This window comes from Schistocerca americana, chromosome X (genome assembly GCF_021461395.2).
Source record: "Schistocerca americana isolate TAMUIC-IGC-003095 chromosome X, iqSchAmer2.1, whole genome shotgun sequence".
NCBI lineage: Eukaryota > Metazoa > Arthropoda > Insecta > Orthoptera > Acrididae > Schistocerca > Schistocerca americana.
Genome location: NC_060130.1, coordinates 518,662,914 through 518,951,271, shown reverse-complemented (window position 1 = coordinate 518,951,271; position 288,358 = coordinate 518,662,914). Strand labels below are relative to the sequence as shown.

At 42.8% G+C, this 288,358-nt stretch overlaps 1 protein-coding gene across 1 annotated transcript; it reads right to left on the bottom strand.

The window, feature by feature from the left end:
- Window positions 1-68,096: 68,096 nt before the first annotated feature.
- LOC124556110 (doublesex- and mab-3-related transcription factor A2) lies at window positions 68,097-244,263 on the bottom strand. The gene is made up of 5 exons (XM_047130133.1): window positions 244,160-244,263; window positions 220,468-220,654; window positions 173,987-174,135; window positions 168,747-168,920; window positions 68,097-68,109 (listed from the first exon to the last, which is right to left on the bottom strand). The coding sequence occupies exons 1-5, from the start codon at window positions 244,261-244,263 to the stop codon at window positions 68,097-68,099; spliced, it is 627 nt and encodes a 208-aa protein (XP_046986089.1).
- Window positions 244,264-288,358: the final 44,095 nt, after the last annotated feature.

Genomic DNA, 288,358 nt, shown 5'->3' with positions numbered 1-288,358 from the left:
CACGCAGGCATCAGGCAGGAACCAAACGTCGTCACACCAAAACCAGTCACCGGGTTCTTCCTCGCCTGGAGTTACAGGTGACAGGAATCAGTGACAGAAAGCTACATGTTTTCCATTATGTTCAGACAACAACTCATGAACAGCACGAATTCTCCGTGGATGCATCTTTAAACACTTTCGCAATCCCATTTGGGCATTGTTAATGGAAAGACCAGACTGACTACATAGACGTCGGGCAGACTTCATGGGACTCAAATAAAATGCGGGTTGTACGTCGATTGAAATGTGTGGCATTAGTACTTTCGTTCAGCCACTTTTGGCTACTTCTGCTGCGTTTTCTGTCTTCTGGAACTTCTACATCGGCATGATAATGAACTTACCTGGTGCACCCCTGCCATACTTTTCTCCTTCTCCTTTTCCTTAGTTTTATCCCGTATGTTCAGGGCGGTGGAATGTTAGTCCAGATTTATCAGTATTAGTGATAGAGAGTGACGGATGTGAATCGTATTCACTTAGCCTGATGTGGAAAACCGCCTAAAAACCATACCCTAGTTGGCCGGCATACCGGCCTTCGTCGGTAATCCAAAAATCAAAATCAAAATGTTCGAATGTGTGTGAAATGTTATGGGTCTTAACTGCTAAGGTCATCAGTCCCTAAGCTTACACACTACTTAACCTAAATTATCCTAAGGACTAACACACACACCCTTGCCCGAGGGAAGACTCGAACCTCCTCCGAGACCAGCCGCACAGCCCATGACTGCAGCGCCGTAGACCGCTCGGCTCATCCTGCGCGGCCGTCGGTAATCCACTGGTTGGTTTCCATCCAGGACCGGCGCGTCCCCCCGAATTCCGGAAGCGGCGTGCTAATTCATGCGACTATCCGGCATTTGGAGTTTCGGAATAACTGGCATATCTAACGTCCTCGATGACAATGAATAATCTTTTCTGCTATGTGTAACCCACTTCTTTCCCAATTAGTAAAGGCTTATAATTGCAACAAACTAGAAACATTCTTCCATAAGGTTACGTCATGTGCTGGCCTATAGGAAACGAATTAAATGCGCTGAATTGAACTGACTGGATCAATGGGTATCAAATTCATTACACTGTGTTTTCAGACTATCTGAATAGTTTGCACTGATATCATTTCATGTTACTGCATCTTCACTGATTTCATACCCATCGACTCATCAGCTCTGAGACTGATAAAAAACGACACTGGCATGTGCATCAAGTGATTTAGAGGAGCAGCAAAAATATTAATCTGGATGGCTGCAAAGAGGTTTGGAACTCATTCACCTCGAATCAGGATTCAGCGTTCTAATCACTGCGTCCACTCACCCTGTCATCAAAATGCATGTAGAAACTTCTTTAGAAGAAAAATGCTGGTTATTGCCAATAGCACTTTAGTCCTTAGTGAAAAGTATTTAGTGATGTTATTATATCAATGAGCCAACAAATGGGTGTAGAAAAAGACAAAGTGATATGCAGCAACGCCTAACTGGATTTCTGCTCGAAAGGGAAGTGTTTTAAATATCGTCCAGCCTTCCCGATCCAAATTCTCCAAACTTCTTCTTATCATTCTATGTGAATGGATGGATAATTCTTCTTCTCGTGCCGGCCGCGGTGGTCTAGCGGTTCTAGGTGCTCAGTCCGGAACCGCGTGACTGCTACGGTCGCAGGCTCGAATCCTGCCTCGGGCATGGATGTGTGTGATGTCCTTAGGTTCGTTAGGTTTAAGTAGTTCTAAGTTCTAGGGGACTGATGACCACAGATGTTAAGTCCCATAGTGCTCAGAGCCATTTGAACCATTTTGAACTTCTTCTCGTTCTTCTTCTTTATTTTGTTTGTGGGTAAAAAATCGTTTGCAGTTATCGGTTGCCTGCTGTGATATAGGAGCCTTAATCCTTGTCGTGTACTTCTTCCACAATAGAGTACATATACCGAAGACGAAAAATTTAATAGTGAAATGTTTACTTTTTTATTCGTAATTGTTGTACTACGTGCGACTCGACCGGGGTTTACTAGTCGTCTGTGCAAGCTGCCCATCACACTCGCGACCGCAACACACAGATGACCAAACAAACGATTCAACGATCAGACAGAATCCAACACGATGGTATAACTGTTAAATTAACAATACGAGGTGCATTCAAGTTCTAAGGCCTCCGATTTTTTTTCTCCGGACTGGAAAGAGATAGGAATATGCACATTGTCTTAAAATGAGGCCGCGTTCATTGTCAATACGTCCCAGAGATGGCAGCACCGTACAGCAGATGGAATTTTACCGCCAGCGGCGAGAATGAGAACTGTTTTAAATACTTAAAATGGCGACGTTTTCCTTACTTGAACAGCGTGCAATCATTCGTTTTCTGAATTTGCGTGGTGTGAAACCAATTGAAATTCATCGACAGTTGAAGGAGACATGTGGTGATGGAGTTATGGATGTGTCGAAAGTGCGTTTGTGGGTGTGACAGTTTAATGAAGGCAGAACATCGTGTGACAACAAACCAAAACAACCTCGGGCTCGCACAAGCCGGTCTGACGACATGATCGAGAAAGTGGAGAGAATTGTTTTTGGGGATCGCCGAATGACTGTTGAACAGGTCGCCTCCAGAGTTGGCATTTCTGTGGGTTCTGTGCACACAATCCAGCATTACGACCTGAAAATGCGAAAAGTGTCATCCAGGTGGGTGCCACGAATGCTGACGGACGACCACATGGCTGCCCGTGTGGCATGTTGCCAAGCAATGTTGACGCGCTACGACAGCATGAATGGGACTTTCTTTTCGTCGGCTGTGACAATGGATGAGCCGTGGATACCATTTTTCAATCCAGAAACAATGCGCCAGTCAGCTTAATGGAAGCACACAGATTCACCGCCACCAAAAATATTTCGGGTAACCGCCAGTGTTGAAACAATGATGGTGTCCATGTTCTGGGACAGCGAGGGCGTAATCCTTACCCATTGCGTTCCAAAGGGCACTACGATAACAGGTGCATCCTACGAAAATGTTTTGAAGAACAAATTCCTTCCTGCACTGCAACAAAAACGTCCGGGAAGGGCTGCGTGTGTGCTGTTTCACCAAGACAACGCACCCGCACATCGAGCTAACGTTACTCAACAGTTTCTTCGTGATAACAACTTTGAAGTGATTCCTCATGCTCCCTACTCACCTGACCTGGCTCCTAGTGACTTTTGGCTTTTTCCAACAATGAAAGACACTCTCCGTGACCGCACATTCACCAGCTGTGCTGCTATTGCCTCAGCTATTTTCCAGTGGTTAAAACAGACTCCTAAAGAAGCCTTCGTCGCTGTCGTGGAATCATGGCGTCAGCGTTGTGAAAAATGTGTACGTCTGCAGGGCGATTACGTCGAGAAGTAACGCCAGTTTCATCGATTTCGGGTGAGTAGTTAATTAGAAAAAAAATCGGAGGCCTTAAAACTTGAATGCACCTCGTATTTCACGCTGCTAAGTGCTAATGCAGCTGAATTTCCGTTATCCCCAAAATAAAATTTAATTCCGTTCATTTATTAAGGAAGACCCACCTAACTTTCCAGAACAAAATAATACAATTTGTTTCTCGTAATGGAACCTGCATTACATTGGAAACAGTGTCACAGTGAGACTACAGTTCGATGAGCTAGAATCTTCTGACTATTTTTAATGGAAAGGGTCGCCTTATCATAAGGTTGTGGAAGGAAGTGGTGGAATGAGAAAAAGTTATCTTAAAAATACTAATTTATTTGTTCACAATCAATATTACGCAAATTGAACTTGGACTGATTTACAATTAATTTAACTGTAAAATGTAAAAAGAAATGTACGTGCAATGTTAAGATTTTTCTCAATCACCAGAGTGATAGCATCCACAATGATGAACGCTGTATCTGCCCAGAAGGCACCCGAATGCTCTCTGGAAGACTGTAAATTGAGATACAGATGTCATTCCGAAGTCTGGGAAATTCACAAAGGGTACACATTCTGATAAACATCGACTTTTGATCCCAGAATGATAAAGAAGTAACGATGAAGAACAGTCACAAGTTGCTAAACAGACTCGCAAATTATGAACTGTGCACTGCAAAGACATCGCAAACGCTAAACGTGATACTTACTCCAAAACAAGTAAATGGACGACAAGCTGAAGCAAGTCACTGAACAACGACTCACCATCAACGAGACACGAATCGCCACCGTGTGCTCCCTCTAAAAATCGACTACTCACAGCGTACGCTCACACACTTCTCAAAATTACCGTAGGAGGGGACGACATAGGACATTACAAGATTTGCCACACTGACAACTGAAAATCTCCCTCTCTCTTCCTGCATGGAAGGGAAGCTTGCAGAATTTTCTTTTCGAGTACGTGTTGTATCCTCTGTCAACAAACTAAAAGTTAGCAGTGTATTGGATCTCGCCTTATGATTGGCGGAACGATATCTGGGCGTACAAATGCAGCTCGTTCTCTACGTTGTTTACAGAAACATAGCGCTGGCTCTGGTCTCTGCTTCCACTTTTAGGACAACCTGTGGGCTTTTGTTGAAATCTCTCAGGAGCTCACGTAGCTCGCATTACTTTGAAGGGCGCTTTTGAACTACTTTGGCTTAAGAGTCACCCAGAGCGCCTTCCGCGCGTGACCACTGCCCAGAAAGTTTATGAGAATACAACATAAAATGATCACATATAGCAGCTTAGCAACAAGTGAAAAAACACTATAGTCACAACCGCAAATTATCTGTCCGAAAATAAAGCTCTCGTCTTTCTTGCTTAGGATTTGAGTCCTGTCCATGTTTCTAAGTAGTGGTCCCACGACATTACTATATCGCGTTACTGATACGGTGCACACTTTAACTTAATAATATATAGCGCTATTAACGAACTAGGAACATAAGGCAACTATGAACTAAAAAAAGTGTCTATTTTGCATGTGGAAGTGAGATGTTTTACACAAAGTGCTGAGCAAAAGATCGAAACAGTTTCCATTCCGGCATAATTAAATCTTCTATGCATCTATCAGCATCGTATATTTACATTATGTGACATTTAATACTCTGACGTCAAACGCAAAATGGTTAAGAACTCTAGTGAACAAGTAAAATTTACCTGCTCAAGAGACGCAGATCGCGAATTATTGGATAAGTCAAACACTAAATTAAAACCGAAAATACTTGTCAAAAAATTAATCCCTGTTTACTCGCGAAATATTACAGCTATCCGCTTAAAGCATCGTCTCATTACAGGAAGTTTATATATATCTTCGAATAAAAACAAACAATTAGTTATAATCAATACCGTTCGCTTTTTTGCAATTAACAGTGAAGTGTATTTACGAAAATCCGCGCCACTGCATTTACCGTAATACACTCCTGGAAATGGAAAAAAGAACACATTGACACCGGTGTGTCAGACCCACCATACTTGCTCCGGACACTGCGAGAGGGCTGTACAAGCAATCATCACACGCACGGCACAGCGGACACACCAAGAACCGCGGTGTTGGCCGTCGAATGGCGCTAGCTGCGCAGCATTTGTGCACCGCCGCCGTCAGTGTCAGCCAGTTTGCCGTGGCATACGGAGCTCCATCGTAGTCTTTAACACTGGTAGCATGCCGCGACAGCGTGGACGTGAACCGTATGTGCAGTTGACGGACTTTGAGCGAGGGCGTATAGTGGGCATGCGGGAGGCCGGGTGGACGTACCGCCGAATTGCTCAACACGTGGGGCGTGAGGTCTCCACAGTACATCGATGTTGTCGCCAGTGGTCGGCGGAAGGTGCACGTGCCCGTCGACCTGGGACCGGACCGCAGCGACGCACGGATGCACGCCAAGACCGTAGGATCCTACGCAGTGCCGTAGGGGACCGCACCGCCACTTCCCAGCAAATTAGGGACACTGTTGCTCCTGGGGTATCGGCGAGGACCATTCGCAACCGTCTCCATGAAGCTGGGCTACGGTCCCGCACACCGTTAGGCCGTCTTCCGCTCACGCCCCAACATCGTGCAGCCCGCCTCCAGCGGTGTCGCGACAGGCGTGAATGGAGGGACGAATGGAGACGTGTCGTCTTCAGCGATGAGAGTCGCTTCTGCCTTGGTGCCAATGATGGTCGTATGCGTGTTTGGCGCCGTGCAGGTGAGCGCCACAATCAGGACTGCATACGACCGAGGCACACAGGGCCAACACCGGGCATCATGGTGTGGGGAGCGATCTCCTACACTGGCCGTACACCACTGGTGATCGTCGAGGGGACACTGAATAGTGCACGGTACATCCAAACCGTCATCGAACCCATCGTTCTACCATTCCTAGACCGGCAAGGGAACTTGCTGTTCCAACAGGACAATGCACGGCCGCATGTATCCCGTGCCACCCAACGTGCTCTAGAAGGTGTAAGTCAACTACCCTGGCCAGCAAGATCTCCGGATCTGTCCCCCATTGAGCATGTTTGGGACTGGATGAAGCGTCGTCTCACGCGGTCTGCACGTCCAGCACGAACGCTGGTCCAACTGAGGCGCCAGGTGGAAATGGCATGGCAAGCCGTTCCACAGGAATACATCCAGCATCTCTACGATCGTCTCCATGGGAGAATAGCAGCCTACATTGCTGCGAAAGGTGGATATACACTGTACTAGCGCCGACATTGTGCATGCTCTGTTGCCTGTGTCTATGTGCCTGTGGTTCTGTCAGTGTGATCATGTGATGTATCTGACCCCAGGAATGTGTCAATAAAGTTTCCCCTTCCTGGGACAATGAATGCACGGTGTTCTTATTTCAATTTCCAGGAGTGTATTTGCCCTACGCGCAGGGTCAAAGTTAAATAAAACAGTGCAGTGAGGCAGAGTTATTATTGCTTCTTTAACATCCTTGGCTGGTTTTGGAACTCACCGAGACACTTGGACGTAGGTCGAAAGCCATTTCATTTCGCGACAACATAGCTACAACTGGCACTCGAAACTCAAAGACCGCAATGAAAAAATACATTCTGTGTGTCTGCCTCCGATCCAGATACCCAACGCCTTATTTCTAGGCCGGCCGTAGTGGCCGAGCGGTTCTAGGCGCTACAGTCTGGAACCGCGCGACCGCTGCGGTCGCAGGTTCGAATCCTGCTTCGGGCATGGATGTGTGTGAAGTCCTTAGGTTAGTTGGGTTTATGTAGTTCTAAGTTCTAGGGGACTGATGACCTCAGAAGTTAAGTCCCATAATGCTCAGAGCCATTTGAACCATTTTTGAGCCTTAAAATGGTTCAAATGGCTCTCAGCACTATGGGACTTAACATCATAGGTCATCAGTCCCCTAGAACTTAGAACTACTTAAACCTAACGAACCTACGGACATCACACACATCCATGCCCGAGGCAGGATTCGAACCTGTGACCGTAGCGGTCACGCGGTTCCAGACTGAAGCACCTAGAACCGCTCGGCCACACCGACCGGCTTTTGAACCTTATTTCTGGCACAAACATAGTTCCCATTCTCACGCTTAATACTCTTGTCACTGATTTACAACATTCGTTGTCATTCGATGATAAACGCGACACTCCGTAAGCCGGCTAGCATTGTATAAATCATGTACTGACGATGTTGCAAAAGTCGTGTTGCCGAAGCTGCGGCTGTTCAGTTATTTAGCAAAGCTCACCCCTCAAAAGCCTTTCCCCTAAAGAGTATTTTTCGTTGCCATTGTTTGTTTACTGACATACTAAAGTTGGTGAAATTTATTTTCTAGCGTATAGCATTTAAGTGCCAGACCTTGCTTCCTAATACTTGCTAGGAAAATGGTAATTTAGCAGCCTGAAGCAGTGTTCCCACATAAATCGCCCTGAATTTTTTTTACTTACTGTATAGGTTGTACGTGACAACAGCCTTGCCGCACTGGTAACACCGCTTCCCGTCAGATCACCGAAGTTAAGCGCTGTCAGGCTGGACTAGCACTTGGATGGGTGACCATCCGGTCTTCCGAGCGCTGTTGGAATTCGGGGTGCACTCAGCCCTTGTTAGGCAAATTGAGGAGCTACTTGACTGAAAAGTAGCCGCTCCAGTTTCGGAAACTGACATACGGCCGGGAGAGCGGTGTGCTGACTACATGCCCCTTCGTATCCGCATCCAGTGACGCCTATGACTGAGGATGACACGGCGGCCGGTAAGTACCGTTGGGCCTTCATGGCCTGATCGGGAGGAGTTTAGTTTAGTTTTTATAGGTTGTACGTACCTTATGATATTCACTGAGGTGACAGAAGTCATGGGATACCTCCTAATCTCGTGTCTGGCCTCATTTTACAAATCGTAGTGCAGCAACTCGATGTGGCATGGATTCATAAAGTCCTTGGAAATTCCCTGCAGAAATACTGAGCCTTGCTGCCTCTATAGCCATCCATAATCGCAAAAGTGTTGCCGGTGTACGATTTTATGCACGAACTGACCTCTCGATTATTTCCCATAAATGTTAGATGGGCGGCCAAATGATTGGCTCGTATTGTCCAGAGTGTTTTTCAAACCAATAGCGAGGAGGTGACCCGGTGACATGGCGCATTGTATTCCATAAAAGTTCCATCGTTGTTTGGGAACATGAAGCCCACGAAAGGCTGCAAATGGTCTCCAAGTACCCGAAAATAACCATTTCCAGTCAATGATCGGTTCAGTTTGACGAGATTAGCCAGTCCATTTCACATAGACATGGAGCCACCACCAGCTTGCACCGTGCCTTGTTGACAACCTGGGTCCATGGATTCGTGGGGTCTGCATCATACTCAAAGCCTATCAGCAGCTCTTGCTAACTGAAAGCGAGACTCATTTGACCAGGCCACGGTTTTCTAGTCGTTTACCTACATGGTCACGAGCCCAGGAGAGGCGCTGCAGGCGATGTCGTGCTGTTAGCAAAGACACTCGTGTCGGTCGTCTGCTGCCATTGCCCATTAACGCCAGATTTCGCCGCACCGTCCTGACGGATACATGCGACGTACATCCCAAACTTTTTTGGGTTGATATTTTATGCAGTGTTGCTTGTCTGTTAGCACCGACCACCCTACGCAAACGCTCTGCTCTTGTTCGTTAAGTGAAGGCCGTCGATGCCGGTGGTGAGAGGTACTGCCTGAGATTTGGTATTCTAGGAACACTCTTCATACTACGGATCTCGGGATATTGAATTTCTTAACGATTTCCGAAATGGAATGCCCCATGCGTCTAGCTCCAACTACCATTACGCATTCAAAGTCTGTTAATTATTGTCGTCCAGTCTTAATCACTTCGGAAACCTTTTCACGTGAATCACCTTAGTAGAAATGACAGTTCAGCCAATGCGCTCCCTTTTATAGCCTTTATGCGCAATACTATCGCCATCTGAACATGTGCTGTCCCATGCCTTTTGTCATCTCAGTGTAATTAGAGGGTCATGCAAAAATTTTTATCTCAGTGTAATTAGAGGGTCATGCACTAATGGACACATTTGTTCAGACAACGATTTCACTATCATGATCTTCAAGCTACAGTGCAACATGTAATCAATGATAGTGTTATTGAACGTCATCTCGTAGATATTGCGTCAAGCTGTTTCTATATGTTGTCGCAGTTAGTCAAGGGATGACCCCAATAATGTAGACCGTACCAGACACTGTCCCATCCCGTCCCACATATGCTCAGTGATCAAACTGGAGATGTAAAGTGACATATATCTATGAGTGCACGTTGGATGAGGGGAGAAGTGTGCGATGGCATGTTGATGTTGAAAGAGAACACCTCCGAGAGAGAGCAACAGAAGAAAGGAAGAAGGAACGAAGATGAGAGCTTAAAAACCATCGGAGACGAGATCATGGGAAACAGAGCAGAAGGTTACATGGAGAAGAAAATTGGCTGTGTGCTTTTCAAGGGACCCATTCCAAAATTCGTCTTAATCTTTCTAGTAAAACCACAGAAAACCTAGGATTATCACAGCACCACCTCTATGGCCATGGAAAGGGCCTGGATAGTATTGTAGTGGGATCATGCACTGCTCGTCGGTCACTCAATAAACACCTTCGCGTTCTCGCTTCCCGAGCACGGGGTCCCGGGTTCGATTCCGGGCGGGATCAGGGGTTTTCACCTTCCTCGAGATGACTGGGTGTTTGTATTGTCCACATCATTTCATTAACATTTATGAAAATGGCGAGATTGGCCTGGGCAACGGTTGGGAATTTGTACGGGCGCTGACATCCGTGCAGTTGAGCGCCCCACAAATCAAACATCATCATTATCATCATCATCATCAGTAAACACCCCCAGATATAGGAACATTGTAGGCTACGGGTGATCACAGCAAAATGTCAGACTAGGTCCTATATATCGCTGCCTGACACGCTTCGAAATCTGTAATCACTGACGCGTAGCACAGCGATAATGCACCCGCCTAGCATTCGGGAGGATGACGATTCTAATCTCTACCTGGCCAGGCAGATTTAATGTTTCTGTGATTTCCATATCTCGGTCTAGGCCAGGGGTTTCCAAACTTTCTCTCCGACGGAACACTTTGAGAATCCTGGTACATGATGGAACATCATGTTTATTTTTTAGGTTAATAAAATTTTAATAAATGAGGAAAACTCGTTTTATTCAGTGATTACATAAATTTGAAATCATAAGTAATAATACTGAAATCATGATAAAACTAAAAAACAATTACTACCATCAAAATTTCGAAAAAATCCATGTTATTAATTGTCTTCAACTTATCACTTATTCACTTCCTATGGAACACTAGTGTCCCGTGGAGTACAGTTTGGGAAACCCTGGTCTAGGCAAATGCTTACATGCAAAATAAACAATCGATTTCCTTCCCACACCACAGTTTGAGCTCCGTCCCTAATGATGACGCCAAGGCAGAATCTTCTGTCATCAGTACACAACCCACTGCACTGTTCACCCCACCATTTGAGTTCTTCGGTACACTAATAAGCATTTTATATAAACTGAAGGTGGAGAGGGGCGAAAGGAAACGAAAGCGAAGGAAAGGAACTATTGATGTCAGTATCTTTGGGACGAGTGAAAATTAGTTCCAGTCCGGGATTCGAACCAGGAATTTCCTGCTTATTAGACAGTGTCGTTAACAACAGCGCAATCCGGACGCAGTATTTATCGTAAACGCGCTTTCTATGCCGGCACGCCTCTGGGCCGACCCACATCCCCACCTAGCGCCACCTATCCGCATTCTCTGTCCATGTGCTCCATGCTCGCTACTCCGAGATTCCTGCAGGAGGTCGAACGTAATTGTGGATCCGCACTGAAGGAGGTGGCTTTGTTGCCCATCGAGGTGAATCAATCATATGTTGGATATATTCTATCTCTGCCTTCTCCTAAAGCTTTTGCTCTCTACAGCTCTCTCTAGTATCATGGAAGTTATTTCCCGACGTCTTAAACCGAGTCCAATTGTCCTGTGCCTTCTTCTTGTCAATGTTCTCTACGTATTCCGTTCCTCGGCGTTTCTGTAGAGAATCTCCTGATTTCTTATCAGTTACTTAATCATCCCTCTGCAACACCATATCTCAAACGCTATGTCCTTCACCAGTTTGCCCATGAAGATAAAATTATGTCATAAAGACTGTCAAAGACAAAAACTCTTATGTCAGAGTTTAAGCATTAACCATTTCAATGGTAAAGATAGTTTAGGTGCTTGTCTAGTATCATAAAATGGCAGTTAGCACCTCAGCTTTCACTAGTTGTTTTAAGGTTTTGCTAAGAAGCGCTATTTTGTGAGGTCGAGCTAGTGTTTCGCAAGTGAGCTGTAGACGGGAAAGAGATTGCAGACTTGTATTATGTTGTTGGAAAAATTCATTTAACTTAAGCTAACATTAAAAGGTAAACACGAACGTGTTGGATGCATCAGCTTTGTGTGATAGAAGCTAAATGCAACGCTACCCCCAGGCTCAGTAAAACGCAGAACAGTGGAAAATGGGCTGCGTGATTATTTAACTAAAAAATGGCTCTGAGCACTATGGGACTTAACTGCTACGGTCATCAGTCCCCTAGAACTTAGAACTACTTAAACCTAACTAACCTAAGGACAGCACACAACACCCAGCCATCACGAGGCAGAGAAAATCCCTGACCCCGCCGTGAATCGAACCCGGGAACCCGGGCGTGGGAAGCGAGAACGCTACCGCACGACCACGAGATGCGGGCGATTATTTAACTAATTGTAACATACGGTGCATGTATATTGACTGTCATTTCAATTGCAGACCATGAATTTCTGTGCAAATTATATACATAATTTCCCCGACAACGTAATCTGCAGTCATTTTAGTATAATTTGCAGCACAATAATTGAAAAGCGTGTTTGTTAAGTCAGATTATTCAACTGACCCTAATTACTGGAGATGCTGCTTTCAAATTCGCCATGAGTCGTATTTTGCATACAAGAGGCTAAAACCTACTGATATTAGGCATTATTCAAGTGTGTCATAATGTAAATTTATTCTCTACGGTACATAGTGCGTGAAAAAAGTCATTAGTTCAAAAATCATTCTAAAACTGCTGCCATGGCTGTTATCGCCGGTAGTGTTGGGTAGGATCGTTTACAGTGGTTACTTATTTCAAGCCAAACTGCAGTTACTATCTAACAGAATTCACTAATGTTAAAAGTTATGCTAGGGGCATGTGTATATTCTCCACCCATGCGAGCACCATCTCCCCCTCTGAATCATCACGTTCATTTTCTGTGTGGTTCTGTGCATAAAAGCCGCTCCAAATTCTAGTTTTTGATTTTTTTCTTAAAGTCTTGATGTCATTGAGTTCTTTGGCAGAATGAGCTTTACCTTATTTTACGAATAACTATAGTGAGCATGACGCTGCTAAGAAGACATAATCTCCTAAGCAGTGAAGAGCTTTGCGCATGTCTGCAATCATTTCTTATTGTTAGCCGATACAATACCGATTTGGTGGCTTTCGTGAGGTACGAAACACAACAGTCAGAGTAGTTTGGAACTCATTCTATACGTCGCCAGCACGCGGAATGGAAATTAAAATTTGAATCGCCTCCCGAGCCATATTCAGCCACAATTATAGTACTACTTAACCTAGAAGCCTGCTTTAAAAATCATACATTGATGATTTTTATATGACCACTCTGACGGTCTACAGGCTTAATCACTATGAAGCCATCAAGAATTAAATGTATACCGAACATTGCAACTCTGCTTTGAATCTGCACCCGACTCATCTTGCTGGACCTCATATTGTTATTTTTTATTTTCTATGGCTTAAGCATTTTGCAAGATGACAAGCCTATTCATGAGATGCTTTTAGATTTTATTGAGAAAACTGTACCAGCAGTAATAGTTTTATTATTAAAGGTAGATGATACTTTAATTACTTTGCATATTATACACACATCTAAAAATGTTTTGCATTACCCCGGTTCCCAGAACTCCTGAAGATAGACGTTGGCTGTGGATATTGTTTCACAGACACAGTCCCTTTGATTGTTCAGAGATGTCACTAAACCCGCCCAAATAAGTAAACAAATATGCATGAGCAGTGCCTATTAGAAGGAGAGAGTCCGACAGCCGATCGCTTCCAGTCGTTCCACCAGGAGGAGGTACACGGCTCGTGTTGTCTGTAGTTCATAGACCGTCAATATCGCGGTTCGATCGCGTATGCATTGTTACATTGTTCGAGGAAGGGCTCTCAACACGGGAAGTAACCAGGGGTGTCGGAGTGATCCAAAGCGATGTTGTTCGGACATGGAAGAGATACAGAGAGACAGCAACTGTCGATGACATGCTTCGCTCAGGCCACTCAAGGGCTACTACTGCAGTGGATGGCCGCTACCTACGGATTATGGCTCAGAGGAACCCTGACAGCAACACCACCATGTTGCATAATGCTTTTCGTGCAGCCACAGGACGTCGTGTTACGACTCAAACTGTGCACAATAGGCTACATGATGCGCAACTTCACTCCCAACACCCATGGCGAGGTCCATCTTCGCAACCACGACACCATGCAGTGCAGTGCAGATGGGCCCAACAATATGCCGAATGGAACGGCTTCACGTTCTCCTCAAGGGTGAATGTCGCATATGCTTTCAACTAGACAATCGTCAGAGACGTGTTTGGAAGCAACCCGGTCAGGCTGAAGGCCTTAGACACGCTATCCAGAGAGTGCAGCAAGGTGGAGGTTTCCTGCTGTTTTGGGGTGGCATTATGTGGGGCCGACGCACGCCGCCTGTGGTCATGGAAGGCGCCGTAACGGCTGTACAATACGTGAATGCTGTCCTCCGGCCGATAGTGCAACCACATGGGCAGCATACCGGCGAGGTATTCGTCTTCATGGACGAAAATTCGCGCCCACCATCGTCCACATCTTGTGAATGACTTCCTTCAGGATAATGACATCGCTCGACTAGAGTGGCCAGCATGTTCTCCATACATGAATCCTATCTGACATGCCTTGGATAGATTGAAAAGGACTGTTTGTGGACGATGTGACCCACCAACCACTCTGAGGAATCTACGCCGAATCGCCGTTGAGCATTGGGGCAATCTGGACCAACAGTGCCTTGAGGAACTTGTGAATAGCATGCCACGACGAATACAGCTATGCATCAATGCATGAGGACGTACTACTGGGTATTAGAGGTACCGGTGTGTACAGCAATCTGGACCACCATCTCTGAAGGTCTTGCTCTATGGTGGTACAACATGCAATGTGTGGTGTTCATGACCAAAAGAAGAGCGGAAATTATGTTTATGTTGATCTTTGTTCCAAATCCTGTACAGGTTCCGGAACTCTCGGAACCGAGGTGATGCAAAAATTTTTTTGATGTGTGTAGAATGAAAGGCAGTGTCGCTAAAGAAAGAGATATTCTAGACAGTACTGTTAGTGTTTTATATTCTTTTTAACACATACTTATAAAAATAGCTTCTTCCTTCTTGTTAGCAGATACTAAATCGAATTTGCACTGCACACATTCGCTCGTTTCATTTCTTCACGTTTTTATGAGTCTACGTCTTCGATCATTAATGTAGTATTCATGTACAAATTACTTTCGTGATTTCAGAGTCAGGCAGCAGCCACCGGCCAAGACAACAGGAACGGGAAGTAACCGATTTTTTGACATTTTACAAGTTCGTAACCAGGAGCGAATTGTATGGTTGCATCTGTGAGCTTCAGTAGTTTGGTTTTTCAATGTCTGCGTATTAATTTAAATTTAGTAGACACAGTTCTCCCGTTTTCGTTTGCGTCGGAAAGCAACAGATTTTGTGACATTTTACAAGAATCTAACCATGACGGAAATATTTGGTCCCACCTGTCTGATTTTGTGGTTTAGTTTTTGAATCTCTCTGTGTTAATGAAATTTATTAGACAGCTCTCGTGTTTTCGTCAGTGTCTATTGCAGAGAATAGTAGCACTTGTCGATAGCTGTAGTGTAGTTTCCCTCTGTCTTTAGTATGGATAGCAGGAACTGTGATTGCTGTGTATGGATGCGAGCTGAGTTGGTGACATTTCGCTCTCACCTCCAGGCTGTCTTGGCTTCGGATACACAGCTTGAGGAGAAAGTGGACAGGCATCACTATTGTGGACTGGCCGTGGGGATCCAATGGACATCCTTCACGACTCACAAGCCCTCCATTGAAGTTGACCCTTCCCTGTGGTCAAATGGGGGTCGCCTCGGGGCGTTGCAGGCTGCAAAAGACTTCCCATTTGGCTTAACGTGAGGCCTTCCCAGTTAGTCTGACAAACAGGTTTCAGGTGCTGTCTATAGCTGACAATGTCCCTCAGCGAGATGTGGTTGCTTATATTGTTTCAGAGGAAACCTCTCAGCCTGCAAGATCCGGGTAGTCACAGAGGGCAGGACTATTGGTAGTTCGGAGGTCTAATGTTAGACACGTTATGGGACCCGTTAGGGACATGGCTGCCAAGGAGGGGAAGAAAACCAACATGCAATCCGTGTGCACATCGGATGGAGTCATTCCAGACGTGGAACGTGTTCTTCCGGATGCCAAAAAGAGCACAGGCTGCAGCCAACTGCAGGTGGTGCCTCATGTCAGTACCAATGATGTGTGTCGCTTTGGATAGGAAGAGATTCTCTCTGGTTTAGAGCGGGTATCAGAAAGCATAACGGCTGTCATTCTTGCTTGCAAGATGAAAACAGTGCTCACCATTTGCAGCACAGTCGACAGGAAAGATTGCGAACCTCTGGTACAGAGCAGAGTGGAGGGTCTCAATCAGAGACTCAGCTGGTTCTGCGAACGTGTAGGCTGCAGATTCCTCGACTTGCGCCATAGAGTAATTGGGTTTAGGGTTCCGATGACTAGGCCAGGAGTCCACTACATGCAAGGGGCTGCTACACAGATAGCAGGGGCTATGCGGCGTGGACAGGGCGGTTTTTTACGATAGAGGGCCTCGGAGACACACAGAAAAGACTTCAGTCTCAATGGTTGCATATCGGACTCAGGAAAAGCCTAGATCTAGGAACTATCGGTATAACAGTTGCAAATTGTCGTTGCTGTGTTGTGAAAGTACCAGAGCTTCAAGCGCTGATAGAAAACACTGATGATCAAATCGGTATAGGAACTGAAAGCTGTCTATAGCTGGAGGTAAGTTCAGCTGAAATTTTTGCGAAGGTGTTGAGAAAGGATAGGCGAAATACAGTTGGCAGAGCGGGTTCGTTTCTGTTATTCAGATTCTTGTAGCGAAGTTGAAGTAGATAGTTCCTGTGAGTTAGTATCACAGAGGTCATTCTTGACCACCCGCATAAAATAATAATTGAATCATTTTACCGACCTCCAGACTCATATTATGAAACTGCTGAAAGGTTCAAAGAAAACTTGAGTTTGAATTTAAACATGTAACCGACTCATACAATTATAGTTGATGGTGATTTTAATTTACCCTCGTTGTGTTGGCGAAAATACATGTTTAAATCCGTAGGTTTGCATAAAACACCATCAGAAATTGCGCTAAATGCATTCTCTCAAAATTATTTCTAGCAATTACTTCAAAAGGTTGTGAAAACACACTTGACCTCTTATCAGCAAATAATCCTGAGTTAGTAACGAGCATCAAAACGGATACAGGGGTTAGAGAATACAGCATTGTCGTGCCAAGACTGAATACGTTAACTCTCAAATCCTTCAAAGATAAACGAAAAAATATCTAGATAAAAACAGATAAAAATTTGCTTGACGCCTTCCTGGGAGACAATCTACACTCCTTCCAAATTAGCTATGTAAGGGTAGACCGGATGTGACTTGAATTCGAAAAAATAGTATCGACAACAATTGAGAGATTCATACCAAGAACCTTTGTTTCGAAACCTGGCAGAAAATCCAAAGAGATTCTGGTCGTATGTAAAGTATGCTAGCGGCAAGAAACAATCAATGCCTTCTCTGCGCGATAGTAATGGAAATACTATCAATGATAGTACTGCTAAAGCAGAATTATTAAACACAGCCTTCTGAAATTCCTTCCGTCACCAAAGAAGGCAAAGTAAATATTACAACATTCGAACCAAGAACAGCTATCAACATAAGTAACTTAGAACTAGATATGCTCGAAGTAGTGAAGCAACTTAAATCACATAATAAAAGAACGTCTTCCGATCCAGATTGTATACCACTTAGGTTCCTATCAGAGTATGCTGATGCAACAGCTCCTTATTTTACAGTCATATACAACCGCTCACTCCACGAAAGATCCGTACCCAAAGACTGGAAAGTTGCACAGGTCACACTAATATTCAAGAAAGTCAATAGGAGTAATGTACTAAATAACTAGCCCATATCAGTAACACCGATATGCGGCAGGATTTTGGAACATATATTGTGTTCGAATATTATGAATTACCTCGAAGAGACACACAGTCAACAGGAAACATCGTTTTGTGAAATACAGCTAGCTCTTTACTCACATGAAGTGTTGAGTGCTATCGACAAAGATTTTGAAGTTGATTTCGTCTTTCTATGTTTCCAGAAGGCTTTTGACACCATACCTCACAAGCGATCCTCAATCAAATTGTGTGCTCGTGTAATATCGTCTCAGTTAAGGGCATGGCTTCGTGATTTCCTGTCAGAGTGGTCACAGTTCGTAGTAATTGAAGGAAAGCCCTCGAGTTAAACGTAAATGATTTCTGGCGTTCCCCAAGGTAGTGTTATAGGCCCTCTGTTGCTCCTTGTCTGTATAAACGATTTAGGAGACAATATGAGCAGCATTCTTAAGTGTTTTTGCCGATGATGCTGTCGTTTAATCTCTAGTAAAGTCATCAGAATATCACAGCCAGTTGCAAAACGATTTAGGTGAAATATTTGTATGGTTCGAAAATTGGCAACTGACCCCAAATAATGAAAAGTGTAAGGTCATCTACATGCGTGCCAGAAAGTACCCGTTAAACTGCGACTACACGATAAAAAAGTCAAATATAAAATCCGTAAATCCAACTAAATACCTAGGATTTACAATTACGAACAACTTAAATTGAATAGAACATATAGAAAATGTTGTGGGAAAGGCCAACCAAAGACTGCGTTTATTGGCTGAATACTTCAAAACTGCAACAGATCTACTAAAGAGATTGCCTGCACTACGCTTGTCCTTCCTCTTTTGGAGTACTGCTGTGTGGTGTGGTTTCCTCACCAGATAGGGTTAATGGAGTACATCGAGAAGGTTCAAAGAAGTGCAACACGTTTTGTACTATCGAGAAATATGTGAGAGATTGTCACGGACATGAGACTGTATTTGGAGTTGACATCATGAAAACAAAGGCGTTTCTCGTTGAAGTGGGAACTTCTCACGAAATTTCAGTCATCAACTTTCTCCTTCGAATGCTAAATTGTTTTGTCGACGCCGACCTACACAGGGAAAAGCAATTACGATAATAAAATAAAGGAAATCAGAGCTCGCAGAGGAAGATATAAGTGCTCGTTGGAATAACAGAAAATAACTGTGAAGGTTGTTCGATGAACCCTCTGCCAGGCACTTACGTATGATTTTCAGAGTAGCCACCTAGATCTAGATGTAGATGAATATTTTGTTATGCGTATCTTTCAAGATAGTGTCAAATAAAAGCATTTTTAAGGAAAACTGTTTTAAGTCTATAATGATCAGAAGAACAAAAAGTGGTATGTACTCATATTGTTTACAGTATAGCTATTGATAATGATGGAAAACAAAAAAAAAGCTAATTGCATCTGGTGAATGAGCTTATCAGTTAACAGCATGCTTAAGACAGAAAACAAAAAATAATTACAAAAGATACTGAAAAGGAGGAATGCCCAAATAATACAGCCTGCCCTTAATTTATGATGTTCAGGTTGCACTCAGTGTATCTGAATACTGATGATCTTGTTTTCACATGGGTCAAAAACCTTGTCATATTCTTCAAATTAAAACACGGTGTGTAATGGGCTGCACAATTTTCAAACTTACTTGCTATTTGCCATTTTCGACTCTTTAGTCATCTGTGGCAATATATTACATAGAGGTTATGTGAATGTTACCTGATAATCGCTAAAAAGTCGAAGCTCGTCAACAGAAAATAAATTTCAAAATTGTGCACCCCATAAGGTCAATGTTCTCATTTGAAATAAATATGGATGTTATTCATATCTACACATAGGCCCGACCCCTAGATACATTCTTCTGGAATTACAACTGTTGGTCATCTCTGTGGGTGCCTATGCTACGGGTTTGAAGTGCAAGCAGTACACCTAAAGTAACAGTTCAGCTGCGGTAATGTACCCTTCCTGCCGCCAGTGTGATTGAGATGTAACATCAAAGAATGTGTCTGGAAACTCTGTGATTGACAACTTACTCCCTGGAGTGACTAATAATTATCCACTACATTCACTGAATATTTGAGTGTAATGTCAATTAATTAATTAATTAATTACTGTTAATGTTATTGTGTGGCACAAATTTAGTAAATTTATGTTTTTGATCCTAGGAGGCTCGTTCTACGTAGTAACTGAAACTAATGTCCTCCTTTATGTTCATAATTAAGTCGCTCCCCTATTGCTGTAACAATGTGTATGAGAGAGATGCATACTGTGGGTGTTCACTAACTAGTTGGTCACGCGGTCATGCTTAAAAGTGGAGATTGCGTCAGCTGTCGGTGTCGGTCTCGCTGGAGACGAGATTTGTACCTCTTCTATGACAGAGCTACAAGCAGCCAGATCGAAAATCAGTAAGAAAATAATAAGAAAACTTATCCACCACAAGTCTTCTCTTTGCCTTTATTCAGTACCCAGTAGATATAAAGGTGAAAAACTTATAAAAATGAAGAATTTCATACTTGTAAATGGTTGCATTTTTCTGCTTCCGACAGTGTATTTTTTTTGTGAATAGACAGCTTTAATAATGGCGTCGTGCTGCAATAATTTGTTAACTGAGTTTTGTCTACTCCCAATGACATATTTCCATACATTTATGTTGGTCCTGTAATACTACTTGAGAATGACGCAGGACTGCAGACAGAGCGCAGGCGACTAAACCATGCAGTAGCAACACATGATACAGTTCTCTTGGCCGTTTTTTTTATATTCCAACAACAAGAAGCCTCATTCGTCGAGAACAAATTCCAACAGAGGTGGACAGGTCCTTGGGAAGCAGTACGTAGTACAGGACATCTTTGCGCAATTAAACGCATAAAATTGTGTTTTGTGTAGTCTAACACCCTTTTATTGAGATTTTTCGGGTCAAAAAAGTTTATTTCTTTTATGAAGTTAATATAAGGGCACCATATCCCCTCACCAGTACAGATTTTAGACAGGTATGCTCACTGTGGCAGCTGATAACATTCAAGCAAAAATGAATATGTGCCCACCGCTAATTTATGTTGCTTTGAATTAGAGAGAGCAAAATCCAGATCTTTGGTGGAAATGTTTTTGGAAGTTATTGTTATTACTGGCGAGTTATAAAATTTGCGCCGATCAGACAGATAATTTTTGCAGTCAGATTAAATATGTTTTAAGAAACAAACGAAAGAGTCGGCTCAAACTCTTAGCTGAGGGACGCTTACGACAAGACCACGAACACATGCTGCTCAAGAACAACTAGGGCGGAAGCCATCAGTTTCTTCATAATCTACCATATCCTAGTGTTCACGGGTGGTGCAGATGGCAAGACATAGGATTCTGTAATGCATAAGAAAGAAGAAAATCGAAACTTTAAGTACTGGGCATTAACTTTTATTTGTTACATGGTACTCAGCATCTTGAATTTTGCTTCTCTCGATATAAAATTAATTCCTACTTCTTGGAAGATCTCTCTTATTTCAGTTTAAGTCAATCGTAGACAAGTCTGTCTTTCTCCACATCATTTCTGTGGGTTCAGTTGGTGTAGTGGACTGATCCTTTCTAGGTACGTTGATGGTACTGTGTTCGATTCTTACATAAGTAAAAACTTTTAGATCCACCAAAAGACCACCTTCACCTCTGAACATGTCAAATGAAGAACGCTGAGGTCCACCGTTGTTCGTAATGCATGCTAAACTTGACGTCCCCTTACTACCGGTTGGGATAATGTAACTTTAGCTTTAGACAGAATCGCATGTCACGGCAAATGAAAACCATGTTGTCGGTGAAGCACAGAATTTAGTTTTCTTCGTTACTGAAAAATATGCAATAAAAATCTTTATGTGTTTGCGAAATTATAGCTTCGAGAAATTCGTTTGGTGCTACAAAATCCTCTGTCGCACTTATTCCTTTTCGTACCACTCAGATTTTTTCAGGGTGATGGAAAAAGTTTGTGACCGACGGTAGTAATTTCATCGAAATGTTTTTAGTTCTTCAGAATTATTATAATTACGAATTTTTTTTCCTTTGTAATGTAAACTGCATAGAAATAAGTCCACAGAAATGTAAGAAAAATGTGGAAAGGTTAGGACGTGTCCCCCAAATGTTTGTGTTTGTTGACCATAAAAAGCTATTTTGGATCATGTAGTTGGTACTGTAAGGTTTCACAATCGATTGTAACATTTGTACATGCGAGTGTTAATGTATGAGGATTACAAACAAGCATCAAGCTTAAGTTTGTCACTCTTATTTCAGAAACTACAAAATTCCTTTCTGTATTATGAGTGCACTCTGGATGCGTGATTTATTAAACCAATGACCGATATACCCTGCAAACTAAAAGGTTTATTTGCCTTTGGGTACCGTTACTACTATTGTTTCGACATCGACTCACGACGTCTAATGGATTATTTTGCTGACAATGTACTTATTAAAAAATTGTTATCAATGATCTTTCCACTAGCTTATAATTGCCGTATATTTATATTCACGTTATAGTTGCTACATCAACTGCAAGTGTTAAAAGTAGTGGAGAAGACGTTTACAATAAAACCTTCACTTACAATAAAATCTTCACTTTCGAGACCCGTTACGCCAAAGAATCGTTGATGGGCGGCAACTATCATGCGGCCGGTCCGAAAATTGTCGGGCTCTGAGGCCTCTAACGATTCGTAACAGAGGGTGTAAAGTAGGATCCTTCTTGTCTGTTCTGCCTACAAATGTGTTTCGTTACCATGGGCCCAACTAGCGTGATGGTGTAGTACGTATTAGTTAACTGGCACTTTTGTGGCAATTAAGTAGGATTCCATAGATACAATTCCTAGGGAGGACAGCATGCATTTGCGATACTCAAAATTCGAGAACTGTGGCTGCTGACACGCGCTGGTGTGGTACTGTGTTCACATGGTTTAACGTGCCGATCTGTCAAGTAAAAGACGTCTTGGATAGTACCCAGGTCACTTGGTTCCATTATGTCATCTGACTGTAGAATGGGCTTTACAAAGTTCGTCATACTCATCCAGGCGAGCTGTATCTGGTTAGCAGCTTTCGTTCCATATTTATACTAGCTGAGTACTTGGCGTTGTCTGCTTATGTGTTTATTTCAAACTTCTATTAGTCTATCTCCTCCTGCCTCTCTCTCTGTCCATCCCTTTCTTCACCCCCCCCCCCCTGCTCATCTCTTACACTAGCCCCCCCCTCTCTCTCTCTATCTATCTATCTCTCTCTCTCTCTCTCTCTCTCTCTCTCTCTCTCTCTCTCTCTCTCTCTCTCCTTCTCCAGTCCCTTCTGCTATCTGTCCATCTCTTCCTGCGACCTCTCTGTCCTTCTCCTGCTCCACCTCTATCTGATCATCTCCTCTTCCCCACTCTCTCCCACTCTCTCTGTCCATTTCCTCCTCCCCCTCTCTCAGTTCATCTCCTCCCACCCCTCTCTCTGTCTATTTCTTCCTCGCCCTACCTCTGTCCGTTTCCTCCTCTTCCCTTTGTCTGTCTATCCCCTCCTCTCCACTCTCCCTGTTAATTCCCCCTTCCTCTCTGTCTGTCCATCTCCTCTTCCAGCCTATTTAAGTCTATCTCCTCCTTCCCGCTCACTGTCTGTGTATCTCCTCCTCAACCCCTTCTCTCTCCACGGCATCTCGTTCACGCCTATAGGAGGCTGGTGGTTCCTGCCCCACAGTATTTATTTCCAGACTGTAATTAATACGTGCACAAATTTGGTTTGAATCGTTCCAGGGGTTTAGGATGAGCTCTGTACAAGTGTCTTTGCACGCGCTCTCATGTTTTCAAATATATTTCACATATATTTGGTTCAAATGGCTCTGAGCACTATGGGACTTAACGTCTGAGGTCATCAGTCCCCTAGAACTTAGAACTACTTAAACCTAACTAACCTAAGGACATCACACACATACATGCCCGAGGCAGGATTCGAACCTACGACCGTAGCGGTCGCGCGGTTCCAGACTGAAGCGCCTAGAACCGCTCGGCCACCAGAGGCCGGCTCATATATATTTAACATATTTCACGTGCACTTCTACACATATTTCACCTGTATCTGTAATTATCCGTAGTGAATTTCGCCCTGCAGTTTGATTTCACACAGCTCAATGCATATGATGTAGTATCTCTTGACCTATGAGCTATACATGATATAATTTTACGGCTACATCCAATGGTATATATGGTTACTGAATGCGAGATGTGTTGCGAATAGAGTTAGTAGGAAATAAGTAATAAAGTAAAACATCATGCATGATGCAACTGTTTTTCACGCATCTCAGTGTTTATGACATCATACCTCCTGAACTATGTGTAATACAATAATAATATATTTTTCTAGGTACATTCATCGGTATATATGGGTACTGTCTGCAAAATGTGTTGCGAATAGAGTTAGTAGTAAAGAAGTATAAATTAAAACGCCACGTATGATGCAGCTGTTTTTCATGCATCTCAGTATTTTACGTCATAGCTCCAGAATTATGTGTCGTAGAATGATATAATTTTTGCTGGTACATTCAGTTCCATATGCGAATACTGTCTGCAAAATGTGTCACGAATACAGTCAGTAGTAAAAACGTCATAAATTAAAACTTCATGCTTCATCTGGCAGTTATACCGAATGAGGGGGGGGGGGGGGGGGTTCCCACCTTTGGTCCTGTCTGGAGCTGGAGCCAGCATTCAGGGTTCGTTGAAACTGGTAGTCCGCTGGGATAGAAATTTGGAGGTTTAGGCAGCTGAAGAGTGTTTGGTTTTAACAAAAAAAAAAGACCCTAGTGGTCAGAACAACTGCCTCGTAAGTGGGAGACCCGTGTTCGAATCCCGGTCCGGCACAAATTTTCAACTTTCTCCATTGATTTACATCAATCACCACTCGCAGCCCATGTCTGTGATTCATTTGTGACTTAGATCTTCAATGTTTTACGTCTCACGACAGCGGTTGAAAGTTAGAATAACGCCACCACGGCGTACGCAAATTCGGGGGAAACTTTAATGCCGTAAATTAGTAATGGGCGCACGAGTTAAACTTGAAATTATCCATCCTGACACTTTGGCACACTAAATAGTATACTCGAACCTCACTGTCGCATTCAGGATTCAACGCACAGACTGCTGTACGTAACTTTTTGCATAGATCATCACGGTACTGAGATAGAGGTAAGTAAGGCAAGCAGTTAGGACTGTACAAAACTTTTTTCATCAGCTTATTTCAGTTCTATGTGTTCTTCTTGGTATAACAGTTCTGGCATACCGGTATGTTAGTGTGTTTATATTTACCATATTGTTGGCGGAATACGCCTGTGAGCCCACTACGACGATAAAGTTTATATCTACGTCTACATCCACATCTACAAAGATCCTTAAGTACCTGGCAGAAGGTTCACCGAACCACCTTCACAGTAATTCTCTATTATTCCAATCTCGAACAGCGCACCAAAAAAACCTATGTCTTTCAGTGCGAGGTCTGATTGGGTGGGTTGGTTGGTTTGGGGGAAGAGACCAAACAGCGAGGTCATCGGTCTCATCGGGTTAGGGAAGGACGGAGAAGGAAGTCGGCCGTGCCCTTTCAAAGGAACCATCCCGGCATTTGCCTGGAGTGACTTAGGGAAATCACAGAAAACCTAAATCAGGATGGCCGGACGCGGGATTGAACCGTCGTCCTCCCGAATGCGAGTCCAGTGTGCTAGCCACTGCGCCACCTCGCTCGGTGAGGTCTGATTTCCCTTATTTTATTATAATGATCGTTTCTCCCTGTGTAGGTCGGCGTCAACAAGGTATTTTCGCATTCGGAGGAGGAGAAGATTCCGCCGCAACGAAAAATGCCTTTCTTTTAATGATGTCCACCCCAAATCCTGTATTATTTTAATGACACTCTCTCCCCTATTTCGCGATTATACAAAATGTGCTGCCCTTCTTTGAACATTCTAGATGTACTCCGTTAATACTACCTGCTAAGGATCCCAACCGCAGTACTCTGACAAAAGGACGGACAAGCGAAATGTAGGCAGTCTCTTTAGTAGATCTGTTACATTGTCTAAGTGCTCTGCAGTCTTTGGTTTGCCTTCCCCACAACATTTTTATGTGTTCTTTCCAATTTAAGTTTTCCGTAATTGTAATTCCTAGGTATTTAGTTGAATTTACAGCCTTTAGATTTACCTGCTTTATCGTGTCACCGAGTTTTACCGAATTCCTTTTAGCACTCATGTGGATGACCTCACACTTTATGTTATTCAGGGTTCACCATACAGCTATCTTTTCTAAATCGTTTTGCAATTTGTTATGATGTTCTGATGACTACTAGACGATAAACGACAGCATCATCACCAAACCACCTAAGACGGCTACTCAGATTGTCTCCTAAATCGTCTATACAGATAATGAACAGGAGAGGGGATACAACACTACCTTGGGGAACGCCAGAAATCACTTCTGTTTTACTCGATGACTTTCCGTCAATTACTACGAACTGTGACCTCTCTGGCTGGAAATCACGAATCCAGTCGCATAACTGAGGCGATATTCCATAAGCACGCAATTTCACTGCGCACCGTTTGTGTGGTACAATGTCAAAAGCCTTTTGCAAATATACAAGTACAGAATCAATTTGAAATCCCTTGTCAATAGGACTCAACACTCTGTGTGTGTAAAGAGCCAATTGTGTTCCACAAGAACAATGTTTTCTAAATCCGTATTGACTGTGTGTCAATAGACCTTTCTCTTCGAGGTAATTCATAATGTTCGAACTCAATATATGTTCCAAAATCCTGCTGCATATCGTCGTTAAAGATATGGGCCTGTAATTTAGTGGATTACTCCTACTACCTTTCTTGAATATTGGTGGGACCTGTGCAACTTTCCAGTCTTTGGGTACGGATCTTTCGTTGAGCTAACGGTTGTATGTGATTGTAAGTATGGAGTTATTGTATCAGCATACTCTGAAACGATCGTAATTGGTGTACAGTCTGGACCGGAAGACTTGCTTTTATTAAGTGATTTAAGTTGCTTCACTTCCCCGAGGATATCTGCTTCTAAGTTACTCATGTTGGCAGCTGTTCTTGATTCGAATTCTGAAATATTCACTTCATCTTCTTTGGTGAAGGAATTTCGGAAGGCTACGTTTAGTAACTCTGCTTTGGCAGCATTGTCGTCGATAGTATTTCCATAGCTGTCGATCAGTGGAGGCATTGATTGAGTCTTGCCGCTAGAATACTTTACATACAAGCAGAATCCCTTTCGATTTTCTGCCAGGTTTCGAGACAAAGTTTCGTTGTGGAAACTATTACAAGCATCTCACATTGATGTCCCCGCTTAAGTTCCAGCTTCTGTAAAAGATTACCAATCTTGGAGCCTGTCTTGTGTACCAAGGAGGATCAGCTCCATCGTTTATTAATTTATTTGGTATATATTTCTCAATTTCTGTCGATACTATTTCTCTGATTTCAAGCCATATCTGGTCTGCTAATTTGGAAGGAGTGGAGATTGTCTCTCAGGAAGACGACAAGTGAATTTTTATCTGCTTTTTTGAATAGGTAAATTTATCGTTTATTTTTGGAGGATTTGTAGGTTACAATATTCAGTCTCGCTACGACAACCCTGTGTTCACTAATCCCTGTGTACGTTTTAATGCTTGTTATTAGCTCAGGATTATTTGTTGCTGAGAGATCAAGTGTGTTTCCACAACCGTTTACTATTCGCGTGGGCTCATTGAACTAACTGCTCGGAATAATTTTCAGAGAATGCGTTTAGCACAATTTCGATTATGTTTCATGCGTACCTACGGATTTAAACATGTATTTTCGTCAACATATCGAGGGTAAATTAAAGTCACTACCAGCTATAATTGTATGAGTTGGGTACGTGTTTGAAATTTAACTCAAGTTTTCTTTGAACCTTTCAGCAACTGTAACATCTGAGTAGGGAGCTAGGTAAAGGGAACTAATTATATTTTATTGCGGTTGCCTAGAATGACCTCTGCCCACACTAACTCACAGGAACTATCTAATTCTATTTCGCGACAAGATCAACTACTTCTAACAGCAACAAACCCGCCACCGCCAACTGTGTTTAGCCTATCCTTTCGGAACACCGTTAGGTTCTTCGCAAAAATTTCGTCTGCACTTGTCTCAGGCCTTAGCCACCTTCAGTGCCTATAACGATTCGTGCATCATTGCTTTCTATTAGCGTTTGGAGCTCCGGTACTTTCCCAACACAGCTATAACAATTTACAACTTTGGTTCCTGTAGCCACGTTCTTCCTGTGTTCGGCCTGCACACTTTGTGACTGAAGCCCTTTCTGTGTTTTCTCGAGACCTTCTAACATAAAAAACCGCCTTGTCTACGCCACACAGCCCCTGCTACCCTAGTAGCCGCTTCCTTCGTGTAGTGGACTCGTGACCTATTCAGCGGAACCCGAAATCCAACCACCCTATGGCGCAAGTTGACGAATCTGCAGCCTACACGGCGCAGATCGTCTGAGCCTCTGATTCAGACCTTCCACTCGGCTCTGTATCAGAGGTTCACAAGCGTTCCTGTCGACTATACTGCAGATGGTCAGCTCTGCTTTCGTCTCGCAAGCAAGACCGACAGCCTTTACCACTTCTGTTAGCCGCTCGAAACCAGAGACAGTCTCTTCCGATCCAAAGCGACACAAATCATTGGTACCGAGGTGAGCCACCACCTGTAGCTGGCTGCTCTTCATGGCATCCGGAAGGATCCGTTCCACGTCTGGAGTGACTCCATCCGGTGTGCACACGGACTGCATATTGGCTTCCTTTCTCTGTTTGGCAGCCACGTCCCTAAGGGCCCCTCTAACATGCCTAACATTCGATCTCCCAACTACCAATAATTCCACCCTCTCTGATTGCCCGAATCTTGCAGACTGAGAGGTTTTCTCCCAAACAGGGCAGTCGATTGCTTCTGGCTGAGCGACAGTGTCAGCCAGAGACAGCACCTGGAACCTGTTTGTGAGACTAACCGGGGAGGTCGTACATGCGGCTCCCTGGGAAGACTTTCGCCTCCTGCCACGCCCGAGGTGACCTCCCACTCGACCACAGGTGAGGCGTCAACCTCAGTGCGAGCAGTAGCTGCGCTGGCCACCATTGCGGACTGATCGGAGGACGCAGACGTGCTGGACGTCCGTTGGATCCACTCGGCCCAAGACGGTGATGCCCATCCACTGCAGCTTCAAACTATGAAACCGAAGCCTTCATAGCCTGGAGCTGAGAGCGAAGTGTTACCAACTCGGCTCGCATCCGCACACAGCAGTCTCAGTCCGTATCCATACTAAAGACCTTGAAAAACTACACTACAACTATCGACAGGTGCTGCGGAACTCTACTGTAGACGCGGTCGAACACGCAAGAATTTTGCCTGATAAATTAGATTAATACGCAGAGATTGAAAAACTGAACTACTAAAGCGTTCAGGTGAGACTAAATAAATCACTACTGATTAGGAACTTCTAATATGTCAAAAAATCGGTTTACTTTCCGACGCAAACGAAAACAAGAGAACTGTGTCTATTAAATATTAAATTAACACGCAGAAGCTCAAGAAACTGAACCATGAAAGCACACAGATGAAACTTTAAAATACGCTCCTGGCAAGGCACTCGGAGAATGTCACAAAATCGGTTACTTCCCTGTTGCTGCTTGTGTCTCAGCCGGTTGCTACTGCCTGAGTCAGTCAATGCTCACGCAATTTTTATTTATTGCCTGTATCGGTTTTCACTTTTCAGTCGACTTTTATCAATAGCCCCTTAATCTACATCCGCATATTACGCAAATGCGCCTGCAGTACATCGCGGAGGGTAGTTTGTTCCACTACCGCTCGTTCCCCTCCTGTTCCACTATCAAATGGAGCGAGGGTAAACGATTGCGTATGTGCCTCCGTACGAGCGCTAATTACTCTTAACTTGCCCTAGAAGTACTTACGCGAAACTTACGTTGGCGGCAATAGAAATGTTCTGTTATCAGCCAAAAATGCCGGTTCTCTAAATTTTCTCAACACGGTTTCACGGGAACGACTTTGTCTTCCCTCCAGGGATTCCCATTTGAGTTCACAAAGCACCTCCGTAATATCTGCGTGTTGATCGAACCTGCCGGTAACAAATACAGCAGTCCACCTATGAATGGCTACAATGTCATCCTTCAATCTGAACCTGGTGGTACTCTAACAGTACTCAGTAACGGGTCGCACTGATGCCCTGTACGCGGTCTCTATAGATGAGCTACACTTTTCTAAAATTTTCTCAATAAACGGAAGTCGACCACTCGCCTTTCCTACTACCGACCTAACGTGTTCGTTCCATTTCACATTTCTCTGCGGCGTTACGCGTAGGTACTTGATCGACGTGACTGTGTGAAGAAATAAACGGTAATACTGTATTTGAACATTACAAAATTGTTTTTCCAATCATCTACGTAATCTTACGTGTAGATCAATCTCCCATTCATCGCACCAAACAGAAATTCTGACTAAGTTATCCTGTATCCTCCTACAGTCACTCAACGACACTTTATCGTAGACTACAACAAATGGCTCAAATGGCTCTGAGCACTATGGGACTTAACTGCTGAGGTCATCAGTCCCCTAGAACTTAGAACTACTTAAACCTAACTAACCTAAGGACATCACACATATCCATGCCCGAGGCAGGATTCGAACCTGCGACCGTAGCAGTCGCGCGGTTCCGGACTGAGCGCCTAGAATCGCTAGACCACCGCGGCCGGCAGACTACATCATCATCAGCAAACAGTCGCAGGTTGGTGCTCATCCTATATGTTAGATCGTTTTTGTATGTACAGAACAAGAGCAGTATCATCACACTTCTCATGGACACTCCTCATCGTACGGGTGTCTCTGATGACCACTCGCCGTCGCGGCTACAATACTGAGTTCTAATACTTTAAAAATCTTCGAGCCACTCACATACCTTATAACCTTATATTCTGACATTCGTTAACATTCTGCAATGGATCATCGTTCCGGAAATCAAATAATACAGGATGTACCTGTCGACCTTCATCGATGTTCGCAGCATATCGAGCGAGAAAAAGGCAGGCTCAGTTTCGCACCAGCGTTGTTTTCTAAAGCTGTGCTGAATTGTGGACACTAGCTTTCCGTCTCAAGGAAATTTATTATCTTCGAACTTAGAATATGCTCAAGAAATGTTTCTTGATCAGTGGTTGCGTCAGAGTATAGAGTCCTCTAGTAGGAGCCTTGAGGCTGAATTTACTGCCGTCATACTGTGAAGCAACCCTCGACCAAGAGACATTATAAGCAGTTGAGAATGAATGAAAAGTTTAAATCGGTCACCTTCTTCTTTTACTTGTGTCTTTGTCCCGCATCTACTCAGGGTCTGCATGGTTAACGGATATTACATGGTTAATTAAAGATGTGTCAGGGTGCCGTGTCTATCATCACCCCGTTAACAAACGGGTCGGAATGTGTGCACCCTGCCGGCCGGGGTGGCCGAGTGGCTCTAGGCGCTACAGTCTGGAACCGCGCGACCGCTACGGTCGCATGTTCGAATAAAGCCTCGGGCATGGATGTGTGTAATGTCCTTAGGTTAGTTAGGTTTAAGTAGTTCAAAGTTCTAGGGGACTGATGACCTCAGTGGTTAAGTCCCATAGGGCTCAGAGCCATTTGAGCCATTTTTTGTGTGCACCCTAACTGTCTGCGTGTGTTGCTAAGCATGTGAAAGTGTGCGAAAGTTTTTTAAATGTTTGCGAATCGTGTAAGTGAACGTTACTTTGGTAACAACCAGGTATTCATCTAGTCGGGTGTGGGAAACCGTTTAAAAACCCCACATCCAGGCTGCCTGGTACACGATCCTCTTCTTTAATCCGCCTGGAATATTCGATCCGGGGCCGGCGCGCCTCCCCGTCCCGGAAGTGCCGCTTTAACGTGCACGGGTATGCGGGCGGGTCAGAAGTCGAAACTGGTAAAGCCAATAAAAAAAAATAGTTTGAGTATTGACTGAGCCAAACTCCATAGCCTAACGTTAGTGTACTGTGTAATAGGTACCGCGTAGAAGAGTGAGTACTAAAATCTGTCAAAGATCCTTTTTGATCGATACCTGCGATCGCTTCTCTGCCGCCCTGACTAGTAGCGTATGTCAGTACTTGAGCACTGAACGTCTGCTGCATTGTATCACGAACTTAATCAGAGCTGTGTTGCATTTACTGCGGCCAAGTCCAGCGAGTGTGTACTCGTGCGGAAGAACTGTTTGATCTTTGCGGCGGTATCTGGCAGCGAGGGCCGTAATTGGGGCGCGGCGGAGCTGGGGGAAGCCGGCAGCCACCAGCCGCCAGCATATTTCGTATTGCTTTTCGCCGTCGCGGGCATTACGCCGCCATCAGCGTGTTTGCGCCAGTAATTGAAGGGCAAATACAGGGTCTTTATTCACCGGGTAACACTTCAGATGATGGATTACAGACATACACTACATGCTACAGCCCGCCCCGCTTGTCAGGACGCCATTAAAAGGATTTCACTTCAGCGATGATGAATGGTTATACATGGCCGCCTCATTAGTTGGTAGTTTGATAGCCCGGCCCGGCGGAACCTTGTAAATACTTCCTGTCTTTCAGTACTGTGTGCGGCCGAAAGCACGGTACAGCACTTCAGAAATGATATACCGGCCGGCCGTTATATCTGGTAGGCTCAGTACTTTCCTACACGGATCCTGTCTTCCAGCAGGCACTTGTCCACGCCCGTCTGTTCGTTCCGCGAGTAATGGAGAGGACACAAAATATTCAGGGTCACTCTTGTTAATCTAAATAATGAGTTCTGATTTTAAAGTTCTCGGTGAGTTTTCTGTGAAACATATTGAATAACCTCATGTAAAGGTGGCAATAAACAATGAAGTGTTCTTGCACATTGTAAAGTGTAGCTAATTTCACAGTTAAGAACCCGACTTCGTTTATGGTTATCTAAATGCTATCATCAGTGTTTTGTTCTTTCAGTAACACGAAATAGGGAAGAAACTAAAAAGGAAATGGTAATTGTGAACAGCTCAAATATTCTTCTTCTTCCTCCACTTCTTTTTTTATCTCTTCAAGGATTAGTTTCCGACAAAGACTGTTCCAGTGCCCATTTCTTTTCTGAGGTTCATATTTCTCTTTTTATTTTTGTTACATACTTGTACTTCAGTGCAGCTTCTGAATATCTACATACTGGTATCATTTGCAGATGTTAACACAATTCTCTGATATTTATTTGTAGTTTGCTTTGTAGTGGTTCAGCTTCATATACATTAATAAGCTTACATAACACAGCAGTTATATTCTATAAAAGTTTACAAGAGTGTCATTTTGCAAATTTTTGAATACTCCAGCAGTTAATTTCCTATTTCATTTATTATTGTCGTCATACAGCCTAATTATTTTAGATTAACGATCATGTAGTTACACAAAAGTAAGGATAAAATTTTGAACTCATACAAAATGAAAAATACGGAAGGTAAACTGCTGCTTATGTATTTGTATTTGAGGATATTAAGCAGAATTACAGAATAAATGCAATATCATTTAAACGAGTATTAATGTACACACTCCATAAAAGTGGGAACTAATTCTTCGGCATCCAATTGACGCTGAAGAAGGAACATACAGCCTAAGAACAAACAAATAAATTCAAAATTATAACGAAAACAAATAATTCTGTGGGTGTATTAAAATAATGGAACGAATCAGATTAATTAGACGAGTTGTGACATTCGGCGTAACTTGTAGTAACGTCAGAATTGAGACAGTAAGGATCGCAGCAGTAAAAGAAGATCTGAAAGACACAGCGATGACACACCAGAAAATACAAAATAGAGAAACATTTAGGTAGAAAATTACGAGTGAACCGTTGTCCTGCCAGAGAGAAATAAGAAGACCGGTACCAATAGGTCTAGGGACAGAAAAAGAGATCAGTCCAACAAGATTAAAGTAATATGGGCGCAAAGAAAGACTAAAGGAATATTCTGAAATACTGTTTGTTGTACAGGGTGTCCATAATTAAAATTACACTTGCAAAACGCTGCACCCATACAACTACTGCACATAATGACGTCAAATTTAACAGTGCATTATTAACGCAGGGGGAAACGTCATGGAAGAAAAAAAATTAAAGAAAATTGTAGCAATAGATGGCGGTGTAAGCGTCTTAACGTGAATGGCATCGGCCACAAATGACTGATGAATCGCAATACGACGCTTGTGGTTTGAGCTGCATATTACGCCACTCATATCGTTCAATGTGCATGACTGTATAAGTTCGGCAGTCAACGGTTGTGGCACTGTTGGTTAGGTAAGCCCATCCACAACGGCAAGGTCATAACACATCGTTTGGGAAAATCACTTTTTAATTGTCCTGAGGTAAAAAATAGCGTAAAAAGCAAAATTACATCGGTTTTTAATTGTCCTGGAGCCAAAAGCCACATAAAAAGTTAAACGACAACGGTTTATAACTGTCGTGAGACTGGCGCAAGACATGTTCAATACGCTGTCCACCGTTTCCTGCCACAAGTTGAAATCGGGAAACAGCATTTTCCACAACAGAGCGGAGTGTCTTGGGGTCACGTTGAGTACGTGTTGCGCATTGCGTGCCTACAGTTCAGATACTTTCGTAAACATCTTTCAGATAAACCCACAGCCAGAAATCACACGGATTAAGATCAGGTGACATTGTTGGCAAAGCTGTAGCGAAATAACGGCTGGTAATTCCAGCATGTCCGAAATACTTCTGCAGCAGCTGCTTCGCTGGCTGTGCAGTGAGCACAGGAACGCCATCATTCATCAAAATGATCCTAACTACACATCCATGCTGTTGAAGGGTTGGAATGACGTTGGTCTCAAAATGACTCTCATAACGTTTACTAATGACGGTATAGGTAACAAGACCCGGAGGACTCATCTCGTCGAAAAAATACTGCTCTACGTAAACGATGTCGTCAACCCGAACCGCGTAGTCACCTTTGCAGAATGAAGTGGTACTGGTTGATGTGAGTCGGATTTTCCGTTGCCCATGTACTGTAATTCTGCGTGTTGACATGTCCTTGTAGTTACAAATGGGCTTCGTCTGTCCACAGAATTTTCATGGAAACTCAGAGACCACTTTCACACGAACAAGAAATATCAGAGCGTACGTTTGTCTCGCTTGCAGCTCATCACGAAGCAGTTCCTGGAAATGGATGATTTCGTATGGATAGCAACGCAAGATGTTTCCGAGGATTTTATGCACCGTGCTCGCAGGCATGTCCAGTGTTCGGGCAATTGCCCGTGCACTGCTTGTTTGCACACCATCATTCGATCCCTCCTGCAATGCTGTGGCCACATCTGTGACAGACATCTAATCAATTGCTTTCGTCTCTATCCTATATTGTACTTTAAAAGAATCTGTCTTCTAAAATTCTGTAATCATTTTCTCTAGACCTTTAGCAGACTTTGAACCAATCCCTGTTTTACACCCTTTAGTATCTGAAATTTCTGCAAGACTACTTGGTGCACATTCATCGGTCTTGTAAAAGAGCTTTACCAGCAGCGTGCGATCCTTCATGGGAGTAGTCGTGTTGGGCATCTCGGAAGCAAACTGAGGAACTGCCGTGTGCCGCGCGTCTGTTCAAAAAATGGTTCAAATGGCTCTGAGCACTATGGGATTTAACATCTGAGGTCATCAGTCCCCTAGAACTTAGAACTACTTATACCTAACTAACCTAAGGACATCACACACACCCATGCCCGAGGCAGGATTCGAACCTGCGACCGTAGCGGTCGCGCGTTTCCAGACTGTAGCGCCTAGAACCGCTCGGCCACTCGGGCCGGCCACCGTCTGTTGGTGTGCATATTCTGACGTTTACAGCCCCATCTATTGGTCAAGTTTTCCGGTTTTTTTCATGACTTTTTCTCCTGCGTCAATAATATGCGGTCCAAATTTGACATCATTCCGAGCAGAGGCTGTCTTTCTACAGGAACTTTAATTGTGAATACCCTGTGCATCGCATGGACCAGTAGAGTCCAAACGTGAATAATAGTTAAACTAGTTTAACTGCTGTGATTGATGAAGTGATAGACTTAAACTGTACTGACGCTGTCTCATAAATTTCACTACGTTTTAGCAACAACGTACACAGCATCTGCTTTCAAAAGTGCCAACATCCTCTCCTTTGCTGAGATGAGAGAACACGCCGCTAGTGTCTAGTCGAACATAAATATGCAACACGTTGAGAATTTTATTTCTGTTTCAAATACACCAAGCAAGGTGGCACAGTGATTAAGACAGTGGACTCTTTTTCCGTACAAGGAGCGAATTCCCGTCCTGCCATCCTGATGTATGGTTTCTGTTTTACTGAAATCACTTCTCTTGAATGATGGTATGGGCCATTAAACTGGTGAAATGAGCTACTGGGAGCTTGACTTAATTCTCATTGTCGACCAAAAGTAGGCAGTAGCTGTACTAGTGCAGTTTAGCGGACAGCGACACTCGACCAGTTTAGCAGTAGAATCATCAGGCTTTCATATCTGTGTGCGATTTTCGAGTGGAGTGAAATGAAAATACCTATTTAGTGTCTTGAGTATGTGGGGTTTTGTAGCTGCAAAACAGCCTTTGCGGGAAGTGTTACTCTTCTGTTTTCATCTCAAGAAATCTACTGCGGAAAGTCATCGTTTGCTAGTGAGAGCCTATCGAGAACGTGCTCTGTCGGAACGACTTGCAGAGATTGGTTTCGACGATTCAAAGGCAACGATTTTGAGGTGAACGACAAAATGCTGAAGAAGAATGAAGTACTCACAAGATATCACACACATAGTTGATATACATAGTGGCTAAGTATAAGTAGCATCTTCTTACGAAATAGTGTACATGCCAAGAAAGTGAAACACCTAGAATGGGCTGAGGAAACGAAATCAAACTTCATGAGTTGAGAGGGAATGTGCTATTACAGTGATCACAAAATCGTGTCAAATTCGCAAAGCCCACTGACCAGTATAACGTTAGACACCCTCTGGCATGCATACATGGGCTGATGCGGTTGTATTCTCTCCTGAGGTAAGTTGGCCGACAACTGATTTAACCGTCCTTGATATACTGAATACTGGCACTGGGACGGAGTTAGCGATCGAGCTTGCACCATATATGCACCGTGGCCAGATCTGAGGAGTACCTCAACTTCACGCAAACACACGTAAAGACAGGTGCTATGTGTGGAGGAGTACTGTTGTGCTTAAAAATGGCTCTATGATACTGTAGCATGAGAGGTAACACATGAGGACGCAGGACGTCCGGGACATACCGTTGTGCCGTCATAGGTCCCTGGATCACTGGTAGCCGTGACCTGCAATCATACCTGATGGCTCCCCATACCGTGATGCCAGGAGTAACACCGCTATGCTTCTCCAAAATACTGGAAGAATGCAACGTCTCCACAGGTCACCACCTTAATCGTTGATGATCAAGGTTACTGCAAAACGTTGCTGAACGATGGCATTCGTCAGCAGTTTACCTTTCATGGTACCTGCACCACTCCAAACACAGCCGTTTGTTTTGTGATGTTAAAGGCAGCCTATACGTGGGACGCTAATCCCCTAGAACGGTTTCTGCTAGTATCTGAACAATGACGTGGGATGACATAGAATCTCGCAGGTACTTTATTGCTTGTTCCCAGATGGCAGACAAAGATGTGAAGGTGTTACAATATTCTTGATGCACAATACGGTGATCCTCCCTTGTGGTGGTCAGACGAACATCTCTGCCACAGGCTAACATCGAGCCACGGTCACATCCGAATGCTCCATAAATCTGGATATGGCACGATCCGATCAACTGGACACCCACAATGAAGCCCCTTTCAAATTCTGTTACGTGCTGATAACGCTCTCTCTCAGGAGTACACGGCATGTCTCTGTTCTTCACAGTGCTTACATAATATCTGACGATGTCCACAAACCTTATATATACCACCAAGGCTGATAACAAAACTAATCGTTCATAGTATTAATGCATTCTAGTGGCTGTTGTACTTAAAAAAATGCAGCTCTAGTCATTTTGATACCCGCCAATGATGTGTACGTGTACTAAGCTATGTTGACGTCTGACCATGTCATGTAGGTGCGTCACTTTTTTTGCAGGCAGTATGTTAATTACAATTCTATTGCTGCTATAAATACTACGTTAATGATATGTTTTCGAAGATATATAAACTATTAATAATTATGAAACATAAGCGGCACTACATGTTGCCAGTAACGTAAGGAAACTGTCAACTTCATCTACAGGGCAGGCTTATCTGTAAGTTTTTTTAAAATAATCGTATGTTTTCTATTGCTTCCAGATCTACATCTACATCTACATCCATACTCCGCAAGCCACCTGACGGTGTGTGGCGGAGGGTACCTTGAGTACCTCTATCGGTTCTCCCATCTGTTCCAGTCTCGTATTGTTCGTGGAAAGAAGGATTGTCGGTATGCTTCTGTGTGGGCTCTAATCTCTCTGATTTTATCCTCATGGTCTCTTCGCGAGATATACGTAGGAGGGAGCAATATACTGCTTGACTCTTCGGTGAAGGTATGTTCTCGAAACTTTAACAAAAGCCCGTACCGAGCTACTGAGCGTCTCTCCTGCAGAGTCTTCCACTGGAGTTTATCTATCATCTCCGTAACGCTTTGGCGATTACTAAATGATCCTGTAACGATGCGCGCTGCTCTCCGTTGGATCTTCTCTATCTCTTCTATCAACACTATCTGGTACGAATCCCACACTGCTGAGCAGTATTCAAGCAGTGGGCGAACAAGCGTACTGTAACCTACTTCCTTTGTTTTCGGATGGATAATTTCGAAGACAGTGCCGTCAAATAACCCTTCGTCCTGACTGTTTATCATCAACGGGGACTCATCCCAACTTTAGGAAGGCTCATAAATATTTCCCAATTCATTTAAGAAATTTGCGGTAGAATTCAAACGCTGTCGTGCTAGTGTCGTAGATAATCCCCGTGAAAGAGGTTCCGAAATTGCAGGACATCGAGAAAATGCCTGAGATGACATTGGAGAAAGGTGCCTGAAACAGCTGACGATATAGCTCTTTGAGAACGACTAATCCGGTACGCTACATATAAGGAATTTGCTGTGAGAAGGTTTTGTGCAAGATCTAGTCACATTTTATCATTGCTGACAAATGCGAAATACAAAAACGGATTCCTCACAAACGTCTGAGTCTATTCAAAAGATTGCAATTCATTTGTTGCCCATTTGTTTTTATGAATAACACCTTCGTCCACTGCTTGACCCCAGACAGAAAAGAAATGAAAGCAGAGGATGGAAACCAGTGGACCGGCACCGAAAAAGTGTGAAATATCAGCCGAAAATGTTTTCATAAACACAAATAGGATATATTTTACGCAGAGTGCTTAAAAAAGGTTCTTGTCAACAAATATTCGCTAATAACAAATACGTGTTGAGATATGCGCCATCTTACGTGGGTGAAGAACAGTCACTGAATGTTACCTTCATGTTTTTCACTTATTGTTGATAGTGTTTGTCTCTGTACTTAGTCCTCTGATTGTAACGCTATTGCCAGACACAGCAGTTACAGCTGTATACTACACAAGCCATTCTTCTCGTAACGTTCTGTGGCTGTGCTGGCACAGTCCGCCGGAGTGCGAAAAACGAAGTAAATTAGTTCTACTATTCCAGCTGGAAATGACATAAATGGATTCTGTTATGGTTTAGCCAACGGCATGAGGGCGTCACCTATCTTCTATGCCTTGTACGCTAGTAACCAACACAAATGTTTAACGTGCGAAGGGTCGGTCGAGAAAATCTAGCAGCATGGCTGCTCTGTTCACTTGACCTTTATGGCTTTAAGCACCATGGGACTTAACATCTGAGCTCATCAGTCCCCTAGACGTAAACTACTTAAACCTAAGTAACCTAAGGGCATCACAAACAGCCATGCCCAAAGCAGGATTCGAACCTGCGACCGTAGCAGCAGTGTGGTTCCCGACTGAAGCGCCTAGAACCGCTCAGCCACAAAGGCCGGCTGACCTTAATGTCTTACACTCTGGTTGAGGGGAAAGTTAAATACATTTGTATATATCACACCAATCTACGAGATTCACACGTTACACGGTCCAATCCGAGGGTGGTCACATGTTATCGCACGTGTTCGTGAGGAGGAGTGTCAACAGACAAATGGCTATCATGACTTACGAGGCAAATTCAAAAAGTAATTTGTACATTATTATGGCAGGCAAGAAACTTTTATTGAATGCTACACTACACTTCAAAATGACACAGATATATGACGCTATTTTTCAACATAGTCACCAAGTCTCTGTAAATAATGGTCAAAACGTTGGACCAGTTTTTCAGTTTCTCGACGAATAAATCCACTCATTGGTCACAGAGCAATTCGAGAACCACTATGTGAGCGTCCTCATCGTTGAAGCATCTCTTTTCCTCCAGAAGTTCTTTCTGCTTGCCGAAATGACGGAAATCGAGCGCTGCAAGATCTGGACTTCTTGATCATCACAACCCACGGCTGTGAGCCTTTGTCAAAGTGCTGGCACCATTTCGCTACGGCTAGACGCGAAATTGCATTTGGTCCATGTACTGTCAGAATGTCACTGTTAATCTGTGTGTAATGTAGACATTTTGCCCACAAGAATTGTACTGCCCCATGTACTTCAGCTTCAGATTATGTTTCCAATTGCCGTGCCATTTCGCACCCACACCGTGATGCATCTGTTATCCGCAGCACAGCAGATCTGTAGCTGCAGGAAGTCGAGAACATGTACTCTCTTCTGACAATGCACCACTGTTGTTGCGGAATGGTCTTAGCAAGGGACGACATGTGTAACTCACTTTCTGAAGTCTACGTATACCTCACTAGATATTTGTTTCCAAACAAATGTTCATAGGATTTTCTAACTATCTCTTTATCTTTTAACAAATTTGGACACCTTTTTAAACACTTTATAGATTACCTTGAAAAGGCTAAAACAATAACAGGCAAATGTTTCAAAAATTCTTCTGGACCACCTGAATAAAAACTTTCATGTAAAGAGAAGTATCCAACAAAGAAAAACATCTTTCATCAAGACAATGAACCTACCTAAGAATGTGCTTTGGAAATGGGTAAACAGAGAGGCTTTGCTTGCGAACTGTTGGAAATCCGTCCATTCTACAACTACATTTGGTATCCTCAGATTTCCACCTACTCCAATATCATATAAATCTTTGGCTGTAAGGCATTTTGAAGGTAACGAAAAGGATATAACAACCAAAGATGGGTGTTATGCGCACCCTCCAGGATTACTCTTCAGGGATGGAAGCTACACACTGGAGAGAGGCGTTGTGCATCACGAAGACAGCTGCTATTGAAATTTCGGGACAGCACTTTTCAGGAGGAGTCGGACAACATATTACTATCCCAACATACATCTCGCGTATTGAACACGAGGAGAATATTCGAGAAATTAGAGCCAATACAGAGGTTTACCGACGATCATTCTTCCTACTCAGTATTGACGAGTGGAACAGGATTGGAGATATCAGATAGTGGTATCGAAAGTACCCTCCACCACATGCCATTAGGTGGCTTCAGGAGTATGATGTAGATGTAGAAAAATAGGACTATGTGCATTCGCATGAAACAGAACTAATTGCATGTTTGGTTTATATTCTTTTACTGACACGGCTACAAATTTTCACCTGTATCTCAAATAATGTACTACATCAATCATATGCTGTATTCTTCTAAAAATCCTCATGCTCCCTAAACACGCTGTATGGAGTAAAACGGCAAAAAAATTAGTCAACGTTAGCACGCTGCACTCTGCATAACAATGACAACATCGACGACGACGACGGCAACAACGACGACAACAACAACAAGAATCTATGGTAATACATCACCAGACAACGAATGTGAAGCACGTGGTCAATGTCAATGTAACTTGTTAGACATACACACTATGGATGGATATGTAAATGATTAGAACTACGATTCTCTGTGACAAGGAGAACGGTTACAGGGGAGCATTAGTTTTTTTCATGATTAGTGCTGTTACCAGACATGTTATGGCATATAACTGCCGTCCACAGCTTTCCCATCCGAGTGCCCGCACGCAACCAGACCAGAGAGGATGCTACATCGTACTGATAACTGGGCTCATACTGTCAACTTCTATGTAAATTTGACCCGAGTTTGTAAACACTGAAATAACATCACATACCCTCCCAACCCGTGAAGCAAATTTTGTTTCCTCCTTCCCTTCTGGGTGCTCCACTTTTTTCCCAGGTAGTCTAGAACAACCACATATGTGAACGGATAACCAAAATTTCAGTACCATAGTCTTTCAGGTTACTAGTACGCGGAGTTTTCAATTCGAGTAACATGTTAGAACGGTACAGTGACCAATAGCTATCTTGCAACGTATTGGTTCTGTTCTCAAAAATTTTACTGAAGAAAACAGAAAATTATATCGGTTTTAAATATGACTGGAATTTGGGTATGATTTACTTGCATAGTCAATTTCAGACACTGAACACCCGAGAATAAACTGTAAATGTTCTTCAGCTTGGATTCGTCTGTGCCGGCCGGAGTGGCCGAGCGGTTAAAGGCGCTACAGTCTGGAACCGCACGATCGCTACGGTCGCAGGTTCGAATCCTGCCTCGCGCATGGATGTGTGTGATGTCCTTAGGTTAGTTAGGTTTAAGTAGTTCTAAGTTCTAGGGGACTTATGACCACAGCAGTTGAGTCCCATAGTGCTCAGAGCCATTTTTTTTATTCGTCTGTATTTATTACGACGCAGTCGATTAGTATGTGTGAACTGAAATAGTGATTAAGGATACAAATTGGTTTGGTAACAGCTGTGAGAAGGTCGAAAAGAAGCAAAGACAACTACATCTCCGCTTCCCAAGAACACATGCGTTTGCGAACAAGCGGAAGTTAAAACTGCAGTGAGGAGTAACGTTTAAAAGGATTTCGTCGAATGCTAGAAGGCGATACTGTTCACACAGCTTGTATTATAAGGGTTTTATTCGCTAATACATTACTGTTGTCTCATCAACAACATTTATCGAATGACGATGAACCGCTATAGCTATATTCTATGCTACTTTTATTCTGCAGAACAGAAACGCGAATTATTGCAGTTTATCGGAAATACATATAGACCAAATCGATTCTGAGCTTAGATATCCCGGGTTCGATTCCCGGCGGGGTCAGGGATTTTCTCTGCCTCGTGATGGCTGGGTGTTGTGTGCTGTCCTTAGGTTAGTTAGGTTTAAGTAGTTCTAAGTTCTAGGGGACTTATGACCACAGCAGTTGAGTCCCATAGTGCTCAGAGCCATTTGAACCATTATTTAGATATCCGACTATTCCAGCTGAAATGCGTATGTACTACAGCCATATTATGTTTTTTGCACAGTGTAGGATACGTCAGGGCTGTGCTTGCCAATTCAGAATTATTATCGATATGATTGGCTATGAGCACTATGGGACTTAACATCTGAGATCATCAGTCCCCTAGAACTTAGAACTACTTAAACCTAACTAACCTAATGACATCACACACATCCATGCCCGAGGAAGGATTCGAACCTGCGACCGTAGCGGTCGCGCGGTTCCCAGACTGAAGCGCCTAGAACCGCTCGGCCACACCGGCCGGCATATCGATATAATTACTAAACTGCAGTTACATGTAAATATATACAACAACAAAATCTCCCTACAGTTACTTACGAGCAGATTTTCACTGACAACGTTTTAATGATTTAACTGTTTCCTGTCAGCTACATAATGAATGCACTTATCAGCTATACGTAAGTACTCGTAGATAATATTAGTTAATAGCAACTCCATTTTAAATGTAGCTTTCAGCTCTCAAAGATGGGAACTGTACATGGATAAAATGAAACAGAAATTCCAGTGCAGCCACATTCATATCAACACTTCCTGCTACAATCACACTGAAATTGCTCTTTGAACAGATATCAGATGGTCAATATGGCTTGGGACTGCAGTGCGTTGTAACATATACTGCCGACAACAGTAAGCCAATATTAATATTGACTGAGATGGGGTTACGCAGTGCAGCAGGTTTGGAAATGATTAGTGTAAAGCTGCTTAAGGTATAAAGCTTTGATTTTACTGAAAGCACGAGAGAAATTTTCTAGTTAAAAATCAGAAAAGTGCCAAAAAAAGTTTTCTCTTTCTGCTACTAGTTTCAACCTTGAGGTGATCCTCTGGCAGAACTTTTAAAATATTTCATGGTGAGTCCTATATGTCTATAGTTTTAAACTGTACTACGTGATTACTTATCACTGAGCGTATATGTATGGCGCGACATCGTCAAGTTTGTTATACAACTCAGTGCTCCAATCTTGATGATGTCGTGCCATAAGTCACGGCTGCGTATTCAGGAACAGGACAAAAATAAGGAAGCAATGCGAGGAATGCTTGCTTTGAGATAAATGCCTATGCTAGCCAAGCCTGCAGGTTGTGCAGTTGTCTTTGACCATGAACGCCACCTGTGGAATGTGCTCAATACGTTGAAAGTGCCAGTTGTTGTCAGAACAGGGACCTGTGTAGTTGTGAGAGTATTATATCGGATCTAATGAATGCGAACGTGGGCAAATTGTTGATGCTTGCATGGTGGGCGCTTCCGTTACCAAGGTAAATGTAAATGTCGTGTGACTAAGGCCTCCCGTCGGGTAGACCGTTCGCCGGGTACAAGTCTTTCGATTTGACGCCATTTCGGCGACTTCCTCGTCGATGGGGATGAAATGATGATGATTAGGACAACACAACATCCAGTCTCTGAGCGGAGAAAATCTCCGACCCAGCCGGGAATCGAACTCTGGCCATTAGGATTGACATTTTATCTCGCTGACCACTCAGCTACCGGGAGCGGACCGTTACCAAGGTAGCCGAAGTGTTTGGTATTTTAAGAGACAGCGATCGAAGATTTATACCACAAACAGTGAAAGCTGGAAAACATCAATAGCTAAGTCAGAATGCGGACGATGATGTTTGCTATCAGGACGTGCGGTCATTGAAGAAGATTGTGAATGAAAGTAAGAGGCCACAGCTGCAAAACTCACTGCAGAATTGAATGTCGCACTCACGAACCATGTTTGCACCAAAACAATACGAAGGGAATTCCATAAGCAGGGAATTGCAGGGTGAGCTATAATTTCAAAACCAGTCATCAGTGATGCAAATGTCCCTATGAGGAAAATGTGGTGCTGAGGCCAGAGGAACTGCACTATGGAGGAATGAAAAAAAATCATTCAGTCGAGTGAGCCTTTTTCACACTGTTTCTAACTTTTGGCCGAGTTCACGTCCCAAGAGTGGAAAATGGCGGGTATTCTGTGATGATAGCATGGTACCCCATGGTACTCTACAAGGTCACATTGCTGCCAAGGGTTATGTGCCCTTTTAGCTGACCACGTCCATCACATGGTATAATATTTGCTCCCCAACGGTGATGCCATGTTCCAAGATGACAGGACCCCAGCTCGCATAATCTCAATATTATTGAACTTTCATGGTCTCGATTGAACATAACGGTGCGTGATCGTTATCCACCTCCATAATCATTTTCCGAACTTGCTACTATTGTACAGGAAGAGTGATATAAGGTTCCCTTGGAAACAACACAAGATATAAACTTACTGCTGCTGTGCAGGAAGAATGGTATCAGACTCCTCTGAAGATCATACAGAACTTGTACTTATTCAATCCGAGACCACTAGAAGGTGTTTTTAAAGCCAACGTGTTTCTTACACCACATTAAGCATTACTTTTGTAATGATCCCATATTTTTGTCCCCCCCCCCCTATATATATTCGTTGCGCGTTGGTTTTATATAGCGGTTATCTAGGCCGCACTACCACACAAGCTGGGCTACGGCAGCAACAGGATAACAGCTAGCATGTCCGACGATTCTGATAGTAGCCGATTGTTTATGCTGTCAGTTCTCGTACCATTAGCTGAATTTGACATTGCATCGGACACAGGTACCACTCCCAGTGCCTGACATCTTTCCATGTATTAAGTACAGATTATTTGATTATAAAAAATATAATTTCTTTACAGATGTTGCACGGAGAAGTCACTGATGCCTTTTGCATTGGAAATAATTATAACGTTTCTGATTTAATTTTATATCTTGAAATATTTGATTGTTTTTGCACAGCTGACACTAAGTTTTACTGTACATATAAACCCCTTGCACAAATGATTTACCTACAGACAGTAAGATCGGATTTTCCAGTGCGGCTAACATGGCACTACTACAAGACTGAAAGCACAGAGCACATTTGGTCTACTGTGCAGTTAATTAACCGATCGAATCGTCTGTTTATTAGTTCCTGACCAAAGCACTGGAGATCGGTATCGTTGCATAAACAGGTCTGAAAGTCCTTGATATTTCACCGATGACGAAGCATTTCCCCTGTTTAGGCCTCTAACTGCAGCGAATCTATCATATGCGGAAATTAATATCTTTGAATATTAAAATCAACAAGAAATAAGCAAGTTTCAGGGAACTGAAAGATTTCATGTTAAATTCCCCGACAAGGAATAATTAATTTAGAGATGGCTGCTGTGTTGGAGACAAAACTAGTGAAATAATTGGAAGTGTCACGTGACTGGGACGCCGTCGTAACGTGCACTGGACGTCCATAATAATCGCTTGCTGGATGGGAAATTCCCCGCTCCATTCGCGAACGTCGCGTGGGAAGAATGATTGTCGGCAGCACACCGTGCACCGTATCACCTCTAATATCTGGAATTTTCTTGTTGTGGTCGCTTCTCGAGACGTATGTGGAAGGAAGTAATATGTTATTCGACACTTCTCGTAATTACAATCGGTAACCTCTCCGTGATATACAATGGCTCTTTTGTAATGTCTGCCACTTCAGTTCGTTGAGTATCTGTATAATCCTCTCGAACTGACTTAAAGATACCGTGACGAAAGGCGCCGCACTCCGTTGGATCTTGGCTATCTCTTCTATTAATCATACGTGGTAAAGATTCGAGACTGATGAGAAATACGCAAGCACCTTTCGAATAAGTGTTCTGTAACCTGTTTGTTTCGTAAATGAATTACATTCTTCCTAAATATCCTGCTCTACCATCTTTTTTCTATTATTTTTTTATGACGTCATTTCACTTACGCCGCCCCGTATGGTTACTCCTAGCTATTTTACAGTAATTACTGTTTCCCGAAATTTATCACTAGTAATGTAATGGTACAGTTGCGGATTTCTTCCATTGTGTATGAGCAATATGTTACATTTATTTATGTTCTGGGCCAATTGTCAGTCCCTACAGCATTCATCAGTCCTCTGCAGGACTTCCTGCAGTGCGCTACAGTCTTATGACGTTACTATCTTCTCATAGATAACAGCATCATTTTCAATCAGCCTCATGGAATTCCCGACGTAATCCACTAGGTTATTTATATACTGTACACTGTGCAACAGAATTAAAGCATCCGTTTTTGAGACCTCGTAATTATGTCCCATTCCAACGCATAAGTTTGATACTTGGCTCAAAGGTGCCTGTAATCTTCCTCTGTCATGATGCAAAAGCGTAGCGCCCTACGTCACCTCGGCTTGACGACGCTTCAAACAGCAAGGTGTCGACACGGCAAGAAAAAGAGCAACAGCTCAAAGGCTCATGTCACGTATAAAGTGCGTTAATCGTCCCACACTGTCACCAAATTTCATCACAATTCTGGCCAACGCCACCGTGGCCGTGTGACACGATAGGTAGGTCGTCGCCTCCCATCTTACCGGCATTTCCACCACAAACTTTTGAGGCCCCTGGGATGGAGATCAGAACAGCAATTCCCAGAGTTGAAATCACGCGATTGTCTGATGAGTGTTCGAGGAAACATTTCAGATACACCGCCGCTCAGAACCTAAACGAAAAGGCCTCATTGGGTGGCATAAATGGTGTCAATGAAACCAATCCTATCCTTGGAACATTGATTCCCACACTTTTCGCGGTCGAAAACGAGAGTTCGCAGTACGATGAAAAGACGGACGACACAATCTTCGGCACTGTTAACACTTCCTAGACTATTCAACCTTTCTCGACGGACGTCATGGGGATGCAACCCCACTGAAAGAGATCGCACCCCTTTGGAGTGCAATACGAACGCAATTTTTGTGCAGGGGTACAGGCTAGAACCACTAGAACCCGTTCAAAATCATTCAGCGAAATTTGAACGTGATCCGAAGCAGCAAAGAGTCCTTGTGCTTTTTAAGTGCTCCTGTTTCACAACTTCCTGTGGCGTGATTTCAGAGAGGGGCAATGTTGATATATGTGTGAATAACACGGCAAAGGATCCCTCTAAGACACCCCCCCCCCCCCCAGTTCACCAAAAAACCCCAGTGGCACTGGTCCACATTCACTGAATATTTTAAGAATGCGCCTTTACATAGAAAACCTGTGAGGTAGCCCTAGACGCCTACTGGCAGACAACTGGCCGCAGAGGTGTGCCAAGAGGTTGCTTACCTGCTGGCACCTCAGGATACTTCAAGGTTTTTTTGTGTAAATGTAAGTTTTTAAAACTTCGTTTTCACTAATGGCAGTGCAGGACTGTATCAAATACCTTACTGAAGTGAATGAACATGGCATCAACCTGAGTGCCTATATCTTCAGCGATTTGGGTATCATTGAGGAACAAAGTGAACTGAGTTTCGCGAGATCTCTGTTTGCGGAATCCGTGTTGATTTTCAAAGAGGAGATTTTCGTCCTCTAAAAACGTCATAATACGTGCTCCACAAAACTACAACAGATTGACTTCAGCGATAGAGCCCTAGAAGTATGTTTATCTGTTCTACAACCTTTCTTGAAAATGGGAATGACTCGCACCTTTTTCCAGTCGTTAGGTACCAGAAGTGGAGCAAGCTCTTCCGCATAATCTTTGGAGAATCTTACAACTACCGTAAAATGGGGTGGATGGAAACAATGGTGTGAATAGAAACAATGAGGTGAAAAGAAACGAAACTTCCAAAAAAGTTTTGTTCTGTCGATTCGTACAACAAATGTAAATGCCATTCGAAGATCTGTTTGTCTGGAATGGTAGTGAAATAATCAACAAGGGAAATTATGAATTTTAAAGTTGGCGGCACTGACAGTTGTATTGTTTACTCTATGGCAGAAATGGGATCTAGTGCTAAATTTGCTTACATCGAACTAAATCTGTAACTGCCAATCTAAATTATATAGTTTTTAATTTAAGTGCTTGGAAAGCAACCTCCATTTTCGTTTCATTAAACAATAATTCAGGTCTAAATTATACTTTAATCTGAATTGTGTTTTGGCTAATTGAAAAAAGTAGGGTTATGATTTCAGAATGTATGGGGAGAATAGAAACATTAATCGTCTGTGTTTATTTAGAAGACGACCAAGGACTTTATGGACATGCAGAAACATCTGGTACTGTTCTCAACCCAGGAGATTATGCTGTGATTAGCCGGCCTCTGTGGCCGAGCGGTTCTAGGCGCTTCAGTCTGGAACCGCGCGACCGCTACGGTAGCAGGTTCGAATCCTGCCTCGGCCATGGATGTGTGTGATGTCCTTAGGTTAGTTAGGTTTAACCACTTTTTATGCTGTGATTAAGGTAAACGGAAAAAGTAAGGATTCATTTAGAATGTATGCATGTGAACTTTTTTATTTAGAAGGCAACGCTTATGTTGGTGTTTTCTGAAAAAAATCATGACCGATTAAACACGTTTATTTTAACAGATCAGGAGTCATTTTTTAACAAAGGAGATGTTCGAAATTTCTCCGTTACTTCTTGGGGTATCTACGACTTGCAGGTTCAAAGACACGATCATTTTTAAAGGTGACGTCAGTGACTTAATACATTAACAAACATATCAAGTTCATCAGTTTAATGCTACAATAACGCAATTCGAAAACTAACATTGTTTATTTGAGAAACAGAGTATTAATCACAATTCGTGCAATTTTCTTAGTTTTTTTTTAGTGAATAAAACTCTTTTTGAACCAGATAAATTTTGTTTCTTATTCTCCTAGGACCAAAACCATTTTTACAAGCCTCTATGGATCCAAAAAGAAACAGTAGGCATAACGCCCATAATCCATATAATACTGATTTTCATTTTTCTTTTTAAAATTATAGTTTTTTCTTTTAAAGATGAAAACTGTTTCTATTCACCTTATTTTAGGGTATCTCCTCTGGTCCAGATGCCTATCCACTACTAAGCGATTGTAGTTGCTTTTCTATTCCATGCTCACTTATCTTGATATCTGCCATTTCGACATACCATGACTGAATAGATAGATGATTTCGATCCCCTTACTAATTATATGTAAGATCAAAACTTCGTAAGGTTGTTGGTCAAATCACTTAGCAAAATTTCGCTTTCAAAGTCTTTGAACGCTTCTCTTATTCCGCTACATACGCTCACTTTCGCTTCGTTCAGCTTTTGTTTGTCAGCTAAGTTTTGAATTCTCTTATATCTGCGATGACACTCTCTTTGTCTACATAGTAACTTCCCAACACGGTTGTTAAAACCCGTAGGGGCTTTCGCATCCCTTAAAACCTTGCTCAAAACATACGTTGTCTAACGCTTATTGAACGATACCTTTGAACTGTATGTATTTGCTGGATCTGAGATAGTTCACGTAGTGGGGTTCCAAGTGCCACCAAGTCAAGTGTGCACCTTGAGCAAGGAAAAACCACTGCTGTCAAAGCCAACTTGCTTGTGCAGTAACGCAGTTTGCAACTGCGGACAGACGGCCAAAATGCACCAAATTACTCGCCATTTCAGTGCTGAACAATAATAGCTGAAAAGCACTCACGCGATCCCGATATTCCGCCGCGCTATGGCGTAAGCAAGCCACCGTCGTACATTCTTCCCTTACCTCACAGAGTACAGACGTTAGCATGGGTGTAGTGCACCGCCATTAGACTCTCGAAGCATGAAAATGTCCCCTAGATTGAGGAGTCTCTGTAGAATGAAACTTTCTGTCAGACCGAGACTCGAACTCTAGACCTTCGCCTTTCGCGGGCAAGTGCTCTAGCATCTGAGCTACACAAGCACGACTCACGCCCCGTCCTCACAGCTTTACTTCTGACAGGTTCGCAGGAGAACTTCTGTAAAGTTTGGACGGTAGGAGACGAGGTACTGGTTGTCAAAAGAGCAATGCGTGAAACCTTTAGTTATTACCGCAGAAATGTCTAAAGCTCTTTAAAAAAAAATTCGAGTCATATGTAAATGTTGTTAGTAGTATTAAAGTTAGTGTCCAGTCACTCATGAACAAGACAGGAACCGAATTTGAGAAGAGCGAAGTAAAAGCACAAATACTGCACTTTGTTTTCAAAAGTTTCTTTCCAAAGGAAAATCCATCAACAGTGCCGCAATTTAATCCTCTTACCACTGGAAAGATGAGTGAAATAGGTGTTAGCGTCAGTGACGTTGAGAAACAGCTGAAATCGTTAAAATTGAACAAAACCTCACGGCTCGGTGGTCTCCTTATCGGATTCTGTATCCAATTTGCGACCAAGCTGGCTCCTCTGTTTACTATAATCTACCGTAGATCCCATGGACAATAAACCGTGCCCAGTAGTTGGAAGAAAGCACAGGTCGCACCTGTGTACAAGAAGGATAGCAGACGTGATCGTCAAAACTATCATCAAATATCCTTGAAATCCATTGTTGTAGAATCTTTGCACATATTCAGAGGACAAACATAATGAGGTGTCTCGAACGTAACGATATCTTTCGAAAACGTAGATGATGCGAAACGTAAATCGCACTTTTCTCACATGGCAACCTGAAAGCCATGGATCAAGGCAGTCAGGTGGATGCAGTATTTCTCGATTTACGGTAAGCGTTTAACTCAGTACCACACCTACACCTGTTATTGAAAGTATGATTGTATGTGGTATCAAGCGACAGATATAGAAGTAACTTTGGGTGTACCCCAGGAAAGTGTGTTAGGTCCCTTGCTGTTCATTATGTGTATTAATGACCTTCCGGACAATATTAATAGTAACCTCGGACTTTTATACATAATTAAATACTGTCGGAAAGAAGCTGCATAAGTATTTAGTCATATCTTGATAAGAATTTCAAAGTGATGCTAAGACTGAGAACATGCTTTAACTGTTCATAAATATAAAACTGTGCACTTCACAAAACGAAAAACATAGTATCCTACGAATATAACATCAGTAAGTGACAGCCGGAAACAGTAAACTCGTATAAATATCTGGGTGTAACACTTGTAGGGACGCGAAGGCGAACGATCACATAGGCTCAGTCGTGGGTAAAATAGGTAGCAGCGGTTTATTGGCAGGATACTAGGGAAATGTAGTCAGCCTACGAAGGAGTTTGCTTAAAAATCATCGAGTGACCCAGCCTAGAATACTGCTCAGGTGTGTGGGACCCATACCAGATACGACTAACAGGAAATACTGAGCGAGTACAGAGAAGGACAGCATGAATGGTCACATGTTTCTTTGACCCTTGGGAGAGTGTCACACGGATGTTGAAAGAACTGAACTAGAAGGCTCTTGAAGATAGACGAAAACTATACCGAGAATGTCTACGACATAGTTTTTAAATGATGACTCTAAAAATAAACTGTAACCCCCTAAATATCGTTCCTATATTGATTATAGGAACAAAATTATTTATAGCACGCACAGAGGCATGTACACAATCATTCATCACGCACTCCATACGTTAATAGGACGGGAGAAAACCCTAATAAATGATAGAGCGCCGAGGGGCACGTATAGTTTTATTGTTCGTCTGTATGGGACCCTTACCAGTTGAGTCTGTTTCAAGAGTCTGAGACGGTCCATAGAAGAGCGGCAAGATTCGTGACTGGTACTTTTAGCCATCGCGAGAGCGCTACAGATCTCATAGAAAGTTTGAAGTGTGACACACTTGTCGATAGACGACGCGCAAAACGGAAGGGGCTGCTCACTAAATTCCAAAATCCGATCTTCGCCGAGGATGTAGAGCATAGATTATTACCATCAACTTTCAAATCGCGCAATGATCACCATTCAATGATAAGGGGAATTAGAGCTCGTACTGAGGCGTTCAGACAGTCGTTTTCCCTCGCGTGACCCGTGAGTGGAACAGAGGGGGGAGGGGGGAATACGACTTTTGCGCGAATAGTGCCCTCCACCACACACTGCTTGGTGGCTAGCGGAGTATATATACACATGTAGATGTAGATGTTTGGTTAATGTTTTTAGCGCTGGTCTCAACTGAGATACTAAAATAAGTAGGCTACTTTTTAAATGGAACCTATACTTTTTATAACTGCATTCGATAGCTGCTGGGGAGACAATTTCAGTGATATAGGGTTTGTTAATGTTGACGTTGAAATCTGTCGTAAAAAATTCAAGAAATGTCCTAGAATGTGAGAGCACGGTAACCGGAAACGGCATCTGCCGTGCAAACACTGCCAACCAGGCGTCTCGGACCAGGTTTTGTAAATGTATACCGTAAGGTACGCCTGCGATAGGAGAATAAAGCTTTATTTCCGCTTGAACCAACATATGACCTAGATGCAGGTTCATCTACGAATGTTCTATATGAAAATACTACATAAGCTAGAATCTAGCGTATCACAAAGAGCTTAGGACAACTACACTCCTGGAAATGGAAAAAAGAACACATTGACACCGGTGTGTCAGACCCACCATACTTGCTCCGGACACTGCGAGAGGGCTGTACAAGCAATGATCACACGCACGGCACAGCGGACACACCAGGAACCGCGGTGTTGGCCGTCGAATGGCGCTAGCTGCGCAGCATTTGTGCGCCGCCGCCGTCAGTGTCAGCCAGTTTGCCGTGGCATACGGAGCTCCATCGCAGTCTTTAACACTGGTAGCATGCCGCGACAGCGTGGACGTGAACCGTATGTGCAGTTGACGGACTTTGAGCGAGGGCGTATAGTGGGCATGCGGGAGGCCGGGTGGACGTACCGCCGAATTGCTCAACACGTGGGGCGTGAGGTCTCCACAGTACATCGATGTTGCCGCCAGTGGTCGGCGGAAGGTGCACGTGCCCGTCGACCTGGGACCGGACCGCAGCGACGCACGGATGCACGCCAAGACCGTAGGATCCTACGCAGTGCCGTAGGGGACCGCACCGCCACTTCCCAGCAAATTAGGGACGCTGTTGCTCCTGGGGTATCGGCGAGGACCATTCGCAACCGTCTCCATGAAGCTGGGCTACGGTCCCGCGCACCGTTAGGCCGTCTTCCGCTCACGCCCCAACATCGTGCAGCCCGCCTCCAGTGGTGTCGCGACAGGCGTGAATGGAGGGACGAATGGAGACGTGTCGTCTTCAGCGATGAGAGTCGCTTCTGCCTTGGTGCCAATAATGGTCGTATGCGTGTTTGGCGCCGTGCAGGTGAGCGCCACAATCAGGACTGCATACGACCGAGGCACACAGGGCCAACACCCGGCATCATGGTGTGGGGAGCGATCTCCTACACTGGCCGTACACCACTGGTGATCGTCGAGGGGACACTGAATAGTGCACGGTGCATCCAAACCGTCATCGAACCCATCGTTCTACCATTCCTAGACCGGCAAGGGAACTTGCTGTTCCAACAGGACAATGCACGTCCGCATGTATCCCGTGCCACCCAACGTGCTCTAGAAGGTGTAAGTCAACTACCCTGGCCAGCAAGATCTCCGGATCTGTCCCCCATTGAGCATGTTTGGGACTGGATGAAGCGTCGTCTCACGCGGTCTGCACGTCCAGCACGAACGCTGGTCCAACTGAGGCGCCAGGTGGAAATGGCATGGCAAGCCGTTCCACAGGACTACATCCAGCATCTCTACGATCGTCTCCATGGGAGAATAGCAGCCTGCATTGCTGCGAAAGGTGGATATACACTGTACTAGTGCCGACATTGTGCATGCTCTGTTGCCTGTGTCTATGTGCCTGTGGTTCTGTCAGTGTGATCATGTGATGTATCTGACCCCAGGAATGTGTCAATAAAGTTTCCCCTTCCTGGGACAATGAATTTACGGTGTTCTTATTTCAATTTCCAGGAGTGTATTTCATATTTGTGTATTCTCCCATATTTAAGTGAGCTGAAACAGAGAAATTAACTGTTCATTCTTCAGATATAAAGAGGTCTCACTCGCTGAAAAAGCAACTGCTGTTAAATATCTAATTGTAGAAGTAAGATTTAACCTCTCTTTTCCTGTACGTGGCTGTGTGCTTCTTAGATGTAAAATACATGCTGTCGCACAACTTTCTCTACCTAAACTGCTCTAAATTATATTATATGGGATATATTCCTTGGACGTTGCCTTAAAAAAAAAAAAAAAAGGTCGTCTCATGCTAAACTTAAACGTGCGATGGCAATGTTACCAGCTACGTGCAATACATACTGTCGACGTACTTGACATTTGCAATGCAATTTCGTACACAAGTAAATGAAATAAACAGTCTGCTGACAATGATTTGGTAACCACCCAAATCACATAACATAAATTTTGTCTTCCAAGAAAAAAAAACTTTTTTTTCAAACTGTTGACCATGGAGCGAAAGGCACATTTGCAATCGTCGATTGAGAGAACGATGAAAATATGTAATTATAGAGGAGGATATGGTAGAGCACGCACTGGCGATTCGACGACAGATTTCGTCTGGCGTAATTCGGGCTATACTGCATCTTTTAGTGCTCCACAAATAAATTAATGAAGAGGAGACAAATCGGGGGGCCATTTGACAACAGAATTTCGTCCTTTCCAACTTCCAGCACGGGACGAGTGAGCTGGACAACGGTCTTGTTGCAGCCACGTACACTGTCGAATATTCTGTGTACCTCTTCTAGAAGCACCGGCAGAATGTTCGTCAGAAAGTATGCGCACGAATGTCCATTTAGAACGCCTGAGACGAAGTAAGGTCCCACAATGTAATTTCCTATGATGCTGCACCATAAATTTTACGCTTCATGGCTCTTGATGTTGGATTTTAGGTTGTCCAGTAGTTCATGTTACGCAAATTTGCATGAGCGTGGTTAGTAAACGTTGCTTCATCGGTAAAGAGTACACGTTGGAAAAATGTAGTGTCGTCTCTCAGTTACTGATGGGTAAAGCAACAAAGTTCTGTATGACGTTAGGTGTAGTGACAGATGATAGGAATGGAAATTCTGTCGATGCAGATTGCGAACGTCACCTGTCCTGCTGAGTCCCCATTCCTTGGCAATATGTCTCGTACCACTGTGGAGATTCATTAGCGTCGTAGCTAGAACAGCTTCTTCGTGTTCTCTGCCAGTTGTGGTCTTCTTTCTTGTCCTCTTTCTGACGTTCACGCAGTCTGTCAGCACTAGCGTCTTAATAATTCGTGTAACTGGCTGGCGCGTCGGACATTGGCGATCCGGATAGACAGCCCTATACCGCTGTGCTATTTTCACGGCATTTCTTTTACATTCACCATATCTAAGTAGTATATCCAACTTCTCCTCACTGGTGTACATGTGTGCACGCAACGAATGTTCAAATGGTTCAAATGGCTCTGAGCACTATGGGACTTAACATCTGAGGCCATCAGTCCCCCAGAACTTAGAACTAATTAAACCTAAATAACCTAAGGACATCACACACATCCATGCCCGAGGCAGGATTCAAACCTGCGACCGTAGCGGTCACGCGGTTCCAGACTGAAGCGCCTAGAACCGCTCAGTCACAGCGACCGGCAACAAATGTTCAAGTAGAAATGAGCGACCTGCAGTGCATACAAGTAAACAGGCAAATGTGTTGTCATTTTGATATAACGTAGCAAGAGAGCTCTGCTTGACGGTATTTCCACCGTTAATGCCGATTCCGGCCACAGTGCTTTCAAATTCTCGGACATTTCTCGAATTTTTCACGATATCTTTCCACGTCAACATTAACAAACAGCATATCACTGTAACTGTCATCTTAAAAGCTATCGAATGCAATTATGAAAAGTGTACAGTTACATTAAAAAAAAACTTACTTGCTTCAATATCTCCGTTGATCCCAGCGCTAATAACACTAACCAAACGACATTCGCCTTTCGCAGCCCATTACGTCAGCCATAGGTGATCGCCGTATCTCCACAAGACTTCTATGGATAATTCTGCTTCAGAAATCTTGACACTGACCAGATCCTTCTGGGATTCAGTTATTAAAAAATTGTGAAAATACAGTTGGCGGAAGATCTCATCAACCGTGAAAGCGTCTTTCAACTGGATAACGCGTGGTACACAGTGGTTTCTTTAATGCGAGGATTGCCCAGAAAGTAATGTACCGCCTTTTTTCATCAACAATCCTTTATTGAACATAATGAGAATTACACATGCAAAATAATGGTATTTTATCTACACACCCTATTTTTCCACGTAATCTCCACCTCGTTCTACGGCCTTCCTCCAGCGCGAAACAAGGGCGTGTATGCCTTGTCGGTACCAATCTTTGTCCTGGTGGCGGAACCGGTGCTTAACTGTGTGAATCGTCTCCTTATCGTCCTCAAAATGTCTTCCACGAATGGCATCCTTTAATGGTCCAAACAAGTGGAAGTCCGAGGGGTCTAAGTCAGGTGCGTCAGGTGTGGCAGCCGTGGATGGTTTCCCCGGACGGTGCAAACTGTGAAGCTCCGTCGAACCGCCTTCTGATGACCTCACCCTTCGTGCCCAGCGACTCACTGTACTTCTCTCGACAGCAGATGCACCATAGACTTCGCGCAAGCGTTTGTGAATATTCCTCACAGTGTCTTTCTCTGCAGTGAGAAATTCAATGACGGCACTGTGCTTGTAACGTACATCACCTACAGACGCCATTTTGAAACTGTGCTGCAGCTACGCTATCTGTCGGAAGTGACAGAAACTTGGCGCGCTCACTCGGGTGACTTCAAATAATACATACGTAACGTTTCGCATTCGTAGCATTGTTTTCGACTGAGAAAAAAAAAATTGCGGTGCGTTACTTTTTGGGCAACCGTCGTATCTTCAGAAAGAATTTTAACCTCGTGGGTCTGCATCCCAATAGAGGAACAATATTCGAAGAGGGCGCCAAAGTCGACAGAGACGTGCGTGCAGGAGCAACATATTTACATGCTCCTCCACGCCAGTTTTTGGTATAAACCTAGCGACGTGCACCAGCAGTCTCCAGCATAAAACACTCACCTGAAGATGGCTGAATGGTTGTCAGTTGCTAACAGTAGATTTGAATGTAGAAACATATACAGATACAAAAGATTTATAAATCTGTCACTCTTCAATAGAATGTCTATTCAGAAGACGTCGAGCATTGGCCGCTATGATAGTCTGTAAATGTTATTCAACTAGAAAACACACAAAAATGGGGTAGTGCATGAATGTTCCAACTTAAGTACACCCACCGCTGGAGCTGCGGAGAGGGGAAGCTTGCATCTCATAGGCAGCGGCGTAATCGTTAGTAGCCGTTGCTTGGTTCTGCAGTAGTGGCTGTAGGAAACGCGGCGGCGTAACTAGCGCTAGTGGCCGATAGCACAAGTACCTGTCAACATTTCCGTGATACATTTCGAAGAATGCAGAGTGGAGAGCAGAGTACTAGTGGAGCACTAATGGCGACTCTGTCATGCAAAAAAAGCACAAAAAAGAGGTCAAATGACTTTGTACCCAATTTTAAGGTCTGTCAATGAGTTATTTGGTGTTGCATGCACTGAGTTTGGCATTCGTTACGTTTAGCAGCTGCTATGAGCTTATGTAGTTGCTGTTGGTACAAGTTATAACTGAAAAGTCAAATACTCTTGTCTGACTTTTAGTTCTTTATTCCAAATAACTCACTTCAGAGTCCTTTACCCTCTGTTTTTTGGCAAATATTTGCAAATTCGTTTTTGCACTGCAGTGGAGTCAACCTAAACAGATAGTGCTCTTCACATATTTATTGCGACGAAAAATGTCAACAGAAAACTTCTGTTTGTTCTTCGTTACAAATAAAATATTTCTTAAAATGAAATGTTATGTTCAAATTCGATAGAGCGGTGAAAATTAGCGTATTACAACGTTCGCCTTAACGATGAGTAATAACAGGGACATTTCTTTATTTATAGATGGTATACATATATAACGGTTACCTAGAAACTAAAATAGACTTTAACTTTTTGTTGATTAATGGTTGCAACGGCCGATTGTTAATGCTACCAACCATCCAGGCTACGAAGTTATGAAGAAGCTACATTCAATTTTACAAAACCGATGCAAATTTCAAACTTCTTCTTCAGTGAAAAACATTTACCAAGCAATTTCAAGGCATCAAAGTACTTCAGATCCCACAGAAGGCAAACTTTATTTGCGTAGACACAGTAAACTTATAAAGCAGAAGAATCCATAAATGTAATTAAATATAATTTATCAAAATGTCAAACTATGTCTACAGCTGAAACTGTGAACTCACAGAACTTCTAGATCTTGTTCTCTCCCAAAACTACTTCACATTCAGAGGTGAAATGTACAAACAGGATGTAAGCCTAGCAACGAGTAGTCCACTCACTGGGAGTATTGCATACGTTTTCATTATCATCTTGAAAATAAACTTCTGAACAACAAGAACAACGTAACCAGAAAATGTGCACTACTGCAGATACGTAGTTCACACATTCATGGTACATAATGACACTGAAAAAGAAATAGAAACTTGATTACATACATTCAATAATTTACACAATTACATCCGCCTTATCATAGAATACCAAAAAGAGAACAAAATTATTTTTTAAAAAATGACAATAACTAATGAAAGCTAGACACTGTATATTAGAGAGTACAGAAAAACAACAAACGCACTGTTATTAATAAATCCTCCACAAGCCCTAACTCACGTAAACAAGCTGCATTCAGATATTTCTCACCTCTTAACAGTTGCGGACCAATTGCGGGGGGGTGGGTGGGGGGTGGGGAGGTCAACGAAGTTTTTAGGCTACAGCTTCCAGCTCCCATTATGCTGAGTATTTTATTAATGCATATATGACATTTATTGTAATGATTATTGCTACGGTAATAATAATAAGACAAAAATGGCTCTAAGCACTATGGGACTTAACATCTGTGGTCATTAGTCCCCTAGAACTCAGAACTACTTAAACCTAACTAACCTAAGGACATCACACACATCAATGCCCGAGGCAGGATTCGAACCTGCGACCGTAGTGGTCGCGCGGTTCCAGACTGAAAATAAGAAGAACTTCTTTGGCTTACATTCATTTTTGAGTTATAGCGATTGATATGACTGAATGTGAAGCAGTGCAACAGGCACTCTCAGTCAACTGGTAAACACTGTGGCGAGTGGAAGCTTATACTTCCGTGGCTCACTGACAGAATGTATAACAAGATGAAACTGACAGATAACGAAATAAGAAATTTGCTTGAGAATTCAGACAGCGACTTTAACTTTTTGTTGATTAATGGTTGCAACGTAACAGTGAAACTGAAGACTTTGTCATGGAACTTCCAGATCAGATAGTTTGTGAGAGTGGCGGGGCGGATGAAAACGAATGAGGTAAGGGTTGATATTTATTACTGTTTGCAGATATTATTGAGTATATTACGATGTCTGTCTCGGTGTATGTATGAGTGGTTAGGTTGTTACCCTCCCGTTCTATTTTCATATTTTTATAAATATTCAAGCAACAAGAAGGCAACCCAGGTCGGAGGCACAAGTTGATCATCTTTACAGAGAAAAGGTGACCCCATCAGGTACGCTACGGAAGACAGAGCCTTATGTAAATCAAAGGTGGAGTTCTTCTGCTAAGATTGCTAAGAAATTGTGTAAGCAGTTTGAATTCTTTTGAACAGTGGAATTCATAGGCAGAACAATGACAGTTTACGTGATATCTTTAGTAAAGAAAACTTTCCGATGTACGGAGCTTCATTTTTGGAGCATAGGCTGAGGCTCTTACTGAAGTGCCGGCGTTTTGACGATGCTCTAACTCGAGCAGCTCGAAGACAGACCGACAAATTTGCTCCTATCAGGGATATATGGAACATTGTAGTTTATATTATTTCGCTAAGACCGGTATCCTCCCGATAACGTAATTCTGGAGCCGTATACTAACAGATAACTGCTCGTCCCCGTAAAGTAAGGCATGTTGACGGCCTCTACACAAAAGGTACCTCACCGGTGCATACACATATGGCCTTTCATCCATTGCACTCGTTTGGTTTTCACCAGTCTACTACTCGTTCGGGAGCTTCACTCAATCGTAAATACAAGTAAACTCTGGACATGTCCAGAAGCTAGCTTTTTCTCCCATTTGTTGTTATTTAATTCTCTCACATATCAGAGAACGCAGCGGTACAATGCTGCTCTTCAGCGAAGAGCATCAATAAATTGTATGAACAGAGTTTCTAAGCAAATTAAAAATACTACACATGTACATATTCTTAACATTATTAAAATAAGGCTGTCTTTATTAAAATACAGTCAATTGACGATATCCTTTATGAAATCGGAGCACTTCACTTCGTTGAAATCACAGAAAATTAGCAATAGGTGCAGACTGTTGTTGGAAAAAAATTGTGTTTTGGAAAGGATGTGGGATGGAAGAGCTGGGGAGGACGAGCTGATACCAAACATCTGGAAAAGGAGGACGGAAAAAAGAGGGGGGAGGTGCCCTGACAACGATAGGAAGAGGAATGTACTGATAAAGCTAGATGGATGAGTCTATCTATGGGACGGAAATTAAGTGGTGTGGTAGGGGGGAGGTGGTTAAAGTTTCGTTGGGATAAGATGTGTTTGTGGAAGACTGGGCGACGTTTTGGTACAAGCGCAGTACGGTGCAAGAGTTAATAATTAGGGATCCATCAGCAAAAGCTAGCTTCCTCAGGAAAACATCTAAAGTGTGTTTGACTATACGGCACGACGCCTAGAGGCTTTCTTCACAGCACATAGTGACATCAACAAAATAAGCTTTGTCTCGTAATATTTTTCTATTATTTCCCATATTTAACCGTCAACTTTTTGCATCCAGATATCGACGCGTGTCCTAAACTTAAAAACATTCTCATTTTTCAATCATGATGTTGCTATTTTCGCAAGTAATTGGCTGTAATATGGACAACAGAAGTACTGTGAAACTTCTTAAAGACACTTCTGAGTGTATTAATTTTCTCCATCCAAACAACATGTCAGTTGCAGTAGAGCTAGATGATGCAGTAGTAAGACTTTAGGCTTGTGTGAGGGAGGTCGATGGTTCAAATTTCCGCCCAGTAATCGATATCTATTTAGATCTACCGCAATTTGTCTAAAAACGCTTAGGGTGAACGTCGGAATGATTCCTTTGACAGGGCATTGCCTACTTTCTTGTCCATCCTTGTGCACCGTCTCTAGCGACCTTATCATCGATAAGACGTTAATCCCTTACTTCATTTGCTTATGCGTTATGTATCTGGAGAGATATCCTATCCATACTTGTATCAGATCGAATTTTCAGCATGGGTTAGTTCTTTTCTGAAATCACATTATAAACCTATGTTCACATCATTCTGGAAGGCAGGAATTTATTTCTGGAGCTGTCGTTTACCATCTGGAGTCTTTTAATTAAAAGGGTTGACCGGTTTTGTAGTACTGCAGTTTCAATAATCGTATAGTTCTCAGGAGGAAACTGATTTAGCTTTCGACGAAAGTCGTCGCAGTCTAATGCTAAATGTGTTTCAGTATTTACAGCAGAATACTGTGTGTAGATGAGGACCACAGGCATTTGCAATACTCTGAAGCACTATACCATTCCCATTCAACTTATGTTTACAGCATTTTGAGAATAACAGATTTTATTTCATCATCATAATTTTTAAAAAATAAGCGGGACACGAAGTTCGAGATACAGTACTTTGTTACCAAACAGTGGCATTGGTGCTGAAAGAAACGAGCACACTCGCCAATTTTCACAATGGATAATGGCGAAACAAGCGGCTTTTCAACAGGCCCGGATCTGCGAGGGGGAAAACCGGGTATCTGCTCTGGGCGGCAATTTCAGGGGGCACTAAATTCCTATTCATGAAGAAAAAACCTTGCTTCACAAAGCGTCTAGCATCCAGCGCACGTTGGTCTATCGATTAGTCATATGATTTTGAAACGCATCCCAGCTGGTTTTTGAACATTTTCTATCCCGGCTGGTTTTTGAACACAAGTTGATTTCTGAACGAATCATAAGTTGATTTTTGAATGCGTGCACAGTGTACGTGATGTCTCTGCCAGGGGAATTCCCGTCGCATCTAGAAATAAAAGAGAATATCCCGCATACAAACGGGGACTGGGTCATTGGAGCTCAGCCCACTAAACCCGAACGGGTGAATGTCAATCGGTGTTTGTTTATGTGGTCGACAGGGTGTGCGAATGATCAGTGTTGTTATAATTATTAGCGAAATCCATAAATACGGACTACCAGAGTGGAAATAAACGACTAACAGAATAACAGGTAGGAAACATTACATAATATCTTCTCGCTAAATCAAAGAGACTGAAATTTTAAAAGAAAATTTTTGCCACATCACTACACTACAAAGGACCAGTTTCACAGTACCCTGTTAGCAGCCGCCTTAAATTCTATTGTACAAACCCCGTAATAACGCCTGACCAGAGAATAAACGCGGGATAACTGAACCGGTGATTCTGGCAGTATTAGTGAAGTTAACCAGAGAATAACTTTTGACAATGGCAGGAACAGTTACAGATTTAGTGATGAAAAGATTGGTTGTTAGAACGAGGAAGGAGAAGAAACGCGGACATCACTCAAATTATATGGAAGAATATGACGGTTCCAAATTTATATAAAAATTTCGTACTACTACTTTTCGATCTCATGCTTGAGAAACTGGTGCGTATGAATGAAATGTGAAGCTATTTCCTAACATAAAACATTTTGCTTGTAGTAGGCCTAATAGGGATTTGATACTGGTACGTCGTGAATTATATTCTGACGTGTTATTTATGCAAATGAGGTACATAAAAATGACCATCTGTGCCAAAACAGTCTCGCTTATTTGACGTGTGTTACAATTGCTGCGGTACTAGAAATGCCTGTTTCGTTTTATCTAGCAGACGGTGTCAGAACAGACGTACTCAAATCGAGAGACCACTCCAGTCTTGGGTACTACTCGTATTAACAGTTTTTCAGTATTAGACAACGACATTTTGGTCTCTTATGCAGCAAAAGTTTGATGAACTTTGATGAAGTAATAGATTCTTCCGCAGAAAGGATAGCACGCCCTGTAAAGCTGTAGCAAGATTAGAGAGAAAGGAATGGTGGGACCTAAGGATTGAAGAAATGTGTACCGTCTTGCTTGTCTCTTGTTTTCACTGGTCTTATGTTTCCTATATTTAATTTTATGTCACACAAAAGGGAAAGATATTAGCTAATAGGTAATAAAGAATACAAATTTTCTGAAGAGTTCTTATTCTCCTCGTCACAAATAATCCCACCCAATATTAATTGTGAGTTTTTTTTTACCGGGGTAGGATGTCAGTCTGGCCGACTAGGAGCAGGAGAGGCACCACAGGACATTTTAATTTCCACTGTCCAGAATATAGGTTTAATGGCTTCCATTCAAAAATATACACGTCTGAATTCCACAGAGCGAAATACAGAGACGTGCAATAGAATAATGCTATGAGAAGAGACGTGGCACTGCACTTTGGCACACTTAAGACCAAATAACATGTCTTACATTTCCTCGAACATGTATGTTTCACATATGAAACGCTTCAGAAAGATGTGCGCTACAAAATTAACATATTTTTGAAAAATCTATTTTTAAAAAATTTTTGACATCCTGTATCAAACGCTCGAGGGTGGGGGGGGGGGGGGGGGGGGCACCGTCAAGATTTTGCCCCGGTTCGAAAAATGTCGTAGATCTGGTGCTGCTTTTCAGCTACGAGAAATTAAGGGTTTACTACCCTCTCTAAGCTGTGTAAGCAGTGATTCCTGCCTCACTGACGACGACATTGCACTATACGTACATACAATCACCCAAAAACAATTCCACTGTGCAATATTTTAAGTATTACGGATTATTCTCCGCTTAAAGTAGCTCTTAGTTCCATGAATAAGTCCACTGCAAAATGTATTTGTCATATTATTCGTCTTCCTAAAAGAAAGCTAACTTCCAGGAGCTTTCTTATGTTTCATTATGTAATATATAATTACATCTTATATTAAAAATGTGTGGCTTCATTGTAATGGTACAGCCAGATCAACTTACTTTTTTAGACTAATTACCTGGCCTAATAGTGTTTCAATATGATGTAATTAGGTCAGACAAATGACTTCTTTGTATAATTATGGGACATAATTGTATCTGGTGAAATGGGCTTTGTGTGAAACCAATAAACGAAATTTAAAGATATACGTAGTCATTGAGAATAAGTTATGCATACGAAATTTACGAAACAGCCGACGGACGCTGCACATTACGACAGAGCAAAGTGCATTTCATCATGTAAGTTACTCAGATAAAAATGAAATCTTTTGTGTCGAGTGACGTGAGCAATTAAGGCAGCTCTGGTGGTGGAGGAAACCGTGATTTACGACTAATTGCGCTGTTTTGTTTAAACGCCGTAATTATCTCTCAAGGAAAGTAATTAATTCTTCTGTCGTCTTCATTTCGCTTCTCTAGGACTATTTACTCTTCCTACTGCAAATACGAGGAGAATACTCTCTCGACTTAATAACTGCAGTTTGTGATTGTGTTGGCAAAATTGATGACGTGAGAATTTCTTTGTCAATACAGAAGTCAGATCCATTAATCACAGACGAATTTTTGAGAGAAGTTTTTCGGATAAATTACAGTGCAGCCAATCTCTTCGGCAGAACAGGGTCAACACGAAGATAAACAAAAATTGTTTTATCTTACATTATAATGTTGTTGATCTGTCTCACTGAAATGTTTCATTTTATGTGTTCATGAGAATGTCTATGCAGTATTAATAACCGTACGCAGTGGAAAACAGCATGTGATTGATAGGAGCTGTAGACCAAAGCTGATTACACAGGGATTCCATCAAGTATGTAACAAATAATATAGGTAGCAAAAGTACCGTAATACGTAGTGTAAACTCTGACGAAATGAACACCGTAGGAAAAATAATTTCCAAAAACGCGAAAAACTAATTAAGAGAAAATTATATTCGCGTCACAAATTACCAACAATGATTTATGTGGAGAATGTGTAGTGACCAATGAAAATCTGTGCCACTTTCGGATTCGAGTGCGGATCTCATACTCATCGACAGCTGTCACTTTAACCAATTAAACCACACGATCACGCCAAACGTTTCACGTCCGTTACATTTCCCTCATATTCATGGACAATAACACTTAGAGTGCTCTTGCGGCCTTAGCGGAAGTTGTTTTGACATAAAACAGGAGCTGCTATATTGCACAACATGGAAACAGTGATTCATTGTTTATACACCAGAGGGACTTTTGTGCTACTGGAAGTTAACATTTTACTCACAAAGTACTGGAAAATGAAGGTCTCGAAACTCGTGATATACAGGGTGTTCATTTTAACTGCAGACATTGAAACATCTCGAAAACTACACATCGGATCAAAAAATGTTATGATTTCAATTTTATTTCCTCTTAGATGTTGAAGTGTCCATTCACGAAACACTATCCAGTTATGGAAATCGGCGCCAATAAGTTCTTGATGCAGTGACACGTGGTACAGACGATACTCATGACGATGCAGTGACGCTCGGCATACAAGGCAACAGCAGCCACAACATTTCTCCTACAATCTCCGTAAATCAGGATCATTTCAGGATTTTCTTCTGCGGTTGCAATATTCATCGTCCACTTGGACGTCTGTTCTCCAAATGATAGCCGGCAGCTGTGGACGAGCGGTTCTAGGCGCTTCAGTCCGGAACCGCGCTGCTGCTACGGTCGCAGGTTCGAATCCTGCCTCGGGCATGGATGTGTGTGTGATGTCCTCAGGTTCGTTAGGTTTAAGGAGTTCTAAGTCTAGGGGATTGATGACCTCAGTTGTTAAGTCCCATAGTGCTTAGAGCCATTCGAACCATTTCTCCAAATGATAGGTAGGTGTGCAGACAATAAACACTGCACAAGTATTGTAATGTTTTGGGCCGCTATCTGTTCTACGTCTGCACGATATGTGAGCTACGGTCACAGTGTGCTGACTGTTATTATACATCGCAGTTGATTACATGACCACGGTGGCGCGTCGAGAAGTCCCCTACTATGTCGGAGGAATACAACGCTGCAAATGGGGTTTCCAATTAGAAGTTATGAAGAACTGGCCTGTGCTACCCTCGTAGAATGGAGATGGGGTCCCACCCGCCAGTGGATATTCAGGGCCATTGCACAGCATGTCGTGATGTCGTGATTATGATTCTGTACCCATTTGTATTCAACCGATTACAGCGCCATTTGTGGCGAAACGAATAAAATGCTTCAGACAAAACATATGTGGACTTTGCTGTAAGTTCGTAGTATGCAATAAAAATGGGGGTTCGCTTTAAAAATTCCAAAGTTGCCGCCCGCCACCCATGCACGTGGTGGGGGTGACGTGTCGAGTGCGTTATCGTTGGGTGTCCCCCTCCGAGACAAAAAATTGGAATTATAACGTTTTTTATCCGATATGTAGTTTTCGAGATAATTCAACGTCTTCAGTTAAAATGAACACTCTCTATAAAAAATTATATTTACATAGACCACTAACAGTAAAATACAGACAGGAAGGAATGTGCTTTGAACAGAATAGGAAGGAAGGATGATTATGATTTAATTTCGTCGACTAGGTCATTAGAGACGGAGAGCAAGCTTTTATTTGGAGAAGGATGGGGAGGAAATTAGCCGTGTTCTTTCCTGGCATTGCATTAACTGACTTATTGAAACCATGAGGAATCTATATCTGGACAAGGATTTGAAACGCCGTCCTCCCGAACATAAGTCTAGTGTGCTGTCCACTGCGACACAACGGCAGAGGAGTCATATACCCAGCATGAGAGCGGTGTGCTTGCATAGTAATGTATTTCATTTGCTGAAAGAACATTACTGATACGGTTCCCGTGGGGGCGTATTGTTGGGCTGAGGGATGTCGCTGCTAATACTTCTCCAACGCAGTGGACGAGAGTTGCCAATTGGGTGTATTAAAAGTCCGAGTGGCAACAGCTCAATTCAAAATTTTCACAAAAACGAGCTAGATGGATATCAAAGGACACGATCCAGACATGTCAAGGACAAGACAGCAAGAATTTCAGGGAGATTGATGTTAGCAGCATGCCATGTACCATTGTTAGGACAAAACCAAGAACAACTCAACAGAGAATTAAAAGGAAAAAATATAAATTTAGCTGTCAATACTGAAACAAAAAAGAAATTAAAAGGCTTAATGGAAGTTATGATTACATAATGAGTTACAGCGATGTAAATCAAACAACAATAGCACAACACGGAGTCGCAATATACGAGAAACAAAATTCAGAGTTATAATAACGTGAATGAAGTAATAGTAACAACAGTGCTAAGAATAGTAAAGAATATTCCACAATAACAGGAACATATTCTCCTGAAGAAGGGAAAAACAAGACAGAGTTGTTTTACGAAGATGTACAAAAACAAGCAGACAGAAGTAAGTACAACCACCTGATCATAAGTGAAGAGCTGAATGCACATGTTGGAAACATATCAATTCATGGAGTTGTAGGAACATTCGAAGAGGGCACAGCAAATAAAACTGACAAGAAGTAAAATAGTTTGCAACATTCAATGAAATGAAAATTAACAGTCCATTACGTACGAAAGTGGACATTTATAAATATATATGCAATACAACAGGTCATAGGTCTCTTATTGATTATTTAACAGTAAACTGAACATTTAGATCATTTGGCCTAGATTTGAGAGTGCCCATGAACTCAGACCATTGTCGCCCAGGTGTAAGAAATACATAAGTTAAACAACACCAAAAAGGGAATATATGAAGCATATCTATTACAATAAAATGGTGTAAAACGTATGTACCAACGACTCGCACAATATCTACCGAACCAAATCACACAGAACGAGCCGGCCAGGGTGGCCGAGCGGTTCTAGACGCTTCAGTTTGGAACCGCGCGACCGCTACGGCCGCAGGTTCGAATCCTGCCTCGGGCATGGATGTGTGTGATGTCCTTAGGTTAGTTAGATTTAAGTAGTTCTAAGTTCTAGGGGACTGATGACCTGAGCTGTTAAGTCCCATAGTGCTCAGAGCCATTTGAACCATTTGAACCAACACAGAACAAAGTAAACAAAAAATGGGAATATCAAGTCTTGTAATAACAGATCAGCAATGGAAGCTGTAGGGAAAAAGAAGAAGTTCTGGAAGAAGAATGGTCTCAGAATATGGAATGACGGATTATAGACTGCAGTTAAAGGAAAACAAAAAGCTTATCATATAGATCTACATAATAACACAAAGTAGACTCGAGCATTATATGTGGCAAACCGTAACGTGGCCAAAACAGTAGTACAGAAAGCTCATCAAGAATCGTTGAAGAAGCCGTTATATCAACTACACTAAATGAAGTGCATGCTAGCTAAGAGATGGCCTATAAACTCATGAAACAGAAAACAAGAAAGAGATGCTGCAAGAATAAAGTTCACAATTAAAGAGGCTTGGATAAAACACTACCAAGAACTGTGGGCTGATGAACATAACAAAGAGGAAGAAATTACAACTTCATAAGATGAAGAGTACCAGCTTGTGTATCAAGAAGATGAAATCGCACTAATTGAGATAGAGGAGGCCATTAAACAGATGGAAGTCAGGGAAGCTACAGTTCTAACTTAAACAAGACTTCAAATTAATAGCAGAACACATACACAAATATTCTACTCTTTGTAGATGATAAAATAATTATTCAGAAGACGGAAAATTACCTCCAGTCTACAATTTAGTGCAGAAATAAAATATGCAAAAACTATAATTTATCTCATACTGAAAAGTTCTCCGTAAATTTGACTCCATTTATTCATCACTGAAACAAAACATGCACTCTCAACCCGTGGACTGGGGGAAAAAAACCAACACCAAGAAAGAGTTGTGCGACGGATTTCGCGCGAGTCTTCCAATCAGGTTTGCTTTAAATATATGCTGTATTGGTCGTCAACGTTAATCACTTTTGAGATTGGACGTGGTGGCTTGGTATTAGTCAAGAAGACCTTTAGCACGACGAAGGCGCAGTTATCAACATCTCACTGAGCGTTGATTAGAAGGAGGCCAGTTGAGGTCCTACAACCAACCTGTCTGCATACTAGACACATTGGACCTACACCTGGAGTTATGGTCTGGGACGCCATTTCATATTACAGTAGGAGCACTCTCGCGGCTATCCTATGCACTCTGACTCCATATTTGTACGTCAATTTGGTGATTCGTCCTGTTTTGCTGCCATTCATGGACAGTATTCCAGGGCGTGTTTTCCAGCAGGATAATGTTCTCCCATATACCGCTGTCGTAACTCGACGAGCTCTATAGAGTGTCGACATGTTGTCTTGGCCTGCTTGATCACCAGATCTGTCTCTAATCGAGCACGTATGGGACGTCATCGGACGACAAGTCCAGCGTCATCCACAAACAGCAATAACCGTCCCTCTATTGACCGACCAAGTGCAGCAGGCATTGAACCCCATCCCACAGACTGATATGCAGCATCTATGCAACACAATGAATGTGCGTTGGTTGCTTGAATTCAACTTTCTGTCGGCTACACCGGTTATTAATTTACCAGCCTTTCAGATTTGCATTCGTTTATCTCGCGCTTTCATTAATCTGTGATCTTGTGATGTTAATCACTGAAATATGTTACCTAGACAAATGTATTCCCGAAATTACATTACTCCATTCCCTGGTTTTCCTAAAGCCACCCACCCCGTGGTAGAACGTCTATCAGTGCTGTACGGAAATCGACCAATAGAGTTCCCACACAAGATGATCTAATTTTTTTTTTTTAATGGTTCAAATGGCTCTGAGCACTATAGGACCTAACATATGAGGTCATCAGTCCCCTAGAACTTAGAACTACTTAAACCTAACTAACCTAAGGACATCACACACATCCATGCCGGTGGCAGGATTCGAACCTGCGACCGTAGCAGTCGCGCGGTTCCAGACTGAAGCGCCTATAACCGCTCGGTCACATCGGCCGACACTTATTTATTTATTTATTGTTCCGTGGGACCAAATGAAGGAGAAGTCTCCATGGTCATGGAACGAGTCAATACGTGAAATTATAACACGATATTAGAAACAGATAAAATGAAATATAAAAAAAAAACATATTAAGGTGACAAGTCGTAAGTTTAAATAAAGAAAATCAACAATGTAACACTGGAATTTGCTTAATTTTTTAGCTCTTCCAGGAGCTCCTCGACAGAATAGAAGGAGTGAGCCATGAGGAAACTCTTCAGTTAAGACTTAAAAGAGTTTGGGCTACTGCTAAGATTTTTGAGTTCTTGTGGTAGCTTATTGAAAATGGATGCAGCAGAATACTGTACTCCTTTCTGCACAAGAGTCAAGGATGTGCATTCCACATGCAGATTTGATTTCTGCCTAGTATTAACTGAGTGAAAGCTGCTAACTCTTGGGAATAGGCTAATATTGCTAACAACAAACGACAATAAAGAAAACATATACTGTGAGAGAAATGGCAGAATTCCCAGACTATTGAATAGGGGTCGACAAGAGGTTCTCGAACTTACACCACATATAGCTCGAACAGCCCGTTTTTGAGACAAAAATACCCTTTTTGAATCAGAAGAATTACCCCAAAAAATAATACCATGTGACATAAGCGTATGAAAATATGCGAAGTAGACTACTTTTCGTGTTGAAGTGTCACTTATTTCAGATACTGTTCTAATGGTAAATAAAGACGCATTTAGTTTCTGAACAAGATCCTGGACATGGGCTTTCCACAACAGCTTACTATCTATCCGAACGCCTAGGAACTTGAACTGTTCCGACTCGCTTATAATATGCCCATTCTGTCTGATCAAAATATCGGTTCTTGTTGAATTGTGAGTTAGAAACTGTAAAAACTGAGTGTTACTGTGATTTAGCATCAAATTATTTTCCACAAGCCATGTACTTATTTCATGAACTACATTATTTGATACTGTTTCAATATTACACACAAGATCCTTCACTACCAAGCTGGTGTCATCAGCAAACAGAAATATTTTTGAATTACCTGTAATACTAGAAGGCATATCATTTATATAAATAAGAAACAGCAATGGCCCCAGCACCGATCCTTGGGGAACGCCCCACTTAACAGTGCCCCATTGGGACTGAACATCACTACCACTCTCAATATTGCGGAGAATTACCTTCTGCTTTCTGTTCTTAAAGTATGAGGCGAACCAATTGTAAGCTACTGCCCTTACTCCGTAATAGTCCAACGTCTGCAGTAATATTTTGTGGTCAACACAGTCAAAAGCCTTCGTTAAATCAAAGAAAACGCCTAGCGTTCGCAACCTTTTATTTAATCCGTCCAAAACCTCACAGAGAAAAGAGAATATAGCATTTTCAGTTGTTAAACCATTTCTAAAACCAAACAGAACATTTGACAGCAAATTATGTGAATTTAAATGCTCCAGTAACCCTGTATATACAACCTTCTCGATAACTTTAGCAAACACCGATGGCATAGAAATAGGTCTAAAATTGTCAACATTATCAATGTCTCCCTTTTTATAAAGTGGCTTCACTACCGAGTACTTTAATCGGTCAGGAAACCGACCACTCCTAAAGGAAAAGCTACAGATATGGCTAAGTACTGGGCTAACATACATAGAACAATACTTCTACATCTACATCTACATTTATACTCCGCAAGCCACCCAACGGTGTATGGCGGAGGGCACTTTACGTGCCACTGTCATTACCTCCCTATTCTGTTCCAGTCGTGTATGGTTCGCGGGAAGAACGACTGTCTGAAAGCCTCCGTGCGCGCTCGAATCTCTCTAATTTTACAATCGTGATCTCCTCGGGAGGTATAAGTAGGGGGAAGCAATATATTCGATACCTCATCCAGAAACGCACCCTCTCGAAACCTGGCGAGCAAGCTACACCACGATGCAGAGCGCCTCTCTTGCAGAGTCTGCCACTTGAGTTTGCTAAACATCTCCGTAACACTATCACGGTTACCAAATAACCCTGTGACGAAACGCGCCGCTCTTCTTTGGATTTCCTCTATCTCCTCCGTCAACCCGATATGGTACGGATCCCACACTGATGAGCAATACTCAAGTATAGGTCGAACGAGTGTTTTGTAAGCCACCTCCTTTGTTGATGGACTACATTTTCTAAGGACTCTCCCAATGAATCTCAACCTGGTACCCGCCTTACCAACAATTAATTTTATATGATCATTCCTCTTCAAATCGTTCCGCACGCATACTCTCAGATATTTTACAGAAGTAACTGCTACCAGTGTTTGTTCCGCTATCATATAATCATACAATAAAGGATCCTTCTTTCTATGTATTCGCAATACATTACATTTGTCTATGTTAAGAGTCAGTTGCCACTCCCTGCACCAAGTGCCTATCCGCTGCAGATCTTCCTGCATTTCGCTACAATTTTCTAATGCTGCAACTTCTCTGTATACTACAGCATTATTCGCGAAAAGCCGCATGGAACTTCCGACACTATCTACTAGGTCATTTATATATATTGTGAAAAGCAATGGTCCCATAACACTCCCCTGTGGCACGCCAGAGGTTACTTTAACGTCTGTAGACGTCTCTCCATTGATAACAACATTCTGTGTTCTGTTTGCTAAAAGCTCTTCAATCCAGCCACACAGCTGGTCTGATATTCCGTAGGCTCTTACTTTGTTTATCAGGCGACAGTGCGGAACTGTATCGAACGCCTTCCGGAAGCCAAGGAAAATAGCATCTACCTGGGAGCCTGTATCTAATATTTTCTGGCTCTCATGAACAAATAAAGCGAGTTGGGTCTCACACGATCGCTGTTTCCGGAATCCACGTTGATTCCTACAGAGTAAATTCTGGGTTTCCAAAAACGACATGATATGCGAGCAAAAAACATGTTCTAATACTCTACAACAGATCGACGTCAGAGATATAGGTCTACAGTTTTGCGCATCTGCTCGACGACCCTTCTTGAAGACTGGGACTACCTGTGCTCTTTTCCAATCATTTGGAACCTTACGTTCCTCTAGAGACTTGCGGTACACGGCTGTTAGAAGGGGGGCAAGTTCTTTCGCGTACTCTGTGTAGAATCTAATTGGTATCCCGTCAGGTCCAGTGGACTTTCCTCTGTTGAGTGATTTCCGTTGCTTTTCTATTCCTTGGACACTTATTTCGATGTCAGCCATTTTTTCGTTTGTGCGAGGATTTAGAGAAGGAACTGCAGTGCGGTCTTCCTCTGTGAAATAGCTTTGGAAAATGGTGTTTAGTATTTCAGCTTTACGCGTGTCATCCTCTGTTTCAATGCCATCATCATCCCGGAGTGTCTGGATATGCTGTTTCGAGCCACTTACTGATTTAACGTAAGACCAGAACGTCCTAGGATTTTCTGTCAAGTCGGTACATAGAATTTTACTTTCGAATTCACTGAACGCTTCACTCATAGCCCTCCTTACGCTAACTATGACATCGTTTAGCTTCTGTTTTTCTGAGAGGTTTTGGCTGCGTTTAAACTTGGAGGGAAGCTCTCTTTGCTTTCGCAGTAGTTTCCTAACTTTGTTGTTGTACCACGGTGGGTTTTTCCCGTCCCTCACAGTTTTACTCGGCACGTACCTGTCTAAAATGCATTTTACGATTGCCTTGAACTTTTCCCATAAACACTCAACATTGTCAGTGTCGGAAGAGAAATTTTCGTTTTGATCTGTTAGGTAGTCTGAAATCTGCCTTCTATTACTCTTGCTAAACAGATAAACCTTCCTCCCTTTTTTTATATTGCTATTAACTTCCATATTCAGGGATGCTGCAACGGCCTTATGATCACTGATTCCCTGTTCTGCACTTACAGAGTCGAAAAGTTCGGGTCTGTTTGTTATCAGTAGGTCCAAGATGTTATCTCCACGAGTCGGTTCTCTGTTTAATTGCTCGAGGTAATTTTCGGATTGTGCACTCAGTATAATGTCACTCGATGCTCTGTCCCTACCACCCGTCCTAAACATCTGAGTGTCCCAGTCTATATCAGGTAAATTGAAATCTCCACCTAAGACTATAACATGCTGAGAAAATTTATGTGAAATGTATTCCAAATTTTCTCTCAGTTGTTCTGCCACCAATGCTGCTGAGTCGGGAGGTCGGTAAAACGAGCCAATTATTAACCTAGCTCGGTTGTTGAGTGTAACCTCCACCCATAATAATTCACAGGAACTATCCACTTCTACTTCACTACAGGATAAACTACTACTAACAGCGAGAAACACGCCACCACCGGTTGCATGCACTCTAACCTTTCTAAACACCGTATGTGCCTTTGTAAAAATTTCGGCTGAATTTATCCCTGGCTTCAGCCAGCTTTCTGTACCTATAACGATTTCAGCTTCGGTGTTTTCTATCAGCACTTGAAGTTCCGGTACTTTACCAATGCAGCTTCGACAGTTTACAATTACAATACCGATTGCTGCTTGGTCCCCGCATGTCCTGACTTTGCCCCGCACCCTTTGAGGCTGTTGCCCTTTCTGTACTTGCCCGATGCCATCTAACCTAAAAAACCGCCCAGTCCACGCCACACAACCCCTGTTACCTGTGTAGCCGATTGCTGCGTGTAGTGGACTCCTGACCTATCCAGCGGAACCCGAAACCCCACCACCCTATGGCGCAAGTCGAGGAATCTGCAGCCCACACGGTCGCAGAACCGTCTCAGCCTTCAGTATTCTGCTAGATACCCCGTCATATCCATGAGAGTTCTTGGTCTTTAGTGATTTAATTAGTAACTCAATCTCCCTCTTGTCAGTATCATGGAGGAGCATTTCAGGTAACAGTCTCGGAACACTTTTTTCTAAGAGCGCTATATGATTCCCTGTTGGGACTAGGTTTCTATTTAGTTCACCTGCTATATTCAGAAAGTGATTATTAAATACTGTACATGTATGCGACTTATCAGTAACACGGACATTCCCACTACGCACTGATCCTATATCCTCAACCTGTATCTGCAGACCAGCCACTTCCTTTACGACTGACCATATGGTTTTAATTTTATCCTGAGACTTAGCTATCCTGTCTGCATACTACATACGTTTTGCCTTCCTAATAAATTTTTAAGCACCTTACAATACTGTTTGTAATGGGCTGCTGCATTTAGATTTTGACTGTTTCTAACGTTTTGATATAATTGCCACTTTGTTCTACAAGATATTCTTATCCCTCTAGTCAGCCACCCAGGCTGCCTGTTTGTGCTAGTACCCTGTTTTGAACGTTCTAACGGAAAGTAACTTTCAAAGAGCACGAGAAAAGTCTGATCACTAAATTAAAAGTCTACACAAAGAATGTATTACGTTTCATACACATTCCCTAGATAGAATACAGGGAATATCATTAACAGCGAACTGAAGCATACAGTAATACAGGCAAAAAAGTTTCCATCAACACTGGTGCACGAACGTGCTGGTTGTGAGATAATTGTGAACATGTGGTTTCGAGTTGAGCTTTTGTATGAAATATTGTCCAAGTTAGTACAAATTTAAATGACAACTTTTCGATTAAGTCCCTATCTAACTGTATCAAAGCTCAAACTTCCCCTATGGCCTACCTTAACAAGAAATACAATACTTCTTCATCAGGTTACATGTTACGATTCACTGTAAATTTGCAAAAGTTAAAGGAAGTGCTCCACTTGCCCTTGCATTTGAATGCAATGCTACTCTGGTCCGGCGGTGAGCGACGCATTTTTTAAAACGTCCTTATATTAGCTCGCAATTATTGGTAATACTGCACAATTCGCAGATCCAGTTCTTCAACCATATCTTCTGAGATGATCCCAGACGGAAAAGTCCAGAGAACTGAGATCAGGTGATCTTGGAGGCCAAGGTACACACCTGACAGCCTGATCGACCTAGTCATCTTGATCCATCTTAACACCTTAAATGGTTTGTTACAACACCAGCAAAATGTGCCGGTACCGCATCATTCATTTACTATGAGGAACAGGCAAGTGAAAACGATAGTGATGGAAAAAAGTACGTAATTTGTCCATTATTCCAAAACTAAACGCCATAACCGTTAATACATTTACCCCACTGTGAGAAAAGGTGGTGAGTTCCTTCATGAAAAAACGTTTTCGGTTTCCTACGGAATCATGATTGTGCCCAGACACGAACTTCTTCGTCTGAAGCAAACCGACAGCCATGAATGTCTTTCATCAGGGCTCCAAAAATATACAAACGCACTGGGGAAAGGTCGAGGATGCTTAAAGGCTTCTCATCGAAACTTCTGCAGCGTAGTCTAACTCATGTCCTTAAGGTTGTTTCGAGTACTCTTGAAAGACGTACGCTGATTTTCGTACCTCTTTCACTAACTCTAGAACTCGTTTACTTAACTAGGTAACTTAATTTTTCTCTGTTTCTAATTCAACTGTGTGATACCGATGCACAGAGAAAGTGTCTGTGAAACCTACGTATTATTTTATTTGTAGGTGCACTTTCTGATCAGTAAATTCTCTTCTATGGGTGTTCACTGCATTGCGTGTGAATATATGTTTAGTTGGGTTCTGGGACGTATTTCTGCTCTGCCTTGATCGAGGAGGACAGGGAATATCCGATAGCTTTCGTGGCACAGTGGCAGGATGGGAGAGCTAAAAAAATGGAGTAACGAACAACGGTACATTCCTGTGTGGCCTACGTGACTAGTAGAGCGTGCCCAGTTGGAAAAGCGGTCCTTCCCGCCAATTTTCAGGTGGGACGTTTCGTTGGATCTTCAGATGCCTCTGGAGAAGCCTCTAGAAACATCTGGTATCTTCCTCTCTGTGCATTGGTGACATAAGGGTGTATTAGTATGAGCTCTGCTCGAAATCTGATTGGGTTGTACTGATGCGGAGAGAAACGTGACAGGGGATTGGTCAGTTAGGACTGCGAAAAACACGGGCATGGAACCGTCTTTTTCGCTGGCGAGAAGCCAGATAGCATTAGGGTCTTGGAGAGAGCAGTTCAGATAGCTATGGGGTCTCAGTGTGCAGTTAGATAGTTGTGTTATTGTGTAATGTCCATTGTGTTGGGGGAATAATAGAGGTAAGCCCAAGATTTTCCAAACATTTATACCGTCAGTAGTCGGATTAAATCAATAAGTATCTTTCACTTTGGAGAAGTAAGGTTTTCCCAACGAAACTTCTGCAGTGTAGTCGAACACATCTTTCCAAAGCTGTTTAGGGTACACTTCAGAAGTTTCGATGAGAAGCCCTTGCATATCTTCCATACAGTACCGATCTCTCCCCATGAGATTTTCATATTTGTGGAGCCCTAAAGAAAGACATCTGTGGCCGTCGATTTGCTCCGGACAAAGAGCTACAAACATTTTCCATGAAGGTATTGAGATACATGTATTAACAGTTATGGCGATTACTTTTGAAATAATAACGGCTTACTTACTTTCTTTACATTTGCCTCGTTTTCGCTTGACTGCCCCTTACACATTCCCCAAGTATTAGCCATTGGTGAAAATTGAGCAGCATTAGATTGGGATTTAACCGAAAAAAGGGACCGATGGCCTTCGTAGTGTGGTCCCTTCAACCCCCCAAACCAACCAACCATTTAACCTAAAAGTTTGCATTCCAAATACATTTGTACAAACTAGGACAACACTCCGTATGGAAGCTAGTACCATGCGAAGCGGCGCATTGGTTGGCACACTGGACTCGTATTCTGCAGGGCGACGGTTCCAATCTGGGTCCAACCGTCCTTATTTAGGTTTTCCCTACTTTCCGTCGGTCACTTCAGGCAAACGTCGGGATGGGTCCTTTGAAACGGCACCGCCGATTTCCTTCGCCATCCTTTCTTAATCCGAGCTTCTGCTCCGTCGCTAATGACCTCGTCGTCGACGGGACGTTAACCACTAATCTCCTCCTCCCTCCACCTGAAGTCAGTAATGGCTCGTAATCACACATTCGCAATTACCTGGCAAGCAGCTCGACTGCAAATCCACGTTTACTGAAAAGTTTTGCTTCTATTATCATATAGTTTCAACCGCGTCATTTTCCGTTGTTAGTATCAGTTACGATACATCCTTTATAATCACAGATACACATTCCCTACATCAAGTTTTACCGTTTGATATGCATGATGACAATATTTCGTACTGTTTTTATTTTGGTAATATTACAATAAATCTTAATTTTTTGTTCGTAGCACAACCATCTTCATTTCATCCCGGGTCAGTCAGTATGTTATAACTTTGATCTGCGATCGTATATTAGCAACACTGTATGGGGGACTCAATTTTACACTATAAATCATAGAATTTTACGGAAAATGGAAGTTTAGTCTAACTAAACAATATTTAAGACATAAAATGACTTAAAGGGCACGTTGTCATTACGATGTACAGCTCGCGTGACGCTCGAACAATGACGTCACAAGACACAGGCTAAAAGAATCCTCCTCACCTGCATGTGGGCACAGTATGTCAAAGTTACAAGTGTAGATACGATGTTTGCCGCACTGTTTACTGTGTACCTTTCAGAGCATTCATATTACAGTATTAATGTTGACTACTCTGATTTCGGCCACGTTGCTTTTTCAGCTAATGGCATTAGTAACATTCGTTTGTATTGAAAGTGATGAAGAAGCAGGCACACTACATACAATTTTAGCTAATTGGAATAATCTCAAAACCTGTACAGAAATCGTGGACCTTCCTTTTGTAAGAGCCAACGAAGTAAAAAATTTAAAAGAGCTGGAAAATTTTGCTTATAAACATCAAATATTATGTAAATGACGAACGTCGGCTAGGGCCAGTCAGTTAGTTGCAAACTTCCGCACAACAGGCCATCATTCCTTCCACCCCCTCAGCACCCTGCAATCCGCCACAAGGCTGTCAGTGCTAGACGTAACTGCAGAACTGATTGACCCCAAAGTTATGTGAAGTGCCGAGAGCAGGCTCTGCCTTGGCGCCTCTGACGTTCGCTAGTGTGTCGTTGACCGGTTTAGTGGCAAATACCTGAGTACACCACGCAGCAACATACAGGGTCGACTTCGAGCATTAGCTGTGGACAGACATAGCCTACATTTACGTCTGTAGCTATACCTTTGTTTCGTAAACCAGCTTGTGGTGTATGACACAGGGTACTTTATGTACACCCGTATTCTGAAAGTACAGATCAGAGAACTTTCTCATCTCTACAGATCTTACAACTCTGGTAGATTATGTCTTAAAGCGTTTGATGTTCTGGGCGGATACTTAAACGTCGGCTAACAAGAAAAATATTTTTTCTGTGGTACGAACTGGTGATTTCGTAACAGACTGTCTTGTTCAGAAAAATATCAGTTGACAGTCATGTATCGTAACAGTGATCGCAAACGCCGTTGTAGTACTGACGTCATTCGCAGTCTAAATATACACGACTTCCAACACCGTTATATTCTCATATCCTAGGCTTGTCCAAGAAAGTATCGCTTCATCTTTTCTTAAACAACCGCGTTCAACAAGAGCTTTCCGTAACATTCAGTACAGTAACAGCAGGTTTCCAAATAGTAATTCATCGTAACGTTGTAACGCACCGACTGGCGGGACGCTAGATCTAACTCCAAACAAGGGATCGTACTGTGCAAACGTCGCGATGCCGCTAATGTACGGCTTCCTGTCGCGCAAAATTGCTTGAGCGAACCAGACGACCACTACATCCAGAATTAGGTACAGTTTTTGTATTGACAGTCGATGTTATGACTGTGGATCGCTATCCGATCACAGAAGATCCCAGTAGTATCCGAGCGCCTGACAAACGCTTGAAGCCTAGCTTGTATAGTAGTTGCACTCTTAGACAATAAATTGAGGACACATCAACCTTTTGGTGATTAGCAGCTGCGACGATAATAAGCACTGACGAGACAGCAGAATCAAATGCCAGATAATAACAAACAGCATTTTCACTAAACACAAAATTCGAGGTCGTACAGCAATGCTACTACACCACAAACACAAGGGTTGGAAGTTCAATAGTTGCAACTATTTATTTACAGCTAGTACAAAATAGATACGTGTTTCAAAGTTTTACTGACCTTCAAAGTAGTCACCAGCATTGTGTATAACCCGTTTCCAGCGATGTGGAAGTCGTAGGATACTCTTAGGAGTGCCAGGTGTGTTGAAAGTTCGAGCGGCGTGCTCTATTGTCCGACGAATTTGTAGCAGTTCTGAAGCGAATGCCGTGAAGTGTTTCCTTCAGTTTAGAAATCGAGTTGCCTCACAAGGGCTTACGCCAGGGGAGTGCAGTATGTGGTACAGCACATAGCAGCCCCATCAGTCAAACAAATCAGTAACAGCTTGCACTATACGTGTTGGAGCATTGTCCCGCAAAATGATGGTCAGGTCCTGTAGAAAGTGTCATCATTTCTGTCTCTATGCTGTTCATTTTTGGAACACAACCTACGACCAGCTTGGAGACAGAAGTAATGACACTTTCTGCAGGACCTGACCATCATTTTGCAGGACAATGCTCAAGCACGTATATTGCAAACTGTTACTGATTTGTTTGACTGATGGGTCTGCTAAGTGCTATACCACCTACTGCACTCCCCTGACTTAAGCCCTCGTGAGTTCAACTCGATTTCTAAACTGAAGGAAACACTTCACAGCATTCGCTTCAGAACTGCTACAAATTCGTCGGACAATAGAGCACGCCGCTCGAACTTTCAACACAACTGGCACTCCTAAGAGTATCCTACGACTTCCACATCGCTGGCAACGGGTTATACAAAATGCTGATGACTACTTTGAAGGTCAGTAAAACTTTGAAACACGTATCTGTTTTGTACGAGCTGTAAATAAATGGTTGCCACTATTAAAGTTCCAACTCTCATAGGTATACCGAAATATCCAAATGACACACCAGCTTTTGACTATTACATTATTATTCCTTTTGGCCGTCGGGTACCGACGGACGGCCGCGTCGCGTCGCCGACGCAGCATCTCTGGAATCAGCGATGGCAAGTTGTTACATCGCTGAAGCCGCACGCGTTCACCACCTGTTTTCTCTGCGGCGCGCTCGGGTCATCTAAAACCTGTTTTATCGCCTTTTGATACATCATACAAACTTAATTATTGTATTATCCCGGTGTTACTGGCCATTTACCGGCATGAGATCGTGCGAACCATGGATGACTGGTGACTGGCGGATTCCATATTCCTAGATTGCCCTAAAGTATTTGAAACGGTACCACAATGCCGACTGTTAACAAAGGTACAAGCACACGAAACAGGTTCCCAGATATGTCAGGGGCTCGAAGGCTTCTTAAGTAACAGAACACAGTTTGTTGCCCTCGACGGAGAGTGGTTATCAGAGACAAGGGTATCATCAATTGTGCCCCAGAGGAGTGTGGTAGAACCGCTGTTACATTCTGTATGTACAAATGATCTGGAGGACAGGGAAAACAACAGTGTGCGGTTGTTTGCTGATGATGCTGTGGTGTATGGGAAGGTGTTGTTATGAGTGACTGTAAGGGGATATAAGATAACTTAGAGAAAATTTCTAGTTAGTGTGATGAATGGCAGCTAGCTTTGCATGTAAAAAAGTGTAAGTGAAAGCAGATGAATAGGTAAAACAAACCTATAAAGTTCGAATACAATACAATTAGTGTGCGGCTTGACACAGTCAGATCGACTGAATATATAGACATGACGTTGCAAAGCAGTATGAAATGGAATGAGCATGTAAGGATTGTAGCAAGGAAGGCGAATCGCCGACTTCGGTTTATTGGGAGAATTTTAGGAAAGTGTGGTTCATCTGTAAATGAGGCCGCATATAGGACGCTAGTGCGATCCATTGTTGAGTATTATTCGAGTGTTTGGGATCTGCACCAGGTCGGATTAATGGAAGACATCGAAGCAATTCAGACGTGGGCTGCTAGATTTGTTACCGGTAGGTTCGAACAACGAGCAACTATTACGCAAATGCCTAAAGATTTCAAATAGGAATCACCGGAGGGAAGGCGACGTTCTTTTCAAAAAGCATTATTGAGAAAATTTAGAGAAATAGCGTCTGATGCTGACTGCAGAATAATTCTACTGCTGCCAACGTACATTTCGCGTAAGGACCATGAAGATGAGATTGGAGAGATTAGGGCTCGTACGGAGACAGTCGTTTTTCCCTCGCTCTATTTGCGAGTGGAACAGAAAAGCGTTTGACTCGCTGCCCCACTGCAGACTTCTAACTAAGGTACGAGCATATGGGATTGGTTCCCAAATATGTGAGTGGCTCGAAGACTTCTTAAGTAATAGAACCCAGAACGTTATCCTCGACGGTGTGTGTTCATCGGCGGTGAGGGTATCATCTGGAGTGCTCCAGGGAAGTGTGGTAGGTCCGCTGTTGTTTTCTATCTGCATAAATGATCTTTTGGATAGGGTGGATAGCAATGTGCGGCTGTTTGCTGATGATGCTGTGGTGTACAGGAAGGTGTCGTCGTTGAGTGACTGTGGGAGGATACAAGACGACTTGGACAGGATTTGTGATTGGTGTAAAGAATGGCAGCTAACTCTAAATATAGATAAATGTAAATTAATGCAGATGAATAGGAAAAAGAATCCCGCAACGTTTGAATACTCCATTAGTAGTGTATCGCTTGACACAGTCACGTCAATTAAATATTTGGGCGTAACATTGCAGAGCGATATGGTTCAAATGGCTCTGAGCACTATGGGACTTAACATCTGAGGTCATCAGTCTCATAGAACTTAGAACTACTTAAACCTAACTAACCTAAGGACATCACACACATCCATGCCCGAGGCAGGATTCGAAACTGCGACCGTAGCAGTCACGCGGTTCCGGACTGAAGCGCCTAGAAAGCAGAGTGATATGAAGTGAGACAAGCATGTAATGGCAGTTGTGGGGAAGGCGGATAGTCGTCTTCGGTTCATTGGTAGAATTTTGGGAAGATGCGGTTCATCTGTAAAGGAAACCGCTTATAAAACACTAATACGACCTATTCTTGAGTACTGCTCGAGCGTTTGTGATCCCTATCAGGTCGGATTGAGGGAGGACATAGAAGCAATTTAGAGGCGGGCTGCTAGATTTGCTACTGGTAGATTTGATCATCACGCAAGTGTTACGGAAATGCTTCAGGACCTCGGGTGGGAGTCTCTGGAGAAAAAGAGGCGTTCTTTTCGTGAATCGCTACTGAGGAAATTTAGAGAACCAGCATTTGAGGCTGACTCCAGTACAATTTTACTGCCGCCAACTTATATTTCGCGGAAAGACCACAAAGATAAGATAAGAGAGATTAGGGCTCGTACAGAGGCATATAGGCAGTCATTTTTCCCTCGTTCTGTTTGGGAGTGGAACAGGGAGAGAAGATGTTAGTTGTAGTACGAGGTACCCTCCGCCACGCACCGTATGGTGGATTGCGGAGTAAGTATGTAGATGTAGATGAATAAATCACTAGTAGTGGTACAGGGTACCATCCGCCTCGAAGCATACGGTGGATTGCGGAGTATGTATGTAGATGTAGATGTCCATCAGTTCGCTGAAATTTACGAAGACTTTCCATGTCTAGGAACTGTATTTTAAAGTGGCTCACCGAAATACATTAGCACTGCAGCTCATACTGAACCGTAAACCTGGAATTACTAGGCGTCGGAGGGAAGCGCTCTAGCGTTTCAGATCTGTTCATTTTCGCCTGTCTAACAATAGTTTTCCTTACGTTAAAAGATCTCGCAAATGGCGAAGACATTAACGCAAATGAAGATATAGCTAACGTCTCGTCAACGATAGGGTTGTCAGAGACGAAGCACCAGCTTCATTGGAGAAGGTTGGCGGATGGGAACCGCTTAAATAACCATTCAACTTTTCATCTGCATTGATTTAGGTAAACCATGGCAACTTGGAAAGTGAGATCGAACGACAAAGTGCAGTCAGCTTTCCAATACGACTTTAGTTTCTTATCTATTTGATCATCTCGCGCGATAAATCATTAGAAAGGAAGAAGGTAGCTTTGGATTTAACTTCCTAGTGACAACCCGACGTCATTGGAGACGGAGCCCAAGTTCGAATATGGCAAGCTTGTGTAAGTAACTCGACGGTAAGCATTGCTGAATTAGCGTTCATGTATTTCGGGGCACAATGGAAAACCTAAAGCCGGTAGTAGGACAGATATTTGAATTCCGCTTGTCTCGAATTTTAGTCCAGTGTGGTAACCACTGCACCAGCCCGCTTAGACTACGGCTGGTTCCTTCTCCAGTCAGTCACTGATGTTCCTGACACCGAAGGGATGTAAACTCCTATACACCGGAACCATTCCTACAACAATTTTTCAACTGAGTAACACTCACTTTCATCCATAAACACAGTATATGAAATTATATTCAAATACACCTTAGTGAAAGGTGGTTATTAAATGAGAAAACACTCCATTTTCGACAATGACAATCGTCTGTAATAAGATAGCGACGCCAATGGAGTCAAATGTAGACGGATGCACCTGCTCATCTGGAATTTAGTCATGGAAACAAAAACCACTTTTTCAGTTACTGTCATGAACAATAATCAGTTACACAGGGGATTCTCACTTGTAATCTAAGTTCAGCTCAGTAAGTTTGAGAACTGTCCATTAGAATAGTCTTTCAAATCATTTACCTTTAGGCGAGTTAATTGTCACTGCTGAGGTGCAAAGACACACAGAGCACGGATTTCGTCTCCTATGAGTGCTCCAGTTTTAGGGTGCACTGAGAAGGTGTATATATAGTCTGTAATTTGGAGAGATAGGTTTGTATCAATCTGGTATCAGCGGGGCAGAGTTCAGACCAGTGTGCCCGTGCAGTTTACAAGACAAAGCCTACTTGTGTTTCCGGCATCATTGGCACCAGATTTTCCAGGAGGACGCTACCCGCTCTAAATCAGTGACTTTGTCTGATGTTTCATTTCGTTAGCCATTTCTTTGCTGCAACATAGAGGACTTTATGATGAGATCGCTGCTTCCAAGAAATCTTGACGTAATATTTCATTCGCAGAGTTTTCTTTATACGTAGATATAACTTCCTAGTGTCCGACGTTAAATCCACTGTTCAAAGTGACAGGCTCTGTTCCACGTTGGAGGAGCAGTATCATTATTTCATTTATTCATCCATTTAATACTATTGCGGGCAGTGAAGATTATGTGGGGTTCCTTTTTGTTCTGATTAAAACGTTTTGTGGAATTGTGCTGCACGTGGCCCGGTAGAGGACAAATGTAACTTTGGTGCTGCAATTTCTCACTTCTTTACTGAATAATACGAAGTTATTTTAGTTTTCTCTTGATTTAATTTGATCCCACAGTCATTTCTGAAAATTATTGAGTTTCCTGGACTGTTCCCTTATTCTCATGTATTCTCAATTAAATCAGTAGTTAATGGAACGCAATTTACTCGATATGTTCTGCCTTCGGCACAGTCGTTTTTCAGATAAGCTGTACAGCAAGTAAAAGGTAGGTTTGTGATGCTGAGAACTTCGAGAACTACTATTCCTGACTATTTTCGGCGTGATTATTGTGATTCATACTCATTGGGAATAGGTGTTAGACAATAAAAAGTGGGGTTCAAATGGTTCAAATGGGTCTAAGCACTATGGGACTTAATATCTGAGGTCATCATTCCCCTAAACTTAGAACTACTTAAACCTAAGTAACCTAAGGAGATCACACATATCCATGCCCGAGGCAGGATTCGTACCTGGGACCGTAGCAGCAGCGTGGAACCGGACTGAAGCGCCTAGAACCGCTCGGCCACCGCGGCCGGCAAAAGTGGGGTTTCACATCCTCAGTTCATATCTGTATAAGAAAGGATGCAAATATACTTTCAGATCGTATCATGAGGTGACAACGTGTTGATCGCAATGCTGCATTCACCTAAAAACATGTTCAGGCTTCCCTTATATTTCTCATTGCGCTATGAAAGTCTTTCCTTCCTCTTGAGTATATCAACCAAATAACAGTCATATCACGTTACTGTTTATTCATGGACCAAATTTTCGTGTAAAAAAAGAATATTTTCAGGGTATTTTCGCTGAAGTCATATCAGTTAGTCCGCACCTCGTGGTCGTGCGGTAGCATTCTCGCTTCCCGCGCCCGGGTTCCCGGGTTCGATTCCCGGCGGGTCAGGGATTTTCTCTGCCTCGTGATGACTGGGTGTTGTGTGATGTCCCTAGGTTAGTTAGGTTTAAGTAGTTCTAAGTTCTAGGGCACTGATGACCATAGATGTTAAGTCCCATAGTGCTCAGAGCCATTTAGCCCATATCAGTTACGTACCCAGCTTAAATTGAAATAGCTATAGGATGCTTTCAAGGTTATACCTCACAATTTATGTTTTTGGAATGGACGATGCTTCAATTCATCATTAGTTACGATGTATGAAAACTGGTAAGTGTATGAGTATTAAGTCATATGTGTAGGTCCATCTACAGACTGGAACTGATTACACGTCTACGTTCTTGATCAGACCCAGGGAAACGCTCTCTATATCGATAACCACTTATCCGTGATGAATACATCGTGGTAGGTAAAAATTCGTGATAGATTGCTATTGGAGCCAGGACATACTCGATACCAAGAATAGTCGTGTCAACCATTAGCTTGGTAGGACACGCCTCCAGGACAGTCTCAAGCTACCAGTGCCATAGACGTTTCCTCCTATTACTTACAAACATCACGTCCAGTGCATCGTTCACATGGTACACGGGAAAAGCACCCCTGCCTAATAAATGTCGTGGAGAACCGTAACTGACGCTGCCAGAGGTTGCAACTCCTGTGACTCCATTCAGTGTATTTCGCTTAATTTAATTCAGCTGAAAGACAGGGTACGTCATTTTAAGTTTGGTGCCATTTAGTGGAAGGTGGGTCGTGCCATCTTGTAGGACCCTGCCAATCATGCAAATTTGATATTTTCTATTTTCTTGTTGAATGTACAGTTTCTCGAGACACTTTGAAACTTCCAATTAAATATCTCGTCGCCAATATTATTACGGTAGGGTAAACCACATCACCTGAGTGGGACCATCTGGCTGTAGTGCTCAGAAGTAATAGGGGGAAATAACTGCGACGGCGAAAATTTTAGTTGGGACTGACGGCGCGCTGTGATAGCGCAATGGCTGGACGAGCTACAACCGAAGTGTAAAGACTTTTCATCCTATTTTATAGAAAGTTTTCTGAATAAACCGGACTGAAGTTCTCATGCAGAAAACTTTATTGTTCTTTGAGAAGAGTCTTGTTGTTTTTTCAAGAAATTATTTATTGTCTTTTCTGGATAGTTTCTGCGTTTTTTTTTCAAGATTTTTAATTTTCTCGAAGACAATTGCTATTGTTGTTTTCTATAAGAAACCTAATTAATTATTTCTCGGCAAGAAGGTATTTGTAAGTTGTCACCTTTAAAACTTGTATCACATCTTCTGATAAATGTTTCACATTAAAAAAGAATGTTAGTTTCAGCAAGAGTTTATCATTATTAAATTAAGTGAAATAAATTTTTTGACCCCCAAGAAAATGATTGACACCATCTTCAGAATTTTTGAGGTAGCAGAGAGTCGAGTAGCTGAAAGAAGTGTTTTACAGAAAAAATGCTTGGGTCTCACTCTGACGAAACTGAAAGCGAAGCTTTCTGGAACTATCCTATTGCTTTAATGTACATCGGACGGCAATACAGATGAGAAAAAACTGGAAGAGTCCGTTGAAGTTCGCCTTCGAGCCTATATTTACTTTAACTTACATGATGAGACCTTCTGCTGCGGTGGGGAAAGAACAAAGAGGAATTCTGCGAATATACTCGGGAGCCTTCAAAACTGCTTCTACATGCGACCTAACTATAGTAATGGGCGCTTATCTCCCGAACATACAAAAAAGCCTTATTTGGTGGAGAAAAAACAATTCGTACAAATATACAAAGTTCTTGTGGGAAGAGAAAAAAGTCCGTTAGTAACTAAGAATTTCATATGTACAGAACTGCAACAGAGATGAAGTTCATCAGACACAGGAAGATGAAGTTTTCACTTTCTGTCTGATATATAGGAAGCGATTCAAACGCGGTTTTAGCTAAGTAGGGGACCGGTCCACTACATTCCCGCGCATTAACCGCATCCTATGTGTCTAGCTCATTGCTCACATGGGTCGGTGGCCTGAAACCCACACCAACAATCCTCTGAGCACCACGAGGTCAGCAAACCCATTCCTCAAGTGAGAAGCTGCATTACACTACAACATAACCCGCATAACTTTTAAATTGTGTCGCAATTCGTTTTAGCAGCCCGAGAAGACAATCGTTAACGAGACATGTCACTGATTGAAAGCATACGGGAGTCACAGCCCTATTGGATTGTACTCTATAGAATCTCATGGAAAGGGAGCCCTGAAATTATGCTACAGCGAACAGTCCGCCGCTCCTTACCAGTCACCTAAGGAAAGCAACAAGTCTCGTTGCCGAAAATTTGTGCACAGCCAAAGATTCAATCCCACAAGACAGCCGAGAGGAATTTAGAAAATAGACCGTTGAATGATTTCATGGTGAGAAATAAAACTTGGCACATCATAATAGTTGTATACGCAAATCAAAGCTGATTTCAGCTGTCCCAAAGCGTATATGTCGAAATTACTATTAGTCTTAATTATAAAAATAGAAAATTTCACCGGAAAGACAGAAGTAAATGTCACACATTATCTTTCATATACCTGAACGCTTTAGTTTTTCGTTCCGTGCGTCACTTGAAAAATGTGGCAGAACTCTTACATCGTTTGATGTGGACGAGATAGTTGCAAGGCAAAGTTATATTCAAGAAACATTAATAAGGTTGTGACTTGGCATTTCTGGAGAAGCATATTAAGCTTTATTTCGAAAAACCTGCAACAGAGCTGAAACTTCATCATAATTTCTAACTACTCTCGTGCATGCCCGTTTCTGCAAAACTAGAACATAATAATACCATGTCGGTGTTTCAGAAATTCACAGCGTGTAGCTGAATGTAAGCAGACAAAAAGTCTAAAAAATAGGAGAGCAAAAAGTAACGGAAGAGCGGTAAAACTGCCGTCCTTAACAAAATTAATCTATGACCATGCATATTCAACACAAAAGTTTACATCGTATGATATTCCCAGTACTAGAATACTTCTCACTGCTACTGCGTCAGTCCCAAAAGTTTCGTGTCTGGATTAATAAAAAAATAAAGAAAATTTGAGATGCTGGTTTTGATGCTTCGTACGTTCTGCGTAGTTTCTACCCCCACTTGATTTCAAAGCACAGAGTATTCATACGATCATGTGAAGCTGTCAGAAACGTCCTTCTTTGAGATGTTATCCACTTCGCACATTGGCTTGAATGTCTATTATGTCGTCAAGGAGCTGACGCTTTACGTGAGTTTCTGCACTTCTTCGTTTTGTGGTAGGCTTGTATTGATAACACCAAGTCTCAATAAGTCGCGGCAGGTGTTCACGCGCCGTTGTTTTTATTCGGGAGTCAAAATGTGCGGGACAAACTTTGCACATACTTTTCTCTTCTTCAGAACATTCTGGAAAATTCCTTCATCACTTAAATTAGAGGTTTTGTTCCATTACGATTTGTGAGACAACAACATTGACACGCTACGGTCGGACGTCCAATGCTTAACAGCGTCTGCTCACAACTGACTACTCGGATGTACACTGTGTGATCAAAAGCATCCGGACACCCCCAAAAATATCCGTTTTTCATATTAGGTGCATTATGCTGCCACTTACTGCCACGTACTCCATATCAGAGACGTCAGTAGTCGTTAGACATCGTGAGAGAGCAGAATGGGGCGCTCCGCGGAAATCACGGACTTCGAACGTGGTGAGGTGATTGAATGTCACTTGTGTCATACGTCTGTACGCGAGATTTCCACGCTTCTAAACACCCCAAGGTCCACTGTTTTCGATATGATAGTAAAGTGAAAACGTGAAGGGGCACGTACAGCACAAAACCTTACAGGCCGACCTCGTCTGTTGACTGACAAAGACCGCCGACAGTTAAAGAGGGTCGTAATGTGTGTAATGCGCAAGTAGCAGCATTACTGTATTTACTAGGCAACCTTGTATTTTAATAACCGTTTAAATTTTGTGTCGAATTGTTTGTGCTCTCTGCAGATTAGTTCAGACATTCTTTGCACAACAGTTTTTAGCATAGATAGGGACTGCAACTGCTGTGTTCGGATGCAGGCTGAGTTGGCAGCCCTTGGCTCCCAGCTTCAGGCAGTGTTGGCTTCGGTCACACAGCTTCAGGCTGTTGCCAATGGGCATCACTCTGGGGGTCCGGATGGGAGTTTGCCGGGGACGGCCAGCTCGTCCCACGCATCCCCCGATCGGACTACGACTGTGGCTGCCCGGGATACTGCCCACATTGATGCTGATCCCTCACCTGTGGGAGGTCGTCTCGAGGTGTGGCAGGGGGCGAAAGACATTCCCGAGGGCTGAACGGAAGGCCTCTCCAGTTTGTCTGACGAACCGGTTTCAGGCTCTGTCTCAGGCTGATACTGATCTTCGGCCAGACATGGCTGCTTGCCCTGTTCCAGAGGTTGCCCCTCGGTCTGCAAGACCTGGGCGGTCGCAGAGGGTGGGCTTACTGGTAGTTGGGAGCTCCAACGACAGGTGCGTAATGGGGCTCCTTAGGGATATGGCAGCAAGAGAGGGGAAGAAAACCAATGTGCACTCCGTGTGCATAAAGGGGGGAGTCATTCCAGATGTGGAAAGGGTCCTTCCAGATGCCATGAAGGGTACAGGGTGCACCCATCTGCAGGTGGTCGCTCATGTCGGCACCAGTGATGTGTGTCGCTATGGATCGGAGGAAATCCTCTCTGGCTTCCGGCGGCTATCTGATTTGGTGAAGACTGCCAGTCTCGCTAGCTGGATGAAAGCAGAGCTCACCATCTGCAGCATCGTCGACAGGACCGACTGTGGACCTTTGGTACAGAGCCGAGTTGAGGGTCTGAATAAGAGACTGAGACGGTTCTGCGACCGTGTGGGCTGCAGATTCCTCGACTTGCGCCATAGGGTGGTGGGGTTTCGGGTTCCGCTGGATAGTTCAGGAGTCCACTACACGCAGCAAGTGGCTACACGGGTAGCAGGGATTGTGTGGCGTGGACTGGGTGGTTTTTTTAGGTTAGATGACCTCGGGCAAGTACAGAAAGGGCAGCAGCCTCAAAGGGTGCGGGGCAAAGTCAGGACATGCGGGGACCAAGCAGCAATCGGTATTGTAATTGTAAACTGTCGAAGCTGCATTGTTAAAGTACCGGAACTTCAAGTGCTGATAGAAAGCACCGAAGCTGAAATCGTTATAGGTACAGAAAGCTGGCTGAAGCCGGAGATAAATTCAGCCGAAATTTTTACAAAGGCACAGACGGTGTTTAGAAAGGATAGATTGCATGCAACTGGTGGTGGCGTGTTTGTCGCTGTTAGTAGTAGTTTATCCTGTAGTGTAGTAGAAGTGGATAGTTCCTGTGAATTATTATGGGTGAAGGTTACACTCAACAACCGAGCTAGGTTAATAGTTGGCTCCTTTTACAGACCGCCCGACTCAGCAGCATTAGTTGCGGAACAACTGAGAGAAAATTTGGAATACATTTCACATAAATTTCTCAGCATGTTATAGTCTTAGGTGGAGATTTCAATTTACGAGATATAGACAGGGACACTCAGATGTTTAGGACGGGTGGTAGGGACAGAGCATCGAGTGACATTATACTGAATGCACTATCCGAAAATTACCTCGAGCAATTACACAGAGAACCGACTCGTGGAGATAACATCTTGGACCTACTGATAACAAACAGACCCGAACTTTTCGACTCTGTAAGTGCAGAACAGGGAATCAGTGATCATAAGGCCGTTGCAGCATCCCTGAATATGGAAGTTAATAGGAATATAAAAAAAGGGAGGAAGGTTTATCTGTTTAGCAAGAGTAATAGAAGGCAGATTTCAGACTACCTAACAGATCAAAACGAAAATTTCTGTTCCGACACTGACAATGTTGAGTGTTTATGGAAAAAGTTCAAGGCAATCGTAAAATGCGTTTTAGACAGGTACGTGCCGGGTAAAACTGTGAGGGACGGGAAAAACCCACCGTGGCACAACAACAAAGTTAGAAAACTACTGCGAAAGGCCCGCATCTCGTGGTCGTGCGGTAGCGTTCTCGCTTCCCACGCCCGGGTTCCCGGGTTCGATTCCCGGCGGGGTCAGGGATTTTCTCTGCCTCGTGATGGCTGGGTGTTGTGTGGTGTCCTTAGGTTAGTTAGGTTTAAGTAGTTCTAAGTTCTAGGGGACTGATGACCATAGATGTTAAGTCCCATAGTGCTCAGAGCCATCTACTGCGAAAGCAAAGAGAGCTTCACTCCAAGTTTAAACGCAGCCAAAACCTCTCAGACAAACAGAAGCTAAACGATGTCATAGTTAGCGTAAGGAGGGCTATGCGCGAAGCGTTCAGTGAATTCGAAAGTAAAATTCTATGTACCGACTTGACAGAAAAACCTAGGAAGTTCTGGTCTTACGTTAAATCAGTAAGTGGCTCGAAACAACATATCCAGACATTCCGGGATGATGAAGGCATTGAAACAGAGGATGACACGCGTAAAGCTGAAATACTAAACACGTTTTTCCAAAGCTGTTTCACAGAGGAAGACCGCACTGCAGTTCCTTCTCTAAATCCTCGCACAAACGAAAAAATGGCTGACATCGTAATAAGTGTCCAAGGAATAGAAAAGCAACTGGAATCACTCAACAGAGGAAAGTCCACTGGACCTGACGGGATACCAATTCGATTCTACACAGAGTACGCGAAAGAACTTGGCCCCCTTCTAACAGCCGTGTACCGCAATTCTATAGAGGAACGGAAGGCTCCAAATGATTGGAAAAGAGCACAGGTAGTCCCAGTCTTCAAGAAGGGTCGTCGAGCAGATGCGCAAAACTATAGACCTATATCTCTGACGTCGATCTGCTGTAGAATTTTAGAACAAGTTTTTTGCTCTCGTATCATGTCGTTTTTGGAAACCCAGAATCTACTATGTAGGAATCAACATGGATTCCGGAAACAGCGATCGTGTGAGACCCAACTCGCTTTATTTGTTCATGGGACCCAGAAAATATTAGATACAGGCTCCCAGGTAGATGCTATTTCTCTTGACTTCCGGAAGGCGTTCGATACAGTTCCGCACTGTCGCCTGATAAACAAAGTAAGGGCCTACGGAATATCAGACCAGCTGTGTGGCTGGATTGAAGAGTTTTTAGCAAACAGAACACAGCATGTTGTTATCAATGGAGAGACGTCTACAGACGTTAAAGTAACCTCTGGCGTGCCACAGGGGAGTGTTATGGGACCATTGCTTTTCACAATATATACACTCCTGGAAATGGAAAAAAGAACACATTGACACCGGTGTGTCAGACCCACCATACTTGCTCCGGACACTGCGAGAGGGCTGTACAAGCAATGATCACACGCACGGCACAGCGGACACACCAGGAACCGCGGTGTTGGCCGTCGAATGGCGCTAGCTGCGCAGCATTTGTGCACCGCCGCCGTCAGTGTCAGCCAGTTTGCCGTGGCATACGGAGCTCCATCGCAGTCTTTAACACTGGTAGCATGCCGCGACAGCGTGGACGTGAACCGTATGTGCAGTTGACGGACTTTGAGCGAGGGCGTATAGTGGGCATGCGGGAGGCCGGGTGGACGTACCGCCGAATTGCTCAACACGTGGGGCGTGAGGTCTCCACAGTACATCAATGTTGTCGCCAGTGGTCGGCGGAAGGTGCACGTGCCCTTCGACCTGGGACCGGACCGCAGCGACGTACGGATGCACGCCAAGACCGTAGGATCCTACGCAGTGCCGTAGGGGACCGCACCGCCACTTCCCAGCAAATTAGGGACACTGTTGCTCCTGGGGTATCGGCGAGGACCATTCGCAACCGTCTCCATGAAGCTGGGCTACGGTCCCGCACACCGTTAGGCCGTCTTCCGCTCACGCCCCAACATCGTGCAGCCCGCCTCCAGTGGTGTCGCGACAGGCGTGAATGGAGGGATAAATGGAGACGTGTCGTCTTCAGCGATGAGAGTCGCTTCTGCCTTGGTGCCAATGATGGTCGTATGCGTGTTTGGCGCCGTGCAGGTGAGCGCCACAATCAGGACTGCATACGACCGAGGCACACAGGGCCAACACCCGGCATCATGGTGTGGGGAGCAATCTCCTACACCGGCCGTACACCACTGGTGATCGTCGAGGGGACACTGAATAGTGCACGGTACATCCAAACCGTCATCGAACCCATCGTTCTATCATTCCTAGACCGGCAAGGGAACTTGCTGTTCCAACAGGACAATGCACGTCCGCATGTATCCCGTGCCACCCAACGTGCTCTAGAAGGTGTAAGTCAACTACCCTGGCCTGCAAGATATCCGGATCTGTCCCCCATTGAGCATGTTTGGGACTGGATGAAGCGTCGTCTCACGCGGTCTGCACGTCCAGCACGAACGCTGGTCCAACTGAGGCGCCAGGTGGAAATGGCATGGCAAGCCGTTCCGCAGGACTACATCCAGCATCTCTACGATCGTCTCCATGGGAGAATAGCAGCCTGCATTGCTGCGAAAGGTGGATATACACTGTACTAGCGCCGACATTGTGCATGCTCTGTTGCCTGTGTCTATGTGCCTGTGGTTCTGTCAGTGTGATCATGTGATGTATCTGATCCCAGGAATGTGTCAATAAAGTTTCCCCTTCCTGGGACAATGAATTCACGGTGTTCTTATTTCAATTTCCAGGAGTGTATAAATGACCTAGTAGATAGTGGCGGAAGTTCCATGCGGCTTTTCGTGGATGATGCTGTAGTATACAGAGAAGTTGCAGCATTAGAAAATTGTAGCGAAATGCAGGAAGATCTGCAGCGGATAGGAACTTGGTGCAGGGAGTGGCAACTGACTCATAACATAGACAAATGTAATGTATTGCGAATACATAGAAAGGAGGATCCTTTATTGTATGATTATATGATAGCGGAACAAACACTGGTAGCAGTTACTTCTGTAAAATATCTGGGAGTATGCGTGCGGAACGATTTGAAGTGGAATGATCATATAAAATTAATTGTTGGTAAGGCGGGTACCAGGTTGAGATTCATTGGGAGAGTCCTCCGAAAATGTAGTCCATCAACAAAGGAGGTGGCTTACAAAACACTCGTTCGACCTATACTTGAGTATTGCTCATCAGTGTGGGATCCGTACCATATCGGGTTGACGGAGGAGATAGAGAAGATCCAAAGAAGAGCGGCAGACTCTGCAAGAGAGGCGCTCTGCATCGCGGTGTAGCTTGCTGTCCAGGTTTCGAGAGGGTGCATTTCTGGATGAGGTATCGAATATATTGCTTCCCCCTACTTATACCTCCCAAGGAGACCACGAATGTATAATTAGAGAGATTCGAGCGCTCACGGAGGCTCTCAGACAGTCGTTCTTCCCGCGAACCATACGCGACTGGAACATAAAAGGGAGGTAATGACAGTGGCACGTAAAGTGTCCTCCGTCACACACCGTTGGGTGGCTTGCGGAGTATAAATGTAGATGTAGATGTAGAATGTGTAATAGGCAGACATCTATCAAGACTATCACACAGGAATTCGAAACTGCATCAGAATCCACTGCAAGTACTATGACAGTTAGACGGGAGGTGAGAAAACGGATTTCATGGTCGAGCGACTGCCCATAAGCCACACATCATGCCAGTAAATGCCAAACGACGCCTCGCTTGGTGTAAGGGCGTTCACATTGGACGATTGAATAGTGGAAAAACGTTGTATGGAGTGACGAATCACAGTACACAATATGGCGATCCGATGGCAGGGTGTGGATATGGCGAATGCCCGGTGAACGTCATCTGCTAGCATGTGTAGTGCCAACAGTAAAATTCGGTAGTGTTAATGGTGTGGTGTGGTCGTGTTTTTCATAGAGGGGGCTTGAACCCTTTGTTGTTTTGCGTCGCACTACCACAGCACAGGACTACATTCATGTTTTAAGCACCTTCTTGTTTCCCACTGTTGAAGAGCGATTCGGGGATGGCAACTGCCTCTTTCAACACGATCGAGCACCTGTTCATAATGCACGACCTGTGGTGTAGTGGTTACACGACAATAACAACACTGTGATGGACTTGCCTACACAGAGACCTGGTCTGAATCTCATAGAACACCTCTGCAATCTTTTGGAACGCCGACTTCGTGCCGGCCGGTGTGGACGAGCGGTTCTAGGCGCTTCGGTCCGGAACCACGTTGCTGCTACGGTCGCAGGTTCGAATCCTGCCTCGAGCATGGATGTGTGTGATGTCCTTAGATTAGTTAGGCTCAAGTAGTTCTAAGTCTAGTGGACTGATGACCTCAGATGTTAAGTCCCACAGTGCTCAGAGCCATTTGAACCATATGACTTCGTGCCAGGCCTCACCGACAGCACTCCGTGAAGAACGGGCTGCCATTCCTCAAGAAACCTTCCAGCAACTGATTGAACGTATGTCTGCGAGAGAGAAAGTTGTCATCAACGCTAAGGGTGGGCGAACGCCATATTGAATTCTAGCATTACCGATGGAGGGCGCCACGAACTTGTAAGTCATTTTCAGTCAGGTGTCCCTAAACTTTTGATCACATAGCGTTCATCTGTTGTTTAAAGCTATTAGTTCAAGCTGCCACAGTAATCACTCCGCTGACGCCGCTAATGAGCCTGGATAAAAACATTCTCGCAACTTTTTGGGCGGGCAGTGTACATTTATATATGTTATTGCGTATGGCTGGCTGGTTCAAATGGCTCTGAGCACTATGGGACTTAACTGCTGTGGTCATCAGTCCCCTAGAACGTAGAACTACTTAAAGCTAACTAACCTAAGGACATCACACACATCCATGACCGAGGCAGGATTCGAACCTGCGTCCGTAGCGGTCGCACGGTTCCAGACTGTAACGCCTAGAACCGCTCGGCCACCCCGGCCGGCTGTTGCGTATGAGTTTGTTCGGTAACCCCATTTATATGTCGCGTACATGGTTTTTCTGTTTGTTGTAGTCCCTTGGAAGGAGAATATTCATGATGCAACGATATTTATTTTGTGAAATAACCAGCATCCTCTCCTCATTCACTCCATATCTTGGAATAATCACTTCAAGTATGATTGTGTGGGTATATGTATTCAAATCTGCCGGAGAGGGAAACAGAGTCTTTCTTGTGCTCTCTGGGAGTGTAGTACCAAGCCTGACTATCTTCTCCAGAGAGGTCTAGCAAAGTTGTTTCTTTGTCAGGTCAGTCGGATTCCCACTTTTTCTCTCCGTACCATTGACTATGGAATCCTGCCCCACTCCATTGAAAATATATTCTTTCACTGAAACCGCTTTTGGCTTTTCTGCATGGCATTCTTAATTCCGTGACTGAGCTAGTAAACAATAATGGTCCTTGGAACATACATTGATAGGATTTCTGTTTCTGTTACTGAGGGCAGATATTTGTTTTTTATGAGGAAATTGTTTCACTAATTCCATTAAATGCTCAGGAGTGTTTCTTATTTGAAATTGTAGAATTTTTCCATTTTTTTTTGTGAATGATGTTTGAACTTGCGTTCTTCCTTTGTCCATATCAGTAATGCCCTTGTGCCACCAGTACTGGTGCTTCTTTAATTGAGAATATTTCAGGATTTATTTAATATTAGCGGTTTCTCCACTTTGCGATCATAATGGTGCTGTGATTTCACCTGAGAGGGTCATGTATAAGTAAGGTAAAGTTTGCAACCACGACTGCCACGTGGTAATAAGGATTCAGCGAGCACAGGCTTCCGTGCAGAGTTGAATCGGTAATTCCACGCAGAATGAACCGAAATTTGCATAATCTCTTTTCAAATATAAAAACAGCTACAGAGTTTATTCCTTTTATTGGGTGACTCTGACATCGACTCTAGTCACTCTGCAGCGCAATCTCTTCCATCTGCGTGGTGGAGAAGGAGCAGTCTCCTTCAGTCACTAGGTGGCGTGTGATTATTCCAACGTCAGTGCATGATTATTCTTCTCTTTGTGTGGTCTCCCAGTTTCCATACGCCACTTACGAGGATATACACTGGTTCTCATCTGTAATTTTATTTCGCATATTTACCATGCAGATAAGGAACTGTAAAATGTTCCCACATGTTTCATGCCAGTTAATGTGGGCTATTGGCCCTTATAACAAATCAGCACTTTTAATCAGATTGCTTTCCAGCTATTCGTTCTTGCCATGCACTTTCACATCCTATAGCCGTTCGTCCTGAGAGGTAAAGAAATCAAGTTCTTTTAGATTAAAAATGACATTTAATAAAATTTCATATGTAATGGATGTTGATGTGACTTGTACTGCCGGTCGCGGTGGCCGAGCGGTTCTAGGCGCTTCAGTCTGGAACCGCGCAAGTGCTACGGTCGCGGGTTCAAATCCTGCCTCGGGCATGGATGTGTGTGATGTCCCTAGGTTAGTTAGGTTTAAGCAGTTCTAAGGGACTGATGACCTCAGATGCTAAGTCCCATAGTGCTCAGAGCCATTTGAACCGTTTGACTTGTACTTCATCTCTGTGTAATCGAACCGTATCACAGGGAATCGTTTCGAACGGTCAACGTCGTACACACGGTGGACAAGAGTGAGACCAAATCTTTATAAATTACTTGTTTCCTCCTTTCATTACTTTCTGGCCAGTATCAAAGTCAATGACTATATGGGAGCTAGCGCAATTACTCAAGCATAATCATATTACGCAGTCTTCAGAGATTAATTACAGTTTAATTGCGAGTTACAATCGAAACAAAAATTAGTAGTATGCTTGCACCTGCTTTCATGAAACAGAGAGAGAGAGAGAGCAGAAAGTGCTTTACCTGGACTTAGAATAGAAATTAAAGATCACCACTTTAATTCTCAATATATAGAAAAGCGACAGCAGTCAACAAAATCATTAGAAATAGATCCAAACATCGCAACAATAAATAAAAATGTAAGCCCTAGGTCTCTATGCCACAGGTTAAACAGAATGCTCCTTTAAAGGGAAAATTACCACAGAATATATAACTTAACAACATAGTATGATTAAAAACTTGATATTACAGACAGCATTATTCCCAATACTAAACCACAGTTGACAGCATATACACAAATAACTCTACATTAATACAGGCTGACAGTTATTGAACTATATGGAATAAAGTCGTCATTACTTCTGAACGGTTTGCGTTAGGGCGTTCAAACTCGACGTTTGTCAGCGAGGCATTATGGGAATTAGTGTGGTCTTGTAACGCCGGGAATGCATATCCTCCTATTTCCATCTATAATTTTTTTCCTTGTTCTGTTACCTCAAGATATGACATTTCTGTGTCTTTATATATTGTAATTGTTTTACTGTTTGTAAATGTATATATATATATATATATTTATGCATTTATGTCAATGTATAATTGGTCTGTTTTGTAAAAATTATTTGTATTTTTACGCTGGGTCTTGCCTAGGGAAAACTATGCTATCGAACGACTACATCGATTGGTCGTGTGGAGAACCAAAGTGTTTAGGATCTTTGGTAGTGTGAACTCTGCCGCGTGCAGCGCGGGCACAGCAGAGGGAGTCTGGCTGGAGTAGTGCAGTGGAGCAGGTGTGTTGTGTGACGCTCCCGCGAGTTGCCGTGCTTTCGGAGTTTGGCAGCATGTAATTGCACTCGAATTGCTATGATAGTTTCTGACACGGTGTCGCGGACGGGAAGCATTAGCTGGCGCACATCAAGAGCCCGTTTCGCCTGGTGACCGTGTCGAGAAGAAGGCGCGCCAACATCCAGCTTCTGCAACAGCGACGGCCGACAATGAGTGACTGTCGTCACCTGCACGACCGACGACTTCAAACCTTCAATCAACCAACAAGGAAGACTGGAAGCACGTAAAGTTTTAGAACTGTATGGCAGACCTCAGCTTTTCAAACTGTTCCATTTTCATAACTAAATTACAGCAACGTAGCATGAACCTTTGTTGCTCATTGTCCCAATTGCATTACCAAGCAGGGTCCCTTCCTTTTCCGAAATGACCCCGAGTGTCGTTGAAATTCAGACGCCAGCATTAAAGTAATATCATTCCATTTCACTGCTTTAATTTCAAAGTTCAGTTAAGGTATTCATAGCTGGCTACAATATTTAGATTACAGAAGCACAAATGAAGAGTGCGAGTTTTGTTAGCATATTTTAGCTTACCTGTGACTGCAGCTCAGATTGGTACGTACTAAATGTTACTATTGTTAGTTGCCCAGAGTCATTTAATTCAAGATCAAAGTTAAATCTCTTATTTCTAAATTGCGTAGATTCAAGTAGCATTTGAAATGATAGTTGAGGTAGCCCAAGACTAACCTTATTTTACTGAATTTCGTAGTGCTTCAGAAACAAATCTCACTATTAATTTCAGTCACTAAATTAACTTTCAATTTTCCGGTTTTAATTAATTCTTTAGCTAATATAAGTCAGAGTGTAGCGAAATTTATTACTTCTGACAAACTTTCAGTTTTCACACAACATGTGTCAACCTTCAGTTGCCACGCTTTTAGTGCTAATTATATGTGCAATAACCTTTCTTTTTCAGTTATTATAATAGTCGTCCATAGGACTGGCGACCGTAATTTTCCCCAAATCTCAAATATCTAATTAACGCCAATTAATTGTTAACGTGACGACCGCACATTTACTTTCTTTATTAATTTTACCCTTTACTCAAAATTAATTTCCACCAATTTCATTTGCATTTTTCCTTTCATTTAGATGTAACCCTTTCCTCCCTCTTTACCGACAGATTAACTTCGGTGACGATTGCTTTTCCCAAATTCCCATTACGTACACGTGGCTTAATTTTTCACTGTCATTAAGGTCGATAAGTGAGGGGGAGGTTACACGTGGCGACCTGGTGACGGGACAATCTTCAGATTTGAGGTTGTTCTGGACACGAATTTTGTATGGTGCAAATCTCGTAACAAAGTATTGGTTACGAACCGGTCGTTACGCCAGCGAGATTAAGTAGTCGGAGGAATCCTAATTAGATTTGAGATTTGTCATTTATATTGAAAATTATTAAAATGAGTGAAGGCAACAATTACCAAAATTTGGTAGACTTGGATACGGAACAATCGGTCGAACAGTGGACCGGCGCAGGTGCATTGTCATTAAGTGAGGTTGAGGTTACAGTTTGATTTAGCGACGATGCCCACTTTAATTTGGATAGGTTCGTCAATGAGCAAAATTGGTGCTTTTCGGGGACTGTGGATCTGCATTTCGCGATCAAGAAGTCTCTACACCCTCAACGGGTGATTGTGTGGTGTGCCGTGTCCAGTCACGGGATAATCGATGCTATATTCATTGATGGCACGGTGACTACCAAGCGGTACGTGAAGGTTTTGGAAAATGATTTCACCCCCATTATCCAAAGTAACTCTGATTTCGACAAGACGTGGTTCATGGAACACGGAGCACGATCCCATCGAAACAGGTAAGTGTTTGATGTCCTGGAGGACCGCATTCTGGTTGTGGGGTAGCCAGAAACCACTGGCATGGGCCTCGTTTGACAGCCATATTCTCCGGATCTGAACACATGCGACTTGCTCTGTATTACGGCGTGCGCACACTTTATTCCACATGTAAACGTCATTGCAGATATTCGAATTTCGGGTATGACATGTTCGATATGCCTGCCATCATTGGCGATGATGTGGCCTAGGCGCGCAGTCCGGAACCGCGCGACTGCTACGGTCGCAGGTTCGCATCCTGCCTCGGACATGGATGTGTGTGATGTCCTTAGGTTAGTTAGGTTTAATAGTTCTAAGTTCTAGGGGACTGATGACCACAGATGTTAAGTCCCATAGTGCTCAGAGCCATTTGAACCATTTGATGATGAGGCGTTGACGAATAGCGAAATTCTGCTTGAGCCGCGTCGTTCGGCTACTTGGAGATCATTTAGAGCTACTCGTTCACTTCGGTATCCCAAACAACTACGGAATTTTTATGGATGACAGTGGGCCACGTTACGGGCCACAATTGTCCGCAGTTGGTTTGAAGAACATTCTGGATAATCCGAGCGAATGAATTGGCTTCTTTTATCAATCGACATGAATCACATCGAACATTTGTGGGACATTGTCGAGAGGTCAGTTCGTGCACAAAATCCTGCACCGGCCACCGGCAACACTTCCGTAACTATGGTCGGCTATGGAGGCAGTAAGGCTCAGTTGGGTGGGGGGACTTCCAACGACTTGCTGAGTCTATGCCACGTCGAGTTGCTGAACTATGCCGGGCAGAAGGAGGTCCTGAACTATATTAGGAGGTGTCTAATGACTTTTTTGCCTCAGTGTATGAATCTCTGCTACTTAGTCCTGTAATAAATGGCAGAAAAACACGCTGAACCCAGCGGAAATCGTCGACCTCTCATAGTCCAATCAGAAATTGACAGTAATTTTTGCCAATAGAATAGGAGGAATGCACTGCGCATACTCTTCGTAATCACCGATTGAATTCAATTTGTGTATTGAGGTTTTAAATTCAACAATATAGTTTCTGGCCACAGTCAACACTGAACAATACGACGAAAAGCGAGCAGAGGGATTCAGACAATGGAGAATTATTAATATTGAATACAGTATCGATAATGAAAGGGATCTGTCGTGTACCCAAGCATTCTTCCCTTGGCAATTATTATTACATCATAGCCCACGGTTCTAGTGAGTCTCATCTCGTGCTACCTCGGTAATGGATTAATACTGATAAAAGAAACAGTAGTTGTATTAACAGCAATCCACTAAAATTTCTTGGTGGTCTACAGTGACATGTGCATCTGGCAGTGACTGGAGCAAAGCGACAGCTCGTACTATCTTTGACAAGTGCCTTTTGTTTGGCTGAAGTGGCCAGTGGACACGACCCGCCGGTACGGCTGCCGAGTCGACCATGTGTGGCACTTGGTCGTTCTCTAGCAGTGGTTACAGTGGATGAAATGTTAACCTTTTGTACCTAAGGCAGTTATACATTTACACTGGACTCGCATTCGGGAGGACGACGGTTCAATCCTGCGTACGGCCATCCTGATTCAGGTTTTCCGTGATTTCCCTAAATCGCTCCAGGAAAATGCTGGGATGGTTCCTTTGAAAGGGCACGCCCAACTTCCTTCCCCATCCTTCCCTGATCCGATGAGACCGATGACCTCGCTGTTTGGTCTCTTCCCCCAAACAACCCAATCCCAGTTATACATTTAAATAAGCACTTTAGTTGCCCCTTGCAGACGAAAGAGAAAGCAGTCAACTTTTTCGGTAAATCTGCAATGAAATTACTTGTGACAGTCAGTTAAAATACAACTAAAAAGAGCTCTTATGTATATGTATTTGTCCGTGAGAAATTCAGCCAAAGAAAATATGTATCTATGTAACGAAACTAATCCAGTAGTGGCAGGTATTTGAAAGACACTTCCCTACTTAAACTTTTCCAACTGTCTATCTAATTTTAACATTGGTTATGAACTGGCATAGCAATAATTTCTCCACCAGACAGATTTAATCCTTGTCTCATAACAACCAAGTATTGTTAAACCTCTTTTGTAACAGTGTAAACATATTAGTAAACAGTCCATCTCACATGGTGTAAAAATCTTCACTGAACGTAATGAAGAAATTTTATGTATCACTACAGCGTTTTTTTTAAATAGAATTCCCAATCTTTACTGGGTAACACATTAAACTCGTGTTTTCATTGAATTGTAGAACCATTACGTTCTCTTCAGCCGGTATATTATTGCTAAAAGGCAACTGAAACAGATTCTTATGAAACTCTTACCCACTGTATAAGTAATTACTTCCATGAGCACTTTAAATATTTAAATCATCACTTTGTCTCAGCTCTCATTACTTTGGTCTTAACACGCTATAACTTATAATATAACACTGCACCCTTATATTTTAGAAAACAGTTCATGCAGCCTCCTACACAGCAGAATCACAACCATCACATAGAAGGAGAACGCAAACTGATCTTAACTGAAAACTGGTTCTAACAACCCAACAAAATTCCATTATATTGGAATGTCAAACTCAAAATGACTAACTGAATCGCCAAATTACTGTTCATAATAGCATCAATGAAATATACCACATCCTAAAATGGGATCACTTCACAACATTGTTACTTCTCTAATGAGGTAAACAGCATCACTGTATGCCCAGAACAAAATAACGCCTAAAATTCATTTGTCACACAATATCTTAGTCCCTTCATCTCCATGCATAGAAATGCTTGCTTCTTAAGGCATATCGAGGATGTGCTGGCAGCGACTTGTCTTTTTTCTTCTTGACTTTTTTCACACCAGTAACTTTGTCTTGCAGTGAACTATTCTGAGGTGGGCTAGGTAGCACCACAGGAGTTGGCAGAGCCTGACCTTGATACCGCAGTACAGCCAGACAGCCGAACTTCTGCATTAACAGGAGCACTCACTCGTATTATGGAATAAGGGCATTCATATTGAGGTTTGAATTTCTTAGTCCTTCCTTTCTTAATCACGCTGTTATGAGGTGAAACTAGATCTTCCGGTTTATAATGTGGTAGCACAGACAATTTATTTAATTTGTTTCTGAATAGCTTTAGAATGATTTTCCTTTACTTGCTTTGTTTGCAAGGGAATTCGTGTTCTTGGTGGTGGTGCCCTCTGGGCACAAGGAAAGCACCTCCGTCTATACTTCTGCACATTGACATTATTGTCAAAGCATACCACCAGTTATATTGTAATCATCACTAGTAATGATACTTTTCATACCTTCGGTTTTTATAAAATGAATGACAGGTTTGCTTAAGAATGACATATTTGACACGTTACTGTCATAGGTTGTGTTCCTTGTTTCACCTTATCATTACAACTGCTTGTCCTTTCTTTTTATCAAGAGTGACATATTTGACACATTATTGCCAGCGGTTTTGTTCCTTGTTTCACATTCTCAGTACAACTGCTTGTCCTTTCTTGTTAGCAGAAGCTACAATCGAATTTGCACTGAAAATTTTCACTTGTTTAATTCCCTTTGCGGCTCTTGAGTCCTATTTTTCAGTCACTGCAAAAGGTTTCCCTGCACGATTTCTTTTTCTGATATCCAACTATATGTCGTTCACATCTTATGAAGTTACTTTATGGATATTCGTGTTTTATAATCACTGTTATGTTGTCTTTTCATTTGTGCTATCATGTGTTAGAGGTGCTGCCAATGAAATCATCCATAAGAGAAACTGTTTTCACGTTTCTAACATTAAAATAAATATTATTTACTCATGATGTTAATAGTGCCTGTTGATGCAAAAAAAGCAGATCACTTTCATTGACTGAGGGTAGGTTTCTCTCTCTCTCTCTCTCTCTCTCCCCCCCCCCTTTTTTTTTTTTTTTTTTTTTTTTTTTTTTTTTTTTTTTTTTTTTTTTTTACAGTTTGCTTTGGGCAGAAAAACTGAAACGGCTGTGATAGCTAATGAGAATCAGAGCTGGTTAAATAGCTTCCCCTACTCTTTATTTATGATGTTCGAACTCCAGTCAGTTCACTTGGAAATTATTCATAAGTATGCTTTAGACTCAAATCATAGTTACAGAAATGTGTAGAAAGCTTATTGGATTATACTAGGCACCTGTGCTACCAGTCAATATTCAATGCAGTGGCAGCTGGGGCCACCGTGTCTTTGATTAATGAACTTCCCAAGCGATAGTGGGCCAAGAAACATACCGACTGACCAAACGCATTCTGTCTGTTACTAATCTACGGCAGAATCGACAACACTGCAGAATATGTTTGGCAACTAAGTGATCGTTGATTTAATTCCTGTATTGGTTTAGAATTATTCTGGCAAATTCACTGGATTTTTTCTTGTCATTTAGATTAAATATTCTGAGTGATACCCACTTAAGGGATGACACATGGATAGCAAGTTTATGTTTTTGAAACCAGGAAGCTCATTTCAACAGAAACTTCACCTTACTTCGCCATATACGTTGAGAAATCTCCTTCTTAGCCGTCACTGGTTAGCAAGGTAGCGATGTCTGTTGTATTTGTATGCTAGGTTAACAGTAAAGTCTTTGCCCTTCAAGGAGAAGACTGTATTAGTTTTCGGTGCTAATCTCGCTGGAGACAAGATTTTTACCTGTTCTGTGAAAGAGCAATTAGCAGGCAGATTGACAATCAATAAAGAAATCCTAAAGCAATTTATCCCTCAGAAGTTTTGCCACTACCTTGATTCTGTACCCCACAGATCTAAATGTGAAGAACTACCAGAAATGGTCACTTTTTAATACCTGCTTTTTCTGATTCTGTCAATTATATTGATTTAATTGTGACACTGAATTATTTATTGACTGGATTTTGTTATGTATCTACCCCTACTGCTACATTTGCATGCTTTCGTGGTAGTCCTTCCTGTAAAGCTACTTCAGTATGACTGTGGACTAAATGTACACCCAGACCGTTTCGAAGCCAAAATTACCTATTATCCTTGTAGTTTTTGAGAACTTGGGATACTTTGTTTTATTAAAAAGATTTTTTCGGTAACATTATCATAATTTTTAATTCATTTGTATTAATGTACTGTATACTAAATAGCTTTTTTTGTTCTTTCATTAAACACAACAAATAAAGGTAAGAGATAAATTAATCAGCAGCAATATAGTCTCCCACATTATCTAAGACAGTCTGACAATGCTCGCAGAGTTTTTCGATTTCACGCCTGTAGACAATGTGTTGGCAGTATTTCGTCCCTTTGCATGTTATGCTGTGGAAGACAGTAGAGGTATGCAATTCAGCATAATGATAAGGTGAGGAGCCTCGCGAATTCTGTCACCGATCGTACATTGTTACCTGGCCGCCTCCGCGCTCAGACATCAGACAGATACTGCACTCTTCGGTGAAGTAAATCCGACGCCACTAATTCATGTTCCACTCCAGGTGTTCCCTTGCTCACATACACGTACCAAACTGCTGCGTTGTTTGTACTGTTCATCACGCAGAGTCGATTACTTACTGTCTGGGTCGACACAGGCTGCAAGATATCTTCAAAAATAGAGCGCACTGTTCTGTTACACTCTCCGCGAGGTACCGAGTTACCCACGAGCCATAATTGGAAGGTAAGAGTCGTCAGCTGGAGGTTTCGACTGCGGGGACCATCAAGAGGCAGGTATTCAGCCTTCTGATTCTTACGACAGTGATTGAGCCTTAGAATTACGTCATTGTGTTATACGCCAGTTCTGTGGCCGACTTGCTATGCTTACGACGCTTCTTGCCATAAAATGATAATGCATGCATGGTCTACTCATAAAACCTCTTTTTGAGACATATTGACAATGGACTGTGCGGCTGGTCCCAGCGGAGGTTCGAGTCCTCACTCGGGCACGGGTGTGTGTGTTTGTCCTTAGGAGTATTTAGATTAAGTAGTGTGTAAGCTTAGGGACTGATGACATTAGCATTTAAGTCCCATAGGATTTCACACATCACATCATATTGAAAAAATTAATAGACTGCTTACGCCGCATTGCCCTGTTCGCGATTGGAGACTTATCGCGCTCCAGTGTAATGCAGTGAAAAACTCAATTACGCAAATAGCCACTGTTTGAACGTTTGATGTTAGTGGAGATACAATACAGGAAGTGAAAGGTTATCTACACTTTGTACAGAAAACGACACAGTGAATACTGTCTCTACTGTACACAGTACACATTGTTGTAAAATGTGTTCATATCCTTCAGTATTTACAGTTTTCTTAGGCGTAATAAGGGGACTAAAGTCATAACCATGAGAAACATAGCATACCACAACACAACCTCGTTCATACGTCACTATTGGCACTACATATAATGGCAAGTAACGTTCACCAGCATTCGTCATACCCATGCCCTTCCATAGGATTGCCACAGGGTATAGCGTGAGTCATTACTCCAAATCACTGGTTTCTAGTCATTCACTGTGTAGTGTGATGGCTCTTTTCACCAGCTCAAGCGTCGCTTAGCACAGTCTGCAGTAAAGTCTGACTTATGAGGAAATGTCCGACCATTCTTCCCCATTCTTTTTACCTCCTTGTGCACAATCCTTGTGCTAGGTGGACTGCTGATAACTCTTTGCATCTCACGAGTGATTCCTTCGTCTCATTTCGTGTGATTTTTTGCTACGGTCCTCCGCATTGTTCAATGGAAACTGTCCGTCATTACATGAGATCTGCCTGGTCTTGGTTTAGCTGCGGTTTTTCCTTCACTTTGCCACTTCACAGTCACATCGTCAACACTCAGCTTGGGCAGTTTTCGATAGGGTTAACATATCCCTGATGGATTTGTTAATTAGATGACATCCAATGACTAGCCAACGTTCGAAATCACTAACCTCTCCTGACCGCCCCGTGCTGTTGTTACTGCTTCTCTATTGACAACACAATATTCCACGTCTCCTTTTATACCGGCAGGGCGAGTCCACTTCCCTTGGCATCTAACGTTCAGTTCCGCATTGCACAGAGGTGTCTCCCATGTTATCTAGACTTTGAGGAAACAGTAGACCCTAAGCGGAACCGTGTAGACATTTGAAAAGGGAATTGATGTTCAGGAATAAAAAATAAAAAGTTTGAGGTTTACCGAACATATTTTAATTCCGTCAGAGACGACAAAGGACTGCGGGTATCAGCTGAACGGGATGGATAGTTTCTTGAAAATATGTTAGACGATGAACGTCAACAAAAGTAAAACAAGGTAATGGAACGCAGTCGAATTAATCAGGCTGTTCTAAGAGAACTATATTACGAAATGAGACGCTATAGGTAATAGATGAGTTTGCTATTCTAGCAGCAAAATAACTTAAGGATGGCCAAGTAAAGAGAACACGCAGAACGTCAATAGCAGAAACAGTGTTTCTGAAAAAGAATAATGTTAACATCGAATATAAATTTAAGAGTAAGAAAATGTTTTCTGGAGGTACTTGTGTGGAGCGCAGTCTTGCACAGAAATGAAACATGGACGATAAGAAACTAAGACAAGAAGACGGAAGAATCTTTCGAAGTGTGGTACTGTAAAAGAGTGCTGAAGATTAGATGGAAAGATCGGATAATCAACGAGGAGGTACTGAAAAGAATTGTGGATAAAACTTATTTATGGCACAACGTGACTAAAACTAGGGATTGGTGTATAGTACATGCCCTGAGGCATCATTGAATTGTTAATTTGGCAATGGACGGAAGTGTGGAAGTAAAAACTGTAGACGGAGACCAAGGCTTCACTACAGTTGGCGTTTGATCAGGACACAGTGAGTCCGAAAAGTATTCGTCTAGCTGTATATTTTTGCAAAAGCAAATCTGTGGCACGTGAAAAAAAAGTGAATCCGAAATCTGAAGATCCATCCCTTTAGAAAGTATCACAATAAATCATTTTTATTCATAAACAAGGAACAAAATACATTCATAGCGATAACCATGTTAATGTAACAGAAAATTTCGAACGAAAACTACTTTATGAAATATTCGTCCACACATGTTTTTCGACATTTAGAACCCGAAAACATGGTTTAAACTACAAAAATTAATGTGTATTGGGTTGTCCCTTTTGCAGTTATTACTACTTGCAGCCGTCTGGACATAGAGTTGATTAAGTTTGCTGTCACAGAGGTTGGAATGTCGTCCCATGCATCTTGAGAGGTTGTTTTAAGACATTCTTGTTAGAAATTTATTTTTTCTGCTATTTTCACCATCGTTTTCCAAAGATGTTGAGTGGGATTAATAACTGGGCTCTGAGGAGGGGTGTTGTGTTGGTTCGGTGCATTGTACAGGAGCCACATCCTCTTATTTCTTGGCGTATGCTTCGGGTCGTTGTCCTGCTAAAAGATGTAATTTCCTTAGAGACATAATTTTTAGGCACCAGCATTTAGATTTTCCTTTAAGGCTTTGAAATACATTTTGTGATCCACCGTACTCTCTATGAAACACGTGCAACATTCATACACACCCACACCATTAGGGAATCCCCGTCGCGTGTCACACTGGGCAAAAAGTTCTGCGGCAGCATCTCTGTGTCCGTTTCTTCTTTTTACGCCACTCCATTCGCCTGCCATCCGATCCCGAATATGCTATATTTACTTTCATCAGAAAATATAACTCTATTACAGAAGTCTTTCTTCATGAATCTATGTTCCTGGCAAAAAGAAAGACGTTTCTTCCGATTCTGTTTGCTGGCTCAAAATTTCTTGTAAGCCTCCCGGTCATTATATACGCAATTCTTGCAGGTATTTCTGACTGTGTGGGCTCATACCTTCTTGCTCCTTGACTCTAACTCCCCAGTCAACTTAGCAGCATTGATTATAGGATTTTTCTCGATTTCTCTCACAGAGAGCCTCACGTCTGCATCGGTCAATTAGCGAGGGCGTCCGGTCTGTGGCTAGCTAGTGTTTTCGTTACGAAAAAGTGATCTGTTATCGACTAAACCGTCGATATAGGTCTGTCGACAATTTAGCAGCTTCGTAAGAGGAGTTGCACTGATTATGCAATCGTAGAATAACTTTGTTTTCTGTTAGGGACATGTCACTACCATTACTGCCTATGTTGCAAATTGCACTGTCCCATCACCGCTCAAAATAATACCAGGTTGCATAACATGGTTGCGAGTGGTTGACTCTAGAGCATGCCGTGAATCAGTATTAAAGTTTTATCCCTGGGTACGAATTTTAGGCATGGCCCGATGGTGGACGAATACATTATGAAGTAGGTTTTTTTTATGAAATTTCCTATTTTGTTTACCTTGTTATCCTAGTAAATGTTTTTGTTCCTTGTTTCTCAATGTAAATGGTTTACTCAGGTACTTTCCATAGGATTGGCTCCTCAGATTTTGAATTCGCTTCTTTGCACTTGCTACACACTTATTTTTTTAAAATATATACAGCTAGAGGAATACTGTTTGGATTCGCTGTAGTCTACCTACATCACACATTAAACCAGTCTTCGGACAGAAGACCACAACGATAAATACAGCGATTTCCTGTGATGAAACAGTACTGAGAAACTGGCTTTCTATTAAAAATAAAAAAGACTGTGCAAGTAAAGGTGTAGCAAGACATTTTTATCGGTTCAGATAAAAGATAAGAAACTACATTTAAAATTACACTGATCATCTGCTACGGTCGCAGGTTCGAATCCTGCCTCGGGCATGGGTGTGTGTGATGTCCTTAGGTTAGTTAGGTTTAAGTAGTTCTAAGTTCTAGGGGACTTATGACCTAAGATGTTGAGTCCCATAGTGCTCAGAGCCATTTTGAACACTGATCATCCAGACCATGACCACCTACCTTATAGCCGGTATGACCATCTTTGATACGAATAACAGCGGCGACGCGTCGTGACATGCAAGTAATGAGGCGTTGGGTGGTAGCCGCAGGGAGTTGGCACCACATCTGCACACACAGGTCATCTAATTCCTGGGGGGGAGCTCTGACGCCATGTCCAATCACATCCCAGATATACTGGATTGGGTTCAGATCTGGCGAGTTGGTGGGCCTGGACATCAACTGGAACTCGCCACTGTGTTCCTTAAACCACTCCATCATTCTCCTGGCCTTGTGGCATGACGCATTATCTTGTTGAAAAATGCCACTGCCATTGACCGTCATGAAGGGGTGTACATGGTCTGCAACCAGCGTACGATGCTCCTTGACCATCACGATGCCTTGCACGAGCTCCACTGGACCCATGGATGCCTACGTGGATGTTCTCCAGAGCATAATGGAGCCGGCGCCAGCTAGTCTCCGTCCCTCAGTACAGATGTCAAGGAGATGTTCCTCTGGAAGCCGACGGATTCGTGCCCTCCGATCGGCACGACGAAGAAGGTATCGGGATTCATCAGACCATGCAACGCTCTGCGACTGCGCCAACGTCCAATGACGATGGTCACGTCCCAATTTCAGTCGCAGTTGCTGGTGTCATGTTGTTAACATTCGCATATGCACGGGCCGTCGGCTGCGGAGGCCCATCGTTAGGAGTGTTTGTTGCACTGTGTGTTCAGACACACTTATACTCTGCTTAGCATTGGAGTCTGATGTTAGTTCCGCCACAATTTGCCGCATATCCTGTTTTACTAGTCTGCCCAGCCTGCGACGTCCGACATCTGCAATTAGGAGTAGCCACCCATCCTCACGACTTCTGTACATGGATTCACCTCGGTTTCGCCACGTGTTGGAGACACTCACCACAGCACTCCTCGAGCACCCGACACGTCGTGCTGTTTCCGAAATTCTCGTTCTGAGCATCTAGGCCGTCACAAACCGCCCTCGGTCATATAGATCGCGCGCCCTCCCCTTTCTACCATACGGACAACGTGCACCGTGTGTTTGTCTGACTAGTAGTCATTCCTCGCCACGTGACGCTGCTACACACTGGACGAGTCTGTGGTCATAATGTTCTGGCTGATCAGTGTACAAGCTATAGTCAGTACATGGCCTTCGTCGATCTGTCTGGTCTCACAAAGCTTACTGTTAACCGAGTAGGTGGGTCAGTGCATTCAATACAGAGAGCTGGGAGGCCACATAGACGTATATGAGGTGGACAGAGCAGTATTGTGTCCGACAGTAAATGAGTGTGTGTAGCAGGCACACAGGCGCAGCGTAGCAAATGCTGCGAGTGCGCCGCAAATCGGGATGGATGGCCGCCCCCGCGTGTTTGCTCAGCGAATGAGGGGCGGCCTCGCCTCCCCGGAGACGCCGTGACTAAACGGGCCGCCTCCTGCTCACGAAGGAAGCGCACTCACGGTGCCTCAAAGACCACGCTCATCTGTGGCACCATTGCATTACGTACTTAGACCCAGCAAATGCTGCTCCTGTACGATGCTGTTCTCAAGAGACTTCGAGAAATCCAGATTCAAATTCTCACGAGCCTACTGAATAGCATATGAGAGTGCCAGTTTTCGTGCAGCGGATTTAGAGCAATCCGCTAAAGGTGGATTTACACACAATAGAAATGGGGCGGGGTGTAACGGAACGTCTAAACATTCCTCAAACATTTTAAATGATGGCATTCACACAGGCCGCCAACGGGACGGAATGGGACGTCAACGACAAGATTTCTCGCGTACAATCTTTTGACGTTGACGCTGGCGTGGGTGGTGATGGTGGTGGTGATGGTGGGAGGATGGTGGGGTGTGTGGAGTGGGGGGAAGAGCGTCGTTTGTTAACATTAACCTATTCTCGCTACGCTCATTCATGTTTCAGCTTCCTTTAGTCCTTTATTGTCTTGTAAATTTTCGATGATACACGGATATTTTCTCCATGAGTGTTCTTCCACAAAGGAGGCCACATGTCAGAAAGTGAAAAGTAATTTAGATTGTGCAGTACCTGGATGAAGAATAAGTCTACTCTACATAAATTGATGAATTCTTGTAAATACATATTTTAGCACTGGAAAACTGCGTTATATTGAAAATAAAGTGTGTGGAGAAATGGGAGCCCAGTGCTTCCTCAATGGCCAAAACAGGAGATGGTAGTGATGTTGGACTCTGGGACCTGGAGCGAATTCGACGTTCTAACATGTCCCAAAGGAGTTCCACTGGATTCAGGTCGCAACTCTGGGCAGGCCAGAACGTTTCAGGAATTTTATTGCCCACAAGCCATTGCCTTACAGATGTTGCTTTATGACAGGGTGCATTTCTGTGTCAATACAAATAATCAGCGTCTCCGAACCGTTGCTCTACTGAACGCAGTACACAGAGCTGTAAAATATGTTGATATCCTTCCTAGTTTTGCGTTTTCTTAAGCGCGATAAAGGCACTACAATCGAACCGCAGGAAACACCGTAACGCTACCGCCTCCGTGCTTTACTGTCGGCGCTACACGTAATGCCATTTCCCAAACCTAAATCTTTCCATCGGACTGCCACAGTATGTAGCGTGATTCGTAACCAGTCATCCACGGTCGTTCTTTATAACATCTAAAGCGTCACTTAACAGTGACTACGGAAATGTGTGACTCATGAGGAGATGCCCGTCAATTGTACCCCATTCCTTTAACTCCCTACGCACATTTTCTGTGCTAGCTGGAATGCTGATAGCACTATGTAACTCACAAGCGATTGCTTCCGTTGATTTCATGCACTTCTTACAACCACTTCCCACTATGCTCTACAGTCCGTATCCGTCAGTACATGAGGTCTGCCTGGCGCTGGTTTAGCTGTGGTTGTTTCTTCGCGTTTCCACTTCACAGCCGAGTTGAGCAGCTTCAAAATGGTAGAGACGTCCCTGGTGGATTTGTTACTCAAGTGACATGCAACGACTAGTCCACGTTAGAAGTCACCGAGTTCTGTTTACCTACCCATTTTGCTGTTGCTACTTCTCTAATGACAACACAATGCTCCCCGTCCCCTTTTATACTGGCGGGCGCACCTCTCGTGACATCTAATGGTCTATTCACCATTACATACGGCTGTCCACATACTTTCGATTAGACAGTATACATTCCAACTTTTTTCTTCGTGGATGGTATCTCATAATATCACTTTCATCGTTCCCTACCGAGCTTAGCGAACTGATGTTGTACTGATTTTGTGACAAGTGTAAACGACGACGTCGTCTTCTGTGCCCTTAAGGTGACAGGCTACAACGCTGCACTTACTGTGTTATATTCCGTCACTTTTTTAATCTTTCACCCAATACTTGTATCGCCACAACCAATTATATTTCTTCGAAAACAAATACTAATAACAGTGATAATCATAGTGGTACATTCGTAGATAGGTATTTTTTTATTTGTCGTTTACTGAGCCTGACCAGTTCAGGGCCAAAAGGCCGGGAATAATACACACACAAAAATATTACATAACTGTCACAGTAATAATAATTTGCGGTATTAATAAAAAATAATAATTGGCAATAAAAATAATATTCGTATAATACGGAATAGTGATGAAATGATTATTATTTTTCGATATACTCGTATATCACAGTGAAGACATACCGAGACATATCTGCTTAGAATAACGTATACTGTACGTGTATTGCTTTTGGAACGTCAGTAGAAAGTAGCTGTACCACCTGTTCAAGTAATAGGCCGGATTTTGCTGCTTTCCTGCCTGCTGTGATGCAGACCGCTTCAGTTCGATAGTAATTGCCACTCGACAGTACATAACAGCACAAGAAGCTCATTTGTTCCTGTAAAATTGAAAAAGAGTTTTACTGCGTTTTTCGAAGCACAGCCAATACCAGGAACATCAATGGCGACTGATGAATCATCATATGTGTTTCTAGTATTAGACTAGAAAAAACTGACGAGACTCGAATGCAGGTTGCGATAACGATGCTGCTCGACGGCTGGCGCTCTCATCTGGTATTCAACAGGCAGGCCAATCCATTCGCCGAATATCCACTCGTTCCTTCCCGACCTGCGCTGCTTGATGCGATCACGCATTGTCATCAATAAAGATGAGCTCTGTACAGAACGCACACCTGAAAAGACACACATGGGGAAGGAGTATTGTGTCACAGTAACTTTGACCGGATGGTCTTCCATGTTCAGAGCTATGGAGTTTATCAATCCCGTGTAATTTTATTTTTTTATTTATTTACACATCAAGTTCCGTAGGACCAAATTGAGGAACAAATCTCCAAGGTCATGGAACGTGTCAGTACATGAAATTAGAACATAAATGTAATAACAGATAAAAATAAAATGTTTATGAACCCAAAAAGGCAAGTCATAAGTTTCAGTAAATGCAGTCAATAGCACAACATAAGAATGAGCTTAATTTTTCAAGAAACTCCTCAACAGAACAGAAGGAGTGACCCATGAGGAAACTCTTCAGTTTCGGTTTGAAAGCTCGTGGATTACTGATAAGATTTTTTAATTCTTGTGGTAGCCTATTGAAAATGGATGTAGCAGTATACTGCGCACCTTCCTGCACAAGAGTTGAGGAAGTCCGATCCAAATGCAGGTTAGATATCTGCTGAGAATTAACAAGAAACTACAGTAAAGAATTGTAAGTAGGCTGTTTAGGTTTTTTATTGGTAACGCCACCTCTGTATGAAAATCACTGGCTGTGCTGTGTGCAGTCTGTGGTTGCTTTGCATTGTTGTAATACTCGCCATTGTAGTGTTGGGCAGCGGCAGCTGGATGTGAACAGCGCGTAGCGTTGCGCAGTTGGAGGTGAGCCGCCAGCAGTGGTGGATGTGGGGAGAGAGATGGCGGAGTTTTGAAATTTGTCATGAACTGCTATATTTATATATGATAATATCAAGGTAAATACATTGTTTGTTCTCTATTAATATCTTTCATTTGCTAACTATCCCTATCAGTAGTTAGTGCCTTCCATAGTTTGAATCTTTTATTTAGCTGGCAGTAGTGACGCTCGCTGTATTGCAGTAGCTTGAGCAGCGAAGATTTTTGTGAGGTAAGTGATTTGTGAAAGGTATAGTTTAATGTTAGTCAGGGGCATTCTTTTGTAGGGAATTTTGAAAGTCAGATTGGGTTGCGCTAACAAAATATTGTGTGTCAGTTTAAGGACAGTCATGTATAATTGTTTAAAGGGGCCGTTTCATATGTCGACCCTTAGCCGAGGATACCTCACTGGAATCTTCAGATTTTTTTTTCTTGTAGTTTGTGTAATTAGTGTAGCTTTTGTTTATTGCTAGCGCGTAATTGTAGAGAAAATCTCCTTTGTAGTTGCAGTCTTTTATTGTTGTACAGTAAAACAGTTGTGGCATGCATGTAGATTTGCACCAAGTATTTCGCAGCTGCAATTAACTAGATATTATTTTCAGTGCTATGTTAATGTGTTCTCTTATTTTTTATCTTCAAATTGTGTTTTTCTGTGTTGTCGTGTGAAATACTGTGACAATAATGGCGTGTGAAAAACGTAATACTAGGCTCCAAAGTAAACTGAGAAATGACAGTGAAGACGAAAGCAGTGTGTTAGCGCCGCAGAGTAATGAATTAACTAATGTTTAAAGTAGTAATTTGGTAATTGTGCATAGGGAAATGGAGCGGGCGGCAAACAATGGTGTAGACAGTGAAACAATTAGAGAACAGGGAAGCATTATCGATCGATCTGTCGGCAACAGCTCGCCTCAGGAATCCGAAATGACAGGAAACAATCTCGCAAATACTGTAGATTCAGGTTTTGGATCCTCACCGTTTTCTCAAATAAGTCAAGACACATTTTCTGCTTGTCAAAATGTGAATGTTGCCGGTGCAAATGCACTGCCGAAAAGCGTAGAGGAACAGATTCCAGACACTAATGCATTGTTATTACAATTAATACAACAAATGGGACAAACACAGCAAAAGCTTCAAAAGTTAGACACAATGGAACAAAATCTTCGAAAGTTAGACACAGTGGAACAAAATCTTAAAAAGTTAGACACCACACTTGAACAAACACGTGAAGATTTAACTACTGAGTTACATAACATTGAATCGAAATGTCAAAAAGTCTGTAATGACGTAAAAACACAAATTTGTGAGCATTTTCAACCTATTTTTTCGCGGCATGAAAATGCAGTACAGAATCACGAAGCAGCCATAAAAGAACTGCAAGCCACTGTTCATGAAAATCATGAGACCTTGTGGGCTAAAATTGACTCAGTTGCATCTACCGATTCGGTTACGCAACTTGCAATAACTCAGGAAAACTTAAAGGACACAGTAGATTCGATTTCAACACAAATGGACACTCTGAAACTTGGTTCAGAAAAACACACTGAGGAAATGTGTTCACTATCGGAGAAAGTAGCCGAACTTTCGGATCAGGTCACTAACTTATCTACAAAGGTAGATGATGATCTGAATGACACAAGTCCTGTAGCCTTCACTGACACAGAAGAGTATGAACAAATTAGAAAATTCAAACAGAATCAAAATTGGTAATGACTATCACAGAGACAATAAGAGAAACAGACAATATGGGAACCAAAATAAATACTATCAAGGGAGACAGAATAACTTTAGACGCAACGGACCAGCGCGCAGTTACGATTCAGGGAGAAATTCTCCACCATGTGACCGACAAGAAAGAAACTATGCAATCTACCGACATGACGACAGACGATATGATCGTAACGACAGACCTGAATTGCATCAGAACTGGCGGGATTCAAACAGAGCAGGGCCCTCTCGTCACGGTGAATTTGTAGAAGTTAGGTCTCCAAAACCCAATAACGACGCGCGCCAACAAAGAGACAATAGGCAAAGACTCACACCGCTGGCAGCAACGAAACGTACTTATGAAACTGATGACGCAGCTGCCGTAGCTAGTAATTACGTAAAAATGGAAGACATTAGGGACATCTTACTCCAGGAACACGACGTAAAACTTAACAACATTGCATATCCTGTGATTCACATTACTGTAAATGACGTAAAATTTACGGCAGTACTTGACTCTAGCAGTCCCATCTCAGTAATTAGTGAAACAGCCTTTAGCAAATGCAACAAATCGAACGATTGCCCCACACTTCCGTTACGTAAGATTAAATTACAAGGTGCAATCTTTGGAAAAAGTGTAGATGTACGCCAACAAACCAACTTAGAATTCTTTTGTCAAAGCCACAGCTTCTCTACGAACTTTCTTATTGTTCCATTATTGTCGACGGAAATTATATTGGGAGTAGACTTTTTGAATGAATTCAAAGCAATCTTAAACTTTCACGATGCTGAAATAAGTTTAGAGAAGGAAGGTAAGTCAATAGCTTTGAAATTTGAAGATTGGCTCTCAAACCATGACGAAGAAATCAATCGGCTTTACCTTCTGTTGGACAACAGTTCGGAATTTTCTACGGAACTAGACACTAACAATCACTCTGCAAGAACTGACAGGGATGATATCGACGGCATATTTGAAATTAATGAGTTAATTCAGAATAAAATTCAAACAATTGAGAATTGTAATGACAATGATAGGCAGGACCTTTTTGAGATTTTACAAGCACATTCCACAGTTTTTACTCATAAAACAGGAACAATCAAGGGATTTCAATACCAATTTCGTGTTTGTGAGCATACTAAATTTTGTGTTAGACCATATGTAATTCCAGCACATTATAGGGACCGTGTTAGAACAGAAATACAATCTATGCTTGACGAGGGCATTATTGAGCCTGCAGTAAGCTCATACAACAATCCATTACATGTTGTTGAGAAGAAAAATGGATCGATCAGGCTTGTCTTAAATTCGAGACAAATCAATACGATCATTATTCCTGAAACAGACAGGCCGCAAACGTTGGAAGAACTTCTTCAAAATTTTAATGGTGTAAAAGTGTTGTCTTCCATTGATCTCAGATCCAGCTTTTATCAGATCGAACTTCATCCAGAATGTGTAAAATACACAGCTTTCCTTTGTTTCGGCGTTTGTTATCAGTTTCGGAAACTTCCCTTTGGTTTGAACATTTCTTCAGCAGCATTCATTCGCGGGCTAAATTTCATATTACCTGAGTTCTTAAAACGTCACATCACCTTATATGTGGACGATATTCTAATAGCAGAAGCTTCGTGGGAACTACATAATCGCATCCTCAACAGTTTGTTACGTATTTTTGCAGAATCTGGAATTACAGTTAACTTGGAAAAGTCTGAATTCGGTAGGACAAAGGTGAAGTTTTTGGGACATATTATTTCTTCTGAAGGCATTCAGCCGGATCCTGAAAAGTTAGAAGCAATCAGAGCCATTCTAGTTCCATCCACAAAAAGACAAGTCCGCAGTTTTCTAGGTCTCGTAAATTTTTACCGTCGTTTTCTGAATATGCAAATTCTTGTTACACCAAAACTTTGTTCTCTCACTGAAAAAAATACTATTTGGAACTGGGACGAACAAGCACAATTGGAATTCAATTCTTTGAAAGAAGCGTTACTTCACGCGCCAATCTTAGCTGATCCAGATCTGTCACAAGATTTCTGCCTTAGCACGGATTCTTCTAAAGTCGGTCTTGGTGCCCATTTATTTCAAGAAGCCATAGAAAATGACACTACCATTCAGAAAACCATTGCTTTTGCTAGCTGAGTGCTAACAAAATCTGAAAAAAATTATTCCGTTACTGAATTAGAAGCTTTAGCTATCGTTTGGGCATTTAACAAATTCCGTTTCTTTCTTTCCGGTAAGCACGTAAAAGTATACAGTGATCATCGTGCATTACAATTTCTTATGTCTTCAAAATTAAATCATGACAGGTTAAAACGTTGGGCATTGTTTCTGCAAGAATTCCGCTTCACAATAGTCTACATTCCCGGCAAGGAGAACATTGTTGCGGACGCACTGTCACGCGCACCGGCTGGGCTTGAGAAAAGTACCACAGAAGGCAACCTCGAGAAAAATTTCAGTATTCTTTACATTCAGAAAGTCGCCTTTGAAAACTTCATCACCACATCTTTAAAGGACATTGCTCATGAACAAGATAAAGATCCGATTTGGAAAGACATCAAGAGCAAATGGCATGAAAAGACACACACACAGATTCGGCATTATTATCTAGTTAGAAACAACATACTGTTCAAACGCTGCACTGTTGATGACAAGCTATGGGTACTTTGCATTCCTGACGATTTTGTTAATAAGCTCATTTGGTACATTCATTTCAGCTACGCACATTTTGGTCCACGAAAATGTTATCATATTCTTCGAACGACTTGTTGTTTTAACAATATGGAAAAAAGAATTCGAAGAGTCTTGTCTATTTGTAAACTTTGTCAAAATGCGAAACCATCTACTGTCTCACATCGTGCTCCGTTGTTTCCTATTATTCCTTCTAAATTAAAAGAATTTGCTGCTGTTGATCTCTTGGGACCGCTTGTCAGAACATCCAATGGATTTTTGTACGTTCTAGTCGCTGTTGAACTTACTTCAAAATTTGTTTCTTTCACTCCGTTACGTAAAGCCACTGGACGATCTGTATCCAACGCCTTTGTTAAAAATTTCTTACGTGAAGTTGGCCACGTTGCTAAAGTCATTTCAGATAACGGACCGCAATTTAGATCTGCTGTTTGGTCACGCACGCCTCGGAATCATAAAATCAAACCTGTTTTTATTTCATTGTACTCACCACATTGCAACCCGTCTGAACGGATTATGAAAGAAATCAATAAGCTTTGCAGACTTTATTGTCACAGAAAGCATCAGCATTGGGACAGATATCTACAATTATTTCAAAATGTGCTGAATGAAATGCCTCATGATTCCACTGCTTTACCACCTACTCTTGTACTGAAGAATGAAGAACCACCGAACAGAATCAGAGAGCTTGTACCTTTCCCGAATACACGTAAACTTCGACACAAAGACATAATTGATTTGGCTCTTAAAAATATAAAATCTGCAGCAGACAAAAGGAGAGAACTACACGGTAAAGCAAATGCAAAGAAATTATATATTGGTCAGAAAGTTCTCATTAAAGCTCATTCATTGTCACAAAAGAAGAAACACTTGAGTCACAAATTCTTTCTAGTTTACAATGGACCTTACAGAATCCGACGTATACCACATGATAATTGCGTTGAAGTTGAAACTCTGCGTACTAGGAAGAGTAAAGGTTTACACCACATTTCACATGTAAAACCGTTTATTGAAAGATAATCTGCTTTTTAACTTTGTCATTGCCATAAAACTTTTCACTTTACATGACTAGTATGCTTGTCAGACTTAGAATCTGTTAACATGCAACAATGTTTGAAGTTAAATATACAGTCAAGAACCAAGAGAACTTATTGAAACAGAAATGACGAATGCATTGTTATAGTGAACAGACGTCACAGTGTTATTGTGTGTGTACATTCTTGCTTGTTAGTTGCACGATTATGGAACGACTATAAGGCTTACATACTTAGAACATTTACCAGTACTGCTAATGAGATTTTAATGCAACATTTTGGTTTACTTGAAAATATATTCTGGATTTTAAGTACTTTCAGTGAGATACCAGATGGCACAGTGGTTAGTTTATGTGACAGCTACACGATTTTATCACGACGCTACTAATGAGTGACAATTTACAATGTTGCTTTTGCAGTGTTTCTGTTTTATATCTGCACAGTTTTCTGTTTTATTCTGGAAAGTAAAACAGGTTTTAGTAGTAACTTTTGTGGTATAGCTACAATGAGACTGCCTTTTCCGTAGCACAACAATACGTTACAGCACAGTACTTTCCTCATCACGGCAATAAGTGTAATAACTAAGACATTTATACGCAAAGCATTTCACTTTTGTGTATTATGAGGTAAGTACATTGACTTCTGCAGAACTTAGCTTTCGGAGGACGATAACTACGACACTTCCACACAGATTATGTTGCAACAAGACGCACATTTAGCGCTACAGTACACGTATTTGAGTGATTAATTTTGTACTTGAAACATTTATTTTTAAAGATTTTTGAATTACAAAGAAAGTTTTCCGTGATACATTTCATTCCATTGCTGTAATCTGTAACACCTGAGGGTATAATTACATTAATCCTCAGGGGGATACACGCTTACTTTGTGTACCATGTGTGTGGCAACCACAAGGAACCCTAGCTAATATGGTATTTGCTTATACAACTTTACACATCGGTACCATATTTCTCTAACACACAAATTACACAGCTATCTGATCATGTAACTGAGAGATAAACAATTTTTTTTACTACATCAGTGACAGATGTTTACGTAATTACACCGTTGGATAACTTCACACTTACGAAATTGTATTTTGTCTGTACTGTGTGAACTCTTTATATTTTTTCGGAACCATTGTGATACTATGAGAGCTTTGAATGATGTATTTGGTATGGATTCATGATTTTTAAAGTATGTTTGAGGTAGATGACATTATTGAAATGAGCAGAGAATATTTTTTTAGGGTTTGAAATTATTGCAGAAAGCTACGACGTTTTTGAGATTTGACTGAGGTGTTATGATGTTATTATTACGACGACGATGTGTATTATGTTGTTGAGGAATGTTTATTATGCTATGTATTTCTCATGATGAAATATTGAAGAAGTGTCGACGAATATGTATATGAATAATGAGGTAAGGAATAATGAGTAGTGTTTAGGGACTCTGATTTGTGGAAAAGGTTGTTGGAAACCAAGAATCGTACTTTAAGAGTTATGAAATGTGCGTAAATGCGTGACTGTATCACAATGCTGACGAAAATTTTATTTGGACACTTATATTTATAGGATTTTCTTTCTACAGATTTGCAACGCTAATTCTTGACCTGTGAAATATTTTTATGTGAGACTGTCACGGTAGCGGAAACTGCTGTCGTAAATATTTCCGTAAGAAAGTTAAGTGACCACCTGCACGTAATGCGTCGCGGGCACCCACCTGGGCGACAGATGCCCGAAAAAAAAAGCCATTAGCCTTTCAGCGGCACAGGTAGAAAAAAAGAAAGGGGAGGCTATTGTCCTCGCTATTGACATTTCCTTGTTGAAAGCATACTGTGGAGGTCGTAATTTATGATATTTACTGAAATGCCTAATGAAACGATGAGAAACATTTCACGGCTATTGTCTTGCTAGTTGAGAAAAATGCCATACGGCTTGCTTTATGTATTTATTTACACATTTTGTTTAATATTAAGTTTCTAGCTGCACTGCAGCATTGGTTAAAATAAAATTTAATGTATGTACTAATATAGTTATTTTATGCCTACAGATCCAGTCAATAAGAAATTTATGATCTACTTCCAAGAAAACGAGGGCACATAAATATACATTTCCTTTCACAGGAATTGCATAAATAATTTCTTTACGATTTGGTAACTTATCTGTTAGTGTAAGTTCACGTGATGCATCACTCTAGTGTTAAGATGTGACATAGGTATTAGACATGGCCATTTTAGTGTAATATTTTTTCTGCTTGAGCTATGTCATGTTTAGGTATAAGTTGCTGCTGTTTGCCAGGCATAGTGTTATTGAATTTGACTTTGTATTATTCTGTTAAGCCAGTTTTACTAATGATTTATTTTTATTGTTTGCTGCACATTGCCTTAGATTAGTTGTAATATTACAATTGCTTTGCTAATCTCTTAATGCTGCTTGCTTTGCAAATCTGCGTTTTTTTTTCATTGCTGTTTATATTAATTGTTTTATGTGATGCTGCATTGCCTCGTCCCTTCGTATATATATCTGAGCTCAGTAGATTTAAGTTAGCTTAAGAGGGGGTAGCCTCTAAGAGAATGAGTTGCGATGAATTGGAAGAAATGCATTGAGAAGTTATACGAAAAAAAGTACAGAAAACAGGTTTAGGTAGGGTTTTCTTGGAAATAAATGTTGAGGTACGAAATGTGTGAACATATATATATACAGAAAGCATGCTTAGATAGAATTTTTTTTGGTGGAAACAAAGGATGAAATAAGAGGAAAGATATATGAAGTTTTGGGTTGGACTGCAGTACCAAATGTTACGCTGAAAACGAACCCTGTCCTTTCCTATTGGTGTTATCCCACTATATGTTTGTGTACCCTTGTGTATTTGTTTTCTTCCTGTCTCTGTGTAGTTTCATAGGATTTTTTTTTCTTCTTATACTAAGCTACATTCACTATGATGAGGAATACTGTTATCCTCAAATATAATTGGCATTAATAATATGTTATTTACCTTGTAAATATGCTTAGACATTATTTATTCCGTTTTGTTTTAATGCTCATGTGTAAAGTTGATGTTCCAAAAGTTATTCTGACCTTTTATGTATCTACTTATCTCATAATTCCTGTAACACTGATGTATATGTTTATTTCTATTCTTTTGTAAAGCCTGTGTTACTACAATTGTTATCTATATTGCTATGTTCTTTAATGATGTATTTTGTACCTTTGTAATTGTATTCTTATGTTATAAAATTGTAATTGTCACCAGTTCATGATATTATTAACTTGTTAGTTACATTTCACTGCACACGTTTCTGTTGGTTGTAGTATATGGACAATATGTGAGAAGTAGGGACTGTTAGTGTTTGCACGTGTGTTAATAATTCAGCAAGGGACTGGATAACAGCATTGCTCGTTCTAAGGACAATTCCAAAAAACTTTGTGAGTGCACAAGTGGTGGTGATGGACTTGGTATATTATCCGCAAGACTCTTCAATGGTGATTGTGCACCTGCACAGTCACAACAGATGGCTGCTGGCTATCTCTACAAGGACTACAGTGGGTCTGCACCTCTGGTGGCCCACCAATACCATACTCTCTACCAGGACTACAGTGGGTCTGCTCTGTGATGACCTACCTACCAATCTTCTTCAAAACGTCGAATGACTCTGCTGTGGGTTTCCTCTGTTGTGGCCCATTACCTGTATGCATGTCAAGAGTCAGCACTGTCTTTCCGTTGGAAGGACAACACTACTTCTTCAAGATTGCATGGAAATCCACTACTTCTGTGTGCATTTTCCTTTACTGCTCAGACTTTGAGAAAAACACTGCAATTTTACTGTGACGAATGATGAGGACTGTCTTCATGGACTGTGAGAAAATTTTGGCTTTTGACCAACATTGTATCAATAAGTGTGTGCATTTGATTTCTTTGTTATTGTAATTATGAAAAATTTTTTCAAATCTGTATTGGCCACTGCCCAAACCAATTTGTAAAATTTTTTGTGGGGAGCATGGGGGCTATGTAAGTAGGCTGTTTAGGTTTTTTATTGGTAACGCCACCTCTGTATGAAAATCACTGGCTGTGCTGTGTGCAGTCTGTGGCTGCTTTGCATTGTTGTAATACTCGCCATTGTAGTGTTGGGCAGCGGCAGCTGGATGTGAACAGCGCGTAGCGTTGCGCAGTTGGAGGTGAGCCGCCAGCAGTGGTGGATGTGGGGAGAGAGATGGCGGAGTTTTGAAATTTGTCATGAACTGCTATATTTATATATGATGATATCAAGGTAAATACATTGTTTGTTCTCTATTAATATCTTTCATTTGCTAACTATCCCTATCAGTAGTTAGTGCCTTCCATAGTTTGAATCTTTTATTTAGCTGGCAGTAGTGGCGCTCGCTGTATTGCAGTAGCTTGAGCAGCGAAGATTTTTGTGAGGTAAGTGATTTGTGAAAGGTATAGTTTAATGTTAGTCAGGGCCATTCTTTTGTAGGGAATTTTGAAAGTCAGATTGCGTTGCGCTAACAAAATATTGTGTGTCAGTTTAAGCACAGTCATGTATAATTGTTTAAAGGGGCCGTTTCAGAATGTATATATAGGGCGGCCAATGTCAAAATACCCAGACTAGTGAACAGGGGTCGACAAGGGGTTCGCGAACTTATACCGCTTATTGGCCGAACCACCCGTTTCTGAGCCAAAGATATCTTTTTAGAATGGGAAGAGTTACCGCAAAATATAATCCCATACGACATAAGTGAATGAAAATAAGCAAAGTAGACTAATTTTCGTGTCGAAGGATCACTTACTTCAGATACTGTTCGAATAGTACAAATGGCAGCATTAAGTCCTTGAACAATATCCTGAACATCGGCTTTCCACGACAGTTTACTATCTATCTGAACACCTAGAAATTTGAACTGTTTATATTCACTAATCATATGCCCATTATGTGAAATTAAAATGTCGGTTTATTTTGAATTGTATGTTAGAAACTCTAAAAACTGAGTCTTACTGTGATTTAGCGTTAGTTTATTTTCTACAAGCCATGAACTTATGTCATGAACTGCACTGTTTGAAACCGAGCCACTGTTGTACACAACATCCTTTACTACCAAGCTAGTGTCAGTAGCAACCAGAAATATTTTAGAGTTACCTGTAATACTACATGGCATATCATTTATATCAATAATGAACAGGAATGGTCCCAACATTGGTCCCTGGGGCGCCCTCCATTTGACAGTACACTACTCAGACCCTACATCACACCCCTTCTCAACACTGTGAATAATGACCTTCTGCTGTCTGTTGGTAAAGTAAGACGTGAACCAATTGTGAGATACTCCCCGTATTCCGTAATGGTCCAATTTCTGGAGCAAAATTTTGTGATCAACACAATCAAACGCCTTAGTTAAATCAAAAAATATACCCAGCGTTCGAAACATTTTGTTTAACCCATCCAGTACCTCACAGAGAAAAGAGTTGTTTCAGTTGTTAAACGACTTCTAAAGCCAAACTGTACATTTGGTAGCAAATTTTGTGATATAAAATGATCAATTATCCTTACATACGCAGCATTTTTCAATAACTTCAGTAAACACTGATGGCATATAAATATATCTAAAATTATCTACATTATCCCTTTCTCCCTTTTTACAGAGCGTATTTGCTACTGAGTACTTCATTCGTTCAGAAAACTGACTATTCCTAAAGGAAAAATTACAAATATGGCTAAATACAGGGCTAACATGTGGATCACGGTACTTTAATATTCTGCTAGACACTCCATCATATCAATGAGAGTCCTTAGTCTTCAGTGATGTAATTATTGACACAATTTCCCTCTCGTCAGTATCACAGAGGAGTATTTCAGAAATCAGTCTCGGAAAGGCATTTTCCAAGAGAGTTATATGATTCCCTGTAGAAACTAAATTTTTATTTAATTCAGCATCAATGCTCAGAAAATCATTGTTAAATTCTGTACATATATCTGATTTATCAATAAAGGAAATATTTTAACTACGAACTGACTTCATGTCGTTGGCCATGTGCTGCTGACCAGACACTTCCTTCACAACTGACCGTATGGTTTTAATTTTATCCTGTGAATTAGCTATTCTATTTGTGCACCCCGTACTCTTTGCCTTCCTAATAACATTTTTAAGCAATTTACAACACTGTTTGTAATGGGCAACTGTAGCTTGATTGTGACTCCTTCTAACATTTTGATATAATTCCCACTTTGTTCTACATGATATCCTTATCTCATTAGTCAGCATCCCAGGCTGCCTTTTACTGCTAGTACCCCATTTAGAACTTTCTAATGGAAAGCAACTCTCAAAAAGCATGAGAAATGTGTTAAGGAAAGCATTATATTTGTCATCTGTGTTATTGGCACTATAAACATCCTACCACTCTTGTTCCTTGAAAAGTTTTAAAAAGCTCTCTGTTGTTGTTGGATTAACTTTCCTACATAGTTCGTAATTATATGTGACATTTGTTTGAATACAAAAGCCTTTTAGTGTTAAAATTTGTGCATCATAGTCTGAAAGACCATTCACCCTTTTGCTAAGAGAATTTCCATCTGGTAATGAAGAATGAATAAAACTATTGTCTATGGCTGAGATACTGTTCCCCTGCACCCTAGTTGGAAAAAACACACTGTAAGTCAAATCATATGAATTTAGGAGATCTACCAACATCTAAGTCAAATCATATGAATTTAGGAGATCTACCACATCCTTTTCTTGCACAATCACATACAAAATTAATATTGAAGTCATCACATATAACTAATTTCTGGTACTTCTTATAAAGTAAATCAAAAACCCTCTCTAGCTTGAGCAGAAATGCTCTGAAGTCAGAGTTAGGGGAGCTATAAACAACCAAAATTAAAGTTTAGTTTTATTAAATTCAACTGCCCCTGCACAACATTCAAATACCTGTTCAGTATAGAGCTGAGATACGTCTATGGACTCAAAGGGAATATTTTTTTTTTACGTACGTGGCCACTCCGCCACCCCGCAGGGAACTCCTTGAAAAACAGCCAGCTAATCTGTATCCTGATAAAGGAAGCCTCTGAATTGTCCAATTATTTGAGTCGTGCTCCGACATGCCAGCAATTGCAGAGTCAACATCTATAAGCAATTCACTAAGTTTATCTCTAATACCTCTTATATTTTGATGAAATATGCTTATTCCTTCTCTACTTGGAAACATGACGTCCTCTGAAGGTGATTCCTTAGTTGGAGGGACTTCCTCTATGCAGGTATACCTGTCAGCTGACTTCAATCTAAAAAAGGTGCAGCTGTAACACCAACTACTACAGGAATTTTTCCATGAGTGATTCCATAACCGCCGGCCGCGGTGGTCTAGCGGTTCAGGCGCTCAGTCCGGAACCGCACGACTGCTACGGTCGCAGGTTCGAATCCTGCCTCGGGCATGGATGTGTGTGATGTCCTTAGGTTAGTTAGGTTTAAGTAGTTCTAAGTTCTAGGGGACTGATGACCACAGATGTTAAGTCCCATAGTGCTCAGAGCCATTTGAACCATTTTGATTCCACAACCCCCCACTACACTGTCACCTATGAGCTTTGCCTGCCTCCCCTTCCCACACCTATTGAGGTGCAGGTCATGCCCGGTGAAACCTAATCTACTGATAGACTCACTTTGCACCACTGCAATGTGACCCATGCTATCTGCCATCAGTGCCTTCTCCAGCCCCATGTTACCGCACCTAACAGCCGCATTAATGTGAGGCCAATCATGACGCTTAAACAGCTGCAAGATATGCACATTATGCCACCAGTTTGAGTAACTATCTTTACCAGGTCACCACCTACATCACATTCCCCGTCCGTATCAAGACTATTCCCTGCTCCACCCACTATCACTACCTGATCCTCCTTCGTAAAATTCTTACATAACTCCCCTATGCTGCAGTCACCTGAACCAACCCTTCTCTACGCTACACAATGATGGTGACCTAGTACCCACTCCCCACAACACTTCCTGCAACTGCTGACCCTCACCTCTACCATGCGAGCGACCTAGCAGCAAAACCTTCTTCTTTCAGTTAGACTTTGCAACTGAGTTAGGCCTCCTAACTGCTGAGGACTGCTGCATGTTTCCTACATCTACAGCTACAAGAGGCTCCTCTCCACTTAACTCTGTTGGTCAAATCTATTGCATATACGCAAAGTACAACTGTCTGAATACCTCCTCCTCCTAGCTGCCTTCTTGCCAACTGCCAGTTCCCATTCCCCAGCATCCTTCACCCTCCTCAATTTATCTAGTTCCTCCTCTGCGTGTTGTAACTGCACCTGAAGGGCACAGATTTATGCTCCTGCTCCTCTATCAACTTATTTCTACTACAGATTCTGCATTCCCAGGAGAGGATCTCACTACAATGTCTACTGGCTTCCCCACTGCATCCCCCCCCCCCCACCCCCAGTGAAAATACTACTCACAAACCTACGACAGAGCCCGTACTTCCCACTCATGGTAATATTTTACAGTTACTGAAAAAAACTAAACGTTAACGTTACCTAAGTTCAGTTGCACCAGTAGAACTATTTATAGAACTAACAAGCGGCCTCTAAATTCTCTTTCGACTAAGAAAACAACAAATTTTATTAAGCTGCTGAACCACAATTAATACCAATATCAATAAAACTTCACAAAATGTATTAGCTAAAATGATAAATTCAAGCGGCCACTGGAACACTCAACAAAGTTAAAACAGTGAATGAAAATTTTACTGAAATATTTCACTAGAAATAATAAGAAACGTCACCTGAAAACTAAAGCACGAATTTTCTAAACGACTTCAATGCACAGAAAACTAAAAAACACAGCGAGCGAACGTTCCCAAAAGTTTTTTAAATCTTTATTCCGTCACAAACAGCACGAAACATCTTCCGAAACTATAAATTTAATGATTGTATAATAGTGTACAAACAACTTTGTCAGTACTTAGCTTTATAACCGCTACAGCTGCAACCGCACGCCGCAAAATATTATGTTTCGCCACACCGTAACACCTGGACTAACAAAACAATCATGTTCGACATTGCTGTTGGGTGCATTAAATGTCTCCATCTCTCACCAGCAGTCCACCTGGCACTATGACTGTGCGCAAGGAGACATACAGTCGTCGAGCAGCTACAGTTCTGTAGTCAATGCTAAGCGACACTTCAGACGATGTAAAGAGCTACGCCAGTGAACAGAGGATGACTGAAAACGAGTGACTTTGACTGATGAACCACGCTGTAACCTGCGGCAATCTTTGGGAAGATCTGCGTTTGGCAAATGGCTGGAGAACTTTACTTAGCATCATGTGTAGTGCCAGAAGTGAAGTACAGAGGAGGTGGTGTTTAATTAGGGGAGTGTTTTTCGTGGTCAGAATGTGGTCCCCTTATTGCGCGTATAAAAATGCTAAATGTGTAAGAATATGATCATATTTTACAGCATTGTGTACTGCGAGTAGTAGAAGACTAGTTCGGAACCGATGACTGTTTGTATCAGCATGCCAAGGTATGCTGTCATAAAGCAGCAGCTGTGAGGCAATGGTTTCGGGACAAAACCTGAACACAATGGAACATCATTGAGATTAGTTAGAACGTCGACTTCGCTCTATAAACCAGCGTCTCCTTCTCCGGTTTCGGCTCTTGAGGAAGAATGGGTTGCCATTCCGTAAAACCTGGAGCATTGCCCTGCAAAATGATGGTCAGGTCCTGCAGAAAGTGTCATCACTTCTGTCTCTAAGCTGGTCGTAGGTTGTGTTCGAAAACTGAAGAGAATAGGGACAGAAGTGATGACACTTTCTACAGGACCTGACCATCATTTTGCAGGACAATGCTCAAGCACGTACAGTGCAAGCTGCTACTAATTTGTGAATGGTAGGCTCCATATGGTTCCCAAGTTGTGCAGCGACCGTAAACCATAAAATTACAAAATAAGCAACAACCAGTCGCAAAATCACGTTTTCTTTATTTACTTTTACAAATCGATTTCAACTGATGAACAACCATCATCGGTGCTTTCAACGTATATGGTCCCTGAGTAGTAACCAAGGGACCATATACGTTGAAAGCACCGATGATGGCTGTTAATCAGTTGAAATCGATTTGCAAAACTAAATAAAGAAAACATGATTTTGCGACTGGTTACTGCTTATTTGGTAATTTTAATGTTACTGATTTGTTTTAATGATGGGGCTGCTAAATGCTATACCTCCTACTGCACTCCCATGACTTAAGCCCTCGTCAGTTAAACTCGATTTCTAAACTGAAGGTAACACTTCACGGCATTCGCTTCAGAACTGCTACAAATTCGTCGGGCAATTGACGGCGCCGCTCGAACTGTCAACACAACTGGCAGTGCTAAGAGTATCCTACGACTTAGCCCGCCCGGTTAGCCGTACGGTTTAACGCACGGCTTTTCGGATTGGGAAGGAGCGCCTGGTCCCAGGCACGAATCCGCCCGGAGGACTTGTGTCGAGGTCCGGTGAGCCGGCCAGTCTGTGGATGGTTTTTAGGCGGTTTTCCATCTGCCTCGGCGAATGCGGGCTGGTTCCCCTTATTCCACCTCAGCTACACTATGTCGGCGATTGCTGCGCAAACAACTTCTCCACGTACGCGTACACCATAATTACTCTACCACGCAAACATAAGGGTTACACTCGTCAGGTGTGAGACGTTCCCTGGGGTGGGGTGGGGTGGGGGGGGTGGGGGGGTAGGGTGGGTTCACCGGAGGCCGAACCGCACAATAACCCTGAAAGAGTGGTTCGGTGTGCGGCGAAGGAGGGGTGTAGTGGACAGCGGTAGTCGTCATGGGGTTGTGGACCACTGCGGCTGCGGCGGGGACGGAGCCTCTCCGTCGTTTCTAGGCCCCCAGTTAACATACAATACAATACAATACAATCCTGCGACTTCCACATCGCTGGCAACGGATTATACACAATGCTGGTGACTACTTTGAAGGTCAGTAAAACTTTGAAACACGTATCTATTTTGTACGAGCTGTAAATAAATAGTTGCCACTATTAAAGTTCCAACCCTCGTATAAAAATACAGGGACCTGTCAGCTTCCTCTCCGTAATGACACTCACTAAAATTATTACCAGCCGCGTGGCAGGAACACTAATCACCCTAAGTAAAACTACTAGTTGTAAATGTGGGCATAACACAGTGAATCATTTGCGTGTCGTAAACTTTACGTAATCATAAAAATTTTGGAAACTATTTAGAATCGGTTTCAAAAAAATATCTGTTAATGACCCTAGTGAATTAAGGCAATTAATCAAACTACTTTTGTTTACGCTAGGGAAAAGCTATCTTTGAACTTCATTAGCATAGCGAGAAACTTAAAGTTCAAAGAGAAGTCAATAAAGGAAATTCGGAAATTTCTAACATCAAAACTGTTGTCAGCAGTCCTAAAGGAAATTTTCAGATCCTTGAACTGGAGACGAAGATCTAGTATGTGCTAATCGAACACATCGAAATCCTCTGTGTTTTACTGATGGTACTGTGCTGTTGTGCAGACTAACTTCAGCAAGCGCAAATTCTTAAGTAGGCTTGATAATAATTTATAATATACAGGCGCCGTATAAGCCAAAACGTTACAACCTCCTGTTTTACCGCATGTTGGTCCACCTTTGGAACGCAGTACAGCAGTGACTGTGCGTGGCATTGCTCGACATCTCCTTGGTAGTTTTCCAGAGTTTAGTGGCACCAGATATCTACGCAAAGATCACACAGTTTCCGTAAACTTCGGGCCGATGGTCAGTGGGTGCGGAGATTGCGCCCGATAGCGTCCCAGATGTTATCCATTGCGTTCATGTTAGTCGGATTTGGTGGCAAAGACATCAACATGTGTATAGTACTATGCTCCTCAATCCACTGCAGCACGATTCTGGCCTAGCGGCACGCCAGGTTATTCTGCTGGATGATGCCATCGCCGTCAGGGAAGATATTGAGAGTGAAAGGACGCAGGTGGTCCGCAGCTACTGGAGGTCCTATGCAAGCCTAGTTAACTGTCTCGCATAGCACAACACTGGAGCCATCTGTCGTGATGAAGCTGCGGTGTACGAGAAGGTGTTGAAGATGAGTGACTGTATAAGATGATACAAGATGAGTTACACAAAAGTTCTAGTTGGTGTGAGAAAAGGCAGCTGGCTCTAAATGTAAAAAAAAAAAAAAAAAAAAAAAAACGTAAGTAAAGGAGGATGAGTAGGAAAAACAAACCCATAATTTTCAGATACAGAATTAGTAGTGTCCTGCATGATACAGTGAAGTCGTTTAAATATATGGGTGTAGTACTGCAAAGTGATATGAAATGGAAGGAGAATGTGAGGACTGGGTTAGAGAAGGCGAATGGTCGACTTCGTTTTATTAGGAGAATTTTAGGAAAGTATCGTTCATCTGTAAAGGAGACCGCATGTAGGACGCTAGTGTGACCTGTTGTTGAGTACTGCTCGAGTGTTTGGGATCCACACCAGGTTGGATTAAAGAACGGCATCGAAACAATTCAGGTGCGGGTAGCTAGACTTGTTATCGGTAGGTTCGAATAACACGCAGGTGTTATGGACATATTTGAGAGGTGGTACGTCATTCTCTCACTTTAACAATACTGTGAGTAAGATTAATATTAATATTTTAGGTTATGATCTCGGTGTTCCCCAGTACTACATTTGGTATGTGTGGTTAATGACTTTTTACAAGAGGAAACTGTGGGCAAAATGTTCATGTAATTGCATGCTTACCCTGTAGAAAACTTGTACCTTAGAGGACGTAGTGAAGGCGACGGGCCGGCCGTTGTGGCCGAGCGGTTCTAGGCGCTTCAGTCCGGAACCGCGCTGCTGCTACGATCGCAAGTCCGAATCCTGTCTCGGGCATGGATGTGTGTGATGTCCTTAGGTTAGTTAGGTTTAAGTAGTTCTAAGACTAGGGGACTGATGACCTCAGATGTTAAGTCCCATAGTGCTCAGAGCCATTTGAACCACTTTGAAGGCGACGGAGAAAAGGGAGGAAGATGGATTGCAGGCCATACATGTCGCGTCCAGCGACCTGGCTGCGCCAGTCATACTGGGGAGCAGCGCTCTATGGATTGTATCTGCAGGGGGAGTTCGGGCCGTGGCACTTCCCTCTTCCCACTTAGGGTCAGAGTAGGTGGGTGCCGGTTCGCAAAACATTTTACCTCGGCCAGCGACAGACCGTCGCGAAGCTGGCCAGTTGGCTAATAGTGGGTGGAGGAAGCCATTTAAGAGAGACTGTTGTCTAGGTAGACTTTTTTGCCGAATCATGGCCATCCTTACCGTGAAAATAACGCTTCCCTAATCTAAAATCCTCTTTCTCCAGACGAGAGATTTTGAGTAGCTGATTGGCTTCTCTCAGGATATGGAAAGCAGTGGTTTGCTCTCTCAGCATGGGAACGCGCCGGTGCTGTGTCTGAATAGTTCGATTGGTTTGTACGACGTAGAGGGTTTTTTTTTAATTTTTGGTAATTCGGCTCCCATACGAAGGCTAGATGGACTAGATGGAAAGTGATTGTGATTCTTTGTGGCGTTCGTCTTGTGGTCCTCCCCTCGTGGAGAACTTAGGTCTGTCCATAGTGGGTGATACTTGTGGTCTGCAACGTGCAACTTGTGGTGGACTACGAGTCTATAGCAGTTTCCAACTGCGCCGACAGTGGAACTCCATATCATCTCGGACATATCGTTTGTCATGAGGGTGAACATATTCGTCCTGAGTCGGCCGTCTGACGTTTAACAATTCCAGCACTGTCGTGCCTGTGAATCAAATTCGTTTGGCCAGACCAGCGAGCGGGAAAACCTCACAATGAAATCTGCCGGGATTTCAGGGTTCTGATAGAGAAGTTTCATGTGTTCTAATAATCAGAACACCAGCCCGCATAGTTTGCTACATCTGGATATGGTGGCGAAGCCATTACACAAGTAAATCAGGGCAGTATAGTTAAGAACGCAGTGTTGCCTCGTCGCCAATGTTGTGGTTGGCAGGAGAGCCAACACCGGGTTACTAGAGGAGGCCGAAAGGCACGCGTTTTAGCTCACGCAGGCTGGCGTGAGGTCTGGAACAGGACAAGGAAATTAGAATTTAGAAAAACGGACGTAGCTGGTGGAATACTTAACTGTAATCCGTTAATGAAGAACGTCGGTCTTGACGGTATATGATTCACAATATCAATAGTAACTGATAATGGCGCCTTGCTAGGTCGTAGCAAATGACGTAGCTGAAGGCTATGCTAAACTATCGTCTCGGCAAATGAGAGCGTATTTTGTACAACTGGGGCGAGTGCTAGGAAATCTCTCTAGACCTGCCGTGTGGCTGCGCTCGGTCTGCAATCACTGATAATGGCGACACGCGGGTCCAGCGTATACTAACGGACCGCGGCCGATTTAAAGGCTACCACCTAGCAAGTGTGGTGTCTGGCGGTGACACCACAGGTTTCATATGCATTTTAATCAACTGCTGTCGAGTTTGCAGTATTAAAATAAACCGGTAGAATTGCTCTGCAGCTTTCAATTGCTTGATTATACGTTTCTCTGTAATATCTAATTGTGTGATGTATGTTGCACATTAGATGTGTTGAGAAAAGATGAATTTTAGGAGCATTACACATGAAAGTCACTGAAGTCAAGCCTTGTTGTTTGCACAGCACTATCGTCATGCCATCAGGAGAGCAAGCAATACTTGTTAGTCATTTCATCGCAATAGTATTTATTCAGGCAGATTACAAGCTTGGGCTGGGCATTTAACGTGCGTGGCCTCTGAGATGACTGGAGCAAAAATAGTTCTGCCCTAGCGTGGAGTGGAGTGGGATGATTAATGTATTAGGTTGGTGCATAAGTCCGTAGCATTTTTGTTTTGTTGTGCAACTTGGTATTCGGGTTGCTATGGGTTTATTTGTCGGTTGTCAATTTTTATTTGTAGTTCACTGTTGCTATTTGATTTTCCATATTGTCGTTTTGGAGATAGTGAGTGGAGCTGTGGGCCCTAGAAAATGGAGTGCCAAGTGGAGAAATTGGAACATTTCCGATACATTCTTCTGTTTGAGTTCAATATAGAGGTGACAGCAGAGGAGGCAGCCAGAAACATTTGCACCGTGTGTGGGGATAATGCCATTATACAGAGCACGGCAAGAAAATGGAGATGGAAGTCCGATGGTGCCAGGTCTGAACTGTATGGTGGATGAGGCAATGATGTTCAACCCAATTTGGCGATGTGTTCCCGGGTTCTCAGACTTGTGTGTGGGCGTGCATTATCGTGTCGGAGCAAGATTTCTGCTTGATTCTTGTTCGATCGAACAAGTCGGAAACGATTTTTGAGTTAATTCAGAGCCTTCACGTATGCCTCTGAATTGATGGTTGACCCTCCTGGCATCACATCCACGAGAATGACACCATCACAATCCCCGAAGACTGTCACCATGACTTTTCCAGTAGAGGGCGCTGTCTTCAATTTGCTCTTTTTGGGTGAATGAGGATGATGCCACTCCATGGACTGTTTTTTTGTTTCCGGTGCAAAGTGGTGCAGCCAGCTTTCGCCCCCCGTAGCGATCCGTGACAGTAAGGCCTCTCCGTCGGTCTCAAAACGCTCCAACAGTTCAGATGAAATGGCCTTTCTTTAAATCTTGTGGTCCCCTGTGAACACCCGTGGAACCCATCGTGAGCACCTCTTTGAATATCCGAGAGTCTCGATCAGTGCAGACGCGCTTCCAATGCTGACCGACAAGTGTAGAGCCAAGTGTCGAGTTGTGATGCGCCGGTCGGCACGAATAATGGCATCCGCACGATTCAGCATGTCTGGAGCAGTGGCTGTGACAGGACGTCCCGAGCGTGGCTGATTGTGAAGCTCTGTTTCTGCATTTACTGAGGTTGTAACTTCCTTTACCCATCACCCAACTGCATTCCTATCAACTGCAGAATCGCGATACACTACACCCAACCGTTTATGGGTACTCACCACGGTTTCTTTTCCTGAACACAACAATTCAATAACAACACGCTGCTTGTAACGTGAGTCGTATGTGGACGCCATTTTGACGCTGTACTACGGCTCTGCAATCTGCCAGAGCGGTCCGAAACTTCACCGGTGCACAGAACAAGCATCTAATGTGAAGCACAACAAGGACGATTGTCTATATATATTAATGGCTTTTTTTTAAAAAATGTGGGGCATTACTTACTGAAAGACCCTCGTAATTTATGATTTATTGATTCTAATATGTTGAAATAAATATAACCTATCATTAAACACTCAAACTTTCCGGTGGATTAAAACTATGTAACGCACTGGGAACTTAACCCACAAGCTTGCCAATCGTAGCTGACTAGGGTATCCAGGCGCTATTCACTGCCCGCCTCAGAGAACGATTTCCGCCAGTACCTCTCTCCCACTTTCCAAACTTCTCAGTATTTCTGCTGTATACCTTCTTGGACTCGCACCCCTGGAAGAAATTGTTTAGCCACAGCCTATAGGATTATTTCCAGAATGAGTTTTACGTTGCATGGGAGTGTGTGTTCTTCTTAGGATGACGTGCTCAAAACTAAACTATCTGCTACTGACAGAAAAAAAGTTGTTAAAACTGTCTGCAATTCTGGGGCTATCTTTCATCAGTCCACTATTTACCTTGCACTAATTTCTTCATTTTCATGATTCGTTTTTCCCGGTTCCTTTACTAGATTCCATATATTTCTTATTTTGTTACTAGTGGAGCTTATCCTTTTTTTTTTTTTTAGTTTATACATTTTGATGCTCTAATGACGTTACTTAGAGTTTTACAGCACAGTTTTTAACGTGATGTACTTATGTGTTCAAGCGCGTTCCTTGGTGTTAAGTACAGCCTTCTCTTACTCTTACATGATATTTTTATTCCATTCCCAGGATTTAAGTGCATTCAGTCAGTACGCACAGGTTAATTCTTAGGAGAACAGTTTGCAATGTACCTTTTGACTATGTTATTAAATACGTTACATTAGTCAATAACACCAGAGGTGTTGTGTACACCTTTACTGTCTGTGTTTCACAATTATTTCTCGAATTTCCCAATTTCTTTTTCATTTTTTACCCCTTTAGTTCCTTTTATTGGTGTCTTGCACTTTGATATTAAATGTCAACAGCTGGCTTTCAAGGTCTAAGAGACCATTAACAAAGGAAACTACAAAATGACTTTGCAGTCTCGATGCTCCCTTAAAACGATGTCATAGTAGGGTTGATTGTTAGCAAAACTTTTGTTGCAGATTTTATGACGAGCATTAGGTTATATGAAATGGCAAGAGATACAAATGTTGATCTCGAAGAGGTACACTTTAAAAAATTAAATTAAAACTCAACTTTTTATATTACCTCATTCTTCTAGTAAGTTAAGAATTTTTAATAACGTATCTAGTTGTTTCATAAATAATTCACAACTACGACATAGAGCCTTGTATACCAGCTTCAAAATTCCGATCACTGCAAAATCTATGGATATCAGTTTTTTAATATATTTATATCCTTTCTTTAAGTAAGTGAGAATTTGTTCTTCATGTATACCTTACCTGTACTTTTTGAATACTTAATTACATCCTTCCATTTTAAGCATTTCTATATCAGTGGACAATTGATGTACAGAAAAACATATTACATCTACATGTTTTCCAGAGTGCAGTTCATGTAAACAAATGAAAAGTTCTTAGATGTTTTTTAACCCGCCAATATTTTGATGCAACAGATTTACTTTTATCTCCTTTTTGTCTTCATATGCTTCAGTTATATTTACTTATTTTAGCACCAAGAACCAAAAATCTGAGAATATCCTAATAAAGGTGCTATCCTCACACCAGTGACTGCAGGATATTCACATAACTAACAGTAACCCCTCCTTAAAAGTTTTCCTTTCAGGCCACCGAATTTACTTCTCCTTTCAAAATTGTGTTATTTCATAATAACGTAACTTTTGTTAACAGACGTATGGAAGAGAGAGAAAAGATAAAAGTGGTATATCTATGTCTGCTATGGATCACTTTTATCTTTCTCCATCAGGCTGGTTGCATGCAGGACAGGAGTAGTCTACATGCTAGGACAATGACTTCATCAAAACTGCAGATGACGACAAATTTAAAAATTAAAGATAGCTGATGGTAGAAAGTTTAAAAATTAAAGCTGTCAGATGTGTAACAAATTTAGAAATTGAAGTTGTCATATGGCAGTAAAGTTGAAAATTAAAGATAGTGGATGACGAAGTATATTTTTCAGCCACAGTGCAAGATGGCACTTGATGGAAAACTTTTACAACCAGTCACAGTGCAGTATTCTTTTTCTTTTTAGCCATAGACCGCCATGTTCCAAGATATCCACAGTGCTACTTATCAAATGCACACGTACACACACACACACACACACACACACACACACACACACACACACACACACAAACACACACACGATGACTTTTTTTATTTATTTTTGCGTCATGTTCAGAATTTTTGACAGAAGTTCAACAAGCTTCTTCAGATGCCATGTTGAAACATGTTTGCATATTAATCAAAAATTTTTCGTTATCACGCATACAGACTCACAGACATGCGCATATTAATCCAATAGATAATGTAAAGGGCATAACTTGTAGTATTTCATAGTGATTTACATTCAGCATACTCAGAAGTATCCAAACGCTCTGATTTGTTTTGTTTTGCACCATGTTCAAAAGAATTTATCCAAAAACCTATGTTGCAGAAATTTTGGCTGTACTCAAAAGTATCCAGACACCCTTATTTTTTCCTTTGTGTCATATTCGAAATTATTGTATTAATCCAACAAAAAAGGTAAAGGGCATAAGTCTTAGAATTTTTGTCCTGGCTCAAAAGTATCTGAACAAACTGCACTATCTTTCGCCATATTTATTAAAAAATTACCTAAAGGATGTAACTTTCAGTATGTTTGGTTGAGCTCAAAGGTATCCAAAAGCTCTGTACTTTTTGCTCAATAATCAGAAGCATTTATTCACCAAAAAAAATTACTTGAAGATTTAACGTCCAGTCTTTTTTTTTATTATGGTCAACAATATACAAATACACTAAATATTTTCGCATTCGGGAGGACGACGGTTCAATCCCGCGTCCGGCCATCCTGATTTAGATTTTCCGTGATTTCCCTAAATCGCTCCAGGCAAATGCCGGGATGGTTCCTTTCAAAGGGCAAGGCCGACTTCCTTCCCCGTCCTTCCCTAATCCGATGAGAGCGCTGACCTCGCTGTCTGGTCTCCTTCCCCAAAACAACCAACCAACCACTAAAGTTTTATTCGACCTTACATTTGTCTAAAAATTGTGTATACAGTGTAACTCGCAGTTTTCAAACTACTTTACAGGATGCTGAAAAAAATCCGAGTGTTCTGAATTTTTACGGCATATTAGAAGCATTTGTTCAGAAACTACATTCAGCAGCAACTGCGTCAGTGGAGAATTCGATTTCCTTGCCATAGGCACAAAGAATCCTCAAATTAACTATTTTCCGCATCCAAATTGTTTTATGTTGCTTGTCAAGTGTCACGCAAGCAGGCACAGCCGAGAGTAAACTCGCTGAATGTAGTTTTTGCTTCTTATGACAAGTCTTGTCTCGATGTAATATACAACCGAGACACTATGACACACATGCCAAATAGAAATCGGTAAGACTGAACTCAATGACTGGGTATTTTGTTTGCTCCGACACTGAGAATGTTGAATCTTTATGCAAAAATTTCAAGGCAATCGTAAAATGCGCTTTAGATAGGTACGTGCCGAGTAAAACTGTGAGGGACGGGAAAAACCCACCGTGGTACAACAACAAAGTTAGGAAACTACTGCGAAAGCAAAGAGAGCTTCACTCCAAGTTTAAACGCAGCCAAAACCTCTCAGACAAACAGAAGCTAAACGATGTCATAGTTAGCGTAAGGAGGGCTATGCGTGAAGCGCTCAGTGAATTCGAAAGTAAAATTCTATGTACCGACTTGACAGAAAATCCTAGGAAGTTCTGGTCTTACGTTAAATCAGTAAGTGGCTCGAAACAGCATATCCAGACACTCCGGGATGATGAAGGCATTGAAACAGAGGATGACACGAGTAAAGCTGAAATACTAAACACGTTTTTCCAAAGCTGTTTCACAGAGGAAGACCGCACTGCAGTTCCTTCTCTAAATCCTCGCACAAACGAAAAAATGGCTGACATCGAAATAAGTGTCCAAGGAATAGAAAAGCAACGGAAATCACTCAGCAGAGGAAAGTCCACTGGACCTGACAGGATACCAATTCGATTCTACACAGAGTACGCGAAAGAACTTGCCCCCCTTCTAACAGCCGTGTACCGCAAGTCTCTAGAGGAACGGAAGGCTCCAAATGATTGGAAAAGAGCACAGGTAGTCCCATTCTTCAAGAAGGGTCATCGAGCAGATGCGCAAAACTATAGACCTATATCTCTGACGTCGATCTGCTGTAGAATTTTAGAACATGTTTTTTGCTCGCGTATCATGTCGTTTTTGGAAACCCAGAATCTACTATGTAGGAATCAACACGGATTCCGGAAACAGCGATCGTGTGAGACCCAACTCGCTTTATTTGTTCATGAGACCCAGAAAATATTAGATACAGGCTCCCAGGTAGATGCTATTTTTCTTGACTTCCGGAAGGCGTTCGATACAGTTCCGAACTGTCGCCTGATAAACAAAGTAAGGGCCTACGGAATATCAGACCAGCTGTGTGGCTGGACTGAAGAGTTTCTAGCAAACAGAACACGGCATGTTGTTATCAATGGAGAGACGTCTACAGACGTTAAAGTAACCTCTGGCGTGCCACAGGGGAGTGTTATGGGACCATTGCTTTTCACAATATATATAAATGACCTAGTAGATAGTGTCGCAAGTTCCATGCGGCTTTTCGCGGATGATGCTGTAGTATACAGAGAAGTTGCAGCATTAGAAAATTGTAGCGAAATGCAGGAAGATCTGCAGCGGGTAGGCACTTGGTGCAGGGAGTGGCAACTGACCCTTAACATAGACAAATGTAATGTATTGCGAATACATAGAAAGAAGGATCCTTTATTGTATGATTATATGATAGCGGAACAAACACTGGTAGCAGTTACTTCTGTAAAGTATCTGGGAGTATGCGTGCGGAACGATTTGAAGTGGAATGATCATATAAAATTAATTGTTGGTAAGGCGGGTGCCAGGCTGTGATTCATTGGGAGAGTCCTTAGAAAATGTAGTCCATCAACAAAGGAGGTGGCTTACAAAACACTCGTTCGACCTATACTTGAGTATTGCTCATCAGTGTGGGATCCGTACCAGATCGGGTTGACGGAAGAGATAGAGAAGATCCAAAGAAGAGCGGCGCGTTTCGTCACAGGGTTACTTGGTAGGCGTGATAGCGTTACGGAGATGTTTAACAAACTCAAATGGCAGACTCTGCAAGAGAGGCGCTCTGCATCGCGGTGTAGCTTGCTGTCCAGGTTTCGAGAGGGTGCGTTTCTGGATGAGGTATCGAATACATTGCTTCCCCCTACTTATACCTCCCGAGGAGATCACGAATGTAAAATTAGAGAGATTAGAGTGCGCACGGAGTCTTTCAGACAGTCGTTCTTCCCGCGAACCATACGCGACTGGAACAGGAAAGGGAGGTAATGACAGTGGCACGTAAAGTGCCCTCCGCCACACACCGTTGGGTAGTTTGCGGAGTATATATGTAGATGTGAATGTAGATGTAAAAGTTTTTGTTACTGACATCCAACTGGTATAATACGATATGCATATTACAATTCAAAACACACATCAGCACTACTGATCATATAATTTACAGCTTAAAGTGCACTTGTCGGGGAGAGTGAACAGTGCTATTCCCACGTCAAATACTCGTCTCTAAATCTAAAAAGACTGTCAAACGTTATAGTAACCCAAAAATTGATTATTGTTCACTTCTATGATGTCTGTCAAGTATCAGAACTTTATTTTCCATGTCTGAGATATCTGCAACAATACTTCAGCAACACAAAAAATGCAATGTTTACTTCAATTTTCACAATGTTAATTTACACACACACATACACAACACACACACACACACGCACACACACACACACACACACACACACACACACACACACACACACATACACACATGCACACACACGCGCACAGGTGCACACGCACACACACATACACATGTCAAGTTGGTGTCTAACACATGTTTGTGAAGTATAAAGTATAACTGCTCCAATGATTTTTTCACACTTTCAGATAACAGACAGCTGACAATGAAAGTTAGCCCTAACAGATTGATGTCAACCTGGCCAAGCACAAAATACAAGTTGGCTAAAATACTAGTGAAACACACAACAAACAGGCAGTCTGAATGTAATTAATTAGACCTACTCCTGATGTAAGGATCAATGCATCCTCAAATTAACGATTTCCCAATCCGTAAGTTTACAGCTGTACATAAATATGTATATGCTGTGGACGCTTCACTCTGATGCTATGTATTGTCATAACCTAACGTTTCTCACCACCACCGAGCAGCGCAGCGCAGTAGTTAGCACAGTGGATTCGCTTTCGAGAGGACGACCGTTTAAACCCGCATCCCGGCATCCTGATTTAGGCTTTCCATGATCTTCATAAATCGCTTAAGGCATATGCGGGAATGGTTCTTCCGAAAGGACCTGGCTGCTTTGCTTCTCCATCCTTCCCTAATCCGAGCTTGTGCTCCGTTTCTTATAACTTGTTGTCGACGGGAAATTAAACACTAATCTCTCCCTCCTTAATCAATTTAGGAGGGATGAATGTACTGCGAAAAATATATCCGATGACACTGAAAGGCAATTATTGAGTTTTATTGCAAATTATTGGGTCTAGTCGAGGCCAAGTACGAAACGAACTACTGTAGTATTTACCAATGCTGTCTAAAACGTTTACCAATATGAATTATGGCGCCAAAGCTCTCTCAAACGTTTGCCAATTAGAAATTAGGCTTTCTAAAACTCTGGAAAGGAGGAGAAGCTGAAAGACAAGCATGATAGAACAATTAGGATGGGGAAAATAATCAATTTGAGGCTTCTCTCTGCTTTCAGTAAGGAAATCAAACTTTCAACGTACGCAAGTGCTACTTTAAGTAAGTTTTGGAAAAACACTTTTGTATATGCCACAAAAAATTCAGAATTTTCGGATCCTTTCGAGAACCCTGTAAAGTACTTCGAAGGTGCAAGTTACACCCTTTATATCATCTCTCAGTAAGTATGAAGTAAAAAAATTCAGAGCTTTTAGATGGTTTTGAGCACCTTTGCGTAATATTTTGGGTAAATTCTTTTAATATGGTGCAAAAAATTATAGCATTTCGATACTTTTGGATACCTTGTAAGGTACTATGAAATACTGCAAGTTACATCCTTTATGTAGTTTTGTGTGCGTGTGTGCATGTGTGTGTGTGTGTGTGTGTGTGTGTGTGTGTGTGTGTGTGTGTGTGTGTGTGTGTTTACGAATATCATTATGTAAATTATTGAATAATTATCCACGTGGAGCTCCAAGAGGCTTATGGAAATACTGTGGATGCTTTCTAACATGGTAAAAAAAAATTATACTGCACTTTGATTGTTTGTAAGAATTTTCCTGACAAATCTATCTTGCTCTCTGATTGGCTGAAGGGCATCCCCTGTCATCCACCATTCTAATTTTTTAAATATTTAATTTCTAAATTTGTTGGACGTCAAACATCTTTAATTTTTAAATTATCTGCCATCTGCTAATGGAAGTGTGTGCTGCTATCCAGTAGGAATCAAAAGGTGGAAGTAGTGTGTCTGTCACACGTGAACACCTAGAAACCGTGTATGGTGAAGAGATCGTGTCTCGTGAAATGGTTGGTCGCTGGTGTCGCACGTTCTGAAAAGGAAGGCAGAGTGTGGATGATGAAGATCGAAGTGCGTGTCCCTGCATATCCACAAATGGAAACAACATTACTCCTTGTGCGACAGCCGGCCACTGTGACACAGCGGTTCTAGGCGTTTCAGTCCGGAACCGCGCTGCTGCTACGGTCGCAGGTTCGAATCCTGCCTCGGGAATGGATGTGTGTTATGTCCTTAGGTTAGTTAGGTTTAAGTAGTTCTAAGTCCCATAGTGCTTAGAGCTTTTTGGCATTAAAGCTACCATGTGAAAAACAATGAAGGTACTTTCGGAATGTCTCTTGTATTTACACTATACAAGGTGTTACAAAAAGGTACGGCCAAACTTTCAGGAAACATTCCTCACACACAAATAAAGAAAAGATGTTATGTGGACATGTGTCCGGAAACGCTTATTTCCATGTTAGAGCTCATTTTAGTTTCGTCAGTATGTACTGTACTTCCTCGATTCAACGCCAGTTGGCCCAATTGAAGGAAAGTAATGTGGACTTCGGTGCTTGTGTTGACATGCGACTCATTGCTCTACAGTACTAGCAACAAGCACATCTGTACGTAGCATCAACAGGTTAGTGTTCATCACGAACGTTGTTTTGCAGTCAGTGCAATGTTTACAAATGCGGAGTTGGCAGATGCCCATTTCATGTATGGATTAGCACGGGGAAATAGCCGTGGCGCGGTACGTTTGTATCGAGACAGATTTCCAGAACGAAGGTGTCCCGACAGGAAGACGTTCGAAGCAATTGATCGGCGTCTTAGGGAGCACGGAACATTCCAGCCTACGACTCGCGACTGGGGAAGACCTAGAACGAGGAGGACACCTGCAGTGGACGAGGCAATCCTTCGTGCGGTTGACGATGACCCTAATGTCAGCGTCAGAAAAGTTTCTGCTGTGCAAGGTAACGTTGACCACGTCACTGTATGGAGAGTGCTACGGGAGAACCAGTTGTTTCCGTATCATGTACAGCGTGTGCAGGCACTATCAGCAGCTGATTGGACTCCACGGGTACACTTCTGCGAATGGTTCATCCAACAATGTGTCAATCCTCATTTCAGTGCAAATGTTCTCCTTACGGATGAGGCTTCATTCCAACGTGATCAAATTGTAAATTTTCACAGTCAACATGTGTGGGCTGACGAGAATCCGCACGCAATTGTGCAATCACGTCATCAATACAGATTTTCTGTGAACGTTTGGGCAGGCATTGTTGGTGATGTCTTGATTGGGCCCCATGTTCTTCCACCTACGCTCAATGGAGCACGTTATCATGATTTCATACGGGATACTCTACCTGTGCTGCTATAGCATGTGCCTTTACAAGTACGACACAACATGTGGTTCATGCACGATGGAGCTCCTGCACATTTCAGTCGAAGTGTTCGTACACTTCTCAACAACAGATTCGGTGACCGATGGATTGGTAGAGGCGGACCAATTCCATGGCCTCCACGCTCTCCTGACCTCAACCCTCTTGACTATCATTTATGGGGGCATTTGAAAGCTCTTGTTTACGCGACCCCAGTACCAAATGTAGAGACTCTTCGTGCTCGTATTGTGGACGGCTGTGATACAATACGCCATTCTCCAGGGCTGCATCAGCGCATCAGGGATTCCATGCGACGGAGGGTGGATGCATGTATCCTCGCTAACGGAGGACATTTTGAACATTTCCTGTAACAAAGTGTTTGAAGTCACGCTGGCACGTTCTGTTGCTGTGTGTTTCCATTCCATGAATAATGTGATTTAAAGAGAAGTAATAAAATGAGCTCTAACATGGAAAGTAAGCGTTTCCGGACACATGTCCACATAACATATTTTCTTTCTTTGTGTGTGAGGAATGTTTCCTGAAAGTTTGGCCGTATCTTTTTGTAACACCCTCTATAGTGTGGTCCTTATTAACGTTTAAAAACCTCCAAAGCGAAATAGATGAAATTGAGACAAATAACTAATATAATGCACATGGGGTTGCAAATGTTGGGAAATGCTCCAAAAGTGGATGACAAATGTGAATTCACTAGATGACATACCTCGCCGGACTTGCAGCGGCTGAGCCTGTCGGTCTGTCGCAACTGATCATTCAATCCAAATATTCGCGTCGGTGTGACTCCGCGCCTACGTGAGCGACTTTAGCACGTGGAGCTCAGGGCTCGATTCATGCGTTTAGCAGGCAGAATTTTTTCATTGAACGAGACAATTATGTGTTTACACTGAAGTATTTCTTTATTAACTGATTCACCGCTCTCACGCTTTCCGCTGGTTATTACAAAATACATTACAACAAAAACCTATAGTTTTGCGTCACAGGTAAAGGAGTATAAGTTCACGAAATACGTCATTACCAGTAAATGTTTTCTCTACAACATAACGTCTGTAAACTAAAACGGAAGGGAGAAAAGGAAAGAGACACAAAATAAGAACAGCTCCTGCTTGGTTACAGATAAGGCAATAATTTTGTAATTTCTGCGTTTACAACACACTAACAAAAGGTGTTCGAAATTTGTACCGCATGCTTGAACGCAAGTATTGCATACCTCACTGATCCCTCCACGAACGCGCTCGAAAATATTGTCCGTATTTTGAATATGACGTCACATGATCAATATTTGTCATCCACTTTTGGGGTATTTCCCAAACATCATCTCCCAAAATTCTACGATCCAGCTTCTCGTAAGTGTCTACCCGTGGCGATGAATTTCTTATTATTGAAATGACATCTGTTGCTTCGTCTTCAGCTATAAGTCATGAACTGTAAACAGTGGTAAACTTCACCAGGCAGACATACCAGACGAGCGTGTGTTGTTTTTCAAGGTTTCACTACCAACGTAGACACATCAGAAAGTCGTTTATTATGAACTGTAAACTGTTTACGAACACGTCGCTGACATGCATTGCTCGTTCAAGACCTCGAGTCTCCTAAGATATTCATTTTCAACTATTAGCTCTTTATATCAAACCAACCTGTTTAAGAATTTCTTCTATTTCTGTAACTTTCTCACTGAAGATTTTGGGCACTTTGTATATGCTCTGGAATCGCTTGAGACCCGGCTTCTACTGCACTCCTGTTTCCACAGCAGTCACATAAGTTCGCCAGCAAATAGTCCCAGGAAAGCGTGATGACGATTTATGACACCCCCAGCTCAGTCTACAAGTAAGTAAATCCGAAGGCTGGTTAACACCACAGTGTTTTACTAGGCATGGTCCTATAATAGGTGATCTGCCCTTGAACTCCTCCGACGTTTGAACTGACGTAACCAGCCAATTATAGCGGGACCAAGAGTTTTACATGAACTCCACGTCACGATTCTTCTTGCAATTTTCCACGTTAACAAACCATTGACAAAGGTGAAATATGCGATAAGAGACACAGGAAAATTTCTGGAAATGATTTGGGCTCGAGCCCCATATCTATAGGCTGGCACTTACCTCCAGAACCATCGAGTCATAACTACAGTATTATGTTTTATAAACAATTTGTAAGAGTGTTAGATTTCTCAGATGCCAAGTAGGTGACAGACGACGATTGACGGTGTGGTCAGTGCCCTCACTGTACTCCTGGCGTCCTTGTCCTGCCTTAAATATCGAATTCCATGCTGTAGCATTCTAGTGATGTGTATCCAGAAATACTTTTACCATAGTGCAACTCCACTAATGTGTTCGGCGACTTGAAGGTTGCTGCAGAATGTGCCTGATGTAGAACTGCCGATTTTGCCAGGAGTTACTCTGTGATGATGTTCACACATACACATTCTCGTCGTAACAGCAGTTGCGTTTACATACATGCCTGTTTGGCTCCACATATTAGTCGACCACAATAATACTGCACATGGCAGTGAGTGCGCTTCGGTAGAATTGTCGTGAGTTTCTGTCGCGATATTTCAAGAAAACACCATGAATGATTTGATAGTATATGCACAACTGTCTTGAAATCATTCACAATGCAATGCGTTTTCCTTAGTCACCACTGTACTTGTTTACTGTAATGTCACCACGCTGCCGCGCGGAGTGGCCGCGTGGTTCGAGGCGCCATGACACGGATTGCGCGACCCCTCCGTCATGGGTGTGTGTGTGTGTGTGTGTGTGTGTGTGTGTGTGTGTGTGTGTGTGTGTGCGTGTGTTTAAGTTAGTTCAAGTAGTGTGTAAGTCTAGGGACCGATGACCTCAGCAGTTTGGTCCCTTAGGAATTCACACACACGTCACCACGTGTTGCCGATAACGGCTACGAGAGGCCAAGTGCAATAACATCGTGATTGGCTAGTACGTTAATTCGATCACCTCTCGGATTTGACACCTATTCGTTTTTGCCGCGTTACAGGTAATGGGACTATCAGGTCGTACGTATGCATGCATTTGTGTCTCAGTTGCCATAGGAAAACGAAGCCACTTAAAGGCACTCTTAAGTGATTTTTAACTGATTGATTCTCGGAGATTATATTCAGCGGCAGTCTTCAATGGGAATTACGTATTATTTCGGCTAGCTAATGAAATTCATCTCGTCACTCAAATAGAAATGCCTGCAAATATAAGAACGGTGAAGACTTCTAAGTGCTCCCCCAAGTGGCCCCCAAATTCAAGATACCTTAACACAACTGAACTTCAGTGGAGCCACATCATTCGTATTGTTCAGTGTGTGAATTCTTTGCCTCACATCCTTATCTAGTTGTAGGAAATACTGTACATACCCTTGAAGGCTTTTAAGCGTCAGATGGAGTCATTTCTAACTTTTCTAGCTTCTGTGGTCTGCAACGGTGTTTAAGTCTGTTGTTAGCAGATCAAACAAATATGACTCCATAGTGTAAGTATAGCAGTACACTGTACCGTTAGGAATCTAAGGGCTAGAGCTGGATGCATAAGAGCGATAAGGCAGCACAAGAAATATCGCAGTTTGCCTCAGGAAAGTTAACGCCTCCAATTCACTCTTAGCACAGATGAATGTCGCATCATGGGTTGGCACCGCTCGGTACAAAGATACAACAAATCCAAGCTTTTTGTGCAGTGTTATTTGGTTTTTATAATTGATTTAAATGAATATGTCGTCTGCTATTTTCAAGATTATAATTATAATTTTTTCAGCCGGCGCTGCAAGCTGAGCGTGTTCGCTCGCCCTCTGTAAAAAGAGCGAAGTTGCCGGCGCTGTAGCTCAGCGCGTTCGGTCAGCGGGCTGGCCACCCTCTGTAACAAATATCTGAGTAATATTTTCAGTTATAGACTTCCGCATAGACCCACAAAATCAAAGACGAAAGATAACGAAGAAACATACAGGGAAAATATGGTTAGTGTCGCTGCCTTCAGTGCGGAAAGCCCTCGGTTCGATTTCCAGAAGCTCCTCGGGATTTTTCTTAAGTATAGAGGTCTGGTACGGGGTCCACTCAGCCCTCGTGAGGCTAAATGAGGAGCTGCTTGAATAAATAAGCAACGACTTCATTCGGATTAGCCTACCTCTCATGTCCCACGGTCATAGACGGCTCCTCTTACTGCCTTGTAGGCAGCATTCGGCCATTCGGAACAGGCCGAACACCTAATTCTTGAGTGGTGATAACTTCGATTTCTAAGAGAAAATCTTAGTATTTTTAACTTTTCGCCGGCCGAAGTGGCCGTGCGGTTAAAGGCGCTGCAGTCTGGAACCGCAAGACCGCTACGGTCGCAGGTTCGAATCCTGCCTCGGGCATGGTTGTTTGTGATGTCCTTAGGTTAGTTCGGTTTAACTAGTTCTAAGTTCTAGGGGACTAATGACCTCAGCAGTTGAGTCCCATAGTGCTCAGAGCCATTTGAACCATTTTTTTTTTAACTTTTCCTAATTTTTTGTTGAGCTTCAAATATTAAATTGACAAATTTGACAGTTAAGCTGAGAAGAAGAGTACTGGTTCGAAATGTACCGTAGTGAGATCAAAGCTTGTGCACCTCTCGACGAAATACTCCATCAGAGCCGCGCGGGATTGGCTGAGCGGTCTCGGGCGCTGCAGTCATGGACTGTATGGCTGGTCCCGGCGGAGGTTCGAGTCCTCCCTCGGGAATGGGTGTGTGTGTTTGTCCTTAGGATAATTTAGGTTAAGTAGTGTGTAAGCTTAGGGACTGATGACCGTAGCAGTTAAGTCTCATAAGATTTCACACATATTTGAACATTTTTTTGAACTCCATCAGACTCAAATCGGTTATAGAAGTGTCTTACCCATGGAACTTAACTGACAAAATAACAAATAATTGATACAATGGTTTGTTGCTTAGTAACCTAAATTCTGTAGAATTATTACATTAAAAATGTACTATTACTTAGTTATTTATTATAAATTATGTCCAAGATTAAGTTGTATGCGAAATAGGTTGTCATTTGACAATATTGTTCTATGTTATAACCTTCGGAATCTAAAAGCTGTGCAAAAACATGTTACTACAGTTGGAAGTAGTGATTAAATTTAAAAATGTGTTGAGTTTTTTCACAGAACTCACCAGGATAACAAAAAGCACAAATGCTACACACTTCAGTGTGATCGTGACATTCTTCTCTTGTGTGAAGCTGTATGAGAAACGAAAGTTATTATATCAAGATCGATTTGATTTTACTGCAGTTACTGATTCATAAAAAAAATCTTATCTGCTGAACGGTTTTAACAAGAAAAACAATTATTACGAATATTAGAGCGTGAAACGTGTATTTAAACTGCATATATTAGAACTTGTAAATATCAACGGACTATTTGTGATCTTTCCTCAGTGTAACGGTAACTGAATTCTCAATCATATATTCCGAACTTCTTAAGTCCGGATGGCATATCTTAAATGTCTTGATTAAACACATCTGTGGAGAGCACCTCTATATTTCCTGAAAAGTTTGGTTGATACAACAATAATTCTGTACCAGTTTAAAAAATGGTAAGTTACATTTCGTAACATGAAGCTTGAGAAAGCTAATTTTATTTCCAAAATTATAATATGCTAACAAGTCGACTTTCATTGTAGAATCAAGTAGCTACATCTTTACAATTAAATGGTTATCATGTAAGTGATATTTATTTGAGGTACATGCATACTGTACATAATAGCTGTTAGGATTTTACACTGTAAAGTATCATTGCACTGTAGTGCAGAAAAGATGTCTTCATAACAAAAATAGAATATCATATTTACGGTCACTACTCTTCTTCGTGCTGCATTAACATTTATAGAACACTGACTTAACTAATAACAGTCAAAGATAACATTGATACTAATGACCAATAATAACATTACACGTAAATAAAGCATCAGACTGTTACTAAAATTGTTTGTTCCTGTTTAGTGTTTTCTCGAGTATCAAAAGCAGTTTGTCTATATTTTTACTTAAAAAAAATAACAAATATCACACATAATTATTGGCTTCTTGAAGAACGTTTCTGAGAATCGTGAAAGCTATGGTCTTCTAAAGCGTTATGTAACGAAACAGCAATTTTTTGTTACAATACGCTTTTATAGACACCTCCCATTAAATTACTAGTCATTTGCGATGAGTGAATTTATTCATTCTCCTAGTTCAATGCGCAAGTTTTCGTAAATATAGATCACTACAAGTTTAATAAACATTATAAACATTAATATCTGAGTAGCAGACAGATGGTATAACGGATAATTAGTCAGTACAAGTTTCCATGCTGCCACATTCCAGCTTCGTACATGAATATCGAGTTACAGAGCCAAATGATAAGATATTTGCTTTGTGAACTGCCCTGCAATCATAGTGTTATTTGCCCGGTTCCTAAAGCCACGAACTGTTCGTGGAAAGAAGTAATGACCAGGCTGCACTGATTTCCTGGGCAAAATTGTTAGTGAAGTAAACTGACTGTAAGCTTCAAGCCATATCACCGCAGGAAACTGTCATAATTCACGTCGTGAACATCGAAATACTCACTAAATGAGCTACATCAACAGTAGCTGCCAGAAACTTAGGCGGCTGTCCTGGAGACCTGTGTTTGCATTCCCACCAATTGTGAAGTGCGACTTTCTGCTTATAAGAACTTGTATTTTCTTCCTTGACATTGATAATGTAACTCCTACTGTCGGATACTGTGTGTGATACTTCTAGTTCTTCAGAGACACATGTCTCTTGAAATATGGCTGATGTACTAATGAAAATAGTGTTGCGGTACACAGACGATGGTTATGAATCTGCAGTATTACATAGCATGCTTTTATTTTTGTCGGGAAGTAGGCACAGCAGCAAGACAGATACAATATGTACAGAGAGTAAACTTTTTGATACCAGATATATTGATATTAATTGCAAAAGTCAATATCAAACCTTCTCAGCTGCTCATTTGACTATGTCTCTGCCTTGAAAATAACGTGCAGTCTCGATAATCTACAGTTTGTACGGAACACTGCTTCATCCTCATGCAAGCAAGTCTACCTGTAAAGAAAACATTCCATTGTGGCACTGGATTCTTATAAATTTTTACATTGTCAGACTTATTAGAGTTAAGAAAAATCCCTCCTCTGCGGAGACATTTCTGGTGCTCTTTCATAATAAAGCGTTGCAGGATTGTTTTCTTTTCGACTGTTTTCAGACATTCCTTCCTCTGCATAATGTAACTGTCATCGGTCAAGAGATCCGACCTCCAGCAAATGATTAACAATAGCGTCGAGGGAGTTTCGGAACAGGTTAATAGTGGTATATTTTATTTACATTATATCACTACGTGATCCAATGTGTTGCACCACGTTCATGCTGCCAAGACGAGCAAAACCTCGTGTTGTAGTGAAATGTTTTAAGAAATATTTAAAAACGCGTTCACTCTTATCTTCGATAGTATTTTACTGCAAAGTGCCGTCTGTTTCCAGTCAAACAGTTCTCTTTATTTATTTAGCGCTTGGCTGACGCTTCACTATATGCAGCATAGTAGTGTCGTCGGCTTTTAAACGTTCATTCTCGTCCACCAAATGGGTCGCTCGCGCTGGAGCAATTCTTAAAGAATTTTGTAAACTGATGTAATCTCGGGAGCCTTTGTTCAGTTCAGTTCTTAAGACTGACGAACCTGATACTGGTTCGCACACTCTGGGGCCGAAGATGTTTGGGAGTTTGAGTAGCCTGTAAGGAGTCTCGTACGAGATGGAACCGACGAGAAGAGAGCTACGAGGGAGTGAGCTGGCCGTGTGGGCCCCTCAGCTGATGGAGAGCTTTCCGAGCGCCTTCCCGTCGCACTCGCCGCAACCCGGCACGCCGCACGGCCGGAAGATGGAGTCTGCGGCGGCGGGCAGGAAGAGGCCCGGCGGCGGCAGGAGCGGCGGCGGGTACAGCGACTGCAGCGCCAGCAGCGACGACACGAGCGGCGGCAGCGAGGGCGCCGCCCCCGCACCCGCCCCCGCGCCCACCGCGCCGCTGCCGGGGGTGACCGGCGTGAACGCAGACCGCCCCGACATCGACACCGGGCCGCCCACGCCGACTCGGCTCCCGCCGCCGCCGCCGCCGCCGCCCCCGCTGCTGCTACTGCTGGCTGCAGAGGACGAGCTGCTGGCCGCCGCCGTCGTAGCCTCCTTCGCTGTCACCGACCTGAACACATACGGAGCTCGGTCAAAGTGATAAGCACGTCGGTAATGCTAATACCATGCTACTTTGATAATGGGCTCAATTCGGCGAGGGAGAGAGTCCACGAGTCTCTTCGGGTATGCCGTATACAGCTTGTAGGTCGGCCGGAGTTAAAATAACAAATTTTCCTCATGCGTTTGCTGAACTAAGTTACATATACAGGGTGCACTAAAATTCCCCTTACAAACTTCTAGGACTTGCAGAAGGACTAAGTAGATGATATTTTGAGACGGAACCCTTGTCCGGTAACTTACCGTTGCCGTGCTACAACCATTTGAAAACATTATACTTCCTGGCAGATTAAAACTGTGTGCCGGACCGGCAGGAAGTTTCATATCGGCGCAAACTCCGCTGCAGAGTGAAAATCTCATTCTTCATTTGAAAACATGTTGGTAGCGCAATCGCTTTTACAAGTAATTCATTAGGTGTGACCCAGTACATCACTTGTTTTGCAGTTCAGTTCGTTAATAAGCACAGAAACAAAAAGTGAACTTAATCAGTTTTCACAAACATTGTTGTTTACCGTTAAACGAATTCGGGTGTTCAGCTTCTCCTTGGAGCACCAGTCACGCCTGCTGACGGTGAAGGTATCCGTTTCCCGAAGCCGTTGCGTAATTGTGGCGAAAAGGGTATGCAATGGAGCCTGACGTTGTGAATAACGATCTCGATAAAGGCGGCGAGCAGCTCTTCCATTAGTGTGAACTTCACCATAGAGAAGGGTCATGTCTGTGTGTTCTGCAAACGTGTACTCAACCATGTTGTTCTAACAATCACAGACACGTAAACGATGCTCGAACCAGGTCAGAGAAGTAGGATAGACGTCGAATGACCTCAGCCGATACGATGTAAGCACCCCACACTGTAACTACCCTGCTACATACCTACCTAGCAGCCGGCCGCGGTGGCCGAGCGGTTCTAGGCGCTTCAGTCCAAAACCGCGTGACTGCTGCGGTCGCAGGTTCGAATGCTGCCTCGGGCATGGATGTGTGTGATGTTAGGTTTAAGTAGTTCTAAGTCTAGGGGACAGATGACCTCAGATGTTAAGTCCCATAGTGCTCAGAGCCATTTGAACCTACCTAGCAAACACGTTTTCAAGCGGCGAGTGTGTGAAATCTTATGGGACTTAACTGCTAAGGTCATCAGTCCCTGAGCTTACACACTACTTAACCTAAATTATCCTAAGGACAAACACACACACCCATGCCCGAGGGAGGACTCGAACCTCCGCAGGGACCAGCCGCACATTCCATGACTGCAGCGCCTGAGACTGCACGGCTAATGCCGCGCGGCTTTTTAAGCGGCTGTAGCACGAGAAACGGTACGTTTCCGGACACAGGTTCTAGTTCAAAATATTGTCTACTCAGTCCCCTGGCTACAAGTCCTAGAAGTTTGTAGCGGAAATTTTAGAGCGCCCTGTATAAAGGGCAGTCAAGTGAAAACCGAACACCCACCACAACCGGATCGTTGAATGGTTTCATTCAAAAGTGATCACCACACGCGTTAAGACATTTATCCCACAGGGGCACGAGACGATCAGTTGTCGTTACGTACACCCACTTTTGCACCTCCTCGTCCGACTAACACGGATGTCCTAGTACGTCTTTCTTCAGACCGCCAAAGATGTGAAAATCACATGGTGAACGATACGGGCTGTACAGAGGATATTGCAGTGTTTCCCAACAAAATAGTTAAACGTTCAGTCTCGTCCACCAAATGGGTTGCTCGCGCTGGAGAAATTCTTACAGAATTTTGTAAACTGATGTAATCTCGGGAGCCTTTGTTTAGTTCAGTTCTTAAGACTAACGAACCAGATATTGGTCCGCATACACTGGGGCCGATTGGCAGCGTGGGAGAATGGCGTTATCGTGCAATAGGACAATCCCGTCAGACAATATTTCTGGACGTTTTGACTATGGTGCGTAGCAGTTTCTGCAAAGTGTGTTCATATCACTGGGCTATGATTGTCGTTACAAGCTAGAAGAACTCGACAAGCAGAGGGCCTGTGCAGTCGAAGAAGTCGTTAGGACCTTACGTAGTGCCAACATTTGGAGCCCGAGGGCAAATGGCAATGCCAACAGTGGAAATATCCCTCATTTCCCCCGCCAAAGTAATTGTTCACACAAATTCCGGCAAGATGGATGTCTGTTTCAATCGGACGGGGATGTGCAAGAGTGGGTGTGGTTACGGATCCGTCAGTGACCGAGAGCAATCTACGAAACAGGAATTGATCGTCTCGTCTCCCAGTGGGAAAAAATGTCTTAACACGTGCGGTAATTACTTTTGAATAGAACCATTCCATGGTCCGTTGTGACGGGCGTTTGCTTTTCATTTGACTGTCCCTTATAACACTGCCATACGGATTGGTTATTTTACTACCGCACTCCTAAAGCACTTGCACCTGGTTCCTCTCGGCGGTTATCCTCTTGTGCTCCCGTTGCCAATTAAAACTATCCTGTAATGTTCATTAGATGGTAACAGGTTGGAGAAACACTGACACAATGATAACCACGAGCAAGTGACAGATATTATAGGACACTGTACCCAAAAATTCTGTTAGTTTGGTTGCACTGTTCGCAACGTATTTTGATTACATTCACCATATGAATTCTAGTTACCATCTGAACCACGTAGTGCTTTAGGTACAATGAAACCTATTGTCGTGGTAATAAAACACTCTTGTTGACTACTTTCACCACAGTCCAACAGAAATTCGCTCTGTAATTACTTGCTCTTGATTTGTCAGCGGGCATAGTTCTTGCAACCAAGGTTAATTCATCCTGACGGCACTACCTACTACGAGTATTTTCACGAGCGTATGCATGACTATTCACGACGCTCCTGAGGAGACTTGTGACGCAATATCCGAACGAAAAGTATATCCATTCCTGAAATTTAGTCAAACTGAATATGTGTCCCCCTTTCACTAAGAACGCTCAATCAAATTTCATCAAATCCTCGCAGTTGGTCTCGCAACCTCGTAAGGCGCTAATTGTCTCTCGCAATGACACACGAGTTCGGAATTTCCACTTCTCAAACAACTCTCAGTTACCGAGCTATCAGTACTGACGGAAGATACATAACTTGTTAAAGACTTAATAAACTTTATCAATGTACTGCAATTTGCGTTTTGTAGGCGCGACGTTGGCACTGTAGGTGACACGCGCCCCGTACCTAAACCACGACTCTCGACGATATTGCCCTCTCTCTCTCCAGAGAGGCGCCTACCGATACAGCCGCGGGATAGACAGAAATAAGAGTATGATTATAAGCTGAAGCTAATCACTGATAACCAGATAGAGTAGAGTTATCAATTTGTTGAGATGTTGATTGAGTCGTTTCATTCATTGTTCCAAATGAAGGGGTCGGCGGAAGAATGTGCTAACCCACGAGAGCGTAGTTTTGAGTTACTGCGTGTTATGTGCTTGGTTAAAAATGCAAATTATAAATCACAAAGATCTTATTTTTAATGATTTCTATGAATTGTTACATTATTTCTTTAGTTATTTAATCAAGTAAATGGGTAAAAAATAATGTTGATAAGTCCTAGAAAACTATTTACTTATAACAGTATCCCTGCTATTACGGATTAGCACTATCTTCGTCAAAAGGTATCTGGAAACGTTTCAGAGCAAATGTGTGAGTTTTACTATATTATATGAGACAGGAGTATATCTGTGTCGCTAAACATAATCGAGAGAACAAACTGTTACCGTAATAGCCTTAAAACATTACCAACTTAATGACCAAATTAATACACAAAGCGTTTCCGCCTTTCGTGTTCATTTTCTTATGCGTTAGAAAATAGAATAACAGAAAATCAAAATGTCTCCCATAAATAAACTGTAATTCAATACTCATAAAGGACTCAAGCGAGAAAGCATCTGACTTTCTGTTAAGTGTAGTCACACCAATAATAAAGCAACTGTGAAATTTCTTTTCTTCATACCACTTGAAAGGTTTCAAAACAACTGTTTTATATCATTCATTTTTTCTTATTAGGCTGTGGTGCGTCGTATTCTCTTGCTGCCCTTAAGATAGTAGAAATTACCTTTCAATCTATTTTTTTCGAAAAAACGATTAAAAATACTACATTCACTTTAAATTTTACATTCATTGACATATGGATCAAGTGTTCCCATTTAAGCCAACATCTCGTCTGAAGTTAATGTCGTGGCCATCATCAGAGTTTTTCTTTGTTGCACTCAGCTTCGGTTTCTATTGTTGGGGCGCAAAATTAAACAGTAATATACACTGCATTTATATGTTTCTAACGTTAAAGAGTTCTTCAAAATTTTGACAAGTGCTGTAACTAAAGCTTTTGAGGATAGTGTGGTAGACCGGTGGCAATACAGTGCTAAGCCACACTTGCGGTATGTTCTAGACCAGATGTAATCCCTGGTGCGTAATCGGGATCTGCATCACTGCCATCAGTAAATGGACACTGTCGCCATTAACACTCTCGCCAAGTAGCCATCTCTGAACTCGATTACAACATTTCGATGTCACTGGTATATAGGTACTGTGGCGTAGCACTGTTTTCATCCAAAGACAAGAACATTGAAATGGTAAGGCAAAACAGTGTATAGAGGATGGTCAGGAACAGTCTGTAAAGGTGTTGTAGTGTACGTTGTGCTGGGAAATAAATGTTAAGAAAAAAAATCCAATGCTTTGCGCCGTTTCTGAGTTAATTAGCATTGAAGTTAGCCAATCAAGCTGTTGTGCCCGCAAGTACAAGCGGACCGTCAGCGACATTGTCCATAAAGTGTTCTTCGTTTGGTTTCCTAAAACTGAACAACAGAGTGATAGAGAAATTAGACATGGGACGGTAGTGAGGATCGAACAGGAGTCAAAGGCTGAGCAGTCTCGTGAGCTGTAATCTACACTATGAGAACAACTGACACTAATTGTATCTGGCGGGCCACTAGATTGTGAAAGAATTATCGGCAGCGGATTTTCCTCCACGAAGAACATTTTGTCTCTGGTTGTGGCAACAGATAACTATCTTTATTGGAGTTCTGTCGTCTGTACTTTTCAACGATGAAGCGACCACTGGCAGATCTGGAATCATAAACATACATAATCGTCACCTGTGGTCAACAGGAAATTTAGGGGAATGGTTGATCCGTCTCATCAGCAACACTTGGCATCAATGTTTCGGCACTGACTATTGGCATGCACCTTGTGGTGTCACCGCCAGACACCACACTTGCTAGGTGGTAGCCTTTAAATCGGCCGCGGTCCGGTAGTATACGTCGGACCCGCGTGTCGCCACTATCAGTGATTGCAGACCGAGCGCCGCCACACGGCAGGTCTAGAGAGACTTCCTAGCACTCGCCCCAGTTGTACAGCCGACTTTGCTAGCGATGGTTCACTGACAAATTACGCTCTCATTTGCCGAGACGATAGTTAGCATAGCCTTCAGCTACGTCATTTGCTACGACCTGGCAAGGCGCCATTACCAGTTACTATTGATGCTGTAAAACATGTACCGTCAAGAGCGATGTTCACCAATTATGGTTCAAATGGTTCAAATGGATCTGTGCACTATGGGACTCAACTGCTGTGGTCATAAGTCCCCTAGAACTTAGAACTACTTAAACCTAACTAACCTAAGGACATCACACACATCCATGCCCGAGGCAGGATTCGATCCTGCGACCGTAGCGGTCGTGCGGTTCCGGACTGTAGCGCCTTTAACCGCTCGGCCACTCCGGCCGGCACCAATTATGGATTGAATTTAAGTATTCCAGCAGCTACGTACGTTTTTTGTTAGTCTCATTTCCTTGACCTGTTCCAGACCTCACGCCAGCCTGCGTGAGCTAAAACGCGTGCCTTTCGGCTTCCTCTCATAGTGGGTTGGCTGTCTTGCCAATCCACAACACACCTAGTTAGGCCATTTATCTTGCCACTACGCCTTAATTGACGTAAGTACGTGGAGCTCCTCTGGAACACTCTACCTGTTTTGTTGGAGAATGTTCCTTTAGCAATAGGAAAGGTAATGCAACTTACACACGATTGAGCACCAGCCCACTTCCGTGTCATTGTCCTTGGATATAGACGAGGAGGCCCTCCTGCCTGGCCACCTCGGCCTTAAACCCTCTTGATTTTTACTTGTGGAGGCATTTCAAAAATGTTCTGCATGGTAACCAGTCGGTGATGTGCAGACCCTTGAACAGTTTGTACGCGTAGCCTGTTGCTCTGTTCTGTTACAGCCTAGAACATTCAAGAGAATGACCCAATCCATGGTGCGGTGTGTGAAAGCTTCCATTTCATCTCATGGCCGCCAAGCTATACTGCTCTTGTAATATCGAAGAAACCAATGCCATGTAACGTGTAATATAATGTACTACTGCTAACTGTTTTATTCCAAACTCAGCTTGTCTTTGCGGGAATATGTAGATATGAATATTTTGTACCTTTTCCCGTCAGAAATCACCTTCTGAAGTCTTACTTTTATTAATAAGTTAAAACTAATTGCGGACATTAGCTTATTTTAAATGATCTATAGATTTTTCTTTGTTTCGTGTGACTAGGGCCTCCCGTCGGGTAGACCATTCGCCGGTTGCAAGTGTTTCGATTTGATGCCACTTCGGCGACTTGCACGTTGATGGGGATGAAATGATGATGATTAGGACAACACAACACCCAGTCCCTAAGCGGAGAAAATCTCCGACGCAACCGGGAACTGAACTGGGGCCCTTAGCATTGACATTCTGTCGTTCCGACCACTCAGCTACCGAGGGCATACATCTATAGATTAAAATGTATGTAGTTATCGATTTCTTCTTCATCCCAGTTGTGGATCATCTATTCTTTTCATAGTTTACTCTACATATAATGTCGCAACGATCTTATTTCCCATACGAGAGGAATATGAAATGGTATGCACTTGCTGCTACCTGCAGCGCTCTGTGTCAACCCCGACCAGGGTGACATGCACTCAGTCTCTTGTCATTCCCACCACTCCAAACGATTCTATCGCCTTCTAAAGTCTGAGCCGAGTGCATGGGGAGGTGGTCATCTGACAGTGGCGGCCTCTGGAACGCAGAGAATTCGCAAATTTTTCTGTATTGTCTCTAGATTGTGAGCCCTCTTCCATGCATCACTAAAATTATAACAAATGGTTCAAATGGCTCTGAGCACTATCGCACTTCTGAGGTCATCAGTCCCCTAGAACTTAGAACTAATTAAACCTAACTAACCTAAGGTCATCATACACATCCATGCCCGAGACAGGATTCGAACCTGCGACAGTAGCGGTCGCGCGGTTCCAGAATGTAGCGCCTAGAACCGCTCAGCCACTCCGGGCGGCAAAATTATAACAGCTGTTACAATTAAAGTTATTATTGCTATAAGTCCCAATAGACTGACATGTGGAACAAAATTTGTGTTTCATCATGACATTTTGATGTCTCTTGCTGACATTGCGCTCATCAACCGCTGATTTTTTTAGATCAGGATTTTTAATATGCTGTTGATATTCCGCACAACGTTCGGAAACCGTATGCATTGACTGATGATATCGTTGCTTCTGCGCATACAATGAATGTTGCAAGTCCAGGTGACCCTGAAATCAAGACTGTTTTTGACTGCGCGCGGCACTTCATTTACTTTCTTACACTGTCGGAAAATACGTCGTATGCCTCGTCTGCATTGGACCCTACCCATTTTTCTAGCTGTATGTTTGATGAAACAAAATTCTTGTCCCACACATCAGCCTATCCAAAACAGCAATGTGTAAGAATAACTATTGCCAGAACTGCTCTTACAATGTGCAATGACATTAATGTGACCACTAGCCAAAAGCCTGAGTAACCACCTTTTGCAGCCCAGACCGCTGCGATACTTACAGCAAGAGAGTCAGTGACGTTGTGGAAGGTACCGACAGGGATGTGCAGCCATGCCGACTCCAGTGCAGTGGCCAGCTGCGCTAGGTTTCTCAGTTGAGGATCCATGGCGCGAACTGCCCGATCAAGGTATTACCACAGATTCTAGATTCATGTTGAATACGGAGGGAGGGAGGACAAGTTGCAGTGTTGTGCTGCTAGATTCCATGGTGCCGAGGAAATACAAACATACTTGTGTTGATCCATTGTGCCTTCCAGAATGACGAGTTCACCCTGGGAATTCCCCGAAGCCAATCCTCAGACCATGAACCTCCCCCTTGTTTGATTTAAGACATTTCACGCCTTACATACCAACAACCATCTATCCGATGGAGCACAAAACCTGAATCGTCTGGAAAGGCCACCTGTCGCCACTCAGTGGACATCCATTTGCCATACTGTCGTGCAAATCCCAGCCTTAGTCGCCGATGAACAGCAGTCAGCATAGGTGCACGAACGAGGCGCCAGTTGCGGAGGCCAATAAGCAACAACATTCGCTGAACGGTCGTTGAGTAGACATAGTTGGTAGTCCCTTGGTTCATATGGGCGGTCACTAGCTCAACAGTTGCACGTCTATTTGTCTGTACACATCTCCGCAGCCGCCGGTCACCCGTCACCTACGGCCCATGGACCACAACAGTTGTCTCAGGTCCGGCTTTGGATAGCGTCATTTTGCCATGAGTGGTGTACGTCATCCACGACGGCATGAGAACAATTTACAAATCTGGCCCTTTCGGAAGTTTTTCCACCCATGGCCCGAAAACCAATGATCATGCTAAAAGCGGTGGCTAGTTTTATTTTACAGGTTATTATTCCTTGCTGTAGGGGCTGTGATTTTTGTTATTTTTTGTCTAAACCAGCAAGGCAAAACAGAGGCCACTACTTCCACCACATCAAGTGGATTTAGTGCTCACGTACTCACACTGAGCCGTGAACACTTCCCAGTTTATCAATGGGGAATTGTTGAACATGATTACTACTGTTACCGGTGCCAAGCGTGCAATGGTCGTGCCAGGCGCGCGGTATGGAATCTTTATCCAATCGTTAGTGGCGCGAGACCTGCACGACCTTATAGCAACCGTTATAGTTCCGCATGATTCTGTTACACTAGGGGTGAGTTCACGTAAGGAAAGAGAGAGAACGTAAGATTTACGGACTCATTTATTAAACAGTTGAGAATCGAACAATAATACAACCAAATGGGGGTGGGGGGAAGAAAGATTCGAGTTCAGCAGCCTGCCCTAACGTACGTTCATAACACACCACGATAGCAGGAGGAAAGGAATTTTAGTAACGATCGCCGTGTTATCAAACAGAATCCCATTTAGTAAAGGAAGGGGTTGCAGGCGTGCAACGACCACCACCAGGAATTAGCCAAGACTAAGAAGATGCTACTGTGCGTGAATCGCTCGGTAGCCTCCCGTACTAAAGCAATAAAACCCGCAAGACGCGAAACTATTCACAATGACCTGTCAGGTTCCCTCTGGGCCGCAGGGCGCGAATCTACAGTGCACGTCGGCGCTCATGCTTACCGAACTTCATCTCCTGGAAGCGGCACCTCCGGTTACACTAGAACTGCCCTACTGCCCCTTTGTCCACCACCCATCCGCGGAGGGCGGTTGGCGCCCGCCCGCGAAAAACAGGCGCGCACCTGAACTGGCCAATCATAGGGCCGGAATTTCACAGGGAGGCGACCTCGCGACGTTAAAATCGAGCAGAAATAGCGTTTATAAGGTTGGTAAGGCAGGTTGGGGAACTGAGAACAGGAGGAACTTTGGCCACTACTGAATGTTCAAACGACACCACGTGCTACCCTGGCGATCGGAAAGGGGACGGGAAAACGGGAAGCCATCATGGCCGCTAGGAAGACTGTTGCCCTCGCCCATAAATAAAGAAAATTTCTAGCGCCAAGCTCCTCTCACAGATCAGTGTGAGACAAGCTGTAAAAATCGTCAAATAAATCAGGCAATCCATAGAAATTATTAATATTACCTCAATTATTATTTTACCGAGTACCAGAATGCTGGGATTGGAAATATGAAATACGAGCACTGAAAGGTGAATGAAGTGCACGTCTTTCAATGCCCTTTTGGACGTCAGATAAATCGTTCCATTTCCGCATGACGGCAACGACTGTACTCTTTTCCGGGTTCCCCTAACACGTTTTATGTATCGTTAACGTGACGGCACCATGTAATCTTAGTTGTACATGGAAGAGAACTCTTTATGTTGAGAGACTACAGGGAAGTTCGCCCCCTTTTTTACATTCCAAAGTCCGCCACTAGCATCGCAGACATTTACACGATCTCTGGCACCATGACGAAACTTATCAGTTAGTTACGAAGCCACCGAGGTTCCTGTATAAAGCTCAAACTTTTAGTCTAATTTTAGTGGCAAGAATACCGAGTTTTTAATTATGAATGTCGTTGCCCTCATACAAGATTTATCCATCTTGTTTATCAGAAACAACTGACTGTCGTCACACTACCAGAAATCATATCAATGTCTACGATGCTAGTGGCAGTCGGAACGTAAATAACTCGGCGATTTTCCCCGTAGTCTCCCAATACCGAGAACCACCTTCAGTGCGCCACTATCCGCAATTACGGTCAAAATTACTGTTGCACATACGAGGTGTGTTCATAAAGGAATGGGAATTTTGTAATCTCGCTTGTTATATTAGTCCGATTCATGCGATTTTTTTCGTTGCTGAGTCGGCAGACAAATCCATCTGTACAGTCTTAGTTAGACGTATCGTATACGAGGGTTGTCCAGAAAGTACCGGGTGATCAAAAAGTCAGTATAAATTTGAAAACTTAATAAACCACGGAATAATGTAGATAGAGAGGTAAAAATTGACACACATGCTTGGAATGACATGGGGCTTTATTAGAACCAAAAAAAAAAGAACAAAGTTCACAAAATCTCCGACAGATGGCGCTAGACAGCAAAACGTAACTGCTACCGTGACGGGTGAGAGGTACACCGATATGTTACAGAATCGCATCATCCCCAGCCTGGCTGATAAACACCTGCTGGAACGTACGATGTTTATGCAGGATGACGCTCTACCGCATATTGCTAGACGCGTGAAAGATCTCTTGCGCGTGTCGTTTGGTGATGATCGTGTGCTCAGCCGCCACTTTCGTCATGCCTGGCCTCCCAGGTCCCCAGACCTCAGTCCGTACGATTATTGGCTTTGGGGTTACCTGAAGTCGCAAGTGTATCGTGATCGACCGACATGTCTAGGGATGCTGAAAGACAACATCCGACGCCAATGCCTCACCATAACTCCAGACATGCTTTACAGTGCTGTTCACAACATTATTCCTCGACTACAGCTATTGTTGAGGAATGATGGTGGACATATTGAGCATTTCCTTTAAAGAATATCATCATTGCTTTGTCTTACTCTGTTATGCTAATTATTGCTATTCTGCTCAGATGACAGTGTTTGAACTCTTGTATTTTTTTTTTTGTTCTAATAAAATCCCATGTCATTCCAAACATGTGTGTCAATTTGTACCTGTCTATCTACATTATTCCGTGATTTATTCAGTTTTCAAATTTATACTGACTTTTTGACCACCCGGTAAGTTCCGATCGGTCGCGAAATGGACACCACAGTGAAAACCCGATGAAGCTTTGCACAGATGTGTTGGGTAGTGTCTCTAGTATGATCGTCGATCGCATCAAGACGCTCTTTTCAGTTGTGAGCGCACTGTGAGCGAGTAAAGGTGCCTAGAACAACGATGTCTCCCGCCAAGTGGGAGGGCCTGATGAGAGGCTTCGCCTTAATGAATGCAGCCCACCTAACACAACTGCCACGCACTTTCTTCTTCATGGCAACTCTTAGCCGCTCTCTGTGGGGCAGTGAAAACGCTCCTGCAGCCTTTTCGATGGGAAGTGTCCAATCACCCACAACACAGCCATAATTGGCTCGTCCTGAGTATCATCTCTGTTCACATGAAACGCTGGATACGAAGACAACACTTGGGCGCAGGCTACGCGCTATAGACCAGCGTAGAGAATTATCGGAAAGCACAGGCGGCTGCCTTCTATGACGATCGGAACTTACCTTCTGGACAACCCTCGTATTTAGTCTGTTGTCAGTTCTCGAAATGATTACATTTGTTTTGGTAGCACCGACGAGTATTTATTTTGTATAGGAACGAATGGGTGCTTTTTATTAAATTTTTTAATTATATAGGAATAAAGTGTAGCAAAATTTTAGAAATGTTAAATATTTATTTTTTGTGAATCTATTATGATCAAAGCATTGGTTTGCGAGTGGCATAAGCGTTTCGAAAAAGCCCCTGGACGCCTCAGCATATCATCAGACAGTATAATCGACGAAACTTGAAAGAAATGATTAAGAACGATCGCCGAGGCATAGTCATAGAAACCAAGAACGAAGAAACCCCGAAATGTGCGGACAAATGTGACGATTCCACTGTGGTTTTCGATTTTAACGGAATAGTACACCATGAGTTCTTGCCACAAGGTCGAATGATCAATACAGAGTACTACTTAAAGTTCAACACTATTTAGTTGAAGCAATCCGAAAAAAAAAAAAAATCCGGATTTGTGACAAAATTATTCATGGCTTTTGCACAATGATAGTGCACCTGCTAATACTTGCTTGTTTTTCATGAATTTTTTGCCAAAAACCATACCGTCCAACAAGGCAAAGAAAGTTGCTGATGGGGTTAAGGACTGTCTTGACTTCAGGGGCCCAGGAATTTCACAATATCCACCGTCAGTGGCTAACCAATCCGTACAGTTTCCGAGCTTTGTGGAGAATACAACGGGCCATTGAAATTCCTGGTGTAGCAAAACCTGGGGTTGTTGAGCACAATGTAACAAATGAACACAAATTTTTGTTTCGTAAAATAAGAGACTGGTAGTACCTGGCAGCGGCCGCAGCTGCGGCGGCTGGGTCGCAGGGCACGCACTGCTCTATGGCCTTGACGAGGTCGTCGCCGCAGCGGCGCAGCACCAGCTCCAGCACGGAGCGCTTCTTGTGAGGGAACAGTTTGGCCAGCAGGTCCAGCGAGCCGGCCGCCAGCGGCCGCTGAGCAGCGCTCTTGGCCGCCCCCGCAGCCACCGCCGCAGCCGTCGTAGCCGTCGCCGTCGTAGCACCCTCGCCCCCGCTGCCGCCGCTGCTGTCGCCACCGTCACTGCCCTCTGTGGACACGAGAGGCGCTTCTCACTTCCTGTTCTCCTGATGCGTAGCCCGCATCTCGTGGTCGTGCGGTAGCGTTCTCGCTTCCCACGCCCGGGTTCCCGGGTTCGATTCCCGGCGGGGTCAGGGATTTTCTCTGCCTCGTGATGGCTGGGTGTTGTGTGCTGTCCTTATGTTAGTTAGGTTTAAGTAGTTCTAAGTTCTAGGGGACTGATGACCTCAGATGTTAAGTCCCATAGTGCTCAGAGCCATTTGAACCATCCTGATGCGTATAACCGAAATGACTAGTACGGGCTCGATAAATATGTAGGTACACTGATCAGCTAAAACATTATGACCACCGACCTACTATCGATATAAGCCCGTCTATGGGATAGCAGAGTCACCTAGCGAGGAATGACTGCTAGTCAGACACACGCACGGTGCATGTAGTATCAGTGAGCGTACTGTCCGTGTGTAGAACGGGGAAGGACAGCGATCTGTCTGAGTTTGACCGAGAGCAGACTGTGATTGCCCGGCGGCTAGGCACGAGCACTTCGGAAACTGCACGACTTGTCGGGTGTTCGAGGAGTGCTGTGGTGAGTGTCCTTAAAACGTGGTGAAATCAAGATGAAACCACATGCAGACGTCTCGGAGTTGGGCGGCCACCCCTCATTACAGATGTCGGACGTCGTAGGCTGGGAAGACTTGTAAAACAGGACAAGCGGCGAACTGTGGCGAAGCTAATATCAGACTTTATTGCTGGGCAGAGTACAGGTGTATCTGAACACACAGTGCACCGAACACAACTAACGATAGGTCTCCGTAGCCCACGACCTGTGCATGTGCTAATGTTACCACCACGACGTCGGCAATTACGACTGGAATGGGCATGTGACCATCATCACTGGACGTTGGGGACAGCGGCTGAGCGTTTCTTGGTCTGATGAATCCCAATACCTTTTTCATCACGCCGACGGGCGGGCACGAAACCGTCGTCTTCTAGGGGAACAGCTCCTTGACCGTGATGACTGGGTGTTGTGTGATGTCCTTAGGTTAGTTATGTTTAAGTAGTTCTAAGTTCTAGGGGACTGATGACCATAGCTGTTAAGTCCCATAGTGCTCAGAGCCATTTGAGCCAGCTCCTTGACACTTGAACTGTGGGATGGATGCAAGCCGGCGGCGGCTCTATTACGCTCTGGAGGACATTCACATAGGCATCCAGGGGTGCAGCGGAGTTCGTGCAAGGCACCATGACGTCCAAGGAGCATAGTACACTGGTTGCAGACCACGTAACCCCTTCATGACGATCATGTTTCCCTATGGCAGTGGCATTCTTCAGCGTGATAAAGCGCCATGTGACGTGGCCAGGAATATGATGGAGTGGTTCGAGGAACACAGTGACGAGTTCCAATTGATGTTCTGGCCCCTCAGCTCGCCAGATCTGAACCCGATCGAACACATGTGGGGTGTGATTGAACATGGCGTCAGAGCTCATCGCTCCACTCCCCGGAATTTACGGGAATTAGGTGACTTGTGTGTGCGGACGTGGTGCTAACTCCCTCCGGTGACTTACCAAGGCTAGATTCAAATGGTTCAAATCGCTCTATGGGACTTAACATCTGTGGTCATCAGTCCCCTAGAACCTAGAACTACTTAAACCTAACTAACCTAAGGACATCACAAACATCCACGCCCGAGGCAGGATTCGAACCTGCGACCGTAGCAGTCGCGCGGTTCCGGACTGAGCGCCTAGAACCGCTAGACCACCACGGCCGGCTTACCAAGGCTTCATTGCTTCCATGTCACGATGAGGCTACGCATTTATCCGAGCCAAAGGTGGACATACCAGCTAACAGGTACGTGGTCATAACGTTCTGGCTGATCAGTGCATATTCCGTTCTGCATTGTAGCACTGTTCCAACACGCTTCGACGAACTAGCTTCGTGGTGTCTATACACCGCATTTGTCATCTAGGCTCAGTTCGACTCTTTGCACAACTGGGCTATAGCCATTGTTGCTGCCAGAGGTGGTGCACTAAATTTCGCACCCTGTTTATCCCTATATGTTAGCGTCTTTAGCAGAGTGGTCAGCATATACGGCCCCAATGTGGAGGAGCCGAGTCCGATTCCCAGTACTGGCAAGTATGTTTCCTTGGTGGGAGGACAAGTACGGGATGTACTCAGTCTTGTAATGCCAACTGAGGGGCTACTTAAGCGAGTAGCAGCGGCTGCACGGTGTGGAACGCCTGCAAAATGGCGGGGAGAGGTGTGCTCTGACCACATGCCCCTCCATACCGCATCCTCATGACGACACGACGACCGGTAGACATCCCTTGGGCTTTCACGGCCTGGACAGGGGCTCGTATATTCCCAACTCTGTAGATGAATGGTCAGACGGCTGACTGGCATATGAAGGACACGGCTTCAATTTCCAGTACTGCCAGCGATCTTTCCTTGGTGGGAGTACTGGAGCGGGGGCCACTCAGCCTCGTGGGAGGAGCTACTTGAATGAGAAGTAGCGGCTCCTAGGTCTGCATAGCCGCCAACTTCCGAGAGAGCAATGTGCTGACCCCTTGCCCCTAAACGCAGCATCCGAACGACGTTATAAGCTAGAACATTTTTTTTTTTTTTACACACAACTCATTTAGAAACTTAATGAGGTTTTCCTCCTATTGTACTGTATATGCACAGTAACTAAAATTTCATTTCTTGCTATCCTGCCTGGTGTTGCAATTTCAATGGCCAGTGTAGATACTTCCAGGTCCAGTATTTCCACAGTCACCGACCACCGCCCCGCATAGTGCCAAGTTCGCTGGTGCCGGAGGTACGGAAATTCTTGCACTGAATAGCGTCGTAGGCAACAGCTGAAAATTTCAAAATAGAACTTGCGCGAAAACTGCAAAAACTGGACGTTCCTGTCCACACCCGTAAATGTCGGTGGTCGACTCTGTTGATTTCCGTCATTATTACGTGAATCTCTGTCTGTATCTGTCGGTGGCAGCTCGTTTGTGGTGATTTCGTTAAAAACTATGATCTCAGATCTGGTGGTATGTGAGATGAAAGCACTTACAGAAAATAGAAATTTTGTCGTGGAAAAGATTATAACTGGTGCTTGCGTAGTTGAGGAAAAATACAGGTAAGCATGAGCTTTGCACCATTCGAAACACTCAAGGACAGATGACTGATAAATTTGGTGGAGGCTGCAGTAAATATTGGTAGCGTTTTTTGGGTGTGTCAGTGCAAAAAATAGTTACACCAGCCCACAACACTGTCTAGGGCTCTGCAAGGCTACTATCTTAGTACTCTCGCACTAGTCCCAGCCAGCTGTGCTGTGGCTGAGCGTCGAAGTGAAAACGCTGTCAACACTGCAGACGAGGGGCAATCAGAAACTTTTAATTATCACCTTAAAAAATGAGGCTAGGGTATTAATTTTGTGTTTGTTTTCGGATATATGTCTGCAGCCCTGGAACACGATGAAACTCCCACTCCGTAGTACCACAGCATGCCACTACAGTAGTGAAAACAAAATGGCATACCTCAATAATAAGCTAGAGTATAGGTTGGTAATTCGTTTCTGCAATGGAGGGTAACAACGCTGCTGGAATTCATGCTGACTGGTTGGAAGAGTATAGGAGCAGTGCATCAACACATGGCATTGCAATTAGGTGGCGCAGACGCTTCCTGTGCGATCAAAGAAATCTGAATGACGAGACTGAAGACTTCTTTCTGTGAAGAACCTGGAGTCGCAAGACAAGTAGAGGTTCTGGCGCTTGAGGACCGTCGTGTCACATTCGAGGCGATGGTGGGAAAAGTGAAAACCAGTCATGGATCAGTTTTCGACGTCTCACGCGGTATTTTGGACATGACAAAGACTGCTGCCCGCTGGGTTCCGGAACTTCTCACACCCGTTCTAATAGCCCGACGAACCGAAGTAGCTTCGGAAATTCGGCAGTTGTGTGGGACTAATCCAGATGCCGTCCTATAGCTGCATAGTCACCATAAACGCGAGCTGGGTGTATCACTACGATCCGTAACAAAGGAGCAGAGCAGACAGTGGTAACATGTTGTTTCATCACCTCTAAAAAAATAGCGAACATCCAATCATCATGGGGTAAGCTGATCTTTAGTGATTTTGGGATTGCTACGGTGAGGTGCTAACCGATAAGCGGTATACAGTCACAGCAGCATACTACCCAAATCACCTGAAGAGGTTACGGAGGTTGGACTGACGGGAAGTTGACCAAGGGGATATTTTTACTGCACGGCAACGCTTCAGCTCATTCAGAACAGGACACAGAGACACATACTGTTTCTCTGGGCAACTAAATGTTGCCTGGCCCCCCTACTCTCCTGACATGGCATCCAGTGACTTCTTCTTCTTCCCTCAGATGAAGAAACCATCGCGTGATAGGCTTCCCAGAATGACGACGAGGTGATTTTCAATGTGCACAACCAAAATGTAGACTTCTAGAACCAAGTTATCCGTCGGTGGTAAAAGTGTGTTACACGGAAATGTAAAATATCTGCATCTACATCTACGTATATACTCCGCTAGCCACCAAGCGGTGTATGGCGGAGGAGAAGGTCTAACACAATCACCAAGGTTCGTGGTCACAACTTGAAATTTTATTTTTGCTGTGATACTTAAAACTAAATTGCTACCCAATTTAGGTCAAAACCATAAAGGATGCTGGTACTGACCCACTGACAAGGATTTAGGGAGTAACTGTTGGCCGGCCGGAGTGGCCGAGCGGTTCTAGGCGCTACAGTCTGGAACTGCGGAACCGCTACGGTCGCAGGTTCGAATCCTGCCTCGGGCATGGATGTGTGTTATGTCCTTAGGTTAGTTAGGTTTAAGTAGTTCTAAGCTCTAGGGGACTGATGACCTCAGAATTTAAGTCCCATAGTGTTCAGAGCCATTTGAACCATTTGAAGTAACTGTGGTCATCTCCACTTGAGAAAAGAAGAAATGAAGAAAGAACACGTACCTGCGGAGGGCTCGCTCTGGGGAGCCGTGGTGCTCATGCCGAAGATGGGCCCCTGCGGCAAGAACCCGTACTCGGCGCCAGTCGTCACCGCCACCAGCCCCAGCGCGATCGCGTCCTCGGCCGCCTGTTGCCGCTTCAGCGCCACCTGCAGGACCACCAAACATAGTGCGCTGCAGCCACGGTAGCAGAGTGCATGTTCCTCGCCCTCACGGGCTGGATTTACCACAGCAGTATCAACAGATGCGAACGAGGTGGGAAACTAATGTTCATAGAGGAAATGAAGCACGCCACTTAAAATGACCGTTAACATTTCCCCTGAAATCGTAATTGTGTTACCTGTATTGGAAAGGTGTACTCCCTGCTTCCATTAGGCAAGTGATTCGAAAATAATGAAAAGCAGTGCATTAGGGCTTGTAATGAAACTGGACGTTGTCTACATTTATCTTGGCTTAAAGGCGTGTCTCAAGAGAGACTGTTGACAGAAATAATGGTAAGTCATTTATACCACTTTTTTTTCATTTGAGTTTTCTGAGTACTCTGACATCTTTTATACACATTCTATAGTATTATTCACTCTCAAAAACAATTATTAGCATCATTTACAGGGGATATACACCGATGGAAAAAATAGCAACGCCAAAAAATAATTAATGTACAGTAATGAAATTTCGGGAATACGTGTGTCTAGGTAACCTATTTAAGTGATTAACATTGCAAGATCACAGTTTAATGGAAGTACGACATAAGTCACTGCAAATGTGAAATGCTGGTACATTCTAACGGGTGTAACCGCCAGAATGTTGAATGCATACATACGTATGTGCGTGCAATGTGTTGTACAGGTGCCATATGTCAGTTTGCAGGATGGAATTCCATGTCTGTTGCACTTAGTTGGTCATAACAGAGACGGTTATTGCTGTTTGTGGATAACGCTGGAATCGTCGTCCGATGATGTCCCATATGTGCAAGCTTAGAGACAGATCTGGTGATCTAGCAGCCCGAGACAACACGTCGACACTCTGTAGAGCATGTTGAGTTGCAACAGCAGAATGTGGACGAGTGTTATTCTGTTGGAAAACACACCCTGGAATGCTGTTCATGAATGGCAAAAAAACAAATTTGCAGTCATGGTGCGTGGGATAACCACGAGAGTGCTCCTGCTGTCATATGAAATCGCACCTCAGACCATAACTCTAGATGTAGGTCCACTGTGTCTACCAAGCAGACTGGTTGATTACACGCCCTCAACTGGCCTTCTAACCAACACACCGTCATCACTGGCACCGAGACCGAACCAGCTATCATCAGGATGCTGATGATGATGAGTGTTTTAGGGCGCACAACAATGAGGTCATCAGCGCCCGGTTCATCAGGAAACACAACAGACCTCCGCCCTGCCCTGCACTGAGCTCTCGCTCACACCACTGAAATTGCCAATGGCGGCGGTTTGGGGTCAGTGGAATACACGCTACAAAGCGGTTCTCTCCTTCAGGTAACCGATTTGTAACAGTTCGTTGTGTGAATGTGGTGCCAACTAATGCTCATACTGCTGATGCAGATGCAGTACGATGCATCAGAACCATACACCGAACATGATGGTCTTCCCGCTCGGTAGTGCCACGTGCCCGTCCGGAGCCTGGGCACCTTGCGGATGTGCATTTTCGAGACAACCGCTGCCAGCAATCATGCTACATTCCTGCCAAGCCTTTCTGCAGTATCGCGGAAGGGACGTTCAGCTTGTCGTAGACCTATTACACGACCTAGTTCAAACTCGGTACGTTGTTGCCTTAAAGACATTCTTGACTAACATCATCCAGTCTCAAAGGTAAGTAACGCTCACGACTGTTACAGCGTGTATTTAAAGCAAACATGATTTGCATCCTCATAGTGGCATTACTAGCGTCACTCTTATGCAACTGGTGAAATTAGAATAGACGTCGTCTTCGGATGTAGAAACAAGCCTCCCACTCCTCCTTGGTGGCGATTTTTTCCGTCAGTGTATAATGCGTTTTTCACAAACAATCAAAAGCTAACATTTCCAGTAAAATTAGATGGCACGTTTACCCAACTAAGTGTAATGAATCAAAGGGTGTCTGCAGACGCAGTGCTATATTCGAGGCACCGGCCGCCGCTGCCAGTGACCTGTGCTGATACAGTACATTCAGCAGCCAGCTGCTCACTCTTTCAAACCTCCTTCCGCGAGGCAGTGACCAAGTCCCCGGACGCTGACCATCCTCCGACGAGCTTCTGCGTCACGGAAGAATGCGTCAGTGCTACCTCTACCACATAACCAGTCTCATGACCAGTAGTATTTGTACCTACTGGGCCTGACAGTCATGATCGCACAGTTGGTCTATGTTACAACACCAACTCTGTGTCGGACTCTGCCATGGAAACACCGACTTTTCTATGACACAGGTCACAACACCGTCTCTGGGCCTCGAACCAGTGTCTGCTGCCTGACTGCCCAGGTTCTCGGCAGCCCTGCACTCTACCGCCAACGTGAGTCTACTCGTCGGCATCCAACCGTCTCCCCACATTCCGGGGTTGAACTGAGGTCCCCTCAGCCCCGTTGAGGCCTGGGGCAGCCAGCCGTAGCGTCCATCCTCCAGTGCGGAATTCGGGACGCTGGCCGCCTTCTCTCGGACAACAAACGCTTTGGCCAGGTCTGCTATGGGCTCGGTTAAATCAGATATACACAGGGCCTGACGCACTACCAGCGGGTGTTCGGTATGCGACGTTGCTGACAAGGATGGCACTCGCCGAGGTTCCAGAGATCAACAACCGTGGCCAGTAAGACCGAATGATTGTAAATAATGAGTAATAAAGAGCATTTATAACCACGGGCTGCCTTCTTCTGCTGCATACACATTCATCTCTGGTAGATAATCTCTTGCCCACTCTAAGTCATCCCGGGACCCATCAGATAAGCTAATAACTATAATTTTTCATGACCAGGTTTGATCAGTATGTGTTATTTATAATTTTGAATTATTCGAAAACTGACCTTCCATTGCATGTTTTACATTAAGTTTAAAATGAAACATTTCGGGGAACTTATGAAAAATCACGTTATTACTATCATTTTTATAGATTTAAAACTAATTACAAGTGGTCACTGCCAGTAATCAATGTAGCTAAAATTCCAATATTTCCATAAACTACTTGTGAGAAAGTTGGTATTAGCGCCGCCACCCAACTCAAAATAATTATTTATGTTTAATGTTACTTACATTAGAATTAACGGACCGTAACAAGAAAAGTAGTAACTTATATGGGCAAAATTAACATAATATCTACGAATTAAAGAAAATTACGTAAAAAATTGATATGTTGTGAAACACTCAACTATTCGAGAACACATATCGTGAGCTCTCATCATGGGTAATTGTTTCGCGGCAGTTCCATTGTGTATACTGCACAGATAAGACATTTAGGTCACGTACTTTGTGGAAAGGATAAAATGGATAATGTTAGCAATATTTGTATGTTACTTACGTTGTGGAAACAAATAAAATTTGAGAATAATTTATAGAGAAAACATGAAGCTTTTCGTTTATGACAATAACTGAACGTCTTGCAGCGAGTACTTATTTCCTAAACAACTGGAGCATCTAGAACAACGACTGAAGAAGAATGAATCAAATATTTTCAGATAAGTAGAAAGATTTTTCAGTTATCTTGATCCCAAGATATGTTAATTGTTCTAATTATCTTTCATATTCAAGCTACTTTGTTTGGATGCATTCACGGTGGGATTATGCGACAAGGAAAACTGTTTTGTAGAGCAGCAACAAACAAATAGGGTGAGGAAGTTTAGAGCCTCTAATGCTACCCCTGGTTCTCTGATAATGTACACCAATAAGGGTCCTGGGATTTCCCAAAAGATAATGGGCATGACCTTTTCAGTGAATACATGTCTCTTGGATACTTTTCGGCCACGATGAGTACTTCGATTCCATCGACTCTTATTCACTGGTTCGTAATGATATACACTACTGGCCATTAAAATTGCCACACCAAGAAGAAATGCAGATGATAAACGGGTATTCATTGGACAAATATATTATACTAGAACTGACATGTGATTACATTTTCACGCAATTTGGGTGAATAGATCCTGAGAAATCAGTACCAAGAACAACCACCTCTGGCCGTAATAACGGCCTTGATACGCCTGGGCATTGAGTCGAACAGAGCTTGGATGGCGTGTACAGGTACAGCTGTCCATGCTGCTTCAACACGATACCATAGTTCAGCAAGAGTAGTGACTGGTGTATTGTGAAGAGTAGTGACTGGCGTATTGTGACGAGCCAGTTGCTCGGCCACCATTGACTAAACGTTTTCAATTGGTGAGAGATCTGGAGAATGTGCTGGTCAGGGCAGCAGTCGAACATTTTCTGTATCCAGAAAGGCCCGTACAGGACCTGCAACATGCGGTCATGCATTATCCTGCTGAAATGTAGGGTTTCGTTGGGATCGAATCAAGGGTAGAGCCACGGGTCGTAACTCATCTGAAATGTAACGTCCACTGTTCAAAGTGCCTTCAATGCGAACAAGAGGTGACTGAGACGTATAACCAATGGCACCCCATACCATCACGCCGGGTGATACGCCAGTATGGCGATGACGAATACACGCTTCCAATGTGCGTTCACCGCGATGTCGCCAAACACGGATGCGACCATCATGATGCTGTAAACAGAACCTGGATTCATCCGAAAAAATGACGTTTTGCCATTCGTGCACCCAGGTTCGTCGTTGAGTACACCATCGCAGGCGCTCCTGTCTGTGATGCAGCGTCAAGGGTAACCGCAGCCATGGTCTCCGAGCTGATAGTCCATGCTGCTGCAAACGTCGTGAACTGTTCGTGCAGGTGGTTGTTGTCTTGCGAACGTCCCCATCTGTTGACTCAGGGATCGAGACGTGGTTGCACGATCCGTTACAGCCATGCGGATGAGATGCCTGTCATCTCGACTGCTAGTGATACGAGGCCGTTGGCATCCGGCACGGCGTTACGTATTACCCTCCTGGATCCACCGATTCCATATTCTGCTAACAGTCATTAGATCTCGACCAACGCGAGGAGCAATGTCGCGATACGATAAACCGCAATCGCGATAAGCTACAATCTGACTTTTATCAAAGTCGGAAACGTGATGGTACACATTTCTCCTCCTTACACGACGCATCACAACAACGTTTCACCAGGAAACTTTCCTCATGTCAGCACGTTGTAGGTGTCGTCACAGGCGCCAAACTCGTGTTAATGCTCTGAAAAGTTGATCATTTGCATATCACAGCATCCTTTTCCTGTCGGTTAAATTTCGCGTCTGTAGCACGTCATCTTCGTGGTGCAGCAATTTTAATGGCCAGTAGTGTATGTTGAATGTGCTCTACGTTTTTAACGAGTCACATGGGAGTGACTTGTAAATTTTCCTATACATTAACAGTGTGTTGAAACTGCTGCTGCCATCGTCGGATACTTTGAGCAGTAGGAGGTGTAGTGCCTTACTCTCGACGAAAAGCATCCCGCATAGTTATAACTGAATTGCACCTGCTGAAACAGAAAATAAAACGTCTTTTATTCCTGCGTTACCACCACCTCGAATTGGGCGATCAGCTAGCGAGCTAGTTGCGCCATATAGACCACTACCAGTAACCACATGAACGGAGAACTTACAACTGGCGCCAAAGTAAACTTTCAGTTCCGATGAATGGCTTAAAATGTATTCCAAGTTTGTATCTTCATTTTTGTAGTAACTATAGTCCACTGAAATCGGATGTATATTTTTGAAATACCTTGTTACTGAGTAACGTTATAAAGTTAAAGCGCTCTAACAAGTACGTCCGGAAAGGTCGCGTGCAGAATCGCTGTCTGGGTGGGGGTCTTGGTGTTCGGTTCCTATCTGAGTTAGGAACATGGGGTTAAAAGCTTCTGGCTTAGTCCAGATCAGCGGCCATTTGCATAGCCATTCGAAAATATATCTTACTACAGCTATATTATACTATATCAAATAAGGTTAGAACGACCAACCGGAACTGGTGTTCAGGCAGATTGTGCAAATCTTTCAGTTCCTTTTGCAAAAGGTTTTAATTGGGTTAATGCTCAGCTAATAGCACCATTTTTACGTACACCATTCGGATTTTATGTGCAAAAACACTCAAATCAAAACACGTTTACTGGGAGGTTTTGAAGCGCCCCACTTCTACTTTAAAATTGTACGAATTGGATAAAGTCAAAACAAATTTTATTTATCCAATAATCTTTATCAGTTGTCGCGATACGATGGTTGAAAGTCAAGATAAATGTACCACGTAAAATTAGTTTTCACGTGCGCTGAATGCCCGGAAATGGTTTAAAGTGAATGAGGTGAATAAAAAATGCATTCTTACGACAAAATTGAAAACACTCTCTCAAAAATCTAGCTTCATTCAAATGTTACGTGCAAAAAAAAAAAAAATATTTTTGTGAATTTTTTTACGCGTGACACTTCTGTGCTTCAGAACCTTGCGAATAGGTTCAAATTTTGTGAGAAAGTAGACATATAATATAATTAATGGTCGTCCTGTTGATTTTGAAAGCTCTATTCGTAGCCACGATATAAGAAACATGGTTCGAAAGACAATAAAAAACCATACCAGATCAGTTACCGCGCGAGTCAACAAAAATCTAAATCGACAGCCAAGCTATGGCGGTCTAATGACTAAATTATGCTAGAGTGTAAGTTGCGAACCAGAATGAAAAATGCTCCTATCATAGAACAAAAAAAGGCGAATATGTCCTGGGCAGGGTTGGCGACGTAAAAGAAGAGAAGTAGCTTTTCGACTTATCAAGCAGCTTTAACGATATTTAAATCGTAGCATCTTCACTTATTCGCGCTTTTCCATGGATTACCCTACTTCCCCAACGCACTGAGCTCTCTTAGCTCCAGGGTGTTGGCTCACCTGCATCTTGCAATTCATAGGCTAAAGTCCCTGATCCTGTGACCCAAAATCCAAAGGTTTGCCAGTCATAGTAAACAACATATAAAATTATGTGTCTTAGGAGGGTACATATAGTAACTAAAAAAAGTTTTTCTGGAGGGATACAATTTCTGATGGTTGATTTGGTCCTGAGGGAACTCTAAAACAATTTCTTTATTTCTGGGGGTAGGTTGACTTTTTTCCTCGAGGGGACCATTTCTCCCCAAAACCTATACCCTCTTTCATGTATGGTGAGGGGTGTAAGAAATAGGAGGTGTCCGAGAGTTGGAGTGCATCTATAACAGAAAGTATTCCAGAGTGAGGATGTATGCATTCTAAACTTTAATGACACGTTGTGTCATATTAAACGACATGACAAATGCCATATTGGATTCACAACGATGTGTTTCGTGTTCTATGACATGCAAACACGTATCATGTCGATTATAATTATCCGGGCTGTTATGCCGTGGTCGGTTGACGAATTCTGTGTCGATTCCCAACGTTTCGTCTCCGACTGCGGGAGACATCTTCAAGGGGGTCCGTAGCTCAATGGAAGGTCCAACACACCCACTGGCTCGCTACTGACTGCCGCTAAATTCCGTGTCCGCGCGCTCCCATGCCGCGGCGTGACGTCACGTGTTTTGAAAACGTCAGTGCAATTGGCCGCTGTCCGTCGCCGTCGATCGCCGTTGCCATCACCCAGTAGTGGGCGGGTGGTACACATCTTCTTTAACACCGGCATCCATATGCCGTTTAATTTCACACCCTCCTCCTTATTGTTGAAATTATTAGGGTGTTTAGCGATTTCGATTGCCTCCCTGTAGAGCCTTTCGTAATACCCGCTTGTGGCCGCTAGTACTTGCGTCTCCTCGAAACGAATATTGTGGTTCCCTGGCTGAAAAGCAATGGAATTAAATGGCATATGGATGCCGGTGTTAAAGAAGATGTGTACCACCCGCCCACTACTGGGTGATGGCAACGGCGATCGACGGCGACGGACAGCGGCCAATTGCACTGACGTTTTCAAAACACGTGACGACACGCCGCGGCGTGGGAGCGCGCGGACACGGAATTTAGCGGCAGTCAGCAGCGAGCCAGTGGGTGTGTTGGACCTTCCATTGAGCTACGGACCCCCTTGAAGATGTCTCCCGCAGTCGGAGACGAAACGTTGGGAATCGACACAGAATTCGTCAACTGACCATGCCGTAACAGCCCGGATAATTATAATGGACATGATATTTCCGGCCGTGAAAGTCTACATTTTAGTAAAACACGTATCATGTTACTTCACTTGATATGATGCATTATATTACATGACATGGGTACTAATACTGGCAAGTAAAAAAGCGCGAATATGTCAAGATGTTTTGATTTAAATGTCTTTGAAGCTGCCAAATGAAGTCGAAAAGTAGATCCCTACTTTTACATCCTCAGCTCTGTCTAGGACATATTAGCTTTTTTGTGCTATGATAGGAACATTTTGCAGTCTGGTTAATATAATTGTATTTCAGCCAGCTCCCTTTCGTTGCGCATCGCCTGTTGCATACAGAAGGTGACGTATATATAGGTACATAGATTCAGGCAGATTAGACACACGGTTATTTTAGCCACCAGAGCAGTTCGACACTGTCGGACTATGTGGTCGACACTGCAGTTCCTCAGGATCCGCAGACCATCTGTAGTCGTCGTTGGATCTCGTCGTGACGTTGTAGTGATGTACAGAATCCGTTGCGGAGCGTTTATTTTTAGTCGATTTCATAATGGTTTATGCCGAATATTCCCTGTGTCTCGCAATCTCCTCCAACGCCTTGCAGTGGCCCCAGGTAGCAAATTCAACGTTCCTAAGATTTTGGTCTGTATTTCACCTGCTTCAAGGTTTCAGAGTATTATATCCTGCAAACCACGGGTGGCATATTCGTCACATTACGTTGAAATCTCCACCAAGAAACTACGCAATACTGCTAAATAACCTACAAACATTCTAACATACATTTCTGACATAAGAGCGAAGGAGCAATGATCTGCTTCGTACTTTGACTATGGCACGTGTTCTGTTTGATTTCCTGAGTTTGGGTGCGCCTTGACGATATGACCTTTGCTGTTAGCAGAGTCGGGGTGTTGAATTCTGATTAGTCATTTTCGATTTTATAGGCGAATGTTGCAGCTTAGAGCATGCATCTGTGAGTGATCCGAACAGGTTTCATATCAAACCGTCGAGCTATTAACGATCTGGATGTGATGTTTGATGGAAGAGATGGATTTGGGGGTGATTAATTTAACCTAATAAAAGTCATTTACTTCCGTGGAAATTTGAAGTGTTGTGGTTTCGGAGTGACTTTTGGGCCACGTAACTTTAAATTGTTACCCTGGTCTACCTTCGTGGAGAATTCTGCGAAAGTTGCGAGAAATCATTTTGGAGGCAATGCACTAACTGTCTAACCGAGTGGCAGAATCTCGGAATGTTTTGAAAACGGACTGCTATAGGGTACTTATCTTTTGAAGTTGGGGTAGTAACAATTTTAAGACTGTCTCGCGGATCAGTGCGACTGTCATTAAGAGTAGCGGTGACAATAATTATTCCGGGGTCGCCGATAAACGCTTCCTTGCAGTTCAGTTGTAAAATACGTTGTCATTTCATTTCATTTATTGCGTATTTAAATATCTGTTACCTAGTATTTTAAAACAAGTTGTACATATTAGAGCTTTCATCATGTAATAACAATTTTTTTCATTATACAGGCACATATTGTTTACAGCAAAGAAAAATCAAAGCAATAATAATTAATTAAAAAAGTGGAAATGAACACCCACACCAGACTAATTCAAAATAATTTTACTACAGTCACAAATTATCCTACATTATTCCATTATTGTGAATGAACGTGAATGTATCAGTTTGCATAGAAATGGGAAGCCTATCATACTATCTCCACATCTGATAAAGAGTTGATTTAGTAGTTGAATAACTGCACTAAATAATAATGCAAAAGAAATAAGAATGGTTTTTCCTATAACATTTACTAGCAGATGATACTTCGACATCGTGCTTTCAAGACTGCATCGTTACCTACTGAGGGAACCACTTACGAGGATAGCTTGTAATATATTTTTCTGTTAATTTTCCACCACATCAATTAGAATCGCGCCTAATCAATGCTTATGCAGGACTTCGAATAAATTTTTTCGACTAAGAACATCTTTAAATCCGCAGCAGGTGAGATGGCGTAATGCAGACTATGGACTCACCTCAGGAAGGACTCGCGTTTAATGTCTCTTCCACGCATTCTAATTTTCGTTTCCCATGATTTTCATAAATCGCTGAAGGAAAATACCAAATTTTTTCCTTTAAAATCGACATTGCAGATTCCCTTCTCTACCCTTTCCCAATCGGAGATTCATTTCCGCCTCCATCGACCTCGTCGTCGGTGGGACCTTAAACACAAATCTTCTTTTTCCTTTTACTGTTACGATAAACAGATCCATCTACCAGACACTTCCTCACTACATGTTTTGGCACGCCTGCCCAGTCACAGCTGAGCCAATCATATCTCTGTTAATAAATCGTATGCGAACAATTAGTATAAGGCACATGACTCTCTACTTCTATGGAATCCGAGGCGTCAGATGCCACACCGGTTCATCACATCAGCTCGACAGCCCCTCACCGGCAGTAACGTCACGTCGGCGAATATGACGGCCGACGCAGGCTCGCCTCAAGTCATAGTCCTCCTCAGACAGACAACATAAATTGTCCGTCTCTCCGTCCCCACTAGCGTTCAGTAATGTTGGGACTTCACTGAACCGTTCCTGTAGTAACTATAGTCACTGTCACGGCATCGTTTTCTGTCCTATACCGACCCAGTTACCAGTCTTTATTCCAAATTGTGTGCGTCGGAGAGACATATTGCAGCACCTCCATAAGCCCAAAAGACCATCCAACAGTTGTCAACCGTGCTGGTGGAGTAATGGAAAAGCCTACCACAAAAACTCGATAACCTCGTGTCCATCAAGAGTGCACGTTGCAGAGCACAATCTATTAAGAACAATGTCCCGCCATTTGGAATGTCCAAGGGACCATCATGAATCTCCGTGACTTCAGTGTAATTATTGTCTTTGAACAAAAGTGTCATATCTGTTCATCTCATTGCGTATTTCTTCGGTTACCGTGAGTACTATACTTTAGCGGTTCATTCCATATATGGTCCAAGGTGCGTATTTATTTCGGTTATCTAGTGTAGTGTAGTGTAGTGTAGTATACTGTAGCAGTTCTTCCTATGTACTGTCCAAGTTTCATCGAGCTATGTTACTTGACAGTGACACATCATGCAAAAGTCACTGACGTTCTTAAATTTTGTACTCCAGTGCATTTTTAAGTCTTGTCTTTCTCAATATTCTCTTTGGCTGTCAGCCTCAACCTTCACCCCTCCTTTTACCGTTATTCGATTGTATTTATTATTTTTCATGAAAGGATTTTTTTTATATTGTGTGTGTCACTCGACCACACATTCAAATCACTAAATATGTGGACGACACACTAATTTAATGAACCGTAAGTTACATATTAATCTCAATAGTCATTAGCCTCAAATCGTCACAAATATGTTCAGTTCTTTCACATATGCAACAAACGCTAAGCCCACAAGTTGAAAGCAGTCTTATTTCCATTGTTAATCAATCTTTGAGAGATCAAGTGAGACAGCCACGACATAGAGGAGATACATCCTGTCAGAAAGACAGCTCACTGCACGATGTGTAAATGCAATTTCTTATAAAAAAAATTGTACATCACTTGTCTGCTGTTACTACGAATATCTCCAGCAATCCCATCTAAAGAGAATTAAAAGTTCTGGGCTAAGTAGTAATCATTTTACCAATACGTGCTCTGACAAATTCATGTGATTCCTTATATATTCACATTATATTTATGAAAGTTCAAACTACAGGTTAAGTCATTGCTATTTGTTCACTATGCTGTGTCGAAAGCCTTTAGATCATGTCCTCTACGTCAGCTTTCTTTCCTGAGCGTAGCAAAGTTATCACAGAAAAACCCCTCCTCTGATCCCATTATTGTATTGGCCACAGTCGAGATTCAACAACGCTAAAGTACTGCAATGCCACAGTTTCCTAACTATTGATGCTGCTCCAAAGTGATCAGTCGAGAAACCAGTAATGTTAATCTTCTTGTACGACATAGCAAACATTGCATTTTAAAGTATGAACAGTGGCACTGGCAGAAGCGTAATTGTTTGGGATACGTCACTGTCATCACTGTAATCTAAAACAAACACTACTGGCCATTAAAATTGCTACACCACGAAGATGACGTGTTACAGACGCGAAATTTAACCTACAGGAAAAGGATGCTGTGATATGCAAATGATTAGCTTTTCAGACCATTAACGCGAGGTTGGCGCCGGTGACGACACCTACAACGTGCTGACATGAGGAAAGTTTCCACCGGACTTCTCATACACAAACAGCAGTTGACCGGCGTTGCCTGGTGAAACGTTGTTGTGATGCCTCATGTAAGGAAGAGGAATGCGTACCATCACGTTTCCGACTTTGATAAAGGTCGGATTGTAGCCTATCGCGATTGCAGTTTATCGTATCGCGACATTACTGCCCGCGTTGGTCGAGATCTAATGACTGTTAGCAGAATATGGAATCGGTGGGTTCAGGAGGGTAATACGTAACGCCGTGCCGGATGCCAACGGCCTCGTATCACTAGCAGTCGAGATGACAGGCATCTTATCCGCATGGCTGTAACGGATCGTGCAGCCACGTCTCGATCCCTGAGTCAACAGATGGGGACGTTTGAAAGACAACAACCATCTGCACCAACAGTTCGACGACGTTTGCAGCAGCATGGACTATCAGCTCGGAGACCATGGCTGCGATTACCCTTGACGCTGCATCACAGACATGAGCGCCTGCGATGGTGTACTCAGTGACAAACCTGGGTGCACGAATGTCAAAACGTCATTTTTTCGGATGAATCCAGGTTCTGTTTACAGCATCATGATGGTCGCATCCGTGTTTGGCGACATCGCGGTGAACGCACATTGGAAGCGTGTATTCGTCATCGCCATACTGGCGTATCACCCGGCGTGATGGTATGGGGTGCCACTGGTTACAAGTCTCGATCACCTCTTGCTCGTATTGACGGCACTTTAAACAGTGGACGCTACATTTCAGATATGTTACGACCCGTGGCTCTACCCTTCATTCGATCCCTGCGAAATCCTACATTTCAGTAGGATAACGCACGACCGCATGTTGCAGATCCTGTACGGGCCTTTCTGGATACAGAAAATGTTCGACTGCTGCCCTGGCCAGCACATTCTCCAGATCTCTCACCAACTGAAAACGTCTAGTCAATGGTGGCCGAGCAACTGGCTCGTCACAATACGCCAGTCACTACTCTTGATGAACTGTGGTACCGTGTTGAAGCTGCATGGGCAGCTGTACCTGTACACGCCATCCAAGCTCTGTTTGACTCAATGCCCAGGAGTATCAAGGCCGTTATTACGGCCAGAGGTTGTTGTTCTGTGTACTGATTTCTCAAGATCTATACACCCAAATTGCGTGAAAATGTAATCACATGTCAGTTCTAGTATAATATATTTGTTCAATCAATACCCATTTATCATCTGCATTTCTTCTTGGTGTAGCAGTTTTAATGGCCAGTAGTGTACTTAGCGTGTTTAACAGTCGCACTCTCGTCGTGCTTTCTTCAGATCTGCAAAGGAATTTATTGGTTCCCTGCCAATTAGTTTGAGCCCTAACTTTTATTATCATTACCAAAACCAGCAGAATCAGGCTTCGTGACATCCGCTGCTAAATACAGCCTTCTCTAGATTTTTCCATGAATTATGGCCTCCAGCTGTACGCCTTCACGTTGTTGCCGCATGTTGCCTAACATCTTATCTGCTCGCTACATGCGGTGAGCGCAAGAAATAATAAAGGAAATAAAGACACAGACCTACATTTGTATACACCGCAAGCTTCCTTACTGTGTGTGACTTTGGAAACTTTGTATACCAATGTCATTTCCCCAGTTCCCAGTTCCAGTCGCGAATAGTTAGCGGGAAGAACGATTGATGGTAAACCTCCGTGTGATTCTACCTTAATAAGCTTTTCGCGATATACACGTAGGGGGATACAATATGGTGGGTGACTCTTCTACGAACGTACGCTCTCGGAACTTTAATAGTAAACTGTACCGTGATGCAGAACGCGTCTCTTGCAGCGTCTGCCACTGGAGTTGGCTGATCATCTCCATGACGCTTTCACACCCACTAAATCAACGTGTAACGAAACGTGTAGCTCTTTTTTCGATCTTCTCTATTTCCTCTATCAATCCTATCTGACACGGAACCGGACTGCCGAGCAATATTCAAGTATTGGTCGAACGAGGGTTTCGTTGATGGATTACATATCCTGAGGTCTCTTCCAATGAATCTCAGTCTGGCGTCTGTCTTATCCGCGGTTAATTTTATTTGGTCATTTCACTTTAAATCACTCTGTACTCATACTCCTAGATATTTTATGAAAGTAACTGCCTTCACTGATCTTTCTGCAATCGTGTAATTATACAATAATGGGCACTTACGTCCATGTACTCGCAACACGTTACATTTGTTTATGTTGAGGGTCAATTGCCACTCCCTACACCAAGTGTCAATCCTCTGCAGGTCTTCCTGCATTTTGCCACAATTTTCTAGCGTTGCGACAACTGTGTATACAACAGCATCATCCGCTAAAAGCCTCGGGGAAATTCCGACGATATCCGATTGGTCATCTATGTATATTGCGGCAAGTAATTGTCCTGTAACACTCCCTTGGGGCACGTCCGACGTTACTTTTACGTCGAAGACTTCTCATCGTCGAGAATGACTGGCTGCGATCTGTATGCTAGAAACTCTTATCCAGTCGCACAGTTGGTCTAATACTACGCACGCTCTCATTTTGTTCATAAGGGCCGGCCGGAGTGGCCGAGCGATTCTAGGCGCTGCAGTCTGAAACCACGCGACCGCTACGTCCGCAGGTTCGAATCCTGCCTCGGGCATGGATGTGTGTGATGTCCTTAGGTTAGTTACGTTTAACTAGTTCTAAGTTCTAGGGGACTGATGACCTCAGAAGTTAAGTCCCATAGTGCTCAGAGCCATTTGAACCATTTTTTTGTTCATAAGGTGGCAGAGATATTATGTGAGCACTTTGATATCAGAGAAACACATCATGTGAAACTGTTGGTGTTAAAGCTCGTATTCCAGTGTGCTATCTCCGTTGCACGAAGAACCTGCATTGTCCCTTTTTTTAATTAATAATGAATTATCTCTTTCAATGATTTGATACGATCCTCCATTTTCTATCTTTCATCATAATAGTGTTCTCTTGAAGTTAGTTATGGATGTCTACAAAAGAAGGCAAAAACAACTAGTCATAACCTTTGTAGATTTCAAAAAGGCGTATGATTGCATCCATAGATCTTCAATGATGAAAATATTAAGGAATTTTGGACTTCATCCTAAATTAATAAAAATCATACAGTTAACCTTAACAAACACCAAATCCAAAGTAAAATTTAGAGGAGAAATATCTGAACCATTTACGATTAAAACAGGGTTGAGACAGGGAGATTGTTTATCACCATTGCTATTCAATTGTGCTCTTGAATATGTAATGAGAGAATGGTACAAGGAAAATCCTATGAATATTAAAATTGGAACTAAGGAAGATAAAATAAACCTAAATTGCTTGGGATTTGCTGATGACCTAGCATTACTAGCTAATAATATTCAGGAAGCCACGAAACAAATAACAAGCTTACAAAATATAGCACAAAAATTAGGACTCCAGATATCATTTGCAAAGACTGAAATAATGGTAACGGATCCATTTGTAATAGATCACATCACAGTGAACAATAGGGAAATTAAAATAGTGAAACAATTTAAATACCTGGGTGAAATTATAACACATAAATTGGACGAGAAACCTGCATGGCGAGCAAGAACTAATAAAATGATAAAAGCTCAAAAACTAACATGGTCTATGTACAATAAAAAATGTCTATCAATTAAAACAAAATTAAAACATTAAAAGACGGTGGTTCAACCAGAGGTTACATACGGAAGTGAAACTCTTTTTAAAGTCACCCAGAAAAACAGAATTGACAAAATTTTAAAAGTAGAGAGAAGAATTGCTAGAACATGCATAAATAAGAAATATCAAAAAGCTGGGCAATGGCGGATAGTTCCAAATGAAGTGGTATACAGAGAACTGGAGCCCATCACTGATACTATGCGAAAGAAAAGGATCTCTTTTTGTGGTCACATTCTGAGGACACCAGAAACCAGATTATCAAGGAAAATTATTGAGAAACTCTGGAATTTGAAACAACAAGGAGGATGGCTTAAGGAAATAAGAGAGGATATGGAAGAACTGGAAATAACTCTGGATGATTTGCAGAACAAAACGCCAAATTTAAAGAAGTTGAGGGACACAGAAATAAGATTTAAACCAAAAATTGACAAACGACATACAATGAAAAGGGTATTTACAGATAAGGAACGACGAAAAGCATCGGAACGAATGAAGAGATACTGGGCCACTCGGAAGGGGAAAATACCAAAGAAGAGGACCAGAAATGATTGACTGAAGTGGTCCAATGAGGCCGTAAAAGCAGAAGAAGAAGTGTTCTCTGCATGTCAGTGACTTCCTGTACCCCACTGAAATGACGTAGGAGTTATTGTTTTTTCCTTGCCCGTTCTTCCACAAATATCTTCACCGAATACGCAAGTACTTTACCTAAAGTCACATAACCTTCATCAAATTCCGTGAATGTAACAATAATAAGAGAGATGGCGCTCTGGACTAGATTTTGGGAGCCACAGGGTTCAATGCCCATTCGGTCAAACAGATTATCCTGGTTTCCCCAAATTACTTCAGATGAATGCTGAGATGGTTGCTTTGTAAAGGACACGGCTTCTTTCATTCACCATTCAAAGTTTGTGCTACGTCTCTAATGATCTCGTTGTCGATGCTACGTCTCTTGCCTTCCTTTATTCTTCCTCAAGTAAAATACGAGAATGTTCTTAATTCGAGTTCCTTGAGTTTAATTGGGAACTAAATTTGTCATTCTAGTGAAAGATCTTTTGAAGGAAGATATAATGACAAGGTTAGTACTAATGGTAACTGTCGGGTGTGTAGCCGAGTTGTTAAAACCTTCTGAGCACAATATTTCAACAACCGATCGAGACGTCTTCTTCAGGCACTGTGAGTGTATTTCTATGCGGGCTGGACCCCAGCCAGACTGCCCAGGCGGTTGAACACCCGGAAGCACATCATTAATCAATAACGGTGAAAATTTTTAGAAATTTGTAGTAAGGTCTTATGGACCAAACTGCTGAGGTCATCGGTCCCCGATCCTTAAGCTCACGTATTACTAAATTTAACTTAAAGTAACTTACGCATAGGACAACACACACACCCATGCCCGAGGAAGGACTCGAACCTCCAACGGGGAGGGGGCGGGGGGACGCGGACCGTGACAAGGCGCCTTAGACCGCGCGGCTAATCACGGTGACAAAACCTGAGCAATTTAAACCTTAATACTCTTAGTGTCCATCTACAGATACACATCTAACCTCTCGGAATAACCACAAAGCACTCACAAGAAGAGGAGGAAGTGAAAATGAAACTTCGCGAAGTATGACATTTTATTTCAGCAGTCACAAAATCAAATTTTCAAAGAACTTGACTATATGTGCCCATTTATCAGTATGACGTTGCATCCCTCCTGGGAAGAGTTCTATAAAGTCAGTGTATTCTCTCGCGAGGACGGCGATCTGGCAACTGTAATAACTGGTTGGTGATTTCCTGGATACTGGCAATGGGACGGGCTTGACGTCCGATCTGGTACCACACATGCTGTGGGGGAGATATGGGAATGTTGTTGGCCACAGGACTACTTCAACATCACACAGACTGTCCATAGAGACACGTGCGTTGTGTGCACGATCTGTTGAAAACTGGCAGCACGATACTGTTGAATGAGAGATAACGGATGAGGACGCAGGATGTCCGTGACGTACCGTTACGCTGTCAGACTTTGCTCAGTCACTATCAACCGTGACCTGAAGCTATACCCGATGGCTCGCCACAGCATCACGCCAGGAGTAACACTGTTATGCCCCTCCAAAATATAAGAAGAAGAGGACCTCTCACCAGGTCGCCGCCATCCTCGCCGACAATGGTCAATCGGAGAAGCACGGACCGCGAGTCATCGCTGAACGCAGAGCGACGTCATTCATCAGCAGTCCATGCTTCCCGGTCACAGCACCATTCCAAACGCAGCCATTTGTTTTGTGGCAGCCTATACATGGGAAGGTATTCCCATAGTTCGACTGCTGCTAGTGTCCAACAATGGTGCGGGATAACACAGAATGTTATAGGGAGTCCATTACTTGCTCTCCGATGACAGGCGGAGATGTGATGTGGTTACGATGTGCTTGGTGCACAATATAGCGATCCTCCTTTGCGATGGTCCGGGGTGGTCGAGCAGAACCTTGACGACGAGTATGTCTGTCCTCCCGTCCCCAAGAAATTCATCAGGCCATTGTCACATTCGAATGCGCCAAAAATATGGATGCTGCACGATTCGACCACCCGGAGAAATGGAGAGCAACATTCAGCCGCCTTTTAAACTCTGTCGGGTGCTGATAACGCTAACACGAACATGTGCCATCTCTGTGTCCTTCATACTGATCATCCGGCCGCTGTGGCCTAGCGGTTCTAGGCGCTTCAGTACGGAACCGCGCTGCTGCTACGGTCGCAGATTCGAATCCTGCCTCGGGCATGGATGTGTGTGATGTCCTTAGGTTAGTTAGGTTTAAGTAGTTCTAAGTCTAGGGGACAGATGACCTCAGATGATAAGTCCCATAGTGCTTAGAGCCATTTGAGCCATACTGATCACGAAATATTTGACTCTGTTTATGCCCCTTATATACCCTACTAGGCCTTCTAACAACACAAAACACGAACAACATTAACGCTCCCTGATGCATGTTCTATTTGTCACAGAGAATTGCAGCTCTAATTTACATACTCGCCGATGGTAAGAGCGTGCACAAAGTTGCAAAGCGGCCAGTGTAATGTGTATCTTGTGTACTTGAGCAACATTCCTACAAACCTAATAAGTGTTTTGCAAAGCATATTTTTCGCTGATTCCAGTGTCTCATTGTCCTACCAATAAATCTAAGGCTGCCAATTGCTTTGTTTACAAGTGAGGTTCTGATCGCTCCATTTCGTATCTACGCACACGCTGTTCCGCCCACATTACTTTACCACTTGACTGACTCTGTTTGTGTTTCATTAATCGTGCAGTCACAGACTGACAGATTTTTTGTTTCGTGATTTGTCCACATTGCATTTTCTCTACGTTAATAAATAAATTCAGTCTTTGCAGTAGGTTAATACTTTGTACACTTCTAAATGAAAACCGATTTTTTATCGTATAGCACATTCTCATAAGTAACTACGTCATCTGCGTAAACATAAGACAGCTAATATTAATACTAAGACATTAATAACTACATTGAACAGTAATTGTCCTATCAGTTTTCCCTAGGGCACACCAAGACGATGGATGTATCCGATGTTTTAAATTGGATGTACGGGGTGGTCAGAAAAGTCTTGTAAAGCTGTTGCAGGGGAAGCTGTGCTGAGAAATAATTGTTAAGAAAAAATCTGATACTTTGTACCGTCTCCGAATTATTTAGGATTGAAGTTAGCCTGTCAGGTAGTCACAAATTCAAGCACTGGACGCTCTAAAACGCGGTAATGCACCGACATTTCTGGGTTCGTGAGCTGTTCAAATCAACATTACCAGTAAAAATCTGCATTTTTCGGAAGTGATAAATTTAAGCTTCGCGAGCAAAAACTACGTCTGTTCGGTTTGTGGCAACCATACGAAGAATATGTTCCGTGACACTGTCTCTGTCAGACTACTTGCATTTGAGCGCAACCATCTGATGGCTAACTTCAATGCTAAATGACTCGGAACGGTGCAACGTGCCCAGTTTGTATCCTATCAATTATTTCTCAGCGGATCCTCCGCTGCAGCACCCTCACAAGCATTTCAGACTGTTTCTGATGATACTGGGTACCGTAAAACTAGGCGACTTTGTGACAATTTTAGCACACTTTTGTAACATAACTTTACACAAATATGTGGTGTGACATTTAATTTCCACAAATATGGAATTTTATGATCTTTACCCATTACTTTCGATAGCAATGAAGTTTTAATGAGCAATGAAGTACTGGAATACGAAAAACTAATTCTCGCACAGTTACTCCCACCCAACAGCTCAGTAAAACACTGTATCATGACGTCTAAGACAGGGAAAGTAGAATTAAGTTCATCTGTCAGAAAGATGGTCTGACCTAGTGTTTATTTATGATACACACTTATAACCTGTTTCAGATTTGCCCAGTTTAATGAGTTTTGTTTCATCCACACATAGGAAAACATTTGTCACAAAGTTTAATGACGTTTATTTTCCTAATTTTCTTACAACGAAAATAAAATTATAGAAATCTCTTCATTGCAAGAAAATAAGAATGAAAAAATTAAACTGCATTAAGCAAAGTAATGAAAAACGGTATTGCGTACTTATTTACGCATCTGTCCTTTGGAACTGTGTGAGACGAAAACGTCTCCCAACAGTTACGTTTAACACAAATCTTCTAATCAAAATAATTAGATAAAACTGTTTGACACTTATATACAAGGTCAGTGGTATGAGAACAATCAAAGTCGTGACATATTTACTACAGTACTCTGAACAACTAACTGTATGGTATATGTAGAAACAAGATTATAATGAGAAGTAAAACGTTGTCTTTATTACTGAACCATTCACAGATCTTCCTAATTTTATTAATGAGATTTTATTTCTACAGTTTCAATTCTTACATTTGTTACTACAGGTATAGGTGCTGTCACAAAGTTACCCTATAATAGAGTGTAAGTTATTCGCTTTCCACTGGCTGAAGAATTTTTTTTTTTTTTTTGTAAAATTTAACTCTTACACAGAATAGCTTGCACATTTAACATGTTTACATGAAATTGCCTTCAGTTAATAAGCTCTTCAAAGTTATCGGCAGCAGCAGAAAGTTTCCAAGAAATCTACAAACATATCTTTTCCCCCTGCAATCACAATAGCTTTCTGACCAGCTCCAGTGTAATGCATATACTTGTAGCTTCCATCACTAATGGCAGCGCGATGGAAGAATACTCTGCAGCAGAACTATATATTGAATGTTGACCCGAGTTGCAGTATTTAGAAATAAAAAAGCTATAGTGCGCTGCTATCACGAAGTAATATCTCAACCACAAAATTGCCCACTTCTGTGGTATTTGATATTCGAGAAAACGTACTGACGAACCAGTAACTAAGAAACGGATGAGGTAAGCAGAATGTATGAAAATCATGTCGCTTACGTGGCTGCATCCGCCCGCATAGAAAGGGCTCATCTGCTCAAACAACCAAATGCTACATTCATATCTCTCATATATCTATTCATGATAGTTCGAATCGTCTGGGGTTTTCGCTATATGAGCCTCTTTGAACTACACAGAAGTAAAAAAATCGAGAGGATTAAAGACTCTCGTGAGCAGGACCCAGTACCCTATCAAAGTTGTACAGCAGACGCGTTTTCGTTACACAGGCTGCAGTGGCTGAAAGTCAAGTTGTAGGCGCTACCCCTTTGTTTTTGTCGCGGTCCGGTGAAAGGGTGCGGGTTTTTATCCGGAGATGCGATACCGGCGGACACACACAGCCTGTGGGACCCGGCAGATGTATCACCCCGTAAATATATTTTCATTAGCCGCAGCATTATGTGCGCTGAAACTGGAGCGCCGCAGGCTGACGTCACTTGTTTGTGGAGGCGGAGCGGGAGCGCTTGCTTCTCGGTTCGTCCCCCCTTCTCCACCACCCCATCCACGCCCCTTTCTGGTGTGCCATATGTTCCCTTCTGCCGACTGCGTCCTCTACCGGCTCGCCGCAAACGCTACACTTTATCTCTCGACTTCTTATTCAGTGTAGGAAAACCTTACAGTTACTTTTCCAAGCTGGGTAAAAGGAAGAGCGTTGGATTTAACTATAACATCATTAGCGTACGAATATCACCTCCAAGCGGACGAGATTTGAGCAATCTATCGTGCCATTTTTAATCACTCCTGACTCTCCAAATTTAATGATTTAGGGAAATTGTGGAAAACCAAGGTCATGATGGTCGGAAGGGGATTTGAACTCCACTACTTCTGGATTACATGTCTAGTGTCTAAATGCTGCACCTACTCTCTCAGCGATATTTTATTTACATCAGTTTGATTTATTACCGTCAATTCCAGATTTATTATTTGTTACAACGCTGGTCACATATTTTACAATTTTCATGTCATATAATAGAGCGGATTGCTTCGCACTATGCACGATTATTCTTATCAACGTTTAAGAAACCCTAGGCGACGTAGATGACGCTGATACAAGTAATTTAATATAGCACACATGAGGCCGCAAATGTCGGGAAATACCTCAAAAGCGGATGGCAAATGTTGGAACATGTGACGTCACCAGATGACGTATCTCGCCACACGTTCAGAGATTTGACTTGTCGAGACTACCGTCGCCAGCAGGAGGCATTGCTGCACATAGCTCCTTTAGGATATTCTTTTTTCGAACATCTTTTATACATATGATCTGCTGTAAACGTAGAAGCTACAAAATTATTGTCCTCGTTGTAACTGAGGAAAAGCTGTTCCTATTTTGTGTTTCTTCCCATTTATCCCTTCTTCTTTTGTTTCCAGCCTTTATTTAGTAAGGAAAACGTGGGTCGCCGGCCGGAGTGGCCGAGCGGTTCTGGGCGCTACAGTCTGGAACCGCGCGACCGCTACGGTCGCAGGTTCGAATTCTGCCTCGGTCATGGATGCGTGTGATGTCCTTAGGTTATTTAGGTCTGAGTAGTTCTAAGTTCTAGGGGACTGATGACCTCAGATGTTAAGTCCCATAGTGCTCAGAGCCATTTGAAAACCTGGGTCAATTACTGCTAGTCACGAAGTTCGAAAGCTTATACTCATTTACTTGTGACGCAATACGCTGGGTTTTTGTTGTACAGTACTTTGCAATAAACCAGTGAAGACCGCAAGAGTGGTAAATGAAGATGGTAAATCTTACTTCAATGTAAACACTTAATTTTGTAACACAACGAAAAAAAAAATACTGCCTAGTCCACGCATGACTCGAACCCTAAGTCTCACGCGCTAGAGTCGCACACGTAGCCCCATAGCCCCGTCGTGAATACTTGACTTCGGTTGGGATGATCAGTTGCGATAGAGCGATAGGCTCAAGCACTACATTTGTTCTCACGAATGTTTTAGTGCTGAAATTTTTCTTGTTGATTGTTTTTCTTCAATGAAAATACCCAGAATTAGAGTAAAAGTACTTAAAAGACGTCTGAACTGCATAACAAACGAAATGTTAGTTCGACAGTAATGGGAAGTCCTTCTGTGACTTCGTAATCATCGGAATTTGTGAGTTAAGTTACTCTTAACTTTAGAGACCAGCTTACTCCAATGAAAATTGTGAATCTGCCACTACTAACAGTGCTCCACGTTAAGCAAAATGCGACATGTATCGAAAAGAAGTGTGATTCATTTTAAAAGAGGAAATAAATCTTTAGACTTATTCATTGTGTGAGGTTTGAACACCATGTGTTGCAAGCAATGAAAAGGAAATATTTCTTTCAAAGTCGAATTCCACATTGACTTGGCTGCTCGGTTCAATTTGAAATTCGATGATTTTAAATTCAACTATACATTTCCTATCTCTGTTCCAGATAAGATGATGATAAGAAAACTGATATTTATGATGGAAATATTAGGTCAGTGAATGGATTTCGAAGAATAATGATTTGTGTGATTTTTGGCCGGCCGCTGTGGCCGAGCGGTTCTAGGTGCTTCAGTCGGGAACTGAGCTTCTGCTACGGTTGCAGGTTCGAATCCTGCCTCGGGCACGGATGTGTGTGATGTCTTTAGGTTAGCTAGATTTAAGCAGTTCTAAGTCTAGGGGACTGGTAACCTCAAATGTTAACTCCCATAGTGCTTAGAGCCATTTGAACCATTTGTGGTGTGATTTTAATTTGCACAGTGTGGCAGAGTAATGGATATAGGTAGGTGTAGAAGAATCAGCGAATGAAAATCATTACAGCAATGACGTAACAGTAATTTCCTATGATACTTAGCACCACTAACAATGGTGTTGTCTCAGCTATAAATATAGATATTGCATTGCTAAAGTCATTAATGTTGTCATAATGTCTAAATACTGTCGACACATTGACAAACTGAAAAATGAACGAGTGATGACTGTGTTGCTAATGAAAATGGTAGTGGTGGAAGCTTAGAGTTGCAGTGGTAAAGAAAATATGACTGATTTAATGTTCACTATGTCCAGTATTTATGATACGGTGACTAAGCCATTCAAAGAAGTTTAAGAATGCAAACAATATCTAAGTCGTGTAGCTGAATGCAAACTTGAATGTGTATATCACGTTCTGAATAGAATGGGTACTAACCTCAGATTGGTGAAAACTGCAACACAACGCTGCACGATTTTCTTTTCAGCTCTGTTACGATTTTTTTTTTTTGTCTTGGTACTTTTGTCGGGAGTGGGACGTTATTCGATTTATCTCAAGACGGAAGTGAGTCTAGAGTGTACCGTTTGGTCAGCAGAACGCTCTCACTCTATCTCAAAAGCAGGGAACCGCCCAGTTTTCGCGGAAAGGTCCTGTTTCCCGATATGTTATTGTGGTCAGGACCTGGAGCTAACCTGTTGCAACAGGCGCAGTGCTGCCCACCACCACAGCGTTCCCCCATGGGTACTTGGGCGTAAAATTTGCGTTTCTGTCTGCATACCAGAAAGAGCCCCTTACCGGCGCTTCTCTGGCCACGTGATAAAGTTCGTTACTTACTCTCCAATTTACGAACTGTCCAATTCATATCTCGTCCCTGCCACCAGACGTAGCGCAAGCGGTGCTAGACAATGGCGGGAGACTATTCGATACCAGTACCAACATAATTAATCGCAAATTGCATTTTTGTATGGCTTGAGTGGGACGTCTGTGTGCGTTCCTCTGTTTTTAAGTGGGTAAAGGCTCATTTTCGTTCCTCACATTAGTAGCAGCATTTAGTCACCTCTCCAGACTGAGTCTGTGAACTGTGGGAAGTTCGGGAGAGAGAACTTGGATTTAGTATCCATTCACTTCCCGGCTCTCATCTCACCCTGACTGGCGCCCCCTCGCTGTGGGTATCACTCAGGCTGTAGTGCAGTCGATCTTCTGAGCAGTTTCTCCACGGTTAGGTGACCCTTAAATAATAAATATAACCACTAGCGTTTTTAGAACGTTGCTTCATTGTGATGGGTTTTCGTTGGGTGCAGTGTCCCAACATTAATTCGTTTACGCATATTGTGTGCATAGTGATTTATATTTAATATTTGTCTCGTTTGTCTTGAATTTTTGAGCTGCCCGGATACGGATGTCTTATTCATTTTTCTTCCTGCTGTCTTGTAGTCAAATGCAAGTCCCATAGTGGATAGCGTCATTTTACATTAGTTTACTTCGTTTTCAGACCATTGCTCTGTGTTATTTGTTGTCAATTATTCGCCTGTCTACAGCTACTAAGCGTTCTGTATTCACGATATTAGCTTAGATTTTGATGTCTCTAATTTCCTACAACTTCTTCACGGTTAGGTGATCCCTAAATAATAAATATAACCACTAGCGTTTTTGGAATGTTGCTTCATTGTGATGGGTTTTCGTTGGGTGCAGTGTCCAAACATTACATCCAGATGTATGAGATATGAAGAGCTGATAGCGAATAATTAGCGCTCGCATTTTTCATACAAGTATTAATTGGTGGACAAGCTACTGAGTCTTATTTCGACCGCTTCTACGTCTGTTATTGTGCTATTATTTATGTTAGTTGTGTCATGCATACTTACTGTTGAATTTCTGCACTCACTTAATCACAGTTATTCATCTTTTTGTTTCTTTGGTGATAGTCCTGCATAGCTTGCTTCACTTTATGACGAGCGCCTAATTTTTATTGCGAAGTCCTTCTCAAGAACATACAAGTTAATTCTCATGGCAGGCCTTTTACTGGGGATAAACTTAGAAATAAACACTTATTTTTGAAAACAACTATAAAAGCAAAGAAACTATGCGATGGGAAAACCGTGCATGGAAAATGAAGTTTGACTGATCCCATAACAAAAAATGGCTCTGAGCACTATGGGACTTAACTGCTGTGGTTATCAGTCCCCTAGAACTTAGAACTACTTAAACCTAACTAACCTAAGGACATCACACATATCCATGCCCGAGGCAGGATTCGAACCTGCGACCGTAGCGGTCTACATCTACATCTACATCTACATTTATACTCCACAAGCCACCCAACGGTGTGTGGCGGAGGGCACTTTACGTGCCACTGTCATTACCTCCCTTTCCTGTTCCAGTCGCGTATGGTTCGCGGGAAAAACGACTGCCGGAAAGCCTCCGTGCGCGCTCGAATCTCTCTAATTTTACATTCGTGATCTCCTCGGGAGGTATAAGTAGGAGGAAGCAATATATTCGATACCTCATCCAGAAACGCACCCTCTCGAAACCTGGACAGCAAGCTACACCGCGATGCAGAGCGCCTCTCTTGCAGAGTCTGCCACTTGAATTTGCTAAACATCTCCGTAACGCTATCACGCTTACCAAATAACCCTGGGACGAAACGCGCCGCTCTTCTTTGGATCTTCTCTATCTCCTCTGTCAACCCGATCTGGTACGGATCCCACACTGATGAGCAATACTCAAGTATAGGTCGAACGAGTGCTTCGTAAGCCACCTCCTTTGTTGATGGACTACATTTTCTAAGGACTCTCCCAATGAATCTCAACCTGGTACCCGCCTTACCAACAATTAATTTTATATGATCATTCCACTTCAAATCGTTCCGCACGCATACTCCCAGATATTTTACAGAAGTATCTGCTACCAGTGTTTGTTCCGCTATCATATAATCATACAATAAAGGATCCTTCTTTCTATGTATTCACAATACATTACATTTGTCTATGTTAAGGGACAGTTGCCACTCCCTGCACCAAGTGCCTATCCGCTGCAGATCTTCCTGCATTTCGCTGCAATTTTCTAATGCTGCAACTTCTCTGTATACTACAGCATCATCCGCGAAAAGCCTCACGGAACTTCCGACACTATCTACTAGGTCATTTACATATATTCTGAAAAGCAATGGTCCCATAACACTCCCCTGTGGCACGCCATAGGTTACTTTAACGTCTGTAGACGTCTCTCCATTGAGAACAACATGCTGTGTTCTGTTTACTAAAAACTCTTCAATCCAGCCACACAGCTGGTCTGATATTCCGTAAGCTCTTACTTTGTTTATCAGGCGACAATACGGAACTGTATCGAACGCCTTCCGGAAGTCAAGGAAAATAGCATCTACCTGGGAGCTTGTATCCAATATTTTCTGGGTCTCATGAACAAATAAAGCAAGTTGGGTCTCACACGATCGTTGTTTCCGGAATCCATGTTGATTCCTACAGAGTAGATTCTGGGTTTCCAGAAACGACATGATACGCGGGCAAAAAACATTTTCTAAAATTCTACAACAGATCGACGTCAGAGATGTAGATCTATAGTTTTGCGCATCTTCTCGACGACCGTTCTTGAAAACTGGGACTGCCTGTGCTCTTTTCCAGTCATTTGGAACCTTCCGTTCCTCTAGAGACTTGCGGTACACGGCTGTTAGAAGGGGGGAAAGTTCTTTCGCGTACTCTGTGTAGAATCGAATTGGTATCCCGTCACGTCCAGTGGACTTTCCTCTATTGAGTGATTCCAGTTGCTTTTCTATTCCTTGGACACTTATTTCGATTCAGCCATTTTTTCGTTTGTGCGAGGATTTAGAGAAGGAACTGCAGTGCGGTCTTCCTCTGTGAAACAGCTTTGGAAAAACGTGTTTAGTATTTCAGCTTTACGCGTGTCATCCTCTGTTTCAATGCCATCATCATTCCGGAGTGTCGCAGCCGGCCGAAGTGGCCGAGCGGTTCTAGGCGCTACAGTCTGGAGACGCGTGACCGCTACGATCGCAGGTTTGAATCCTGCCTCGGGCATGGATGTGTGTGTTGTCCTTAAGTTAGTTAGGTTTAAGTAGTTCTAAGTTCTAGGGGACTGATGACCTCAGCAGTTAAGTCCCATAGTGCTCAGAGCCATTTGAACCATTTTTTATTCCGGAGTGTCTGGATATGCTGTTTCGAGCCACTTACTGATTTAACGTAAGACCAGAACTTCCTAAGATTTTCTGTCAAGTCGGTACATAGAATTTTACTTTCGAATTCACTGAACGCTTCACACATAGCCCTCCTTACGCTAACTTTGACATCGTTTAGCTTCTGTTTGTCTGAGAGGTTTCGGCTGTGTTTAAACTTGCAGTGAAGCTCTCTTTGCTTTCGCAGTAGTTTCCTCATTTTGTTGTTGAACCACGGTGGGTTTTTCCCGTCCCTCACAGTTTTACTCGGCACGTACCTATCTAAAGCGAATTTTGCGATTGCCTTGAACTTTTTCCGTAAACACTCAACATTGTCAGTGTCGGGACAGAAATTTTCGTTTTGATCTGTTAGGTAGTCTGAAATCTGCCTTCTATTACTCTGGCTAAACAGATAAAACTTCCTCCCCTTTTTTATATTCATATTTACTTCCATATTCAGGGACGCTGCAACGGCCTCATGATCATTGATTCCCTGTTCTGGGCTTACAGAGTCGAAAAGTTCTGGTCTGTTTGTTATCAGCAGGTCCAAGATGTTATCTCCACGAGTCGGTTCTCTGTTTAATTGCTCGAGGTAATTTTCGGATAGTGCACTCAGTATAATGTCACTCGATGCTCTGTCCCTACCACCTGTCCTAAACATCTGAGTGTCCCAGTCTATATCTGGTAAATTGAAATCTCCACCTAAGACTATAACAAGCTGAGAAAATTTATGTGTAATGAATTCCAGATTTTCTCTCAGTTGTTCTACCACTAATGCTGCTGAGTCAGGAGGTAGGTAAAAGGAGTAAATTATTAACCTAGCACGGTTGTTGAGTGTAACATCCACCCATAATAATTCACAGGAACTATCCACTTCTACTTCACTACAGGATAAACTACTACTAACAGCGAAAAACACGCCACCACCGGTTGCATGCAATCTATCCTTTCGAAACCCGTCTGTGCCTTTGTAAAAATTTCTGCAGAACTTATCTCCGGCTTCAGCCAGCTTTCCGTACCTATAACGATTTCAGCTTCGGTGCTTTCTATCAGCGCTTGAAGTTCCGGTACTTTACCAATGCAGCTTCGACAGTTTACAATTACAATACCGATTGCTGCTTGGTCCCCGCATGTCCTGACTTTGCCCCGCACCGTTTGAGGCTGTTGCCCTTTCTGTACTTGCCCGAGGCCATCTAACCTAAAAAATCGCCCAGTCCACGCCACACAACCCCTGCTACCCGTGTAGCCGCCTGCTGCGTGTAGTGGATTCCTGACCTATCCAGCGGAACCCGAAACCCCACCACCCTATGGCGCAAGTCGAGGAATCTGCAGCCCACACGGTCGCAGAATCGTCTCAGCCTCTGATTCAGACCCTCCACTCGGCTCTGTACCAAAGGTCCAGAGTCAGTCCTGTCGACGATGCTACAGATGGTGAGCTCTGCTTTCATCCCGCTAGCGAGACTGGCAGTCTTCACCAAATCAGATAGCCGCCGGAAGCCAGACGGGATTTCCTCCGATCCATAGCGACACATATCATTGGTGTCGACATGAACGACCACCTGCAGATGGGTGCACCCTTTACGCTTCATGGCATCCGAAAGGACCATTTCCACATCTGGAATGACTCCCCCCGGTATGCACACGGAGTGCACATTGGTTTTCTTCCCCTCTCTTGCTGCCATATCCCTAAGGTGCCCCATTACGCGCCTGACGTTGGAGCTCACAACTACCAGTAAGCCCACCCTCTGCTACCGCCCGGATCTTGCAGACTGAAGGGCAACCTCTGGAACAGGGCAAGCAGCCATGTCTGGCCGAAGATCAGTATCAGCCGGAGACAGAGCCTGAAACTGGTTCGTTAGACAAACTGGAGAGGCCTTCCGTTCAGCCCTCCAGAATGTCTTTCGCCCCCTGCCACACCTCGAGACGACCTCCCACTCTACCACGGGTGAGGGGTCAGCCTCAATGTGGGCAGTATCCCGAGCAGCCACAGCCGTAGTCCGATCGGGGAATGCGTGGGACGAGCTGGCCGTCCCCGACAAACCCCCATCCGGACCCCCACAGTGATGCCCACTGGCAACAGCCTCAAGCTGTGTGACCTAAGCCAACACTGCCTGAAGCTGGGAGCGAAGGGATGCCAACTCAGCCCGCATCCGAACACAGCAGTTGCAGTCCCTATCCATGCTAAAAACTGTTGTGCAAAGAACGTCTGAACTAATCTACAGAGAGCACAAACAATTCGACACAAAATTTACACGGTTATTAAAATACAAGGTTGCCTAGTAAATGCAGTAATGCTGCTACTTGCGCACTGCTTACACACTGCTCGGCGACGGAAGGAGACTACGCGATTTTACACTATTCAGGTACTAAAACGCGATGCTACAACTCTCAAATACTATAATACCCCCGAAATTTATGAATTAAACAATGCAAGTTCCCAAAAACATGCAAAGAAATTAAGAATTAAACTATGTAACAAATAACTCAGCTAAGAGTATACGACTTGCTGCTGGCTGCTGCTTATCCAACGGCGGCAGGGAGCGCACTGGCTGTGACCAACCGACACTGGCCGTTCAAAACAAAAACAGAAGACAGACGACCACGCGGGGTTCCGGACTGTAGCGCCTAGAACCGCTCGGCCACTCCGGCCGGCGATCCCGTAACAGACCATCCTCAGAACAAGTATGGTCTAGCAATCAGGCAAAATAGTGGCAGTGTGGAAGAAATGAGAAAAGCTATATGGGTTTTGTTTTTCCATTTTGCATCTACAGATGAACAATGGTCACATGGCTTATGGCCCAAAGGTGGTAATAGCTGGTGCAAATATAGTAAAAACAATAACTGGAGAAATACATTCACCATCGCGGTCTACTATCAGCGATCATTTAAGAAATTAGTCCCATCTTCAGAGACATTGATGACACAAATCCACTGAAGGAATGCCTTCATGGAGGAACGCAGGACCCCAATGAATGCTGGAACATGTGCGATGGAGTCGTCTACCACAAACAGTGTTTGTTGGAATAAGTATAACGCTGTGGCTACTTCAACCTGGAAAATCTTAGAAAATAACACGTTCTTGAGAAGTTAAAATTCTGTGTTGGTTTCCAGACAGTACGTGCGATTTTTACTCTGTATCAGTAGCGTGTAAGCCATACAGACAGCGTAATCAAAATCCTAATGAAGAAAGCAAGACAGGTGCAAAATAAAATTTGACTAAAGCCTCGCTGACTTTGTAGAGGGTGCAAATTATGGAGCAAGAATGTTTTAATTGCCGTTCTTCGTTTCCGTAAGTTTACTTTTTACCTCTTTTAGGAAGATCTTCTCTACTACTGTAGATCCAAGGAGCCTGAAATTTTTATGACTGTCATATGGGTTACACGTAAACAGGGTGAACATGAACTTCACCGACAAAATTTCTGAGGTTGTTCAGGGATATTTTCTGAGTATTTTATTGTAAGGCAACTGTGGTCTTCGATCGCTTATTACAAATTAATAATTTAGTTATGATTTCGGTTTGATACACCAGTTTCCTTTGTTTATGTGAAAATACTTTCAAAGCAGTGAAAAAGCCGTTAATGTGCTACGACCAAAACGTACAACAGAGAAAACAGAGTAAAGCAACAACCCTCAGATGCAAAAGAACTGTGATTTGGTTTTCGTCGATGCGGGAACAGCCCAGCAATCCGTCATTGTAACGCTGTTCCATCCCATTCAGCCGCGGGACTGCTACGGTCGCAGGTTCGAATCCTGCCTCGGGCATGGGTGTGTGTGATGTCCTTAGGTTAGTTAGGTTTAAGTAGTTCTAAGTTCTAGGGGACTTATGACCTAAGATGTTGAGTCCCATAGTGCTCAGAGCCATTTGACCCATTTGAACCCATTCAGCCAGGCTACACATGATGTGCATATCGGCTAACTCTTCATTAGCAAATCTATTCTTAATGCTATACATCACTGTCAACGCACAACTAACACTTCCGGCAAAACAAACCCGAAACACACCTGAACGTTACTCTATGCAAGCTTGAGGGTGAAGACTAAAGTTGACATAACTGTTGTCAGCAGAAAATACCGTGAGAGAATAGAGCACATTTGTTTTCAAATAAGACACTAAGCGCATACCGTTGACATTTGCACTATTCTGCACGTACTTTCAGTCTCGTGCAGATACAAAGATAAACTGGGGTAAGGTGACTCGTGTTTAGCGCGAGCGATGATTTTTAAATCCAATGCTGATTTATGGTCAGAAGCTTTTATCTTTCTACAAAACTCATTACATTCGAGATTATAAAATTCCCAAAGCCTGCAGCAGACCGTTTTTAAGGCTGTTTGTGTACGATTTTGAGGATCCGCCTTTTTCCTGTTCTTACACACTGATGAGCCAAAACGTTATGACCTCTGCCCACCGCGGGATTGAATGCCGTCTGGTGGCGTTGTGTGCACATGACACAGTAAGGAAAGTATATAACCAGAGCAGACGCGAATGAGGACTCATCCTACCAACCGTATGGGCACCAATATGGAATATACACTAAATAAACGAATTGGCAAAACGCCTGGCCTGGCGACGAGGATCTCAGAAATGGCAAAGCTGATCTATCGTTCGCGTGATACTGTCGTGAGTGTCTATGGAAAGTGACTGTAGGTCGGGGAAACCGCGAGTAGGCGACAAGGCGCTGTAAGTCCACGCCACATCACAGAACGTGGATGTCGGAGGTTTGCTCGCTCAGTAAAGTAAGAGCTGTAGATTATTGAGCATTATTGTGGACCACATGTCTTCCTTCATGGCTATGTTTCCTCTGACGACGGTGGATCTTCCAGCAGATATTACGATAGAGTACAATGCTGGTGCAGGTATATATTCGTGCATTTCAGAGCATACCGTTTAGCGGACGTTGTTCACCTGGACTACGCACCAGACACCCTTTAAATGTTCCCATGCTGACCATACGACATCATCAATATCGATTGCTTTGGGCCAGGATGATCGAGACTGGGTGATGGCTCAATGGAAACGCGTCGCCCGGTCGGATTAATAACGCTTATTGTTACACTCGGTCGAAGGTCGTGTCAGATACGCTGTCGCATAGATGAACAGGTGGTCGAAACTTGCACTGGGCTAAGAAAACAGGCTGGTGTGGAAAGTACTGAGCTACCGGGGATACTCACTTGGGCCTCGAGGGGAGCTGTGATAGTAATGAAGGGCACCGTGAAATGATAGCTGTAGATTACTGAGCATTATTGTGGACCGCATGTCTTCCTTCATGGCTATGTTTTCTCTGACGACGGTGGATCTTCCAGCAGAATAAATGTCCGTGTCGCAAGACCACAATCGTGTTAACAGTGGTTTGAAGAGCATGATAGTGAACACATGTTGATGTCTTGAACACCAAATCCGCCTGATCTGAGCCCGGTGGACCACATTCGTGACGCTATCCGACATCGGCTCCGCAGCCACAAACCACCGGCCCGTAATTTAAGGTTTGCATGACCTGAGTGTAGAAATTTGGCACCACGCACCTCCACAAAAAATTGGCTTATCAGTGTGTATAGGAGTAATCTGTCTTTCTTCAGTCGCTAGGGACTGTTGACTCTGCGAGAGTTTCGCGATACGCACGTGCTAAGAAAGGCGCCAATAATTTAGAGTACTTTCTGTAAAACTGAATGCGCCTAGGGTAATTAGAATAATTATTAGCGATTTTTTGTCCTATTACATTCAAGTACTGAACGAAGAAAAAACGACTATCTCTATGCCACATTACGCGCCTTGTCTTTCTTTATTTTACTCTCATAATTCCACGCCAGACAGTTTTAGCAGCATTGTTTCACAGTCTTCCTCGAATAGCTGTCTATAAATTTTTACAGCACGGCTATGCTGGAACTGAGTCGCCTTTTCTCCAAGGAGTCCCATTTAAGTTCCCCAAACATATCTGGAACTCTTTCTATGGGCTGCACCGTCCTGTTGCAATCTTACAAGCACGTCTCTGAATCCGATCGACGTCTGCTGTTATGCCTACGTTATGAGAACTCCAAACGCTGGAGCAGTAGTTACTTACAAAACTGGTTGCGTTAACACTTCGTATACGATGTCTTTTACAGGGGTTCTCCACTTTCTAGTGAATCACTGACAGCACCTTACGTGGTCGTCCCTATTCATATTGCATCTTGGTACTACATCTAAATATTTAAAAGATGTTCGCTATTAATCACGTAATCCTGTACTATCGGCTACTTTCTCTTTATTATACCCATATTTAGAGGGAGTTACCACTCATTGCACCAAATGGAAATTTTGTTATTGCATTTCCTTAGGATCATCCAATGTCGCTCATTTTATGACAACAGAAGCATCATCAGTAAACTATCTTGTGTTAGTGTTGATCCTTATGATAAGTAGTTTACGTATATTTTGGACCTTAGAAGTCAAGCTACACTTCCTCGTGCAACGTACTCGGTTCTATTATAAAAAATTCATCGATCCACTAACCTGGGAAAATGCTCCGTATGGTCGTATCTTGATTAGTTGAAGATGCGATACGATGCTGAACATCTTTTGGAAATCTAGGAAGGCTGAATCTTCAACCACTTGCACACTGTTTTCTACCGTGCAACTTGCACTCCCGAACAGCGCGCGGGAAAAACGAACAAGTACGTCTTTCCGTGTCACCTCTGATTTCTCTTATTTTATTATAGTGATCATTTCTCCCTATGCAGGTGGTCATCAACATAATATTTTCATTTTCGGATGAGAGAGTTGGTGATTGAAATTTCGTGAAAAGACCTCGTCATGTGAAAAGACCTCTCCACAAAAAAAAAAAAAAAAAAAACGCCTTTGTTTTGATGATTTCCACCCCAAGTCGTGTACCATATCCGTGATCCGTGACAATCTCTGCCCCATTTCGTGATAGTACAAAAAGATTTGTCCTTTTGAACTTTTTCGGTGGCCTCCGTCAATCCTGCATGGTAAGGATGCCACACCGCACACCAATACTTTAGTACAGGACGCAGAAGCTCCTTTCAGCGTCGATCTACGGTGCTGTGGCTTTCACAAAGCTTACGGAATCCATGTTAACTCTTATAGGCGATCCTTTTCGCTCTCCAAAAACGTCATATCGCGTGAGCACAGATCTTATTCCGTAAGTCTAGTACAGACTTACTTCAGCGAGGTAGCTCTATTATCATTTATATACTCTTCTTGAAAACGGAAATGGCCTGGGATTTTTTTCCAATCACTTTGTACCATTCCTCAGCCGAAATTAGTTTGTCAGGCAAATACAGAAATTCAGACACTCCTTTCTTCTTTATTGAACTATGGGATGACAGGTGAACATGACTCAGCAAAACTAGAGCAATAATAATCATGTGCTCAAAAGTTCAAACTCGTCGAAAGCATAAAACGTTGTTGATAGTGTGGCACGTTTAGCTATAGGTGATTCTAAGGTGAATTTTTCTGCACCCTGACGTCAATATTCAAAACATTGTAACATATTCAGAGACTTCATTGGCGAGCTTAGAAGCTGTCTGCATTAACAATTTCCCTGGCAGCGTGGGTTCTGCGTTTTCCGAACATCAAGTACAGCTGTGTGCTTCCTGCATCGTTGGCTTCATACCACCAGATGTTAGTCTTCTTTACGCATCGGACGCCACGTTTTTCCTAGCCGGCATTGATCTGCGTTCCTTTGAGGTGGTATTCAGTGTAGAGTAGCTTTTGTATCCAACATGAAAACTGAATCCACTGCTCCGTTTGCACACTGCTGGCTATTAAAATTGCAACAACAGGGAAAATAGCGAATAATTAAATGTTATTTATTGTGTGTACGCAGTACAGTAGGAAGAACAAATTATTACATGTGTAGATGAGCTAGAGATATACAGAGTGCCACTTCTGGCATCAATAATGGCTCTAACCAGGCTAGGAGTGACCCTGGATGACAGATGTTGCTTCAAATCTATGCCAGAGTTCATCAATCGTAGTGGCTGGCTGGTAGTTGCGTACCAGTCTCTAGGTAACCCATGATCGGATGTTCTCAAATGATGAAACATCTGGATATTGTGCTGGACACGGTAAAAGTCGAACACCGTGTGTTCCGAGGTACGTCAGGTTCGGATATGCATCATACAGTCTTGCATTACCTTGTTGAAAGATAATGTCACTGAGACCTCGAAGATAGGGTACGGCAACTGGCATAATACGTCAGAAATGCAACGCTTACTGCCCAAATTACCGCCTATGCGAACCAGAGGTTATTGCGTTGTGTACCCAATGGCACCCCATACCATCACACAAAGTGTTGGGCCGATATGACGAAATGAATGAAATCTGGCAACGTTTGTTCTATTCGTGGCCTCCACTCAGCGTTGTAATGCTGAACGCAGAACTGGGACACATCTGAAAATTAGTCATGGTGCCATTCACGTGTCCAGTATTGTGGATGGACGGACCACGGTCGGTGCGCCTCTCTCTACATCTACATCTACATCTACATCTACATCCATACTCCGCAAGCCACCCGACGGTGTGTGGCGGAGGGTACCTTGAGTACCTCTATCGGTTCTCCCTTCTATTCCAGTCTCGTATCGTTCGTGGAAAGAAAGATTGTCGGTATACCTCTGTGTGGGCTCTAATCTCTCTGATTTTATCCTCATGGTCTCTTCGCGAGATACACGTAGGAGGGAGGAATATACTGCTTGACTCCTCGGTGAAGATATGTTCTCGAAACTTCAACAAAAGCCCGTACCGAGCTACTGAGTGTCTCTCTTGCAGAGTCTTCCACCGGAGTTTATCTATCATCAACATAAAGCTTTCGCGATTACTAAATGAATTTGATCTCCAATACTCCCGAATAAGAAGTGAAAGTATTACAATGATACCATTTCGCTCCGTGGAGATTTCCAGTGTGGCATTATCAGCCGTCATTTGTAGTAAGTTATATTAGAGTGTCTCCCATGGCAGTGTCGCTGGAAAATACGAGGGCGTGATGAAAAATAATGTTTCCGAATTTTTTGTGTGAAAACTCTCGAAGCTGTTTAAAAAAAGTATTAACATTCTACATCTTTATTGTTCATGTCTACATGTTTGCAGTCCCCTGGAGACAAAAGCCACCGAATTATAGCGTCTAACATGGCAGTGTGTAACGTAACTATGTCGGTGTGAGAGAAACAGCGTGCTGCAACCAAATTTCGAATTGGAAGAGTTCGTCCATACATAAAACATCTTATCCTGCAGCATGTTAATGATAGACTACACACACTCGTTGCGACATCTGCAACAATCCGACACCTAGGGTTCACTTTCATCCATCGTCCTCCATACAGTCCCAATTTTGCCCCATCCAATTTTCATCTGTTTCCAAAATTTAAAGAACGCTTTTGGCGATTTCAGTTTGATAGTGATGAATCGATGCAAGCAGAGGTGAGGCTGTGTCTCCGTCAACGAAGTCAAACATTCTACAGTGACGGAGTCAACAAACTGGTTTCTCGTTGGGAGAAATGTGTTCGTCACCAGGATGACTATGTTGAGAAATAAATATGCACACATGAAGCATATACATGAAGGAAGTTAATAATGTTTGTTTTATTTAAAAAGCTTTAAGAGTTTTCACACGCAAAAATCAGAGACACTGCTTTCCAACGTACCCTGGTATTTATTTGTTTTAACTGTTTGAATTGAATTTATAGGTCCTCAGATGTGTAAGATAGTTCGGATGATTATGTTATTGAAGAGTTTGATTTTAGTTGTGGTACTTATAGCGCTGTTGTTGACCAAGTAGGGTGCATACCTCGGAATACACCTGAAGATAACACTTTTCAGGAGATGACTTTCTTGTTGGTACTTCCGTCAGCCGATCTCTTGCCACAAAATAGCATAAGGTTATTCTCAAAATTTAAGTCTGTTAACGTACTGGATTCCCACGGAACGCCACACTGAGTGTCACTCATTGTTCTTCATATGAGAGAAAGCAATCCGTGTCAAGGAAAAACATGAATAGCAATAGATCAATGTTATGGACTCCTGGGAAAGAGAAGTAGCCTCAATGTTTTGCTGAACGTGAAAGGCCTTGCGTCCTCGCGGAAATAATTCAGAGGATCGCCTTGCATACATAAAGCGGACAATTGTTTTCCCTAAATCATACTTTGTGAGTCACAAAAAAAGAAGAAAAACGTGTGAAACATTTACGTGTGCCAACATGGAAGTCAAAAAGAAACTGATTGAAAGACAGTAAAACATCATAAAAATTACTCGTTCACAACGATAGTAGTATATTTTTCTTACCACTCCGTTGCAAAATGTTCTTCCTCACTAATCCAGAAATAAGATTTCAATCTGAGCTGACAGTCTTTCCAAGCTCTAATGGTTTCTTGTTTATCAATAGGCGTCGAATGATAGTACGTGCATTAGTCTTTCAGCAGTGACGAAAACATCAAAGTATATTCTGAAAGCAGAGCCTGTTTAAACAGAAGATCTGTATACTCGTTTAAAACCGATTTATTTCAAACAAAAGCTACAAGGATGCTTTAAAAAGGTGTGCCTCTCGGAAACGAGCAGCTCCACGATATTCACAAATCTCAGTGACGAAAAAGACACGTATCGAATCTGCACTCGCTGATAGGCTTCTTTCTTTTTCATTTAGCTCAGAGTAAAAAAGACTCTTATTCAAAGATGCCAACAGTTACAAGTTAGCTAGGACTGTTTAAACAACTGTCGTAGTCGATGTAGGCTGCTCTGTCTCGTACAATTTCATCCTCTGCGAAATGTTTCTCTACTGTACACAGTGCGCAACACTGTTAATTGTGTTCATATCCTTCCGCATTTAGCGTTTGCTTAAACGCAATAACGGGACCACACCCTAAACACGAAAATCGTCCCCATACCGTAACCTCTTCTCCTGTATACTTCGCTACTGATTCTACACATGATAACAGGTAACGTTCTCAAGGCATTCAGCAAACCCAAAGCCTTCCATAGGATTGCCAGGAGGAATGGCGTGACTCATCACTCGTTTCCAGTTATTCATTGCCCAGTAGCGACGCTCTTCACGCCAGCTCAATCGACGCTTAGCTCTGACTACAGAAATGTGTGGCCTAGATCTGCAGTTCCTCACATACTGGTCAACAACTTGTCTTCGCATTCTCCACCAGTGTCGTTATGCTACCCTACGGTCCATTGTTCTTTGCCCTCATTGCCATGGTAACACATGTTCGTGAGCTTCTTTTAATACTTCTTTATTTAGTGCTGCAGATACCACAATGTGTGGCCCAAGCTTCATCATCCTACAAAGTTGTCGATCATGATCAGCGTACTGCTGCTAGGTTTTGAATATCTGACAAACTGAGTCGGCTGTCTGCACCTTCTGCCACTCTGAAATACTTCGGCCAAGTGTTCGTGTGACCCCTGTCTATCTGCTTAGCCCATCTGCATTGCCATGCGTCCTGTCCAGTTTGTGAAGTACCTCAAAGTCGAATTCACGTAATTTCAACGCCTATCAACTGAATCATCTCAAAGGATCTTTCAAGCCTAATAACAACTTTAATGCAGTATTAATTATCAGTCACGACTCTGAATGTTCTTCCGTACAGGTAACACTGAAAGTGAGTAACACCGTATATTAAATTCATCATTTTATTTTCCGTGGTTGAGTAACTACCCTCGTCTTATTTATCTCTCTTGATGCGTATGCCACTGGGTGCTCTTTCCCATTTACTTACTGACTCTGACTGCCTCCTATTACCCAGGTGCTTGCATCGCAGAACAATATAAATTCTTCTCCGTAATTTTGAAATGTTAATACAGGGTGGGTTGTTAGTGCCTCCTTTAGTTTCTAAAATGTGGCTTCACAATCAACTGTCCACTGGAATTTTACATGCTTCTTTAGTAAATGTGTGAATGGTCTAACAACGTCAGCAACTACTTCTTCACATCCCAGGTAGTGTCCTGTCAATCCATTCATTCTTTCAGTCAAGTTGTACCGTAAAGTTCTTTCTCCCCATTTACATTCAGCACCTGTTCTTTAGTTCTCGATCTATCGATGCAATCACCAGTGCTCTTATATAGCATTACATTTTAAAAGGTTATTTTCTCGCCTTGTCTGTACTGTTTATCGTCCACGTTTCACTTGAATATAAGAATACAGGTCAGAAAAAATTCTTCTTAACACATTATGTCGGCTGTTATCAGCTTTAAAGAAGAGCTTTCCTTGTTGTTGTCAGTCTGAATTTCATTTCCTCTTTTCTTCGGCAGGTTGTCCCGTGGTTTCCTGCCTAAATAGAAAAACTCATCTACTACTTTTAATGTCTCATTTTCTAATCTAATTACCTTTAGCATTATTCAGTTTAATTCGCCTACACTCCATTACCCTTGCTACCTTTTGTTGACGCTCATGTTACAAACTCTTTTCAAAACACTTTCCGTTACATTAAACTGTCATTTCAAAGAATGCTAGCTTTCAAAGTAGTCTTCCGCAAACTCTGAATCGCAAGCATGTTGAAAGATCTTCTGCACAAGGTAATCAATTATTAAAGTTATCACAGCATTTGTCTAGTCAAGTAACGGCATGTCTGCTAGGGTATAGTTTGGAGTAGGTGCTAGATAATTACAGGTCTGTATAGGCCGTGTGGTTTGATTTGTGAGTCCTGATGAACGAGGAACGAGGTATTTCTCTATTCTGTTCTCTTTCGGGCAAAGTTACCTGCTGGGTATCTACTAGGGAATCTGGTGTCTTGGCCGTTGCTTCCACGTGTTTGGTACGGACGCCTAGTATGGTACCTTGCTTTGAAGCTACTTTCTCATGACCAGTACCAGGCAGTAAGTTACAAAAAATATGGTTAGATAATGTCTTCCATTTTGCAGCTTGGCGTAATATTTATTTCCCGCATTTTCAGATCTTTAATGGAAGAGGACGTAGATGAAACTGAGAAGGGAGATATGATATTGCGTGAAGAATCTGACAAAGCACTCAAGGACTTAAGTCGAAACAAGCTCCCGTGAGTAGACAACATTCTGTTACAGATACTGGTAACCTTGAGAGAGCCAGCGATAACAAAGCTCTTCCATCTGGTGAGAAAGATGCATGAGACAGGTGAAATACCACAGACTTCAAGAAGAATATAATAATCCAAATTCCAAAGAAAGCAAATGCTGGCAGATGTGAAAATTACCGAACTATCAGTTTAATAAGTCACGGTTGCAAAATACTAACACAAATGCTTCACAGAAGAATGGAAAAACTGATAGAAGCCAACGTCGGGGAAGATCAGTTTGGACTCAGGAGAAATGTAGGAATACTCGAGGCAATACTGACCCTACGCCTTCTCGTAGAAGAAAGGTTAGGGAAAGGCAAACCTACGTTTATAGTATTTGTAGACTTAGAGAAAGTTTTGACAATGTTGAATGGAATACTCTCTTTAAAATTCTAAAAGTGGCAGGGCTAAAATACAGGGAGTGAAAGGCTATTTACAATTTGTACAGAAATTAGATGGCAGTTATAAGAGTCGAGGGGCAGAAAGAGGAAGCACTGGTTGAGAAGGAAGTGAGACAGGGTTGCAGCCTATCCCCGATGTTATTCAATCTGTATATTGACAGAGCAGTGAAGGAAACAAAAGAAAGATTTGGAGTAGGAAGTAAAGTCCAGGGAGAAGAAATAAAAACGCTTAGGTCTGGTGACGACATTGTAATTCTGTCAGAGACAACAAAGGACTCGGTAAAGCAGTTGAACAGAATGGACAATGTCTTGCAAAGAGGATATAAGATGAACGTCAACAAAAGCAAAACGAATGTAATGGAATGTAGTCCAATTAAATCAGGTGACGCTGAGGGAATTAGATTAGGAAAAGAGACACTTAAAGTAGTAGACGAGTTTTGCTATTTGGGAAACAAGATTACTGATGATGGTCGATGTAGGGAGGATATAAAATTTAGACTGGTAATGGCAAGAAAAGCGTTTCTGAAGAAGAGAAATTTGTTAACATAGAGTATGGCTCTAAGTGTCAGGAAGTCCTTTCTGAAAGTGTTTGTATGGAGTGTACCCATGTATGGAAGTAAAACATTGACAATAAACAGTTTAGACAAGAAGAAAATAGAGGTTTTCGAAATGTGGTGCTACAGAAGAATGCTCAAGATTAGATGGATAGATCACGTAACTAATTAGGAGATACTAAACAGAATTGGGGAGAAGAGAAATTTGTGGCACAGCCTGACTAGAAGAAGGGATCGGTTGATAGGACACATTCTGAGGCATCAGGGGATCACCAATTTAGTACTGGAGTGAAGCTTGATGCTTGGGGGGGGGGGGGAGGGGGGGGGGGCGGGAGGTAAAAATCGTAGAGAGAGGCCAAGAGATAAATACAGTAAGCAGATTCAGAAGGATGTAGGTTGCAGTAGTTACTCGGAGATGAAGAGGCTTGCACAGGATGGAGAGACGTGGAGAGCTGCATCATACCAGTCTTTGGACTGAAGACTGCAACAACAACAATGTGCCTCTAATTGTGTTCAAACTTTGCTTCCGTTGTTCAATAAGATAGTTAACTATCGATGCACATGGTGCAGTATCCGGTTTTCATTAGTTCATCTGAAAACTAGTCGTGTTGATTACATCACACTCTCGTTTATTTAAATGCATTCAGGATTTTCTGATGTACCTGGAATTTTTCCTTGCTCATGTGGTGGCCACGTATGCCATGTGATCTACGTACGGACAATTGCAGTTTCTTGAATCACTGATCATGAACTGAGTCGTAATAATCATCATTAAACTGAAGCTTCTGCGATTTATTTTCAGTTCCTTGTCATTTTTGAAGTCATGTTCAGAGATGCGACAAGTTGTGTATGTTTACTTAATTACAAGCACGAACCGTAGTCAGAACTCTGCCTTCAGTAGAAACGTTAGTCAATGCGGTACAAAACTGCAATCATCGTAAGCCTTTTTCAGAACTACAGAAATATTTTCCTATCCTTTAAATGCTTTACAATTTAGAAGGTAAATGTTGGTGTGGAGACTCCGCTACAGCTTGCTCTTTATCAGAGTACATTCAAATACTTGATGAATAAAGTCTGGATATTTTCGCGTCGTAGGCTACACTGCCTCTTCACTCCCACCTCTACCCCTTTGACAGATAAGTGGTTCTTACCGCGTCCCCCCTCCCCAGCGCTTCTTTCCTGATAGTAAGTGATATGTGTATTATGTTTGGCTCAAATCGATCCCGTAGTTCAGGAGGAGATTTGGCGCATAAATACCTGTACTTACATAGATACATCAATTTTTATATTTTTGTACACTTTTGTGTTCAGATTTTGTGCGAAAAGATGTTACGCTATCAGACAGAGCCACGCATGCTCACAGCACATGATCTACCTGTAAGGAAGATCAACTATTCGTTCTCCGAGTCAGTTTATGAATTTGTTAGACGTAGCTATGATTTTAAATTTCCTTCAAGTATTCGTTTATGCCTTCTTTTCTTTCTGTTGCCAAAAGTAAGCATTACCTTTTCTTGAATCCATCGATATTACACTTTAATACAAAAAACGCGACGCATCACTAAAGAATTATCCGAATGTGACGGATATCGGTAGATGTGATGTACATGTGCAGACAAATTAATGGTTACAATTTCAGAAAAACTGGATAATTTATTAAAGAGGGTGTCACGGATGACAAACAAAAGGGTCCTGCGATGAAACGAAACGGCAGCCTTGACAAGCGTTCCTGGTTGTCGGGCCGTACGGCGGGCGACAGTCAGACTGGAATCCTAAAAAGCTGTTCGGGGCGTCTCCAGACACGTCTTTGCTGGTCCCCGGGGCTCAGTTCGAAGCGATCCTAAGCACTGAAGACACTTCTATTCCATTCAATGAGACTCCAGACCGAAGGTTTCTCTGGAGACGTCTCGGACAGCAGTGGGGCACCAGTCTGACCATCACGTGCCACACGGCCCGACAAACAGTAGTAACGCCTCTGGTGCTATTTCTTTTCACAGCAGGACGCACTTGGTTGTCATCCACGGCACCCTTACAGCACAGCGATACGTTGACAATATTCTAAGCCTTTCATAACAAGCCATTCTGAGCTCATGGCTTTGAGCACTATGGGACTTAACTTCAGAGATCATCAGCCCCCTAGAACTTAGGACTACTTAAACCTAACTAACCTAGGGACATGACGCACATCCATGCCCGAGACAGGATTCTAACCTGCGACTGTAGCGGTCGCGCGGTTCCAGACTGAAGCGCCTAGAACCGCTAGTCCACTCCGGCCGGCATTTTGAGTTTACATTTCAGCAACATAATGCCCGTCCGCACATGACGAGAGCTTCTAATGCTTGTCTTCGTGCTTGCCAACCACTAAATCGGCCGGCAAACTCGCGGGATCTGGAGTATTATGGGTAGTACCCCCCAACCAACTCGTGATTCTGACGATCTAGCTAGGCAGCTGGACAGAATTTGACACGATAGCAGCGAGGAGGACATCCAACAACTCTTCCAATCAACACCAAGCTTGTATAAGGGCCAGAGGTGGACCAACGCGTTATTGACTTGCTCTGTTTGTGAAGCTCTTTCTCTTGAAAAATCATCAAATTCTTCTGAAATCGTAATGATTTGTTTGCCTGTAAATGTACATCAACTCTGCCGGTTTCCGTCCCATTTGGATAATTCTTTCGTGGTGGGTCTTATTTTTCTCTTATATAAAAATTGATTTATTTATGTAAGTACAGGTATGTATGCGCCACATCTCCTCCTAAACTACTGGATCGATTTGAAGGAAAAAATGGTACACATATCACTTACTATCTGGAAAGAAACTCGGGGGAGGGGGGGGGGCCACCTATCTGTCAAAGGGGTGGGGGTGGGAGTGAAAAAACAGTGTAGCCTACGACGCGAAAACATCCATACTTTATTCATCAAGTATTTGAGAATGAGAGCACTTGGTTACTTACAACAAACCTTACATATAATTTCAAAGTTTTATGAGACTTTTCTCGCCGATATCCCTCACAAAATGATGAAAGGAACATAGTTGATCTCTTACTAAATTATCACTGTTCATGCAGTAAAGCGACCGCATCAGGCATGACGTTTAAATTTTCTACTTCTTTGTTAACTCTTTTAGCAACGCATTTTGCAGACAGTATTCACATATACTACTGGATGTGCTCGCAGAATTATGTCTCTGTACGACTCATAGTTCAGAAGGAATGGAGCCATAAGCAATGTGCTTCCTGAAAACGAAATTTCAGGGCGAAGTACGCTGAGATACAGGTGAAATACGTGTGTCTGTAGAAGTATGTGAGGAATATGTTAAATACTTGCGACATGTGCGTATGTATCTAAAGTCGAGAGTAAAAAACTCCTCCTAAACCTCAGGATCGATTTCAGCCAAACTTCGTAAACATGTTACTTACTATCAAGAAAGAAATACTGTGAGGGTAAGAACCACCCGCCTCCGCTAGAGGAGGGTGGGGGGGGGGTGAGGGACAGAGAAGTATTGGGGAGGAGGAATGGAAAGGCCGAGAGGGGGAAGGAGAAGATGGACAGACCGTGAGGACGACGGAAGAGGTGGACACAGATAGGGGAGATGAGGAGATGGTCAAAGAGAGCGAGAGGAGAAAATGCACAGAGAGGCGGGGGAGGAGACGAACATAGAGAGGGGGAGGAGGTGGGCAGAGACTGAGAGAGGGGTGGGAATGAGATCGACAGATGAGGGGAGGAGATGGACAAAGAGATGGGGAAGGTGGAGATGGACAGAGAGAGGAGGGAGTAAGAGGACAGAGAGAGAGAAAAGCGGAGGAGGTGGATAGAGAGAGTATCGGAACATGGAAAGAGAGAGGGGGAAGGACGAGATGACTAACACATCTAGGCGACGCTGGCTACTCAGCTAATATTTTTATAAAATGTGGTCAGATTGTATTATAAATTATTTCTGAGGTCGAAACTTTAGACAGTAGCATATATTCAGAGCATTTTTCTGAAGACATATTTTCATGTACCCAGAACATTACACAAAAAGGGTAGGCTTGCACCTTGCTAGTTCTTTGTTGTCTGTGACTGCTTGCTCGCCGTACTGATGGAATAACATGGGGATAAACTGCAACCCTGTCTGTAATGGTACGTGGTATACTAGAGGTAGGGCGTACCTGCGCGGCCATGACCCGCTGGCGCTCGGCAATGAGGGAGCACTTGGCGCAGACGCATGCGCGGAAGCGGCACTGGCGCTTGTGCCCCTTGAGCCAGCTGATGAGCCCATGGTTGCGGCAGCGCGCGCACTTGGGCCTGCGCGCGCCGCGCTCCGTGCGAGGGAAGCCTGCGCCGCCGCTCATCATCCTGCAACACAACACGCATCACACCCACTCAGTTAGGCTAAACTGCGACACGCTCCTAGTACAAATGTGTTGTAACCACTGTGCTGACAGAGCCCAACAAATTTCAAAAAAGCGTCACTAGAGACTTAAGACTGCGTGCCATCTAGTGCCCGTAGCGATTATCCTGAATGGAAATCACCCTACAGAATGGTGGACCTGCAAGAGGGAAGTTAAATGACCTCGAAAAATCTTAATATTGAGGTACAGGCTTCGGATGTAGGGTAACCAAAATCCGCATACTCTGCCGCAATCGTGAGAATCCTTGCATGTTAAGAGTACAAAAATATCTGTAACAAAATTTCATACCCCGCATATTTTCTGCAGAAAATGGACGTCAGAGAAAGTTAGTTTGGCAACACTGCAATCACATTTACAATAAGTATCTTCTTTCAGTACTTTTTAGCTGTGTTACGTCCGCCCCCGATAGCTGAGTGGTCAGCGCGACGGAATGTCAATCGTAAGGGCCCGGGTTCGATTTCCGGCTGGGTGTTGTGTTGTCCTGATCATCATCATTTCATTCTCATCGACGCGCAAGTAGCCGAAGTGGCGTCAAATCGATAGACTTGTACTTGGCGAACGGTCTAACCGACGGAAGGCCCTAGTCACACGACATCACAGCTGTGTTACGCAGTTAGTGCAGTGGGTAACATTTCACGTTAGAATACTCGATTTCGAGAGTTCGGTTCCGTTTCTGCCGGCCGCGGTGGTGTCGCGGTTCTAGGTGCGCAGTCCGGAACCGCGCGACTGCTACGGTCGCAGGTTCGAATCCTGCCTCGGGCATGGATGTGTGTGATGTCCTTAGGTTAGCTAGGTTTAAGTAGTTCTAAGTTCTAGGGGACTGATGACCACAGCTGTTAAGTCCCATAGTGCTCAGAGCCATTTGAACCATTTTTTTATTCCGTTTCTAGACTCATTTCTGTAAAGTACACTGTTTCTTAAACATCTACTGCAACTCAAGTTCTTTTCAGTGTTAAATATAAAAACCACTGATCAGACATGCTGGAAATATTCGTGAAGAGTAATAATCAGTTAAAATTAGTTACTTGTCGTAGGGCAGAAATAACTAGACAGCATAGCGCTGCGGGTATGTTACACATGCTTGCAACGTCCAGTTAGAAAGGCCAGTGTTTGGTAAATAGTGGTGTCTCAGGAGGAATGTTCAATATTCAGTGATATGACAGGAACGATTATTCGAGGCAAAGTCCTAGTCAACATGGGCTCTAAAATGCATACCTTAAGAGCAGTGAACACTTGTTCATCTTCACTACTGAAGAAGTGCTCGTAGCTCTTCAGATATGCATTTTGGAGCCCATGTTTTGCAGCTTTTTTGCATTGAGTGTTAGTTCCTGTTATATACCTGAACACTGACTATTCCGTATGCGTGGAGTGGGATTCTATACTCTGATTAAAATTGCTTTGAGACTGATGTTTCAGCGAGTCGAGTGGTAGGGGCCAGCCGCCGTCGAATCGTAGTTCATCGTCGAGCGCCGCTTACTCCCTGTGCTGTCTGTTTAGTAGGTACGCGCAGCACCTTGTAAAATGTGCATGTTGGCTACACTGTCCCAGCCATTACAGTCTGTCAATCACAAAATAATTTCAATCGAAGTATAGCCCTACTAGTGACGTAAAATCCTAACGCGATGTACTGCACAGCACATAAAAGTGGTAAGCGTGATACCGACAGTTGGTACTATTCGATGGAAATAATGACAGGAAGGTATATCGGAAACTAGGTTGAAATGCATTCGATGGAGTACTGTGAAACATTATTCATAGACGAAGTGATTTTCTTGAACGCGGGGGAACTATGTAGGTTAAAAGAAGCAGGAATAGAGGAAAACCAAGAAACAGAGATGCGTAGTCGGTTTATTTTTCACTTTGGAGGAAGGGTACAACAGAAAAAAGAGAGCGGTTCTAGGCGCTACAGTCTGGAACCGCGCGACCGCTACGGTCGCAGGTTCGAATCCTACCTCGGGCATGGACGTGTGTGATGTCCTTAGGTTAGTTAGATTTAAGTAGTTCCAAGTTATGGGGGACTGATGACCTCAGAAGTTAAGTCCCATAGTGCTCAGAGCCATTTGAACCATTTGAAGAAAAAAGGGAAGCAATGTTGGAACAGACGAGAAAGCATGGAGTTAGAAGCAAATAGAATAAACATTTAAAGACAAAATACGTCTTTGAAATTGGACTAACGAAAAACGATTGTATTTTCATTTCTGTGTTGGTATTAAATAACAGCACCTGTTTCGCATAAGACTTGCTTTAATTGCATTATAACGATTAAAAAGACAGCTATCTTATCATGCAGTCTACAAAATAAAAATACGCTGAAACCCATAATCGAACTCGAGTATTCTAACGTGGACTCTACCCCGTGCACTAACTTGGTAATACAGGAGAACAGTATTACTGAATGAGGATACTTGTTCTACATTTGATTACAGCGCTGCCAAATTGCCTTTTCCTATAGCACGGGACGAAACTTTGTTACAGGCGGAGGAATCATTCTGTGCCGTCCGAGTATAATATGTTGTCGATATGACTTGCAAAAATAAGAAACATAATTCATTGAAGGTGCCCGCCTAGCTTGGTCTGGAAGATTCGTAGATTTTATGAAAGCAGATAGACGTTCCAGAAGAAGTAAGAGTATTTGTTCGATTATCGTTCTATTGGCAACACCTATGGTAAAGCCGAGGAAATTTCCTGGCCGCCCTTGCACTGCAAAAGGACCGGAAAATGTCGCTTTAGTAAGGCATTCGATTCAGCAGTCTCCACAGTGTTAGGCATGAAAACACTAGACGAATCTATTCTTATCGGACCAAAGTGTTCGCAGAATTCTTCACGGAAATCATAAGATTGTGATGACTCAAGAATTGAGTGAGAGAAACTTTGAAACTCATATGAGATTGCGCTAAGATATTATTGGAAACGAACGGTGTACAGATGTCATTCTCTCTCCCGGTGAACCCAGTTTTCATCTTTCGGTTACAGTAAATAAACAAAATTTCAGACGCTGGTCTGAAAATAATCCTCGAGCACTTCACCAACATCCACAACATAGCCTGAAAGCAACAGGTTGGTGTGTAGTTTTCCAGTTTGGTGTGTTGGGTCCCAGGGTTTTTGAAGAAGACGGTGTGACGATTACAGTAAATTCAGTGATCGTTATTGTGCGATGTTGCAAAACTTTCTCCGGCCAAAAGTGACAATATTATTAATGATCACGGAGCAGAAAACGCTTGGTTTCAACAAAATGATCCAACATCCGACACGTCACGTCATGCACTTAAAATCCTGAGAGACATGTTTCTTGGGTACGTTGTTTCCTTGCGAATTAATATCAGGTGGCTCAAAATGGTTCAAATTGCTCTGAGCACTATGGGACTTAACTTCTGAGGTCACCAGTCCCCTAGAACTTAGAACTACTTAAACCTAACTAACCTAAGAACATCACACACATCCATGCCCGAGGCAGGATTCGAACCTGCGACCGTATCACGTGGCCGCCACGCTCAACCGACTTGATACCCTGAGACTACTTCCCGTGGGGATACCTAAAATCCAAGATGTTTCAGCATAACCATGCAAGCTCTTAAGATAGCGATAACAAATGAGGTTGCTGCCATTCCACCCGATATGACAGGCTGGTTCATGGAAACCTTCTGAGAGAGGCTCAATCAGTGAATCAGGAACGAAGGCGGCAATTTGAGCTATGTATTGATCAGAACCTGTTGATATAAACTGTTGCTGTAAATGGCATTTTGTTTACTTTATTTCTATAAAGAATATTTATTGGTACGTCATAAGGTTTTGTTTATATTCATTTCCAAAATAAAGCAGTTCTTTTTGCCGTGCCCTATATGAGTGGGTATTAATGTTATATGCGGGTTATGGCTTTAGAGCTGAGGCAAAAGTTAAATCCAAGGAAACCCTAATGTTGGATCCGAAAACGGGTTATGATCAGAAATAAAATGGGTCAACAGCCGAAGACGAAAATGCTGTCTCTTCAGAGATTTTTAAATTTTATTATATTCGTTGATGTCAGTATTTCGAATGCTTCTAGTTTTTACTTTCTCAGCTGTCAAATCACACGCAGGAGCTATTTCTCGCATATAGTACTCAATTTTACAGTGCTCTGTCTCTCAAATCACTATCTTTATATGACTCGCTTTCACAGTACCAAATTAATTTCATTTATTTACTCACTCGAAAATCTTTCCAGATTGTGGGAAACGTAATTCGTTCATAAATACTGTGTATGAATGAGCACGTGCACGCACACGCAAGCACACACAAGCGCAAACGCACGCATACACACACACACACACACACACACACATATATATATATATATATATATATATATATATATATATATATATATATACAACCGCGCGCGCGTACGTTGAGCGTGAACTTGCGATGGTCGTGGTCATTTCAATAGTTCCCTGTACTGCGGCTTTTCGTACTCCATGTGTAATTTATTTCAGCATTAGGGTGCACGTAATATTGCTAAGACAACATGAAATTTGGCTGAAATACATTTTGAAGGTGGCAGGTTTAACTACATAAACCAGCAAATACTGGTGCAGTGCAGAGAGGCCTTAACTAACGAGTTTTAGATGAATGATTTCTCAAATATTTAAGACAACTGATAGCGACAAGATCACTGAAATATGTGAAACTACGCTCAAAGACGATGCCGTTCAGTTTGTGTTTCCTAACCTGTTTCGGAAGCAGACAACTTATTCATCAAGCGACTGATGGTTGGATTAGAAGAGATTCCCTCTGGATTCGGGCTGCTATCCCAAGTGGAAAAAAAATAGCTAGTCTTTCTGGCGAGATGAAGGCAAAGCTACCATCTGCAGCATTGTTGACAGGACTGATTGCGGACTTTTGCTACAGAACTGTATGGAGCGTCTGAAGCAGAATCTCGAACGTTTCTGCGACCGTGTAAGCTGCAGATTTCTCGACTTGCAACGGTAGGGAAGTTGGATATTGGGTCCCGCTTAATATATCAGGGGTCCACTACACACAGAAAACGGCTACACGTATAGCGGGGCTGTGTGAAGTGGACTGGCCGGTATTTTTAGGTTAGAGGGTCTCGAGAAAAGGGCGTTCTGCATCCTTTTAGGGAAGGCTTAGCAATAATCGGTATTGCAGTTCTAAATTGTCGTATCTGTGTTGGGAAAAAACCAGAGCTCCAAGAGCTATTAGAAAGCACTGAAGCTCAAATCGTATAGATAAGGAAAGCTCGCTAAAGCGGGATATAAGTTCAGCCTAAATTTTTACAAGGCACCCATCGGTGCTCAGAAAGGATAAATTAAATACAATCGGTGGAAGATCATTTGTTGCTGTTAGAAGTATTTTCCTTTGTAGTGAAATTGAAATAGATAGTTAATATGAGTTAGCATGCATAGAGGCTATACCTGACAATCGGAAGAAATTAATAATTGGTTTCTTTTACCGGCCCCGAATCAGATGATACAGTTGCTAAATAGTTCAGAGACAACTTGAGTCTCATTTCCAATAGTTACACCACGAGTACGATTATAGTTGATGATGACTTCAGTGTACCCTCGATATGTTAGCGAAAATACACGTTCAAAGTCGGTGGTACGCATAATATAGGGTGATTATAATTACAGTTAAACTTTCAAATCGCTGTAGAAATTACACCACTGGTCAGAATGACGTCAAATTACAACGGAATGTTACCAGAGAAGGGGGAAAACGTATGGCAGAAGAAAAATAAATAGTTACAAAAATGTAGCAATAGATGGCGCTGTAAGCTTCATAAGTTAATAGTGATCGACTACAAATGACAAACGAATCATACAACAATTCCTAAGGTGTACATTTACATTAAATACATTGTACTACTCAGTATACGTAGGTGTACAGGTGTGGTACTATTAGTTACGTAAGCCCATCCACCACGGCAAGGTCATATCAAAAGGTTCAAATGGCTCTGAGCACTATGGGACTTAACATCTATGGTCATCAGTCCCCTAGAACTTAGAACGACTTAAACCTAACTAACCTAAGAACATCACAAACATCCATGCCCGAGGCAGCATTCGAAACTGCGACCGGAGCGGTCTTGCGATTCCAGACTGAAGCGCCTAGAACCGCACGGCCACACCGGCCGGCAAGGTCATATCACATCGGATCGGAAAAATCGGTTTTTAATTATCCTGAGGCCAAAAACCGCAAAAAAAAGCATCACTCACATCGGTTTTTAACTATCCAGAGGCCAAAAACCGCATAAAAATCTCCAATCCAAATCAAATCGGATTATTAATTTCCTTGTGGCTGGCGCAAAACATGCTCAATATGCTGCCCACCTTTTTCTGCAACAAGTCGAAATGGAAGAACAGCATGTTCCACAACTGTTCGAAGTGTTTCCAGGGCCACGTTCAGAATGTGTTGCACAATGCGTGCCTTCAATGCAGCTACGTTTGCAATCAGAACACTGAATACAACATCTTTCAGATAGCCCCACAGCCAGAAGTCACACGGATTTAGATCAGGTGATCGGGACGGCCAGGCTGTAGGAAAATGGCGGCTGATAATTCTCGAATTTCCGAAATGGCGCTTCAACAGCTGCTTAACTGGTTTTGCAATGTGCGGAGGTGCGCCATCTTACATAAAAATGATCCCATCCACACATCCACGCTGTTGGAGAGCTGGAATAATGTAGTTGCGTAGAAGACACTCATAGCGCTTACCAGTGACGGTACAGGTGACAGGACCGGAAGCACCTGTCTCTTCGAAAAAGTATGGCCCTATGATAAATGATGCCGTAAACCCGCACCACACAGTGACCTTTTCAGGATGAAGTGGTACTGGTTGATTCGCGTGCGGATTTTCCGTGGCCCACATTCGGCAATTCTTTGTATTGACATATCCTGTTAGATTGAAATGGGCTTCGTCTGTCCACAAAATCTTCCACTGCCAGTCATTGTTCACTTCCATGCGACCAAGAAATTCTAAAGCAAAGGTCTCTCTTGCTGGCAGGTCAACAGGAAGCAACTCGTGCACATGGGTAATTTTGAATGGATAGCAAAGAAGGTTGTTTCGTAGGATTTTATGCACCGTGCTCACTGGTATGTCTAACGTTCGGGCAATTCTCCGTGCACTACCACCACTCGTCACCTCCTGCATTGCTGTGGCCACTGCTTCCACTGATGTCGAATCAATTCGTTTCCTCCCTCAACCAGGTTGCACACCAAAATAACCCGTCTTTTCGAATCTCCGAACCATTGTGTCCTCCTGCTTAGCTGGGTGGTAACGTGCTCGCCTCCCATGAAAGCGGGCCCGGGTTGGAGGTTTTCTCCGCTAGAGGACTGGGTGTTATGTTGTGTTGTCCTCATCATCCTCTGATCCTCATTACCGGCGCGCAAGTCACCCAATGAGGCGTCGACTGAAATAAGACTTGCACTTGGAGGCCGAACTCCCCCGGAAGGGACCTACCGGCCAACGATGCCATACACTCATTTCCATTTTTTTCCGAATCATTTTCTCCAGATCCACGGAAGTCATCGGACCAACGCCTTTTTTCAAACCCTTCAGTGTCTTTAACTTCTGCAGAGCGACGTGTGCACAGTCATCATTCTTGTACTACAGCTTTACAAGCAGAGCGCGATCCTGCATTGAGACAGTCATGGCGAAAGTCGCAGACGCGAGAGGAGGAAAAGCCGTGTACCGGGCGTGTTTATACCAACTTCAATGGATCGTGCGCATGACAGGTGTTTTCATTTACGTATTCTGACACATACAGTGCCATCTATTAATCAATTTTCACACTATTGTTTTCTTCTGCCATACGTTTTCCCCCTTCCTCGATAATATTCCGTTGCAATTTTACGTCATTCTGACCAGTGGTGTTATTTCTATAGCGTTTTGAAAGTTTAACTTTAATTATAATCAGATTGTATGTAGTCTGAAATTGTGCTGAGTGCTCTCTCCGAAAATTGTTTTGAGCAATTCGTTCAAAGTGTAAATGGGCGTCCAAACATAACTGATCTCTTAGCAACAAATAATCCTTAGTAGGTGGGTAGCATCATGACGGATACATCAGGATCAAATGGTTCAAATGGCCCTGAGCACTATGGCACTTAACATCTGCGGTCATCAGTCCCCTAGAACTTAGAACTACTTAAACCTAACTAACCTAAGGACATCACACACATCCATGCCCGAGGCAGGATTCGAACCTGCGACCGTAGGAGTCGCGCGGTTCCGGACTCAAGTGCCTAGAACCGCGCGGCCACTGAGGCCGGCAACATCAGGATCCACCAAAAATAAACGCAAAATATATCTCTTTAAAAAATCAGATAAAAATTCACTTGTCGCCTTCCTAAGGGTCAATCTCCACTCCTTCCAGACTGAATACGTAAGCGCAGACCAGATGTGGTTTCAATTCAAAGAAATAGTATCGACATCAGTCGACAGACACATAGCAGATTAATTAATAAGAGATAGTACTGATCCCCTATGGTACACAAAACAAGTTAGAACACTGTTGCGGAAGCAACGAAAAAAGCATGCCAAATTTACATGTTCGACGTCAATATGCGATAGTCACTCACAGACGGGATGTTTCAGTCTCGCAGTGGAGGGTATATAAAGCGCGTTGGGGGGACGCGGTGAACAGTGTAACTGTTGTTGTAATTCGGAAACGGAGCAATTTGTCTGACGACCAAACGGGCATGATCATCGGCTTTCGGGCCAAGGGTGGAAGCATTTCCGAAGTGGCTAAGTTTGTAAACTGTTCGCGTGTCGCCGTGTTTAAAGTATACCGTGCATGGCAAAATGGCGACATCCAAAACTGGCGCTGAGGCAATTGTGATGCACCACGAGCTACATATGACAGGGGTGAACGATGGCTGCGGAGATGTGTACAGGTGAATAGATGTGCAACTTCAGAGTAACTGACCGCCTAGATGAACCAAGGGGCTAACAACAGTGTCTCATGAACGACTATTCAGCGAACGTTGTTACCCATGGGCATATGCAGCAGGCGCCTAGTTCACGCACCCATGCTGATTGCTGTTCATCGGCGCCATTACCGCAAATGGTCTTCCGCTGAGTGGCAAAGGTGGCCGTATCAGATGAATCGAGTTTTATGCTCCATCGTACAGATGGTCTTAGGCGTGAACGGCGTGCAACGTCTGAAAGCAAACACTGCAACTATTGTCGGAAGGGTCCAGGCCACATGAGGGAGTGTTATGATCTCGGGGAATGTTTTTGTGGCATTTCCCTGGTGACCTCGTCATTCTGGGAGGCACAATGGATGAACACAAGTGTACCTTCTATCGTCGGGGAACTTGTACAACCTTACATGCACTTTTTTTTCTTCGGCACGATGGCATCTACCATCAGGACAGTGCAACGTGTCACACAGCTCGCTGTGTACGTGCGTGGTTTTAAGAGAACCAGGATGAGTTAACCGTACTACACTGGCCACCAAACTACCTAGATTTAAACCCAGCTGCGAATCTGGGGGACCACATCGATTGGACTGTTCGCGCCATGGATCCCAGCCGAGAAACCTAGCGCAGCTGGGCACGGAACTGGAGACGGCATGGCTGTGAATCACTGTTTTTACCTTCTAGGACCTCACTGACTCACTTTCTTCACGTCTCGCAGCGGGTGGTGCTGCAAACGGTGGTTGTTCAAGATTTTGGGTGGAGGGCACATTAATGTGACTGGACAGTGTATTTGCTATTGTTATGAAAATATTTGATTTTGCTCCCGCCTAGTTGCTGTATTGTGGGGGTTTATCCTTCCTGTTAACAACGTATAGGTTATGACATTTATTCGAAAAGTAGGAATACAGTACCACCACAGGTATACAATTTACTGGAAACGAATAAAAATTTGTGACAGATCGGGACTCGAAATCGGATTTTCCACTTTCCACGAGCACTCGCCTTAAGCGCTTCGGCTATCTGAGCGCGCTTCTCGGACAGATCCAACTTCCATGTGTGCCAGTGTCTGCTACTAATAGTGCTCTCACAGTTATGTGATTCCCGCACAGGGAGAGGCATATTTTAGTTTTCTCGTCGGATCGTCTTGGCTTTGGCATGAAATATAGTAGTGAAGTGTCTGTATTTGACAGTGTCTGTAAGGCTCGATGCAATCTTCCTTCGTACATGCATCTCCCCCTGATCTCTCCTGAGTTATTTGCGAGACCAGTCAGTCGTCCGTTTCTTGTGTATGGCTCCTGCAAGCACACCACGTTCGCGCACTGCTCGTCCACGACCTTCTCCAGCTCCGCATTCACGACAAGCACTTTGCATAGCGTTTAGCTGGAACAGCTTCACGGGTGCTTCGTGAAAAGAAAGCATTTCATGCCGGCCTTGTTCGGGTCGAAGACGAGTACGTGGCCGTGTGCCCTCAGTTGGTCCAGGTTGAACTCTTCCGATCTCCGCGCTCACGCTCTCCCTTAGAGTTGAAGCAGTAGACGGTGCTCAGCCGGGAGATTTTCAATCTTTAAGCTCATTCGGTTCGATTGTTCGCTTGAGGAAGGCACACCGTGTTCCCTTTATGGTGCATTTTGTTTGTGTAAAATGGTTCAAATGGCTCTGGGCATTATGGGACTTAACTTCTGAGGTCATCAGTCCCCTAGAACTTAGAACTACTTAAACCTAACTAACCTAAGGACATCACACACATCCATGCCCGAAGCAGGATTCGAACCTGCGATCGTAGCGGTCGCGCGGTTCCAGACTGAAGAGCCTAGAACCACTCGGCCACATCGGCCGGCTTTGTTTGTTAAGAACCGTTTGGCGGTTTGAAAGATATCTCGCTGTTCCATTCTATTAATACGCAAGGCTTGCTCTAGGGACACATAGTAATAGAAGCAGTTGTGTTGGAATTTGTGAGTTTTTCCTTGTTCTGTTTTCATGTTTTGTGGTTTTCGATCTATTTCTTCTGTGATTATGTTTGGTTTTGTGTGTTGTATCGTTTGTGGTCTGCTGTCTCTGACTTGGTGGATGTGTTCGTGTACTATCATCGTTGTCAAGTGGTCGCTTAACATACGTTTTGTTGCTCGATGCTTCTATCGTTGGCGATACAGTTATGGAAATTGATGTCTTGCGCATTTTATCTACTGTGAGCATCTGTGTAGCTCCTTGATACGAAACGTGCTGCCTTGAAGTATCGACCACATTTCGTAGCAGAATATTCACTTTTTTGGCGTGTCTGTCGTTATTTTTAGAGTCTGCTTGCTCTCTCCGGTGCTTTGTCGTGTGTTGAAGGTTTGCGTGTACAACTGTGTGTTTGGTCTTAGTATTGGTCTGAACTGTTCGAGCGATGTGTGTCTCAAACAGATGGGACTGTTTTGCGTCAATCTGTTGGTGCTCTGCTGGATGCAATGTTGTAGCGTGGGATGTATTTGTTCGTGAACTTTGTGTTCGACGTTTCTCTAAGCATTACCTGCACACCTCCCTTTTACTTATACATTCCCTGCTGATGACCTCAATACGTAAATCCAACCCTGTTCGAGCAAATGTACAATAGACAAAACCGTTCCACTGTCTTGATGAGCTCGAATACTTCTGGTTGTGTACAGCTCGCAACAGTGGCAACGCACCTCACACTGACAACGTTTAGGGAGAAACGAACTAAAATTTCCTGGCAAACCAAATTCTACACTTACCGCGTCAATTGAAAGGTCGAGCAAATTTCTACCTGCTTGTATCTTTCGGATCATTATCCATGTCCAACCGGATTCTAATAAATATTTTCTGAAAGCATTTGAATGTCTTATTCAGACGCATTACCCTGAACATATTTATCCCAGCATAATTCTTATGAGCTCATCGTTTAACATTTATTCTCTCTTACTCAATTTCATGATAATGTTTATTTTTTTTCTGCAGCATTGCTTTCCCGTTCTGTCTCTACTTCTGTGAACAGTTTTATGTGTACACACAAAACTTCTGTTCGCCAAATTAATGTGGACCTAGTTGTTTTCGAAATTGAGAGTGATAGTGGATTTTAGTGTTCCCAAATTAAAGGTTAAAGGATTGCTGTTGAACTTGGCGCTTCCACTTAAGTGTGTAATTTGAAAAAAAAGTGTATAATTACCACTTTCATTCGTTCCAGAGAACTGAATAATTAATCGGGTAATTATTCTCTCCTCCATCTGAAATACGAACTTCGTAAAAAAATTAAATTTTGCTAAAAGGCTAACTGATCTAAAATCACTTACTTCTTAAAATAATAATTTTCTCTCACTCTTATAAAACGAATGGCTTACAGTAAGTAGGATGAATTTTGTTTAAAATTTTATATTTAGTGTGTATTACATTGTGGCTTTGCTTGCACATTCAATTTCCGACAGTCGTTTTATAGATTTGACTTTTGTTTACATTCATAAATCAACGCTTGCAACGAGCTATGTACAATCGCGGGTATTTTTACAATTCCCTTTGCTGTGAATAACCACACTAGTGTCCTTTTGCCTGTCACATAAAGGAAGATTTGGCATCTCTGTCTTAAGTTTCGACCGTATCTCGAGCTGTTTTAAATTGCTGTTAGACGCGACTTTTCCCTGCCGGGAGATGGGGCTACATTAGCCAAGGTCTGCATCTCAACAGGTTTGGGAAGGAGGGGGGTTGATGGAGTTGATTAGTGACAGTACAGCACATAGCCGTACGGGCACACATCGTCAAATAACTGTTGTCGTGGGTAGAAGCACTAGGACTTTTTTAGGATAAACCATGACAACAGGTGTCAACAGGCTTCCCTCTCATAAAGGTATCTCAGTGAGCTTAGAGACTTTGAAGCGTGGCGCCTTTCTATCGCTCCTTTCTGGAGCCTGTGTATTGGGAGAATGACTCATGCGTACACAGTGACAGATGGTCTGAAGCGGGTTCAGTCGAGTAAGTAGCTCTAATTTTCATCCACCAGAGTACAGTAGCGGACAGAAACATTCAAGAAACAGGTTGAGAGTATGTTTTTGTGAATTATTCTGTTTATTTCGTTAAGGTTTTTTTTATTTATGTTCGTACAATTTTGTATAAGTTTTTAGTAGTGTGAATGATGCGTGAATGTGGTCTACAATAAATATGTAGATCATTGTTTTACTGACAAACGCTGTACGAACTAGCATGAGAAATTTTTAACACAGTGTGAATCCAGATGGCAGGTAATTTTGTATCATAGTATGTTAAGTAAGTTAACGGTAAAAGGAATGCTACTTAGAGTGCAAATGAAAATAGTTAATGATGCAAAGTATGAATAAAATATCAGTACATTAAATATTTATTTCGGTAAAAAGTACAATTCCAAAGTGTGTTATTTGTTGATTGGTTAGTCATGAAAAGCGCGGACTAACGTGGGGGAATAATATTTTTCTATTGGCCTTAAAGAAAATTGACCAATCAGAACGGAGTAATCTACGCGCGTCTTTTCTCTTGGAGACAGAGAATGCTTCCAGCAGTAAAAAGTAGTCGGAGCCTAGTCTTGCAATGGTACGGTCGTGTGTAGTAAGAGCTTCGAAGGAATTTATAGTTTGCCGGTTTTAGTTCTGCTACATGCCTCAAAGGTGCTTTAAAGTGAAGGCATATGTATTACGGTGCGTTTCTTTTTATTCTTTTTTTTTGTAATTATAGATTTTTAAGTAATTTTGTGTATGAGAAAAGACAGTAATTCCGCGTGGCATATTAAGTAGATCGGTGACCAAAAGCTTGAGTGCATTAGACGCCGATAAACTTAATAGTGTGGGGAGCATTTTCATTTAAGAACAATCCGTGTTTAGTAGCTGTTCAGATTTCGAGAAATACGTTACCATAAGCTTGCTAATGTGAATGAAAGGATTTGTGCATGACTGTGTGAGGATTAGCACGGTCTTGTCAGGGAACTTATAATTCTAAACTTCAGAACATACCGAAGTTTTGCCAGTATTTTCACCTTTCATTCAAAATTAAGACTTTTTCCCTATTACGGTAGGTTTCTGCTCGGCTTTCCTATCGGCGATCTGCTGCGACGAGTTCACAGGTAGGTGCAAGTAAAATCCCAGAAAGGAACCGGGCCGCCGCAACTTCTGTTCCGTGTGAGTGGGAAGTGCACTGTACTACCCAGGAGTGCACAAGCACCACGGATATTTGCTCAGAATTATCTATTATTCATCAAGATGGGCAATCCATTAAAAATGAAGTACATCAGCTTGAAGTTGAGTTACAGTCTCCGAGCAGCATGGTAGTATGCATTACAGGGGAGAGATGATGAATTGCAGCATATAGCGCTGTTATTATACGGCTGTGCAGGTCGCTACTGTAGGTCTACCTTGAAGGGTGGAGAATCATGTTCTACTCGTATATCACTGGTGGTACACATTTTAAAACTAGGTAAGATATGATTTCTGAGTTCTTTGCAAAAGCATTCCACTAATCCCCTGCTCCTTCAGCACCATCACAGATATTAAAAAAAATACAGGAGGTCACTGCTTGCTGCAAAAAAAAAAAAAATTCACTGACAAAATAATATACAATGACGAAACTAAAAGTAAAGTGGTGTGGGGTGTTCTAAAACAAGAAACTGGAAAAGGAAGACACAACTATAATAACATAAAAAGCCAAGGTTTGGATAGAATTATAGGAATTCCTCAGAAATTAGCAAATTTTGTTCATGATTATTTCTCTGGTATTGCGGAGAAGCTGCAGAAAGGTCTTCCTAAAACACATTTAGCACCTACAGTGGCTTACACAGCAAGTACAATGATGTGGTATCAAACAACAGAACTTGAAGTTAGGAAGGCGGTACAAAAATTAAAAAATAAGACGTCAGCAGGCATAGCAAGGTTCCTGTCTCTGTTTTGAAGGCCTGCATAGACGCATAGAAGCCCCATTAACAAAAATAATAAAGAAATCCTTTGGTTAAGTGTTTTCCGAGAGTACCTAAAGCACACACGAGTGGTACCATTACAAAAGGAAGGTAATGCAGAAGCATTAAAACTACAGGCGAGTTTCACTGTTGTCTTTATTCTCAAAAATAATTAAAACTATCACGAAGGAGAGACTGATGAGTTACGCGATTAAATACAACCTCTTTAAAGAGGCATAGTTTGGTTTCAGAACTGGAAGAAGTACAATATCAGCCACTGCAGAGTTCACAAAAGTGATTGACGCTCTTCATAGGGCTGGTTGTGTTACAGGCATCTTCTTAGCCATGACCAACCCTTTTGCCACTGTTGACCATAAAATACTGTTGAGCAAGTCAGAAGCTCGATGTACAAGAGGAATAACGAATGAGTGGTTTCAGGCTTACTTGGAAAACAGGGTGCAAAAGATAGACATAGTTCACATGTCTGCTGATGGTAAGTTTTTAGTAAAATAACTGTCGGACAAGAAACATAAACATACCTGGTGTTCGTCAAACACCTGGGATTGCATAGGTTGCAAGGCCCTCTGAAGCCATCAGCCACTTTACCTTCACCGATAGAGAAGAAAACTAAAGATGTTAAGTTCAGCTCAGAATGACAGAAGAGGAAGAATGACAATACGAAAAGAAACTGAAGCAGCACTGTCAATAACTCGAGCACCTGGTGTTCATCAAACACTTAGCATTGTATAGGTTGCAAAGCTCCTGGTACAGAAAACAAATGACACCCTCAGTGATGTTTGCAGTTGGACAGTATGTAACAAATTCATGTTGAACATAAAGAAAACCAACATCATAAAGAGAACTCTCTCCCTTTAAGCATAGATGATAAATCTATAGATTGTGTAGCAAAAAGGAAAGAAGGAAGATTGAGTTTAACATCCCTTCGACATCGAGGTCATTATAGACGGTGCACAAGCTCGGATTGCGTCAAGAATGAGGAAGGAAATCGGCCGTGCCCTTTCAAAGGAACAATGCCAGCATTTTCCGAAGCGATTTAGGGAAATCACGGAAAACCGAAATCTGAATGGCCAGATGCGGTTTATGAACCGTCGTCCTCCCGAATGCGAGTCCAGTGTGCTAACAACTGTGCCATCTCGCTCGGTATAGACATAGACTGTGTAGCAGACACAAAGGTTTTTGCGATTTACATTTATTGCCAGCTAACATGGAATGAACATACAAAGATACTGGCAAAAAGAATGTTACCAGCATATTGTGCTCTTAGGGTGTTTGTAGCAACCAATGCTCTGTGGTGACATAGGTACTATATCTACATACACTCATTTCTTAGCTATGGGATTGTTTTTTGGGATCGAAAACACAGAAGATGGACACGATTTTGCTCTGAAAAAAGTATCATAAGAATAATAACTGGAAGTAGCAGTCGGGCCCATTACCAATAACTATTTTTAAAAACTGGACATCATTACTGTGCCAAGTGAGTACATCTACCAATCTGTGATACGTATCAGTGAAAATGTTACTAAATGCTGCACTAACAGTTCTATACACAATAATGGAACAAGAGCCAGTTTTGCGTCACATTCAGCCAGGAAAAAAAATGAAAAATTCAAAGCGGCATTTCATGTTAGGGGATAAAAATGTATGATAATTTGCAAAAGGAAATGAAAAAGTTTACTAAAATACATCTATCCTCACAAACCATATTAAGTATGCTGTGTGTTGAATATTTTGCCTCCTTATTTGGATTGTGTTACCTTCACAATCCAATATCATTGTGAGATGATCCTTGGATGAGTAAAGATAAATAAATAAATAATTAAAATGATATGTTGCTGCTATAACCAAATATCGTCAATAGTGAGGCGAAAGTGTTGCAACAATTTGTGATGTGAATGCCCGACGTGAGACTTAGCCATTTTCCAAGCGAACAGTTTTGTTTTGTCGATCGTACACTGGAATAGTTCATGTCCAGCTACGTTGCAGTAAAGTAGTCCCTGCATTACAATGTCGTCTATTTAGTCTATCCCAGTAACGTACCTCTCCTGTGTGTCATTCAACAGTGTAGGAGTCAGAGAGTTCATCTGCATTTCAGACTTCGGTCATGAAGGCCTACTGTCGTCACCTTACAACCGCGTGATGCCAGGCTCGCATTCTGGTGGAGGGCGATTTGTACTTCTCCCACATCACGTTGTATATATGTGCTCACTGTCATGGTCATTTATCGTGTTAGTGATTGTACGTGGTCATATTCAGAGCGTGCAATCTCTTTGTCATACTGCTGTGTGCCACACACTCCGGTCCTCCTACCTTGTAGCAATTCTTCCTTAGCCGCTTACAAGATATGTGCCCTACACTTTCAGATTTCCCACAATCAGACGATTTGTGACTTGGTTTGCCACGCTTGGTGGAAGTTACTTCCTGTTCTCTACACTTTTTTGCTGTATGGTCTACGTCACAGTAGTTAAAGACTGTTGGATGTCCACGACATCTTTGATTCCCAGTGCCTCAAAGTCAATGTATTACAGGGGTCCAGTCCAAGACCGCTACTATCGCCAGGATTGTGCCGAGCAGAGTGCGATGAGGAGGATCTGTTCACACTCGACAGCGTCAACAAAACATTATTCACAACGAAACATTTACTAATCAGAAATACAGGATTGTCTCCCACAGGCGCTGGCTTCTCAGTCAGGCCAGTATACGGACCCAGTCAGCAGCAGCAGTGCACGTCGTTCGGCAGTTCTCCTGAGTCGCGGAGGGCTCAAGTAGCAGCTGTTACGTCACGGACAGTCGATGGCCTGCAGGTGTCGCATCTGGAGTGGCCCCCGATGGCTCTACGGGCTGATTTCCGAAGCGCTCTCGTTGCGAACGTGCGCTCAGAAGACTCACTCACCAGCCCAGTCTGTAGTACTCTTTGCCATTTTGAGTTTGACCCGCAACCACCAGTTAGGACTCAGAGGATATTGTTTACAACCCGTTTGTCCCTTAGTCCTGTTTTGAATAGTAACTTGACCTCTCTCGTGAACTCCTCTTTATCTAGGTCGTCATTTAGGTTGATTTCGAACAATTCGTCGCAGAACTCATCAGAAAACGTTGTCACCACTTGACGGACCGCCAATAGTGACCACCCCTTTTTCGGCTCTTCGTACCTAATCTCCTTTATCCCTGTGTTTTTCTGTCATCTTTTTGCTGTCTAACTGTGACTTAGTATTTACTATCACCGTGTTGGCTAATTTTGTCTCGACGGGGACTGATAGTCTACGTCAAGACTCCCCTAACGGCACACATATCTTGATTACTCGTTGCTCTGAAAAACCAAACATTTGCTTGCTTCGCTCGTGTCTATTATATCCTAACTTCTGACTTATTTTCTAGCTTCTTACAATGCCAGCCGGAACGACCGCTGCGAAGTAATTGAGAAGTGGTCTCTCTTCATTTCGAAGTTGTACTTTTTTCTGCTTCAGTTTCTCTATTTCTGCGTCAGGTGCACTAGTTACTGTCAACTCGTGGCGCAAGCGTTCGTTTTCTACACGTAACTCTTCACTCTGGCCTTCAAGTTTTGCCTTTGTTAGTACAAACCCCCAGATTTTGTTTCTGACTCTTCAGTCTGGAACCGCGTGACCGCTACGGTCCCAGGTTCGAATACTGCCTCGGGCATGGATGTGTGTGATGTCCTTAGGTTAGTTAGGTTTAATTAGTTCTAAGTTCTAGGCGACTGATGACCTCAGACGTTAAGTCGCATAGTGCTCAGAGCCATTTGAACCAACCATTTTTGTTTCTGACTTGAGCTGTGAACGTTTCCGATGATCTAGTTTGATCAGTTCGGTTTGTAAGTCACTCAGAATCTCATCAACTACCGCGATTTTCTCCGCAGTCGATGTACTCGATGGCGCCGACTGAACAGTGTAATGACACACCGCATGCGTACAAAAACAGTAAAAACAACAGTTCATTGTGTAAACAGTGTAAAAAGCGTGTTATGAAAGGAATCTTATGTGTAAAGTGCAACTATTGGCTTCATGAAAAGTGCGCAAGAGTTAACCTAAAATTCGTAAGTGACGATCTGCCATGGTCTTGCTCTGACTGTTTGCAGTGTGAAACAGCCGAACTTGTAAGTACAATAAAGTCGAAAGATGAAATAATAAAATTGCTACAAAGTGATATTGGATCTCTGAAAAAGGAGATTAAATCTCTGAAATAAGCAAACGCAAAGTTGGCAAGCGAAACAGTTTCTTGTGTATGTGGAAATTCTTTGTCAAGTACAATACAAAACAAGGACGATTCTTATGTGCAAATTTCAGTGAAAAAAGACGCAGAGGACTTACCGAGTGGAAAGTCTGTAAACAAATACATTTGGAAAACAGTTACGTACAAGAAAAAGAACAAACTCGAAAATACCGGTATCTCATCAAAACAGGTTGACGAAAATGAATTTCTCGTTATTGGCGACTCCATACTGAAAAATGTGGTAGTTCCGAACTGTGATATCGACGTTCGCCCTGGCATTCAACCTCAACAACTCGCAAAACATTTTAAAAATACCAAAAAACATGATTCTAACTCCAGAAATAATAGTGGTCCTCAGACAAATTTCAAAGCTATTATAATACATGCAGGGACAAGTTCATTACGAACCAACAGCCAGGAATAAATAATAAATGAAACACGAAACGTAATTCGCTGAGCTAAAACTGTTAATGCAGGCTCAAGACTGGTAATCAGTGGAATTTTACAAAGAAGATCAGTGAGTAATACTCAAATAAACAATTTAAACAGTGGCATTAGGGAACAGTGCGATGAACTTTTTTTCGTTGACCCAAACAAATTCCTGAGTGACAAATGTCTGTGTAGGGATGGTGTTCATTTAAATAGACTTGGTTCAATGACTTTTAGTAAAATTCTCGTTGATATTTGTAAAATAATTAAAAATAATGGAAACTGATACTGTCTGTAGAGCGTGACAAATCAAAAATATCTTCTCTAAATAAAAATCGTGAAAGTAATCGAAATGTAGAAGCTTCTCAAGGATTTTTGGAGCCTCACCAGGACACAGAACAGGGCATGACACAGAATATGACTAAAAAACTTTCTCATATTAACAAAACATTAACTGTGATGCAAGTGTATTTATGTAGCATTAGGAATAAATTGTTGGAACTGGAGCATTTCTGCATTGATAAGAAAGTAGATGTTGTTTGTGTATCAGAGCACTGGCTAAGGAGTAATGAGGTAGATTGCTTTATTCCTCAAGGATATGTTGCTGCAGATGTAATGTGTCGGGAAGTAAAAAAAATGGGGGAGGGGGGGGACAGGCATTTTTGTTAAAGACGGGACAATATACAGAAAAATTGATATTAGCCCATACTGTTCCGAAATGGATGGGGAATTCACCTGTATAAATCTTGTGGATCATAACCTAATTATTGTAAGTCTCTACAGATCACCAAGTGGTGACATGTGTGTTTTCTTTGAGAAATTTGAATTAATAATGAAAAAGTTGTTAAAAACTGGAGCATTTCTGCATTGATAAGAAAGTAGATGTTGTTTGTGTATCAGAGCACTGGCTAAGGAGTAATGAGGTAGATTGCTTTATTCCTCAAGGATATGTTGCTGCAGATGTAATGTGTCGGGAAGTAAAAAAAATGTGGGAGGGGGGGACAGGCATTTTTGTTAAAGACGGGACAATATACAGAAAAATTGATATTAGCCCATACTGTTCCGAAATGGATGGGGAATTCACCTGTATAAATCTTGTGGATCATAACCTAATTATTGTAAGTCTCTACAGATCACCAAGTGGTGACATGTGTGTTTTCTTTGAGAAATTTGAATTAATAATGAAAAAGTTGTTAAAAACTAAATCAAAAGTTGCTATCTGTGGGGACTTCAATATAGAAATGGGAAATGATTGTGAGCAAGACACAAAGTATTTTTTCAACCTCCTCAGAATGTTCAATCTATATTGTAGCAATAGAAATGCCACGTGTGATGGAGTATGTATAGATAACATCATTGTTAACTTTGATAGGGATTTGTACACTGTCAGTATTGTAGGTGGGGGATTTGCAGACTATGATCCAATACCCCTCACACTCAACCAAAACAAAACTGAAGGACTCCCCTCCAACACAGGTGCCAATGCTAAGGAAAAGGTAATGTGGGTTAGAGGGCAGAAGGAAGAAGTAGTAAACCAGCTCATTCAGAAACTCGGAGATATTAAGTGGGACTGTATATATAACTATAAAACTGAAGCTGCTTTTCAGAACTTCATCAAAATTTATTTAGATTTGTGGTATTCTTGTTCTCCTCTTATAAAAATCATTCATAAAAGCCAACCTATAAAGAGAAACATTAAGTGGTACGCAGATGAACCTACCAATACGAGGGAAAATATGTTATCGTTGTACCACATGTATAAAAATTCTCTTAAATATGGAACAGAGCAGAAAGATAAATTGTACAAAGCATATCTTGAATGTAAGAGAACCTACAGAACTAAGCTTAGAATGGCAAAAAGAACAGCATACAAAAGATACATTGAAGGGGCTCCTAATAAGTGCAAAGCTGCATGGAATGTTGTTGCACAAGAGCATTGCAGGAATGATGAACATAGCATAGCTCTTGACCCGAATAAAGTTAATGGTTTCTTCATGGACTCTGTAAGTGATATTAGGAACAAAATTGAAACAACAACCACTAATGCAAGTGATCTACTTAAGCAACAACAACCTGCAAACAATGCCTTTAAATGGAGGACAATCGCACCCACTGAGATTACGAAGGTAGTGGCAAAGTTCTCAAACTCCAAGAGCATGGACTACTCTTGGTTGGCCAATTACATAATTAAAAAAAACAGTGCATATAATTAGTGAACCATTGGCCTTTCTGTTTAATAGGTGTCTAGAGTTTGTAGTCTATCCTACAACTCTAAAAATATCGAAACTTATCCCAGTGTATAAAAAAGGGGACAAACATGGTCTCAAAAATTACCGACCAGTTTCAATAGTTCCCATTTTCTCTTATTTATAACCAACTAAACTACTACTTTGAGTCGCATAACTTACTCTCTAATAGTCTATTTGGCTTCCGCAAGGGAAGAAATACCACCACTGCCGTTCTTTCAATTGTGAATGAAGTAATAACAGCCTTCGAGAATAAAAATAAACCCTCACTTCTTTTATGTGATTTAAGTAAGGCATTTGACTGCATTTCTCATGATATCTTACTTGCTAAACTGAAATTCTATGGCGTACAAGACTTTGCATTGGCAGTAATTGAATCATACCTAAATAAAAGGAAGCAGTTTGCCTCTGTCAGAAACAGAGACTCACAATTGCTAGAAGTTAAGACAGGAGTCCCACAAGATTCTGTCCTTGGGCCCTTCTTTTTTATAATTGCAGTCAATGATTTACCCCATTGTATCCCCAATACTGTTATTTGTTATGCTGATGACACACCTTTGCTTGCTCAGCATGAGAAAATATATCAGTTCTGCAAGATATGATGCAAGATGGCCTGGAAGCAGCACTAAATTGGTTCTCATCAAATACACTGCTTTGCAATCCTGATAAAAACCAACAGATTATACTAGGATTGTCAAAATAGATAGAGGTGAAAGCAGTTAAAATTCTAGGAATTCATGTTGACTAAGTTAACGTGGGAAACACACATCAATCATACCTGCAAAAAATTGTCTCGAGTTATGTATTTAATGTGGAAACTGAGGAGCCTGGTGACAAAAGAATATTTAAGAGTTATTTATTTTGGACTCTTTCAGTCACATATAGAGTATGGACTGCTGATATGAGGACACTCTCTTCACATCACTGAAGTTCTAAAAATTCAGAAGAAAGTGATAAGGGCAATAAGCAATTCTGGTAGATCAGAGCACTGCCGGCCACTGTTCATTCAGCTGAAAATATTAAGTTATTAATCTTTATATATACGCCTCAGCATTGTATGCAAAAAACAATATAGCAGATTTTGAAATGAGGGGAAACATACACCACCATAATACCAGAGGCAAAACAAAATTAGACATACCTAGGCACAGGCTGACAAGAACAGGGAATTCCCATCTAATCAATAGTCTAAAAATATTTAATAAACTTCCATTTTCTTCTCGGACGGCTCACATAAGTAGCTTCAGGAGCAAGCTACTAAACTGGTTACTAATCAATCCTTCTTACAATATAACAGAATTTATGAAACTAAAATCAATCTACATTAATTTTTAAGGATTTCGTTATGTGATGTCACGAAATGTATTTATCTTGTGTTGTGGTGTATGTTATCATCTTTGGGCACTATTTGCAATGCTCATTTAGCTGTAAGGTACTATTCAAGGAAAATGTTATATGATATCCACGTAAATTGCCTATTCCACCGCAGGTGCTCAATGGTGAATAAAGAATCTGAATCTGAATCTGCAGCCATGCCACCTGAATTAGTTCTCTTAATAAAACCTGCCTTCCCCCTCAGTGGCGTCCCATTTCTTCTCGTCTCCGATGTTACGGATACCGCTAACTTCGACGTGCCACCAATCGCTATTTGGACTAGAGGCAGCTGCCGCATTGAAGACCACGTAGTTTGCTCCAGCCTCCGTGCTTACAACGTGGGCGTGAAACCCTGCGGGACAAAATCTTGAATGCCCACGTGGGGAACACGACACTGAGGTGGGCTGATAGGAGACTCTGTCAACTTCAAATGCCACATGACAGCCAGTCACTAGTTTGGCAGTGAAGTACTGAGAAGTACGACACAAGTTGTGGGATTGAATCAGGGCACTACGCAATTCTTGCCATTGAGAATTTCTGCAAAACAACTTATCTTACGTTACGCCTCAACTTAGAGTTGTAGACCAGTTCCATAACGTCAGCTCAGCTGATGATACGTGACGCGGCGACGTAGCATGGGCACCGAGCCCCGGCTCGCTAAGCACCGAGGGCTGCGTCAAGGCGTTTCCAGCTGCCCAGCCGTTGTGAAACAGGTCTGCTGCACTAAATAGAAGAGTACCGTAAGAAAAACTGTTTTTGCAGGTATGCTCAATGGCTAGAATTATGTGGTCTCCTGATCCAATCCCACAACTTGTGTCGTACATCTCGATAGTTCACTGTTGAACTAGTCATTGCCTGTCGTGAGGCATTTGTAGTTGATAGAGGTTCCCATCACCTAACCTCAGTGTCATCTTCACGACGTGGGCGTTCAGCTTTTTATTCCGTAGGGTTCCACGCCCACAATAGTCCGAAGTCGTCTGTTGAGCCGCCAGAAGCTGGGAACTGCTGACGCAGAGTCGGCTTGTTGCTCTCTCAACTCAGTTGACGATGAACGACGGGCCGATGTCTTCGGCCTGTGATCTCATTGACTGGATTAGAATTGTCGTCAGTGATGAGTCCCACTTCGAACTAAACCCTGATGACCAGCGAAGACGAGTCTGGAGACGCCCCGGGTAGCGGTGGAATACCAACCTGACTGTTGCCCGCCATAGGCCCAACAACCAGAAGTGATGGTGCTATTTCTTTTGATTGTCAACCGCAGTAGCCTTACACCCATTTTGTTGTCCTTCATGGCAAGCCATCCTGGGCTTGCATGTAAGCAAGATAATGCCCGCCGCATACGGTGAGAGTTTCTGCCGCTTGTCTTCGTGCTTGCCAAACGCTACATTGGCCAGCAAGGTCGCCGGATCTATCGCGAATTGAGAAAGTTTGGAGCATTGTGGGAAGCACCCTCCAACCAGTTCGGGACTCCGCAGATCTAACGCGTCAACTGGACAGAATCTGGCACAATGTCTCTCAAGAGGACATCTAACAACTCCATCAACCAATGCCAAGCCGAATGGCTGCTACCGTAAGGGTGAGATGTGGACCAATCATTTGTCTTGCTCAATTTCTGAAGCTCTTTCTCTTGTAAAAATCGTGCAATATTTCTGAAATTGTAATCATTTATTTGTCTGTACATGTATATCACATCTTCTGATTTCCGTCCTATTAGGATAATTCTTTGGTCGGTTGTTTCTTTTTTCCTTAGAGTTTAATATCATTATCAATAGCCAAGACGTTCTCCATGCCACTGGAGTGGTGATGTATTAGAAAATCCGAGGATAACACACCTGAAATTAAATTTAAATAATAGAAGAACGAAGAACAAAAATTCCGCAAATGAAGCAGAGTAAAGGATTTACAGATATCTAAATAATGAGACTGACAAAAACTGCAGAATGGCAAAAGAGAATGATTAGAGAAGAAATGCAAAACTGTGGAGACATGCATGAAGATGGAGAAAAATATGCTGCGCATATGAAAATGAAAGATTATTGGAGAAAAATGAAACAGTTCTATGAACATAAAGGACTCAGATGGTACCCCAGTACTAATCCAAGAACGAAATGGTGAGAGGTGAAAGGAAATATACAGAAGACCACGAGTTGCGATAGTGCCGCAGTAAAGTTCTCCAGCAATCCAGGAATTATTTATTTTATTATAATTCCAGTCACGGGCCACAAACGTTTATTAATCAGATTGTTAGTTTCGGTCAACGATGCCCATCTTCAGAACTGAATAACTGCGGTATACTGCACAGTTCCTGTCACTGCATATTTTGATGTTACAGGCACATTAAACTTGTGTGGCTAATTAATGTCACTGTACTATCAAAATAGGCGATGATACGAACTGTGTAGTGCACTGCATTTACTCAGCTTGTAAGGCTAATTAATGTGACTGTACCATCAAAATACGCAATGACACGAACACTAATTGTGTCGTATGCTGCATTTACTCAGGTCTGGAGAGGGTCATCATTGGCCAAAATTAATAACCTGAATAATAAACATTTGTGATCCGTCACTGGATTTATAATAAAATAAACAGAAATTTGGAAATTTGTGGTAAGGTCTTATACGACCAAACTGCTGAGGTCATCGGTCCCTAAGCATACACACTACTTAATCTAACTTAAACTAACTTACGCTATGGACAACACACACACCCATGCCCGAGGGGGACTCGAACCTACGACGGGGGGGAGCCGCACGGACCGTGATAAGGCACCTTAGACCGCGCGGCTAACATAAATACAGAAGAGCTATATAAAGGAGAGAAACTTGAATACAGTCTTATGGAACGAGAAGAGGAACTAGATGAAGTTGAGTTGGGGGATTCGACACCGCGGGAAGAACTCGACATAGCACTGAAAGATCTAATTCGAAACAATGCAGCTCTGAAAGACGATATTCCTTGAGAATTATTAGAAGCTTTTGAAGAGCCAGTTATGACAAAACTGTTCTAGACGGTATGTTGCATTTATGCAACAGGCGAAATACCCTCAGATTTAAATACTAATGTAATAATCCCAGTGCCAAAGAAAATAGGTGCTGAAAGGTGAAAGAGAATCATCGGTTTAATAATTCATGGTTGTAAAATACCTACACAAATTCACAAATTGTCTACAGAATAGAGCTGCGCTTTACCAAATCTACTGTTCTGAGTTTTTGGTACAGTACTTAAATGACGTAGGAAATGGTAGGATTACCGGTAATATATGTAGCATTTGTAGGGAAAGAAACATAAATGAATATGAAAGAGAGAAACTGGGACCCGACGACAACTCTTCTTTTTATTTTTTGTTTTACACGTAATTAGAACCGCACATCATTCAGTGTTAGTCCATTGTTTACGTTACATTCTTACAGAATACAAATGGCATGTTATAGGTAATAAAATGAGTTGGTCCGATAACTTCTGCGCTTCCAAACAACCAAAGCAATTACTTTTGACGCGAGCACAGTTTACGTGCACAAACATAAATATATACACTATTAGTGTTATTTTGTACGCAATAGGACGGTCTTCATCATGATCGAAGGCAAGAGTTCCCTGTTATTAGTGATAAATTTATGACTAAGCTTGACGGACTGTCGAAGGGATATTTGACGCATTGTTTCTTCACATGTTTTTGAGGAAATGGGGTTTTCTGGCGCTGTGTGATAAATCTGTGTTGTTTCTCTATTTTTCCCACAACACCCCCTGTTTCTTGATACAACTCAACACTTTCCGAATAAAACCTGAAATAAACCTTGTTAATTCCATTTTTGTAGGCATTGTTTATTCTTTAAGTAACAGACAGGAGGATAACTATGCAGAAAAAATGTTACAATTTTTCATATATTGTAGAGTGTTGATGTTCAAAAAGATAACTAATATAGATATACGTTTCACGATGTGAAGTAAAAGAAATATGAATGTTATTTTATTTGCCTGTAGGCGTAACGTAATTAAAATGGTTTCCTTTCAGTCGTATGACAGTAGTTTTGTCCCAAATTTTCGCGAAATTAATTTGAATTTGTGGAACACTCTTCAACACAAAATAGAACGATTTAAGAAAATTAATGAGACATTCTGAAATAATGATCGACAAACCTGCTGCTTGTGACCATGACTTTGGCCGCTGTGATCAAAATAAGAAATGTACTTTCCGTTCAAAATAACACGGCTCCGTACACAATCAGTATCTCCGATCTGAGGTGTGGGATTCTCAGTGGAGCTTCCTGACATCTTTAAAGATGCAGATTCCTTGTCTTCCATATAACGTAGGTTCCACTGCACGGAAACCAACTTCTAGCTTGTTGGAGGAGAAAGCCTGGTTCTAATTTTACTATGGCTCCTCCCATGCGCTGACCAATGGCGCTCGCTTGCAGCTGTTGATAGTGGTACACTGAGAAGTTTTCAAGCGACATAGCTCAGCGGGTGACGGCTACACGATCCTTTCCACTAGGTACAAGACAAGTTCAAAAGCAGCCCACACGCCATCTGAGGGGAACAAACCATTGCAAGTTCTAAATCCAGCGACAGTAGGTAGCGTACGTCCTCTTTCATATACCGCCAATTGACACAAAGAGCGGATAAACAGCAATGCATGCTTTCATATTCAGCATACAGACTAGTGCCTTTATACCGTGTATCTAAAGGATATGCCACAGCATGGATAGACTTGCAGGTGGATTTTGTTCTGTTTGTAATGGCAGATGTAATGCATAGCTGGTCTTCTGGTGATAGCACTGAGCTATTGTTTTTATAAGGTCCACATCTACTGCAGTTTCACTGAAGTGATGCTGCACATCTGACGACAGTACATAGTCTGTCTCAAGTTGGGTGATGGCAATAGACACTGGTCGTAGTAAGTGACGTGCCTGTTCAGGTTTATCCCATGTGTCTTTCTTTAATATGGGGATTCTTACTGTGTTATCAAAACGACGTGAAGGGGAGACAGTGGATTGTAGAACAGCCTCCTTGTTCGTTATCAGACTCTCAAAAACTTATTACAACTCCAGCCCAATTGGTTGGCAAAGTTACAGAATAATTCAGCGTTTTCTTTCTGCTTGAATTCCAACAGAGCAAAAGCAACTGAATTTGGATACTTTTTTTTTCTTACTGAGCTGGAGTATCTCCTGGAGTACAGGTACAACCATGATGTCTTTGATGAGGAGTTTAATGCAATGTGCACCACAATCCACACATGTTATATCCATGTACTTTTCTTCCACGTTTCTTCTGGCATTCTGCTTGTTTCTTGCTTTGTCGGTGATCACAGCTATTAACTTATCGTCCCCTATCTCTTGAACAGCTGTGGTAAGGCTTGAAGTGATAAATTTCGCTGTTTCTCTGCACTCACCAGGACGAATACTCTTGAACAAAATTGATTATGGTGTCATGGCAATGAAATTATTCACTTGGTGTCCGAACATATCTGTCCATACATCGGAAATTAAAGCTACAGCATGTGATCGATTAATCTTATCTATGACAACAGCGCGAACGCGTTGATATTCAGCATTCAGCAGCATCGTACTCATCGCATGGTGATTAAGTGGCTCCTAGCCAGGACGTTGTAAATAAAAAGCTTTCTTCCAGTACTGGGTCTCTAGCATTGCTAACGAGCTCCTGAAGCATAAATAGTTCTAGCGATGACTTCGTCTACAGTTGTAGGGGTCCCCGATGAATTTGATGATGTTGCGTTCGAGGGACTTGGTTGCTCATCAATGTTCCTGATCTCTGTAAAGGTTCCTGAGCCACACGTTAGATTGTGGAAAGAGTTTACATTCCTGAAAGTGGCCTCGTAGGTGGGTGGCCACTACATTATGATATATGATCTGCAAGTAGTTTGTTGTGTCTGATAGAATTACAATGTCATCGGAAAACCTTAAAAGTTTGATTTATTCTCCGTTATCTATGATTCCCTTACCACTGTTCTCTTTAGGTTACTTTTCTGCAAGTTGAATATGGTTCCGCAGTACTTACACGACGTGGCTTTCGTCTTTTTCTCGATGGTCCTTCTATTGTATAATTCCCATACTTCAGAACGATGACGCATGCTGAACAACTGGTTTCACATGCTAATGTTTCGTAAATTACATGGCCCTTTATATATGCTCACTCAGTTTCTATACGGTTCAAATCTCCCGGTTTCAAGGAGAATCTAGTAAGACACTGATCGCATATGTAAACAAAGCTATCGAAATGAGGTAAAGCCCAATAGGTATGCAACACACGTAGTGTACAGGTAATGCTGGTAGGATCTTAATTGTCCAGGTCTACTAGGAAAAATACCGCTGTCCATGCTTACTTATGATAGTCTACGGTAGTTTTACAACTCCGCTACAGAAGGATTGAACCTCTGGTGAAATTAGATCTGGAGGAAGATCTGTTAAGTTCCTGGAAAAATGTAGCAACATGCCGAACAACACCGCCCCTACGACTTACGTTAGGAGATAGGCTGAAGAAAGGCAAACCTACATTTATAGCATTTTTTTATTTAAAAAGAGCTTTTGACAATTTTTATTTAATACACGCTTTGGAATTCGGAAGTTCGTAGGTGTTAAATACAGGAAACGAAAGATAATCTACAACTTGTAAAGAAACCAAACTGCAGTTCTAAGAGTGGGAGGACATGAAAGATAAGGAGTAGTTGGTTGTATATATTCTCCATGATATTCAACCACAATATTTAACTTGCAGAAAAGTAAACTAAAGAGAACAATGGTAAGGGGATCATAGTTAACGGTGAATAAATCAAACTGTTAAGGTTTCTCGATGACATTGTAATTCTATCAGACACAAAAAACTACTTGCAGATCAGTCAAAAGGAATGGATAATGTATGGAAAAGACGCAATAAAATAAACCTTAACAAAAAGAAAACAAGGGTAATGAAACCTAATCGAAAAGAATCACGTGATGTGGAGGAAATTAGATTAGGAAACGACGCAGTGTAAGGTTCAGATAAGTTTTGCTATTTGGGCAGCGAAATGACTCGACAATTACAAAAACAAACAGGATAAAAACAACAAACTGGCAGTCGAAATATAATATTTTCTGAAAAAGAGAAAATTGTTAACATCAAAAATGGGTTTAAGTATTACGTAGTCTGTCTGAAAGTATTTATTTGGAGTGTGGTCTCATACGGAAGTGAACTGTGCCCGATAAGCAGTAGACACAAGAAGAGAATGCAAGCTTTTGAAATATGGTGTTATAGATGTATGTCGAAGATTAGATAAATTGATCGATATCCAATGACGAGATACTGAAACGAGATGAGGAGAAAAGATTTTCATGGCACAACTTCCCTGAAAGAAGGGCTCGGTTGAGAGGACACTTGCTGATGCATCAAACAAGAGCTAATTCGGCACCTGCGGGAAGTGTGTAGGGTGAAAATGTAGAACAGAAAAAAAGGAGATTACGGTTTAAAGTACGACTGATGACGAAGTGATAGAGACAGAGCGCAAACTTGGATTGTAGAATGATAGGGAAGAAAATAGGCAATGTCGCTCTCAAATGCTCTCTCACGACGTATCATTTGTATGGAGTCCGCCCCCGGTAGCTGAGTGGTCAGCGCGACAGAATGTCAATCCAAAGGGCCCGGGTTCGAGTCCCGGCTCTGTCGGAGGTTTTCTCCGCTCAGGAACTGGATGTTTTGTTATCCTAATCATCATCATTTCATCCCCATCGACGCGCAAGTCACCGAAGTAGCGTCAAATCTAAAGACTTGCACCAGACGAACGATCTACCCGACGGGAGGCCCTCGTCACACGACTTTTTTTTTATTTACATGGACAATTTCCCTTAACTGCGCAGAAGATTACATGAAATTACACATTATGGACGCAGACGTGCTAGACAGGTATCTGAGAACTTTACACGTACACTCGGCTGCATGGCTGAAGCATAGGGTGCTCCTAACAGGAATGCTGTACTCGTGAAACTTCTTGCACGTGTATTAAATTCTATTTCGTTGTAGAGAACAGAAATCCCACAGGAATTGTGGAATGCGATGGGCAGATAATGGTCAGAGTAGGGACTGCTATCTCCAGAGTAACTGTTTCTTTACTATAGGAAGGACATACAAAACAACTTGTTCCACTTCCCCAGTGTTTGCGGAGTGAAAGAGCAATAGTAATATACTGTGTCTATGGTAATTACAACATCTGCAGCTAAACTGCTGATCAAACCCATTACCAAGATGCACGCGAAACGGGCAGTATTCTAGTGTCACGTAGCACATTCGGTGAATCTTCATCCAGTGATGGTCCAGAACCCGTTCTACGTCTATATCTCCACTCCGCAAGCGACCTAAGGGTGTGTGCAGAGGGTACTTCTGTAGCAGCTACAGCGCCCCGCCCACCCCCCACCACTCCGTCCTCTCCCACCAATTCCATTCGAGGATGATGTGCGACTGTGTGGAAAGAACGACCGTTGATAAGACCCATACGAGCCCTACTTTCTGTGATTTTCTCATCGTCCTTATCTCGCGAATGTGATAGAAGTGATACACTGAAGCACCAAAGAAACTGGTATAGGCATGCGTATGCAAATACAGAGATATGTAGGCAGGCAAAATACGGCGCTGCCGTCGACAACCCCTATATATGACAAGAAGTGTCTGGCGCAGTTGTTAGATCGGCTACTGCCGCTACAATGACACGTTATCAAGGTTTAAGTGAGTTTGAACGTAGTTTTATAGTCGGCGCACGAGCGATGGGACACACTATACCTGAGGTAGCGATGATGTGTGGATTTTTCCGCACGAACACTTCACGAGTGTACCGTGAATGGCCGCGCTGGATTAGCCGAGCGGTCTTAGGCGCTGCAGTCATGGACTGTGTAGATGGTCCCGGCGGAAGTTCAAGTCCTCCCTCGGGCATGGGTGTGTGTGTTTGTCTTTAGGATAATTTAGGTTAAGTAGTGTGTAAGCTTAGGGACTGATGACCTTAGCAGTTAAGTCCCATAAGATTTCACACACATTTGAACATTTTTACCATGAATGTCAGGAATCCGGTAAAACATCAAATCTCCGACATTGCTGCGGCTGGAGAAATATCCTGCAATAACGAGACCAACGACACCTGAAGAGAATCGTCCAACCGGACAGAAGTGCAGCCCTTTCGCAGATTGCTGCAGATTTCAGTTCTGCACCATCAACAAATGTCAGCGTACGAACCATTCGACAAAACATCATCGATATGGGCTTTCGGAGCCGAAGGCCCACTCGTGTGTCCTTGTCGACTGCACAACACAAAGCTTTACGCCTCGCCTGGGCCCGTCAACACCAACATTCGACTGTTGATGACTGGAAACATGTTGCCTGGTCAGACGAGTCCCGTTTCAAATTGTATCGAGGGGATGGACGTGTACGGGTATGGAGACAACTTCATGAATCCATGGACCCTGCACGTTCGAAGGGGCTGTTCAAGCTGGTGGAGGCTCTGTAATGGTGTGGGGTGTGTGCAGTTGGATTGATATGAGACCCCTGATACGTCTAGATAGGACTCTGACAGGGGACACATACTTAAGTACCCTGTCTGATCACCTCCATCCATTCATGTCTACTGTGCATTCCGACGGACTTCGGCAATTCCAGCAGGACAATGAGACATTCCACAAGTCCAGAATTGCTACAGAGTGGCTCCAGGAATATTCTTCTGAGTTTAAACACTTCCACTGACCACCAAACTCCCAGACGTGAACATTATTGAGCATATCTGGGATGCCTTGCAATGTGCTGTTCAGAAGACATCTCCACTCCCTCGTACTCTTAAGGATTTATGGACAGCCCTGCAGGACTCATGGTGTCAATTCCCTCCAGCACTACTTCAGACATTAGCAACATTTCTGCGTGATCGCGGGGACCCTGCACGATATTAGGCAGGTGTACCAATTTCTTTGACTCTTCAGTGCATATTACTTGACAATTCTTTGAACTAATGTTCTCGGAATTTTGAGAATAGCCTACTCCGAGGGGCACAACATCTCTTTTTTAGCGGCAGCTACTGAATTTTACTGAGCATTTCCGTTGCGCATCTCAGTTCACTAAACGAACACGTGACGAAACTCGTCGCCCTTTATTGGCTCTTCTCTATCTCTTTTAATCTCTTTTATGAATCCTACCTGGTAAGGGACCACACTGGCAAATAATATGGCTCAAATGGCTCTGAGCACTATGGGACTTAACTTCTAAGGTCATCAGTCCCCTAGAACTTAGAACTACTTAAATCTACCTAACCTAAGGACATCACATGCATCCATGCCCGTGGCAGGATTCGAACCTGTTACCGTAGCGGTCGCGCGGTTCCAGACTGTAGCGCCTAGAACCGCTCGGCCACCCCGGCCGGCGGCTAATAATACTCATGAATCGGTCGAAAGTCCAGGTTGTCGTGGTCACGGCCAAACACAATAGCTCCTTTCTACCATTCTGTCCTGTCATCACGTTGACTCACCTTAGTATGCTGTTTCCATACATGCGACTGGCGCATGGGGGAACTGAGGGTAGAACGAGTTACTTTCGTGGATAATTTATATTTTCTTAATATTCTTCCATTGAGCCTCAGCTTTTCATCTGCTTTTCCTACAACTATTTCATGTGGTTATTCCAATTTAGGTCGCGACTTTTGACAGCATACTCATCATGAAGATGTAAAACAAAGGCAAATTCGCCGTAACCTGAATGAATGGGCCCAATACATGCACAAAACATCACAGAACCACCTCAGCTCTGAACTACATCTTCCTCACACTGCAGTTTAAACATATCATTGGGTCGTAGAACAACACTACACGTCTCCCCTCCGCAACTCAGCTGCTACCCAGTTTCTGTGTTGTCTGGTCAATTGAAGACGTGCAGTTTTAGATGCCGCTAAGAGCAACGGCCGTTAGCGGGGTACCCGAAAAAAAACCAATTGTATGTAGTTCCCTTCATAACGTTTACACGTAAACTGGCTGAAATGGAAGTGCATTCACTGACAGGTGCGATTCGTGTCGGGTTTGAAACCAGTTGCCATTGACAAGACATGACACACGTCCCAGGCCGCTGTCAGTTACGACAGTTTTACTATCACCATTCTTACACCGTTTTGCATGACTGCGAGTGGTGCAACATTCCTGATAGGTACGTAGGTCAGTCCGCTCCGATACAGCAACAAGTCGGACGACTTTAATGGAGGTGTGGTCAAAGTCACGTCCAGACACTATAGCTCCTTTCCGTCATTCTGCCATGTCTTCACGTCGATCCATCCTACCACGCCGATTCCTCACAACCGACTGGCACATACATGCCACTTCACTGCTGTGACTTACTTCAGCGGTGGAAGTTCACACGACCAACTGGTACCAGTACTACACCATCTGCAGCTCTTCCATGTGAACAGCGCCCTTTTAAGGGGGCGACTAGTATTTTATCTGATGACCTCATACACATACTGGCTAGCACTCAATGTTATCTAGAATAGATCTTGCAAAAAAGGGAAAAAGGCATACAACGTTCTTGAGATGTCCTGGAAGAGGCTAAATGGCACCATTTGTTTTGCGTTGTGGCAAAAATATCTCGATTCAAACTCAGTGACAGAAGAAATCAGTGAAGACGCATTATTTCCTGTTAGCGCTCATCAAACCTGCATTTAACATTTCCACCCTTATAAGCAGAGTACTGCAACTTTTGGAATCCCAAGAGAGACCGCACTTCTGGTTGTATATAATTACGATTAAAAATAAATAGCGTTCCTTGGTGTGCAAAAAGTTTAGCAATAGCAGTTCTGCCACAACTGTTCTTTATCATTCTCTAGGCGCATATAATGCTTAGCAGTCATTTTCTTACAAGTATTTTCAACAACAACAAAAATGGTTCAAATGGCTCTGAGCACTATGCGACTTAACTTCTGAGGTCATCAGTCGCCTAGAACTTAAAACTAATTAAACCTAACTAACCTAAGGACATCACACACGTCCATGCCCGATGCAGGATTCGAACCTGCGAACGTAGCGGTCGGTCGTCTCCAGACCGTAGCGCCTAGAACCGCATGGCCACTCCGGCAGGCCAAGTATTTTCACTATCAAAGGGAATATTCCCTTTTAAGAACTTCCATTAACTCTCGGAAATTTTAAGTTTATGTCCATTGTTGTAAATATTGTTGTTGGTAGTTGGCGTTTTCACATGAGCTCTGCTGTTACAACTCAAGGTACGGTTGTGTAATATACTTCTAAAAGGTTTGCCACTGTTGTCACGGATGCGGCAATTAACTGGTCAGCGTCAATTGGTCCTCGCTGGAAGTGTATGGGGCCAGAACTGACATTCGATCAAGAAAGTATAACGACCCCGAGCATACTGGCGGCTCGTAACATTTCCAGAGTTGTGTTTGTGCCAGGGGGAAACAGAAGATAAGGCGAGCGCGTTACAGTTGTTGTTGGAAAAAATTTTGAAATTTGTGATAAGTTCCTATGGGACCAAACTGCTGAGGTCATCTGTCTCTAGGCTTACACACCACATAACCTAACTTAAACTAACTTACGCTAAGGACAACACACACACACACACACACACACACACACACACATACACACATTCTCGAGGGAGGACTCGAAACTCCGACCGTGGGAGCCGCGCGAATCGTGGCAAGGCGCCCAAGACAGCGTGGCTACCCCGCGCGGTTGTTGTTGTTGTTGTTGTTGTTGTTGTTTTCAGCCCGAAGACTGGTCTGATGCTAGTCATCCTTTGCAGGCCTCTTAATTTCTGTATAACTACTGCACACCGTATCCACTTGAATCTGCTTACAATAATCAAGTGTGGTACCCCACACGTCCCTCCATTACCACAGAAACTATTCCCCGTTGCTTCACGATGTGTCCTATCAACCTATCCTTTTAGTAGAGTTATGTTGTTACTTCCTTTACTCCCTGACTCGACTGAATACATCTTCATTAGTTTTCTCCTGTCGCCATCTAATCCTCAGCATTTTGCAGCACCACATTTCAAAAGCTTCTATTATCTTCCAATCTGTTCTCCCTGTCATCCACTTTTCACTTCCGCATAAGGCTACGCTCCAGACAAACTTTTCAGAAAGGATTTTCTGCTAATTAAATTTATTTTAGATGTTAACATATTTCTCATATATGAAGTCTTCACGGATTGTCAGCCGAGTAGCGTCGTCGTCTCGTAGCAACGCTTCGATGGAATGCGTGAAGACTTCATATATGAAATTCGTCGAGAAAGCCTGCACTCACAAATAACATATTTCTCCTTTTTAGAAAAGCTTTACTTACTATTGGCACGATGCATTTTATCTTCTCTTTAGTTCTGCAATAGTCAAATATTTTGTCCCGTCCCCCTTCAAACAGCAAAGCTCGTCTATTACTTTCTGCGTCTCATTTCCTAATATAATTAAGTCATCATCTTCTGATTTCATTCGATTACCTTCCTTATAATTGTTTTATTTTTATGTTTATCTTATACCCACTTTTCAAAATACTGTTAATTTTGTTCAATTGTTCTTTCTTGTCTTTTACTGTCTGACAAAATTAGTATGTCGCTGGCCAATGTTATAGTTTACATTTCTTCTCTCTATACTTTAATTACTTTTATACATTTCTCTTCGGTTTCGTATACGTCTTGCTCAATGTACAGAGTGGCTGTAATTAAACTTTCGCTGCTTGAGACAGTGTAGATGCATAACTATTTACCGTATTGGTACCAAACTTTATATGATTGATGTTCAGTCTGTCTGAGCCGTGCGTGGCTCATGGTCGTGCCATCTATTATTTAACATCTTGTTTTTACCGTACGGTCGCCTTGTCATTTTAATTTCAATTACTGGTGTCACTGAATAGCTGTCTTGCCTGCCCGTGAGTGGCAGCAGCAGCGCGGATCGATATTAGCCCTGCCGTATTATCTTTGCTGGACGGCTATTATTTCCTGGTCGTCGTGTGTCGTGAGGGGAGATCGGACCTGGAGCGGTTGGAGTTGGAATGCCGCAGAAGTGCAGTCGGGACGTTGCAGCAGTCGGGGACGGAGCGCTAGGGAGGCGCAGACAGCCAGTACTCGCCGACCGCTCGCGACACAGGATGAACTGTCCGACGGACGGGGATGGCAGCGGGATCGACCGTTGGTTGGTCGTTCAGTTGGTCACCTCTTTGGGCGACGTGTGTTTGCTCTTTAACCGTTTTTGGGCCTCGTCACTGGGTCATCTTGCTGGACGTAGCTCGGTTCCTTCTTGTGCGGAGACGTCGTGGCCAAGTGGCAAGATTTGCCTCTGCATGATTGGGTCCGAGCCAGTGTGCCCGGATCGCCGTGTCTCCCATTTCCCGATGGACAGCGGACACACATGGTCTGAGTGGCAACTACCTCGGTTGGTTGTTGGTCGGTCGTCTGGTCAGACGACGTGAGTTTCGTCACCGACCGTCCTTCGGTTTGTGTGTGTGTCCGCCGGTGATTTGTTCTAGTTCTTCATCAGTGAATTGTTTTACGAGTTTTCGAGTTTCTTGTGGCAATGTTTCGTACATCACTGTGTACCCTGTGTCAGTTCGACTGAGCAATGCTTTAAATGCTGTAATGCTGTCTGCGTACTGCAGAGGCCAGTTGGTCGGTTGAGACAGAGCAGCGAGTGAGTGTTTTCCTGCCGTGTTGATGCTGTCCGCCACGGCGTGTAGTTCCACAGCCGTTGCGATGTTTATGCATGTCAGTAGTTATTGTGCCTTGACTTATTAAGAAACCAACATTTGAAGACGAGTGTTAATGGTCTCTTCGCCTCGCTGGCATTTTGGTTGTAGTGTTTGTGGTCTGCTCACCGAAATCAGATAGTTGGTTGGTTAGGTCGGCTGTCTATCGGTTGGGTTGCCTTCCGATTTAGAAGTTGTTGGTCAGGCTGCCTGTCTCGCCTAACGGGCGTTGGTGTTACAATAACAGGCCGACCCTTGGAAACTTCTGAGCGCCGTTCCGTGTCTATTACATAGTAACTTCACTGTCTGAGTTTTAGTTATTTGGTTGGAGTGTGGCTTTCAGCCGAGTATCCATATCTCTTGAATTAATGTTCTTGTCTTGCCCTTAATGCATGACCAGCGTCTGTGAGCCAGCGGTTCTAGGCGCTACAGTCCGGAACCGCGCGACCGCTACAGTCGCAGGTTCGAATCCTGCCTCGGGCATGGATGTGTGTGATGTCCTTAGGTTAGTTAGGTTTAAGTAGTTCTAAGCTTTAGGGGACTGATGACCTCAGAAGTTAAGTCGCATAGTGCTCAGAGCCATTTGAACCATTTTTCAACCTTAAGGCATTAGATTGTTATATTTTTATATGGGGCCTTCAGCCGAATTTTACTGGAGAGGTTCTAAGATAAGGCCTTCTGCCTTTTAGATTGAAACTCTTTCTAGGCCTTAAGCCGTTAAACATATTTTGTTGATATGTGTCCTTCAGCCGAGTATTAATATCTCTTAAATTAATGTCCTTGTTGTGGTATACACCACTTCTAACAAACACCGAACAACGCGCTCCAGTACGCGGCCGCCAAATACATCGCTGGCCGCACTTCTCTGGGCGGCCCGCTGCTTCCATCGCTGGCCGTCTTCACACGCACGCTCCCTTACGTGGCCGAGAAATACATCGCTGGCCGCACTTCTCCGGGCGGCTCGCGGCTGCCATCGCTGGCCGCCTTCGCGCGCGCGCGTTTGTCAGCACACAGCAATTGGCTACGCCAGGAAACATTGCGATTGGTTTTCCCTGGAAAACAGCGACCCCAGCCGACGGCTCCATTATCTAGCAAGCCTTATATAAACCCGGCCGCCGCCGCAAACGACAGTTCTCATCGGGAAGTGCAGTACGCTGTGTTCCAGCTGCTTGTGGCTGACTCGCCGCACCACTCGAGGTTACCTGGCTGCTCGGCGGAAAAGCTTGCGACTTCACTTGGAGAGACTGAACTTCACTGGACTTGGAAATACACTCCTGGAAATTGAAATAAGAACACCGTGAATTCATTGTCCCAGGAAGGGGAAACTTCATTGACACATTCCTGGGGTCAGATACATCACATGATCACACTGACAGAACCACAGGCACATAGACACAGGCAACAGAGCATGCACAATGTCGGCACTAGTACAGTGTATATCCACCTTTCGCAGCAATGCAGGCTGCTATTCTCCCATGGAGACGATCGTAGAGATGCTGGATGTAGTCCTGTGGAACGGCTTGCCATGCCATTTCCACCTGGCACCTCAGTTGGACCAGCGTTCGTGCTGGACGTGCAGACCGCGTGAGACGACGCTTCATCCAGTCCCAAACATGCTCAATGGGGGACAGATCCGGAGATCTTGCTGGCCAGGGTAGTTGACTTACACCTTCTAGAGCACGTTGGGTGGCACGGGATACATGCGGACGTGCATTGTCCTGTTGGAACAGCAAGTTCCCTTGCCGGTCTAGGAATGGTAGAACGATGGGTTCGATGACGGTTTGGATGTACCGTGCACTATTCAGTGTCCCCTCGACGATCACCAGTGGTGTACGGCCAGTGTAGGAGATCGCTCCCCACACCATGATGCCGGGTGTTGGCCCTGTGTGCCTCGGTCGTATGCAGTCCTGATTGTGGCGCTCACCTGCACGGCGCCAAACACGCATACGACCATCATTGGCACCAAGGCAGAAGCGACTCTCATCGCTGAAGACGACACGTCTCCATTCGTCCCTCCATTCACGCCTGTCGCGACACCACTGGAGGCGGGCTGCACGATGTTGGGGCGTGAGCGGAAGACGGCCTAACGGTGTGCGGGACCGTAGCCCAGCTTCATGGAGACGGTTGCGAATGGTCCTCGCCGATACCCCAGGAGCAACAGTGTCCCTAATTTGCTGGGAAGTGGCGGTGCGGTCCCCTACGGCACTGCGTAGGATCCTACGGTCTTGGCGTGCATCCGTGGGTCGCTGCGGTCCGGTCCCAGGTCGACGGGCACGTGAACCTTCCGCCGACCACTGGCGACAACATCGATGTACTGTGGAGACCTCACGCCCCACGTGTTGAGCAATTCGGCGGTACGTCCACCCGGCCTCCCGCATGCCCACTATACGCCCTCGCTCAAAGTCCGTCAACTGCACATACGGTTCACGTCCACGCTGTCGCGGCATGCTACCAGTGTTAAAGACTGCGATGGAGCTCCGTATGCCACGGCAAACTGGCTGACACTGACGGCGGCGGTGCACAAATGCTGCGCAGCTAGCGCCATTCGACGGCCAACACCGCGGTTCCTGGTGTGTCCGCTGTGCCGTGCGTGTGATCATTGCTTGTACAGCCCTCTCGCAGTGTCCGGAGCAAGTATGGTGGGTCTGACACACCGGTGTCAATGCGTTCTTTTTTCCATTTCCAGGAGTGTAATTACGGGACGTGCACCCCTCCATGCACATTCTGCCATTGGTATAACCAAACTTTAATTCTGCATTGCTTCTGAGTGTGAGCCTGGGTAGACATAACATAATTGTTAAAAAGTGATTTGTGATTTAATAAACCAGACTGAAGAGGTTATTGTGTTATTCCTGGTTATAACACTTGTCTTGCCCTTAAGGCATAAGGTTGTTATTCTTTATTTTATATGAAATGTTTTAAGATACGGCCTTCTGCCCTTTAAAATTGAAACTCTTCTTCTAGGGCTTAAGTCGTTAAATTATTTGTTGGTGAGTCGCCGCCTTCAGCCGAGTTTTAATATCTCTTAAATTAATCTTCTTCTCTCGCCCTTGAGGCATAAGATTGTTATGCTTTTGAATGGGGCCTTCAGCCCAATTTTCATGAAATGTTTTAAGATAAGGCCTTCTGCCTTTTGTTTGAAATTCCTCTTATGGCTTAATATGCGACCTCCAGCCTAGTTTCATTAAAATTAAATTGCTAAGTCCTTCACCCTATTAAATTGAAGATTTGGAAAATATTCTTGGGTGAAACCTCCTCAAGAACCTTGTATTTCAATTTTTGCTTGGGCCTTATGTCTTCCATTTTAAGTGTGGCCTTCAGCCGATCTAAAGTTAATCAAGGAGGTCTATTAAAGTTTTGAGGGTGTTGCATCCTTGTTGTAATATTGTGTGTGAATAAATAAAGTTTGTGTGTTGAGTGCAACTCACAGGAACTCCTTTTGGCCCCTTTCACAACCTAACACACTATGTCCTGCTAGCCCAGGCATTTCAATGTCCATTGAAGGATTTGCATTGTTAGTAGTGTTAGTGTCATGAATTGCCGTTTGGCGCCGGTACTGGTACGGTGACGTAGGGTTGAAACACAACCATCAGTGTGCATTAGGGTTGCACACAGGCATCATGGATCTGGACAGTGTGAACAGGGCTTTCGACGTAAACCTGTTTTGTCAAAACAACAGCAACAGTGCTGCTGCTCTTCGCAAGTATCAATGCATTAAAGGACTACGAAGATGTCTTCTTCCCGCACCGGGGTTGAAGAACATGATTTGGAAATTCAAATTAACTGTCGATTTGGGAATTGTTCCTGGGAGAGGACGACCGTGAACTGCGCCAAAAGTTGTTGAAGTTATTGTCGCCATGGCTGAGAATGGCGTACGCGAATTGCGGCCTTCAAGCAATGCACGAGCTGTATCACGAGAGCTGTACATTTCATGGTACACCGTTCGGAAAGTGCAGTGAATAGTTGTGAAATGGGATCTCTAGTGCGGTTCCGGGCGGTCATGGATGCAGATGGTCGTCACATCAAGCAATGTTTGTAATCTGGAACGTAAACATGGTACGCAATTAACAAAAGTTACCCTCTTATGTGAAAATTAAAATCTATTTCCTTCAATCCTTTCTTCGTTACATATCTTACGCATGTCCACACAAGTTTTCCACAAAGTTTCATTGTCCTAAGAGCACTCGTTTTTCATGTGGGCCCTCTCAAGTAGCCAAAGTTTAAATATAACCACCCCGTATAGATTGAATAACATCGGGGATAGGCTACAACGTTGTCTCACTCCATTCTAAACTACCGCTTCCATTTAATGTCCTTCCATTCTGATAATTGCAAGTCTGGTTTCCGTACAAGCTGTGGATTTTGTCCCGTTTCAGGTATTTTACCACTGCTATCTTCAGTATTAAACCCATGTATTCTTGTCAAAAGCTTTCTATAAATCGACAAACGCTTTAAGTGTCGGTTTCCTTCTTTTGACACTGTCTTCTAAGATAACTCGTAGGGCCGGTACTGTTTCACTGTCTACATTTTACCGGAACCCAAAATGATCTTTCCCTAGACTGGCTTCTACTAGTTGTTCCATTCCTCTGTATTAGTACTTTTCAGCATTCTTCTCGAAGAATGGGGATATTTCATGTGTGTCATATATCTTGCATACAAGGTGGAATACTTTTGTCAAGGTGCAGTATGAATGAAGCTGTCTGTTTCACGTTTCGGTTTAGGTACCTCAGGTCAGATTCTTCTCACATTTGTACAGTTCAGAAAACTTGATGAAAAAATGAGGAATTTATGTCAAGTTATTGACACTACTTTGTTCAATGTTTGTAAATGGTTATGGTTGGACTGACATATCAGATTCACTTCCCCTAAATTCCCACACTTAACTTCTGCAAAACCTGGCTACGTATCGATTAGGGTCATTCCCGTTGAAAATCCTATAAATAATGTTTCGAAATGGGTCAGTGAATGTGTGTTCTTGGTTTGTTTTGTAACGGGAAGAATTGGTAGACAGCCCAGTTAAAGTAGTGCAAAACATCCAGTACTAGAAGCTATAGGTGTCACTGTCCCAAAAGAGACAGACAGCACAAGAGGGAAACTGTCGCCCGGTAGCGGAGGGGAATGTATCGCCGAGTGAGGGCAGGCGCAGGCGCGAGGTATTTCTGACCCGGAATGTTTGAGAGACTGCTTGACACGCCTGTCCGTCGAAGAATGCGTTATTGTTCTCAAGAACAACACCGCGCTCAAAGAGCACCTTGTGCTGCAGATAATCTACCCGACACATTGTTAAATCGGTGTGATAATTCTGTGATGCACACATAAATGAGAGTTTAGAATGGAAATTAAGAAATCAATCCCAATAAAAAGCTCGCGACTGTTCTGAGGTGGGGTTATTTTATTACAGAACGTTCCTTAATTTAGATTCGAATTAGCGGAGATTTACACAGGCTGTCTGCAACTGACTTGAGGAGGGCGGATCTATTCCAGGAGAGGTAAATAAACTGACAAATGAGGCTCGCGACGCGTTTGATTAATCGTATTATAGCGCCCGAGCGCAGCCCGAAGCTGAATATCTCCGCTGTGCGTGAAAGAAAGGCCAAGCAAACGAGCGCGTTGGCTCGCGTGTCGCGGCTATCCTTTTTATTACGTGCCTTTCATTTATTGAATCGTACTGCTGAGGCCATTATAAAAGAATCTATACAGAGGAATCACAATATAATGAGTCTGATTTATGGTTTCGGATTATTTTACAGTATCCACATAGACAAAATACTTCAACTAAAGAACATTGACGTAATATCAACTGTAGACAAAATAGAATATCGAAAAGAACTCAACAGGAATTGGAGAACATACGCATAGAGATTAAATTGTTTACGTAACCATTAATAGAATATCGTATTTCATAAACAGACGGTATTATCCATTAACATCGTACCACATTTCATAAACATACTTTACTATCTCTTATTAAATGGAAAATGTCTTTGCATACCTGAGTGTCTACATGACACTGTATAACAGTAACACTTGTTGAAAGGGAATCATTTTCAAAGGTTTCGCAGTAAACGGGTTTTCTGTACTTCGAATAAATTATAGGAAAGTAGTAAGTGCTTACGTCTCCTTCTTCACCCTTTTGATACCGTATCGTAGCGTAGTATTGACCTATACGGCTGACTGAAGGGCGCTATCCTTTGACCATTCTTCCTCGACCAGTTTTAGTATCTGTGTCTTGAAATCGGAAAATGGTAGATTGGGGTTCACTATGCTGCTAGGAATGCTGGTCTTCATCGTCATCGAGTCGATGAGGTGAATCCCACGAAAACGAGATTCTTATACCTAATTGTTTATTTTGTAATGTTTCTCCTAAAATATCAGGTATTTTGATAAGCGAAAAATGGACAGATTTGTCATTATTTTGGCCAATTCCTTCGCTGCTTGGTAAACAGATTTCATACCTAACAATGAAATACTTTTCTATTGTGTTTATTTATGTTACCAACTGATATGCATGGACCACACGTCTACTGTTAAATGTAAATCATCCCTAAGTGGTCAGATCAAACCATAAACCTCTCTAGAGTGAACGTGTATTGGTATGATTGAACACCATAATGCAGTGACGAGGAAGATATATATTACCAGCCACTCGACACTCACTGCTGGATAAACCCTACCACCACCAGATTTCTTGAAACGTAACAGTCTTAATCCATGGGTACCCTATTGTTATCCATCCATCTTCCATCAGTTTGTCGTCTACGCTCTTTATTAACTCTTGGAAACCAGTAAAGAACTTTTTTGATTCATTCACCTAGTTACCGGCTTCACCCGCCTCCATTTCATTCCCACTACGGTCATAACTAGGTCTTCCATTGCAACCCTTTCCCTGATCCATTTGTTTGCTTGTTCGTATCTCCAAGCAGTTTCCAACACACATGTTTACATTTCACTCTGAAATGCCCTCAGTTCTAAATGGTTTTCATTGCGAAAATCCATGCCTCGCTTCCTAACCCAAAATAGGTAACGCATACTGACTGAACCTTTCCATTCTAGTCACATGGGACGCTCAGTTTCTAAAAGTCTATTTCGTTTGCCAAATACAGTCCAGTCAGTTTTATTCTTCTGTTTATTTACACACATCAAAAAAAGTTTTGCATCACCCCGGTTCCAGAACTCCTGTGGATATTATAATATAGACGCAGTCCCCGCCCAAGGATGTAAACAACCATGCATGAGCAGCGTCTATTAGACGGAGGGGGTCCGACAGCCGATCAGTTCATCATTCCACCCGGAAGGAGGTACACGGCTCGTGTTGCCTGTAGTTCAAGCATTCCTAGGTGGTTAATACCGTGGTTCGATCGCGTCCGCATTGTTACTTTGTGCCAGAAAGGGCTCTCAAAAAGGGAAGTGTCCAGGCGTCTCGGAGTGAACCAAAGCGATGTTGTTCGGACATGGAGGAGATACAGAGAGAGACAGGAACTGTCGATGACATGCCTCGCTCAGGCCTCCCAAGGGCTACTATTGCAGTGGATGACCGCTACGTACGGATTATGGCTCGCAGGAACACTTACAGCAACGCCACCATGTTGAATAATGCTTCTCGTGCAGCCACAGTACGTCGTGTTACGACTCAAACTGTGCGCAATAGGCTGCGTGATTCGCAACTTCGCTCCCGACGTCCATGGCGAGGTCAATCTTTGCAACCACGACACCATGCAGCGTGGTACAGATAGATCCAACAACATGCCGAATGGACCGCTCAGGATTGGCATCATGTTCACTTCACCGATGAGTGCAGCAAGGTGGAGGTTCCCTGCTGTTTTGGGGTGGCGTTATGTGGGACCGACGTACGCCGCTGGTGGTCATGGAAGGCGCCGCAACGGCCGTACGATACGTGAATGCCATCCTCCGACCGATAGTGCAACCATTTCGGCAGCATATTGGCGAGGCATTCGTCTCCATGGACGACGATTAGCGCCCCCATCGTGTCCATCTTGTGAATGACTTCCTTCAGGATAACGACATTGCTCGACTAGAGTGGCCAGCATGTTCTCCAGACATGAACCCTATCGAACATGTCTGGGACAAATTGAAAGAGGCTGTTTGTGGACGACGTGACCCACCAACCACTGTGAGAGATCTACGCCGAATCGCCGTCGAGGAGTGGGACAATCTGGACCAACTGTGTGTTGATGAACTTGTTGACAGTATGCCACGACGAATACAGGCATGCATCAATGCAAGAGCACGTGCTACTAGGTATTAGAGGTACCAGTGTGTACAGCAATCTGGACTGCCACGTCTGAATTTCTTGCTGTATGGTGGTACAATATGCAGTGTGTGGTTTTCATGAGCAGTAAAAAGAGCGGAAATGATGTTTATGTTGATCTCTATTCCAGTTTTCTGTACAGGTTCAGGAACTTCCGGAACCGAGCTGCTGCAAAACTTTTTTGATGTGTGTGTATTCCATCCCTCTAGTAGCAGTAGTTGCATCGCCTTGCCGTTGGTGGGGAGGCTTGCAGCCCTCAGTGATACAGATAGCCGTACCGTAGGTGCAGCCACAACGGAGGGGTATCTGTTGAGAGTCCAGACAAACATATGTTTCCTGAAGAGGGGCGGCAGCCTTTTCAGCAGTTGCAGGGACAACAGTCTCCATAATTGACTGATCTGGCCTTGTAACATAACCAAAAAGGTCTTGCGGTACTGGTACTGCGAACGGCTGGAAACAAGGGGAAACTACAGCCGTAATTTTTTCCGAAGGCATGCAGCTCTACTATATGATTAAATGATGATGGCATCTTCGTGAGTAAAATATTCCGGTCGTAAAAAGGTCCCCTATTCGGATCACCGGACGGAGACTACTCAGGAGGATGTCGTTATCAGGAGAAACAAAACTGACGTTCTACAGATCGGAGTGTGGAATGTCAGATCCCTTAATCGGGCATGTATGTTAGAAAACTTAAAAATGGAAATGGATAGGTTAGAGTTAGATATAGTGGGAGTTAGTGAAGTTCGGTGGCAGGAGGAACAGGACTTCAGGTCAAATACAAAAGTAAATAGGGGTAATGCAGAAGTGGGTTTAAAAATGAATAAAAAAGTAGGACTACGGATAAGCTACTATGAACAGCATAGTGAACGCATTGTTGTAGCAAACTTAGGCACGAAGCCCAGACCCGCCACAGTATTACAAGTTCCTATGCCAACTAGCTCCGCTGATGATTGAAGAAATGTATAATGAAATAAAAGAAATTACTCAGATAGATAAGGGAGACTAAAATTCGATAGTCAATGGGGACTGGAATTCTATAGTAGGAAAAGAAAGAGAAGGGGAAATAGTAGGAGCATTATGGACTGGGGGGAAGGAATGAAAGAGGAAGCCACATGACGTAATTTTGCACAGAGCATAATTCAATCACGCTACCACTTGGTTTGAGAATAATGAAAGAAGGTTGTATATATGGAAGAGACCTGGAGACACCTTTAGGTTTAAGCTTGATCATATAATGGTAAGACACGGATTCCGGAACCAGATTCTAAATTGAAAGGCGTTTCCAGGGGCATATGTGGACTCTGAGCACAATTTATTGATTTTGAACTGTAGATTAAAACTGAAGAAACTGCGAAAAAGTAGTAATTTAAGGAGATAGGATCTGGATAAACTGAAAGAACCAGAGGTTGTAGAGAGTTTCCGAAGGAACATTAGGGAACATTTGACAAGAATAGGGAAAAAGGAATACAGTAGAAGAAGAATGGGTAGCTTTGAGAGATGAAATAGTGAAGGCAGCAGAGGATCAAGTAGGTAAAAGACGAGATGTAATAGAAATCATTGAGTAACACAAGACATATTGAATGTCACTGATGTAAGGAGAAAATATAGAACTGCAGTAAATGAAGGGGGCGAAAGGAAATACAAACGTCTAAAAAATGAGACTGACAGGAAGTGCAAAATGGCTAAGCACGAATGGCTAGAGGGCAAATGTAAGGATTTAAAAGCGTATATCACTAGGGGAAAGATAGATGCCGCCTACTGTAAAACTAAAGAGACATTTGGAGAAAAGAGAACCACCTGTATGAATATCAAGAGCGCAGATGGAAAACCAGTTCTAGGCAAAGAAGGAAAGCAGAAAGGTGGAAGGAGTATACACAGGGTCTATACAAGGGAGACGTACTTGAGGACAGTATTATGGAAATGGAAGAGGACATAGATGAGATGGGAAATTTGACACTGTGTGAAGAATTTGACAGAGCACTGAAAGACCTAAGTCGAAACAAGGCCCCAGGAGTAGACAACATTCAGTTAGAATTACTGATAGCCTTGGGAGAGCCACCCCATGATAAAATTCTTTCCACCTGGTGAGCAAGATGTATGAGGCAGGCGAAATACCCTCAGACTTCAAGAAGAAGACAATAATTCCAATTCCGAAGAAAGCAGATGCTGGCAGGTGTGAAAATTACCGAACCATCAATTTAATTAGTCGCGGTTGCAAAATACTAAAACGAATTCTGTAGAGAAGAATGGAAAAACTGGTAGAAGCTGACCTCGGGGAAGATGAGTTTCGATTCCGGAGAAATGTAGGAACTCGCGAGGCAATACTGATCCAACGATTTCTCGTAGAAAATTTGTAGACTTAGAGAAAGTTTATGACAGTGTTAACTGAAATACTCTCTTTCATATTCTAAAGGTGGCAGGGGTAAAATACAGGGAGCGAAAGGCTATTTACAATTTGTACAGAAACCAGATGATAGTTATAAGAGTCGAGGGGCATGAAAAGTTGGTTGGCTGATTTGGAGGAGGGGACCCAACGGATTAGGGAAGGATAGAGAAGGAAGTTGACAGTGCCCTTACAAAGGAACCATCCCGGCATCTTTCTGAAGCGATGTAGGGAAATCACGGAAAGCCTAAATCAGGATGGGCGAACGCGGGTTCGAACCGCCGTCCTCCTGAATTCGAATCCGGGGTGCTAACCACTTCGCCACCTTGCTCTGTCGACATGAAAGGGAAGCAGTGGTTGAGAAGGGAGTGAGACAGTGTTGCAGCCTGTCCCCGACGTTATTCAATCTGTGTATTGAGCAAAAAAATGGTTCAAATGGTTCTGAGCACTATGGGACTTAACATCTGTGGTCATCAGTCCCCTAGAACTTAGAACTACTTAAACCTAACTAACCTAAGGACATCACACACATCCATGCCCGAGGCAAGATTCGAACCTGCGACCGTAGCGGTCACGCGGTTCCAGACTGTTGCGCCTAGAACCGCACGGCCGCAACGGCCGGCTGTGTATTGAGCAAGAAGTAAAAGAAACAGAAATTTGGAGTAGGAATTAAAGTCCTTGGAGAATAAATAAAGACTTCGAGTTTTGCCGATAACATTATAATTGAATCTTCCTGGCAGATTAAAACGGTGTGCCGGACCGAGACTCAAACTCGGGACCTTTGCCTTTCGCGGGCAAGTGCTCTACCAACTGAGCTACACAAGCACGACTCACGCTCCGTCCTCACTGCTTTAATTCCGCCAGTACCTCGTCTCCTACCTTCCAAACTTCACAGAAGCTCTCCTGCGAACCTTGCAAAACTAGCACTCCTGGAAGAAAGGATACAATTCTGTCAGAGATAGCAAAGGACTTCGAGGAAATTAGATTAGGAAAGGAGACACTTAAAGTAGTAGACGAGTTTTGCAGTTTGGACAGAAAAATACCTGATGATGGTCGAAGTAGAGAGAATACAAAATGAAGACTGGCAATGGCAAGAAAAGCGTTTCTCAAGAAGAGAAATTTACTACCATCAAGTACTGATTTTTGTCAGGAAGTCTTTTCTGAAAGTATTTATATAGAGCTTAGCCAGGTATAGAAGTGAAACATGGACGATGAACAGTTTGGACAAAAAGAGAATAGAAGCTTTTGAAATGTGGTGCTACAGAAGGATGCTGAAGATTAGGTGGGTAGATCATATAACTAATGAGGAGGTATAGAATAGAGTTGGGCAGAAAAGAAATTCGTGGCACAACCTGTCTAAAGAAAGAGATCGGTCAGTAGGACTCATTCTGAGATATCAATGAATCACCAATTTTGTACTGTACGGAAACATGGGGGGCGATGAATACAGTAAACAGATTCAGAAGGTTGTAGGTTGCAGTAGCTACTGGGAGATGAAGAGACTTGCACGGGATAGAGTGGCATGGAGAGCTGCATCAAACCAGTCCTTGTGCAACCACAACAACAGTAGTTGCCTCCAACTTTTTCGGACGCAAAACTCCTAAGCTGGTTCAATAACTGCATTGTTAAATCGTACTATTTTCTTTTCGATTGATGTTGTACATTGCTTTAGTGTTATTATAACGATTTTCATTTGACTCCTGAACCGATTCTGAATTTTCACCATTTTCGTCAAGTGTATTGGAGCTATAGCATATGTTTAATTTCTCAAGAGCTATATAAATTTAGTTGTTATTGAGTTATAAGTACCCAAAATACATAAATCCAGGCAATGTAAATGATTCTCATTACTTTGTTCTGTGGTACGTTCAAGATCTGAAACCGCTGCATTAGCGAACATCCATTTCTAATGTTAGTGCCTTACTTTTTTTCATAAAAAATTCCATGTTTTTTCTGTCCGTTTGAGACAATTTTTGGTGTGTACGGTGTTCATTGCGTAGGGGAGGCTGTTTGGTCTATAGTTTTTTATGCCTTGTCCTTTCTTGTCAAGTAGAAAAACTGCTACATTGTTCCAGTTTAAGGAAATTGTCTTCCCCCACAGACATTATGGAAAAAGAAACCAAGTTGCCTGTGTAATATTTTGCCTCTTGTTCTATTTCTACGCAAATACTGTCATCACTGGGTGCACTTCCTTTCTTCATGTCTTAAATGGGTCTGTACACTTCATCTAGCATTACTTCCAAAAGTTGTGGTACTGATGAAAATAGTTAAACACAGACAGAGTCTATTAATTTATACATTTTTAAAATCATGATCGTATCTAAATTAACAACTTACGTGTCATAAAACTCAGAATTTTCTGTGAAATTTTGTGGTATAGAACAAGAAGACCACTATGTACATCTATTCACTATTATGAAGTTTTATGTTTCAAACGGTATCTTCACGTTCTTGTGTACAGGGTGTTTCTTACCAACGTTTAAAAAACCCGAAGCGATGCAGATGACGCTTGGAGAACGTATTTAATATAAGACACATGGAGCACCCAAAAGTGGATGATAGATGTTGAACATGTGACATCACATCCAAAATACGAAGGATACTTTCGAACGTGTGGATGGAGGTATGATTGAGCGATGTAATAGTTGCATTCAAGCAAACAAAGAAAAATTCGAACATCTTTTATAAATGAGATCCGTTGTAAACGTAGAAGTTACAGAATTATTGTCCTGACTGTAACCAAGCAAAAGCTGCCCTTATTTTGAGTTTCTTTCCTTTTGTCCCTTCTTTTCTGTTTGCAGACGTTATTTAGTAAAGAAAATGCACGTAATTTACTGGTAACGATGCAATTCGGAGGCTAATACTCATTTGCTAGTGACGCAATAGGGTAGGTTTTTGTTGTGCTGTAATTAGCAATAAACCAGCGGAGACCGTGAGACTGGTAAATAAGTTAAGAAATTAAAACCTCAATGTAAAATAACTGTCTCACGCAATAAAAAAATTCTGCCTGCCAGGCGCAAAATCAAACACTGCGCCCCATGCGCTCAAGTGGCGCGCGTAAGCCAGGAGCCACACCTACGTGAACACTTGAATTGGGATGATCAGATGCGACAGACCAACAGCCTCAACCACTGCTCGTGGGGCGGGATACGTCGTCTGGTGACGTTCCGTTTCAACATTTTTCATCCACTTTTGGGGTGTTTCCCGACATTTGTGGCCCAATGTGTCTTATATTACATCAAGTTTCCTTTAACTTACGTCTATGGTCACAAACCCTTTGTTAACAGATCACCGGTTTTGGTCTATACCAGATCTGCAGCAAAAATGGGAAAAAACATAAATACACTCGCAGATTGTCCACAGATTGAAAACAATAAATAGACCACAATGAAAAGTACCACTGGTTCTCCCCTCCCCTCTCCATTCCTATCTCCCATTGGCTACTTCCTCTCCCCCTCCTTCGCCCCTGCCTGTCCCCTGCACCCAGTGGCAGCCCCCCCCCCAATCTCATCAGTGTGTTCAGTGCGCCGAAGATCATCACCAATGTGCTACAGTGTTCTCTTCACCTACGTGCGTCAGTGTTCTTCTTCAGTTTGCTCCTCTGTTCACATGTGAAACTGTTTGTCTCTGTTTATGTGCACTGCTGAACTTACTTGTACAACCAGCGCCTTCCGCGAATGCTCTCATTTCATTTCTTATGTATTTCTCCTGTTTTTACCATTCATGTATGTCTGTTTTTCTGTCTCCATGTTTTCTATCTGTTATTCTGTGCCCGAAGAGCGGCGCAGATAGGCCGCTGCCTGCCTCCCTTTTGTAAGGTATTAAAATAACAATAAAGGGATAAAAGTACCACTGACATACATATGCATTTGTGTGCTTTAAGCATGAAGAGGCATACCTGTTTTACAAAAACAAAGTCCTAATGTACTGCAGCCACAGTAGCATCATCAAATGCTAAATACAAAATCAGCACCAGTATCGTCAAATACACATAAATAAGATCATATGCACGAGTCATGTTGTGTTGTCAGTAGCAGTACTGTTCAAAACAAGCCGCCGTGTTTGTGTTGTAAGCTCATCAGATGTTGCTAATGTAGGCATACACTACTTTTCAATAATTAATTGAACAGCGTAAAATAAAGGGGGGATACAATAGTTAATGTCTGTAATGAGCTTATAACATATAAAAGGAATTACAGTAATAAAACGCTATGAAATAGAACACGACAAAAGTCAGATTGTTAAAAAGAGGAAGAGTTAAGAGACAGTAGTTGACATATGCTCAAGTGCCAAAATTCTAGATAATGACATAAGTAATAAACACCTTTGATAGTGCATAGAATAACATTAAAATACAATAAAACAAATAGCTAAAGAAGCCACAATGAAAGGAAACATAGTGCTGCAAATAATCAGCGCCCTGTGTTAGCGCTAACGCCAGAATTACGCATAGAAGAAAAGTGGTTGGAGGAACGTGACTGCCAGAGGGCCCCTCGTACTCTGTGACACTCCGTTGTAAGAAAAGAATGATAAAATTCCGTAAGAGTGCATGACCAACATTATCTAGTTAATATAGTATATGAAATGAACAGAGAAGGAACAAGAAAATACTAGAGTTATGTGTAAAACGTAAGAAAACGAAGTAAATATGTAAGGCACTCAATACTAGGTGAAACTATCAACAAACAATATATAACAGAGGCGTTCAGTCATTATTCCTCCCCCCCCCCCCCCCGCCGGCTTCCACACCCCACCATCCCCCCTCGCCCCTCCCCCTCGCCCCTCCCCCTTCCCCTCCCCGTCCCTGTGGCAGACCCCCCCCCCCCTCTTTTGTGCAACAGTGTGTCTAGTGCGCCAAAGATCGTCATCTATGTGCTACGGTGTTCTCTTCATGTAAGTGCGTCAGTGTTTCTTCTTCAGTGCTCCTTCGTTCGCGTGTGCAACTGTTTGTCTACGTTTGTGTGCAGTGCTGAACTTACTTGTACCACCAGTGACTTCCGCGGCGAACGGCTTCTTTTTGTTTCGTATATATGTCTCCTGTTTTTACCATTCATGTATGTCTGTTTTTCTGTCTCCGTATTTTTTGTCTTTTATTCTGTGGCCGAAGAGCGGCGTAGATAGGCCCCTACCAGCCTACCTTTCGTAAGGTGTGAAAATAATAAAGAAAAAAATCAGTGATTAAAGTAGAACATTGGCCGGCCGGGGTGGCCGAGCGGTTCTAGGCGCTACAGTCTGAAACCGCGTGACCACTACAGTCGCAGGTTCGAATCCTGCCTCGGGCATGGATGTGTGTGTTGTCCTTCAGTTAGTTAGGTTTAAGTAATTCTAAGTTCTAGGGGACTGATGACCTCAGTAGTTAAGTCCCATAGTGCTCAGAGCCATTTGAACCATTTTTTTTAAATCATTGTCATACAAAGCAAAGTAGGCATTGGGCACAAAGTCGCTCTGCTAGTTAAGCAGTTTTGATGGTTCTTTCTTTTTTGCTTTATAAATTTCAAGCTCCGCTAACAAATTAAGAGCACGGCCTTTTTCCACTCTGTGGAGAATACGCATACTATTCTCAATGCTCCCTATGGAATGAACAGTTTCAGATAAATGCTGCCCCAAAGCAGTTTTGTTCCGTGGCTGTGAGTGTTCTTTAAACCTTAATTTAAATGAGCAGCCTGTTTGACCGATGTAATATTTGTTCAAATAGTTCAAATGCCTCTGAGCACTATGGGACTTATCATCTGAGGTCATCAGTCCACTATAACTTAGAACTGCTTAAATCTAACTAACCTAAGGACATCACACACATCCATGCCCAAGGCAGGATTCGAACCTGCGACTGTAGCAGTCGCGCGGTTCCGGACAGAAGAGCCTAGAACCGCTCGGCCACCGCGGCCGGCGTAATATTTGTCGCAGTTACTGCAGTCAATCCTGTATACTCCATAGCTATCAAATTTAACATACTTCCCTTTCGGTTTAAGTTTTATTTGCAGTTTTAAGGTGTTGTTAACCTGAAAGCCACATCTGACATCAGACTTTTTAAAACATTTTTCTATTTGATGGGACATTTTGCCGTTAAATCTCATAGGAATGGTTTTCATTCAATCTTTACCGGTTCTGTTTTGTGTGTGGATGTGTGTGTGCCTGCTGTTAGTTATACACCGCTTGTCCCAGTGTCATCTACGTCGCTTCGGAGGTTTTTAAACGTTAATAAGAACACCCCGTCTAGGGCAAACCTTTTTAACCGGCAGCTGCTGTAGTGCTTATAAACGAACTATTATTTCAGTTCGCCTCATAAGCATAAAGGAATTCCGAACTGTTTTCTGCATCTACATCTACATATACGTAAAAAAGGAAATGAGCGTTTGGCGTCATTGGCTGGGAGGCCTCTTGCGGGGCAGGTCCGGCTGCCTTGGTGCAGGTCTTATTACATTCGACGCCACATCGACGCCGGATGGGGATGAAATGATGATGAACACAGAACAACACCCAGTCCCTGAGCGGAGAAAATCCCCAACCCAGCCGGAAATCTAACCCGGGCCGGTGGGACAGCAATCCGTCACGCTGACCACTTTTTTTTTTATTTTCATTTTGTTCGATATAGTTCGTTGCGTTTGGTCTGGGTGGACGTCACAAGAATATCCGTTCAAGTTGATCATTGATTCCTTTACTCAGATTTTTAATTACAGAGGGCGAACAGCCCTCTGACCTAACACGCTGAACTACCGTGTCGGCTTCCACTCAGCTATCGGGGCGGACTACATATACTTAGATACCCTGCAAAGCACAGTACGGTGCGTGGCGGAGAGTACCCTTTACCATTGCTTGTCATTTATTTTCCTGTTCCACTCGCTAATAGAGTGATGGAAAAACGACTGTCTATATGCCTCCGTCTCAGCCCTAATTTCTCGTATCTTATCTTCGTTACGCGACAAGTAGTTGGCAGCAGTAGAATCGTTTGGCAGTCAGCTTCAAATGCCGTTTCTCTAAATTTTCTCAATTGTGTTTCTCGAAAAGCACGTTGCCTTCCCTCCAGGGTTTCCCATTTGAGTTCCCGAAGCACCTCCGTTACACTTAAGTGTTATTCGAACCTACCGCTAACAAATCTAGCAGTCCACCTATGAATTGCTTCGATGGCTAACTTCAATCCGACCTGGTACGGATCACAAACACTCGAGCAGAACGCAAGAATAGGTCGCACCAGTGTCCTATTTGCGGCCTCCCTTACAGCTGAACCACTCTTTCTCAAAATTCTCCCAATAAACCGAAGCCGACCATTCTACTTCCCTGCCACAGTTCTCACATGCTCATAACACATCATATCGCTTTGCAAAGTTGCGCTCAGATATTTAAACGATTCGACTGTGTCAAACAGGACACTATTAATGCTGTATCCGAACATTACAACTGTTTTTCTTCCGACTCATCCTCTTTGCCTTACATTTTTCCGCATTTAGGGTTAGCTGCCATTCATCCCACCAACTGGAAGTTTTGTCTAAATCGTCTTGTATATTTCTACAGTTGAGTCTATCAGTAGATCGGGTTTCGCTAGACATGGCCTGCACCTCAATAAGTATGGGAAGAGGAGACTGGCAAAGCTTATAGGTGACAGTTTAGTGGATGGTGGTGGGGTCACTCATGGAAAATTTCCTTTAGTAGTTGGTATTAGAGCTGCACTTTTTTTAGATTGAAGTCAGCTGATAGGTATACCTGTATAAAGGAGGTCCCTCTAATTAATGAATCACCTTCAGAGGACGTCATGTTTCCAAGTAGAGAAGGAATAAACATATTTCATCAAAATATAAGAAGTCTTAGAGATAAACTTAGTGAATTGCTTATAGATGTTGACTCTGAAATCATTGGTGTATCGGAGGACCACTTAAATAATTTGACAAGTCATAGGCTTCCTTTACCAGGATACAGATTAGTTGGCTGTTTTTCACGGAGTTCCTTGTGGAGCGGGGAGTGGCCATGTATGTAAAAAACAGTATTCCGTTTGAGTCCATAGACGTATCACACCACTGCACTGAACAGATATTTGAATGCTGTGCAGGGGCAGTTGAATTTAGTGAAACTAAACTTCAATTCTTGTTGTTTATAGGTCCTCTAACTGTGACTTCTGATCATTCCTGCTCAATCTACAGAGGGTCCTTGATTCACTTTATAGGAAGTACCAGAAATTAGTTATATGGGGTAACTTCAATATTAATTTTGTATGTGATTGTGCAAGAAAAAGGACGTTGGTAAATCTCCTAAATTCATATGACCTGATGCAGACTGTGTTTTTTCCAACCAGGCTGTAGAAGGGCTGTAGCACAGCCGTAGACAATATTTTAATTCATTCTTAATTACTAGGTGGGCATTCTGTTTGTAAAAGGGTAAATGGCTTTTCAGACCATGCTGCACAAGTTTTAGCACAAAAAGGATTTTGCACTCAAGCAAATGTCACATACAATTACAAACTATGTAGAAAAGCTAATCCAACGGCAATAAAGAGTTTTTTAAACCTCGTCAAGGAACACGAATGGCAGGATGTTTATAGTGCCAATAACATAAACGACAAATATAATGCTTTCCTTAAAACATTTATCATGCTTTTTGAGAATTGCTTTCCATTAGAACGTTCTAACCGGGGTACTAGCAGTAAAAGGCAGCCGGATGGCAGAGTAGTGGGATAAAGATATCATGTAGAACAAAGCGGGATTTATATCAAAATATTAGAACTAGTCACAATCCAGCTACAGCAGTCCATTAAAAACAATATTGTAAGCTGCTTAAAAATTTATTTAGGAAGGCAAAGAGTATGTGGTACGCAAATACAATGGCTAATTCACAGGATAAAATTAAAACCATATGGTCAGATGTGAAGGAAGTGTCTATTAAGCAACAAAAGGTCGACGATATAAAGTCAGTTAGTAGTAAAAATATTTCTGTTACTGATAAGTCAGATATACGTACAGTATTTAACATTCATTTTCTGACCATTGCTGGTAAATTAAATAAAAATTTAGTTTCTACAAGGAATCATATAACTCTTGGCAGATGCCTTTCCGAGACTGACGTCTGAAATACTCCTCTGCGATACATACAAGGGGGGGGGGGGGGGGGGGGGGGGGGACTGAATCAATAATTAAATCACTGAAGGCTAAGGACTCTCATGGATATGATGGAGTGCCTAGCAGAATATTAAAGTACTGTACTGCACATGGTAGCCCTGTACTTAGCCATATTTGTATTTTTTCCTTTAGGAATGATCAGTTTCCTGAACGATTAAAGTACTCAGTAGTAAAGCCGCTTTATAAAAAGGGAGAAAGGGATGATGTAGACAATTTTAGACCTATTTCTATGCGATCAGTGTTTGCTAAAGTTATTGAACAGGTTGTGTATGTAAGGATAATTGATCATTTTATATCACATAATTTGTAATAAATGTACAGTTCGGCTTTAGAAGTGGTTTAACAACTGAAAATGCTATATTCCCTTTCCTCTGTGAGGTTCTGGATGGGTTAAACAGAAGGTTTCGAACGCTAGGCATATTTTTATGATTTAAGTAATTTGTTTAATTGTGTTGATCACTAAATATTGCTCCAGAAGTTGGGCCATTACAGACTATGGGGAGTAGATCACAATTGGTTCACCTCTTACTTTAAGAATAGACAGCAAAAGGTCATTATTCACAATGCTGAGAATGGCTGTGATGTATGGTGTGGGTGGGGGTGCGGTCAAATTGGGGGTGCCCCAGGGATCAGTGTTGGGGTCACTCCTGCTCCTTATTTCTACAAATGACATGCCCTCTAGTAGGGTAACTCTAAAATATTTCTGTTTGCTAATGACACTAGCTTGGTAGTATAGGATGTTGAGTGCAACATTGACTCGGTTTCAGATAGTGCAGTTCATGACATAAGTTCATGGCTTGTCGAAAATAAACTAACGCTAAGTCACAGTAAGACTCAGCTTTTACAGTTTCTAGCACACAATTCAACAAAACCCGATGTTTTAATTTGACAGAATAGGTATGTGATTAGTGAGACTGAACAGTTCCACTTTCTAGGTGTTCAGATAGATAGTAAACTATCGTGGAAAGTCCACGTTCAGGATCTTGTTCAAAGACTTAATGCTGCCCTTTTACTATTCGAACTGTGTCTGCAGTCGGTGATCGTTCAACACGAAAATTAGTCTACTTTGTTTATTCTCATTCGCTTATGTCGTATGGTATTATATTTTGGGCTAACTCTTTCCATTCCAAAAGAATATTTTTGGCTCAGAAACGGCAGTTCGGGCAATAAGTGGTGTAAGTTCTCGAACCTCTTGCCGACCCTTGTTCACTTGTCTGAGTATTTTGATATTGGCCTCTCAATATATATATATTCTTTACTGTTGTTTCTTGTTAACAATATCTGCTTTGTCCCAAGAATAAGCAGCTTTCACTCAGTTAATACTGGGCAGAAATCCAATCAACATTTGAATCGGACATCCATACCTCTTGTGCAGAGAGGTGTGCAGTACACTGCTGCATCCATTTTCAATAAGCTACCACAAGAACTGAAAAATCTTATTAGTAATCAACCAGGTTTCAAATCGAAACTGAAGAGTTTCCTCATGGGTCACTCCTTCTATTCTGTTGAGGAGTTCCTTGAAAAATTACGCTGATTCTTATGTTATATTGTTGATCGCGTTTACTTAAACTTATGGTTTGACTTTTTTGGGTTCATAAATATTTTCTTTTTATCTGTTATTACATTTATGTTGTAATTTCGTTTACTGTCACGTTCCACGACCTTGGGGATTTACTCCTCAAATTGGTCCTATTGAACTTGACATGTAAATAAAATAAATAAAAATCACTCAACTTCGACACCTTGCCATACATCACGGTATCATCAGTAAATAGCTGCATATTGCTGCCCAACCTGTCCGCCAAATCATTTAGTGTTCAGAGAACAACAGTGTTCCTATCACACTTCCCTGAGGCACTCCTGACGAAACCCTTCTCTCTGATGAATATTCACCGTCGCGGACTACATACTGTGTTCTGTTATTCAAGAAGTCTTCTTGCCACTCTCATATCTGTGCACATATTCCATATGCTCGTACCTTCGTTAACAGCCTGCAGTGGGGCACCGTTTCAAACGCTTTCCGGAAATCTAGAAATATTGAATCTGCCTGTTGCCCTTCATCCATAGTTCTCAGTATATCATGTGAGAAAAGGGCAAGCTGAGTTTCACACAAGCGATGCTTTCTAAAACCATACTGTTATTGGACGTAAGGTTCTCAGTCTGCGCTATTTTCCAGTAGCTTGGGCCTTTGTCCTGGGCGAGACGTTCACGACAAATGCAAACTGGGTGAGGGACCAGTGACATGGTGTACTCTTTGTAAAATCGAACTGGGATTCCATCCGGACCTGGCGATTTATTTGCTTTCAAATCTTTCAGTTGTTTCTGTACGCCAGGTATGCTTATTACTATGTCGTCCGTACGGGAGTCTGTCCAATGGCCAAATGATGGTTTGTTTGCACAATTCACCTGTGTGAATGATTTCTTGAATGTGAAATTCAAAACATCAGCTTTCGTTTTACTATCTTCAGCTGCCTCACCAGATTGGCCAACAAGGTACTGAACAGAAGACGCACACCCGCTTAGTGATTTGACGTAAGACCACAATTTTCTCTGGTTCTCTGCCAGATCTTTTGCTAGGGTGACATGGTGGTAGCTGTTGTGTGCTTCGTGCATAGACCTTTCCACAGACGCATGAATCTCTATTAACCTTCGCTTGTCGTCATCTGTGCGTTCCCTTTGGAACCGAGAGTGCAACAGCATCTGCCATATCAGCATCCACCGAATTTTGCTGTTAAACAATGGTGAGTCTTTTTCTTCCTTTATCCACTTACTAGGCACGTAACTCTCCAGACCACGATTTACAAACTGCTTAAACTTTACCCATAATTCCTCTCCATCCATAGTACTGGAACTATGTTATGCCAATTCACTGTCTAACTGAGATGCTAATAACTACTTATCTCCTCTGTCTAGCAGAAACACTCTCCTTGTTATCTTCGTAGTCATACACACATCAAAGAGAAAGTTTTGCATCATCTCGATTCCGAGGGTTCCGGAACCCGTATAGAAAATTGGAATAGAGATCAACATAAACATCTTTTCCACCCTTTTTATTGCTCTGAAAACCACACATTGCATGTTGTACCACCACACAACGAGACATTCGGAGGTGGTGGTCCAGACTGTTGTACACACCAGTCCCTCTAATACCCAGTAGAGCGTCCTCTTGCATTGGTGCATGCATGTATTCGTCGTGGCATACTATCCACAAGTTCATCAAGGCACTATTGATATAGATTGTCCCACTCTTCAACGGCGATTCGGCGTAGATCCCCCATAGTGGTTGGTGGGTCAGGTCGTCCGTAAACAGCCTCTTTCAATCTGTCCCAGGCGTGTTCGATAGGGTTCGAGTCTGGAGAACATGCTGGCCACACTAGTCGAGCGATGTCGTTATCCTGAAGGAAGTCATTCACAAGATGGGCAAGATGGGGGCGCGAATTGTCATCCATGAAGACGAATGCCTCTCCAATATGCTGTCGATATGGTTGCTCTATCGGTCTGAGGATGACATTCATGTATCGTACGGCCTTTACGGCGCCTTCCATGACCACCAACGACGTACGTCGGCCCCACATGATGCCACCCCAAAACAGCAGGGAACCTCCACCTTGCTGCACTCGCTGGACAGTGTGTCTAAGGCGTTCAGTCTGACCAGGTTGCCTCCAAACATGTTTCCGACGATTGTCTGGTTGAAGGCATATTCGACACTCATCGCTGATGAGAACGTGATGCCAATCCTGAGCGGTCCATTCGGCACGTTGTTGGGCCCATCTGTACCGCGCTACATGATGTGGTTGCAAAGGTGGACCTCGCCATGGACGTCGGGAATAAAGGTGCGCATCATGCAGCCTACTGCGCACAGTTTGAGTCGTAACACGACGTCCTGTGGCTGCACGAAAAGCATTATTCAACATGGTGACGTTGCTTTCAGGGTTCCTCCGAGCCATAATCCGTAGGCAGCAGTCATCCACTGCAGTAGTAGTCCTTGGGCGGTCTGAGCGAGGCATATCATCGACAGTTCGTGTCTCTCTGTATCTCCTCCATGTCCGAACAACATCGCTTTAGTTCACTCGGAGACGCCTCGATACTTTCCTTGTTGAGAGCCCTTCCTGGCACAAAGTAACAATGCGGACGCGATCGAACAGCGGTATTGACTGTCTAGGCATGGTTGAACTTCAAACACGAGCCGTGTACCTCATTCCTGGTGGAATGACTGGAACTGATCGGCTGTCGGACCCCCTCCGTCTAATAGGCGCAGCTCGTGCATGGCTGTTTACATCTTTGGGCGGGTTTAGTGACATATCTGAACAGTCAAATGGACTGTGTCTGTGATACTATTTTTTCCACAGTCAACGTCTATCTTCAGGAGATCTGGGATCCGCGGTGATACAAAACTTTTTTGATGTGTGTAGTTCCTATAATGACATCATTATCGCTAATCCCCGTTACTATACTGCCATTGTTGATAAGGTCCGGCCTATTTGTAGCTACGAAGTCTAAGGTATTTCCATCGCGTGTGGGCTGTCGAGTTAGCTGCTCAATATAATGTTCACCAAACATGTTCAAAAGCATTTCCCATGACTGTGTCTGTACCCCCGCAGTGAATCCATAGACATCCCAATCTATACTCGGCACGTTAAAGTCACCTTTCAATCAGTACGAGGGTCGTCCACAAAGTAAGTTCCGTTTCTATTTCTATCTGCGGCAGTGCTACGATCGCAGTTCCTAGCATTCGCGGCAGTTACTCTGACTCAAGAAGAGATGTACGCCATTTTCAGATCGCTGCTGCCGAGGTGTGCTTTGTAGTGCTTTTTAATAATGTCAGCCGTAATTGAAAATGCCGCCGCGTGTGAAATCAGATCGGTGAAACGTTTTCTATGTTGTGGTTGGAAGGAGAGCCAACAACGTGTTACTAGAGGAGGCCGAAATGCACGCGTTTTAGCTCGCGCAGGCTGGCGTGAGGTCTGGAACAAGACAAGGAAATTAGAATTTAGAAAAACGGACGTAGCTGGTGCAATACTTAACTTTAATCCATTAATGATGAACGTCGCTCTTGACGGTACATGATTCACAATGTCAATAGTAACTGAAATGGCTCCTTGCTAGGTCGTAGCAAATGACGTAGCTGAAGGCTATGCTAAACTATCGTCTCGGCAAATGAGAACGTATTTTGTCAGTGAACCATCGCTAGCAAAGTCGGTTGTACAACTGGGGCGAGTGCTAGGAAGTCTCTCTAGACCTGCCGTGTGGCGGCGCTCGGTCTGCAATCACTGATAGTGGCGACACGCGAGTCCGACGTATACTACCGGACCGCGACCGATTTAAAGGCTACCACCTAGCAAGTGTGGTGTCTGGCGGTGACACCACATTCTAAATGCAGAGAAAGTTAAACCAAAGGAAATTCATCGGCAAATCTGCGAGGTTTAAAGACAAAATGCTATGAGTGATTCAATGGTTAGAAGATGGGTCAACTGTTTAATGAAGAATGTGATCAAGTGCACGATGAAGAACGAAGTGGACGCCGTTCTGTGGTTACTGATGAACTGGTTCACACAATTGAAGAGAAGATTAAGCACAACCGTAATTTTACACTTAGTGCCCTTGCTATGGAAGTTCCGCAAATCTCACGATCGCTAATTCATGAAATTGTTACTGAAAAACTGAAATTTCGAAAACTTTTCTCACTCTGGGCACCAAAAATTTCTTACTGAACAACGCAAAAAACAACGGATGAGCAGTGCACTTCAGTTTTTGACACGCTACAATGAAGAAGGCGATGGTTTTCTTTCTCGGATAGTCACAGGGATGAAACTTGGTTATCGTACGATACCCCTGAGCAAAACGGCAATCAATGGAATGGAGGTACACTTCATCCCCAACTAAGGTTAAGCCTAAGCAAATGTTGACACTTCGAAAAGTCATGCGCACCGTTTTTTGGGACAGAAAAGGCATTTTGCTGATTGATTTCATACCACGATTTCAAACAATCAATGCACATGGCTACTGCGAGACCATTAAGAAATTGCGCCGCACAATACAGAACAAGCACCAAGGATTACTGTCAAAAGGTGTTCTTTCTATCCACGATAATGCCCGACCTCACACGGCGAATGTGACCAAACAACTCTTACGGGAATTTCACTGGGACGCGTTTGATCATCCTCCGTACAGCCCGGACCTCGCTCCTAGCGACTTTCATCTCTTCTTACACCTAAAATCTGTCCTTGGTGGTCAACACTTCAACGATGATGACGAGCTGAAAGAACATGTTACCACATAGTTGAGTACACAGGCGGCAACCTTCTATAAAGAAGGCATACAAAAACTTGTTCCTCGATATGACAAGTACCTACAAAATTTCGGAAGCTGGAAGCTATGTAGAAAAGTAGTTTAACAGTTGTAGATTTTTGTACAATAAATATTTTTTCTGTATCTGTACATGTTTGTTTCATATAACTAAATGGATCTTAATTTGTGGACGACCCTCGTATTGCATTATCTGGGCATTTACGCACAATTGACAGTAGACTTTCTTTGAATGATTCTAAAACTGTGACAGCAGAATCGAGTGGCCGGTAAAAACATTCAACAATTAACATGGTTTCACCTACACCTGTTATACGCCACTAGCTGACTTGACTGTCACACTCAACTTCGACTTCAACAGAGACAATATTTTTGTCAACTATAGTGACAGTTGGTACTCGACAGCTGCCACAGATTTTATGGAAATCAGGTTGGACTTTCTCGAGGGAAGCAATTTTCCTGGGTAGGTCATTTTATTTTGTACTAACCACTTTACTTCATGATTTAATGATTAACTGATTTCCTTTCATGTGCCCACAATAGAGGGATACACTCACCAGCTGTCTGTGTGTTTTCCAAAATTACTTTCGTAGATTTCTTAACTCTTGATTATTTGTCGGTTCACTGATTCGGAAGCTAATTTCAGTCGGAGCAAAATTCGTATTATTGATGTGTAACCAATTTTTAAACTTTTAATATCATTAGAAAAGGGGAGAACATTATATTCATGATCCCTCAGATAATAAATAATTCTTAATGTATCTGGTTGTTCGATTTCTCCGACAGACATTAAATGCCCATCTTACGTATGTGATACCCTTTTCCATGCGCAGCATTTCCAAGTCGTCTTTTCTATCGTATAATGGGTGCTCCGTTTCATGGAAATGGGTGGCTACTGCTGACTTACCATAATTCATCAGTCTGAAAGCGTCTTTATATTCTTTAAATATCTGTATATTTTCTTCCTATCTGTCCTTTGCATGACAAAATGAGCATTGTATTTTATATACACTCGGCTTTTCAGTTTTTTCATCTTGTTATCAGTATGATGCTTCAGGTAATATCCCATTAAATTATCTGTCTGGAACTCTACTTTGATCTAGTGATGCACGAAACAACTGGTTTTAACAACCTGTTGGCCAGTAATTTTTTTTTTCTGTTCAGTCGGTTTTTTTCAGTCGAATGAAATAACCAAATAAAAGCAGTCTCTGTGATTACGTCAATTATATGAAAGTTTTTCACTCACTCTCCGAGTTTGAGTGGTTTCACTTAATGTGAGACAAGCGACGAAAAGAAGTCTCTGACGGTTACTCCTGCTATATCAATTTTTTCACCCAGGCCGGTATTACTCTATGAAATTTTCTTTAACGAAGAAATGTGATCAAACATGCATCATATTTTCGTTGACAAAGATATTTGACGTGGTCCAAATAGCGGTATTACACTGCCATCAAATTATCTTTGACATAAATCTTTGATGTCATAGTTCCTTCAGAATTGCCGACGAAGATTTATTACTGCGCTCTGCAGTTGCGTGTAACAGAAATGCAGTGTATTTAAATTTGGAAGAGGAACAGAAAGAAAAAAAGGGAAACGTGCTAGGATGAAGCCGTAGAATTCACGCCGAGATGTTAAAAGCATCCAATAACATCTGCTGGGGGAGCTGCAAAACGAAGGCGTAAAGTCGTATAAAAATGGACAGGAGTACATTTCAATATGTACACGAGAAAGTGTCTCCTCATATTGCAAAGCAGAGCACTCATCTCAGAAATGTTATATTCGAAAAAGGCAGACTTACGGTAAAACTGCGAATTCTTGCAACAGGAGAAAGCCACTCTAGTTTGGAGTATAGCACTCGAAAACCGCATTGACGAATATAATACCAGAAATATGTGAAGCTATTTATAAAGGACAGAAGGAGGAATCTCTGAAGGCAAATAACTATTTAGTTTATACTACATCCATTAAGAAACATTTTTATTTCTACAAACGTTGTAGATTTTCACCTTTATATCCTCTGAGGGCATCCCCTCTTTCTCTCCTCTTTCGCTTCTTCTTATTCTATTTTTGTATTCGATATGCTGCACGTCGCACAGTGCTCCATCTGCCTTTTACATTTCTATCAATTTCGTTGTAGGTGCGATGCACCATGCAAATTTGGGGGCCATGTTGATAAATATTAGATGTCAGATAGCTGCTGCGATTTCAGCACTCCAAGCGGTTACCTTTCTCCATGCAGTAAACAGAAGTAAAACCCTTTCTTTGATCAAATCTAAGGTGAATCGCGAGATTTTATCAAAAAAAATTTGACCAAGGCCTAACTTTGACAAAATGCCTTATTAAACTATCAAATTTTATTTGATAAAGAAACTTAGTCAAATAAAATTTAATAGTGTAATGCCGGCCCCAGTCTCTAGGTTTAAGTGATCCAATTACATTCTCTTTTAACCTTTTCGGTTACATGAACCCGGGCAAGGGTTGCCAACATTTTTAGAGAGAAATAGCGTACATAATTTCAAAGAGAGGTGAATAAAACGAATAATTCTAAAAATATTAGTTTCTTGGAGGAGCCTCAATTTACGTGTTTCACATTTTAGAAACACTCAGCAGAAAATTACTGGATACTGTACTAGTTGTGAACGCCAACAGTTGGCCTAAGAGCCGCTTCATATGCGCAGAAGGGTACTACTGATATTAAGATTGTTAATATTTGCAGCCATTTTCCTCAGTTGCTAACTTCAATAATGTTTTATCAAAATGGCTCTGAGCACTATGGGACTCAACTGCTGAGGTCATTAGTCCCCTAGAACTTAGAACTAGTTAAGCCTAACTAACCTAAGAACATCACAAACATCCATGCCCGAGGCAGGATTCGAACCTGCGACCGTAGCGGTCTTGCGGTTCCAGACTGCAGCGCCTTTAACCGCACGGCCACTTCGGCCGGCAATGTTTTATCAAGAAGATCATAAAAATTCCGTCTTTTACAACTGAACTTATTTCTGTGTACGAGACATGTCCCTACTATTCATATTAGGTACCTTCATTATTTAATTATACATATCTTGAGGTGAGATTTGTTGTAATTCTTCGGCAGTTTTGTTTAAATCTAGCTATTTCTTTTGGTAACTATATGGAATGTAAGTAAAAGACACAATCATATAGTTATAATGAGAAATAGCTAAGAGGGTGTCCTGAATAGTAATGCCTCCGAATTTTTTATTCTGTCCGCAATATCGATTGAGGTATTACGTGTCAAGCATATCACTCTATCGACGTCCCTGCTTCGCTGACGCGAGTTACAACCCTTCGCCGCTCGAGAGCTCAGAAATGTGTAACATGACGGTGTGTAACGGTGCGCGATGGCCACGAGTCTTTCTCGTGCTGAGAAACAGCGTGCTGCAATCGAGTTTCTGACCGCAGTAAATGTACCTCCAACTGAAGTCTTTACGAGAATGAAAGTTGTGTACGGTGAAGATTGTATCGAAATCAATAATGTACGACTCTGGGTTGTTCGTGCTCATATTGAAGGGAACGGTTGTGCTAACCTCATCGTATGTGACAGAACTTGGAGTGTTGCGAACACTGTAAAAACACCTTCAAATACTTCACTCCGATAGTGATTAAGCGGCGCAAGCATAGGTGAGGTTGTGGCTCCGTCAATAACATCAGGCATTCTACAGTGACGTTACCAACAAACTGGTCTCTCGTTGGGAGAAATGTGTTAGTCGCCAAGATGACTATGTTGAGAAATAAATATGTAGACATTAAGAATAAAA

What these genes read in the sequence shown, in the direction of transcription:
- LOC124556110 (XM_047130133.1), bottom strand. Translation starts at nt 244,263, where the DNA reads ATGTGGCATTTGAAGTTGACAGAGTCTCCTATCAGCCCACCTCAGTGT. An exon ending in CAGGGTTTCACGCCCACGTT is followed by an intron (nt 220,655 to 244,159) that starts GTAAGCACGGAG and finishes GTTGTGTTGCAG; the next exon opens with GATGATGAGCGGCGGCGCAG. An exon ending in AGCGAGCCCTCCGCAGGTAC is followed by an intron (nt 168,921 to 173,986) that starts GTGTTCTTTCTT and finishes GGCGGCCAAGAG; the next exon opens with CGCTGCTCAGCGGCCGCTGG.